The sequence below is a fragment of the Thamnophis elegans genome, chromosome 4, assembly GCF_009769535.1.
Source record: "Thamnophis elegans isolate rThaEle1 chromosome 4, rThaEle1.pri, whole genome shotgun sequence".
Classification (NCBI taxonomy): Eukaryota; Metazoa; Chordata; class Lepidosauria; order Squamata; family Colubridae; genus Thamnophis; species Thamnophis elegans.
Window position 1 is genome coordinate 114,706,799 of NC_045544.1, and position 222,098 is coordinate 114,928,896.

The window sequence follows — 222,098 nt, forward strand, 5'->3', positions numbered from 1 at the left end:
GGAATTACTTATGCAACTGAATTTGAAGACCGAAAGATAATGTCCAAAATATATTTTATTGTCCTTATTACTATAACTACAGTACGTGCCTCCATTCAGCTTCAATAGGCTGAGGAAGAACAGCCGAAAGCTGAGTTTCTTACCGTCCCTTTGAGCATGCTAGCATAGGCATTGGCTAGCAGTTTAGCCAATTATCGTTAAGGAACGGAGGAACCGACCAATAGGAAATAGAAGGAGCTAAGGCGCGCGCGGGAGCAAATTCGAACGGCGGCAGTCAGTGTCTGAAGTCGATCGGAGTCTTCTCACGGTGGGATATATTTTTTCTCTCCCCTCGCCGCTCTCTCCTGACTGAGGTAAGGTACGGAGGGACGATCAAGAGATCGGCTTTTTAGGTATCGGGGAAAGGGAGACGGGAATTGGAACAAACGAAACGGGCAGGGAAGAGAAATGCTGAGAATGACTTCGGAGTATGTGCTTCCTTGTCGATATGTTTCCATACGGCTTGCAAGGCGATCGGGGCTGCAAGAAATCCGGATGATCGCTAGGTGGGAACAAAGAACCGCTCTGCCATTTTGTGGCCGTCCGGATTTTTTTTTGCAGCCCTAAAAAATCTACTTGGAAAAAGTGAGACGAGATCTCGGGAGTTCTGAAGCCCGGTCAGAAACCAGATCGCGGATGTCGTAAAATTTCCTTCACGTTCCTTGCATTTTCCCTCGTCGCTTTGATTTTGCTTCCTAGAAAAAGTCAGGAAAGGAAATTTCGGTCAAATTTTTCAGTAAGCCAACCTCTCTGCCTAAAAAAATGAGGCTGTGAGGTGGAGGGGGGAATGTAGGCTGCACAGAGGCATAGGAAGGGTGGTGAATGATCTCTTGAAGTCCTAAATTTGGCCCTAAGCACCTCTCAACTGCCATCTTATTTTCCATTTATTCTGCAGCGTGAGATGAATATACACTCAACTGTGATTTTGTTTACTATATAAGTAGTAGGTATGGTGAGTGGGTAGTACCCTGGAAAAAATAAGATTTTCTAAGGGTTTTCATGAGAATTCTGATTTCTTGTTCCTTCTCACCCAGCAATGCCTTTAGATGTTTTGGATTCCATCTGCTCCCTCTGTCCTCAGCCACAGCTATGGCAGCTAGGAAATATAGTGTTGTTGTCCAAGGTTCAAAATACTCATGGAGTAATGCCTTCTTACTGGTTCTCAAAACTTACAGACAGATGTCATATTCAAACCTATCTTGAATGTTTAAAGTCAGTGCTCTGCCAAAAAGTTAGAGTTCAACATATATTGAATGGAACATATATTGAATATCTATAATGTTTGAAGTTTTTTCTTTGGAATTAGATTATTGGTTTATTTAATGATACTGGCGTCTCCCTAGACATTTTTCACCATCTGTAGCAATGCCAGAGATTAAAGCTGAAATCTTGTACTTGCAGAGCAGGTGTTTACCATCAAAATTTGTTTTGGCATGCCTATATTTAACTAAGTATATTGAAACAGCTATTAGAAGTGATGAATACACTAAATTAACTGCTACTCTGTAGGTGAAGGCAGTATAAATTGGCATAAGAAAAAGGCAAGCAAGAACAAGTGAGAAAATCAGACTCTTGTGCCAGCTTTGTTAATTTTAAATCTCCTAATGAAAAACTGCACTTTCTAAAGCATACATTTGTAATTTACAGGCTCATTACTCAAATTATGGCAGCTGTTACTCCAAGAAAAAGAAAACGCTGTTATAATAGGTGAGTTTTAAAATCCAGTTATAAGAATACTGTATTTTTACTTATTTTATTTATATTTACTATAATCAATCCTCATCGATTAACACAATATAAATGAAAATAATTTAAAATATCCACAAGAGGCATAAAAGCTAAATAATAAAACAACTCAAAGATAAAATAATTCAAAAATAGAAGCAGACATAACTGAATCTGTTTGAATGCCTTCTGGAACACTTCCGTTTTTCATCTTCCTTAATGCCCACCTGAACAGGAGAAGCTAGAAGTTTCCAGAGAAACCCTTGAACTTCTTGTTACTACTAGAAGTATTTTAAATAAACTTTATATATGTGTGTGTATGTGTGTCAATTTATTTTGGAAACCTACAAATCAGAATTGTATATGAAGTCATCTTCTGTTAAGTACATAAAGTACATTAAACTGATAGATTCTTCCTCATATTTAATATTTAAATGTCCAAATTAAGACAAGAATTGAGCTAAATTTACATTTCCTGTTTAAAGGAACAATGCTCATAACACCCAGTGAAGTTTTTTTAATTCAAATTCAGTTTTAAAAAAAGATTACATTCAATAGAAGTTTTATTTTAATGTCATAAATTCTAAACTTTTTAAGTAACAAGTAATATTTTAAAGCTATAATACAGTATTGTTGCTGAATTAGTTCTGAGATAGGTAAAGAGTAAATGTGTTATTTTTGTAGTTTACAGCTGGTAAATGAGACTCCAGCGAAAAAGTTGAGGATGGAATTCACTGAAGAAGCATCTCCAACAAAAAAACCTTCTAGTTTCCAAGATAAAAAAACCCAGAACTTGCTTGAAAGGTCAACCAGCTTGGAGAACCTTAGTACTTCACCATTGCAGAGAGCAGATGCACCAAAAGTAAAATCAAATGCATTCCCAGAGAGAACATCTCCAGTGTCAGGCACTATATATAATTCCACTGTGCCAATCAATTCCTTTTACAGTAAAGTAAATACATTTCAAAGCATACTGGAAAGAAAACAAGCAAAAGAATGTCATATAAATTCCAGAAATGATTATGCAAATTTACCTATTGCTAACAATACAGAAGTGATACAGGCCAAGATTCAACCTTTTAAAACTTCCAAACGCTCAGCTGTTTCCAAGCAAGCCAAGACCTTATCAAGAAATACTAAAAAAGCTAAAATAGAAATGACTGTACCTAAGCCTAAGGGGAAGGAGAATAAAAAGTATGTGGTAGAAAAGAAAATTGAAGGTTCTTCTAAAGTTCTAACCATGAAGTTCAAACCTATGTTAAAACTCCAGGTAGGGGCAGCATTTTTTGCCACTGGAAAGAGGGGGAATAGTGACTCTAAGAAGGTGTTTTCTCCACGAAGGTCCCTCCAATTTATTAATAATACCACAGAAACTAAGAAGCAGGACAATCTTCTCACAAATACCAACATGCACTTATCTTCTGAAAGCAAAGCAGCTAAAACTGGCAGGGAAGAAAATCAAGCGGACGTATCCCCAAAAGAAAATCTTGACATTGAGGATAAGAAGACCCTGGCATGTAATAAAAATCATATTAAGGACCCTCTGGACGATATGAAATCATTACCAAATCCTAGACTTCTTCAAATTCCTCACTCTGGTTCTTTGGAGTCCCCAGCTCAGAAAGAAACTGATGTTGGGAAAGAGGTATGCATAATTTATGAACATTAGTAATTTGTCTAGTAAGTTTGATTGAAAAGAGATTAAATTCCTTAATTTGGTGACTTTGATTTATAGACGTGCATGTTCTGTCAAATTAGCATAAAGATAGGGTTTGTCTCTTGAAGACCCTTGAAGGTTATAATGTGGATAAACACTGATTTATTTGGAAAGACCTCATAATTTGTAGTTTTAACAAATATCTCATTCTATTAAGAATTTCAGAGTGTTTTTAAAGATCCCACAGTCCTGCCCAATCTCCACCCCATCTTTATGCTAATTTGACAGAACATGCAGGACTACAAAGCAAAAATTTCATATCTTTATTTTTAACACTATGTGCTTTTAGTTTAAGATGCAGCCAAACTTGGTTAATAAAATCAGGAATAATAAAATACAATTAACAAAAACTATGTTATATCTGACTGAAAAACATTCATTTATCTGAGCTATGGAAAATTAATCAGAATATTAAAGTTGAATAGATATCAGTTAGGTTAAACCTAGTATCACCATATGTAAGGTATAGCAAGTTTAGAAATCCTGTGTTCTCCGTGTACAGAATCTATTTTAAGGTCATATGAAATATTTCTAAGGGCCTTTAAACTGATAATTCACCCTAAAGATACTTTCAAAAGTAATTATCTCACTAAGCCTCGGTGGCACAGTGGTTAGGGTACAGTACTGCAGGCTACTTCTGTTGGCTGCCTGCAATTTTGCAGTTCAAATCTCAACAGGCTCAAGGTTGACTCAGCTTTCCATCCTTCTGAGGTGGGTAAAATGTGGACCCAAATTGTTGAAGGCAATAGGCTGACTCTAAACCGCTTAGAGAGGGCTGTAAAGCGGTATATAAGTCTGGACTAGAGCAATATCTAAAACAATGGCTTCACTCATGTTCCTTTGAGCTCTTACATATTGTATCCATCACTATTAAGAATATTTGAAGATGCCCTCTTGTTAAATGAGTTAATTGTTATTTTTTGTTACTAAACAATATTAGCTGGCTTCTCAGAGAAGCTGGAATAAACAGAGGACTGTTTACTCTGTAAAATTAGCAGATAGAGATTTTTATTCAGCAGCATCCCATTCATGATCAAGCCATGAATTCTTTTCTATTGGAAGCCATGAATTTTAAAAGATGATCTTTTCAAACAGACATGACTTTACTTCCTTTCAGCCACCCGACTTTCATGGTTGATTGTTAGATTTTATCAGGATAATAGGAGATTAGGAAAATACTACTTGCCTTAGGTAGGTTTGTCTAGTCCTTTTAAGCATTAAGTAAGTAAGGAAATAATCTTTCTCTGAACATTCTTTGTTCCTCCCTCATAGGAAAAGCCATTAATCAAGTCAGCCACTTTAATCTATTAACTAGTCATAACCTCTCGGTAACCATAATATGAATGTATTTCATGTTTTTCTTTATTAACAATGGATTTTCAGTATTAGGATATAAATTTGTACTTATCTATACTCTTACGTTTCTATGGGGCTGCTTTATTCTGTGGGATATTATATCTTGTACAATAACAAAAAATTGTCAGAAAGAGTTCATACATGTTGAACTTGAACGGAGATGCTGCTTTCCAGTTGTGAAAAAAATGCAAGAGATGTCTTTATATTACCAATTAATCTCTCCCAAAGCTTTCTCTATCCAAGAAAGGTAAAAACAAAAGATCTTATTTTCCAGATACTTTATTCCAGAAGTGACCATTTGGTTTTGAGTTATTTTAATTTGCTAATTCCTCAATAAGCATATAAAAATGGCCTTTAATTATGCAGCAAAGGACACAGAACAACATATTCCAAATCAGTTGGGTAATTTTCTCTCTCCTGTTTATTTCAAAAGTTGTAAGATATTTTTCATAAATCCAAGCAGCAAAATCTGACCAGCTCTGCCCCATAAGATAATCCCTTCCCCCACCCACTGTTTCTCTTCATCAACCAGAAATCCTTTCCAGTATTCCAAAATTAAGCTGTACCTTATAGTAAGTTTTATTCATTTCATTTTATTGTCCAGAGTTCCTCTTTGCAGGAGATGGGCAGTTGATAAGTAGATAAATAAGTAAAAAACAAGTTCAATGCTCATCCTGTTGCACTTGTACAGATGTGTAAAGGGTATATTTTTAGCCATAATCCTCTTTTCCTTTGTTGTGCCAAAACATTGTATTGCTACATTTGTATTATTTTTCTGGTTTCCTTGCCAAATCCTATCGATGCTTCATTGGTGAATCAGTTCTTGAACTCCTTGCCTTTCCCACTATTCTTTGTACCTACTTTTTGTCTTTCTCCCATTGAATTGAATGGTGTGATATCTCCAGTAAATTAATTCTTTAAAATTTCTGTGTAGCTGCTAATTATAATTATTGAATAAAACATGATCATTTAATTGTCTTTTTTGACATTTGCCTCATTAATAATTTAATATGTTGTACTGTTTATTCATTATAGTTTAATTTTACACTTCCAGAACATATATTTTCATAATCTGTCGGGCTCAAGGTCCCAATAGAATTGGCACCGAGGGAACACTTCAGTTTGTATAAAAAACATTTTGTTTTTTTACAGGTTTTGGAGGAAAACTCAAAGAAACCGTCTGACAGTACAAACAAATATAAAGTTACCTCTTCCAGTAAGTTATTTATAGGTGATTATAATCTCCCATTGTTTACCAATTGGCTTCCAGGTGCATTTCATGATGCCAATTGCCACCTTTAGGGTCCGAGACATACATCAGGTTATCTGAGAGATCATATTCTCCCAATTTGATCAGACAGAAGAAAGTCAGCTCTTTCCAGGTCTTGTATATTATCTGGTGTGACCTTGGGAATGGGTATTTTTAGCCATTGCCTTCAGACCTTGATATCCCTTTGGCATGAAGGCCTGGTTTCCTTCACTCCTAAATTTCAGGAGGGTAGTTGATATTTACGTGCTCCATCTAGAGCTTGTTATAAGTGATAGTTGAAATCTAACAGGCTTATGACTTTTGATGGTCAAGCTATCTTGATCCTCAAAAATAGCTTAAGTTCTTCCTTTTGAGATCTGGAGCACGGTGTTATGAATAATGCAAATGGGTGGATATAAATTTTATTTTATAATAAAATAAATTATTTTTTTCCCAAATATCATTTTTGGCAGACCATGTCCATTCTTTGTTCAGAACATTTTCCAGCAACAAAAAAAGGTATGTCAGTTCTGTAATATTCTCAGTAATTATATAATGCAGAGGAAGAATTTCCTATGGAGGTAAGTCCTTTCAGCAAATGTTTGAAGTTATGACAGCGCTGAACAAGTAGTACTTTTGTGGTCTTTGAAATTTTGGCTGTTGCAGCATTCCCACAATCACATGACTGGCCCACACTTAGAATGGTTGCAATGTCTTGCAGTAACATGCTCGCCATTTGTGACTTTCCTTGCCAGCTTCCCATAAGCAAAGTCCACGGGAAAGCTGGCAGGAAAAGTTCCAAGCCTTGCTGTTGTTTTCGCCTGAGGATCCAGTTATGGAATATATGAGATCCCACTTGCAGCATGTTGCCCTCCTGCATTCTATAGCGCACACCTGCCTGGTCATGCTTATACCACACTACAGTACCTTCCCGGATTGTGTAGCAGCCCCTGCCCTTTGCAGCCTTGCTTGTGCTACATACAGTAGCAGCCACTTGCCTGCCACCAGCTTGCTTGCAAGCCACTTGGGATATGTAGCTTCCTGCTGACTTCCCCATTGACTTTGCTTATGGGAAGCCAGCAGGAAATGATCCTTATTAAATGACCTTAAATACTTACTTAACAATGGCAATGGGGACTGGCAGGATTGCCATCACCAGGTGATGCCATCATGTGACAAGGCACTTACGAACACATTAACAATGAAAATTACTATTAAGTAAGGACTACTTGTATTCGAACTGAAGATATAGAAGAATTGTCCTATTATTCAGGTTTACAGTCATTGAATTGAGCAAGTAAGCAATCTGTTATTTTCCTGTTACATTTCCTATTACATTTGGATACTGATTCTTATTAGCCTAGGCAGCATTGGCCAATATCAAGGGGTGACAGTTGTAGTCTAAAATAGTGCAAGTTCTAGAGGGACTGATTTCTTAAATATAAATGTCCATGTTGCAACATTCAAAATTAACATGGCTTCTGCTGGGAGAAAATTTGTTGACTTCTTGGCCTTATAGCCCTAATATTAGTCTTAAGAAATGAAACATCTATATATTTATGAATCTTTATTGGTAAGATGCAAATACTATATCTTTGTTTCAGCCTACAGACTCTTCCAGATGAACAACATGTAGAATTGAGTCCAGTAAGGCAGAATTCTCCCTCCAAACTAAAAATCAACAAGAAGACAAAAGTACTGGCCAAAGGCTTGAAGGATCAAATGATCATTGTGAGTATAGTTCTTGCAACCACAATGCTGGTAGACGTGCCATGTTTTGTTTCTGAATGTACATTTTAAAGTACTCATTGGTCTCTCCTAATGTCCTAGAATGGACAGTATGACATGTTAATCCACTCTCTGCTTTTACAGGATGCTGGTCAAAAACATATTGGTGCCACCATCTGCAAATCATGTGGCATGGTTTATTCAGTTGCCAGCCCAGAGGATGAAGCACATCATGTCCAGTATCATCAAAGATTTATGGAGGGAATAAAATACACAGTAAGACTGAATTTAGATATACCCTGGAGTCTGTTCTTTTTTTAAAAATTTATTCTTAGCTAAATTTATTCATCTAAATCTGTTTTCCATATTCCTTTTGCCCTTTTTGGTAGAGCTGGAAGAATGAGCAAGTAGTTGCAGAATTCTGGGATGGAAAAATTATATTGATTCTACAAAATGATCCAAAATATGTCATCAAAAAGGTGCCGCACTAGAGTTTTTCTAACCTTGTTCCTATTTTTTTTGTCTCAAAGTTATTTATCAGTTTCAGGGTTGTTCCATAATTCTTACATTTTGAGGGGGAAACAAATGCATACAGTACTCCCAAATGTTAAATAACTTCCAGCCCAAGTTAAATGTTTAAGAAATTACCAAAGGAAATATTTCCCATTTTCTAATAATTTCTGGAATTATCTTTTATTACTAAATATGTTGCATGGTCTTAATTTTTGAAAAGTGATAAATAAAAGAGCTTGTGTTCAGTTTTTAGGAGCAACTTTCCAGCCACCTATTTTTGGTGTTAACATAATATCCAGTGCTTACTACTTCCCCAAAATCTTGGTGGCCAAATAGAATTCCAGCAAAAAATGCACTTTTTATAATTCTATAACTTATTGTTGCTAGAAATGTTGACACTGTCGACACCAATCTGATTAGCTAACTAAATTACTGTGTGTTTCTTCTTTTTATATAGGCTGATGACATACGCAAACTTGTAGATAATGAACTTGGTTTTAAACATGTGGTACAGACAGATCCATCACAGACTAAAACATACTTGTTTGTATCCAATGAAAAAAAGATAGTTGGTTGCTTAATTGCCGAGCCAGTCAGACAGGTAAGCAATTTTACTGTTGAATGAAAAATCTATGGTTGAAAGAAATACATTTGTTCTGAAACAGATGGGCAAGCCCAGAATTGTTAATATAGTGTTGACCCAGTTCAGTGGTTTGAATCAGATCCTTTTAAATTGTTTTTATTTAAAACATAACCCTTATTTAAAATAAAATTTTACAACATGAAATAAAAATGTGTTAATTATTTCAAATAAGAAACAGTATGGCTTGAATATTTAAACTTGATTTGTAAAGTGTTTATATCTACAATACCTACACACACACACACACACACAAAATGGAAATTTAAGGTGATGTATCTACAGTGGCTTTTATGATCTTATGAACAGTAATGATGTATTAAAACATTTGATACTGTTTTCAAGAAATTGAACTACCGTATTTTTCAGAGTATAAGACGCACCTTTTTCCTCAAAAGAGGCTGAAAATCTGGGTGCGTCTTATACACCAAATACAGCATTTTTTCCTCCTGAAGCCCTGCCCCTTCACCAAAATGGCCGTGCATAACCTTATGGAGGCTTTCAGAGAGCTCGGGGTGGGTCATTTTTTGCCCCCAGCAGCACTCTATAAGCCTCCATAATGCCATGCATGCAATTTTTTTGATGAAAAGCGGGCCCGCTTTTGCTTGTTTTTGCCCCTCCCCCCTCTCCAGGAACACTGCAAGCCCCCCAAGGCTATTCATGCCTCTTTTTTTAAAAAACAAAATTGGGCCCGTTTTTGTGAAAAACTGGTCGTTTTTGGGAAGTTTGCAGAGTGCAAAAACTTTTTTTTTCCTTTTTGGAAAGCTCTTTAATTGATTGATGATAATTACATAGATCAAGTGTTGTGCCAGCAGAAACAAAGTCTTAAGTGATGCAGATTGTCAGCTATTTCCTTCTCCAGCACATGTATAAATATACCTGGAAGCATCTATCTACTCTCTCCCTACCTACCTGTTGTATTTCTCTCCCTCTATCTACCTACGTACCTATCTACCTACTCTCTCTCCCTACCTACCTACTGTATTTCTCTATTTCCCTATCCCTTTATGTACCTACCTACTCTCTCTCTCTCCCTATCTACCTACTTATTTCTTTCTCTCCCTCTATCTACCTACCTACTTTTTTTTTAATTTGCCTTCTCAAAATCTTGGTGCATCTTATACTCCAGTGCATTTTATACTCTGAAAAATACGGTACCTAACATCTGGTAGAGGATGTCTTATTGGGCAAAGCTTTACTGCTTTTAATTTTTGGATTCTAACAATTAGTCCAGGAAAAAATAAAAGACCAACAGAATAACAGTTAGAAGGGAAATTGGAGGGCTTCTAATCCAATCCCCTGCTAAAGCAGGAAACCCAGTAACATTTCAGACAAATAGTTGTCCAATCTCTTCTTAAAAACCTCCAGTGTTGGGGCACCCACAACTTCTGGAGGCAAGTTCATCTACTGATTAATTGTTCTGTCAGAAAATTTCTCCTTAGTTCTAGGTTGATTCTCTCTTTGATTAGTTTCCATCTATTGCTACTTGTCCTGCCTTCAGATGCTTTGGAAAATAGTCATCTCCTTAAGTCCAAAATAATGTTTTTTTCTTTAAGAGATGGCTGCAGTTTTTACAGAGTTAGGATACTTGGGTATATGCAGCCCAACATGCGCTGTATCAAATTTGGGAGGCAAATATATATTTTAAAGCCTGGTAAACCATCCTTTAATATCTATTAGGTACTGTTTAAATAGATCACCCTTCTTTTTGTGTAGGCTTTCCGAGTGCTTTCAGAGCCTATAACAGAGGAGTCCCCTACTAAAAACAGCCTAGAGCATCAGCGTGCTTGGTGTTGCTCAACCAAGCCAGAAAAGGTCTACTGTGGGATTAGCCGAATCTGGGTGTTCAGCCTGATGCGGAGAAAGCACATTGCCAGCCGTTTGGTGGATGTGATGAGGTAAGGAAGTAGTGCTGGGTCCGGTCTGAAGATTTTGTAACACAGAAAATATGACACAACAGTCTTATTTTCAGATACAGTCCTCGAAGTGAGCCCAAAATTTCTGTTACCAAGTGGGACATTTGTTAAGTGAATTTTGTCCCATTTTATGATATGTCTTGCCCCACTTGTACAGTGAATCACTGCAGCTAAGTGAATCTGGCTTCCCCATTAATTTTGCTTGCCAGAAGGTTGCAAAAAGTCACTGCAACTATCATAAATATGAACCAGTTGCCATCTAAATTCTGAACATATGACCACAGTCATAAAGTGTGAAAAACGGTCATGTCACTCTTTCCAGTGCCATTGTAACTTTGAAAGGTCAGTAAATGAACTGTTGTAACTTGAAGACAACTTTTATTTCTTTTATGAATGTTGTAATACCCTGTTTCACCGAAAATAAGACCTCCCCAGATAATAAGCCCAATTGGGCTTTTGAGCGCATGCGCTAAAATAAGCCCTCCCCAAAAATATTGCAACACAGCAGCAGCTATGGGGTGAACCTGCTCTCCACCTGCTGCACCTCAGAAATAATAAGACAAGACCTCCCCGAAAATAAGGCCAAGTGCTTATTTTGGGAAACACAGTAATTAATTTAAACTTTTATTAAATATAAAAAACCTAGATAACTACAAAAGGACAATTATATTCTTAATCTGCTTTGATGCTTTGATTTTTTCTTCCAGGCAAACATTTTTATTTGGCTGTTACCTAAGCACCAATGAAATTGCCTTTTCAGATCCAACACCAGATGGAAAGTTATTTGCAGCAAAATATTGCAAAGTACCCAACTTCCTTGTTTATAATTTCATTAGTTAAGATTAATTTATACAACTACAAAGTAAATGAACCCATCTCTTTCAGCAAGTTATTATATAAAATGTGGTCAGTGCTGTTATTGCATTGTTTTCTGCTTTAATGTGTTAATTTAAATTCGAGTTAGTATTTGATATGTAAATTGTTTTTAAAAAGTTAATTCTGAAAATTAAATTCTGAAATTTATTGTAACATCTAGAAGGGGTGAAAAAAGAATGACTACTCTAGATCTTTATTGGTACAGCCTTCGGTATATTCTAGCAAACATACTCAATTTCTTGCAGACTGATGACTGTTTTAGTAAAAAATAATACCTCAGTGCTGAAACTGAATAAGCAGGGGTGGAAAATGTGTTAAGCTACATGTTCCCAAGCTAATTTCCAGCACTTTTTACCAATGATTATACCAACTATGGTATACATCTGGAAGTTGTAATTTTTATGGAGGAAATAAAGAGTAGGAGGTAATGTAATGCTGCTGTGAACTAATATTTTAAAATTATTTTGCACCTGTTCATGGAAGCACATTGCTGAAACTAGCTTTGAAAGTGTTGGAGATGACTGCAGGATGGAACTGCAATTCTTGCACTAAACATTGTTGAACCAAGTTTGTTCAAATAAATATTTTTCTCTATTAATCATTCTTTGGTATGTCAATATCTACAATAGTGAATGTCTGTTTACAAAATTTACATACTGCCCCAATCAATCATTGCTGGTTAAGTATAAAAAGTGGACCTGCTAGTTCCACTGTTGAGTCCTTTATGATCAAATGTGATCTTCATACACATTTGATCATAAAACAATCTGCTACACACAGAAAAGAAAGAATTGTGGAATCCAAATTTTAACATAGCCTCTTACTTGTAAAAGTAAAATCCTCACATAAATACCTATCCCTTAGTTTATGGCATTATTTATTTGATCCACATAACCAGCCTGGTTCCATGGGTACTCACGATGTTCTATGAGAAACATACACTTCAAACTATCATTTCAAAAAATTACACATACAGCCCTTCTTTCAAAGCACTGTACTCACTAACCAGAGTTTTTGATCTGACATCATTGCAATTCTTTATTAGGCCTTTTCTAGAAAAACTGGGAAGCAAGCTAAAATGAACTGTTTATTAACTGATGCTGTCAGTGTAGAGACGATGCAATTCCCATTAAACCAAGAAAACCTGAACTAGTATATAGCAAATGTTCTTGCAAAGTTACATTTCAGATATAAACATTTCTGAATCTCTGCTGTTACTGCAAAAGGCAATGCCTTCCACTCGTCCAAGAATTTATTTCTACCTTAATTTCTCAGTAATTCCAATAAAGTGGTTTTGCCCTTCACACAATTTGGATTTATATAAGGAATGACTCAACAATGTATTACGGTATCGTGTGGCTTGCACATGAACAAAAATGTGTCCTAGGTGCTTTGGTTCGTATATAGAATGAAATGAAGTTTGCTTCTGGATACAGACCAAAACACTGTTCCAGGTGTAAGTGACCTGATGTGGGAGGTAAAAAGAAAAAATAAGGGCATTGGCAGCTAGGAAAAATCAGGAGAAAGGGAATGAAAGGCACTAGGAGTATATTGTTAGGAGCAGGATACCAGCACTATCTTACTTGCCCTGTGAAATCACTCCTGATTCTTCTGAATTTTGTTTGAGACCTAGATTAACCAAAGCATTCCAAATTTTGTTCTGCTGTGCCAGTGAATTTGAATGCAATCCAAGCAATCCAAATAATTGGATTGTAGCCCCTGAAATGCCATGAGAAAATGTAGATTAGGCACTCAACAGATCAAAAATACTGCAAATGGTTGGGATCACTTAAAGTTTTCAGCGACTTTGGACAATACGCAACATCGCTCAAAACGCTTATTGTTGAACATTTTTGGGAGGAAAAAACCCTTTGACCTTTACATCATGTGTAGCCATTCCCTGAATGAACTGCAAATTCTCATGTTATGAATACTAGGTCTGAGTAACATTCGGTTGATGCAACTTACCTAGAACACAACAGAAGTTGGAGGACTTGGTCACTTCCAACCAAATCATTTATATTAATACTGAAATAGTCATCCTCATCTACATATTCTCACATCAGCTTTATCAACAAGAAACACTAAAGGTACTGTTTGAAATAATTTATCTGACCTAAAAAAAAATAATCTGGCAGTTTTAAAGAGTTTAAAATGGCCACTTAAATACATTTGAACTAGAAACTAAGCATTGAATATTCTCACGTAATATCCCTAACTAAAAATTCTGGAAGAGAACAGAGAAGTTGCCATATGGTGTAAAAGTCAATGTGAGTTGGCTAAGGTATGAACTTTTCCGACTCCAAAACATCCAAAATTTGTGCTGCTGCAGGACGGTTTCTTGGATCTTCCATAGTACACAAGGAGAAAAGCTCAACGGCTCTTTGATATGAAGGGTCCAGCTCTTCCATATTGAGTGGTGGACGAGTTCCAAGCACTGCATAGTAGGCATCATCATCAAAGTCAGCTTCATCGAAAGAAGCATCTAGAATTATATGAGAAATGGGTCAAAAGCCATTTTCAAGAAACCATCACAAATTGCTAAGAAAAAATAATTGTATCCAACATTCAAACTGTAGCCCAGAAACAGTACTGACCAGGGTTTGAGTCTTCTCTTGATCAGAGTGCTCACCTAAATTAAATTTATATAGTTTCCCATTTCATTAAAGGCAACTCTGGGCAGCACATAAAGATAAAATAAAAAACAAAAAACAATACAAATATGAAAATGTAGTAATATTCTAACAATTCCAAATTCAGTCAAAGTGGAGGGAAAATTAAAAAATGGCTCCCTCAACAATGGAGCCATTTTGCCAAGTTTCCAGTTCTGTGGAAGCCCCACACCTAATCACATAACCAAGTCTGGAGGGTCTTACAGAATTTCAAAATGCTCTCCTAGTTATGATAGCCACCTGCTCTCATTAATCTTATAGGATTATTATGCAAGTAAAATGAAATTCAGATGGATAATTTTGAGCTTTTTTTTTAAAAACCAATACCAATCTGCTGGTTTTAATAGAAATCTTTCCAGGCATTAAGAACAAGGTCCTCTTAAAGATGCTTTCACTTATTAAAGTAGTTGTCATGGACATGGGATTGGGTATTTTTCCATGTTCCTTCCAATTACATTCAGTTTCTAAGAGAACATTCCTTTTTAGTCAAGTCCCAAAGGTGCTTTTCAAATGACAACTGGGCTTCCTTAGGGTTTCTGAAAATTTCTCATCCAAGAAGTTTCTTTAGTTCTGACTGAATGATGGGGAATAAAAGAATTTGTATTCTTTGCAGGGTTCTGGTCATTATTACTCTGAAGATGGCAGTTAGCTGGGATTAAGGCCACTTGAGGATTTATCTATATCCCCAGGGTCACCTGAATCAGTGCAAATGAATGTGGAACCATCTTGGGACTGCTGAAAGGACTCTTGTTGTAGACAGGAGATAAGTGGTGTCTGTATTCCTCCCCCTGTTGAGAAGGCTGTGTTAATAATCCGGAGATGGCTTGTGGCTGTTCAATTTTAACATAACAGTCGATGGCCTGTTTGACCCCTCTTTTAAGACAGTAGTCTTCTCTGCCCAGAATGTGGACTTTGCTGTCTTCAAAAAAAGTGACCTTTGTGCTTTCAAATGCAAATGGAGTGCTGATTCTTGTCCCAATGGGACAAGCAATCCATCTGCATTTGAAAGCCCAAAGATCACTTTTTTGAAGACAGCAAAGTCCACATCCTGGACAGAGATGACCACTGGTCTGAAACAGATAAACTAGCCATCTGCATTTCAAGAGTGATAATAACCTGATAGCAAAAAATATAAATCCTTCTACTCCCCACCACCAGTCAGAGCTGAAGAAGCTTCTGGGATGAAAAGCGAAATGTCTTCAAGTTGCCTCTTGGAAAAGGGACAACCACTTCCTGCATGTCTGAGAATCTCTATAGACATTTACACGTTTATATCTTTTTAATTTTTTGATTGCTATTATTCTTGATTGCTAAGTTGACAGAAAGGCAGGCTATAAATTGTAGTAAATGAAACTTAAAATATTTTGGAAGACTACAGTATCATTCCACATTTCCTTATATTTTTAAAAAAATCCAATGCTGGATTAAACTTCTAACATATTTGGCCTAAGTCCAATGCCTGAAATCACCTCAAGATCATATAAGATTTGGTTCAGCAGCTAATTTCAGTAAATTCACTGATTGAGCAATTTATAAAATGCAGGTAGCTCTGCTGTCCCATTTTGTTTGTCCCTGAAGGTCGAATTGACCATTTTTATATGGATGTAAAAAGAAGGTTCTGCTAAATGTAACACATTCTGCATCTCACCCATATCTTACTTTAGCCCACCTATTCCAATGATGTCATCACCATGTTAATGCAGAGCTGAGACTAAAATAATAAAATAATAAAATAAAGTTACCCCACCATCCCACCAGCCAAATCAAGAATATTTAGACGCACCATCGTCATCGTCTCCAAGCAGATTCAGGTGTGGTACGGAAAGTGTCATCATCTCCCACAAAGTCAGCCCAAATGAAAATATGTCAGCTTTGTCAGTGATAATACCATTTTTTTCAAGAGCTTCTTTGGGTTTCCAGGGCTCAGTGCCAATGTACTCAGCTTCTGGATCACTCACTGAACAAAAACAAATTATAGTTACAAACCAAGAGCCAACTTCAGGGTTTAGTGAAATTCTCTCAAGAAGGAAAGATAAAAACAGCTCTATAAAACCAAGGAAAAGAAAGTCAAGAGCAGTTAGTGTCATAGTAACCATTATGAACAGAATTTGAATCCTTTCATTTCTAAAATTCCCTAAAGGCAAGCAACTAGGGCTGCTTGGTAAAAAATTTGTTAGACACAACTGTGACGAGCAAGAGTTCCAATTTATTTATCTAACTAATTTATAAAACTGCCCATTGCACAAGAAATGATTGGGGGAAATTCTGTAGCATGTATAATTTTAATCCCAGTACTGTACAGGTTCTCAGATCCATCCAGAATACTTCCAAAGGAATCTTGTATAGCAACATCCTATTGCATTCCTTTTCCATATAACAAGTAAATTAGAACGCTAGAATACCTCTTCCTGCTTCCTATAAAGATCTATGTGCCCCAGCAGTTGGAAGCAGCCAAGAGAAGAGATTTTGGCACTGGGAAACAAGAGAAATATTACAATCCCAGTTCCTCAATTTGCATAGAATATTTATCTCACATTCCTGTCCTGAAAGAACTGCATTCTTTTGAGTCCATTTTTTGCTTTTCTAGTTTAAGAAGTTGAGAAACCTCAGACAATCAATATTCAAAAACATTTCTATATTTCACACATAATCTCAAGTATTTTGCTTTCCCTTCAGGTATAAGGAAATATGCATGAAATGGGCATAGCAGCTCTGGTTTATTTCCAAACAAGGTTGTTTATTGTCCATTGTAAAATAGACCACAAAGGCAGCTCTGACTCTAACAACAGAATTCCTTTAATGATTCAGCAGTGTGGCAGGAAGGTTGACTGATGACCACCAGAGCAAATTTCCCAATATAGTACACAGAAATAAGAACTGAAGCTGATTTTCAATGAAAGAAAATAAAGGGACACTAAATATTCAACATACCGGTCATATTTTCATCTAGAGGCAAGGAGACACCCACATCACAAATCTTTATTGAGTCAAAGTCACCTTTAATGACAACATTAGAAGATTTTATGTCACCATGAAGCAATTTCTTATCATTGTGAAGATACTGAAAATCAAAAGAGAAGGATTTTCTTTACAAAGGGTATTGTAAGCTTTACTGTTTTTGTTTTGGTCAGCCCTTGAAGGTTCACATGGAAGTGTGTCGTATTCAATTTATTCAGCCTACCTTCAAGCCTCTTGCCATGTGCAATGCAACTTTGAGAATGGTGGCAGCTGGAAAAGGTTTCTTGTGTTTTTCATTTCTTTCTTCAATCAAGTCATTCAAGGACTTCTCCCCACCATATTCCATAGCAAGACACATAGTTCCATCCTTGGCTTCAGCAAACGCACGAAACCCTTCAAAACACATATTAGCATTTGTCAGTGTCCCCAGGGGCAACCTTCCATTTATTATATTATTCCCAGGTTAATTCAAACTTTAAACTAGGCCAGGACACTTTTTATAATTCTCCAAATATTTTTCAGTCTAAGTATTTATTTTTAAATAATGCTGAAAGAGCTTCAAGAAAGCTCCCATGGTACCTAAGAAAGACTAATAGAAGAGTAGGGCTTGTTGCAGGATCCAATCTGGATTGGACACTGGGACTACTGATTTAGTCTTCCAAGTTTTTGGACTTGTGCTGGAACTTCTCTCTGCTGGAACATGTGTTTTGGGCTATTCTTTGAGTAGTATTTATGTGGCGCTTGGTTGGGTGTGGCTTTCGAAATCTGAAAGCTTGGAAGACTAAACCCCTAATCCGGTGACTGGCCCAGATTGATCCTGCAACATTATCCTGGGACATGTGTATTTGCCTTCATTCGTAGTAGGACTTGTCATATACATCAGTACAGTTTGCTTATGTCTACTTGAGGACATTTCTCTATATTTAGCCAGATGGAACCATGGAAACATCAACTAAAAAGGCTGACAAATATGAATAAGTATCTTCCACTTTCCCCACTTAATCTTACCCACAATGTTTGGGTGCTTAAGGTTTTGTAGAATACTAGCTTCTTCATTCAGTCTCTTTTGATAAATACTTTGCTGACTGGAATTACATTTGGTATTTATTTTTTTCACAGCCCAGGGAGAGCAAGAGATCCCTCTGGGAGACCTAGACAAAAAGAATTTTAGTTAAAAATGTGGGTCTAGATAAATTGCTAAGACTACTATATATGAAATACCAATACCATTATTTTTGCATCATTTCTCCATCACTACCAAAGCCAATTCTATTATCTGGTTCAAAAACAATCAATAATTAATGTATACCTCTGTCTCGTAATATCAAAACTCCTCTTAATGAGCTATCTCAGAATAACAGTGTGTAACAAATAACTAGCAGAAAGCAGGAATAACTCAGATTATCATATCAGAGGTGCAGGGCAGACATAAGACAATCTGACGCGTCAAATAAATCCAGATTTACTGTGCTTGTAACAATCAATTAGTAGGGTCAGAGTTAAATCACTCATTTTTTCCAACTTTACTAAATGACATATGAGGTGATGTTTTAGAAATCTCAATGTGTTGGAATATATCAATTAAGATAACATACCGTTTCATAAGATAAACATTGACACCAGTTCCATATCCCAGTTTTCGCATGAAGGGAGAGGCTGGAATAGATAGTGTAGACGAAGGATTTTGCCCTATATTGTAAAAAAAGAAACATGCTGCTTATGGTATAGGACATACATTTTGTTATAATTCCAAGAATGGTTTTTCTAATTCAGTAACCAAGACCAGACTTTATCAAGTGTTTTTTGCACAATCTGATGATGAAAACTCTTTGAAGTTTTTGATATGTTGAGATGTCATAGTGCTTTTCTCTCTCTCTTTAGGGATGTGCTGAAGGATCTGTCTTTGTTTTTTTTTTTAAATAAACCTATTTCAATTTTAACCATATATCAGGCAATTTGGAGTCAGCATTATCTCTTCACATTCACTATCATGGAAGCAGAGTGATTCATAAAATGGTGGCCATGGAAACATGGTCATATACATTAAAAAAGTCTCCCAAATATGAAAGCATTTATACTAATCTTTTGTCTGCTACATTTGAATAAGAAGCATTTAAGCACATTTAGAGAAAATTTACACGTTTATTCCCTCTCCAAATCCATCACTCTCATATTTTAGAATTCATTGCATTCTCTCTGCCAACAACAATATGTGTTACTGGTGGGAACTAAGTTACCACCTTTTTTGCAGAGATTTCCTCCCCAGTACAAATCAATCTGAGCACTTCACTTATGCAAAGGGGAATATTGTGTGCCAAGAGCTATGTTTACCTTTAAGTCAGTACTTAAGTAAGTACTGCCATATATTTTGTGTTTCTATCACAAAAGCCTTGCTCTGAATCTAAAATATTTTCCCGAATTTTTCCTAATATTGATCATTTTAAAAAAAGTTAAATTAACCAATGGCTCTCAGGTTTCCCCCATATCTTCACTAAGAACAGCCTCACCGGATTTCCTCCTTGTTCCTTCTCGTTTACTGGGAGTCTTGAAAGCAACTTCGGCAGCCATAGTGATGGATGTTTCTGCAGGAAAAAGGGGGGACAATTTTGCAACTGGAAGCCTGTTCAATGCACAAATGCAGATTAAAGCAGATGTCTGTCCCTCGCCGGCTGAAGTTTGCTTAGGGAGCCCAGAGGGCAAAATTAGTTCTATATTAATAGTAAGAAACAGTATAAAACAGATCAAATAACTTAATAACTAGATTGGGGAAAACAGCAGTTAGGTGAGATGCTCCCCCCTTCTTAGACCGTTAAGTGTCTTCCCGAGAGAGGAAGCATCCAATTCAGCGCGTGCAGAAGCACAACCTTTCACGGCAGGGCTGGCAGGGTAAGAGACAGAATTTTTTGGAAAAAAAACTCCGCGCCACCGTTAACGAGAAGACACTCACCAACACAACACACAGTCTCAACCACTGCAGCAGTTTCCGCCACCGTTTGAATCTCTGCTGGCGCTTGCGTAAACAGAACGTTAAGCGGAGGCGGGGCAAAGCGGAACGGACCAATTGGAGGTTCGGGACACGCAGCGGACGAATTCGAGGAGTGGCTAGACTCGCAGAGGTCTTCAAGCTTCGCCACTTTAAGACTTGTGGACTTCAACTCCCAGAATTCTCCAGCCAGCTGTGGTCTGCTGGCTGGAGATATCTGGGAGTTGAAGTCCACAAGTCTTAAAAGTGGCCCAGTTTGGGGACCCCTGGGCTAGAGATTCTCATGGGCAGCCGGCGCATTCTCAGAGAAGGCGAATCAGCAGCTGAACGAGAAGCGGGATTTCAACAGCAGATGGAGTGGGCAAATGGGCCAAAAGATTACTGTCCTAGAGTTTTTAATATTATCCTAGAACAGTTACGGGTTGCTAACGGAGACGGATCAAGAAAGCACCAGGAATAGGAAAACAAACCTCATATGATTTCGGGCTCGTTTGCTCACTACAACCGAGCTAATTTGAATCGCTTTATTGGTGAGAAGGGCGGCATATAAAATAACAAATGGCAGTGCCAATTCAAAAAGGCTAGAGGAAGAAAGACTGGGGTTAATATTTGCATGAGGACCTTCCCCCTCCCCAGGAATGCCAAGGTTATTAGCTGGAATGGGAAGCTTTAAACAAAAACGGAAGAAGGGGGCATCAAACACTTCATAATGTCAAAACCACATCCATGAAATCCTCGTGGTGATGGAGAGTCAATATCATGTATAGCTGTATTGTATGTCCACTGTTGCGGTGGCTAAGACGCTGAGCTTGTCAATCAGAAGTGGTTTGAATCCCTAGCTCCACGTAACGGAGTGAGCTCCCGTTACTTGTCCCAGCTTCTGCCAACCTAGCAGTTCGAAAGCACATAAAAATGCAAGTAGAAAAATAGGGACCACCTTTGGTGGGAAGGGAACAGCGTTCCGTGCTGGCCACATGACCATGAAGACATCTTCAAACAGCACTGGCTCTTTGGCTTTGAAATGGAGATGAGCACCGCCCCCTAGAATCAGAAATGACACATACCGGTATGTGCGAGGGGATCCTTTACCTTATGTCCACTGCAATGAATGATTTACATTCTTAGTGTGTGGTTTGAATTAGCAAATCATTCAATAGATCCCGTTAAAGCTGGCAGTCAAAATGTTGGAAAGCATACTGTCATAAGTGCTTTAATTCTGACCACCTGAAGTAGTAATAGGTTGAATCTAATGTTATTGAAGTTTATCTTGCATTTCAACCCCACTGCTTTCAAAGGAGGTCATGTACTAACTTTATAAAAAAGTAGGATATAGAAAATAAAATAACAGGGTTGACAAGGACATTGGCGGTTTCCAGTTCAAACTCCTGCTCAAGCAGGAGACCCTACTATTTCGGTCAAACAGCTACCAGCTTCTTGAAAAACTCTAGTGTTGGAGCACCCATAACTGCTGCTGCTTTTTTTATTTTTTATTTATGTTGCCTGATGTAGCACTTTGGTCCTGGAGAAACATGGTTTCGTTTCACTCTACTGTACTGTATATTGTTGAAATGACAATAAAACTTGACTTGACTTGACTTCTGGAAGCAAGTCATTCCACTGATTAATTGTTCTCATTGCCAGAAAATTTCTCCTTAATTCTAGATTATATCGCTCTTTAATAATTTTTGACACATTACTTCTTGTCCTCCTCTCATGCGCTTTGGAGAATAGGTGACCCCCCTCTTCTCTTTGACAGTCCCTCAAGTATTGGAAAACTGCTATCATGTCACCCCACATCCTTCTCTTTTGTTAAGACTAGACATACTAGTTCCCACAACTATTCATTGTATGGTTTAGCATCCAGATCCCTTATCATCTTTGTTGCTCTTCATTCTTTTTCCAGTTTCAACATGTTTTTTGCACCATGGTGACCAGAACTGGACCCAGTATTCCAAGTGTGGTCTTACCAGTGCAGTATAAAGTGTGCTATCACTTCACTGATTTTGACACTATTCCTCTATTGATGCAGCCCAGGACTGTGTTGACTTTTTTGGCAGCTGCAGCAGTGCTGGCTCATATTTTAGTGATTGTCCTTTAGGACACCTAAATTCCTCTGTCACTACCATTGAGCCAGGTACTATCTCTATACCTGTGCATTTTATTGGGAATGCCCATTTTAAGTGGGAAGAAAGACTCTGGAAATAACGGAGACTGCTTAGAAAAATGGTTTAATGTCGTGGAGCTCCTGGATGAAAACGGAGGGGGTGTTGAGAATCCTTGGGTTTTATTCTCTCTATTGGGCCCCATCTTAAGAGTTTCCTGTTCCTGTGTAAGAAATGTATCCCATTGGCTGTCGGACTCCCAGTGGGCAGGGGTGTACCTTTGTAGGCTGTGTGCTCAGTTTGGTTGAAACTTGGTGGGTGGCAATGAAATGGCTCTGCCCCTTCAGGGAAGACCTTTGTTATGTAGAATAGACTGGCTAGCTAAGGGCTTAATGACCCATTGACAAAGGGGGGCGGGGCTGAGTTTCTGCCTGAGTTTCTACTGTTAATATTTCCCAACATATTTCATTTTTATAGGAGGGGGGTAGGTGCTAACTTCCTTCAAGGTCCAGTGTTCAAATCTGTGAAGATGCTTCTGTATCTTCAGCCTATCTTATGTTGACTATTTCCACCCAGCTTGGTATTGTCTGCAAATGTGATAAGTTCTTCTATCCACCCATCCCTCTCCTTGGACTCAAGTCACAGAATATACAGAGATTTAGATTTAGATTTTATTAGTATTTGTAGGCCGCCCTTTTCCCTGAGGGGACTCAGGGCGGCTCACATAAAATCGGGGAAGGGGAATACAGACGTTAAGATAGAGACATATAATAAAATAGTAAGCAACATACATTCATCATTCGGGAGGGGTGACTATCCTTGTCCCCAGGCCTGACGGGCGAGCCAGTTCTTAAGGGCTGTGCGGAAGGCCTGGACGGTGGAGAGGGTGCGAATCTCTACGGGGAGCTCGTTCCAAAGGGTCGGGGCTACTACTGAGAAGGCCCTCCTCCTTGTAGTTGCCAGCCGACATTGGCTGGCCGATGGAATGCGGAGGAGGCCTAATCTATGTGATCTTATTGGTCGCAGGGATGTAATTGGCAGAAGGCGGTCTCTCAAGTATCCAGATCCACTGCCATGTAGGGCTTTATGGGTGACTAATAGCACCTTGAAGCGCAACCGGAGATCAACAGGTAGCCAGCGCAGCTCGCGGAGGATAGGTGTTATGTGGGTGAACCGAGGTGCACCCACAATCACTCGCGCGGCCGCGTTCTGTACTAGCTGAAGTCGCCGGATGCTCTTCAAGGGCAGCCCCATGTAGAGCACATTGCAGTATTCCAGCCTAGAGGTCACAAGGGCCCGGGTGACTGTTGTGAGAGCCTCCCGATTCAGGTAGGGTCGCAACTGGCGCACCAGGCGAACCTGGGCGAATGCCCCCCTGGTCACAGCCATTAAATGGTGGTCAAACGATAGCTGTGGATCCAGGAGGACTCCCAAGTTGCGAACCCTCTCTGAGGGGTATAAAATTTGACCCCCCAGCCTGAGAGATGGAATATTGGTCGAATTTTTGGGAGGGAAACACAACAGCCACTCGGTCTTTTCTGGGTTGAGCACAAGCTTGTTAACCCTCATCCAGTCCATAACAGCTTCAAGGCCTCGTTTCATCACGTCTGCCGCTTCATTGAGTTGGCACGGGGCGGACAGATACAATTGAGTATCGTCCGCATATTGATGGTATCCAATCCCGTGCCTGCGAATGATCTCTCCCAGCGGTTTCATGTAGATGTTGAATAGTAGGGGGGATAAGACCGAGCCCTGAGGCACCCCATAAGTTAGGGGCCTAGGGGACGATCTCTGCCCCCCCACTAACACCGACTGCGACCTGTCCGAGAGGTAGGAGGAGAACCACCGCAGCACGGTGCCTCCCACTCCCACCTCCCGCAGTCGTCGCAGAAGGATACCATGGTCGATGGTATCGAAAGCCGCTGAGAGGTCAAGGAGGACCAGGATGGAGGAATGTCCTCCATCTCTGGCTCTCCAGAGTCAACTGATACTACAGCACATTTTATGAAGTCAACTTGTGCAGTTAACAGTTCATTATAAAATTGTCTTTTCAATAAAAGAAAAAGTTAACTGTAGTGTACATTTCCGCCTCCTCTTAGGATCACGCACACACAAACTCCCACAAACACCATGCAGATACTATCATTTTAATTATAGGAAGTAAAGGATTCCCATTAAAAAAAACCTGAAGTGGGTTGAATTACTGTACTGTAGACTGTTGAAAGAAATGTCCTTCTGGGTTCAGCTCCAAGTGGGGAAGACGACACTGGAGACATGGAGGCTGCTTGGAAAGATGGTTTATTGTTGGACAGGGCCACATGGCTTGAGCCCTGACCAGAAAAGGTGATCACATGTTTCAATGTTGATGGAGAAGGAGAGAGAAGGGGTGAGGAAGGGGCTTGCTAGGCTTTTTATACCCTGTTTATTCCCACCTCTCTGTTTCCTGTTCCTGTGTAAGAAATGTATTGTGACTGGTTGTCAGACTCGCATGCCATGCAGGGGGCTACTCTCTAGGCTGTGATGAGTTCTCAGTTGCCTTGTGGTCAGTTGAGTAATATCCCTTCCCCCTACAGCTGCAGTGAGGAGAAGTCTTTATTATGTAAAGTGGGCTAGCCTGGCCATCTTAATGGCCCATTAGCTGGGGATGGGCAGAAAGCTATAGGCAACTATTCTGTCTTTTAAAACATGTTTCTTTTCACATCCAGAGAAATATTCTGCCTTTTCAATATTTCCTAGGATATTTCGTTTTTCTGGGAGAGGGCTGGATGATAACTTCCCACAAGACCAAACCCAAAAAGTGAGTCCCATGCTCTTGTTAGCCTATCAACAAATCCGCCTACAGTAGTGTTCGGTGGATAAATTAGATGTTCTAGGCTAGGACTGGGCAGAACAGGTGGGAAAGACTGAGGCTATCGGGAACTGAACGAGGAAACGGGGGTGGGGAGTAGAAAAAGAGTCAGGAATGTATTCAGTTGCAAATGAATTCGAGGAATAAAGACAACGCTTTCAAGGTGCCTTCCAAACCTATTGATATAAACCGCCCAATAAACACAATTTTCAGACCCCAGCGGTACACCGAAAACGCGCTTCTTCTTTTCAAAAAGAAGCGCAGAAGGCTGGAAGGTGAATGAATGACCCCGGCCTGAAACAGAGGCAGCGCCACAACCAATCCCAGCTCCTCGGCTTCATCCAAGATGGCGACGCGCCAGAGGGTGGGGGGAGAGAGGGGGAGGGGGGGAAAGAGTTATTCGGTGACGTCACGGATGGGCTGATCTGGAGCTGCCACGCGGGAGGAGGAGCAGCGAAGTACGGAAACCGGCGAGGGGTTGGTAGCGGGGTGGGGAGGGGAGTTCCTCCTCTTCTCCTGTTATTCTCGAAGCCGGGCGGGACGAGCGTACAGTGTGTCTCTATGCAGGCGGCGCTCCTGCTCCCTGTGTAGCCTCGCGTGGGAAAGGTAGGCGAGACGGACTGGGCCCCTTTTCTGCATAGCAGATCCGTCTGATGTCGCTGTTAACCATGATCGATTATGACTACGTGAGCGCCGACCAGCTCGCCGGCTTCGATAAATACAAGGTGAGACGATGTGGGCTTCCTGGGGCTTTTCCGAAGGGAGGGAAAGAGCTTGCCGGGGTTGCGGGGAAAGGAGACGCCCTGGGTTGCTGGAAGGCGACGGGAGGCATCCCTCAAGGGAGACACGCCGTGCTTGGATAGCTCAGCCGCCGCGCAGCAGCTTCTTCTACATGCGGGAAGCAGCCGTGCCCAATCGGTACTTCTTGTTCCTCGACTCGCCGGGTGAATTAGCCTACAATTCCCATTGCCGCTAACCCGAATGGTGGGATGAGTGAGGCTGATGGGAATTATAGTCCACCTTTGACCAAGGGATGCTGTTTGCAATAAAGGAGGCCTCTTTCTGGCTGAAAATTTGGTGGGTGGGGGGGGGTCTTATGGCACAAGACGCTATTGGGGGGGGGCTCCACCTCCCATCCCCGTGGATGATTTCAGAACCGTGACTCAGAGTTAGTAAAGATGCATCTGTGGCATGCATGTATTTAATTTTTTTTTTATTCTATGTTTGCCCATTATTATGCTTGCCAAGGAGCTGTTTTTGAGGCTTTAAGCTTGTGAATAATCCCTTTGCACACACAGGTGTTTCACTACCTGGCTATGTAATATTTTCTCCACTATCTTTTGGAAATTATAAGAATGGAATATGGGCATGACAAAGAATTCTATAATTTCTATGACTCTATGATATCCCTGAATTATGAAAACTGAGTCGTCTTCCTAGGATATTGGGACAAAAGGGAGTTAGGATCCAGTAGCTGACAAGTAATCTCTGCTTTTTGCAACTTCCCAAGATAAACTATAACAGTGGGAATACTTTAACTCTATTGATGACTTTGCTGATTGCTTTTTAGCCATACCTTGTAGAGTTCAAACACAAAGCTAAGTCTTTTCAATAGATTGTCTTTGACTACTGCGACACAGAAACACAGCAGAAAATACCAAGTGATTCATTGAGCCTGCCCTTTGAGTTTGTTTTTGTTTTAATTTATTCATTTCTATTTTTTTTTGTCAGATGATGGATATGTATTTATCACTTTTAGTGTTGTCTTGCCCTCACTTCTGACAATTTTTATGCCTCCTTTAAGGCCCAGAAAAGGATATATATGCACATGTATACTTTCTTTATACAAACCAATCAGGCTGCACAACAAAGTGGAAGTGTTTCAAACACTGCCAGTTAATACTTAAAGTTGGGTATAAAATGTTGGATTAGGAGTGAGAATATCCAGATTCAATTGTGAAAAATCTATTTAGGGATTTGGCCAATTGAAATTCCCATGTGTGAGTAACCTGAAGAGAGCAATACAAAAGTATTATAAGAGTAAGAAAATCATCTCTACATTTATTGCTCTTGATAGTAATTTACAGTTAATAGTAAAATGAATGAAAGCCACAAAGTGACAAGAACATTCTTTCATCTACCTGCTGACTCCTTCATTCTTCCTTAAACACATCGGGTAATTGGTTTTGGCCACTATAATGTGTACAAGAAAACGTATACAGCAATTATCTCGTTGTTTCTTTGCAGAGGAGTCTTTTTTCTTTGGTTGTTCATTTTCTTTGTGTGTATGGATTCGCTTCTTTTTACTTTTGCAGATTTTGAGGTTTCCTCAACATAAAATCCTTTCTTTTCCTTCTCTGTAAAGGAACTTCTGCCTACAAAATTAATTGCCCACCTTCCTCAAATTGTATTGAAGGGAAAGATTTGGGAAATTGCTGCCGTGTGTGTCTTATCATCATTCTGTAACTTGCTGGGTTTTCTACTTGGACGGCTAGCCTTCTTAACTAACAGTTGTTTACAGAATAACAAGAGTTGGAAAGAACCTGTAAGGTCATTTAGTCCAACCCTCTGCTCAAGCAGGAGACCTTGTACCATTTTTGACGGCTGTCCCGTCTCTTCTTGAAAGCTTCTAGTGATGAAGCACCCACAACTTCCGAATGCAAGCTGTTCCATTGGTTGATTGTTCTCACTGTCAAAAAATTTCTCCTTATTTCTAGGTTGAATCTCTCTCCTTGGTCAGTTTCCATCCATTGCTCCTTCTCTGGCCTTTGGTTGCTTTGGAAAATAGATATTTAATAACTATTAAGTTTATAAATTTAATAACCATTGAAGTTATGACAACACCAGAAAAGTTGCTTACAAATTAGCTTCAGAGCTACCGACAGCTGGTTTCCACTTTTGACTGGTTGTAGCATCCTCCAGTCACATGACCACAATTTGTGACTTTTGTAGGTTTTTGGCAAAAAATGGGCCATTCAGGAGAATGGATTTGCTTAATGACAGGTGATTCAGTTAATGAGCACATGATTTGTTTAATGACCACAGTGGCTCATTTTATGACCATTCTAAAATGGTTGTGAAATCAAGTCAAATCACCAGGACCGGATGGATTACACTCCAGGGTTCTGAAAGAACTAGCAGATGAGATCTCAGAACCAATGAACTATATCTTTCAGAGATCCTGGAACACTGGGGAACTACCAGAGGACTGGAAAAGAGCTGATGTGTTTCCCATCTTCAAAAAAGGAAGTCAAATTAATGACTCATTTAATGATTGCAATGACTTCTGATGGAAATCACAGGATCAATTGCTATCATTAAATAAGGAACTACTTGTACTGCTCCCTAAAATTCCTGTGGAATATCAGATTTTTTCATTTTAATCTAGACCTTAATCCTGAAGGAATATGCGGAACAACCCTTTTGCATTAGAATTCTTCTCTTTGGACCATATTTACCCTTTTCTTTAACTTGAATCAGGCATCCTACTGCATGTAAAGTTTAATTACTTTATATGTACATTGTATTGGAACTTTCATTTGTTTAATGTGGGTTTATTAAATAAGCCTTATTGGCAGGGGCAGCACAGCATGATAATTATAAACTGTAATTTAATGACACTGTCTGGGTTCACATTCAAAATACACTGCTAAAACCAGCTAAATGCATGAATTGGCACAATGCATAAATCCAGCCAGTAGCTCACATTTCCTTTCTCTAATAAAAGTTGATCTGCTAAGACCTGCCTCAGCAGGTGGCAGCATTTTCTGACTACCTGAATTGGAAAGCTGTGGAGTTAGGATTGATTAGTACCTGTGTGAGAACCTTGTGGAAATACTGGGGGTTTAAACTATATTGAACAATTTTAAAAATACCCTAGGCGATTGGTTATGTACCATCTAGTCCTGTGATGGCGAACCTATGGCACACATGCCACAGGTGGCACGTGGAGCCATATCTGAGGGCACGCAAGGTGTTGCAACTGTGTCAGCTCCAACGCGCATGAGCGCCCTGGCAAGATGGCTTTCCGCCTTCCAGAGGATGGGGGTAAGCTGTTTTTGCCCTCTCCAGGCTTCAGGAAAGCCCCTCCAGAGCCTGTGGATGGCGAAAAACAGAAACGAACTTCCGGTAGGCCTTTTGGGCCGTTTTTTGCCCCTCCCCAGTCTTCAGAAGGCTTTCCTAAAGCCTGTGGATAGCACAAAAAGGCCCAACTGGCCTACTGAAAACCTGGAGGCTTCAGGGAGGCCTGCACGCATGCACGGGGGGAGGACACGGGGTTGTGCGCAGATGGCGCAAGAGGAGGGCATTGCATTATGGGTGCGGGCACGCACCTGTGGGCTATCACACGCATCCGCACCCTTTTGGCACCTGAGCAGAAAAACGTTCGCTATCACTGATCTAGTTAGTGTCTACACTCAGCTATTACATAGATTTTTTCCATGCCAATTTTAGAAGAAGCCAATAGCAATCCCATCTCTAAAGTACTTGGAAAAACAAATATGGGTGTGCTCTTGAAATCACCAAGACTAGAAGAAGATATTAATTCTTACTCTGCTGAATCTTCTTTTCTGGAGTTGCCAAGAGATTTGTATTCCAACCACATGATTGCGTAGGTTGCACATTTATCATTTTTCAGAAAACTGTAGATTTACGATATCAATTTTGTAGCTTAATGAGGGAGCTGAATTACTTGAGTTACTCATAAGTGTCAGGGAATAAATCTCAGGAAATCATGTGAGAAAATTCTCTTTGCCTAGTAGGTAAAGCTATGCTTGTCAAAATGGTGCAAATCATTTATTTAGAAACAGATTCAAAATTCCCTCTTAGCTCTGGGAATGTTGAGGCTACAAATCAGTTAAGCTCTCCATTTCTCCAGAACGAAGGCTGAGCTTTCAGTTCTGATTTAAAACATTGTAATTGATTATTAGAAAGAGTAGAGCTGTGTGTAAGATTTCAAGAAAAACTCAAAGATTTAATACTGTGTTTCCGCAAAAACAAGCCCTACTATGATTTTCATGCCTGCCCCTAATATAAGCCCTATCCAAAATTCCTAGTTAAGCCCTGCCCTCTGTGTAATTCTACGAGGTGCGCAAGTGTAAAAATCAAACTAGGATGGGGGTGGGCAGTTGGAAGTGCCCCACGCGCCTGCTTAACGTAGGCCTGCCGCAGCCAGGCCTCTCACTCCTTGACACCTGTTGCGCCACTGCCCGACTTCTGCAGCCACTTGTGATACCGCAAGGCACATTGCACTGGTGTAGCCGCTCACGCGTGCAACGGCACAACACCATGTAGCGTCATGCCGGGAGCAGATGCACTGGCACGACAAGCTTCACGGGGTCCTGCCGCAAGCACTCCAATGACGCGACAAGCCTTTCAGTGTCCTTCTGAGAGTGGCTCCACTGGCGCAACAAGACCCAAGCTCCAGTGTCCAAGCAGCAGCAGGGCCAACAGGCAGGGAGAGTGGAGGCTGGGGCCTGAGCTTGGCCTGTTGCGGCCACAGGGACACTGAAGCTTGGGTCTTGTCATGCCGGTTGGACAGAGGGTGGAGCTGGTGGTAGCAGTGTTCCCACTCCGTCTTCCCACTCACAGCCTCCTCCAAGTCAAAAAATTGAGATGTCCACAAAAATAAGCCTGAGTGCTTATTTCAGCCCTCCTCACCAAATAAGACCAGGTCTTATTTTTAGGGAAACAGTACTTCAAGGAGAAATTCAAAAATTTACCCCAAATTTTTAAGGCAAAGGTGCCCAACTAGTGAGCCATGAGTTGTTTGCAACCAAGCTGTAGAAATGGCTTCTCCCCATTCATGGTTCCCATGGTAGAGTTGCAGGCAGGAACCTAAAACGACTAAGAGATGCCTAGACCACCCCTGGCAAAAGACGAAGAAGAAAGATTATGGAACACAAGCTAGAGACACTATTGGAGTCTACTTTTAGGGCAGTAAGAGAGCGAAACATAACTATTTCTACACCCTTATTGCGTCTGTGGACAATTGCCCAGTAGCCCTATTTCAGAGGACCTGGTCAGAGTTTAGGATTGCTATGAGGAATATCCTGCACATTCAGCAAACAATCCAGTCCAGCAGGTTGGGCATGCTGCAGAGTCTGTTAACCAAGGAATGTCAGGTGACAGGGACCAGGCAATTTCCTTTCTCTCCTCTTTTGAACATCCTTCCTTTAGAGATTAGAGTGGCGCTTTTAAAACCTTTAAAAACCTAGCTATGCCACAGCGTCTGTTTTTGGTTTTACTCGCAATTATTATGGCAATTTTCTCAGCTGCTTTGTGTGTGTGTGTGTATATGTGTATATGTATACATATATATTAATATAATATAATACTATATTATATAATATGATAGATAGATAGATAGATAGATAGATAGATAGATAGATAGATAGATAGATAGATAGATAGATAGAGGCTCGATTCCCAGTAAGGGTATGGCTAGCTGATGAGAGCTAAATAGCTTGAAATAGGTCTATACTAGTCTCCCTTTATTTATTTATCAGCATATATATATATATATATATATATATATATATATATATATATATATATACACACATACATACACACACACACATACACACTGTATGTATGTATGTATTTAGAGTCACAACCCCTGGTATGCCTAAATATGGGAGGAAGTTTACTGCTTCCAGTAAAGTAGCTCCTGGAAGCACGAAGCCTGAAGATGACGAATGAGACTTCGTCGAAACGTCGCCAAGACACTTCCATTTTTACGCGGGAGAAAACCCGAATAACCAAAGACCTACATACTAACACCCGCGAAAACCTCAGAAAGCATATATATACATACATACATACATACATACATACATACATACATACATACATACATACATATATATATAATTTTAATTGCCTTTAGATAAAACACAAGCAATTCTTCATTCACAGTTTAGCAAGTTGTGTGATTCAAGTGGAACAAGTGGAGGGGGGGGAGGAGAAGGTTGTTTCTGGTTTCTTTCATTGAATAAGCCTGAGGGCCTGATTTTCTGAATAAACATTGGACAATGTGCTTAGCTATGAATAAGCATTATTGTAATCTTCCACATAACTATAGTAAGGCTTACATGATGAATACATTCAGTTGAAAATACGTTTGAAACTTCTTTAATTTTAAGTGTTAAACATAAAGAATTTAATCATACCAACTTAAATTTGTTTTGCTGTCAAGTTGGATTTGTTTCCTTATTTTTATGTTTTGTAAAATAGACAAAGAAACGAAAGTATATGAGTAATGTGGTACAGTAAATAGAAATGAGAAGACTTAAAATTTGAGTAAAAATAGGTTGTCAACAAAAGAGGCATTCCTTTCCAGTTTTTACTGAATTTGGAAGGAAGCCTTCTAACAATTTAACTACCGGTATGCTTATTTTATAGTCTTGGATCTCAAAATAAACACCATGTTTTGTTTTAATCATAGGAATAGTAATATGAATTCTTAAATGTACTAATGTACTCTATCGGGCAAAACTTTGATCTACATGATAAAACTGAGTAGAGGATATAGAGCCTGATATTCTTGAGTAAATTGTGAAATTGCTAATATATCCAATGATTCTGAAAAGGGTACCTTTCAAGCCAAATGCTAAAAAAACTATGGTCAAATTTTTGAATTGTCTACAATATGTCATAAAAATAAGTGACACACACACACTGTATACTCACTATTCTCAAGAATCAGCAAGAAGTGTTTTATCTAAATCATTCTCCAGGAGTGTGTTTCCAGGAGTGGCAATAACACTGCTTAGCCTTACCGCATTTCCTGCTTATTAAAGTAAATTCTTGAAATCAGTCACATGTTTGAAAATCTTTGAATGACTTTCTGCCCATTTCCAGGAATAATTGAAACCCCTTGGAAACATTGGATGAGTTCATTCAGAAGGAAAAAACGGGATATGCCAAAACTGGATCTTTTGGTACACAAAGCTTGCATACTTTGTGTACTTTGGTACACAAAGCCCAACAACTTTCTTAGTTCACTGTATCTTCCTTACTCTGCATAATTGTTTGTCAGTATACTGATTCAAATTTTAAGTTATGACTTTGTAATTGAACAGTAGTCAAGAAAAGATATATTGTCAATAAATGGTTGTAAATTGAGGACTCCCTGTAAAGGAAACTGTTTTGAAGTAACTTGGTATATTTTTCTTGGGATATGGAGCCTGATATTCTTGAGTTTTCTCCTAGTCTTGAAATAACCTCTAAGTCAAACTATTAGGACTTCTGCTTCAGTGATCTCTGTGCTAGCAACTTCAAACAGGAGTCTTTTGTAGCCTTATAATGCTAAAGAATGAAGTTGAGCCCTTTCTTTAAGCTGATTTCCTTTACAGCCTGAACCAGACAAATAGCTAAAATCCGCTTTGTAGTTATTTTTTGAAAAATATGTGATGTTTAAAAATAAATACTGTAAAATAGCAGGAGGATGTTAAGAAAATTAATGTACAGAATCAAAGTGGTTGAAACAACAGAGTCCATCATCCAACCAAACACACAACAGTCAGCTCTGTATCTTTGGTCTAGGAAGTTGGCATGTACCATGCATATTTTAGTTGGATAAAGTGATAGGTTATAGGTAAGGTCTTCCCCTCTCAACTATTGGCCTGAAGCAATATACTGTATATATAATCAGTCTCTGGACCACTTTTCTTTGCCTTTATTCTTTAACTAGCCTCAACTCTATGCATAATCATGAAAACAAAACAAAATTCAATATCCAATTTCCAGGTGTCTACGTTCATTCAATTCAGTGGGTAAATTGTTGGGAATTTGCCAATCTTGCTTTTAGTAGGAAAAAAAATGTGGAAAATGGTTATTTGAGGAGGTTAGTATGTTATCTAGGAAATTCTAAGAATGTGGACTGTAGATTAGAGAATATCTCCCAGTTGTTTACATTTTTAAGTAAGAAGTCCAAAAAATGCCAGCAACTGTATGGGATTTTCTTAGGTGACTCAGGGTTTATACATACTGAATTTATTTCTGGCTTCTAAAAATACTAAATTATTTAGCCTTCTGATTGTTTTTGGAGGTGGTTAATACTGAAGTTATGTTGTATTTGGCTAGCTCCATCAATGTATATTGCACTCTGCATTAGTATTACAAGCAGTTTGTCATGAGACAATGTTAGCAATATTGCTGTGTTTAAAGTCTGTCAGTGTATTTTTTTAGTTATATGTGGATGAAAGCTACAAATCTCCATTACTTCATGATCAGTTCACTATTAAATTGAGATTAATTTGTTTTGATTTTAAATATTTTCTGATTAAGAGTCACCCCAATAGCATCTTAAATAGCATGTGAGGAGGACAGAGATTAATGAAAAATGGACAGAGTTGATGCATTCTTAAACTTATTTTAAGAAGGCATCAACTCTGTCCATTTTTTATTCATCTCTTTTCATTTTTGCTCCATGGCAAACTCATAAATAAATAATCAAATAAATAAATAAATAAATAAATAAATAAATAAATAAATAAATAAATAAATTCACCATTTGCCATTTGCACAGCTTGAGCCATAATTTAGCTACCCAGGAAAATTGAAATAAGGAGAATATACTTACTTCTGAGAATATACATCATATATCATTTCATGTGTTTTTCACTATCTGTGCACTATATTGAATATTAGTTATAAGTATAGAGAACAATATAGGCACTGCAAGGGATTGGACGTTTGATTTGGTGTTTGAGAAAGTGCACTGAAGAACTTCATTTACTAGGGGAATGCTGGCATGTCTAGAGATTGGATGGAGCATAGTATTTCCAATAAGTGTGAAGTCCCAAGAAAGACTTTTTACCCATGGAGTCACGTTTACATTGCATTAGTTGTTCTGACCTAACTTTAGTTAAACAAACAGCCACCTGTGCAATTGCTTTTCCTTGTCCCTGGTCAGTTATGTTGTTGTTGCTTTTCTGGAAATTCCTTTGAATGTTTTAGGACGACCCTTTTGGAATCAAGAGATGTTCCATCTACTCTAGCATTTATAGATAGTTCCTGGCTTACAATCATTTGTTTAGTTACAATGGCATCGAAAAAAGTGACGTATGACCATTTAACAACTTTTTAAGCTATTTAAGCACTTAACAACCGTGGTAAGAAAGGTCACAAAATTAGTTTAGTTTAGTTTCACTTTATTTGTATGCCGCCCTTTTCCCTGGGGGGACTCAGGGCGGCTCACAGTTCAAAGTGGGGGGGGGGGAAGGACAAACAATTTACAATATAAAGGCACTACATCATTTAAGAACTCAACAGTCATACAATTCGAGTAGGGGTTAGAGTCTTTAACCCCAGGCCAGCCGGGATAGCCAGATTTTAAGGGCGGTGTGGAAAGTCTGGAGGGTGGTGAGGGTCCGGATCTCCACGGGGAGTTCCTTCCAGAGGGTCGGAGCAGCCACCGAGAAGGCTCTCCTCCGGGTAGTGGCCAGTCTACACTGGCTGGCTGATGGAATTCGGAGGAGGCCTAATCTATGCGATCTTATCGGTCTAGTGGAGGTAATTGGCAGTAGGCGGTCTCTCAAGTGGGACAAAACTCATTTAATGTCTCGCTTAGCAATATAAATTTGGGGTTCAAATGTGGTCATAAATCGAGCACTACCTGTATACATAATACATTTTGGGAATATGTAATTTGGAACATTCAATCCTCAAATCATGGTTTTAAAAGACAGGTTTATTTTTTTTACTAATTTTCAGGTGATGAATTTATAACCTACAGTAATGTATCTTCTATGAAAAATGGAATGTAAATCGATTCAGTAGTAAATCAGAACATCCCAAACAGGATCATTACTCAATATGGTTTCAATACAGTCAGTCACAGTTTCACATCTCTGATTTGGGATTTGCAAAAAAAAAAAAAAATGTTTTTGTCAAGGAGCTACTGCTTGGATCTGCACTGATCCTTTTTTGTAGGAAATCTATATCTCACTGAATTAGGTCGTTAGCTTCTCTGCGGAGATTCCTCTGTAAAGATTGCATTTATTCAATGCACAGTTGGCTCTCCGCAGAATGCAGGCAAGTGCAGAGCTGTGAATGGCAGTTTCTGGATTTTGCCATTTGGCAGCAAGCTTTTTTCCCCTCTTGCTGACAGGTTAGTAGGTTAAATTGATATTCTGCAGATTAAAGAAAAATGCAGGGCTTTGCTCAGCCTGTTCTTACTCACAAGCCTCCTCCGCATCTTTTCCCCTTTGGAAAGACGTCATAGAATCTGTGCTGGGAGGATCTCTACATTTCTGAGTGCTGCTGTCATTGCATCTAATCCTAGCTTCAAACCATACTATTTCTTCCGGTATTTATGAATGAATTGAAGTCATATTTGATGACCAGGAGCCAAATTTATTAAAATCAGCCAGATAAAAGGGAAAATGTTGCTATGCTGTTTCATGCCATTCATAGTTCCTTCTAATGTTACAAGTGTGATGTGAAAACACATTTCTCAGTGATGGTCATAGTTCTTACTTCTGGAATTTTAGTAGGATTGCTCAGAATTATATAATAGACACAAGAGCTATGTATATTGTATTGGCAAAAAGATCAGGTTTGAGAGTTTCATATCTAGCTCAGGCAACATGAAAAAAGAACGGGAGCTTGCTCAAAGAATGAATCAATGTATCTCCTGCAAAGGGGATGTAATAGAATTACTGCTTATAGAGGTGTGGGCTTTTCTTTTTGCTTGATAGAGCCGAGATGGTGCAGTGGTTAGGGTGCAGTACTGCAGGCCACTTCAGCTGACTGTTATCTGCAGTTCAGCGGGTCTAATCTCACCGGCTCAAAGTTGACTCAGCCTTCCATCCTTCCGAGGTGGGTGAAATGAGGACCCAGACTATGAGGGCGATATGCTGACTCTGTTAACCGCTTAGAGAGGGCTGAAAGCCCTATGAAGCGGTATATAAGTCTAACTGCTATTGCTATTGCTTTGCTTTCATTTTCTGATTAATTAAAATATATATTAATGGTTTTTTTCTGTTGTTGCTTCAAGAATAGATCATTGATCAAGGTGACAGGTATGCTATTGTTTGGAGTGACAGTTGAATACAAAAGCAGACTTATATTTTTGTGTCACTTTAAGAAAGTATTAGTTTTTATATTTTATATTTGTCTACCTGATTGGTCAAACAAATTGATATTGCTTGCAGTAAATTCACTTATTGTTCATAAGAATATGTCTTCCCCCATTCCAGTAAAAATTCTGAGTGGGATTGATTAGTATTTTTTTGTGTGTATTTACACACACAAACATACAAGCACACACACGTGTGTGTGTGTGTGTGTGTGTGTGTGTGTATAGAGAGAGACAGAGACAGAAATCCCTAGGAAAGAGACAGTGGCAAGCCACAAGCCACTTCTAAAAAAAATTTGCTAAGGAAACTGCAGGGACTCCTAAGCAGGACAGTTTTACCAAGAGTCAAACTGCACAGGATATTAGAAAATGCCTATAATCTCCATAGAAAATTAAACTACCCATATTTTGCGGAGTATAAGACGCACTGGAGTATAAGACGCACCAAGATTTTGAAGAGGCAAATTAAAAAAAAAGTTTTTGCAGACCTTCCAAAAACAGCCCACTTTTCTTGTCAAAAAAGGGGATGAATAGCCTTTAGGAGACTTGTAGAGTGCTCCTGCGGGCTAGGGGGGCAAAAACAAGTAAAAATGGCTCATTTTTGCCCTCTCCAGTCCCCAGGAGCCACTCTGAAAGCCTCCTAAAGGCTATGCATGGTCATGTTTGCAAAGGGGGTGGAGTTTTGGGAGGCCAAAATGCTGTATTCAATGTATAATGTATAAGATGCATCCAGATTTTCACCCTCTTTTTTGAGGGAAAATGGTGCGTCTTACACTCCAAAAAAATATGGTATGTTGTTATTAAAATGAACACTTAAATAAGTATTATGCATAATAAAAACATTGATTATTGAGAAATAACACTTGTTTTGATTTAGCATGTCGTGGCTTGTCATACCTATATCTAGATAATTTGTTCCCTATTAAAAGAGACTGCATTTCAAAGAAGTAGGTTTGTGTCCTGCTCCTCTCTCGACTAGAATTGCAAATGTTGCTGCTATAGAGATTTAAAAACATAGCCAGCATTTTGAAATAGGGAAGACACTATTGAAAGCATATATTAAAGATTACACTACTAACTTTATTATAAATTACCTCCTTCTAAGTGAATCTTAAAATGTGTCAGCTGACTCTCTTCTCCCTTTTCCTTGTTGGAACAGGACTTGTGGGTCATTAGGGTTAACCAGTGTTTGATCAATTTGTCTGATATGTCTCTTGCTACCGTAATATTTTTTTTCTGTGCAATTAATGTGTCTGCCATAATGCCCAAGGTATATACTCCCAAGATACACTCCCTATGCTTGCATTTCCATTTATAATATTTGCATCGGTGTGATGTAAGCCACTGCCCGTATTACAGAAAGAGGTTGAATTGCCCAAGGGGATTTTGGAAGAGGCACGTCTGAGTCAAGGGTTTCCCAGCTTATGCATTAGCTAAAGTACTTAGTAAGCTACTTTTCTTTCTTTTCTTAATTTATTAATTCTACAGAAATAAAGCAACCTGTTAAACAGGAATGTAAAGCAAACAACTGTCAATGTATATTATAAAATAAATACTTAAACTAATTTTCAAGATGACTTCATAAATCAAAACAGTGCTACTTTTAAGACTTTGAATTCATCCAACTTTAGTTTGCTGACCTTGGAGGAGGGGAGGTGGAACTAATCAGGTTTTTATCTGCTTACTACTTGAAAGGAAAATCACCAGGGAATCCTAACATTTAAGTTGGACTATACAGTCAAAATAAGGGATGCAAGGGTTTGTCTGCTCGGTTGCTGGGTGGGCGTGGCCATGGTGGGCGTGGCCTAGTCGGCCTCCTGCACCACAAAGGGGGGGGGGACATTTTTTGCTCTCCCTAGGTTCCGGAGGATTTCCTCAAGCCTCCAGGAGGGTGAAAACAGCCTCCCCAGGCTCCAGAGGCCCTCTGGAGGCTGGAAATGGTACCAGAACTTCTGGTAGGCCCATTTTTCGCCCTCCCTGAGCCTCCATACACGCCCTGCAGTTATCTGTATCCAAAACGGGCTGCGTGGGGACTCCTGGGAGGGGTGGGCGGGGCCAGCCAGAAGTGGCATTTGGGGGTTCTCCGAACTGCACAGAATCTTAGCTAGAGGTTCTCCCGAACCCCTGGGAACCCCCAGCAGCCCACCTCTGCACATAACTGGTTATTGTTCAATAAGCAGGATGAACGTAAGCCCCATCATCTGCTGTCAGCCTTACCAGATAGAGCACACATAAATAAGATCAGATAAGTTACTTTAGTGTAAAAATATAGTAGTAACACCTTGGAAATCTGAAACTAGATTCTCTTGCCCTCTCCTTTTCAGCCTAAGAAGCTAGGGAGGATCCCTTCTCTCTTGTTCTACCCTCTGTCCAGCTGTAGTCGATAATATACTGTTTCTTATATGACTGTTTCCTAGGCAGCATCGATTTACCCATCTCCCAAGGGCTTTTCTCACATACCATTATGCTTGCTATATATTTGTGGGAGGGAGAAAGTTGTTATACGAGACTATTTTTCAAGTATTCCTACCATGGGATTAAATTAGCATTTAATCTTCTTTATGGTGTGTAGATTATAGTCCACTGTAAATAGTCTTGAATATCTATATTCTAGGCTCAATTTGCTTTTCTTCCTCTCATTTGCAGTAGAATTTCCTTGAGTAATTTGATTCCCCCTCATGGTTTAGAACTAACTAAACAATTGACAAAGAGAACAGTGCAGCTTGAATTGGGGCTGCCAGGATACCTCAGGAAAGTAACCCAATCCCTTATTTGAATTGGTAATTTTCCATTTAAGTAGTCTTTACTACTCATGGGAGCTGTATAGGTTTTAAAGTGAACCAGAACATTTGCAGTTGTGCATTTGTTAGACATCAAATCTTTTGTGCTATGTATGTTTTTTCTCAAAGCCAAGAGTTCTGTGAGCCATATACAGTTGAAATTAAAATCTTTTAGTTAGTATTGAATAGTGCTGATCATTGAACTACTACAGGAAGAATCCCTTCCGTCTGGTTGGGTTGGTGGCTGCTAATTTTAATTTTCCAGAGCAGATTGCACTAGTTACATACCTCCTTACCTAGCTTGAATATCTGGATGTGATTACTTTTAGAGGATTTGGTCCGATGTTCACGATCATATATTCAGCATGACAGAATTCTTTCTGCCTAGCCCAAACAATTAGGCTGCACTCCCTTGCATCTAAAGAGAGGAGTAATGAGATCTAAATAATCTGTTAAATATTCCACACCATTAACTGGAATCATTGTCCCTGAATGTCTTGGATGTTCTGTTTTGAAAGTAATGCGAAGCTGCGCTTGAACAGGCCAAGTGAACAGAATGGCAATAAGTCTCAAACGTTTCTGGAGATGATGCTAATGGCATAGCAAAAATAAAAATCCATTTAAAAGATGTTATTTTTAGATGGCCAAACTTACTTTCTGGCTAGCAATATGCATGTCTTGCTTGGCTCTGGATTGCAAAGCAACAATGTCTGAAAGGCAAAAAAGTAGAATCCCATTCAAAAGAGAGTAATCATTTGGGGTTTTGGAGAAAATTATATTGATAAACCTTCTTTCCACAAGCGGTTACCAGAAGTGGTTTCACCAGTAAAACTACTGGTGAGTTGGAGATTACTTAGACAAAATTAGCATCAGACTTGGAGGTTTCCATTGGGCAAAAATGGTGTTAGAACAGATAGTATAGTTCTAATAAAACTGCTGTTAACATTCTAAAAATATAATCTGAAAACTGAAGCTAGTATCTGAACACAGCTGCAGAATGTATTCCGCAAGATTACTATTTTGACAGATCTCAACTTTCTTCCATAGAAGTTTTTTTTTTTTGCATTACTATAGAAATATAGTACAGGTAGTCCTTGACTTATAGCTGGTCGGTTAACAATGGTTCTGTTATATGAAGAGCCCCCCCCCCCCCGGGTAGTCTCATGGGTGCTTGACAACTGGTCCACATTTGCAGGATCACGCCGGTCACATGACTGCAGTTTACCTTTGTTGTTGTTGTTGTTATAAACTGTCATTTTTGGTTTTGCTTAATGATGCCATATTTACTTTATGACTACTGCATTTCCTTAATGGCTGCTGTAAAAAAACAGGTCAGTCATATGGCTGCTTCTACTTAAGATCGTCAGGACATATGATGGAAATTCTGAGCTCTACTACGGACATAAATTTAGGATTATTTGTATATATGAAGGATCAGGTTCGGAGAAAATCTCTGGCTTCTTAGAGTTGACACCAACATGATGGCATATAATCAGTCCATCAAGAGAACATAAATGACAATTTTCTGTGCTTTATTTCCTACCTGCCTTTCCTTAGATTACAGAGCCCAGGCTCCTTTAGTGCCTTTTAATGTGAAAGAAATCAATCAACAAAGCACTGGGACTCCCTTGTCATTGGTGCCTATGTAGCAAGGGAAGTGTGCAGGTAGTCCTCAATTTATGACCACAATTGAGCCCAAAGTTTCTGTTAAGTGAGACATTTGTTAAGTGAGTTTTAGCCCATTTTATGACCTTTCTTTCCACAGTTATTACGAGAATCACTGCAGTTGATGAGTTAGTAACTTGGTTGTTAAATGAATCTGATTTCCCCATTGATTTTACTAGTCAGAAGGTCGCATAAGATGATCACATGACCTTGGGACACAGCAACGGTCATAAGTATTCATGGGAATGCTACAAAGGTCATAACTGAAAAATTGTCATCTATCACTTTTTTCAGTGATATAACTTTGAACAGTCACTAAGTGAATTGTTGTAAGTTGAGGACTACTTGTAGTTCGTCACCTCTGGCTTGTCCTTAAGGCAATAATAAGATTTTGTTTACCATTGATGGATTAGGACTTTTTTCCTTTTCCAGTTTGGACCACTCTGTCTTAAGTTCATTTTTGCAAATATTTCATGAAAATATTGTATATAAAGTTTCCAAAGTTTCTAAATTGGTGTTCTTCTCTCTAGTCTAGTCAGTGGTGGGTTCCTATTGGTTTGGACAGGTTCAGCTGAACCTGCAGTGGTTTGGCGGCCTGGGCAGCAACCCAGGCCTGCCACGTGCCCCCGAATTGTTTCTCCCGGCGGCGCCATCTTGTTTTTTCCCTCTGCGCATGTGCAGAACAGTTTTAATGGCACTGCACATACAGCATGCATCAAGCGCGCGCGAAGTGCACACGAGCAAACCAGCAGTAGTGTCTGCCGGAACCCACCCCTGTCTCTAGTGTTTCCTCCCGAGTCATAGCGACCATCAAGGCCTCCAGGCAACCATCCACCATGCGAATCTACAATTCGACATGGTCAACGTTTGCCAAATGGTGTTTCCCTCTGGGTATCTGCCCGACTGAGGCTTCGGTTGCGCAGGTCCTAGACTTCTTGCAGAAAGGTCTGGATGCGGGTCTCTCCCATAATATCCTGAGATGTCAGGTGGCTGCTGTGTCATCTGTCCTCGTTGGAGACGAACTTCCCCCCCTTTCCCATCTTCCTTTGATAAAGAAGTTTCTAAAGGGTGCATCCAACCTTAGGCCCCCTCCGATCCATAGGTTTACCATGTGGGACCTGCCCCTCGTTTGGCGGGCTCTAACTGAGGCTCCCTTTGAACCATTACGGACGATCCACCTCTATTTCTTATCTCTCAAGGTGGCTTTTCTAGTTGTGGTGACTTCTGCTCGTCGCATCTCTGAGTTGGGGCCCTCTCGTCCAAGGACGATCTATGTCAGTTTCACCACGATAGAATGGTCCTGTGCCTGGACCCTACTTTCCTCCCAAAGGTCAATTCCCCTTTTCATCGGGCCCAAGAGGCCATCCTTCCCAACTTCTGTCCTGCTCCTTCCCACTAGAGGGAATGCTTTTGGCATCATATGGATGTCCGCCACGCTCTGCATATTTATATCCGGCATATGGCAACCTTTCGCAAGTCTGAGGCCCCTTTCATTTCCTTTCAGCCCAGTTCTCTGGGAGCTAAGGTTTCATCTGCCACTTTTGGCAGGTGGTTATGCTAAGCAATCTCCACTGCCTCTGAGTCCTCAGGCCAGTCTCCTCCTGCGGGGATCATGGCCCACTCCACGTGGAGTGCCGCCACTACTGCCGTGTGGCCTACTAGGACCCCCTTCGAGGACATTTGTTGGGCAGACGCCTGGTCCCTTTATACGACATTACTGAATAGATTCCTTTGCATCTGCTGACGCGTCCTTCGGGTGCAGAGTTCTTCAGCAGGTAGCAACCGCCCCTCCCCCTGGGTCTTACTCCCTCCCTGGGACTGAGCTTGGGTATGTCCCAGCAGTGACCCCTCCCTCAATTCTACTGGTAAAAGAACGTTGGTCCTTACCTGAACATTCATTTTAAGTAGAATTGAAGGAGGGGTCACATCCCTCCGAGTAAGACTTAGTCAGCTAGTCAGGTGGAGGGTTGGGTGGTGTGTGGTATATTTGTTCTTTTGGCAGATTTGTACTGTGACTTTGAGGAAACAGGGAATGACAAAGCATAAAAGAAATTTCCCTCAATCTCTGGACCAATCAGGCTTTGGCGATATCCCAGCAGTGACCCCTCCCTCAATTCTACTTAAAATGAACGTTCAAGTAAGGACCAACGTTCTTTCTCTACTCACAGAATTCAAATTATATTGAGATGCAGGTTAAATTCTTCAAGTGCTATCATGCCTCTATGGTGAAATAACATAATGTTACCATTTTTGTCTCATTTGCCAGAGAACAACAGCGCAATTTTCTTCAAAAAGGAGCAGCATATTTTGCCAAGCCATAATTAAATATAATTTATTATGCAGCTGAACTTGTTAGGAAAAGTTATGGAGCATTCCATCATCTTATCTTTCTCTATGCCTGATTCCACTACTCACTACTGAGAATTTGCCCATTAATACGTATGGATTGTTCCAACAATAAGATTGATAACTCTCTGGATAAAGTTCAACAGTGAGCAAATGGGGCTTATAAACATCATAAACATTATCAGAATTCTAAAAGATCCCCAGCTTTTCTTCAAAAGTACCGTGTTTCTCCAAAAATAAGACAGGGTCTTATTTTCTTTTGACCCCCGAAATAAGCACTTGACCTTAGGACTTATTATTTTTGAGGTGCAGGAGGAGGCGAGTGTGGTCACCTCATGACTGCTGCTGTGTTGCAATATTCCGGGGAGGGCTTATTTTGGGGGGAGGGCTTATTTTAGTGCATGCGCTCAAAAGCACAATTGGACGTATTATCTGGAGAGATCTTATTTTCTGGGAAACAGGGTATGTGGTGTGCCATTCAAATTCAGGGGCACATAATTGACATTACAATATATTATTCTTTATCTTACCTATTAAGGTGGGGTGGTAAAAGACAATAATTATTTACTATTGCCTTCCCAAGCACAGTTTGCAAATGTGTCTTTACTGTTGTCTCTATTGTGATCATGTGCCATCAGCATCTACTGTTGCTGCCTAATATGAGTGCCCACTTGCTTAGTTGGGTGACTCCAGTAGAAGTATACAGTCTTGGCATAAACTGCCAAATTGCTTCATTCATCCTTTCCAGGAACATACCACCACCCACTATCACTCTGAAATAACAAAGCAGAATTATGTGTGTATGCATATGTGTGTTAAGCTCCATTGTCTACCATCCAAAAAGTGCTTTATGCAAACTCACAACCCAAATGTATTGAACTCATAGATAATCCCTTGAACCTAGTCCTCCTTATTTGTCTGGAAGTAATCCTCATTCATCAGAGAGACAAGCATATCAAACCAAACAGAATGGTAATTTGGAAGTTTGATTGACAATTTGGAGTGATTTTAATGTGGATTACTTATTAGGATGCTTAGCCAGATTTAAAATTTTGCTGAAGGACAAGCAGTTACATGAACATTGGCAGGCGGTCACATCTGTTCCATTAATTGTGAAATAATACAATATTCAATACTGAGAAAGACCAACCTACTTATGATCTATTGGCCTTTCTCATTATTAATCAATTGAAATAGATTACTGCTGGTACTCATTCTTCCCTGTTGTTGATCTTGTGGAATTGACATAGCCATCATATTACTAGAGGTGTTCTTTCTCCCTCACTCTGAGGTTGTGAAATTAAAAGATATTTATAAATAGTTGTATTCTGAGCTGTACAATGCCACTATCAAGTTTTATGAAACCTGGCCCTGAAGTGTAGTTGTCAAGTGTAAAGAGCATTAGGGAATGCCTCTCCAGAAATGATTGTCAGAGAGAATAATGTAGAGCAGGGGTGTCAAACTCAATTTCATTGAGGGCCACATCAGAGCTGTGGTTGACCCTGGGGGGCCGGGCAGGTGTGGCCAACTGGCTGGGCATGGCCAGCTTGATGCCACTCACTGGGTGTGGCTAAGTGGGTGGGCATGGCCAGCTTGATGCCACTCCCCAAACTGCTAGCATGTTTCCTCTTTGCATTGGGTAGACAGGGCCAAAGCCACGCGGGACAGCCCCTTACATTTTCCAGGACGGCCTTGTGAGCCCGATCTGGCCTTGTGAGCCCGATCCGGCCTTGTGTTTGACACCCCTGATGTAGAGGTTTCTGAGTTCCATGGAACAATGTGTTGCTTGATTCTGGAGAATTGTGAGATGATATGAATGCAGATGTCCTACTTGTAAGTTTCCAAGAACAACTTTCTAAGGCTGATCCTCTTTATTCTCTTGGCTTCCTTTATAGTACAGTGCTGTGGACAACAACCCTATTTCCCTGTATGTCATGCATCCATTTTGGAACACTGTAGTTAAGGTGAGTAAACCTCTTGTCCGCCCTTTTTGACTGTGCTTTCTGTGCTATACTTGGGCTACGTTTATAACACTCTGCAAGTAGAACAAAAATTATGATCCATTTGACATTGATATAACCCCTTTCCTTTTCTCTGTGGCTAATCCAGAAGATTCCCTTTTTCTTGATCATGTATGTGCAAGTCACCTTATGGATTGGATTTTATTTTCTGCTGCTATAGAACAATAAGGGGGAAAAGGCTTCTGTCAAATGGATAGTTCTTTTCTTCTTGTTTATTTTCTTCTTGTTTATGTATCCTTGATGAAAATTACTGTGTCCATTAATATGAACTTTCTGTCTGTGTTTTTACTTGCTTTCTCCTAGATTTTCCCTAAGTGGCTGGCCCCAAATTTGATAACATTTTCTGGTTTCTTGCTACTTGTGTTCAACTTCTTTCTCATGGCACACTTTGATCCTGATTTTTATGCTTCTGGTAAGGTTTTGATGTTTCATTCAATTTTTAAATTGTATGTGCCTTTATAATTACAAGAATGATGAAAAATATATTCTTGATATTGATATCTGTTTGATTTTGGCCTTGCTTGATATTCAGACTCACTCAGTAATACTTAGATATGGCCAGGCCATACAGATTTACTCAACAAACCATGGGTAAAATAATCCAGTTTAACTTTATGTATGTATTGAGACCTTACGTTATTAGAATAGTGCCCATTTAGTCTTGCTAGGATGCTCTTAGGCTTTTCAATTTCTTGATTTACTTTTTACAGGCTTCTAAAAATGTGTATGTTGTCCTTCAAAACAAGCAAATATCTAGCTGCTTGTAGAACACCAAAATTACAATAGTGTGTAGAGATTTTAAATGAAAACTGAAATATGATAAATCACAATTAAAATGCATTACAAATATAAAACAGTAAGAGCAAACACATCAATTGATTAAAATACCTGAGAGAATGAAAATATAGGTACAGGTAGTACTTGACTTATGAACAGTTGCTTAGCAACAGTTCAAAATTCTGACATACTTTGGGGGGCTTACAACCCAGATTCTATATTCTGACAGTCTCCCCCCCCCCTCTCTCTCTCTCACACACACACACACCGAGTTCATATGATTGCACTTTGGGTGTTTGCCAATTGGGTTGCACATATAGCCATTTGCATTGTCCTGCTGACTATATTTTATAACAGCTTTGACAAATGCCAGAATATTGTAGGCATTTTCTAATATCCTGTGCAATTTGACTCTTGGTGTTTGCTTGGGAGTCCCTGCAGTTTTCTTAGCAAGGTTTTTCTCCATAGTGAGGGGGGAGGAGTATCCAGAATGGGTTGACCTTATCCTCTCGTGATTGGTTTGAGTCAGATAAGCTCTTTGGGCTCCGCCCCCTGGAAGTGAGCCTGCCCAGTTTTCTGACTCAAATCGATCGTGAGAAGTTGCTCATTCGAGAGCTCCAGGAATTTACTAGGATCTAAAGGAAAATTCATTTGGACCCGTTGAGTTTTGCCTCCCTGCTTCACTCCTCCTGCAGGATTGGGACTGCCACTAGCCCCCTGGGGCGGCAGGCTGCCCGGGACACTGAGGACATCCGAAGACTCTCAGTGAGGAGCTTGGCCGGGCAGCAGAAGGAAGGGCAAAGCCTCTAGCAGGCAGCCCTAACAGCTGAGGCTTGTAAGAGCTGGAGATTTGACTCACCCCAATCAAGGGAAAGGTTGCACCTCTCCAGACCTCCAGTAATTTACAAAGGATTAAAGAAAATAAACTTGGACCCGGCGAATCCTGCCTCCCTTCATCGCACACAGCCTCCTCCTGCAACGACCGGATTGCCACAAGCCCTCTGGGGCGGCACGCTGCCCTGGCCATTGAGTGAGGTGGAGTCACTCTGTGAGGACCATTGCCGGGCAAGCAGGAGAACCGGGCACACATGCCTCCTAGAGGCAGCCCTTGATGAGAGGCTTCTCAGGAGCAGAAGCGCTCCTCTGCTCCCCTCAGCCACGAGGGTTTTTAAAAAGGAAAACCTGTGCTGGCAGCTATCACCAGTGGACAAGGTGAGAGCCGGAAAGGCTCTAAAACAGCTGCGGGAGATGAGCGGCAGCCGCACGGCAAGCCTGCAAAGGCAAAAGCCATTTCCATGTGCTCCAGCAAAGAGGAGCCTTTTGAATTTGGAGCCGGGGGCCATCTTGAAGCCACGTGGTCCAAGATGGCGGCCCCCAGCAGCTCAGGAGGCCGGCAGGACAACAACCACCACTTGAGGAGACCTACAAAGGTGAGAGACGATCGCAGAGGCATTAGCCAAGAGCGAGGGAGGCAGCAAAGGGCCAAAAGGAGGCCTATCAAGGAGTTAAAGAGGCAGGTGGTGGATCAACCCCCCCCAAGCCTACTTCCTTGTTGAATCACAAAGGCAGCTGCCACAAGGCTTGCAGGAAGAACCACCCCCCCTACCTTTCTGGCTGCCAAGTAACAGGAGAAGGCTTCCTCCATAAGAACATTCTCCTTTAATTAGGAGACAGAGCGGGAGGGGCGAGAGGCTGACCGGCATCCGTAGCAAACTGTTTTTCATGGCTAACTCTTGATTCCCCCTTAAGAAAACTCTCCTTTAATTAGGAGACAGAGCGGGAGGGGCAAGAGACTGATGGGCATCAGTAGCAAGTTGTGTTTGCCATGACTAATTCTTGATTCCCCCTTAAGAAAGCTCTCCTTTAATTAGGAGACAGAGGGGGGGGGGGCAAGAGACTGATGGGCATCAGTAGCAAGCTGTGTTGTCGTGGTTAGTTCTTGATTCCCCCTTAAGAAAACTCTCCTTTAATTAGGAGACAGAACGGGAGAGGCGAGAGGCCTACTGGCCCCAGTAGCAAAAACTGTGTTTTGTTTTGTTAATCCCAAGCCGGCAGCCCCCTGCAGCCTGGAAAAACGCGGGGGGGGGGGGGGGAGAATATTCAGCCCAGCTGCTAAAGTGCAGCTCCCAATGGAGCCCCCAAGCAGGTTACTGAAGACCTTCCAAGGGTGGGGGTGACTAGGCAAACGGCTAATGCAATACAATACAATACTATGCAATACAATAGCAGAATGGGAAGGAACCTGCAGGCTTTCTAGCTCAATCCCCTGCCCAGGCAGGATATCCTATACCATCTCAGACAAATGGCTTCCTATGTTTGATTAGGCTGACTCTGTAAACCACCTAGAGAGGGCTGAAAGCCCTATGAAGCGGTATATAAATCTAACTGCTATTGCTATTGTCATTGCCACCCAACAGCTTCTTAAAAACTGTTGGGGCTCTCACAATGTCTGGAGGCAGGCTGTTCCACTGATTAATTGTTCTAACTGTCATGAAATTTCTCCTCAGCTCTAAGTTGCTTCTCTCCTTGTTTAGTTTCCACCCATTGCTTCTTGTTCTGCACTCAAGTGCCTTAGAGGATAGTCAGGCAGCCTCTTCTCTGTGGCAACCCCAGAGATATTGGAACACTGCTATCACGTCTCCCCTAGTCCTTCCTTCCAGTAGACTAGACCTACCCAGTTCCTGCAACCGTTCTTCATAGGCTTTAGTCTCCAGTACCCTGATCCCCTGTTGCCTTCTCTGCACTCTCCTTAAGAGTCTCCACATCTCTTCTACATCATGGGGACCAAACTGAGCGCAGAATTCCAAGTGTGGCCTCCCAAGACCTCAAAAAGTGGGATTAACACTTCATGGGAGCTTGATTCTATTCCTCTGTTTATGATGCCAAAAACTGTGTTGCTCTTCTGGCAGCTGTTGCACACTGCTGACTCACATTAAAGGGGTTGTCCACTAGGACTCCCAAGATCCCCTTCACAGTTACTACTGTGGAGCAAGATATCCTGTACCTGTGCACTTCACCTTCATTGCCTAAAGGTAGAACCTTACTTCCTTGAACCCCATTTTCCCTAGGTAGTGCCCAATGTTCAAGGGTATCAAGATCCTTCTGTAGCTTTAGCCTGTATTCTGAAGTGTTGGCTATTCCGGCCAGCCGGGGGTCATCTGCTAACCTGATGACCTCCCCCCCCCCCATCAGCCGTTAACAAACAGAGAGCTAACAGTCATTCCGGCTCCTTCTTATGACCGCTTGAGATAACAGCAGTTCTTAAAGAAACAGTACTACTATCATGGCATATATTTTGCTATCCCAAATGTTAGCTTACACACCTAACACCCTCATTCAAATCACTGATGAAGATGTTGAAGAGTACTGGGCTCAACACTGAACCTTGGGAGACTCCCTGCACTCTTCCCTCCATGAAGAGGCAGTTCCATTGAGGAGTACAGGTGGGTGCACCAGTTACCAAGGCACCTGGGGTGACTAGGTCTAACCCACATTCTTCTACTTTATCTAATAGTAGGTTATGGTCTACCTTATCAGGACTTGCTGAAGTCCAAGTTAACTATATCAATGGCATTCCTATGGTCCACTAGGGTGGTCACCGTAATCTAATATGGCCAGTCTGGTATGATGTGTTTTTGACAAACCCATGTTGGCCTTGGGCTCTCGAGACGGTTTTTCTTCCTTTCTGAAGGGGGGGAATCACATCAGCAATTCTATAGTGGTTCTCCAGTACTCCAGGATCTCTGATAGATATAGTTTCAGTTGTTTGGAGATTTTGTCCGCCAGCTCCTTCAGACCCCTGGGTGTAACCCACCCGGTCCTGGGAATTGGACCTTGCCTAAGATAGACAGGCTACCATTTCTTCCCTATCTCATCTTGGGTTCCTAATCTGAATTTGGGATGCGGTTCTTGATAGGTTGGATTGTTTATCCCTTCGGGTAAAGACAGATGCCAAGCACGAGTTAAATGGTTCGGCTTACCCCTGCTGCTTGTCACCTTCGGGCCACTTCTCCCAGCAAGGGACCAATCGTTTCCTTAATCTTTCTTGGTTTTATCAGGCGGGAAGATGCCCCCTTTTGTATTTTATTCTAGTTCATTATTATTATTGTGGTTGTGGTTCTTGTTGTTATTATTATTAATTTACCTTTGCGGCAGGCCTTTATTGTGAGCCTTAGCTCCCCTCACTCCATCTTTACACACACTCTAGTGGCCGCCCATTAAACTCCGTCTGTGTTTACATTCTGAATATCTCTGCGCTAATCCTAACCATAGAATCATAGCACCCTTATGGCCGGGGGGGGGGGGGAAGGGTCAGACAGGCTGGTCCCCATGCCAGAACCCACCACAAACTCAGAATGGGATGCCCGACTATGAGAGATCGCAGAAGCACCTCAGATAGCCTATGAATTTAGACAACATTCGCTGAGGGCAGAACATACAGCAGGGGTGGGTTCATCAGAGCCGGCTGGCTCAACCGGACCAAGGGGACAACTTGGAGCGGAAGCTGCAGCCAGTTGACCGCTTGGCGGTTGAGCGGAGCATCCTGAGGAAAGACCTCTTCTCCCCCAGGGTGATAAGGACCATCCAGGCCGCCCGCAGGCCCTCCACAGAGCGCATCTATGGCTCCACGTGGCGGGCCTTTGACTCTTGGTGCAACTCCCGGGGGTTCAACCCCATCCAGGCTACGGTGCCTCAGGTTCCGGACTTCCTCCAGGCGGGCCTAACACAATTAGGAGACAGGTCTCAGCCATCTCATCAGTTCTCCTGTGTGGCAGAAATCAGAGCCTGACACACCACCCCATGGTCAGGCAATTCCTTAAGGGGGCCTCCAACCTCAGACCACCTACGGTACACAGGTACCCTTCCTGGGATTTACACAGGGTATTGGACGCTCTAACGGGCGCCCCATTTGAGCCATTACAAACAGTTTCCCTTAAGTTCCTGACCCTGAAGGTGGCTTTCCGGGTGGCCATCACTTCCGCCAGGCGGATATCCGAACTGCAGGCGCTGTCCACCAGGGAGGATCTCTGTGTCTTCCACCAAGATAGGGTGGTGTTACGGCGGGATCCATCCTTCATTCCCAAGGTGTGCTCCTGCTTCCATCGAGCCCAGGAACTGATTTTGCCCAACTTCTGTCCAGACCCTTCTCACCCATTGGAGAGGAAGTGGCACACTCTGGACGTTAGGAGGGCTCTGAGGATTTACCTCAGGAGAACCAGGCCAAACAGGAAATCCGAAGCCCTGTTTGTCTCCTTCCAACCAGGATCCCTGGGTAATAAGGTAACTTCCACCACTATCGGCAGGTGGCTGCGAACCTGCATTGCCACTGCTTACCAATCGCAGGGGTTACAGACACCAAATCATATCACAGCCCACTCCACACGGAGTGCAGCCACATCCACGGCCTGGGCCACACAAGCATCCCTGGCCGAAATCTGCAGGGCAGCCACATGGGCTTCCCCCTCTCCCTTTGTTAGGAACTATAAGTTGGACTCCTTTGCCTCGGCAGAGGCCTCGTTCGGCCGCAGGGTGTTGCAGGCGGTTCACAGGGCAGGACCCGTGCCTCAACAGGCCTGAGTGGGGGACATAGGGCCTCAGGGATCTCCCTCCCTAGGGACGTGCAGGCTTTGGTACGTCCCATTCTGGATACTCCTCCCCCCTCACTATGGAGAAAGGGCGTTGGTAATTACCTGATACGCCTCTTCTCATAGTGGGGGGAGGAGTATCCAGTCCCTCCCTGACTATGTTTGTACAACTAAGTGTTATGTTCTTTGTTTATATTGTTATTTAATTATTGATGTTGAAGACAATAAAAGCAAAAAAACTGAATCAAGAGTCTGGAGCGAATGATGCAACGAGTCGGAGAGAGCTCTTTGTCATAAAACTGGGCAGGCTCACTTCCAGGGGGCGGAGCCCAAAGAGCTTATCTGACTCAAACCAATCACGAGAGGATAAGGTCAACCCATTCTGGATACTCCTCCCCCCACTATGAGAAGAGGCGTATCAGGTAAGTACCAACGCCCTTTTTAGAAGTTTCCTATGGCTAAGTGGAAGTGACTGGCCCAAAGTCACAGAGTTAGCTTTTTGCTTAAGGCAGGACTAAAATTCTCTCTCTCTCTTTCTCTCTCTCTCCTCCCCACTCCCCCTCCCTCCCTCTCCATCTCAAAAAATTGCCAGTTTTTGGGAAAAATGCACTGACTGTAAATCATTGGTTCACTTAACAACTGTGAATGGTCACTAACCATTATTGCCCTGGGAGAATTTCTTCTTTGAAGAGGATCTTAAACTACAATTGAAAATTACAGGAAGAAATATTCCTTCACATATTATGATGCCAAACCATGAAGGACTTTACAGGTTGTCCTTGGTCCTCACTTAATTACTATAATTTTGTATTGGTTGATGAGCAAAGCAGTTAAGCAAGATGTCATGTGACTGCCCCTATGACTGCTTTGCTCAGTAATCACAATCCTGGCATTCCTGGTTGTGGTTGTTAAGTGGACAGAGTCCCAAGTAAGGGATGCAGGGTGCCTGTTTGGGAACTTGGGAGCCTCCATTCAGAAGCTGAAAATCCTCCCTGCCAAAATTCAAGCAGGATTTACATCCCTTGAATGAAGAGACTTGCTTGCTGCTGCACCAGGCCTCCCAGGCCCTTCCCTACCTACCTGAGCCATCCAATATTCCTTATCTTATCTATCTATCTGCTGAAGAGCTGAAAATCCTGCTTGCATTTTGGCTCCCTATCATCTCTAGGGACTGGCTGAAAGAGCTGTTTGCCGGCTCTCTTCCACTCACGGAAGGGAACTCCTTCCCCCGGGTCAGGAAGCAGAGCTTAAATCATCAGGATATGAGTTTCATTTATCTAACCCGCTGAAGGATTTAAGCTCCCCTTCACATGGGAAAGGGAACGCTTTTGACAGGATGCAGGAATAGCTTCAGAATCTGAACTCCATTCCTTAACTCCACTAAAGGAGCTCAGCTCCCTTTGGCAGGCAGCTCTTTCAAGGAAATCCAGAAGAGGTGGTTGCAAATGATGATCACAGGGTGCTTAGCAGCCAGTTGTAAGTGCAGGCTGGTTGCCAGTCACCCAGATTGCAATCACTTGACTGCAAGGGTGTTTTGTAACAGCTGGAAGTCCAAGGCCATTATCACAGTAAACATTTGTTAAACAGTTGGTTGATAAGCCAACTGCCTGTTTAGTACCTGATAATGCATGTGCTTTAACCTGGGTCCATAAATTATTTTATTTTATTCATAAACTGCCCTTCTTACTGTTTGGAGTGATTCTGGGCAGCTGGGAATTTGGTTGAGGTTGCATAAATCTGAAGAGTGATATTCATTTATTTATTGAACCTGGAGGCTAATAACAGTTATTCATCATACAAACCAAATTTACAGTAAAACATTCATAATAAAAAAAAAATGTGGAGCACAATATACTCATGGCTTGACACCCAGTGAAGTGTCCATAAATCACCCAAACTCCTTGGGAGGAGCTCTACTGTTAACAACCTTCCAAAATATGAGGCTAATCTAATCTCCATGGGAAGGCTATTCCAAAATTTTGGGGCTGTCTCCCAAGAGCTAGTGCTTCCTATATATGGCCTCCATCATCTCACCAAAATGAGGGACTACCCACAGCTTCTCTTGAGATGAATGATTCAGACAGATTGAATAGGATTGGGGGAGGCAGTTATGGCTGAGAGTAGACGTGAATTTGGGTTTTCCCCATTCTGGATCAACCTTAACAACTACACTCTCTTTCATAACAACATAAAACCATGATCACAAACCTATGGAACATTTGCCAGAGGTGGCATGCAGAGGCCCTCTCTGTGGGCACGGGCACCATCACCAGCTGCTCTTCTGATCTTTATGGGCATTGGAGTGCTGGAAAATGGCCTGAAAACGGCCCGAAAACCGGCCAAAAACAGACCATTTTCCCGGCCATTCTTCAGCCATTTTTGGGCTGGTTTTCCGACCATTTTCAGGCCATTTTACGGGCTGTTTTCTAGCTGTTTCCCAGCCATTTTCCAGCAAAAAACAGCCCTAAAAATGGCCAAAAAACAGGCGTACATGTGCCGGTCCGCTGCTCTTCAAGTTTCCCGTGCTCTGGCGTGCGTGAAGACCAGCTGGCCAGCGCGCATTTGCGTGCTAAAATCTGAAGGCCGGCTGGTAGGCATGCACATATGCACCAACCAGCTGATCTTTGGGTTTGCGGTGCTCCAGTGTGCGCGCACATGCACACACATTCCGGTTTGGTCACTCGGTGCCGAAAAGGTTCACCATCACTGACCTAAACTGTATTAAGAAATCTAAGTTTTTTGTTTCATCAATCCACGGATTTAGGGCAACTTACAATAGAACAACAATACGAGAAAAATGCATTAAAGAAGTAAAAGTTGAAACCATATTAAGAAAACACCTTTTGTGCTGCATGCCATAAAAACCAATAAACTCAAATTGAGATACCAATAGTGCAGAATTGTTTAACTTACAGAACAATGGATTGTACTAGATTATACCAATGAACTCCCCCCCTCCTTTTTTTTAACTGCTAATGTTGTTAGAAATAATTTCAGATGTTGCACTGAATCAAAAGTCATCACTGTCAGGAACTGCTCTATAATGAAAATGAAAACAGGATGGAAATAATGGGATGCAGAAAGTTATGTACAGCGTTGCAAAAATGCACAAATCCAATTTCCCTCTGTTACCCCAGGAGTCCAAAGAAATGAAATGATTAGAGCAAAGTTTGTGGCCAGTGGGTTGGATGCGTCATGTGCTGGCTCTGCCCACACCTGGTTTAGTGAAGGGGGGGAAGTCCCCATGACGATGCACAGGGTTTGACAGCCCTAAGGTAGAGGTTCACAAAATACTCCTTTTTACAAGATGGGGGATTCTTCATCACCAGCTATAGAGATAATAGCTACCAATTAGAAGTTTCCAAAGCAGATTAGGGAAACGAAGTTCTAATTAGCTACAAAATAGGATGCAGTAGGTGTCTTTTGCTTCCAGGGAACTCTTAAATACCAGTTTCTAATTAATCCTCAGGTTTATTTGATAGGCTGCTCAGAAAGTTGGCTGTCAAGAAGAATGGGATACTGATTTAAATAAACTTCCCTTGTGCAATCTTGCTTTTGGCGAAGAAATTAGAATAAACCAAAATTGTATGGTTATAGAATACTCAGTGTACGCAGAGGGACTGAAAATCAGATTGAAGAGGTTTGACTCATAGAAGGGAGCATGAATGGCTGGTTGGAAACTGATTAGGAGCAGTCCATGTTGCAACTTCTTGCTGGAGCTCTTTTTTTTAATCTTATTTAATTGAAATGCTTAATTGGATTTACTACTTGTAGGCTTAGCCACAATCCATTTACTATCCCAGAGTAACATTTAAGTTTTAAATAGGGTTAATCAGCAACATGCCCTAAGTCTGACTCAGTGAAGTATGTTGTTTGATCTCTTTTCCTCTACAACAGGGGTGTCAAACTTGGAGAGTCAAGGCGGCATCACATGACGTATCGGGACCTTTTTCCTCTTCGCTACACCAGTCATGGGTGTGGCCAGTGCATCACGCATTTGGCCTGTGGGCCAGGAGTTTGACAGCACTGCTCTATAAGGAGGATTATCCTTAATGAAATTCTGCAAAGATGCCTCAGTAGCTCTTGTTATCGTATTTTTCAGTGTATAAGACATATTTCCTTCCCCTTAAGAGAGGGTGAAAATTTAGGTGCGTCTTATATTCCGAATATAGCCCTCACTCTCCCCCCCCCAGCCTCTGCGTGTTGTGTTTTAGACCTGTTCCAGAATGTAAGGATTGCCACAGATCATCGCCCCCTCCTGGCTTGCATTTTTGGCCTCTGTGCCTCGTGTTTTCAGCATCTGAACGCTCCATTTGAGACCTGTTCAAGGCTGCGACGATCGCTAGAGCACATCGCCGCCGATCACTGCTTCCATGCGCTCGCAAGCAGCAAACCTGTTGCTAAAGTTCACCTCTGGGAACAGCTGATTGGGAGTGTTCCAGGAGGCTGATCCACCAGCCAATCAGCTGCTCGTGCTGAATCAGGCTAATGTTCTGAAGCTGACCAGGCTGTTTGCTAAGGATGCTAGGCAGATGAATACCAAGAGATGCTAGTAGGCAGAGACAGATTTTTTTTCCTTCTTACTTTGTTCCCCAAAACCTAAGGTGCGTCTTATACTCCAGAGCATCTTATACTCAGAAAAATATGGTATTTTGAAATAGATAATTTTGGTTTTCCCTCACTGTATGTGGGTGAGACATGAAGATAGACATGTTTTAAGATGTCCATCTTAACAAATACTATATAGCAGCTGCCCTCTGTGTGTTTGTTTGCAAAAATGATCATGAGGGTAGACAATTCTCCTCTTGTTTATTTCTTTCACTGCTGTTTGCTGCCCAGCTAATCACCAATATGATAAAAGTTTTTATAATGGTGCTGCTTCCTGAGTGTATTTTTCCTAACCGGAAGGACAAATTCCGTTCAGATTGAGGGCGGAATGTGTATTTTTCTCTCCCCAAAAGGCATTTTTTTTCTTTTAAAAAAAAATGGTCTCACAGATTTTTGACCCAAATGGAATTTAAGATTTATGCAGAGCTACTTAATAAGGTTTTAATATTATACATAAGCCTGAATGAAATTTGGCAGAAATATAGGTAATGGAAATCAGCTATGTGAAAGTACAAAGTAAGGATTTAAATTCTAGGCAAGAGTACATGAGGCTTCATTAATACAGAAACTCTTTGTTTTATTTTGCATTTCACTGGTCATGTCTCTCTCAAGGTTGTGAGTTGATTAGCAAATAAATTGAATAAATAAAACAAGTCAAGCTAAATTTCCAATCACTACAATGGACATATTGATGATGTTTGTTGGCAATAAGATGGGAAATGGTTGGCATTGCCTTCTTCCTGTGTTTATATTTTTGAACTTTACTATCTAGGCCATGAACCCAAAATTACCTGGTAAAAGGAATCATCCTATTAACTTTTTCAACATCAGTTGCATGTTTTGCTTCTCACTGATATACAATCTATTACCTCAAATTATGTCAAAGTTGTATTATACTAGTTATAGTAGAAGTAGCTGTGGTGGTTAGAATGCAGTATTGCAGGCTAATTCTGCCCACTACCAAGAGTTCAATCCTGACCAGCTCAAGGTTGACTCAGCCTTCCATCCTTCCGAGGTCAGTAAAATGAGGACCTAGATTTTGTGGGGCAATATGCTGATATTTGTAAACCGCTTAGAGAGATATATAAAGCACTAAGGAATGGTATGTGGATATACACATTTACATATACACATATACATACATACACACACACACACGCACATACATACATACATACATACATACATACATACATACATGCTATTATCTTTGGTCCTTTGTTTTCAATTTTTTCCTGAGAATCAACACTTTCTGAATAAGCGAGTCTCACTTAACAGTGGATATAATTTGATGGAAATGCAGGCCTTGTATTTGTTAGTACTGAAATTCACACCTGTGAGAAAAAGAAAAATTAGAACCATGATACTTTATAGTAGCTGAAATGCTGTTTCGTTTCTTTAAGTATTGAGAAGGGTTATAACCTTCAGAGCAATAGTATATTGGATTGAATGCAGCCTCCTTTCCCCAAGGTTTGCATGCAAAAATTCACAGAATGTATCATACACCCAAAGATTAATAACTACATTTAATTAAATGGAAATGAAAATGAAATCTCATTCTTCTTCTGGCCACACCCTCACCTTTCTGAAAGGAAGCTTTGCATGTCTTTCACAGGGCAAGGGTTGCCTTATTTATTAATATAAAATGCAATATAGGATTTTCCAGATGATTTTGATTCTATTTCCCCTTAGCCCTGTGCCAAAGGGTGAGGAATTGTCTGGTTTGCAGTCCAAGCATCAGGAGAGTCTGGGAAGGATACGTTTTCTCAAGAAGTTTTAATTTGGCAGGGGCTGGGGACATAAATCATTAAGCCTCACCCACCAGGAAATTTGTCTGTCCCATTCTAATACCCCGTTTTCCCCAAAATAAGACCTCCCCGGATAATAAACCCAATAGGGCTTTTGAGTGCATGCGCTAAAATAATCTCTCCCCTGAAAATATTGCAACACAGCAGCAACCATGAGGTGACCACACTCGCCGCCTCCTGCACCTCAAAAATAATAAGACCTCCTCAAAAATAAGGCCAAGCGCTTATTTCAGGGTCAAAAGAAAATAAGACCTTTTCTTATTCTCAGGGAAACACGGTACTTATATCTCTTTTCAGATCAACTGATCTTGCTGCTGCTGTTTTATCTGCATATTATTTCAACTTGTAATTGTAGTTTGAATTTATTGTAAGTTGGCCAGAGTCAAAAGTAATGGGTGGTGTAGAAATGTGCTGAACAAATAGATAAATCACTATTTCACACTATAATGGCAATAAAATTGACATTTCACAATTGGGCAGTATCTGCTAAGAATTCAATGGTAAATAAAGGTTTGCTGATACAAGCAGGTAAATGATGTTAGGATAGGTTTTCCTCATCATCTTTGCCATTGCCTTCTTGGATTTTTTTTAAAACTTCTGATTCTAATTTACAGCACTAGTATTTCCTGGTAGTTTCTCACCCAAGCTTTTTTGAGGTCAGGCACAGCCAGCTGCTGTGACTTATTATTGTCCCGAAACATTAGAAGAGTTCCAGATTGGATAAGCCTGCAATAGGATGAGCCTGACCTTAATTGCTAAAATGTACTCTTGTTTGAAAGATGTTTTCCTGGAGAAAATAATGACTCAGAATTACTGTCTTTCCTGCAGCACCAGACCAAAAGCACGTTCCAAACAAAGTGTGGGTCATAGTGGGTCTCCTCAATTTTGCGGCTTATACGCTAGGTAAGATCTGTTCATTTCCTGTGCACTATATTATACAATTAGCAACATGTTAAATGAACATTAATGTTATTAAGGCCAAATACCATGAATAAAACAGCTGCCTCTTATTACACTTACAAGTCTAGTGCAAAATACACATGCAGTCAGATTGTGCCTTATGCCCCTTACCACCAATGCTTGTGGCTGAAATAGGAGAGGATGTTTTTACCAAAGGGATAGAGAAGCTGATCTGTTCTCTGTTGCACATCCATATTTCTGAAATAGCGGTTGCTTCTCCATTTCAGTTTTATCAGGGGCAAGAAAGGAAAGCCTGGAAGATGCAGGCGCAAAGCCACAAGCAATTTGTTTTAGTTTTCTTCTGGAAGCAACATATTCTGATCCGCTTTTACACAAGGAAATAAGGGTATCTACTCCTAGTAAATTGCGAGTAGTGTATGCATAGGAAAAAAATGTAGCAAGAATACTTAAAGATGAATGCAATGATACAAGGCCTTAAGGGTCCTGCAAAAGAGCAATTATGAATCTGTAGCAATTTTAGGAAAATAGTAAGATTTACAGCAGAGAAAGGGGGGTGTTTTAGGGATTCTATTAACCACAATTGAAACCAAATCTTTTCTTCTGCCTCATAAAACCTCCTGCACTTTCAGCTGTTTTTAACAACAATGGCAGAAGTAAACGGACCTTGATTTATGAATAGTCGAAGCCTCACCGAGCTTAGTTCCTGAATATTTTTGCTTTGATTTCTTTCCTTAATCTATTTTTCTTCTCATTTTAATCCCAGCCACTCAATCAGTTAACCTTCTCTTTCGGTGATATCTCTCTCTTCAGATGGTGTGGATGGGAAACAGGCACGTCGCACCCAATCCAGCTCCCCACTTGGGGAACTCTTTGACCACGGCCTGGACAGCTGGGCTTGCATGTTCTTTGTGGTGACCGTATACTCCACTTTTGGCCGAGGGTCCAATGGTGTCAGCGTTTTTATCCTCTACCTGCTCCTCTGGATGGTTTTGTTCTCATTCATCCTTTCCCATTGGGAGAAGTATAATACAGGGATTCTCTTCTTGCCTTGGGGCTACGATATCAGCCAGGTGGTAAGTCAACCAGCCTTTTTGCCACACTCGTTTCCAACGGTTGCCTTAAGAGAGGGCAGAGATCTGGCTTATTTTGATTCTCTGGGGTTTCGTTTAGTTTATTGTCATTGCACATCGTACAACAAAATTGAATGCCATCTTCAGTGTACATTATAATTACACAGAAAAAAACCACAAACACACATCCTTCACGTTCTATAACCTTGATGGCGAACCTATGGCACATGTGCCACAGCTGGCACGCATAGCCCTCTCTGTGGGCACGCATGCTGTCGCCAGCTGCTCTTCTGATTTCCAGCATGCACTTGCGCACCGGCTAGCTGGTCTTTGCAAGTTCCAGAGCGCTGGAAAATGGCCTGAAATGGTCCAAAAAAGTTTTTGGGCCATTTTCAGGCCACTTTCCAGCCAAAAACAGCCTGAAAGCAGCTTGAAAACATCCCACAAAACAGTCTGAAGAAAGCCCCCCCAAAACAGCCACGAACAGACATGCATGCACTGGTCAGATGGTCTTCAGGTTTCGCACATGCACGTGCGTTCCAGTTTGTGTGCTCAGTGCCGGAAAGGTTCACCATCACTGTTCTATATAATTAAAATTGAAAACCCTATATTGCATTGATATTGCACTATACCGTAGAATTCAATATAGTTACTGCCCTGGAATAGAAGCTGTTTTTCAGCCTATTTGTCCCTGTTTTTATTGTCCTGTACCGTCTGCCAGATGGTAATAGTTCCCCAAAAAAAAGTGCCCAGGAGGAGATGGAGCTTTAAGACTGTTTTGGACTTTCTTAAGGCAGCAGGAGCTATAAAGCTCTTCCAAGGAGGGGAGAGGGCAACCAATGATCCTCTGGGCAATGACGTTAACCTTCTGCTGTGCTGTCCTATCTGCCACTGTGCAATTGGCAAACCTCACCCAGATGCAGTAAGTTAAAATACTCTCTATGGTGCAGCAGTAGAAGCAGTAGTTTTTCATTCAGCTGTTGTTTCCCGAGAAGTCTCAGGTAGTATAATCTCTGCTGGGCATTTTTGACCAGTGCTGCAATGTGAGATTTGTTTCCCTGGCATCTTATTACCACTTTCATGTACATAAGAGGAAGTGAGTGGGGAGTATGTCTCCTCTAAAGTGATGCCTCTTGTGGCGTATAATTCTAAGAATCAAAGCATGTGTTTCTCTTCATCTGCATGTTTCATAGACAAGCACAGCCAACATAGTGAATGGAATTGAGTGCATTCATTGGCAGGAGTGAATGTCATAGACCTTGGCAAAAGTTTGTTTGTTTGAGAAACAGCTCCAATATAGTTGTTTTGGTTGGTGTTAGTTGTCTACTCCTCCCTGAATGCTGGTGGGCAGGCGCTTTCCTTCCGTTCTTCTGGGATGCTCTGCTGAACATTTTCCGAACAATCACTTACCACGTTGGAACCTTAAAAGAGCCCTTTGCCCTCTTACGTTTGCTGCCTGGAGATTTTATTGACTTGGACTTAAATACTTGCATGGCTGAGCAGAGGGGACCTTGATTTTTTTTCTTTCCACACTAAAGTGTGATTCCTTATTCTCCATATACAGTCTCACTCATGAATTTAGGAAGAGAAATTACATCTGAAACACATTAACAAAAATCCAAAATCTCATAACTGTAAATGGAGTACATCGGATGAAACGTTTTTGCCTGTCGTCCTTTCTGTATCTGATTTCAGGATTCAGCTAAATTGGTCTATGGTGTATAGGTCTTTCATGATATTGAACTTGATACAGTCATGCTGTTAGCCTATACCAGTGTTGGTTAACCTTTTCGGTACCAAGCTCACGCACATGGGGGAGCACTGGAAACCGGATGATCAGCTCCCAGTGTGCGCATTTCCCTTTTAGCAATGGTAAGAAAAGTTAGCTCTGCTCTTTGCACTAATTACTAATACTTCGACATGCAGTTGCAGCAGGAACAGGGTAAGAAGAAAAGACTCTTTTGGGATATTTCCACCAATATGTCAGGGTTCCTACGCATGCCCCAATTAACGCATGAGCCTTGAGCCAAATTTCAAAAGAAATCCAGTTATTTATTAGGCTCAACATGTCAGCACTGCCCCAAGTGATTTACAATGCAACTGTGACCCTGTTTCCCCCCTCCTCCCAGAGTGTATCATTAATCACATTGTCCAACAAGGCACTTTTACAGGCTGTAAAAACCCTGCCTTTCAGCCCGGCTTGGTAATTTGAGAGCTGACCTTGAGGAAGGTATGCGTGGAATGTGCTTCTGAACATGGCTGCTGAACTGCTCCATAAGTTCTCCCCCCTTCCTGCCCATGGCAACTTGAGAGCAGACCATTATTGCTTTGCCAATTGGCACAACATTCGTGTTACATGATATATATTTTTAAATCTCTAGACAGCTTTGTCAATTGGAAATGCTGGATAGATGATGATTATAAAGATCTGTAATTCTCCCTTCTTTTCCAGACGATTTCAACAGTATACATCGTGACATCCATCATAGGAGTGGAGGCCTGGTACAACCCTTTCCTGTTTCATTTTTTATATAAAGACCTGTTCGTTGCCATGATTATTGGTAAGAAAGTGCTTGTAGAAACCTGTATCTGTACAGCTGCTTTATACCAAAACTTAGCATGCCTTTATCAAGAAAATGTTTGTTGTTTATGCTGAATTTTCCTATGGGATGGGGGATGGGAGGAGGTCACACTGAGAAGTTATTTGTTCCAGAATATTTTCATACCAGATGACATTTCTGTTGAAAGCTTAAAACTATCACCAGGTTTCAGTCTGTCTGCATTGTCACAAATGAATTGTATATAACAAGATAATCAAGTGCATGTAAAAGTAAAGCATTAGAATTGATCATGAAATATCAAAGTGGAAGATAGTTTCTGCCTTTTAGGATCAACTATCAAAGGTGAAGGAGTGAGTGCTCAAAAAATGTGCTGCAGACCAGCACTTGGTTCAGCAGCCATGAAGGCCTTGCAAAAGATATACCTACAAAAGATAAGAATTATGTAAAGAATGCTATTTCCTATGACACTCCATGAAAGTGAAAGTTGGACTCTGAAAAAGTAGGATAAGAAGGTATTGAGACTTTTGAACAGTGTTGGAGAAGACTCCTGAGAATATTCTGAGAAAATAAACCAGGGAATCATCGAACGAATCAACCCAGAGTTCTTCACTGAGGTCATAAATGACCAGGCTTAAATTATCTAGCTTCAGACACATAATTGTTCTCTGGAGAAGGTTCTAAAGCTGGGAAGGGTGAAAGGAAAGAGAAGTCAGATTACATTATTGTAGTCAGATACATGTGTCGGTATGGTTTTATTGCTTTTATTGTTGTAAGCTCATGGTGAAATGGGCAGCAAATAAATAAATAAAATAAGAGGATGATCAGCAACAAGGTGAATATACTCAGTCACAGAGGCTATGAATGCACTTTTGGAAAATCGAATTAGAGATTATCATGGAGAAAACCTATCCATAGTGGTCACTAGGAATCAACACTGACTTCTTGGAACATAACAAAAAGAATTGTCTGAACACTGACTTTAGGGGAAGTATTTGGAAAATGAATGTGAATAAACTGGAATAAGTATGACATATTCACCACATTGTTAAGAATATATTCTCTGAACCAACATATATCTAAACCAAGGTATTTCCTATTGACCAACTCAATAATTCAGGAAATTTTGAAGCAAGAGAGGAATACAGTTTTTGTTTCAAGTTTGAGTCTCTGCTATTTTTTCCCCCATTTTCTTCTGGGCACCAGGAAACATACGTATATTAAAGCTTGCACAAATCTGTAACCTAATCTAGCATATTCCTTGGAGCCCTCTTCTGGCAGACAGCCAAATCACACCATACAGCACAAAGTGCACAGAACTTTAGTTAATTATTCCAGTTGTTTCTGAAGTGGTTACTTTCTAGCTAGGGGCTGCTTGGTCATTCACCTTTATCCAAAAGGTAGTTGTGCTTTTCTAAAAGCTTTCAAAATACCCCCTGCCTTGGAGGGTAATTTACCATGTTATCTTTAAGGTGCTTTAATTCCTTTAACATCAGCAAAAATATAGATCTGTTTCAACATATTTCACATACTTCAAAACAATGTGTTTTGAAACAAAACAATGTGTGGTATTTTTCGGAGTATAAGACGCACCTTTTCCCCCCAAAAAGAGGGTGCATCTTATACACTGAATATAGCATTTTTTGCCTCCTGAAACTCTGCCCCCTTTGCAAAAATGGCTGTCCATAGCCTTTAGGAGACTTCTAGAGTGCTCCTGGGCGCTGGGGAGGACAGAAATGAGCGGAAAATGGGCTGTTTTTTTGCTTGTTTTTGCCCTCCCCCATCCCCCAGTAGCACTCTACAAGCCTCCTAAAGGCTAGGCATGCCCTTTTTTTGACAAACAATGGGCCCGTTTTGGGGTCTGTTTTTTTGAGGAGGTTTGCAGAGTGCAAAACTTTTTTTAAATTTGCCTCTTCAAAATCTTGGTGCATCTTATATTCCTGTGCGTCTTATACTCAGAAAAATATGTAGATGTCTGTGCAGATACATGTCAATGTGATCTATGTGCCTTTTGGAAAAATATCTTTGGGACAATAATCTGCATTAACCACAGTATCTAGTTTAATTCTAAAATAAATTAAATGAACAAATATCAAAACTAGAGAGATTAATTTTCTTGGCAACAATACAGAAGTGGTTTCTGCTTCCTTGTTCTAGAATCCAAATCTATAGATTTGATACCTTCGTTGTTATTGTTGACAATAACCTGAATAACATCAGATTATTGTCTTAAGGTGAGACAAATAGCCCCAGATACTGCTGCCTGCTAAGATATGAAAATACATGAAAACATATGCAAAATAGTAAAAATTTTAAGCCAGGTGTATGAAAAATTATTTTCTTGATCCTCAGCAATTTACAATCAGATACAGATTTCTCCTCGTGCATTATAAAGGTAGTCCTAATAACTACTCCTTCTCTCATTGAGTTTTTATCATTCTTTGCCACGTTACATGAGCTAACATAAGACTATTGGATGTTTATTACATCTATTTTGTTGCTGTTCCCATTCAGAATCTAAAAATTATATGCCATTGTGGATCAGTATGGATTGAATTTCTTTGATGCAGTTTTGGAGGTTTTGGGAAGGGAATGGAATGACTTACAGGCTCCAAGTTGCTAATTCCTTGCCTGCTTTTGAAAACTAGCAAACAATCATGTTAATAAGTTTGTAAATATTAGGCCTGAGTCTATAAATTGTTGATGCAAATCTAAATTATAACAATGTTCCAATTTTTTTTTTATTTTCTCAAGAGAGAACATATACAATTATTTGTGATATCTGTTGGTTTTTTTTTATCCAGTTCAAACATTACACGGAGCATAAGATTTGTTTGATTATGATTTAACAGTGTAAATGCTGCTTTGATTTATAACAGTATGCACGGCTCCCAAAACAGAGAGACAATAATCAGGATAAAATTTGGTTGGGTCTCCTGCTTTTATCTGAAGGAGAAAGACAGATTCGTTGGAAAAGTAAATTGGTTCTTTCTTTTCCTTTTTAGGCTGTGCGCTTATTGTGACCATTCCCATGAGCTTGAACAATTACTACAAGTAAGTGTTTTGCATTTTCACGGGTAGCATCTGCACATTGCAGAAATAGTGTTGAAAAAGCAAAGTATATTGGGCAAACATCCGCTCTCCCTTGGCTTTTCAAGTTCAGATGGGGCCATGGAGATACCAGCTACTCCATTTCTGGCTGGAGTGCCAGGCTCCCAACTCCCATTTAAATGTTGACTCTCCTCTGCCAAATGACCTTGCTTTGGCCCACTCATTCACCAAGCCCTTGTTTGCTACCTTCTGTCCTTCAGAGCCTATGCCAAAGGCACCCTCAAGCACCACTCCTTCTATGAAGCCATGCTGCCTTTCTTCTCGCCAGTCCTCCTTTTTACTTTGTGCACCTTTTGGATCTTCCAGTCACCAACAGATATCCTGGAGACCCAGCCGCGCCTCTTCTATTTCATGGTTGGGACGGCCTTCGCAAATATCTCTGTAAGTTTCATCCTTTCAGGCTTCCAAAAGGCTCAGAGGTCAGGAAGTTGCTTTGATTGCTAGTCCATTTGTCTAAGCCAAACCAGGCATCCTTTTAGTCTCGGTCTTTCCTCCCTCTCTCATGCCCACACACACACACCCCTCCCACAATTTCTACAGTAGCTGACATGACTGCCTACACTGCTGGTGATTACAATCCAACACCACTTAAGAGAGGAAGCAGGGATCTGAATAAGCAATAGCACTTAAACTTAAATACCGCTTCACAGTGCTTTACAGCCCTCTCTGAGCAGTTTACAGAGTCAGCATATTGCCCCCAACAATCTGGGTCCTCATTTTACTGACCTCGGAAGGGTGGAAGGGTGAGTTCACCTTGAGCCTGTTGAGATTCGAAATGCCAAATTGCAGGCAGCCGGCAGTCAGCAGAAGTAGCCTGCAGTACTGTATTTTAACCACTGCGCCACCACAACTCTAGGTAGAAATAACCATAATGGGTGGGAAGTTTCCATTTATCTGAGAACTGTATGTTGTTTACTGCAAGACATTGAGGTTGTTCTGCAGAATTAGGCAGAGCCAAGACCAGGTTTTTGGATAGGGATTGTAATGGGTGCCTTAAAAATTAAAGATATCCAAATATTTGGTGCTTCCCGGTCTGGAGACTTTTAAAGGAATGCTAAGAAGCCACCTATAATCCTTGAGATGTATTTCTTGCACACTGATCTAAAAAGACAATGCCCCAAAGACCACAACAGGTTCTGTATTTTATCAGGATAGAGATTATAAAGATTAATGAATTTACAATGAAGGAAAGCAGATTCTGGTCAAATACTATTAAAAACTGCTTTTAACAGTTAACTAATCTTATCAGCAAGAGTGATGGAATCCAGTATTTAGAAAACCAGTGGAAAGTGTTGAAGCACAGTCTAGCTCAGAATTTTTCAAACCTGGCAACTTTTAAGATGTGTGGCCTTCAACTCCCCAATTTCCTCTAGATAGCCATCAGTGGAGGCAGGGCATGAGTTTGGATGTGAGAGCCTAAAAATGGCCTCTTCCAGATGCCTGATTCTCTTATGTTCCAGAGCAGCATTTCTCAACCATAGCAACTTCAAGATATGTGAACTTCAACTCCTAGAATTCCTCCAGCCAGTATGGTGGGAAAGATAAAGGGCATGTAAGGAAGCCAAAACCAAACAGTTTAGAACCCAGGATAATTGGAAGCCTCTTTAGCAAGTTACGGATTTTGTTGTGTGCAAAGAGAGCCCATTTCATGTTAGAATGAATCGGGGTATTTGTAACTCCTTATATTTAGATAGTCGTCAAAATCGTGGACAATGCTAAATAGAATTGGCCAAAATGGCCAAATCAAGACCGTATAAATATTCTCAGCATCCTTTACATTTGCCAAATGATTTACTACTGGAACAGTGGATTACTCTAAGAGGGACATGGGTGTTGGGTCGCCTGAAACAGCCAGTCCCATTTCCTGTCTTTCGGGGGCATTCAGACTGTAATTCTCAACTAGCCTAGATTGGGAGGAAAACCAAACTCAAATTTCCTTCTTGTCCCCTTAACTTCCTTTTGATGTTTTGCCCTTTCTTCCAGTGTCAATTGATCGTCAGTCAAATGAGCAGCACTCGATGTCAGCCAGTGAACTGGTTGCTTCTTCCACTTGCGCTTGTTATCCTTGTAGTGATGTCAGGATTGGTACCAGAACAGGAAACGAATCTCCTCTATTTAATCACCATTGTCATCACGTTGGCACACATTCACTATGGAGTCAATGTGGTAAGCCATTCTGAAGGGTTTGGGGCTCCCTGCATTGTCCATTCAGTGTTGCTCTACTTTCCATGTATGGCAACAGGTGATAGAGATAACTTTGGAAAACGTATGACTTCTCTTTCCCACTGAGATCCCTTCAGTTGTCTCTTTGGTTGATCTATAGGCAATCCTGTACAGGTAGTCCTCAACTTATGGCAACAGTTGAGCCCCAAATTTCTACTGCTAAGCAAGACAGTTGAGTGAATTTTGACCCACTTTTTAATCTTTCTTGCCAGCGTTGTTAAGTGAATCACTGCAGTTGTTAAGTTAGTAACAGTTGTTGTGAATCTGGCTTTCCAGTGGACTTTGCTTGTCAGAAGGTCACAGGATGTGATCACATGACCTTGGGACACTGCAACCGTCAGAAACACATGCTGGTTGCCAATAATTTGAATGTTGACTGTTTGACAAAGCAGATGCTACAACGGTCATGTGAAAAATGGCCATAAGTAACTTTTTTCAGTGCTGCTGTAACTTCAAACAGTCACTAAACAAATAGTTGTAAGTCGAGGATTACCTCTACTTTTCACAATTTTGAAATGTTATTTATTCATCACTTGGGCTGTTTTTTGCTATAGAGAATGGGGTTGGTGTAAGCCAGTATTGATAACTGACTAAATCTGTTAAAGTTGCCTCAAATGTAAGATCAAAATCTGTTTTTAAAGTAACAGATTTGTGACCAAAGCTTGAATAAGAGTTCCCATTGAGTAATAGAAGTTAAATAAATACAAGATTTTCATTCATTCATGAAAGGAAAAGCCACCCTTTCAACTATTTTCTATGCAGTAGTGATGAACTTCCAGGCTAATAGGCTACAGCTTAACTGATTGGCCAGAAGTTCATTACCATTGGATTGATGCTGGCTGTGAAAACCTGCATGGATATATTTTCTATAGCATATCTCTTGTTGTAATACAATAGTAGAACCAAAGCAATCTCAAACTGTTGGGTGATTCTGAGAGTTTTGAATGTGTACTGAAAGACTTAAGTCTAGGGAACTAGCCATGTGGGTCCACATGCTAAGGTTTGGGCCCTTTCTTAGACACCAAAGGGGATGAAAATTGTGGTGCTTCAGGGATTGGCAGGGAATCCGAAACTTTCAATTAGTAGTTTTAAAAAAAAAACCAACAGGAGCTTGATACGTTGTCCTTGCTTAGAGATCTATGCTCTAGCCACATTGAACATCCCACTGCAGCACATCCTTTGGACCTGTTAAAAGTAGGATCACCTGTTTACCTCAAATACTCTTCCCAGTTCTAGTTTGCCTTGAAATAATGCCAATAGAAAATGGATTACCTGGAGGATTGCTGCCGTGTTTCCCTGAAAAATAAGACACAGTCTTATTTTCTTTTGACAGCCTAAATAAGCGCTTGGCCTTATTTTTGGGGAGGTCTTATTATTTTTGAGGTGCAGGAGGCCCCTTAACCTTGGCCCGTGGATCAGCTGATGCAGAGAGGGCCAGAAGTTCTGTCTCTGTTTCTGGCAAACTCTTACCAGCCCTAGTGTCGCTGGGCCTGCCACTCGTTTTGCAGCCTCCACTAAGAGAAGGGGCGCAAGCTGCAGGACATGAAATTAATTTTGAAGGAACAAAACAGAACACTTCAACAAGGGAATAATTTTGGACGCTATCAAAATAGAGAAACACCCCCACAACATGAATAAACGTGACAATACCTCCGCCTACCAGACATCTGGAAACCAGCCCTAGTCAACAAACGAGCCCTGTCCACCACCCAGGCCGTTGCAACACGAAACAACAATAGACACACAGCCAGCACCAATCTACCAAACATGAAACAACTACGCAAGCAATCACTCCACTTACTGAAACAAAGCCAGCACTCCATACCTCCCCCCCCCCAAGATTTATAGAAAGACGGCAGCTCTGATCACACTTTAAGCCCAAATCCAAGCCTGAAGATGGCTAGTGAGACCTCGCTGAAATGTTACCAAGACAATCTCAATCTTACACGGGAAAAGACCCAAATACAACAAGACCAGCATACCTACACCCGTGAAAATCTACAAAAGCAAATATCTATCTGTCCGTCCGTCTGTCTGTCTGTCCGCGCGCACACACACACACACACACACACACACACTATATGGGCGTATGCATAATTTATTTATTTTGTTATGTTTATGTAGTGTATATTGGAGGTGGTGACCCCTTGCAAGCTGTATGCAACAAAATTTCATTTTAATGTATGCTGATTGGTGTATTTTCCAAGTGACAATAAAGTTACTCTAAATTCTGCTCCAGACAAAAAATGTGAATGCACAGAAGGGGGGGTGGGGAGTTTCTGTATGCCCAGCCTTGTTTTCAGGTTTAACTTCATTTGCTCTCTTCTCTTTCCATTTAGGTGAGGCAGCTTAGTAAACACTTCAACATCAGAATCTTTTCTTTACAAAAGCCCAGCTCTGATTGACTAGGCATTGTAAAGGTATCATCGGAGGAAAATGTCAGCCTGCGGTCTTCAGAGGCACTGTAAATTTGGTAGCCTGTGTAAATATACTTCAACCATCACCATGGAACTAGATTTAACCTGCTTTGGATGCTTTATGGGCAAAGGACATGTAGGACCCAGAAACCAGAGAGCCCTGTTGTTCATGTCTCCTCCCCTGCTGCTTCATGCCACCTTCCAGAAATGTGCAGACAGTAAAACTACATGATCAGGAGAGGACCTCATGGAATCTTCAAAGAAAGATCATCAGGCACAAAGGCATGGACGGTGGCTTCAGAACTGTAAGATTGCCACAGAACCGTCATCGTGGCTATGCTGAGAACGAGGGGCCCAGAAATCGACCCTTGGGAACTGAAGTACATTATTGCAAACTCTCCCACATCCTAAAATCAGAGATCCAAGAGGGGCTTAAAAAAAAAGAAACAATTGATTCTTCTAAAGAGCTCGGAGGTCACAACTTCATTAAGCCATGAATAGTCAGTTACATTTTTCCAAATGCCTTTTTTTTATCCTCTTCCCTCCAAATTGCGGCTCATGCGTGCGAAGAGAGAGTGGGGCCACAGCAAATGCTGTTATTTCAAGCATTGGGGAGGACTGAGTAACAGACATTCTTCCTTCTTGTTTATCATAGGAGAAAGTAAAGATTGTGATAAACAACATGACCATCTTATGAGTTAAGGTAGGCTTGCATCAGAATTGTTTATTAGGTATGATGCATACTCTTTCCGAGTGATACTGCTTTTCTTGGGTACAATTAATTGAAAAGAAGACGTGCGAGTGATTTTGATCCCCATGTTCGGTTTTAGAAATGGTTTGTTTCTGTTTATTATCTGGTTGGGAATCTTGAACAATTGAGTGATGGTGAAGACCCAGCACTGATTTTTCTCTTCTGTTTGTACTTTATTTGAAGAAGATTTTTTTTTTTGTTTATGTATGTGTGCTTAAATGAAGAGTGCATCCTAAACCCATTTATTTTTTTTTGGAAAGGTTGCACCCGGAAGAAAGGGAGCACAGAATTTTCTTTCCCTATGTAATTAATGGCAGAGGCAACTTTATGAATGGTTTGATAAGGAGGTCCACTTGTTTCATTTTCTTTTTGTGGATGACACATTCCATTCTGTAGAAAACATTGAGTTGTGAAATTATTATTTATCTTTTCTTTTGTAAACACGAAGCATTATGTCAAAAAAACAAAATGTACACAGTGTAAAATCCTAGAACTAATTCTTGCCTTCATTCCTACCCCTTCTTTTCTGTAAATAGTTTTATTTTTCTGATTCTCAAGTCTTACCCCAAATGCTACGTCTGGTATGGCAATGAACGAGGAAAGCCCCTATTCTCATTATTGGCAGGAAAAAGAAATTTCTAGGCATGGAGGGCAAACAATTCTGACTTTTTTTTTTGTTTCCTTATATTCCATTGCTATGAAGCAAAACTTGAAATGGGGGTAGGGGGGCTTTTTATTCGTATCAAAGCACTGCACATGGAGTAAAACTTGGGTGTAAAGAAGAATTGAACTTGCTTGAATATTTGACGTTGCAATAGTTAGAATAAAATAAATCAGTTGTGAATCATAAGCAGCAGTAAGAAACAGGGCATGTAATTATAATCTCTTGGAACCATTTTCTGTTTTTAAGAAGGTGGTCAGTTCATAGAAGGCTCTGCCTTTACAGTTAAGCAATGAATCATTGTAGGAACATTTGGTCTTCGGTGTCTTTCTTTGGGATAATAGTGTTTGTCTTGGAAATAAAGGGGTTGTCAGATCAATGGTATAGTTTTGCATGGGCTACTGTGGCATAAGAATCCTTTAGACAGAAAGGGAGGCTATCCACAGGAGCCAATATTCTTGGGAAGCAGGGTTCCTTATATGTATGCAGGCTTAATGTAAGCTAGCAAATGATCTCATTAGATTCTGCCTAGAAGCATGCATATTATATAGGAACATCTACACTTGTGATGATCAAGAATAGTGCCATCGCAGCTTCTGGCTAACATTCGCTTTTGCATGAGCTTGCTGGCATGTTATATGAGGCAGATTTGCCTGTCTGTCTTCAATGGAAAAAATGTGATTCTTCTTTCCTACCTATCAGGGCTTCTCAATAAGGAATTTGGTGCCTTAAATGACTCTCCTCAAGTTGAGGGAAAAGTCAGCTGTCTTTAAAAAAAAAACATTCTTTAAGTGTCCGAGTTAAAGGAGTAGCATCTTTAAACAGGAAAATAGATGTGTGGGTTTTTCTTTATTTTATTATTGATTTAAAACTGATTGCAAGTTCGGCGAGAGTCAAATGCACCATTGGTGGGGTTTTAAACCCCCTGTTTGGGTTCATCTCTACTGTTCTGAAAATAAAGGTACTGAGTATTGAAGTGGTGGACATTTTGTCACTTCAAGAGGTGGGTGTAACCACTGGCTTCAAGTTCTCCTTGAACCTAACCTCATCTTGCTTTCTAGATTACCTCAGTGAATGGAAGATGGCATAGAATGTGATGGGGGCAGTTGTAACCAGTTCTTCAATAGCGTGCCATTCCCCTTACATTCTTTTTTTGCCATTTCAAATAATTATTCCATTTTATGTTCCAAAAAACAGATGTTTGTTCTGCCTTGGTTGACTGTTGTCTAGGTATCTGTGCTTTGGCCCTTGAAGCAAACCTTGGAGATACAGAGGATGATTCCTGGGCAAAGCAACTCTAGGGGCCTGATGCCACGTAGCTCTTTTCCAGTCCCTCCACAGTCCAGCAAGATTCAGCTTCCACTAGCAAAGCTGAATCCAAAACGTGGGTTGCATAGAGAAGCAGATATTGTAAGGGCTGGGCCCAGAAATCGTTTGAATAGCCCTCATATATTAGAATATAGCAGTTCAGAACTAGGCATGAACAGCAAGAAAACCTGTGGAATGCTAGCTAGCTAGAACCCTGATGATTTGTGGTTGGTGTAAGTCCAATAAAAATTATGCATTGGGGCTGTGTTCATTTTGACTTGCAGTAGTAAATCATTCAAGGGTTTAAATCTTACATAGATTGTTGACTGTTCTCCGTGATTTTCAGGAAAGAGTATGTTGGCTAAAAATATTTCATGAAGACTGGCATCTACCCACAGATTCAATGAAGATGAGTGTCCCCCATCCCACCCCTCCCTGTGCCATTTTTGCTTGAAACGTAATCCTAAAACGTACAGTTTAATAGTGATGGTATTCCAGATCTCCCCAATCAATACCCATTGAACTTGTTTCTCAGTTCAAAAGAAAGCCAGAGTAGGTAGGAATCCATTCTCCACATTTAAGTTGACTCTGGAATGCAGGCAAGGTAAGTGCCCTTTTCAGAGTAGGTTCTGTTTGGAAGCAAGAATAAACATAAATATTAGACCAATTGGTTTTTGATTAACTCTGTGATTAACCTTTGGTGTTTTCAGAAAGCCACTGGCTGTCAAGTAAAAATATGAAATCATTAGTTCTTTGTAAGATACCATACCTGGGGAGAGGGGCAGAACGTGGAAGAGATAGCTTTACTTTCTCTCGCATTTTTTCTCCAGAAGGGGAAAATGATAACTGGGTCTCTTTCGGGGAAGAGGGTGTGTGCCTTGGTCTTCATAGGTGCTGACTGCCAGGAACCGTTTCCTACCCTTCTTGGGCAAGGCAACTTCTGGCTTGTATTCTTTGAAGCATTCGGTCCAGCAGATTCTGGGCAGCACAAGCTGTGTCAAAGCAAAACTGACTGTACAGATTGCTATTGTTGCTAGTGGGGGGGAAAATACTTTCGATAAGAAACTATATAATGTCATTGTGGGTTGCTCCGCAGTCTGTCACCCTTCATCAAGATTCATGTCTGTCTTAATGTATTGTGGGAGATTGACAGTCTGGCAATGGATTTGAATTCTGATCCATTAAATGCTATTATTACTGATAAATATTTATTGTATTTAAAAAAAACTTCAAAAAGCCTATTATGACATAAAACTTCAATAAATTTTTTCCAAGCTTTTTAATATCTCATCTTCTTGGGTGCTTGTTTCATTGAAAGTTTTGAAAGTTTTGGAGAAATGAAAGTTTTGGAGGGCTGCCATGTATCAAATCTTGAGTTGTGTCTGTTAAAAACAAGTACTAGACACAAGAGGATCATAACAGAGTTTTCCTGGGCCAGGGCAGAGGTAACATACAGGTCTAAGAAGTACTATTCTCTCAATGCTCTCTCTTTTGTGTTGGCATTAAATGTGCATGATTTTATTTAGAAAATATTGGTCTTAAAAACAAAAATCTATCTGCCAATCAATATTTGTTATCAGAGTATTCTAAAAATAAAAGAACACATATCATTGTAACAAATAGCTATTGTGGCCCGCCAGATTCGGGCAGTGAGGAGGTTGGGGAGGAACATGGACCAGTCCTGGAGTCTGGAGAAGGCTCTGATGAGGGCTCTGTGTCGGAGTTGGGGGGAGGGGCAGGGCTGTCTGAGAGTTATCGGCTGCCTTCAGAGTCAGAAATCATTGAAGCAGACAAACAGCTGGAGCCTGTTCCCAGTGTGCGCATGCGCAGAGTTGCCAGGCGAAGGGAACAAGGGTCGAATTGGGAGTAAGGCAACAGGTAGATGGTGAATAGCCACCCCCCACAGGGAATAAAAGGGGAGTGAAAGAGGAGTGGAGTTTGCAGGAGACAATTAGTTCGCTTACCGTATCTTTCGGAGTATAAGACGCACCAAAGTTTTGAAGAGGTAAATTTATAAAAAAAGTAGGTAGGTAGAGGGATAGAGAGGAAGAGAAACAGAGAGAAATGCAGTAGGTAGGTAGGGACAGAGAGAGAGAGTAGGTAGGTAGGTAGGTAGGTAGGTAGATAAAGGGATAGAGAGGAATAGAAAGATAGAGAGAAATACAGTAGGTAGGTAGGGAGAGGGATAGAGAGAAATAGAGATAGAAATACAGTAGATAGGGAGAGAGAGAGTAAGTAGGTTGGTAGGTAGAGGGATAGAGAAATAGAGAGAGAGAAATACAGTAGATAGATAGAGAGAGAGAGAGTAGGTAGGTAGATAAAGGGATAGAGAGAGAAATACAGTAGGTAGGTAGGGAGAGAGTGTGTGTAGGTAGGTAGCTAGGTAATGGGGTAGAGAGAAATAGAGATAGAGAGAAATACAGTAGATAGGTGTTTCTGCTGGCACAGCACTTGATCAATGTAATTCTCATCAATCAATTAAAGAGCTTTCCAAAAGGAAAAAAAAAGTTTTTGCACTCTGCAAACCTCATAAAAACGGGCCCATTTTTTCCCCCCAAAAAAAGGCATGAATAGCCTTGGGGGGGGGGCTTGCAGAGTGCTCCCGGGGGGAGTGGGAGGGCCAAAAATGAGCAAAAGCCCATTTTTCGTGAAAATGGGCCCATTTTGTGTCAAATAAATTGCATGGATAGCCTTATGGAGGCTTATATAGAGTGCTGCTGGAGTTTCTGAAAGCCTCTATAAGGATATGCACTACCAATTTGGTGAAGGGGCGGGGCTTCAGGAGGCAAAAAAATGCTGTATTTGGTGTATAAGATGCATCCAGATTTTCAGCCTCTTTTTTGAGGAAAAAAGGTGAGTCTTATACTCCGAGAAATACAGTAATTGGTTCGTGACTCTCCATGTCTCCTTGCCAAGTTTTGAAGATATCGACATGGCAGCTCTCCAAGGCAGATAAGGTCTATGACTGTAAGTTCACCCTTGAAAGACTTTGCTGGATGTGAATAAGAGGAATTCACAATAACATAATAAAAAGCGGTTTTTATTGGGACAAGGAGTCTGCTTCATTTTTTGGGGAAGCCTAGGTAAGAATAGCGAGAGTATTAAAATGTGTGGAAGTGAAAAATAAATGCTGATACAATACTTTTTCTCCTAACTGGAAAGCTACAGGTTCTTTCCAAAGGTTGCCGGGAAGAGGTGGAAGAGAGGGATTTGACTTTCAGGAGGCCAAGGAACAGAAAGGAATTTCACAGAATCATAGAATCATGTGACTGAAAAGACCTTGGAGGTCTTCTAGTCCAACCCTCTATTCAAGGCACGAGTTCTTATACCATCCCAAACAAATGGTTGTCCAATTTATTTGGAGCAGAACTTGGAGCGGGGAAAAACAATGCCTATCCTAGCAACGATATAAATATTAGTCTGAAAAGAGACAAGGATTAAATATGACGCAATTACAAATGCTGTGGTTGCCTGAATCCAGAGCATTACCATTGTTTAATAAATAGGAAGCCTGGTTCTCTGCAGATATTTTGGACTTCAGTTTCCATCAGGCCTAGACATGGAACAATCAAGGCATTGGGGAGTTGCCCAAAATATCTAGCAGGCACCAGGTTGTCTGTCTCTGATATTAGATGATGTGAATGGGTTTGTTCTTAAGATGACTGGAAGGATCATGCTCCAAGGATTTAATTCCCCAATTCATTGATGCAGAATAGCCCAGTGTGGAAGTGCATTTTCAACAGCTCTCAGCAGGTCTTTCCATTTGGGGTAATAATAACAGAAAGGCCTCCTTTTCCAAGTCCATACTTTTCCACAAAAGAACTTGCACTGGACATGAAGAATTGAGTTCCAGTCCCAAATGGCTGGTTTTCGTTCTCCAATTCAGTGGTCCACAATGCAACTGGAGATGCAGCTGACACCAATAACCAATTCTAGAGGATGCTTCAAGATGGCTGCTTGTTGTGGTTTTAACCTGCTAGTTTTCCTGGGTTATTCTGTGTGAGAAAAGGAGAGGTAGAAATGAACAATTAAAGGAGACCAATGCCAGACAGTGGCAACAACTGAAAACAATCTCATAACTGTTTATCTCGGTGTCAAATTCAAGGCCCACAGGCCAGATCCAGCCCACAAGATGCATAGTTTTGGCCTGTGGGGCTGCCCTGGGAACAGCGAAAGACCGGCCTGTGATGCCTCTGCCAGAGAAAATGGAGATTGGAAAGACCCCACGCAGCTCTCCCAAGCTCACTGGCAGAGGATTGCAAGAGGCCATTACAGCTGAAAACGGAGGTTGGGAGCCCATTTTCACTGACAGAGCGCTCGAGCCACCCCAGGCACCCCCAGCATGAGTGACAATGAACTGGCCACACCCATCCTGGCCACGCCCCCCCCCTGGAGGTCAAACACAACCCTGATGCGGCCCTCAAATTGAGTTTGACACCTCTGGTATATCTGAACACATGCATGCCAAGATGCTGAAATGGGAATTGGGTTATCCTTGGTTTGACTCTTAACATAGACTCATGCAATGCAATTAAATCTAAGTTTTAGTTAACAAAATGCCTCTGTTTGCCTCCAAATCATGTGATGGCCTGGCTCATAAAACATACTAACACAATAGAGCATTTGTGCGGTAGTTGAATTAAGTAATGCAAGTTTTGTTAGCTGATGAAAAGTTGCTGATCCAGCAGCATTAAAAAAAAAATTGAGTTCCCAACCTTGACTACATGGGCCTCATCATCACTGCAAAACACATTTCTCCAGTTCCATTGCTACTCTTGGTTGATTATCTAGTGTTTTCGAGATGAAGAAAGCTGTAATTCAGTTGTAGAATCTCTGTTTTGCATGAAGAAAGTCCACAATTTTATCTTTAATCTTTCCAGGTAGAGGAGGGAAAGACTAGTTGGGAAACTGCTGCCAGTTAATATAGACAATACAGATAGTCCTCGGCTTACGACCACAATTGAGCCCAAAATTTCTGTCGTTGGGTGAGGATTTGTTGAGTTTTGCTCCATTTTATGGCATTTCTTGCCAGGAGTTAAGTGAACCACTATAGTGATAAGTTAGTATCTTATCTGGTTGTTAAATGAATTTGGCTTCCCCATTGACTTCGCTTACCAGAAGGTTGCAAAAGTGAAGCACCTGACCCAAGGACGCTACAACGGCCATAAGAATAAACCAGTTGCCAAGCATCTGAATGTTGATCACATGATCATGGGGATGCTGCAATGGTCATAATGCTGAAAAACAGTCATAAGTCCCTCTTTTCAGTGCCGTTGTAACTTCACTAAATGAACTGCTGTAAGTCAACAACTACCGGTATGGTGCTAGGTGGCAAGATGAGCAACTTCGCAGGACAGCTGAGATCGCCAAAAATGTTAGTCTATTCTTGGAGCTGTTGATTGTATTCCTGACACAGACATTTAAGAATGAAGCACCCGTGCAAGAAGAATGGACAGGTGTGTTGTGCGGGCTCTATAGCACGGGTGTCAAACTCAACACCCGTGGGCCAGATATGGCCTGCGGAGTGCTTAGATCTGGCCCACGGGGCCACGCTAGAAACAGTGAAGGACCAGCCCACTGTGCCTCTGCCAGCAAAAACGGAGGGCTGCGCACAGCCTTCCTGGGCTCCATTTTCAGCTGTGTCGGCCTCCTGCAGCCCTCTGCAGGATGTTGAGCTGACAATGCCCATCCCAACCATGCCCACTCAGCCTCCTGAAGGCCCTGATGCGGCCCTCAATGAAATCGAGTTTGACACTCCTGCTCTATAGAGCGATTACATATCCTGCCTCCCACCTCCTTTTCTCCGCAAATTCTGATTCCACCCAGTGCCACTACAGCATTTTCTGTAGATAGCTTTAAGCAGATACCATCACTCACCATCTGAAATGTCCAGCAAATCTTCCATTTCTTGCTGGATGCGCAGGAGGAGAATCTCCTGCAATAGCTCCTCCCGCAGGCTCTTTGGCGCGATGCCCATGCGCTCCAGGGTTTCCTCGGAGAGGCGCAAGAGAGCCTTGCCAGAGATGGCATGGCTATTGGCTGCCTCCAGCAGTGGGCTGCCTGCAGTTCCCAAGGTTTTTCCTCTTAGCCAGGCACACACTTCGGCTGCTGTCCACTGTACCACCGGCCGCCTTGCTTCCTCCTCCTTTGAACCCTGTAAGGAGCCAAGCTGATATTTTCATTGATTTATTTTACCTTTTGTGCATCACATCAACTCTCAACAGTATACACTGAATGCTCGACTTACAACTAGTGGTGGGTTCCTACCGGTTCTGCCAAACCGGTAGTGGTTTGGTGGCCTGGGTCACTGGAACTGCCACGCCCCTGAACTGGTTCTCCCTTGTTTTTTGCTTTTGCGCATGTGCAGAGCCATTTTTATTGCACTGCGCATGCACGCAGCATGCATTAAGCATGCATGCACATGTAGCACTTATCAAGTGCGTGTGCAGCTTACATCAAGGGTGCATGCGCTTGGTGCAGCCATGAGCAAACCGGCAGTAGCGACTGCCAGAACCCACCCCTGCTCGGACTTACAATGGCACTGAAAAAAGTGACTTACAACTGGTCCTCGCACTTAGGACCGTCGCAGCATATTCACGGTCATGCAATCAGAAGCCAGACATTAGGCAATGGGCATTTATTTACGGCAGTTGCCAATCCTGAGGTCATGATATGTGTTGTATAATGGATCTAATGGCCATTTGCAACCTCAGCTGGCTTCTGACGAGCAACATTAGCAGGGAAATCCAGATTTGATATGACCATGTGTTCCTCTTAACCACAGCAATGGCCCACTTAGCAGCCATGCCAAAAAAAGAAAAAAAGATCATAAAATGGAGAGTGACTCACTTAACAACTGACTTGCTCAGCAACAGAAATTCTGGATCCAACTCTACTAAGTCGAGGACTGATTGCAATGAAAGGAAGTTTTGCTTTTTGAATCTCTCAATCACTTTCTTAATTCTGTGCCAATAACAGAAATATAACGAATGGAGCTATGTTGGTTAAACAAACAGGATATTTCTTTTTCTGTTTATTCAGTACATTTGCAAATTGGACTTCAGTGGAAGGTTCTCAGGGCAGCAATATATGCTTAAGAACAAAAACAAATGCAGAAAAAGTATTGAATTGCACTCCACCCTCCCACAAACAATATTCTACACCGGAACCACAATGTACCTTCAAAGAAAGAGTTTACTGTAATAATAATGTCAAATTATATAGACCACCAGAAGACAGGTATAACATTATTATTACTGGAATATGAAGTAGCAATATGTTATTCTATGGCACGGGTGTCAAACTCGCAGTGTCATGTTGCTGTCACATGACGTATCGCAACGTTTTCCACATTGGCGGAGCTGGTGTGGGCGTGGCCTGCATATGACACATCCGGCCCACAGGCCGTCAGTTTGACACCCCTGTTCTAATGCTTAAGGGAAGATAAACTCTATGCAGGTAGTCCTCAACTTATGACCCTTCATTTATGACAGTTCAAACTTACAATAGCCTTGAAAAAAGTGACTTAAGACTTGTCCTAATAGGTTTAGCCAATTTGATTTAAGTATGTTGAACGAACACAGTGTAAAAATTAAATTAATCCAATACAATGAGAGATTAGGCAAATAAATGCTTTAACTTGACACCAGTTGTATAAAGATATTTTAAACTGAAGTATCATCAACTAAGAACCCCAGAAAATTTGTTTTCTGTGAAATTCTACACTAATTGAAGCTTCCAGGTAGTTCTGGAGAATGATATCAATAATCTGTTACCAAAACATAGTAACTGTGACTAGGTTACTTCTGCCCCAAAACCTTTGGCTAACACCACCCAGAATCACTGAGAAAATCTGAGAAATAAATAAATAAATAACTGAATGATGTCATTAAGATGTCTGAAAATGTTGGTTCAGCAAACATTCTCAAGCTGAATACTCTCCTTTGGGGAGTATAACAAGCCAGAACTGGTTGGACAATCATATCTTGATCCAAGTAGTTGGAGCACTCAATGTATTGGAGCACTCAACCACTTAGAGCAGAGGTCTTCAAACTTGGCAACTTAAAGACTTGACAACTTCAATTCCCAGAATTCTCCAGCCAGCTGGCTGGAGAATTCTGGGAGTTGAAATCCACAAGTCTTAAAGTTGCCAAGTTTGGGGACCCATTGACTTAGAAGTAATAGAGAGAGAGGGAGCAGGGAGAAGATGGCATCCAAGCTCAGATTTCCCATCCCTACTGTTACTTTCTAAAATGCATTCTTCAGGTCAAGAGAGGAAAACCGGAGGCTTTCCTGAAAGCTGGGGAGGGCAAAAACAGCCACAACAAGCCAACCGGAAGTTCGGGAACAAACTTCCGTTTGGCATGTTGGGCCTGTTTTTCGCCCTCCCCAACATCCGGAGGCTTTATTCAAGCCTGGGGAGGGTGAAAATGGCCTCGCCCGGCCCTCCAGAAGGCTGAAAATCAACTGGTTGGCCCGCACATGTGCACCATAACTGACTTCTGGCATGCCAGCAAATATGGCTCTGTGTGCCACCTGTGGCACATATGCCTTAGGTTCATCATCATGGGTCTAAACTAGCAGAAGTTTCTGGCCAACAGCAGCATATGCCATTCAGTTGTAATATTTCCACAGGTTTTCTTTCTGCCCCTCAAGGGAGAATGGAGTAACAAAAATTATGATTCATTATGTACTAGTAGAAATTATGGAAGAGCTTAGAAGGATTCCATGGTTTACTAAACACAGCGTCTGTTCTGTGTATAGAGCTGACCAGATTCAATATGTGTCATCTTCCGTCTGAGATATTCAATTGATAAAGAGGGTGGAGAAGATCCTTTTCCACCAGAGTCCCTGCAATACAATGCCAGGTGGTTTAGTTTTGCCTGACATGAAGCGGCCTCTTTTCCATAATTGATCTGAAGGCACCTCCATTACTGCTTATTCTGATTAAGGGCTTTTGCGGCGCTTTGGATTCGTTCTCCAAATGGTGCCTCAGGACATCCAGCAGCAATCGGTTTGTTGCAACGTTCACACATTCCTGCATTCTTAAAAGCATGTTTTGGAGATTGACTGCAAAGCACTCTACAGCACCGTACTATGCACAATTTAAGATGGTCTTAGAACTGGATTAATGGATAAGCGCATTTTGGCAAGAATAAATACAATGTAAATGGTTTGCCATTGTTTTGCTCTAGAACAGGGGTGTCAAACTCGATTTCATTGAGGGCCGCATCAGGGTTGTGTTTGACTGTGGAGGTAAAGTAGAATAAAATATGGATTAAAAATATAAGAATGAAGACGTGGCATAAAAGGGACAGTTAGAAGTTTGCTCAAAGGAAATGTCATCAGCCTCTAACCACAAGATATTCTAGCCAACGTCCCTATGTCAAAAGTCCAAACCACAAGGTTCAGATAAAGTTCGTTAATGACACGTGGTCCATACCTGTAACAAAAGGAGAAGTAAGACCCTCATCTACTTATAAGGCTTTTCCCCCAAAATAACCAATAAGAAATGAGCTAAGTATTTCCGTGTTGCAATGCTTTTGAGAATGTATAAAAACGCGTGCTTTGATGATGGAGGTTGTTCAGAATTTGCAATGTTAGCCATTTCGCTAACTTTCTGAACCTGGCTGCCAAATAAACTTTTCCTGTAGCCTGAGAAGTCTAAAGCCTGTCATTTTCTGCAACATATGGGGGGCGTCGCCAGCTTGATGTCACTCATGTAGAGGGGCATTTGTGGCGTCCCAAGCGCTCTGCCAGGGAAAACGGACTCCCTAGCTCTGTTTTCAGCCACAACGGCCTCCTGCAGCCCTGTGCCAGCAAAAGCGGAGGAATCTGGGAGGGACGTGAGCTCCGTTTTTGCCGGCAGAGGCACCGTAGGACGGTCCACTGTTTCCATGGCGACTCCGCGGGCCTGATCTAAGCACCCTGTTGGGCAGATCCAGCCTGCAGGCTTTGAGTTTGACACCCCCGCTCAAGAACATAAAAGTTACAGAATCTGTACTCTGCACTCTGTATAAGGATGCAACATTTATGGCAGATTGCTGGAGCCAGAGGAAGGAAAGGAGCCAGAGTCCAAAGTGCTTAGTTAATATCCAGGAAGGGGACTGGCTCACCTTCTTTAAGCCTGCAGGCTCTGCTTGTGATTCCTCCATGCCGTTCAAGTTTCCCAATCCCCTCTTAGCATTGCTCTCCATCGGGATCATGAGCTGAAGGAAGCGAGAACACAAGGCCCTGAAGCAGGTGGACAATATACTGTTGACAAAGCAGAAAAAATCATTTTAAGGAAAGAATCCTGGAGTCCTCTGATACACATTACAAGTAGTTTTGGGTTTGGCTCATTGTGCAAAAGGCTGCCAGCCAGTGAGTTAATATAAAGGCTTGTCATCAACAGAGCTCAAAAGTCACTCTTCTTTCCAAAAACCGGAATCCCGTAACCAACCCTCACTTCTGTAAAACAAGATCAACAACCCAACGTAACATATTGACATTGAAATGGGAGAGGTTTAGGGCCAGGTTCTGCAGGGTTAAAGCCTCCTCCTGTCTTACACCTTATTCAGCAAGGGCTATGTTCCTCCCTGCCCTTTTGCGTGTTTTACCTCATGTCATGTCAGGTAACCTAAGGCCTTGGGGGGGGGGGGGCTTTGCACAGGTTGATTTTGTACACTATTCGCATCCTTTCCTCAATAAGGAGACCCTTCGGACAATCACTCACGCCCTGGTCACCTCGTAACTGGATGATTGCAATGTGTTGTACATGAAGGTGTCCTTGAAGACTATCCAGAAGCTACATCTGGCTTGGAATGCAACAGGTGCAGGCAGTAACAGGCACCTCTCGGTGTGCGTATGTGTTACCGCTATTATGTAAGCTAAACTGGCTGTCAGTTGGCTTCTGAGAGCCAATTAAGGTGCTGATTATTGCCTATAAAGCTTGGCATGGCATACGGCCTGGATATCTGGGAGGCTGCTTATTTCCAATAGTTTCTGCCCAGCCAGTATCTTCCAATAGAGTGGAAGTTTCCCTCTTGTTGTTGTTAGTTGCAAAGTTGTGTCTGACCCATCGACCAGAGGTGGGTTCCTACCGGTTCGGACCGGTTTGGCTGAGTAGGTAGTAACTTGGCCTGCCACACCTCCAAACCGGTTCTATCGGCAGTGCCATAGGCGCCGCCATCTTGTTTTTTGCTTCTGCGCATGCGCAGAAGCTTGTTTTTTGCTTCTGCGCATGCGCAGAAGCTATTTTTTCATGCTGTGGAAGCACATAGCATTCATCAAATGTGCATAGCTGCATCAAATGTGTATCGTGTGCATCAAACTTGCATAGCGTGCATCAAGCACACGCACATCAAGTCACGAGCATCATGTTTCTGAACAAACTAGCACTAGTAGCAGCTGGAACCCACCTCTGATCGCAACCCCTTGGACAACGTTCCTCCAGGCCTTCTTGTCCTCTACCATCCTCTGGAGTCCATTTAAGCTAACACTGACTGTTTCAGTGACTCCATCCAGCACCTCATTCTCTGTCGTCCCATTCTTCTTTTGCTCTCAAGAGCATTAGGCTCTTCTCCAGTGAGTCCAGTGAGTTTCCCTCTATTAAACATTATCTTCTCATGGGACCAAGGAAGCACACCTTCTCTGTTGTGGCCTCCAATCTGTGGAACAGCATCCCCTCCAGAGATAAAAATGGTACGTAGCTCCGAGGATTCTGAAAACCTTTGAAAACCTGGCTTTGATCTCAGGCTATGACTGAAGTTTATGGTTTGTTTGTCTTTGCTGTTCATAGATAGTTTAGTTTGGGCTGTCTCTGAAATCCAACATTTTTAGTTGTTTTTATGTTTCCCCTAGTTTTGTACACTGCCCAGAGTTCACTGGAATTGGGTGGACAATAAATAAACAATATAATTCACACTTGATTTCTGTCTGGTACTTGGAGAAATCTTAGCCATTTTGATAAACATGTACTTCTGAGATTTTATTTTGACTAGGAAGACATTGCCTAGCCTAGGAGAAAAAGCTACACAATGAAAAATATGCCCACTGGGCTCACACGAAACCAAATCCTCACCTTCCAAAAGGCACCTTTTTATATAATGTTCACCTTTCTTCAACATCTTGCCTAATTGCTTTGGCAACATCTTACAAAAACTTACCTGAGAAACTCTTTCAACCAGCCTACCCTATAAGAAATGTGCACTGAAGGCAGAAAGACTGATATAATCATGAGAATCTGTGGTTACTTGCTTGCACACAGCCGGACTGACTGGCTGCTAAATTTCTTTCAAAGTGTGAGATTTAGAGAAATGGAAGCAAAATGACTCAACATAAAACTTTAGGAATCTCACCATCTGTCAGATGTTCCTTACAAAGTCCTATACACCCACACCCACACACATGGGGTAGCCTATTCCCCCAATCTAGTCCTTTCTGATAAATGGGCCACAAGCTCTAACATCCCCAACTAGCTTAGTGAATAACTTAGAGCAATGTTTTTGAAACTTGGCCACTTTAAGATGTGTGGATTTCAACTCCCAGAATTCTTCTTCCTCCTTTCAAGTCCAACTTGTATATTTGTAACAAACACATGATTAAGCACTGCAAGCCTTTGATGACCTTCTTCCAAAGGAAATAACAAAGTGAAGTCCAGAGAAAGAAGTAAACTCAGGCTAAATATTGCACTTCTGAAATGTCACAGCTAGTTTTGTTTCAGTTTTGTTCTCTTTTGTTTTGATAGCCGGCCATGCTTATTTATCCTTTAGCGATCAAGGTATTGCCTTGTGATATATTCTACTGCTAAAACATCCCACTTACAGAATGTCAACCCTCGTGAGATGAAACAATCATGCCCAATGTGATTGTGGACAATTTGGGATAAATATTCATGAGAATCTGTCTGCACCGGAAAAATCTGCCACTCCAGATTGATGCCTGGGTCCCTACAAGGCCCTCCACGCATCAACACCCAATATACAGCAGATTGCACTCCCGACCCTATTTCCAAAAAGTCGGTTTTGCAGCAAAAAGCAAACCCCTTAAACGTGACAGCTACACATTCACTTCCAGGCTGTGGACAAATGGAGAGAACACCATTTCAAGCCCTCCCTGTAGTTTAGAGTTGATAAGGAGCGTAAATGCCTGCATGTTCAAGGAGAGAGATGCACTTACCGATGTTGTAGAAGTGGAATTAAATATTCCTAGGCTCACCAATGTCGTGGACCCATGCCAGGAATTGAATCTTGTCCACTGGGAAGATCTAAAATGGCCTTGAAGACACTCACAGTTTTTGTCCCTCAGCTTCAGCCTGGCTCAGTGGTAGAGTAGTTCCTCGCCTTTGTGCTAATCTCCAAACATACCTGGAGATTTTTCTCAGCTCCTTACCCTCCCCTTCCCCAGTCTCCTCCTTTTCTGATTTCAAATCCAGGCAGGAGAGCCCTTGTTTTTCCTGACTTGCAGCCACACAATCAAACAGGCACGTTCATGTCCAGGTGTCTGCAGGAGCCGTCTGGGGAAAAAAAATCTCTCTTCTTTGCTTTAGGAATCTAATCTGAAGCACCCTCTTTTCACTCATGCGCAACCTGCATGCATATATACACCCATCCATGTTTGCTTTAACTTCGAGGCAATTTACAATTTGATTGATCCTGCTTCCTGTTTCACGCCAAGAATGGTTCCTTTCTATGTGGATCTTATTTGCAAAACATACTAAACCAGAAGTAGTTATGCCTTGGAGACACCCACATTCAGACCATAGATTAAGTTTCTATATATGGGTATACCATACATCCAAACCATGTGTGATGTCTCAACCTGCCCTAGGGTGAATCAATGGTTCATCTTCTGCTTTGGGATTGGTGTATCTGTCATTGTGAAACGAGATCTGAAGGGAAATAATGAATCACAATCTTCTTCCCTTTCCCCCTCCATCCCCTGGGGGAATGGGGAGGGAGGGTGCAGCTGAACCTCTTCTACGCAACATAAGCCTATTAACCCCATCTGTCCTACTCAGCAGATTTGCAAGGAAAGAAAGAGAATAAGTAAACCTCATTAAGCCTTATTTATCCCCTTCCGCAGGAGGGCTCGCTTCTCAGATTTACTCCCATGACTGGGCTTTGGAGGTGGCTTGGTACAAAACCAGCCAATTCTATTGGCACAAACATTCTAGAGCCATGATGGCAAACCTATGGCACGCATGGCACAGGTGGCACACAGAGCCCTCTTCGTGGGCACGCACGCCATCACCAGCTGGTCTTCTGGCTTGTGGCTTGCACATGCGCACCCTCCAGCTGGTCTTCACGGGTGCTGGAGCACCAGAAAATGGACAAAAAACAGGCTGTTTTTCAGGCTGTTTTCTGGGCCATTTTCTGGGGCTGCTTTCAAGAGATTTTCAGGTTGTTTTTCAGCCCCCCCCAAAAAATAGCCAAAAAACAGGCATGTGTGTGCCGGCCAGCTGTTTGGGTTTCCAATGCTCCAGCACATGCACATGCACGCACATGCACGCACATGCACGCACATGCACATGTGTTCCAATTTGGGCATTTGGTGCCAAAAGGTTTGCCATCACTGTTCTAGAGGAAATCAAATTTGGCTGAACAGCAGTTTATGATGCGATTTGTTTAGTGACTGTTCAAAGTTACAATGGCTCTGAATAAAGGGACTTATGACCGGTTTTCTTACACTTATGACTGTTACAGCATCCCCGTGGTCAAAATTCAAACACTTGGCAATTGGCATGTACTTATGACAGTTGCACTGTCCCAGGGTCGTGTGACCACCATCTGTAACCTTTCCAACCAGCTTCTGACAAGCAAAGCCAATGGGGGAAGCCAGATTTGCTTAATAAACCAGCAATTGGCTTAACAACTGCAGCAAGAAAGGTCATAAAATGGGGCAAAACTTATTTAACAACTGTCTTGCTTAGCAATGGAAATTTTGGGCTCAATTGTGGTCATAAGTCTAGGACTACCTTTATCTGATAGTGGAACAATCAATTTTGAGGGATGGTAGGATTTTATCCCTGAAAGTATTCACCAAATTTCCTCACTACTATTTATATTGTTTTATACCAGCTGAACTCCAGGTTTCTTTCTCACCCTTAGGTAAAGGTAAAGGTTCCCCTTGCACATATGTGCTACTCACTCCCGACTATAGGGGGCAGTGCTCATCTCCGTTTCAAAGCCGAAGAGCCAGCGATGTCCGAAGACGTCTCCGTGGTCATGTGGCCGGCATGACTAAATGCCAAAGGCGCACAGAACGCTGTTACCTTCCCACCAAAGGTGGTCCCTATTTTTCTACTTGCATTTTTACGTGCTTTCAAACTGCTAGATTGGCAGAAGCTGGGACAAGTAATGGGAGCTCACTCCGTTACAGGCCGCTAGGGATTCGAACCGCCGAACTGCCGACCTTTCTGATCAACAAGCTCAGTGTCTTAGCCACTGAGCCACCACGTCCCATATTCTCACCCTTACATTTTACAATGCTTTGATAAGAGCCAGGCACCAAATCCTTGGTAAAGGATATAAAATAAATAGAGTTGCTAAGGCTTTTTATGCTTTTCTCAGGGAGGGTGCAGAAGTCTTGCTGCCATGCCAGATTGCCTACTCCCTAATTTTTTGTTTTGTTTTGTTAATGTTAATCCCTGGATATTGTAATTAATCCTACTTATTGAGCAGATGCACCTATGCAATGGCTGTGGCTGAGTGAGCTTCAAAAGTGGAGTTTTTGAAATACGTTATAAAGTAATAAAGGCAGGATAAAAATCTAATAATTTTTTAAAAAATTGCTGGCTGGGAAGAATCAAATGCAAATACTTCTACACTATGGACACCAGGAGTCACTGCAGATGCCTTTTAGATGAGGGAACTCTACAGAAACATTTATGCAGTTTATCTATATCTGGAAGGGTACATAGCAGGCACTTAAAAGCCTCTCCGTATCATGTTGCTAAACAAACTATGCTCGTTATGGTGAACCTATGGCATGCATGCCAGAAGTGGCACGCAGAGCCATCTCTCTGGGCATGCCAGCCGTTGCCTATTGCTCTTTTAGGTTACAGTGCGAACATACATGCCAGCAGCTGGTCTTCCCAAAGACCATGTGATTATGCATGCCGGGGAACTGTTCTTCCGGTTTCCACAGCTCCTGCACATGCGCACTAGAAGCTGCTCTTCCGGTTTCTGGTGCTCCCATGTGCACGCTCTAGTTTCAGCACTCAGTGTCAAAAGGATTCGCCAACACTGTCCTATGCCAGCTATTCAAACCTAGCTTGGCTAAATCATCCACTTGGAAGATATCTCAGTGCTGCCCTGTTCTTATAAATTTTCCATCCCATGTAATCAGCATGTATAACCCCATAGTTTGAATCTCCTAAGCCAGTGTTCCCAACCTTAGCAACTTCATATGAAGATATGTGGACTTCAACTCCCAGAATTCCCCAATCAGCTATGTTGGGAGATGAAGTCCACATACGTATCTTAAAGTTGCTAAGGTTGGGAAACACGAGTTTACCCCTTGTTTTCTTTGCCATTTCAGGGAAGGCCACCGTATTTTTCAGAGTATAAGATGCATTTTTCCCTGCCTAAAAGAACATGGAAATGTTGGTGCATCTTATACACCAAATATGAGGGAAGGCTTTTTGCCTTCCCTCAGCCCCCAGCAGCATTCTGCAGGCTTCAGCAGGGTTGGGGCAAGACAAAAACACCCCCATTTTGCCTTGTCTCAGCCCTGCTGAAGCATACAGAGTGCTACTAGGGGCTGAGGGAAGGCAAAAACTTTTTTTTTCTTACTTACCTCTTTGAAATCTTGGTGCATCTTATACACTGGTGCGTCTTATAGTCCGAAAAATACGGTATAGGCTTCTTTTTCTCATAACTGCTGGTGCAGAATGAAATGAAGTTTCTGATGTTCATTGAGTCCCATGTGGAAAGCAAACTTTGGAACTTAGTAGGGAGTTTCTTTTCCATTTCTCATTCCTGACTCTATAGGATCCTGAACAGGTGCGAAACCAGTCCTTCCTCTTCTTGTTATCCTTGCATCTCAGTTCTGTGTTCACAGAGCAAGTATGATACTTCGGATTTGGGGCACAGCAATCGAGATCGGCAGTCTGCACAGATGAGCAAGCCCTGATACTAGCATGGACATTTCTAGTTTGGTTAGCTGGGATTCCAAATAATCACAGGCAAAAGCATTGGGAAAGCCAGTTGACCATTGAGATGCCACAACTCTCATTCAGGCAAAAGCAGGCTGGTCTGATGAGTGTATTATTTCAATAAACCCATCCAAATGCCCACATGAAGAGAGATATCTCTGTTCTTGACAAACCTGCAGACTTGCGATATTCGTTTCCAAATATTTTGTAGCCCTTATGATCACCTCTACAGCCACTGAACATGAAACTAGCTTGTTATCACAGAAGTAATTTCTTTGTTTGTTTTTTTAAAGTCTTGGCTAGCTGTGCGGTCTTCTGTGTACTGAAATGTCTTCCAATGTGCTTAATCCAAACAATACAATCTGTCCATCTACGATTCGGTATTGTCAGCTTAAATAGGTTGCATCTGCAGCCTTCCTAAGCAATCTTGGACCAGAATTTGAGTTAGCTTTGCTGTTCCAATTTGGCACTGGTTTCTAAGGGATCCATACAGCTAGACTAGGCCCTTCTATTTAGAAGGGCCTACAATATATGAAAGACTTAGAATCTCTTTCACCAATGGATATAGATTTAGAAATACTGTAGATAATGCCATTGTAGCATTTTAAAATATTCTATCTGAATTTTGCTATGTAAGAGACAACTGCAAACCAACCAATGAGAGTTCAACCTGTATTACACAATTCATCAGAGCTGGGTTGCTCCCGGTTCGAGAGAACTGGTAGTGGTAATTGTGTGTGGGTCGCTAAACTGGTAGTGACGCTGGCTGGCCATGCCCCTGAAACGGCTTGCCTTCGCCATGTGCATCCACAGAACTGCCTCCTCCTGCCTACACACAAGTAAGCATTTGTGCTAACCTAGCCCCCCATCCCCACTGGCCAGCATCTCCTGAAGCCACCGGCACTGCAGCCCCCCTTCCCTTGGAGCTCAAAGTGGCGGGCGGGGCGGTGAGCTCTCAACAATTTTTCCCCTGGCGGTAAAAAATGCTGAGGGGGATCTCTTGCGGGCGTGTAGGGACTTTGACTTATGACGTTGCACTCTTCTCTCAGGCTCAGCCTGGTCATCTCCTACAATAATTTCTTTTTTTAGGACTATTGGAACAAGACATTCAAGACTAGGGGTGGGATGTTTATGTGTGTGGAAGGGCATATTTAATCCTTCCTAAATCTGTGTAACACTGCTTTAATCAGACATTCTGACATGCAACAGTACTTTCATTCATCTTGCTAAGCCACTGACCTCATTTTCACCCAGCATGATGTATTTCCATTTAATACTTAACTCTGGATATTGGGTTGAAGCTGACCACAGTACTGGTTTTACAGGGATAGGTTATATATATGATAAAATGCAGGTTAGTTTTATTTTCCAGCACCACAGCTACTAATATTTTCCACACACACAGACCATGCTTCCATGAATATATATATATAGCAGTAGACTTATATACCGCTTCATAGGCCTTTCAGGCCTCTCTAAGCGGTTTACAGAGAGTCAGCATATTGCCCCCAACAATCTGGGTCCTCATTTTACCCACCTCGGAAGGATGGAAGGCTGAGTCAACCCTGAGCCGGTGAGATTTGAACCGCTGACCTGCTGATCTAGCAGTAGCCTGCAGTGCTGCATTTAACCACTGCGCCACCTTGGCTCTTGAATGAATGAAGTCTGATAGCTTTTAAAATTGGGAATGGAGGCTGGGTGGGAAGAATTGGTATTAAAATGAAACCTCTTCAAACATTTGAATTGAACAAGATGGTTAAGCAGGCTTGAGCTGTCTTTAAAGCAGCAGAAAGGAAAAGCACCAGAAAGCAGATAGCTGAGGCAGTCCAGCTTTTCTGTATCCTAAAACTGATAAAAAACAACAACAGGGACACATGTGTTCCAGTCTTCTTTCTCATTTATTAAGGCTGATGTCAGATAAATACTGTATAGAACATTCAGATTATTTTCCCTTAACAAGAGGTTTTCCTTTTAAAGAAACCTCAAAGCCTTGTTGTTCACTTGAAAACTGTTAAGAACGATGCTCTTTGCATAGCAAATTTTGCTTTATCGCTCATTACTAGACAACTTTACAGAACGCAGCGTGCCAACTTACAATATTATTCTCATGGTAGGAAAAAGTAGTTAGCTATTGTTAAGTGGCAGGAAACCTACATTAACGTAAATATCCAGATAAAATATATGTGGCTTTCTCCATTTACTGTGAAATAATTTTTCTGAAGGCACTAGAAAATATTAACAAAAGCCACCGAGAGTCCTTTGTAGGAAAGTCCAGAGATATATTTTGGAGCATTATTACTACATTCGTTGTCTTGCAGATAACAGGCAAATCCCCTCGTGCCAATTTTCATCTCCTTACTGCGGATAATTCTCAATAACCATTGCATGGCCCTGCAGCAAGAGAAGAACTGAAATTACTCAACAAGAGAGAAACAAGATTCCCATCCCAAGAAAGATGAAAGAAAAATGAACATTGGAAAAATAGGATTACAAAAGGAAACCTTGTCAAGCACAAGGCAACTATGGTTATGCTATATTGAGTGTAGAACCAATTTGTTCTGAGGGTTAAAGGACTAGGTTAGAAACCAGGAGACAGTGAATTCTAGTCTTGCCTTAGGCATAAAACCCAGCTGGGTGACTCTCTCTCAGCCCAATACACTGAGTTATTTGTTGTGGGCAAAATAGGAGAAAGGAGTACAGGTAGTCCCCGACTTACAATGATTCATTTAGTGACCGTTCAGCACTGAAAAAAAGTGACTTATGTCCAGTTTTCATTCTTACGACCATTGCAGCCATCCCATGGTCATGTGATAAACATTCAGACATTTGGCAACTGGCATTTCTTAATGACAGTTGCACTGTTCCAGGTCATATGATCACCATTTGTAACTTTTCCAACTGGTTTCTGACAAGCAAAGTCAATGGGGGGTGGGGGTGGGAGCCAGATTTGTTTCATGGCCGCATGATTCATTTAACAACTGCAGTGATTCACTTAACAATTGGTAAAAAAGGTTGTAAAATGGAGCAAAACTCAAGTAACAATTGACTTGCTCAGCAACAGAAATTTGGGGGCTTAATTGTGATTGTAAGTTCAGGACTTACCTGTATTAGGTATATTTGCCGCCTTAAGTTATTTATAAAAACAGTAAAGGTGGAATATAAATAAATAAGTAAATATATAAACAAATATATAAACAAACAAACATGGGTTGCTCATTGTAGGGTTCTTACCTGTCCTCCAGCAGCACATGCTGCCACTAAGGCATATTGTCCCCCTTCCTTCTTCAACCTGTGGGCAGCTGTGATTACTAAACGGCAGCCAGTGGCACCAAAAGGATGTCCTAAGGACAGGGATCCACCCCAGTTATTAAATTTGTCCAGAGGAGGAGATCCAACCTATAAGTAGGAAAACAGTAAATGAGACACAGACTCTGAAATGTATCATCCAATTTCACCTATGAAAGGAAGAAAGTTACAAAACATAAGCTTGAAAGACCATCAGAGTAGGTAACATATCAACTCAGCTGATGTTTGCCAGATGACTGCTTCAGCCACTGAAACATCATTGGAACAAGTCTGCTCACATGTGGCAAACACTGGACTTCAGGAAGGACAACTATAAACAGGATGCCTCTAACTTCCACCATGCCCTCTAAGAAGTTTCTGGGAGAGGTTAGCAGGGAAAATAAGATAAACTGCATGGAAACCAGAGAACAGGAAGGATAAACCACAGAAATATCATGGATATCTAAATTCACAGTAACCTTAACCTTACCTTTGACTTTCTGCCCATGTAGTTCTGGGCAAACCAATCTGAATCCATGGCTTTGAGATTTGCTAAAATTTGTCCCTATAATGCAAAGGAAGGGAAAGAGAAGATTCCATTGCAGCAATAATATAGTCAAAATACACACAATCTCCACAGCAGAAACATTTATTGTAACTCCAGGAGAATTAACACAAATCAACTAGCTGATAAGGTACTTGAGGTTTTACACATCTCCAAATTAGTATTGCCAAACTTTAATTACAACTGCTGTTTAAAAGTGTTATGTACTTTCCTGGTTTCATTCTCATGACCATGTAGAATACCACATTGCAAAAGTAAGCAATCTTGTGATAGCTGTTTGGAGTAGTGTATTATGCATTTAAGTGACTTTTTAAAACTATTTTGACTTAAATTGTTGAATAGCTACCTTAATTGCAGAAAGGGAGTATTTCAGTTCCCTCTATAAGTAATAACTAATCAACCCAAGATTGAAAACTACAATTACTGGTGAAGTAAGCAATATAATGAAATGTTTGAACAAAACCTATCTGTGTTGCACATGACTTTAGAAATACTTACTGCAAACGCTTCATGAAATTCAAACACGTCAATGTCTGCCATTGTTAGGCCAGCTTTTTCCAAAACTTTGGGTGTAGCATATGTTGGCCTAAGAGACAAAGAAGCCAAGAGTTGCATTCAGATTCTTCTGGACAGGGGAAAACCTACTGGCTGAGAAAGGCTGCAGCTGCTCAGAAGAACATTCCTCCCTGTATCACCATTATAAGAACACACCCTTTCTTTTTATTTGACAGACACAAACAAAACAGCTCTCTCTTCCAACTAGCTTGAAGAATTTTCATCCTCCCCATCTCTGAACTCAAAACTGAATAGAGAACACAATACCTCTATAGTAACTAATGTTTTCTCTCTTGCTGGTGATATAAAAAGCTGTGCAGCGAAGATATGGAAACAGAATGTTTGCTGTAAATTCAATATTCTAAAGAGATGAGTGAAAAGAATAAGGACATACATAAACAAAACAATTTCAGAATTCAGGAGGATTTTACACTATTTCTTACAAGCTGTGGGGACTTGCATTCATGACTCAGCCATTCAAGTATCAGTTTCAAAATGTAAGAATCCAAACTGAGCATGGGTGTGGGTAGGTCTGGCCAGTATCCAGCAGCTCAGCATTTGTCTACTCTAGGACAGCCAACTCTTTTGAGAGGGAAGCATACCTCCTCCTATACTAAGGTTAGGGAAGAATGTGTGGGAGAAGGTAGGGGAGGATTGAGTTCACGTGTCAGTTAGAGAATCTTAGCTGAATGGAACTGATCACAGAAATATGCTGCTACAACTGTCAAAAGCCAAGTGACGGATACACTGTGGAAGAGACGGCAATCCCCCTCCCCCATGAAATATTAATGCAGTTGCCAGTCTTGCCAAGAGAAGCTGCCAGTAAATTTTGTGTGACAAAAAAGGGGAAATAATTATATTCAAAGGGAATAATCGTACTGTTATGTAATTAGTTGGGAGTCAGGAGTCATATACATATTTGTGGCAAAGGTACATGTCTAGTGATGTCCAATTTTAGGTGCTCATCTCTGTTTCGGAGCTGAGGAAGCAAGCGTTGTCCAAAGACACTTCCATAGTCATGTGGCCAGTATGACTATACCTGGAGGCACATAAATACTGTCATCTTCCCATCAAAGAGTGATATTTATTTACTCGCATATGCGTGCTTTCAAACTGCTACATGGGCAGGAGCTGGGACAAGTAACAGGAGCACGGCACTCAGATCTCAAACCCAGGACAACAAATTACCGGCTGAAAGCCCAGCATCTTAAAAGTTGGGCCACCGCCCACCCCCATTTTTTCAGTACTAAAATAACTCAAATGTTCAGTCAATTTCAGCTCTATGTATTTTTTTTTTTTAGAATGTGATGCCTAACTGCTTAAGGATCAAATGTGAGCCTCCATCTGAAAAATGCTGCACCTCCCTGCAACAACTGGGGCAGTTGCCTAGGACTAAGAAAGAAGGAATAAAAGTTTCTACAAATAAAATGATTTGGAAAATGGACACATTTCCATTTTCACGATAAAAGGATTCTAAATTTACAACTTACCCAAGCAGAAGCTGATCTTTTGGGTCTTGGGATACATATACAAAATCCCTAAATTGTATTTTTAAAAGAGAGGGGGGGGGGAGGGGGGGAAGATTGGTTACATAGTTATATACTTGAGAAAATGCCCATGGTCTTATGACGGATGGTGAGAGAAGGGAGGGGAGAGCTTCCATTCACCTGAGGTAAGCCTTTGGTTTGTATCCCATTGCCAAAGCCTTTTCTTCAGACATCAAGAGCATTGCTGATGCTCCATCAGTCTGTGGAAACAATATAAAAATGCCATCAGAATCCAAAAGAAGAATTAAGGTTCACCTCTCTGTCTCTTAATTCAGTTCGCACATTACAACAGTTATTTTTTTTTAAAAAGCCCTCAAAACTGAGCCTAATGCAAAATAAGTCCCCCCCAAAAAGGCAAACCTGAAGTTTAAAACCAGTAGCCAGGGAAAAGTCTAGAACTAAGATAACTGAAAGGAAAAGAACCAGTTGGGACCCAAGTAAAGCCACGGTGGTGCTGTGGTTAGAGTGCAATACTGCAGGCTACTTCTGCTGACTGCTGGCTGCCTGCAATTCACCAGGCTCAAGGTTGACTCAGCCTTCTATCCTTCCAAGGTCAGTAAAATGAGGACCCAGATTATTGGGGGCAACATGCTGACTCTGTAAACCACTTAGAGAGGACTATAAAGCACTGATATATAATGGTGAGAGAGGGGAGGGAGAGAGTGGGGAGGAGTTTTAGGGCACAAAATTTAAAGGCCCAAATTATTTGAAAGGTGTTGAACATCCCATATGATGATTGGGTAATAACTGTGGAGTCCTTGATCAGGTCAAGTCAAGTAAGGAAACATTTGCGAACAACCAAAATCAGAGAGCACCAAGGACTCCACAGTTCAACTGTGAGCTACATATATTCTCTGGTATTGTATAACAATGTTACACTGGTTTGGAAAATGAGCCATGTGACACTATTTTGGATTTTAGGAAAACAATCTTATTCCTCCCAACATTACTAGGATCAGAAAATCACCATCAAACTCTGGATAAGTAACATATACGCATATGCATGTTTTTGAAGCAACCATCTAAGAGAACAGCCAAGGGTCCTTCATGAACCAGATTAAATCAATTTTGCGATTCATTCTGATTAAAAGCAAATGCCAATCTAAGGTTCCAGCATCTGTGATTACGTTGTATAATGAGGAAGCTTCAGAATGTATTTTTCAAAGGAAAATGTACAAAAGTGTTACCAGGAAAGAGGAGTTGGCAGCTGTTACAGTCCCATATGGCTTGACAAAAGCAGCTTTCAGTCGACCCATCTGCTCCAATGAAGATGGCCGGATGCCGTTATCCTTCACTACAGTGTCCTTCCCTGAAAGAGTCAAACATGTAAAGAGGCTTAAGGTTCAAGACATCTGCTGTGTTGAAAGTCTACCTGTGACATTCAACCTTCTTCATTTCTGCAATTCATGATTGGGGCCTCTGCTGCTCATACTCTTAAACACACACAGGTTTTTCCTTCCAATGGACCATTCTTTCTCATATTATTTACGTTCTCTTCTCCTCTACCTTCAAGATTTCCTATGATCATTTCTTACTTTGCCTTTCTCTAGGAAACCTTCCCAACTAGGTAGTCTTCACACATACTAGATTTCAACATCCATAATCCATAAGCAGCACAGCCTCTGGCTGGGATTTGTGGCAATTCAATGCTTAAATGCAAATAGATTGGAGAAAGCTCCCTTTAGATCACTTGGAAATATCACAACCAGAGACTCTTAAGAATACAGCAGCTCATCCAGTAGTAAGATTTATGGTCAAAGTCATGCACCTAGCTGAGGACTTTGTGTCAGCCAGACAATTATAGCTGGTGGTGGCATCCTTAATATCAACTCCTGTAGTATATTACATTATGGGTATAATCCATAATCATTTTGCAGGATGATAACCGGTCTTAGGAAAAAGAATTTGCATTATTATAAAAAAACAGAAAAAGAAGCCTAGTTATACCATGTTACAATCTAACACTAGGAAGGACTTTGGCCAAATACTCTTGAGAACAGGAAAGAGTTCTGGATATTTGAGGCCCATCTGACCAACTGACTTACTACTACCATTTTAATGGGAGGCATTCAGTCAATATTTTGATCAGAGATAATTGATATTTGTTTTTTAAATTTGCTATTAAATCTGATGAAGCTACACATATCTTAACAAAAATTTGCTATTATCTAAACACAAAACACACTTTGCCACTTCTAAATACGTATTTTTAAGGAGAATACTTAAAATTATCCCAAATAAAATAAGGTATCAGCAAAAGTTTTCACTTTCCTTGTTTGCTATATGGATGTGGCTGAACATATGCAAGAATTAGGCACAGGTAAGGCATATGTTTGATCTTAACTCATCCACTGAAGAAATCTATGAACTAGGAAGAACAGAAGAATAAGACAGAAGGGGAGAAAAAACTAATATCTGTAAAAACACGTTTTTGTCTCCTCTCTCTTATTATTAAGAGCCCTCTTTCTTTATTTAGCATCTCATCTGAAAGCCATGCCAAGAGAAAAATATTTCCACATCCCTCTGGAGTGTGGCACCATTTCCACACATTCCTCTCAACAGGCATTTTACCTGGCACTTTGAATGCTACCACATCTGTGAGAAGGGATTCGTCTTGTGCTTTCTTGGCTAGAGTGTGTGAGCGGAGAGCATATTCATCTTGCTCCAAACGTGATATAGCAAATGCAGCTGCCAGGCGATCTGCTGAATGACCCATGGTCTCGCTGGTGGAAAATTCTGCCACTGCAGGGAGCTATAATTATTGAAAAAATACCATGTGAAGATTAGTTTCCCTCAATTCAGTGCAGGCAGCTCTATAATCTAACAGCTGAAAGTAAATCCACAGGATTTAGCATTGTAAAATATGTACTGTAACGCTGGTGTGCAGTGGCTCACCTTTTGCCATCTCTTGTTTAATCTAGTCCTCCTAAGCTGCTTTACCTGCAAACTTGGTCATGACTTTTTCCTCCCTCAACCTACTTTTTCTTTCACCAAAGGAATCAGCCTCATTTTGCTCTATTATGTAATGAGTTTCTCAAGCCTTAGAAAAAGAATGACAGCTTGCAAAGAATTAAAAGAACATTTGCACATTTTTTCTTTACTAGGAAGCCAACTCTCCAGTAAGTTAGCGAATGTTCAGCAAGATTAAGGTTAGAAATAAAATAAATGCTAAACTAAATATATAAAGTCTCCAAGTTTTTTGTAACAAATCCCTTTCTCCTTCCAATAAATCTGGTTAAAGAAGCCTATACAAGAATCTTGGGGAAGATTTGTGAACAACTGCTAAAGGCTTGATATAATACATCTTTTCTAGCATGTAGGTATTATTCTACTCTCAGAATTCTCATACTGGCTGACATATTGACTACTTGAATCCTTGACAACTTCTTTTATAAATTGCTTTCTAGACCAAAGTTAATGGAAGTTGAAGATGTGGTACCCAGGGAACAGAGTCAGCAACCATTTTTGGCTACAATGTGTCTCTAGCTCATTATTCTATTTATTTGTCCCTGCTCATTTTCTGAATTGGTATCTTAGGCAGGCAGTGAAATGAAATCTATTTACTGCTTTACCTCAGGGGCAAAGTAATCAGGACGGATTTTGGAGATCAGAGATAATGTCTGGCCCAATCCTTTTGCTCTTGAAAATCCAAGCAAAGTCTTCCTCATCTTCCGACTATGTCTGATAGGAACATCGGACATCAATTCAACACCACCAGCAACTATCACATCCATCTGGCCAGCTGCAATGAGGCTATATGCTATAAAAATCAGAAGGCACATACATGGCAGTTACTATATGACTGATCAGTTTCTTGATTGAAAAAATCAATCAATCAATTAATTTTTTATGTTCTTCAGAATTGGCCATTTCTCACCATTGTATTTCATGCATATCATGGAACTTTTCAAGCAGAAGATGAGGGACAATTAATACATTCAAAGAGTTAAGGATTCAATAGATAACATTTCTTTCCTAAGTATTTTTTTAAAGTCACTTTAAAAGTTCAACTTTATAAATCCAATTGGGTTTCCACTTTATATGACTCTAGGTATACATTTACACTTTTAAACCTTGGTGTCTTCATGTGCTCTGTTTATTTGCATACTATCTTTTGCCTATCTACCAAATTTAAATATTTATCCAGTTTATAAAGGGGCTGGGTAAAATCTGTTATATATCTTATTAGAATTAGGCATGTGAAAATTAAAACGCAAATCAAGAATGAAATTCTCTGAAGCAATTTACATTATTTTATTCTGGACTGTAACCTCCATGTTCTTAGCATTTTAAAAGTAGAAATAGATTTTTTTTTCAAGAGATGGCCTCTGTTGAATAAAACAGATGGCAATCAACTGCCACGTGGCAGATTACTGAGGATATTTCAGGCTTCATACTTTATTCTTTGTCCTCCTGGAAGTTGTGAATGCCCCAACACTGGAAGTCTTTATGAAGATGTTGGATAGCCATTTGTCTGGAACGGTATAAGGTTTCCTGCCTAGGCAGGGGGTTGGACTAGAAGACCTCCAAGGTCCCTTCCAACTCTGCTATTGTATTGTATTGTAATTTGTAACCATAACTAATACTTTATTTTTTACTGTAAAACCAAGCAAATCACTTTCTAATACACCATAAAATATCCAAACATCTTCCAGAGGGTAAATTCTACTTTTCTTTCGTCTCGGAGTTAGAGTATTTATCCATTTATTATTAAACTTCGATGCCACCCATCTTGCCGAGACAAGTCTGGACAGCTTAGAGTCATACAATTAAAATACCACATAAATCATTAAAACAATAAATAAGAACCAAACATTTAAAACTCAGATAAAATTCAATTAACCAAGATGGAAAGGAAAGAAATATACATGGGGAGGAGGTTGGGTCTGACTAATATATTAGTCACCTCCAAGTTGCCCCTTTCCCATTGGGGTCCCAGGCCAGTTGGCAGAGTCTGGTTCTCAAGCTTTTTCAGAAGGCCAGAAAGGTGGGTACAGATCTCACTGGAGGCTGGGGCGCACTAGATGTTCCAGAGGGTGGGCATCATGGCAGAAAAGGCTCTTGTCCTGGATCCTGCCAGCTGAGATTCTCTGACTGACAGGGTCCACGTGCCTCTTCTGCTGGCATGGATGGGGCAGGCTAATCCCATCAGAATGAGCAGGTTCCTCAGATAATCTGGACCTATGCCACGAAGGACTTTTTGGGTGATAACCAACACCTTAAATTGGACCTGGAAGCAAACTGGCAACCAGTGCAGCTCGCAGAACAGTGAACAGTGATGTAACATGGGCTGCCCGAGGGGCCTCAATAACTGCTCATCCAACTGGTTCTACACCAGCTGAAACTTCCAGAGACTCGTGAAGGGTGGCCAAATGTAGAGCATGTTGCAACAGTCCAATATTAAGAGGCAATAAATTCTACTGGAGACATACATTTTCCTGCATGTTCACAGCCTATTTATATATGGTCCTTACTTAAACAAGTAAGGATAACCTACCAGTTGTCATTGCCTGGTTGGAAGATATGCAAGCCATGGTGACAGTGTGAGCAGGAGTTTTGTCAGAGAAGCCAGCTCCCAAAGCAGCCTACATAAAAGTCAGAAAGCAAATCAGAATATTGAGAGATGTCTAATTTCTACAATTCTTACGATACATTGCAGTCCGGAATTCCAGCGTAGCAGGTTTTGCAAGAAACTTGCAGAGAAACTCAGGTCAAGAGATTTTATCTTATTGGTGTAGTCAATGACTGGATAAAGATAGCAATAGCACTTAGACTTATATACTGCTTTATAGCTTTCTTTAAGCGGTTTATCGGATCAGCATATTGCCCCCAAAAATCTGGGTCCTCATTTTACCGACCTCGGAAGGATGGAAGGCTGAGTCAACCTTGAGCCCATCAGGATTGAACTCCTGGCTGTGGGCAGAGAATGCAGAGCAATACTACATTCTAACTACTGCACTACCAGGCTTGTAGAAGCCTTTTGCTCGTCAAACGTTTTAGTCAACAACTAATTCAATAACGTTTGTTTCTGTTTAACCAATATTAAATCAACATTTTTTGTTTGATCAGTATTAAAGAGCATTTTGAAAGGATATAACCAGGGGCCCTGCTTGTCAATTATAATCACTCTTTGCATTGCAATTTTCAGTTTATTGAAAACAGAATGGTTCATTCACATCTCACACTAAGTCATAATTTGTGATTTTGCCTTAGCCTCTTTGGCAAACCCAGCTAATTTACCCAAACCAGGGTTAAACCAAAAATGGCATATAAAATGTGTGAATCCAAATCACCAAATGTAACAAACAACCTCAGCCTACAGCAACCACAGTTAAGGAATTCATTTATTTGCAACAGCCATGTAGTCAATTCCACAAATCAGAGTCAAAAGTTCTTGGCTATCTGTCTGTCTCTGCTTACAAACATATGCATAAAATTGCTCGGGAGGCTTTGGGCCTAACTGCAGAGGCACCATATCTAAGAGACCCTTTACACATTTTAACTAGCATGGTAGTAATCCTAGAGTTGCCAGGAAAAGTACTGAAAACTAGCCTTCCAATGAGATCGCTGGGACTTGCAAGCAGTGAATATTTTCCTATTTATATATTTCTGCCTCAATAACACCAGGGAAAAGGCTGCCCCAGGTCGTTACCTAATTGTACCGTGGCCAGAATGCCAAGGTAATTTTTATCTGGAAAATGTAACCTGAATCTTATTTTCCCCACACATGAAATAAAGTTCTCTCAGAGACATTTTACTTATTCTGGGAACTATGAAGAGAGAATGTATCCCAAATGCCTCTCTGCTTTCAGTTAAACGGTGACGGGGAGGTGCTGCTAAATGGAAAATATGGCATGGCATAGCAAAGAAAGATAGGTCAGTTGAGGGAGCAAAAGCTTAGTCCCAGGCCCGCCTCTGCTTAAGACACTCTTAGGAAGCAGGACTTCAAATGGCTAGGGTCAATATGAAAACTTGAAAAACAGGGAATAGAAGAATATTCAGAGGTAGAATATTCTAGAACAGTGTTTCTCAACCTTGGCCACTTGAAGATGTCCGGACTTCAACTCCCAGAATTCCCCAGACAGCATTCGCTGGCTGGGGAATTCTGGGAGTTGAAGTCCGGACATCTTCAAGTGGCCAAGGTTGAGAAACACGGTTCTAGAAGGATTAATGCAACACTCCAATTTAATCAATCTTGATTTCTATGATTCAGCAGTAAGACATCTAAATAAGGTATCCTTGGTTACACAATATCACACAACATTGCTTCACTGACACAAAGCCAACTGGGGTAAAGTTCAGCAAGAACGTTAATATGAAGATACTTGCTCAGGCGGAGAATCAGACAAGCCAAAACTGTGACAAGTGACACAACGCAGAGGGGAAATGCAAGCAATAACCTGTTACTATGATGTCTAACTGCTAAAAATGGCAACTTTGGGGCTTTTAATATTAAAACTTCATTCAGCTGCCTGCTTAGTTTTTGGAAAGCAAACATGAACACTCTTGCAGTTGTCAGAAATGGGAGATGATTGACATGCCTAAGGCTTATGAGCAGAACAAATAATAAATAAAGGCTTGCCAACAAGTTAAAGGGCAAGTCCAGCATTCAAAGCAACGAAAGCCGGCAGCAAAACTAGGTAAAATCAAACTGTAGAAAAAAGGTCGATATCTGTGAGTGCGCATACAAAAGAAATTACTTAATCCTAAAGAATTGGACTTAGTCCTTTTCAGTTATCGAGTTAATAATCAACAAACCTTACACTCTTAACTTCACTTCACTGGGCTCTCGGTGGTTTCTGCACATAGGAGCTGCAGACAAGCAAATGAGCTTGCAGGAATTATTTGCGGGTGGGGGCTGGGAGTGCCTTTGAATTAATATTGACTCCTGACTAATCCTTACAATTTTCTTGACCAGATTTTTGGGGAACTGATTTGCTATTGTCTTCCTCCTAGAGCCAAGTATGATTGACTCAAAGCATAAAATGATATATCTTCAGGAGCATTGCCAAATCTATGCTTGTAATTACAATGACAAAGTAATACTTTCTAATTCAAAACTGAGTATGCCTTGAAAACAATATCTAACTTCTGTAAACTGACCAGAATTGCCATCAGTGAGTTTGGCAGCCATGTAAATTTTCTTAACAAATATTTAAAAAGTGCTTCAGACTTGCCCAACTCTGTCGTTTAAATCGGCCTGTCATTCTCATGCTTCTAAATACCAAAAACAAACAAACAAGCACAGCTCTGCCTGCCTGCCTTAAGGATTACACTGACTGTAATAAGTGGATTTCTTACAGGAGTCACCCCCTTTTTTTAGGTGACTAGGAAGATCAGCAGCAGGAAAGCACTGGAAAAAATAGGATGAGAGCCCTGTAGAAAAATGGCAAAGGTGGGGAAATGATAGGTGGTCCATGGTGAGTGGGACAGCAAGAGGTTTGGTGGCAGCAGTTAGGAAGCACCACGTATTAGGCTTGTAGCATAGAAACTGACAGAAGGCAGAGGGGGCTCTGGTCTGGGGCAGGTGGTGAGAGAAACTGGCAGATACAGCATCAAGCCTTGCAGGTTTTAAAGAACAGGAAGCAGAAAGAGACATTCCTTCATGTGCATCAAGTCTATAAATAGCAGTAGTAGACTTATATACCGCTTCATAGGCCTTTCAGGCCTCTCTAAGCGGTTTACAGAGAGTCAGCATATTGCCCCCAACAATCTGGGTCCTCATTTTACCCACCTCGGAAGGATGGAAGGCTGAGTCAACCCTGAGCCGGTGAGATTTGAACCGCTGACCTGCTGATCTAGCAGTAGCCTGCAGTGCTGCATTTAACCACTGCGCCACCTTGGCTCAAATGACAGGTAGGCTTTTTAATGCATGCCCAAAATGTGGAAGTATGTTTTAATCTTTAGAATGACTTGATATTTAGAAAGTAAATCAGATATAAAATTCCATTTGGAAACCATTTATAGGCTACAATTTTAAACATGGAAATGCACCATATTCAAAATTATGGTTTCAGAGGTTATATTCTAACTTAATATATAATCTCCCTATCATTTTTACTGGTTGATATATTTTTTATCAACTGTAGTTTTTCTATCTTTTTTAAATTTTTGAGTGCTAGCCAAAGACTTAAAATAGCAGTAGACTTATATACCGCTTCATAGGCCTTTCAGGCCTCTCTAAGCGGTTTACAGAGAGTCAGCATATTGCCCCCAACAATCTGGGTCCTCATTTTACCCACCTCGGAAGGATGGAAGGCTGAGTCAACCCTGAGCCGGTGAGATTTGAACCGCTGACCTGCTGATCTAGCAGTAGCCTGCAGTGCTGCATTTAACCACTGCGCCACCTTGGCTCAGGTGGCGCAGTGGTTAAAGTGGTTAAAACCAAATCTAATCATAGATGTTTTGATTAGAAAATGGATATGGAATATTTTATTATGTTATAAGTTTTAAATACGACATTACAACATATTTGTGATATATTTTACATTTTATTCAGCCTTCTTTTACTGTTTATATTTATCTATATTATCTATTTTTACAATCTTTTAAACGTACTCATGTCTTTTTCTAACTTAACTGCAGTTTAACAGCTGCCCCTTTCCCCAAATGGCACCATTCAATAAAAATTCTATTGCAGGAGCCAATCTCGGTCGGTCACTGAGACGAGAGCTTTAATTTTCCAAGATTTCTTGGGCTCCAGCATGAGTCTGAAAGAAGACTAAGCCTCTGGCTCGGGTGACAACCCAGTTTGGATCCCGCAACATTATCCTAGGACAGGCATATTTGCCTTCATTCATAAAGGTTTTATTGTATTTCAAGATTGCAGAAAGAGGTACATCTCCATTTTTAAGTCATAGAAGCCATATTCCATTCATCTCTATTCATATCCCCCCCAACCAGAGGTGGGATTCACTTACTATTACTACTGGTTTGCCCAGCACCGTAAATGTGAGCATGCGTGCGTGCACGCATGCGCCATCACGTGCCATCCGTGCGGCATCACAAAACACAGCAATATAAGATGGGATTGCTCCCGGGAGGATGGGTGGGAGCAGGCCCACCCACAGGTCACCACTACCGGTTCACCCAAACCGGTCCTAACCGGCTGAATACCACCTCTGCCCCCATCCCATGTCTTGTGATTTTTCTATTGTTTAATATACCTCTCTGGCGACGTTACTTGTTTTCACTTCTTGGATAACAGTGCCTAACATAATGTACTCAATAGCTTCCTTAGGCACATCAGTCCGATACAGCAGGCCTCTGAGGGAACAAATCAGAGAAAGAGGGCACTTCAATGTCAAATCAAAAGTGTTTTTAAAAATCATAACAAAGATGACAAGAGGGAATTGAATACATGCCTTAAGAGGACAGAATGAAGGAATTTGTTTATTCAGTCTGAAGAAAAGGAGGTTATAGTTTGGCAAAATTCTGTCCATTAGTGTAAGCAGACATTTTAATCACATCTATCTATAGTATGAGAGTCACTCTGATGTTGTGATTAAGGCAGGCTAGAATAATAGCAATAGCAATAGCAGTAGACTTATATACCGCTTCATAGGGCTTTCAGCCCTCTCTAAGCGGTTTACAGAGAGTCAGCATATTGCCCCCAACAATCTGGGTCCTCATTTTACCCACCTCGGAAGGATGGAAGGCTGAGTCAACCCTGAGCCGGTGAGATTTGAACCGCTGAACTGCTGATCTAGCAGTAGCCTGCAGTGCTGCATTTAACCACTGCGCCACCTTGGCTCTAGAAACCAAGAGACTACACATGAAGCCAGTTGGATGATCTTGGGCCAGTCACTCCCTCACACCCTAGGAAGAAGGCAATGGTAAACTACTTCTGAAAAACCTTACCAAGAAAATTGCAGGGACATAGCCAGGCAGTCTCTGAGAATCAGATAGCAAATTGGCTCTCCAAACATTTCTAAAACTCCTGACCCAAATTTCGTTATATGCTAATGGAACTAATCTGCTGAATTTAGATAGTCAACAGAAATCGTGACAGGATTCTTGTTGTTGCTCTTTTGTGTGTAAGTGATTAAATTATCTTGGGTACTTTTTAATTCTGGAAATTATCAAAGAACAGGCAGATTTCAAAATACTCTTCCCTCATTAAATGCTTCCCAGAGTGAGCCAAGAGGTTATCTTGGAAATAGATAGAGTCACACTTTGCTACAGCCTGTGCAGCCCATAGTCCACCTTGCTTTGTAGTTAATCAAAGTATAAACGTAGTCCTTGAATTAAAACATGATTCTACATGGCATTAGAACTATAAATCCTATGTTTTATTACTGGGAACACAGTCCTTTTCATTCTATAAGCTAAGTCACAAGGTGATTTCTAGGGCAATGCTTTGGATCTGATTGGGGGGAAATGGTTCAGAATGCAAGAAAAGGTGAATGCAGTAAATTCCTGCAATTCATTGGAGAAGCTACCTCTATTCTAAGGACTTTATGGCAGTTTCAGTTCATTCAACTTTAATGAATCCAGAGAGAAGCTGTATTCCTGCTCTTGGGAAAAGTACTTCTTCCCAATTGAATCCAAAATATTGCAAAGCCCCAAAGCTTACAGGACAGGACACAATAACATTTAGGACCTTTCTATCTCAAATTCTTCTTTAAATTCACATGCAAGTGTTTTACTTAAGATAAAGACAAATCTAAAGAAAAATATAGAAAGGGAAAGAAAAGATGCAAGGTAAGAAAAAAACCCCAAAAGTTATACAATATAGTGATCTCCGAACTTATCTTTAACAAATAATTACAATCGTATAGGCTTCTTTCCCTTATAATCTTCTTCCCCCTTTTCAAACAAATCCCTTTAGCCCTTCATATTATTTTTCTTCTTTCAGCAAAAGCTCCATATAAGATAACAGACCATCTGGAGAATGAGGAATTCTAGTCCCACCTTAAGCACAAAAGCAGCTGGATAACTTTAGACCAGTCACTCACTCAGCCCAACCCACTTCACAGGGTTGTTGTGAGGAAAAGAGGAAGTACTGTTAGACATGCTCGCTACCTTGACTTATTTATAAAAACAATAAAGGTGGGATATAAATAAAGATGAAATAATTCAAAGTACATTAGGAAGACAACAAGGTGAATTATTCTCATCTATATTTATTGGGTGTAAGAATGGCAGCATTCTACTGATTGCAAAAGAAGAGTAGTTTGATGAAACAAGAAAGAAGAAAAGACACTTCAGGCACAAAAAACAAAGCAGAACAACATCCCTAAACAACTCCCTATGAACTAAATCACAACCAAACTGCCCCACTTCTATTTATTTACTACTTACGTCAGTGCTGCCCTGGCCAAGTCATGTGGCATTAAATCCGCATACCTGAAGATTAGAAGAGAAAGAAAAAAATACCTCCTCATTAATTCCTGAAAAATATACTTTTGTTTTACTAACTGCACTTTAAGCTGAAAAAGAAATTACACTATCTTTAAATTTGGCTGTTTCTCTGTTAACATTATTTATATCTCTTCTTCCCAAAGGTGCCCAAGAGGTTTTATAAATTATTTTTACAAGAGTAAGATTTAATACTCACGAAGTCCCAGCCTGCAAAAATGGAATGCGAACACCATCCACCACTACAATATTCTTCATCCCATTTTTACCTAAGGTTTTCTTACTTTTGGGTTGAACTGCAGTAATAACAATAACAACAATAACAATAATAATAATAAATTATTACTAGAAAAACTAGAACTAGAACAAGAATTATCACAAAATCTTTGAAAACCAAAGCATTTCTTTATTTGTTGCTATTATTTAGAAAAGGGATTAAAATAATTTTTGCACTAGGATAAGATCAGTAGAGCTTATGAGGTTTGTCTAAAAACATCCAAAGATCACAATTTATTTCTTCTATTTAATAATGTTAAGATATTTATTGTTTGACTTTTTCCTTCTGTAGTTTTCAATGAAGTATGAATAAACATCAAAACTAGAACCACGGAACTTCAACACTTTTAAAAATATATTTGTGTGTGTAATACACAGAGGCACATAGCAAGAGTCATACTAGCAGAATATGATAGATTACAGTACTTTCACAACAAGTTTTGGATTTATGTAACCTCAGATATTTTATATCCTAATTTATGAGACAGCAAAGGAGTGCAAGTACAATAGAGATGTGCAGTCAGATTATTCATATTTTTTCTGTACCTGTTGCGAATAACTGGGGTGAACAGCTGAACGATCTCAAAGCTGAAATGTTAAGAAAATCAAAATATAACAACATAGGTGAAATAGACAATAATGTTATTCAGACATAAAAATGAAACAAATTTCTCATAACCTTCTAACTAATAATGAGCCAAGAGGATCAGAGAGAATGTACTGTGACATTGAGAACACAAAAGCAAAAAATGAATAATATGATAGGATTATGGTATCTTAATATGATAGTAGCTGCATCAGAAATAGAGCAATGAAACTCACAAACAGACAATGAACTACTTTAACTAAAATGAACCTTTATGTAACATGCCAGCATACAAATCCAGTAACTAATCATACATTGGGTATTTTGATTATCTAAAGGAAAAAAAACTTACAGGATTTGGTTGCCCGTGGAAGGATGGTAGGAAGAATTTTCATGCCACAAGTCAACAAGGATGCCATTTTGAAGCCTGAAACCGGAAGAAGAGATTGCTTAGTTAGCTTGTTCTTCTTCTTATTGTTCTGTCATATCCGTCACTGAACGTTGGCGATCATGTTGGTGATCCTAGTTAGCTTGATAACAGTAACTATTGAGGGTATAGGGCCCAGTTCACAGGTTTATTCAAAGTAGCTAAACTCATGGTTGCCCATCTAATTTAAAAAAAAAAACTAAAAAAAAAAAAACTGGGAAGTTTTCAAGCAGCAAGATATAAGCAGAAACCAAAATTTTATTTTATTAATAACAGATAATACAAAGTAGATGAAATTACTTATTTTATTCTGGAATTTTGTTAACTTTGGTTAACCAAATTTGCAACCAAGTAAGTATAATTCTTGCTTTAATGCTTCCATAAAGTTTTTGCTAGACTTTGAAAAGACATTCTTTCAAATGCTTTGTACTATCTTATCATCTATCTTCTCTTACATTTCCCAGTTTATATATGTCCAGCTCATTTTATTAAATATTACTGTAATATTATGGTTTTGGAGATGAGCTCCAAAAAGGAGAATCAGCATAGTGTGGCAATTTAGATGCTGAACTGGAATAGGAATCAGGTTTAAATTCACATTCAGCTATTATGTAATTTCATTGTGTGGCTTTCCACTTAGAGATATAAAAACAACTGATTCAACCTGCTGCATGATATGAAATTGGAAAAAAAGTTTTGAAGAACTATTATGTACAAATACTTTGTATCTGGAAGAATGCAGGATATATACAGGATCAATCACATAATATCAAAAGTCAACCACTGAGTCTCTTTTCTGCTATGAACTGCAATTAAGATATATGATATTTTAATTATCTTTATTGTTATTACAGTTTAATAATATAAAGATAAAGGTTCCCCTCCCACATATGTGCTAGTCAAAAACAAAAATACAAAATCACTACAAAAAAGTATAACGAACAAAAGTATAAAACAAACTATAAACAAAAGGGGAAAAAGAAAGGAAAATGATAAACAATAAGCAAAAAAGAGATATATATTTGATATATCAAACATTACACAATATATTAAGACTTCAAATTTAAAAGAGAATAAACCTCCTTTGTAGTAAAATTTAATATTTGCCTGCTTTAGAAAAATGTAAATATTATAAGTGTTTCCCATGTACAATGGGCAATTTAATTATCTAAATACATATCTTAAGCATTCCATATTGCTGTTATGCTTGCACAATATTGGGGCATTTCTTCCTTAAGAAACTGCATCGTATGTACTTTGAGGTCATATACAAGCTACTTTTGCTCATGCGGATTACCCTGCCTCAACTTTCTCTTATTAATCCCATTACATGCAAAAAGCAGGATGTGTAATATAAGGCAGCTATATTAAGAAAACTGGTAACTGGGCATATCGATGCATCTTAATGTCACCGTCCACTGCTCCTATCGCGTCTCTTCCCTCCACAGAGAACACACGCAGGAAAGCAAATCCTCCCACCGCCTAATCCCACTCACTCGCCCTCCCTTCAGCCCGCTTGGGAATCAGAATCGCCCACCTTGGGGGACCGCGAAAAGCAAGGCAGATTAGCTCACCGCCGGCAACAGCCCTCCACCACAGGCTGGAAACAATCAGCCCCGCCCCCTTACCCGCCCAAGGGCGCCAGTACACGTGAAGGCCCTCCCTTGCCGACATTAACCGGCGTTTGCCATAGCCGCCTAATACCCTCCCCCCCTCAGCTCCCCGGGTTCAACGTTTTTTCTTTCCACAAAACAAATATTGAAGAAGTGCCTTACAAAACAGAGAATGTGAGAGAAACGTGCCCTTCGGAAGAACCGTCGGGGCATCTGCCGCGTCATATTTGTGAACAGGCAAATCAGGGGACGGCTCACTTTAAGTAAACGAGGGCGACGGAGGGGAGGGGAAAGCCCCCATGGGCTTTTCCACGCCCCTGTCGACTTCCTTCGCTTCTTTCAATCTTCGCTTGCTTGACCGACCTCCCCGCTGGGCTAAGATGGCGGCTGCTGTCAGGGCTATCGGGAGCTTGACGCGCTTCACGGCCGCTGCCAAGTATTGCTCGAGCCGGAGCAACCTCTTAGGTGAGAAAGGCTGGAAGGGAAACTTTCAGGCTCTCGGTTAATTGAGATGGGAATAGGAGGAAGAGCACAGACATTTCATTTTGTAGGGGAAGGGAGGAATGGAGGAAGGGGGCGTTTCTAGGTTTACTCATGGTCTAAACTGGCACCAGATTATGCTCTTCCTTTATGCTTGTTTCTCTCCATTTAATGGGAAGTGGTCAAATAGATTATTTAGACTACTTCACTCCAGCGTGCCTTTTATCGCGATCTTCTAGATCAGCCCTTTGAGCCTGGAGGCGTCCTTGAAATATTTTTCAGGCCTCGGGGAACCCCTTGCATATTTAGGCTCAAATATAAGCAGAACTTACGAAATTATTAGAGTCGTTTCATGCACTTCGTTCTCTAAATCCAGTTTCTCCTTTCTTGCTGCTCCTCTGTTTCCACCTCCTCTCCCAAGGACCCTTTTGCAAAACTAGAGGGGGGTTGAGGCCTTGCAACATCAAACACCCCCTCCCCTTAATATTTAGACTCTTCTTGACCTCTCCTGAATTCTTGGCACCTGATACGCAATCCTCCAGCATCACCACAGATTCTCCTCCCCCCTCCCCTTTATGGGTGGTTCCTGCTTCCCCTGATGCACAGCAGTTGTTGCCAGTTGGGCTTTTTCCCTGCCCATTTGGGCTTGATTTTGGAGATCAGTTGCAGGAAAATTGTGGCATTTGTGGGTTGCATTTTTGAAGCTATTTTGGGGTAGTTTTAAAGTGGCGTACAATTTGTGGGATTATATATCAAGCTGTCATATTTGGAGAATGCAGCTCAGGGACACAGATGACATGGCTCACTGAGTTGGACCTGTCAGCCTAGCCATCTCCTGCTGCACCACCAGCCCTGCAAATCCAGCTTCTCTATCTAACCCCTTTCCCCTTTCCATCTCCTTTCTCAAGGATCCTTCTGCAGAACTAGAGAGGGATTCATACCTTGCAGCCTCCCCTAAATAGTTGGACTCAACTTCCTGAACTTTTGACACCCTGATACTAAATACTACACACACACAAACACACACACACACCCTTTTCCTACTACCCTGTTCCCCCCACTTTGTGGGTGTTTCCTTTTGTTGCTGCTGTCTGGGCCAGTCCAGCCTCAGATCTCCTGCACCCACTCTGAGATGGAGCTTCCTGGGCTGATGCACTTGCAAAAAGAGAGGTGTGTTCCAATAAAGAAGAGTTGCAGGTGAGGTGTTGCAGGGGGGAGGGGGGGGCAACATGTCTTGTCTCTCTCCAAATTCCCCGCCTCAGTTCATGGTTTGCCAGCCTCCCTTCTAGCCCGTGTGCACACAATCCTTGCCCCACCCAGGTTTCACATAAGCTCCGGTATGACTAACAATCTAAATGGAAATTGTCCAGTACAGAACAGTGAAAGCTTAAACAATAGAGTAGATAAATTTACTTCCATAAGTGAGGGTGAATCTGAATCTAGGTCTCCCTGTTCCAAGTCTAGCATTTTAACCTCTGTGATAGTGGAGAATATGTGCAATTCAGGATGGGGAAATGATGAATCACTTAAATGGTTAATGCAGCACCTATACATTTGGGTTTCTTTCTGAAGTGTTGTAAACCATGAGTCCCATTGCACAAGTAGTAATAGTGTTATGATGGCAGTTGAACCAGAATTTCCATCACTAAGCAATGCAATCATAAAGCACAATGTTACATGACTGAATCTACATCAACAGTAGTCCTGGTTGTCACTGTAATCCCACTAATATGTTTGTTGTGGGAAGAGGTGTCAGTCTCAGGCAGGAAGAATGGTGAGGCAGGCAGGCCACTAATTGCCAAATGTCTAAATCATGATCATGTGACTGTGTGATGGCTGGAACATTGAGGATCAATTGTAAGTCCCACTCATTCAGTGTTATAGGTTGAACAAATGTTTATATCCTGAGAACTACCTGTAGTTCATGCAGGTTCTTTATTTAACAGTTTGTAATTAATGAAAATTAACTAGAATAAGAAAAGGGCATAAATTATTTTATGTTTTTAAAGATTTTAGAAAAGGATTGTCAGGATGACAATCTGGTTCCCAAATTTCAAAGAACCTAATGGTCATATTTTCAAATTTGTTGCAGTCTGACTTTGTAATAAAAATCATTTTGGTGAACAAAAATACAATAGTTAAGACAAAGATGTAAAAAAAAAACCCATCTCCTATGCTTGACTTTTGATTGGCTCCTATAGATAATCGAGAAGAATTGCATCATGATTGACTTTGAAAAATTAGGTTACAAATATGGAGCTAGAGTGTGCCAGGTGGCGTTGATGCTATTCCATTCCATCTCCATGATCATCCATGAGCTATTTCTAGGTGCTATTATCCCCATTCCAGAATCGGATTTATTGTTCACACTGCTGTTCTATTGCAGCAGTAATCAACAATGGAGCTCACTTTTTATTGATTGCTTCTTCAAATTTGTCCTCCATCCCTGTTTTAGGCCTGCAACCCATCAACCAAGCTATTTTTACACGGGGGTTTAGGTTTTTTTTCAGAGGGGTACTAGATCTGTGTTCATAAATAGCCTTATTAAGAAGTCACGAGCATGTGGTATTTTACTCCTGTGACATATTAGTTGGACAGCTTGATAGATAGTTAAACAAGCTGTTCCATGTGTCACCTTCATCCAACCCAACTCCTGTTAGGGAGAACAGTTAATTGTTGATATCAAGCTTGGTGGGATGGGAAATACAGATGGGGGAACACTTCATGTTTCTAAACTACCCTTCATTTAAAAAAGGCAGCAACTAATAGTCAGCCTTCTTAGGGCTCGGGCAGCATAGGACTCAGCAGTTTGAAGGAAATGATTTTCTGCTACCTTAGAAACTGATAGGTAGAATTTTAATGCAGCTGTTTAATTATTGCCAGAAAATTGTGGCTTGCACCAAATTTATGTCTCCAGTCCTCTCTCTTCATCCCTTCAGTCTTCTCAGAAAATCACGTGTCTCAAGTAAGCAAAAAGTTGTCCACTTCTCTGCTAATGCAGCAGTTTATAATAGTTTGCCATCACTGGCTTTGTTAGTTAAGAGTCTGGTAAATAAAACAAATCTTAATATAATATTGAAGATCTGAAAACAGGCCTAAGGAAATAACTTTTTAGATGTTCCTTTCTCCAGGCACCACATCATAAGAGCATTTAAATATGCTTTTTTTTCAATAAATAGGCAAGATTCTGTTGTTCTGGTACAATCAGTTGTATGTTATATTCTATTGTTACTCAATTTAATTGGTTTTTAATTCATAATAAATTTGCCTGATCTCATTTGACTTTAAAATTTGTATTGGATTTTTTGCTGTTAAAAGTTGTTTATTTATTTGTTATCTTTGATTGTGATTCAAGTGTGGAGGTACATTACAAGTTGTTGTCAGTAGATAAATTCTTGTATTTTCCTCAGAGAGAAACTACCTCTGAAAAACCAATCTTGTACATTTTGTTACTCCAAAGCATACAATTTAAAACAATTACTCTACTGAATTTCCTTTAAATAGCCATGGAAGAAACATGTGGTATAATGATTAGGATTATATTCTAAACAAGGAAAGGTATGGAAAGAAAAAAGAAAGACTTGTTACCTAAAGATATCTAATGCTATGTCATCACATTAGATTTCATGGCTGAAATATCATCACGTACAAGATAGTTATCAGTTCGTTTTCATCTGATATAGTATATTACAAAACTATAGGAAAGCAATTGCTGCCAATGTTCTTCCATGTCCATATAAGTTCAAAGGCTACTTTTAAAGTGATAAAAGGTTATTGTACAATGTACATACTTTCTTAATGCTATAGTATTATATACTTGGACATATATAATTTTCAACATTGGTTTTAAAAGATGTCAAACTACAGGACTCTGCTATTTTAGAATAAGTAAAGTAGCAAACAGATTTAATTTGGTGAAATCCTCCCAAAAAACTGGATAGGAGAGAAATCTTTTGGCCCCAGGAATTGTGGACAAAAATCAATCCCAACTTTACAACATGAGCATATTTAGGTTGCAGTATACTGAGGATTTCCCCTTAAATAATATTTTGTAAATTGTGGAAATTGTTGAAAACAAACTGGGAATGCAGTTTCTGGTAAATACATTTATTATTTAACCATGTTCTGTGCTACCACAATAAAAAATGACCCTTGACTCTTATCTATGGAGAAAAGATACAGATTAAAATATATGTGGTAAGAATAAAGATGGTGAGACTGACAATGGAAAATTTGTATATGTATATGTGTATATAAACACAAATATATATACTCATGCAAGTGTGTCAAATGCATTCATTTATATGGGGTAGGAGTGAGTTTTCCTGGCTTGGTTTCAGTGGGACCTGGCAACGCTAAGTGGACAATGTAGGAAAGCTGGGCATTATGTTGAATTTTAATCTGTGTTCCTAGTTCATTTTCTATCTGTTCCATTTTGTGGGGAGCAGTTCTCTTTAAATACATCTTCCTTTTGGGTAAATATTGCATGCTTATCTTGCTGAGCTGACTGTGATAGAGAAGACAAACACGGATAGACTTGTTAGGAAGATAGTAGTGGGGACAAGCATATGATCCCAGCAATTCATTGCCTGCATTTCTGGAGGAGATGGAATGTAGGTGAAAGGTCCTTTCCTTTCTGTTTGCTTCTATTCAAAAGTAAGCAGGAAGGCAGGGCACTCTGCCAGTTTTGAGCTGAGATCATGTGATTGACTTACAAAGCATAGCATGTTTCAGTATGAACGTGTAGGTTTTTTAAATTAAGTGTTGTGTTTTTGTTTAGGACTTGCACATCCTCCCTGCCCATTTTGAGTACACTTTTTCATATCATTTTTGCTCAGTGTATAATAGGTAATTAGCAGTTATTAACTTGTTTCACATTTAATATGCTTTGAAAGCCATACTTCAACAGTCATAGGTGATAGAATGTTAAAAGTGCTGTTTTTTAGAAAACAGGTCATTGCTTTTTGCATTCCAGACAGCTTTTGCATACTCTTTTATTGCTATTTTTTTATTTAACCAGATTTTATGAATGTAAGATTTGTCCATGTTTTCAGTTTAAAGTCACACAAAAAGCCAAAAGCCATGCCACCCAGCATTTGTTCAATATAATATTAAATTAAATGCACCGAAGACAAATTCCTTGTGCGTCCAATCACACTTGGCCAATAAAGAATTCTGTTCTATAAAATTATATTGAGCAAAATACTATTCAGTGTTTAAGTCCCTGATGAGCTCAGAACTGCACTAGGAGCTCTTTTGGTAGCACTTAAAAGGCCATTGATCTAAGACAAGATACACTGATTTAACCTGAGAAGACACATAATGTATATTCTTCTCCAATTAGGATGGATTACAACTCCCATCATCCCCATTCAGCAGTTATTGGCCATAATAAGTAAAGAGGATCCAATTTTTCACTCCCAGGTGCCAAAAGCACATAAACTCAGGATGTCTGAGGTCATAGTAACAATGTACAGGGAGTCCCCGACTTACAGTCATTTGTTTAGTGACGGTTTGCAGTTACGACAGTACTGACAAAAGTGACTTATGACCATCTTTCCCATTTACGACCATTGCTGCATCCTTGTGGTTGTGTGATCAGAATACGGATGATGGGCAATTGGCTCATATTTGTGATGGTTGCAATGTCCTGGAGTCATGTGATCGCCTTTTGTGACTTTCTGACAAGCAAAGTCAATGGGAAAACCAGATTCCCTTTATAACCATGTTACTAACCGAACAACTGCAGTGATTCATTTAACAACTGTGGCAAAAAAAGTCATAAAATGGGAGACCACCTGACCATTAAGCAGCCATGGGCTCCCCTCCCCTTGTTTGATTGTTTCCTAGGCAGCATCTCTTCCCATCATCTCTCCAGATCATTCGCATATATCATTACAAATAATGAAAGAGAGAGTGGGGGAGGGAGGGGGAGAGAGAGGGCGGGAGTGCAAAGATTGTAAATAAGGGCATTAGTCTCAAAGTTACTTTTTCATCACTGTCATAGCTGTGAATGGTTGTTGTCCAAGGCAGTTGGCAAAGAAGGACTGCAGGTCGCCCTTGATTTACAACAGGTCATTTAACAGTTCATGTTCAAGGTTACAATAGTTTCCAAAATGGAGCTTTGTGGCCCTTAAAACACCTCCGGCCATCGCATAATGTCATGCGATCCCCATCAAATACATGAACTGTTGCAAACGGTTTGCACTTATGACTTGTTGCCAAGCACCCCACAATCATGTCATCGTTTGCAATCTTCTCTGTCAGCTTTCCCAGAAAGTCCATGAGGGAAGCCAGCAGGAAAGATTTCCAGTGCTGCCATCTGCCAAGAGGACTTCCTCTTATCTCTGGGAGGTTGGCTGAAAGAGCTGCTTGCCCAATAGAACTCAATCCCTCCAATGACTGCAGAAATGGGCTTGGATCCTGAAGATCTGAGCCCTCTTTCTGCAACGCAGCAGAGGTGCTCTCTTCCACATACACAGGAGAGCTCAGCCCCTGCAGTAACCGGCCTCAGACCCTGAAGATCCAAGCAGGGTTTCTGGAGCCTAAGCACAGGTGCTGTTTCCTGTGCATGGAAGAACACTGGAAAGTTAGTGAACACCATCATTCTGAGGCCTAAAATACTTTTAGCCTTCGGAATGGTCATGTTTGCTAGCTTTCTAGTTGGGGAAGCTAACAAATGCAGTCATTCTCATAATAATTTGGAAGGTCCCTTTTCCAAATTGCACCATTTTGAGAAAGAGCTTTCCAATGATCATGAGAATGGGGCCTGCTTGCAGAAAAAGACAAAGGTAAGTGGGCCTGTGCATGGTGGAGTAAGGGGAAGGTCTGGGCCTCCTGGGCCTAGTAGGGACTGGGAGATAGCCTGGGCCTAAAGAGCCTGTAGAGCATGAAGAGGCTTCTGGTCTTCTTGGTACAGTGCAGCAGGGAAAGGTGATCTGTTTAACAACCCGTGCAGATACTTAACAACTGCAACTGGGAGACGTAGCTTGTGGTCATGTGCCATCCCAGTGAGATCTTCACTCAGTGAGATTTCTGTCCCAATTGTGATCATAGGTCAAGGACTATCTGCATTTGAATATATTTTTCAGGAGGCACCCAATGATTTTTTTTAAAAAAAGTGATGCTTCTTTGGAATGCCCAGATCTTTAAATATTTGCTCATGAGGATTTAAAATAACTTTTTTGGCCCTGTGTAACTCCTGAAATCTCTTCCAGATTATGCTTGCCGAAACCTCAGCACTTCCCCTGCCGTTAAATGTAAGTGTAAATACTTCCTTGGTGGGGATTGATGGGTGTAAGCTGGAATTTTGACTGATGGAATGAAATTACATAGAGGTGACTCTTGGTCAATTTTTTGCACATTGTTTTAATCTGTTCAGAAGTTTTTTGTACGTGTAACAAAATAATGAGAAGGAAACTGAAATGCAAACACGTGGGGTAAATAAAGATGTAGACAACAGTAGCCTACTGGGAGAAGCAGGGGTGTGGGAACTTTCATTTCACATTAGAAAGAATTTTTTTTTAATCTAACATGTTTCTTTTTGCATTATAAATGCTGGAGGCCAAAGATTGGGTTCTTTCATAAGCAGCTATGCATAGGAAGGACTTGCCAAAACAAGAATGAAACTTGGAACAGCAGCAGTAATTAAGACACATATCGGCTAATCACTTAGCTTTGCTTTCCAGGTGTGTTGTGTGATAACTATTGAAAAGGTTGGGAATTATAGCTACACATCTGGAATGGAGGAATATTGCCTCACCCTATGGAAAGGTGAAAGTGATGAGAATGACTAATATAGGCCCAAGAGGTTTGAAATATCTGCATAGCATAGGGTATCTCAGTAAGACCTTTTGTTCATCACATTATGTTGAACAATTGCTCTCCTGTCAATGAGAGCTGATATCTTTGTTTCCCATAGGATCTGAAATATTTACTTATTTTTGCTAACTATTAATGGCATTGTATACTGTATTTTTCGGAATATAAAACGCACCAAGGTTTTGAAGAGACAAATAGAAAAAAAAGTTTTTGCACTCGGTAAACCTCCCAAAAATGGTCCGTTTTGTGTGAAAACAGGCCCCTTCCCCCCCCCCCCCAAGAAAGGCATGAGTAGCCTTTAGGGGGCTTGCAGAGTGCTCCGTGGGTGGGGGGGGAAAACAAGCAAAAAGAGGCCTGTTTTTTGTGAAAACGGGCCCATTTTTCGTTTTAAAAAAGGGGCATGGATAGCCTTTAGGAAGCTTATAGAGTGCTCCTGGGGACTGGGCGGGGGGGGGGTTTAAAATTGAGCAAAAACCGGGCTTTTTTCTGCTCATTTCTGTCCTCCCCAGCCCCCAGGAGCTCTCTAAAAGCTTCCTACAGGCTATGCACAGCCATTTTAGTGAAGGGGCGGGGTTTCAGGAGCCAAAAATGCTGTATTCAGTGTATAAGACGTACCCAGATTTTCAGCCTCTTTTTTGAGGGAAAAAGGTGTGTCTTATACTCTGAAAAATAATGGTAATTATTTTGGTAATTTTGAACTTGATTTTTTCCTCCTCTGTTGAATTCTAGGGTGTAGAATAATACATGCATTTCTTACCTCTTTTCTATCTTAGCTAGAACCCATGTTAATTATGACATCAAAGAAGATGTTGCTGTCGTTCGTTTTAACTCCCCTAATTCCAAGGTAAGGTTTCCAATTGCTTTTCACTTGGTGAACGTTATTTACAATAATAATACAGATATTTAGAATACAATGAAGTAAGGATGATGAAGGAAGATCTTGTACAGAAAACTTGAAAGTGGAGGTTGGAGTCTTGGAGAGCTAAACAAGGAGTAGGAACTTTTCCAAAATGGAAAAAAAAAATAAGTTGGCAGGCTCTAATATAGTAATGACAATAAGAACCATTATAAAATAAAGATTAGTTGTAAGGCTTGGGGTGTGGTTTCAACCCAGATCTGTACTGCATAGAGTCTAGTTTCAGCATCAGTTACTGGCCTCCATAGCAGAACTACATTTTTGTGGGTGGCAAGGTGAACTCGGTATATCTGATCTAAGTGATCTTTTTGTAATCTGTTCATTCAGAAGCTACTGCTGGTTCAGCTCCAATGGCACAAGCAATAAATGGGCACTTGTTAATCTCAAGTATCATTTGTGCTGCCTGAGTTGCATTGGATGTCAACTGGCTTCTGAGTGTAGTTCAACATGCTGGTTGTTATCTATCAACCTCAACATGGCACAGGGCCTGGTTACTGGAGGGACCACCTATTTCCAACTGTTTCTGCCCATCCAGTGCCTTTGGACAGAGTGGATACGCTCAAGTAATAACAGATTAACTGAGTTGGAAGGGACCTTGGAGGTCTTCTAGTCCAACCCCCTACTCAAGCAGGAAATCCTATACCATTTCAGAGAAATGTCTGTCCAATCTCTTCTTAAAAACCTCTAGTGATGGAGCACCCATAACCTCTGGAGGCAAAGCCATTCCACTGATTAATTGTTCTCATTGACAGAAAGTTTATCCTTAGTTCTAGGTTGGATCTCTTCTTGATGTTTCCATCCATTGCTTCTTATAATGGATGGAAACATAAAAATGATTTTCATAAACTAGAAGATTATCACAGAATGATCCTCTAGCATCATTCACAATGATTCAATGGAAGCAGCATCATTTCACAAAAACACTCAAGCCAAATTGGGGAAGAGAATATATAACTTCTCAATTATAATAAGAACATGAAGTGGCCTTGTATTCCTCCCAGAAGCGGCTGCCAGGCATTTTGTACTTTTCAAAGCAGAAAACACCTCTATCCAAAATTGACCAACTTGCCAAGTTCTCATCAATTTATCTTACAGGATTGAGAAAGTGTCGTCTTCTTTTTTTTGTTTTGTTTACTGCTTCAACCCTCTGATCTTAATTTGTTGCAGCTTTTCTTATTTACAGTCAACCATTGCAAGCACTCCATATTAGCTATGACAAAATCATACCATAACAAAATCATATCATAGATAATGGAGTTCAGTTCTTCAGGATTTTGTCCATGCATTTTAAATGTATGCTAATCATTACTTTTTAAAGTACCTCAAAAAACATTTGTGTTTGATTGTTTAATTGTACTTAATTCTTAAATATCATAGCCTCTGTGAGCATTGGCTCTTTTGGGGAGAGTGCCATTTTCAGGTGGGAAGAAAGGCAAAGGATGTCTCCATCTAATACTGAACTTTGGTTTTAACTTACGGTACCTATTTCTTGTTACAGGTAAACACATTGTCCAAGGAAATGCAAGCTGAGTTCGTAGATGTAATGAAAGAAATATGGAGCAACGATGCTGTCAGTAGTGCGGTCCTTATCTCAGGAAAGCCTGGCTGTTTTATTGCAGGGGCAGACATCAAGTAAGTTCTGTGGAAGGGAATCCCTGCTAGATAATGGACATATTTCTTTAGTTTAAAAAAAATGATGAGTAAATGGTCACCCCTATTGGGTTATTTTAACACTCTTAATGTATGTACTTTTACATATTTTGCCTGAGAGATTACAGCAAAAAGATTTACTGCTTCTTCCTTGAGCATGCTTTACAGCAAAATAGAAATCAGTTTGCTTTGCAATTTATCTACAAATATCAGAGGACAACAAAGCAGGTAATGTGCTTAAAATCCTCTGCCCCCTACTGGAAACAAATTGGAATAACACAGGTAGCAGATCATAAGGATGGCTCCTTCCCGGTTGTAGAAGATTGGTGACTTCTAAGTTCAGTGAAAGAACATGAAAGCATTAACATGTGTTTTATTGCAAAACAAAATTCCCCTCCTTTAGTGAAAGTGTATAAAACTCAGAAATTCAGGGATGTACTTTCTGGAGAAACACCCCACCTCCCAAAATGTACCAATCTAATCCATTTTGGAAATTGAGAAGTAAAGTTTCCAATATAGAAAGCGTGAAATTACCAAATCAGTAATTTGATGGTAGCTGAATTGACACTTTCCAGAAAAAAATCAAGGTAGCAGGCAACTGTTTTCTTGCTTACTAGGGAAACATTTTTTTCACCAAATAAATACTAGCACTCAGCAAGAATGAAATGAATCTTATTAGAGTATTAGATGAAGTTGAGAAAGATTTTAACTCACCTTAACTTAAAGCAGTATTCACAAAAAAAACATAAGGCGACTCTGGGTCACTTGAAAAAAAACTTTGAATTGCTTTTTCATAGATATGAAATAAATATTATTCTCTTTATGAGCCACCATTCAACTGGCTTTCTCCACTGCTTTCACATTGTAGCATGATTGAGGTTTGTGGGTCCAGCCAAGAAATAACTGAACTATCTCGGGAAGGACAGAAGATGTTGCACAGCCTTGAAAAGTCACCCAAACCCATTGTCGCTGCAATCAGTGGTTCCTGCCTTGGTGGAGGGCTAGAGGTATGAAGAAAGGCTTCCATAAGAGAAGTCAAAAAGGACCTAGATACAATAAAAACAGATCAATAAAAATTCCAGCTCGCTAATTCTGCCAAACATTTGACTAGAAAAATCTATGGAGCAACTTCAAGAAGAGTTATTAATGTAGGATTGTTTCAGAAAATGGGGATTCCAGCATAAAGAGAAGTAGGTTCATTGGGGGGTTGCAGGCGGTACGCCCCGGTACAGACGTATTGGATCTTGCCTGGAGCACCTTTACCGTTCCGGTATGGTGCTCCGGAGGGCCCACCCATGCTCCTTACCTGTGCTTTAAGCTTTTGGCACTTCCATGCATGCTCATGGTGTGTAGGGCACCTGTTCAACGCTCCGCCAAGCAGGTAGAGCGTCGCAGAGGCTTGCGGAAGCATCGCAGGCAAGTATGACGCATGCGTGCGCTGCGTGCATCCACGTGGGTGATGCTGGGGCCATTCCAACCAGTACGGAATCCGGAACCCACCACTGAGTAGGTTGGTCTCGTGGTTAAGGCATTAAGCTAAAAACCAGGTAGCTCTGAGTTCTAGTTCTATCTTAGACATGAAAAACTATTTGGGTGATTTTGGGCTAATCACTCTCTCAGCCCAACCCACCTCACAGAGTTGTTATTGTGAGGAAAATAAATAATAGAGAATAAAGTTCATACAAAACAATTGCTGGATCCTGGAATGTGTTTAGTGGAAAATGAGTTGTAATTGTACTTTCTGATTTTTCAGGTTGCCATCGCTTGCCAATATAGAATAGCCACTAAGGATAAAAAGACAGTCCTGGGGACTCCTGAGATGTTGCTGGGGTTGCTTCCAGGGGCAGGAGGCACACAGAGATTGCCAAAGATGGTGAGATTATTTCTTCGATAAACACCCGGTTTTCTTTCCTCTGCCCCCTTTTTGGATATATAAATTCCCTAATTCTGTATTTCAGGTAGGAATTCCTGCCGCCTTTGACATGATGTTGACTGGAAGAAATATTCGTGCTGACAAAGCAAAAAAAATGGGACTAGTAGACCAGCTGGTGGATCCACTAGGTTAGATTGTGATCTTTCCAACCAAACTTTTTGCCTCAAATTCACCTTGGAGAAGAGAATATTATGAGAAGATAATATTGTTGGAATGAAGGGAGGGAATACAGCTCTAGGACTGGGATTTAAAGAATGGAGGCAAGTTGTAAATTTGTAGGATGTTCTACAATGTGGGAACAAGGAAGCTTATTGAGCCAAGGGGAAAATGAAGGAAGAGTGGGCCACCTTTGCTTGAAATAATTATTTTGTTTATTTAACATTTATATAGATTCCCATCTTCTAACCCACTCTGGGAAGCTCCCAATCAAAAGCCAATCATTCCATCAGTAACAATTCATCCCTGCCTATGGGCTTACAATGTAATAGAAATTAGTGGAGCAACATATGGATTTTGGAGGAGGAGTAAGAGTGGTAGCTTCAACAATTGTGGATGCTCCAATGCTGGAAGTTTTTAAGAAGAGATGGATAACCATTTGTCTGAAGTGGTCTAGGGTTTCTTGCCTAAGCAGGGGGTTGGACTAGAAGACCTCAAAGGTCTCTTCCAACTCTGTTATTTTGTTAACAGGATTTTTGTGATACTGGAGGTTGTCTTTTCTGTTATCAAGATCAGCAGGCTAGTAATTTTGTTGCACTTGCAGGTCCAGGTATCAAGAGCCCTGAGGAACGGACCATGGAATATCTGGAAGAGGTGGCCATTACATTTGCCCAAGGACTAGCCAACAAAACAATTACCCGAAAGGTTGACAAAGGGCTGATTCAGAGTGAGTGGGCACAACATTACCAGCTAAAGTAGTTTTGTTTTGATTCTTGGAAAAGGTGGCCTGGCTTTGCTCTTCTGGAAATCTTGGGGTTCCTTCGGCCCGCAGGCCAAATTAGCCCAGAGTAGTTTGTCATTGAACTGCTTTGTCTTACAGAAGTGACGGATTTTGCCTTCACAATTCCATTTGTAAGGCAACAAGTATACAAAACAGTAGAAAAAAAAGTGCAGAAGCAAACCAAAGGACTTTATCCTGCACCCTTGAGCATCATCGAGGTAATTCAGGTTTCTTCAGTGGCTTTTGGGGTTCCACCCAGGCTTGCAAAGTTAGGGAGCGTGTGTTTCTGTATATATGTAGATTCTGCTCATTTGTTTTCAGCTTTGAATGCTATATCGACTTTAGAATAAGATTTGTGGCATATTTGATCTTGTTTTGGGACAAGGGCTGGCCAAGATGACTTGGAACACAACTTTGGTTAAAGGAAACTATTTATAAACACATTATTTAGTTACCTGAAAGCCAAACTCTTTGCAGTTTATGTGTCATAGTTCTTCAGTATTTAACAAACGTTCTAAACTACAGTATAGGAGACCTCTACCTAGAGGAGCAAAATATTTTTATTTTAGAAGGGTTGGCTAAAGGTTTTTTAGCTTTTGCAGAACAGTCATGCCATTTTGGCATCTGTGAGATTATCCCTCACAACCGTCTCACTTATTCCATAAACATTAGTAAGTATAAACTGAAAGACCACATCAGCATACTCACTGGCCGAATTTGTAAAACTGCTCTTTGATGGAAAGTTCTAGTTCAAAGAATGCAGCTTATGTTTCTCTTCGAGTGGCTCTATAAGACAAGAGACCTTTTGATGTGGCTTACCTGTTACCTAGAAATATAGTTTCTGCAAAAAGATAAAAATCTTTTTTATTTTAATGGGTATTTAAAACATTGTTTTAGACTTTGAATTGTATTTGCTGCTTGCTTTACTTTGTTTAATATTCTTCATTTTCTTTTCTCGTTCCTAGTTTTACTGGGTACTATTTGTTGCTATTTATTATATTTATGCATTTAATTGATCTGAATACATTATTTATTCATTAAATTCCTTTGCTACCCATTTCACTAATATAGTGGCTTTAGGTGGCTTGCAAGTTAATTGAAAATTAAAACGCACTAAGAAGCAATTAAACGAATTGAATAGAGAAGTTAAAGATTAAAAATCGAGATGATGGATGACTTGGGGAGTGAGTTACGTTCTCTAGCCTGCCAGCTACCCCCAATATGGCAGGCCCTGTTGGGACCCCAGTCCAAGCAGCAAAGCCACATTTTTAAATTCTATCAGAAGGCCAGGTGCAGGGAGCAGATCTCCCCTCCAAAAAGAGAATTACCAGAATGTGGGCTCTTCTCCAGGATTTCACTAGCCGAAATTCTTTGGCCAATGGGATCCAAAGTAGTTTTTTTCCACTGGAACAATTGGGGCTGGTTAATTCCATGGGGTGAGACAGTTCCTCAGATACCCTTTATCCATGCCCTAAAGGGCTTTAAAGTTGACAACCATCACCTTGAATTGAGCCCAGAAGCAAAACGGCAGTGAATGCAGCTCGCACAACAGTTGTGTCACATGTTTCGCCTGAGGGTCCCCAAGAATTGTCTACATCGTCACGCTCTGTACCTGTTTTCAGCTTCTGAGGTACAGAGGTCATCTGCCAGTTTTAAATTTCTCATAAAAGAGGACCTGATCTGGAGCACTCACACTGCAGCATTGGTCAAAAATGCTAGTATTGCAAAATAAAACCTGGATGCATTGCTTCACTGAATTGTTAACTGCTTTCAGAAACATGAGATTTCTTTGCATTCTTCAAAGTTCCTATCTTCTGTGCTATAATCTTTTCTGCCAAGGTGGTAAAAAAAAACAATTCAGTTGTAAGATCTGGGGAGAGCCAGAAGGGCAGGCAACACATTCTCCAACACTTGGAAAGTGAAATGGCTTTTGATGCGTTCTTTTTCTCTTAACTGTTTTTAATACTGTGTTTAATGTCTTAGCTGTTGTTGTCAATAATATGAGCTAACTATATTTTGGGGAACAAATTTTCTTTTGTTGGTTTAGGTAGTGAAGACTGGCCTAGAACAAGGCAATGAAGCTGGCTACCTTCTGGAATCCCAGGTAAAGAATCTTTGATCCACTTTTAAAAAGTTTCACGTGATGCTGTCAGAGATCAAACAGCAAGAGACAGATGCTGTAGCAGTGGAAATATTTAGATTAAATAAACATGACAAAAGGAGTTATAAGATACCAGAGGAGAAGCAGGACAGATACACAAAAAAGCTAATAAGAGTTGAAATTTTAAAAAGGGCAAGAGATGATGGATAAACATAGAATATTTTTAATACAGTGGTTATTTTAATAAGTGTTAGGAAAAAAAGTAGAAAATAGAATTGAAAAACAATATTCTGTAAACTGAAATATAATATGATTACTATCTATACACAAATATTAAAAGTTGAAAAAGTATGACTATGTATACTTAAATGGTAATATCACTATCAGAATTGTATGCAAAATATATTGACCCAGATAATACACTATCTACTAAACACCTATGGATGTTAAAGAAAAATATATAAATAAAATTATATATTTTTAAAAAGTTTAACATGATGCTTAAAAGATGTTTGGCTTAAAAGGGTGACAGACCGGTAGTGGCTTTTGCCTTGATGCCATTTCATGTCTTAGTACTACTAGATGAACAGTTGGCACATCTTCCAAAATTTGATCTTCAGAACTTGTCATTTTCATTATAATTATCTTCTCATCATTACCTGGATAGTCTCTGCGGCTTGATTCTCAGGTCTCTAGTTTATAACTACTCAGTCAAGACATCTCAAAAGCCCTTAATTCTTTATGCTAAGAGAGAAAAGGATATCATTGTATAATACTATTGGGGATGTGTGAGAATCTTTCTTATTGGAGCAATAGTGCTCTCAATATATTTTTCAGAGATAATTTATCAGCAGCTCTCTAAAGCAAAGCTGGCTGAGGATCTCTGGAAGTTGAAGTCCACAAGTCTTAAAGTTGCCAACATTGGAGACCCCTGCTCTAAAGTCTTTATCTTGAAGCCTTAGCAGTATCCTCCTTGAGTTTTCAGTGCTGTTTTCTTGCAGGATTTCTCCAGTAATCAGGGGCATTGAATGATCAGTTGCTCTCTCGGATTAGCCATAATTTCTGATTTCCCATCTTTATTTCAAAAAAGAAACCAGCCTTCAGCCCTACAAGCCAGAATGAGATAGAATGTGTGATCCATTCTTTTATTTTGTAAGAAAAATCTGTTTTCAGCAGATCACTGAACAAAATCCTAACAATAACATAAGGAACACCTACATAAGGGACTATAAAAAACCTTTGATGCAAACTGTCTGCTGTCTTATTTTTTAAAAATTACAATTCAGTTTTTTGGGGTGTAACACTGATTATGTTTCGTTTCTTCAGTTGCTTTCAAACCATCATCAGCTATTGTAATGACCCAGTTTTTGTAATATTAAGCTGTGGTCCATAGATAGAAATCATATTTGTAATATTTCTAACAGGGTGAATTTTTTTAAATGGTGACTTTTAAACCTGTATAATGGTATAACAGTTTAAACCCTGGGTTATAATGGCATTTTCTTTCATGGATTATGACATAAAACAAAAAAAGCACCCAGCAAGAAAAACAGGTATATATTTCTATTGGTACACCGTATACAGCAAAATTAAAATCACATCTGTATTTAAGCTTTTGTCTGGAAAGCTTGCTAAAAATGCCTATATTATTGATTAAAGATGCATGTATTACTACATTATTGCTCTTTATATGGTCTTAACACCAAAAGTATGTTAAACACTATCATCATCAGTTAGAAGCAGTGTAATTTCTAAGCTAAATCAGATGAAAAATCATCAGGTTTAGTGGGAAATGCCATGCACATAAATACTACAGCAGTTTTCTTTAACACTGACCCATTTAAATACCTTTTGTGGCCATGGACCACAAAGATTTAACTCAAGATTTAATTCATAACATTTTTTCAAGCCTTCACGGACCCCCTGTGACAATATTGTGACCCCCACCAATGTTAATTTGTAGCTGGTCCTCTGATGTGCCCTTCTATAGAGTGCTTGTTTACTCTTTGCTGTTACTTCAGGATGGTATTATGATTCTACGGCAGTTCCTCTGAATGTTTCTTTTTCATTTTCTCTCCACTTCTTCCATCCCCACCTCTTGCAGAAATTTGGGGAACTTGGGATGACTCCTGAATGCAGGGCCTTAATGGGGCTCTATCATGGTCAGGTACAGTGCAAGAAGAACAAATTTGGGGAGCCCAAGGAACCAGTCAAGTGAGTTCAACTCTTTGAACAGCCTTCAGGCTGTGCTGGTTAGAACAGTTCTGTCTATTTGTATGTAAAAGATTAGATAGTTTGCATTAATAACATTCAGGCCAGTTCAAAAGGCAGGAATGTCACTTAGCCAATTCAATCTAGTTTGAGAGGACTGGCTCTGAAATTGTTGAACACATTCTAATTAAGCCAAAACCCATTTCCCTGCTTGTCCTGATAGGGTAGAAAGTTAGTCGTTCTGCTTTGCTTCAGATTGGGCTTTGCATGCACAGGCAAAGTCAGAATCCTGGCAGGACCATGCTCAAACCTTTCTACACAGCCAGCTTGTCCACTGCAAAGCAGGGGAAATGGACGTTTATATCCTAACTGCATTGAAAATGCCAACATTCAGACAACTAATAAAGATCTTAGTTTCTGTTGATTCTTTTTTAATGTAACTTGAAATGCATTATTGGGGTTTACAGATAAACATTTCTCCCAAGTGTTTATATAAATATACACTTGTTAAATTTAGTAGGATTCTGGGCTCAAAAAATTACATTGACCTAGCTTGAAGCAGAAGTGACCAGTAAGCTAAGGGGGGCATTTAATGCTTTTTAACTAATAAATTATTCAAACTTGTTTTAATTATTTGCTTACTTTTCCAGCATGATTTAAAACAGAGGAATTTTAAATGTGAATTATTTATTTATTATGTAAATTATATTGAATTTATTATTTTCTTTTATCTTGTGAATTTCTTTTTCTTGATTTCCTCTTTGTGCAGGAATCTTGCTATTCTGGGAGCAGGTTTGATGGGTGCAGGAATTGCTCAGGTTTCTATGGAAAAGGGTCTTAAGATCATAATGAAGGATACTACTCTGGATGGCTTGAGCAGGGGACAGCAGCAGGTCTATAAAGGGTATGTCCACTTAGCATCTAACTTCTGGTGTATTTGCAGTCTGGAGAGATTGGAATCCTGCATTAACATCAGCCCTGAATTGTCAGTATTTGTCATTTTTGAAGCAGTAATATGCAAAAAAAATTATCTTTTTGCTCTTCAAAAGCTCTTCGTGTCAGAAATGTACAGGCTGGAGAAGCTTATTAGAGTAGCAAGTGTGACTCCAACAATGTCCTTTCTTTCCAGCATTTCTTATGCTGGAATTCAGTATCTTTGTGCCTAACTCTTTTCTAATAAAATCAGGACTAGGGGAGACATTATTTTTTATTTTTTTATTTTTTATTAAGTTTATTTATATGCCGCCCTTTTCCCTGGGGGGGACTCAGGGCGGCTCACAACCCAAAAGGGGGGGGGGAGACAAACTTGTAACATATAAGACAATACATAATTAAAACACAACATTCATACCATTCGGGCGGGTTACAGTCTTAGCCCCAGGCCTGACGGGATAGCCAGATTCTGAGGCTGTGCGGAAGGTCTGGAGGGTGGTGAGGGTACGAATCTCCACGGGGAGATCGTTCCATAGGGTCGGAGCTGCCACCGAGAAGGCTCTCCTCCGCGTGGTTGCTAGTCGGCATTGACCGGCAGATGGAACTCGGAGGAGGCCTAATCAATGAGATCTAATAGGTCGCGTGGAGGTAATTGGCAGTAGGCGGTCTCTCAAGTACCCAGATCCACTACCATGAAGGGCTTTATGGGTGACAAGTAGCACCTTGAAGCGTACCCGGAGATCGACAGGTAGCCAGTGCAGCTCGCGGAGGATAGATGTTATGTGGGTGAAGCGAGGTGCACCCACAATCGCTCGCACGGCCGCATTCTGGACTAGCTGAAGTCGCCGAATACTCTTCAAGGGCAGCCCCATGTAGAGCACGTTGCAGTACTCCAGCCTAGAGGTCACAAGGGCACAAGTGACTGTTGCGAGAGCCTCCCGGTTCAGGTAGGGGCGCAACTGGTGCACCAGGTGAACCTGGGCAAATGCCCCCCTGGTCACAGCTGACAAATGGTGTTCGAAGGTCAGCTGTGGATCCAGGAGGACTCCCAAGTTGCGGACCCTGTCTGAGGGGTGTAGTGTTTGACCCCCCAGCCTGAGAGATGGAATACTTGCCGAATTGGTGGGAGGGAAACACAACAGCCACTCGGTCTTGTCTGGGTTGAGCACAAGTTTGTTAGCCCTCATCCAGTCCCTAACAGCTTCAAGTCCCTGGTTCATCACGTCCACCGCTTCATTGAGTTGGCACGGGGCGGACAGATACAACTGAGTATCGTCCGCATACTGGTGGTATTTTATCCCGTGCCGCCGAATGATCTCGCCCAGCGGTTTCATGTAGATGTTGAAAAGTAGGGGGGACAAGACCGAACCCTGCGGCACCCCATATGTTAGGGGCCTAGGGGTCGATCTCTGCCCTCCAACTAACACCGACTGCGACCTGTCCAAGAGGTAAGAGGAGAACCACTGCAAAACAGTGCCTTCCACCCCCACCTCCCGCAGTCGTCGCAGAAGGATACCATGGTCGATGGTATCGAAAGCCGCTGAGAGGTCAAGGAGGACCAGGATGGAGGCAAAGCCTCCGTCCCTGGCTCTCCAGAGGTCATCGGTCAATGCGACCAAAGCGGTTTCTGTGCTGTAGCCAGGCCTGAAGCCGGACTGGATAGCATGGATAGCATGATAGCAGTGTTCCAATATCTCAGAGGCTGCCACAAAGAAGAGGGAGTCAAGCTATTCTCCAAAGCACCTGAGGGCAGGACAGGAAGCAATGGGTGGAAACTAATCAATGACACAAGCAACCTAGAACTAAGGAGAAATTTTCTGACAGTTAGAACAATTAATCACTGGAACAACTTGCCTCCAGAAGTTGTAACTGCTCCAGCACTGGAGGTTTTGAAGAAGAGATTGAGCAGCTATTTGTATGACATAGAAAAGGGTTTCCTGCCTAAGCAGGGGGTTGGACTAGAAGACCTACAACATCCCTTCCAACTCTATTATTCTGATTCAGTAATCTTACTGTGTCTTAATTTTAGTCACTGCGACTAATTTGGGCATTCATATAAATTTTCTAAATAAATACATTTTAAAAAATTATGAATCTTCAGAAGCTGCTGGCATTACTGAAGAGCTATTATAGTTTCTCAATTACTTAGAGAACCATCTGTTTTTCTAGATTTGTTTAGGCTTTGCGAGATCTACTCTGGTAATAAATTATCCGTTGACAGAAAATTTTGAGAACAACAACACATTCTTGTCATATGCTACAGTTGTCATTTGCAAGCTTTTAAAAAAAAATCAGTGTAGTATCTCTCCCAGATTCCATTTTACTTAAATATATTTATTTTGACAAGTATCTTATTATTATTATTATTATTCTCCTTTTTAGGAGGGTATCCAGGATCAGCATTTGCATTTGGCAAACTGTTTGGAAACTATGCTATTTATAAATGCACGATTAGCCCTCAAAGTCTGTGTTGTTTAGCTTTGCCTTTTTGTTTTGTTGTGCGTTGATCAGTAAATGTATTTCCAGGTTGGCTACGAGAAATCTACAGTAAAGGAATAGATTTCAGAATTAAAACAAAAAACTAAAACAATATTTTAGAAGGGCTTAAAAATAATAAAACCTAAAGTTAAAAAGCCATCTGCTTCTAAAATAGTAGGTGTTTTTACTTAGCTTTTGAAAGCTTCTTCAAAGCTTCAAAACTTAATTCAAGCTCTCTTCAGTATAAAAAAAATTATGAATGTAAATGCCTTCTTCACAGCTATACTTTACTCAACAGCTTATTTTCAATACTTTCCACTGTCCCCACCCTAATAATTTTTTCAGCTTGAATGATAAAGTGAAAAAGAAGAGTCTGACGTCATTTGAGAGGGATATGCTCCTAAGTAGCCTCAAGGGACAGCTGGATTACAAGGACTTTAAGAAAACGGACATGATCATTGAAGCTGTCTTTGAAGACCTTAACATCAAACACAAAGTGCTGAAGGAGGTGGAAGCAGTAAGTAGGAGTTCAAGGCCAAAAGGACCTGATGGGTCTGTGACATGCATTTGGATATATTTGGGAGCACCTCCCACCTTCCTAATTTCCCATATAAAATTTGCCACCTCATTCCTTTGCAAAAGCGGAAGAAATTGGAATATTATGTTAATCTTGGAGCACAATCATACTAGGCACCAGTGGTGGGTTCCAGGCAGTACAGCCTGGTATGGCTGTACGGTAGTAGCCAGGAGAAGCGGCCACCGTACCGATACAATGGCTCGTTTGACCCACTTGCCTGCCCGCGTTCCATGGCCGTTTAATAATGCGACTGGCCCATTGCGCATGTGTGCACAGTGTGCGGCACCTGCACGACCTCCACTGGCCAGCTCGGTGGGGTGTTCATGTGCGTATAGCGTGTGTGCCCGTGTACGACACCCAGCCCCGTGCGCAGCGTGCTGGCTGTGCCGGGGTCCGGAACCCACCACTGCTAGGTACGTTAATCTCTGGTCAGTAATCTGGTCCTATGACTGCCCCTGGAAGTATCTCCATTCAGTCCAACTAGATGATTCCATCAATTAACATTAGAACTGTAGTAGTCAAAGGAAGGAATATTACTATAAGGATGTCAGTCCTCATCCTGTTGCTTGCATCCTACCAAGTACAAGCCAGTTCTGTCAAGGCACCAAGCACATGGCTACATCGGGGCTTTTATAAGATGTTCTATCCCAGGCCTGAAAAACTGGCAGTCCACGGACTGGATACCTCATGCGCAGGCCATGCCCACCCTGGCTCCACAAAGGCAAAAAGGTCATGTCACGATCCGTCACGTGACGCAATCAAGTTTGACACCTGTGCTGTATTGCAGATCACATATTGCAGTGGGAAAAAGTGGTTTCGTCTCTATATAAGATCACTGTAGCCATAACGATGCACTTTCTCTCTCCCACATGTAACATTTGCTTTGTCTTCCCAGATTATCCCTCCTCATTGTATCTTTGCCAGCAACACATCTGCTCTTCCCATCAATCAGATAGCTGCAGCCAGCAAAAGGCCAGAAAAGGTGAGTTTGGTGTCTTTTTGTAGAATATACTGAAAAACCATTGTTAAGTAAGGCCTCTCCATCTGTGGTTTCCCCACAGCATATCTTAGTCTTGTTGGAAAAAACAGCATTTTACTCTAATCCCGAGCTTTGACCTCTCTCATAAATTACAGATATTTATCTGCCTTAAATGCCTTGCACTCGCTAGATTTCTGCTAACATTTTGTGATGCAGACTCTAGCAAATGGGTTTAAAGCAGGGGTGTCAAACTGGCGGTCCAGAGGCCAGATCCGTCATGTGCAGACAACGTCCACTCCAGTTCTGCAAAGGGTAAACCATCACGATACATCACGTGATGGCAGCGTGATGGCACAAGTTTGATACCCATGTTTTAAAGAAAACATTAGTCTTTGGCTTCCATTTGTTCCAGCATCACTTAAACAAGTACAGCAGCTGGAGCAGTTTAACGGAGTGAAAATCTTACACATAAAATGAGGCTTAGCTTTAATTAGGCTTGTTTATCTCCTTGTGTAAAGGATTTGGCTCTTTCTGCTTTGCAGCCTATCAGGAGAGCCCACTGTATGTTGAGGGTCTTCATTCTTTTCCATTTTACCTTCTTGCATACTTCAGGTGATTGGGATGCACTACTTCTCTCCTGTGGATAAGATGCAGCTGCTAGAGATCATCACTACTGACAAGACATCCCCAGAAACAGCAGCTTCTGCTGTGGCTATTGGTCTCAAGCAAGGCAAAGTCATCATTGTGGTTAAGGTGATTGTGGTTTTTATGAAAAATACAGAAGGCTCCCAGTGGAATTATCCCTATGAGTCAGAAGGCCAGGATTAAACTTTCTTTTTTTCTAAATTACCGCATGAGCAGGCTGCGACAAGACACAGTATCAGCCATATTCTTCACAGGAAACTTACTGCAGATGTACAGGACTTTCACAAGAGCCAAAAAAAAAGCTAATTTTCCTAGAAATTACAATAATAAAAATTAATACAAACTGAAAAAAAGGAAAGACTAAAGAATAGAAGCTGCAGAAAAGGAAAAAATAGAAAAATGAAAAATAAGAATATGATAAAAAATAAATATATAAAGAAATAATTTCCCCTTTCATCAAAACAAGTATGAGCAAGTTTAGTAACATCACTTCCTCTTAAAATACATTTTTTTCAGTTCTGTTGTAACCTTGAACAGTCATTAACTGAATGATTGTAAATCGAAGATTACGAGTATACAAACCAGCTGCCTTTTTAAAGATGCCAACAGTGGTTTGAGCAAGATAGCTTTTCCTTTGTTTCCCAGAACTCTAAATCTGCTGTCTTGTGGTCTCCTTGTAAGTAGCAATGCTCAGTAACACTTATGGGTGATCTTAAGCTTTCTTCTTATCTGGAGAGGAAGTATTGAGATTATCTACTCATCAGCTCTTCATTCCTCTTTGGTTGTCGGCTCTGCTTCTCACAGAGCCATTCTTCCAGAGTCTTCCATTTCTTCCCTAGAAGGCGCAAAAATGCCCAGATTTGTGCTTTTTTTCTTGATGGTACAAAATAATTTTTATATACCAATTATTTGTCTGCTTAACAACTTATGAGCTCTTGGAGAGCTCACAAAGATCAATCTGAAGTCAAAGCTTAACCCTTTTATATTTAGATGTAGAATACAAATTATGTGCATAAAAACAAATTATATTAATAAATACAAAATCCGTATTAGTTGGGATCTCAGACTAAATTCCTGTTCAGCCCATACCACTGAAAAGTTGGTCTAAACAAGTGTCGTTGCCACATGTATAGCCTCTAAATAGGAAAATACCCCATAAATTAGAAATACCCTATAGATAAGAAACCAACTTCCATTAAAGTGAATTGGTGAGGGAAAGCTAGTTAGATTATTTGCTGCCTCATCTTCCTTAGCAAACCTATTTCACCTTTTTATTTCCTCCACAGGATGGTCCAGGATTCTATACAACTAGGTGCCTTGTTCCCATGTTGGCTGAAATTGTCCGTATGCTTCAGGTTAGTGACCCTTGTAAACAGCTGGGATTCAGGAGAGTCTTTTATGGATTTAAATGGGATGATAGAGCTCACCCCATTTCAAGTCCCACCGATAACATAAACAGTGTTTAAATTAACAACATCAAATTTATTTGAGCCAGAAATTGAATTTCAAGGCTACGTGGATTTCTTATGTTTCGTGATAATTATCGAATTCCATAAAAGGAACTTATATCAGCTATCAAATATGTAAATGGTACTTTGGAATTGCTTTGCCACCTACATTAGAGTGGATGAACAGATACGGTTTTTTCAAAGTGGGCAAGTGAGAATTCAAATCTAAGTTCTTGAAACAAGTAGTTCATGCTAGAAAAATCCTCAAGTATCAGCTAAAACAGTTCACCATGGAGGAAAGGCTCAATATTCCTACCTACTAGTATGTAGGAGTAATAACCAGTAATAAGAAGTATTTGGTTGCAATTGCTCCAATTTCCAGGAGTACAACTAGTTAGTATAAGAGGTGATTACCTTTTCAGACTACCAAATCGTAAAATTGATTGTTTATATATAAATGATACCAACATCAAAATTTGGTGTATAGTGTTTGTTCATTCAGATTACCACAGGAAATTGACACGGTTCAGTAGAAAAATGTAGTCCCAAAAAGGACCAAAAACATTTACACAGAAGTGCACATAGTTAGAAGGATACACTCGGGTTCATTGGTTTTACTATTGTGGCTTTTAATTATACCCACCAAGTGAAAATGGGACAAAATAGGGCAACGCTAACCATTTATAGTCTTCTATAGACTTCATATAGTCATCAATATGTGAACAATACACAATTGTATCTGTCCGCCCCGTGCCAACTCAGTGAAGCAGTAGAAGTGATGTGCCAGTGCCTGGAGGCTGTTAGGGTCTGGATGGGAACGAACAAGCTTGCGCTCAATCCCGACAAGACCGAGTGGCTATTGATGCTCCCTCCCAAAGATGGTCCAGTTATTCCATCTCTCAGCCTGGGGGGTGAAATTATACGCCTCTCAGAGAGGGTTCGCAATTTGGGAGTCCTCCTGGATCTGCAGCTGACTCTAGAACATCATCTGTCGGCTATGACCAGGGGGGCCTTTGCCCAGGTTCGCCTGGTGCACCAATTGTGACCCTACCTGGACCGGGAGGCCCTTCGGATAGTCACTCATGCCCTCGTCACCTCAAGACTGGACTACTGTAACGCGCTCTACATGGGGCTGCCCTTGAAGGGTGTTCGAAGACTTCAGCTTGTCCAGAATGCAGCAGGGCGAGTGATTGTGGGTGCACCTCGGTACACCCATGTTACACCTATCCTCCGCGAGCTGCACTGGCTGCCCATTGGTCTCTGGACACGCTTCAAGGTGCTAGTCATTACTTTTAAAGCCCTACATGGTATCGGACCTGGTTACTTGAGAGACCGCCTCCTGCCAATCACCTCCCAAAGACCTATTAGATCCCACAGACTAGGCCTCCTCCGAATTCCATCTGCCAGCCAGTCGGCTGGCAACTCCCCGAGGGAGGGCCTTCTCTGTGGCTGCTCCGGCCCTCTGGAACGATGTCCCCATTGAGATCCGGCCTTCCGCAAAGCAACTAAGACCTGGCTGTTGTGGCAGGCCTGGGGCTGTTGAATTTTCCAGCCCCATCCGAGGTTACGACTGTTGTTGTATTTTAAATTGTTGTCTTTTATTTTTATTTTTGTACCCCCCTCCTCTTCTGATTGTTAGCCGCCCTGAGTCTTCCGGGAATAGGGCGGCATACAAACCAAATAAAACTTAAACTTAAACTTCTCATATTCTTATACACCTGGTTCATCCAGTGAGAAATCAGTAATTAGGGACACTATATTTACTCACTATAATTTGAGAGGGAGGAGGCAAACAGTCTTGCTCATATTGTTAATTAGTTGAGACAGGAAATTGCTGACTATTGCAAATTATCGAACAATCTAATCACCAGAATTTGATCTACTTTCACCCTATTTCTTTCACCCAAAGCATTTTCCTTTTCAATGTGTCTTCTGTAGGAAGGTGTTGATCCTAAGAAAGTGGATTCTCTTTCTACCAGCTTTGGCTTCCCTGTTGGAGCTGCTACTTTGATTGATGAAGTTGGGGTCGATGTCGCCACTCACGTAGCTGAAGATCTTGGCAAAGCTTTTGGTGAACGATTGAAAGGAGGGGATGTGGAGCTACTGAAAGCCATGGTAGACAAGGGCTTTTTAGGTATGAGTTGCATGCTGGGGAAGTTCAATCTTATCACTATGTTCTTCACTTGTTCTTCACATGTTCTTTGCTTCCAACTACCTCATGCCAGTGGCATGTCTGTGGATGGTTGCCTACGGGATGGCTTGTTCCCTTTAAGCCACTTCTCAAATCCAGCTACCACTCATTCTGCTCCTGTATATTGTATTTTTTCATGAAAAATAATTGTAATCTGTGTTTTGAGCCAGTCATACATAGCACAGATGGTCCTCAGTTTACAATTTGGTTAATTTAGTGAACGAAGTTACAGTGGCCCTGAAAAATGTGACTTATGGCCATTCTTCACACAACCATTCCTTCACCCCCATAGTCACATGATCAAAATTCAGATTGCCAGCAACTGACTCATATTTATGAGGGTTGCAGTGCCCCAGGGTCATGTGATCACCTGTTGTGACATTCTAACAAGCAAAGTCAATGGGGAAGCCAGGTTCACTTCATTAAGGTTATTAACCTAATGCAGCGATTCACTTAACTGTGGCAAAGGAAGGTTGTAAAATGAGGCAAAGCCCAATTAACAACCGTCTCATTAAGCAACAGAGATTTTGGACTCTATGGTGGTTGTAAGTTGAGGACTACCTGTAAAGAATATGTCAGGACATTGTCGCTTTTCCCCTATTACTTCCTTCTGCATGAAGAAATTGGTGGATCTCAGCTTTCTGAAATCAGTTTGAAAACAAAGATATGAGCCCCTGGAAAGATGGTTTATCTGTCAGATCCAATCTTTCCCCCCATTGAAGCCCTATTTCCTCAGAGTAACTTGATATCTGCTGCATTGGTCTGCATCACTACAGGGAAAGTGGTGACTATGGATGATGAGCATTAGAGCTGGTCCCAATCTCTGGGTTCATTTCTTGGTTCTAAAAGTAACGTTCTCCACCCTGGCAACTTTAAGGTGGGTGGATTTCAATTCCCAGAATTCCCCAACCAGCAAGCCCTTGGGATATGGCTGAGTTAAACAGGTTTCCAATGACTTGGTCATGCCATGTACAATAGAACCTCTGATCACGAACGTTTCTGGCCATAACCAAACCGACCAAATTTTTTTTAAAAAAACATCTTTTTCCCCGCAGTTAATTTCCCCTTTTGTGCCATTTTTTTGTAAGTGCCAAATTTCCAAAATTTGGTTTGGGTCATGACCAAATCGGTTTGGGACCAAAGTTATGGAATGAATTGTGACCAGAGGTTCTACTCTATTCTGCTTTTGTTATTGTTAGGACAGCTACTACTATAGAGACCAGTGCATGAGTTAAGTCACTTATTCAACCTGTCAGAGCTGAAAGTCTTTACGGACTTCAATTTCTGTAGAAACAGTGTGGTAGAATTACCGTCGGCTACTACTGTTGGTCACAACAATTTTTCCTACTTATTGTAAATTTGAGCAATTGCTAAACAAGGCAGTCAGTAAGTGATGACTACCTCTAGATTTTTTAGAGAAAAATGGTCACTGAATTTTAGGATAGAAGAATATTTTCCCCACTCCCTACCCCATTCTTCTTTCCAAAAGGTAGAGTGTCTTTTTGAGCTTTCTTGTATTTATCTTTTCTGGTCAATGTTTGGCATTTTTGATATTAAGCACATCCTCACTACCTTCTTATCTTTCATTTGACAGGCCGCAAATCAGGAAAAGGCTTTTATCTTTACAAGCAAGGCGTAAAGAATCGGGATGTCAACAGTGGAATGAATGAAATTCTAGAGAAATTCAAAATAGTTGCCAACCCACAGGTGTAAGTGGGATGATAAGAGAGGTTTCCTAAATAGATACAGCATTCCAGAATAAGACCTGATTGTTGGCTTTAATTATTCCCTGCATGCATATAAATTCATAATAGTTGCCGTATGGACTTAGAACATTGTCCATTTAGCATAGGGGTGCCAAACATACTCGCTTTGTCACAGCGTCATCATGTGATGTATCGTGATTTTTTTCCCCTCACTAAACTGGGCCTGGGCATGGCCAGCACTTGATGCATCCAGCCCGCAAGTTTGACAGCCCTGATTTAGCATAATTTATTTTACTCTAACTGGCAATATTTCAGATAGATGGAGCTTTTCGTAAAATTTGCTGTCAGAAATCTTTACATATTTTGCATGCAGAACATTTCAGAATTGAGCTGGGATCATCTGCATTGAAAAGCATTGAAAGCCTAGTCCATTAGTTTATATGGTTCCCAATATAGTATTACCAAATGCGGGAGAAGTGGAATTGTCTCTGGTGTGAATGGACGACCCCAAAAGCATCATCATTTGAGCATACATTCAAAGAAAAAATTACTAGCTCCAAAATTAGATGAATATTCCTTTGATATATAAATCCATATCCATGTTGGTTTTCTCCTAAGTATTGCAAATTTATATTTTCAATTGGATCCTAGTCTGCTTTCAACCTGTCCCCCAAAATACAAAAAATAGGCTTTTGCCATTACCTGTTTTCTAAAATCCAGTTAAAGTTAAGATTGCTGAGAATTATCAGCCCTGCCACTGGATATTAGTCCCCACTCTTCTATGTCACTGGCTTGTACCTCTCTGTTTCAGCTGCTGTGTTTCTGATCTAGCTGTGAGGATGGTTAATGAATTGCTGCTTCCCTTCCCAGGTCCACAGGGAAAGATATCCAAATGCGTTTGGTGACTAGGTTTGTGAATGAAGCCATTCTGACCTTACAAGAGGGCATCCTCAGCAATCCTGTGGAGGGGGACATTGGAGCTGTATTTGGACTAGGCTTTCCACCATGCCTGGGAGGTGAGTTTTGTCATTCAGCAAGGAATTAATCAACAACTTTTCTATAACCAAAGGGTTGGAAACAATAATGGAAAAAAATCTTACAAGCACCTTTGGAAGTGGTAATAATTTGGGCTGCATTTTTTTCAATTGGTAATGTAGAATTGGTAGGAGGATTGCCTCGTTCCACAGTATAACTCCTTCCATAAGGAAATACTTCTTGAGCACTTGCAAATAGGCATTAAATATTCAAACTACGGCAATCTTTCTTAGCAGCAACAATGCAATTTTAGCAACCTTGCAGAAGCTGGCAATAGCTGAACTATGGTTCCTATCCTTGATCTCCAGAGATAAGTAGAGGCATCCTGGTGTCCTCTGAATATGCTGAAGTGCCCGGAGTCCTCCGGGATTGGGCGGCCTATAAATAAAATTAAACTTGAATTAAAATTAAACTTGAAACTTCAGGCCATTCAGTTTGCTGTGTATTCTCTGTGGCTCCAGAGTTTGTAAGATCCGGCGCCCACAGTTACATAGTGAATGATTCACCTTCCAAATTATTTTTTATCACATACCTACAGATACATTAATGCTTGTAACCAAGGTATAATGGCAGTTGAGGCCAGCATTATGAAGTAATTTTGGCATAAAACCCCATTGTTTAGGAAGTCTTACCTTCTCCTTTTCCTCCCTCACTTCTGTGAATGTTGTTGCAGGCCCCTTCCAATATGCAGACCACTTTGGGGCCCAGCAGCTCGTAGACTTCATGAAGAAGTACGAAGATGTCTACGGGAGTCAGTTCACACCATGTCAGTTGCTGCTTGACCATGCCAAGGACTCCAGCAAGAAATTTCACAAGAGAATTGCCTGAATTGGCATCTGCTAACCAAAAAGAAAAGGGGAAGACCCACAAGACATCTTCGTATCGGAGGGCTGTGGGTTTTAACTCTTTTAAGTGCCTTAGTTATTTAGGCACTACTACTTCCTGGCCCACCCCTCATCAGGCTGAATGTTGATTTCCCCATTATCACGAGAAAGAATGGGGAGGTTTCTGCTCAAAAGTAATTCTGCTCCAAGTATGGTACTTTTCAGGCCCATTGCAAGGAACTACACATCGGAAAACAGATGTAGCTTGCAGAAAATTCATAAGAATAAATTCTAGTGTATTGTTCTGTACATAATTTTGTCATTCATTCAGGGTTAGAACTGCTACTGAAGTGTTGCGTGGCTAAAACAAGGTTCAGTTGAGGCTGAAACCTCTGAGGGATTCTATGCTCTAATAAGATTAGTTTATCAAAGATCATTTGAAGATCTCCAGAGCAATCTGGAGAGCCCACCACTTATTATAAGTCTCCAATAAATCTGAGAACGCAGTAATTTTCAGCATGGAGTCTGGATTTTGCTAGTACTACTAGAGTTCATGAAGTTTTACATACAATTTTTGTGCTATATCCAGGACAAAACACAAATTATGCAAGATTTGCACAAAATATATACATGCATCAAAGCAAAAACATGCTTATAAAAATGAGTGAACAAGCAAAAGCTATTAAGTGGGCATGCATTAGTTCACAAAATAATACCTTTTTGTGCATCACATTCCTCTAGGACTCATATTTTTTTCTTTTTCTTATACATAAATACAAGGTTTTAACATTCTATTTTTATTTTTTTCAGAAATGCTTTGTAATGTAGAGCTAACCTTGACAATATAGTGTTGGAGGCAATTAAATTCATTGGGGTGAGCTTGTAGCTTGAGGGCATCAATAGGCAACTGGAGTGTATTGGCAAACCATGTTGAAGACATTTTAAGTTAAATGAATGGAAGTTGCCCAAGGAACTTCTGAGTGGAACTTCCTAACTTACACAAAAACAATCTAGGTTGGAGCTGAGGAAGCACATGATACAGCATTACTGAAGAACTGTTTTCAAATTGGGGGGGGAGAGGGGCTGCTAAAGAGCTCCAAAAGCATCCAAATTAGGACAATCAGCATTACAATCCAAAAGTATTTCCATGTATGGAAATAAACACATGTCAAAATACTGAAGCAGATGAAGGCATCTTTCTCCAGCCAGATGCTTTAAATAAAACAAATCAGCCTTCAAGGGATGGGGAATCCAGCAGACTTTGCCTTATTTTGTATGTTGTCAGTGGGGAGGGGGAGGGGAAGCCTATTTTTCCAGTGCCAGTTGCTGGGGAACATAAGTAGGAGTGCAATTGTGTGTTAACCTTACTTGAAAGCGTCCTTGAGGCTATCTCATTGTGTGAAGACACTTGGACAAGAGAGGCTCTTAATCTGATGTAGCATGATTGCTTTGGTTCGTTCTCTTCCCATTTTTGTTGAAACTAGCTGATACTCTAGCAGTAGCTGTTGTATAACAGCAACTAAAGTCTCCAGCCTCCTCCGGTCTGCAGCCCACTACCAGGTCTTGAGTCATTCAGAATTGCTGCAGAAATGACCGAGCATGTGTGCATCCCTACTTGTGCAAATAACAGCCAAGCGCATGCATTCTCCATTTGCACCAGCATGTGCTTGCCGCTCACATGGAACCATCCCCTCTCCTGCCCAGGCCAGAAAGGTTGGAAAACTCTGTTATAACAGATAATTCAGTTTCTTTCTGAGTAACATATTCTAGGCACACATTTTTAAATAAATGTTTATTTGATTATTGCAGTACTAAAAGTAGAAATGAATACATTGAACTCCTCTAGGCTTAAACCATTTAGCCCCATTTTCAGCTAAAAACAATTGTGAAAGTTGTGGTCGTCTTAGGAAACAGGCAGTTGCTGCTGAAATGTGGAAAACTCGAAAGTAGTAGGCAGGCAATAACACAATGAAATTGCCAGGAGAAAGGAGGAAGATTAGTAAAATATTCCTAGAGATTTACAGGGGGAGTTGTTGTTTTTTTTAAAAAAACCCACCAACTGCCTATACATTATACTAAGGTGCAGTAAATAACTGCCATTCCCCCCTCCCCTCCCAAAAAAATCACAGACACCTGGTTAGGTATAGTAGGAGCAAATTACATGAAACTGTCACTGGGTGCTAGGGAATTTCTGCATAGGCAAAACTAGGCTGCCCAAATATTCCATAATTTTAGTGCAGAAACATGAAATTTAAGGCGCACACAGTTGTTACGGTTTTAGCCCTTTCAGCAGTGCAAAGGTGCTTTAAAAGTTCAAGTGTTTAGGAAGGTGGCCTTAGGCAGTGTCTGTGTTCTGTGTAAGAAAGAGCAGAATCGTCAAGCTTTTACAACCCTGCAGCCCTTTGAATTGCAGGTGGGTAGACACCACTGTCAGCATTACAAACTGATTTTGCAGAATTAGCACTTCTAGATTACTCTAAAATCCTTCGGTTAAGCCCATTCATATTCTACATGCAGGATGCTTTCTCCATAGGGCAACACTGAAATTCGCCTGCAGGTGGAAATAGGGCTCTAAGCAATGTAGCGAAATACAAATTGACACACTGACATTTTAATCTAGACCCCGGATTAAGGATCAGGGTTTCTAGGGCAGAGATTGCCAGGTGAGTTCTATCCAAACCTCTTTCAGATATAAAGTTGCCTACATCTCATGCCAAAGGCTTAAGTATAAAACCTTGTGAGGGCATTTGGGGAAAAGAAATGCTGATAAACTTGCTGTGTGTGTGGTATGTGTGTGATAAGTCACTGCTGTTACTTTTCCTTCTATATCAAGAGTCCCCCTCAAATTGATTGCCCCCAAACAATCATAAGGCTATGTATTCATTACCTGTCCCTTACTAAAACAAACCCACCTCCAAGCTAATATTACATGAAACAATCAGAAGATGAATAGGTATGTTATCACAGGAAAAGTAGGCAGCTTGGCTCTGGTAATTCTGAGACTTGGCCAGAAAGGGAACATGTAACCCTCTTCCCACAAATTGGCTATGCTGCTTTCCTCTTTTCCACACTATCAACGCAAGAAATTACGTAAGGCAATAACTCTCCTTGCTAATCTTGGCACAATGACTATCAATAGGAACTCATCATAAACTCATCATTCACATGCAACTGTTGAGGCTTCTGTTTTGCTCTGGTTTCTAATTTGCTCATTTCCGTAAAAGGAAATGTGCACCTTCTTGCCAATTTCTTGTGTTTGTTTGTGGTTAAAACACAAAACCCTGCATTGCTCTTGGGTTCATATCTTGCAATCATTTTCGAGATAACGATGTCTGCTTTGGCCTTTTTCCAAGTTTTATACTTGGGGGACAGCCTGAATCTAACTCCTGCAATCTACAAAGAAACTTTCCTTCACCTGTCTAGATCTTGGGCCTCCAGCCCTTGATGAATTGCATTATTTTTTTTACTTGAAGTTTGGTAAGATGAAAATCCTCAGACAGGATCTCCTCGGTGAGTTGTACAAAGATACTACCATCGATGCGTTCCCGGGCAAAGAAGCTGACCACATCCTCAGAGAGGCCGATGAAGCGCAAGGACCTAGATACCTCCTCAAGTGACAGTGCGGATAAGTCACCGGGAGGCTGCCAGGGTGAGCCATCCCCATTCAGACGGGCAGGAGGTGCCTCAATGACCCCCTGAGCCAGATAAAGGTGGGTGATGCCACCTTCGGAGCCATGAACAATGGTGGATGACAAAGGGGCTACTGACGTCCGAATGACAATATTCTCAGCCGTGTCAAAGGGTTTTGATGAGCGAGGTGGTGGTGCAGGACTACAGTGCCCCTCCGGGGAGGAAGTGCCTTCAAAGAGGTCAAAAGTGTCTATGGAAGAGGCTGTTGTCTTCTGCCAATCAAGAGATTCCAACCAATCGGAGGAGCCAGAGGAAGCTGGACTGGAAGAATATGCTGGATTGGAGAAGGGGTTAAGAGCGCCAAAGGGAGCAAAGCGTTTCTGTGGGGGGGGAGGCTTCAGGCGAGGGCAGCTATAGTAGCTCTTGACGGCGTTGGCATCAGTGCTCCCCAGCAGAGGAGTGGATCTCCCAGTGGCCACACTTGAGCTTGGATCGTTACATGGCCAAGGGTCAGACCAGGAAGACATCTGAGCAGGTGGGGGCTGAGATGGCAACTGTGCTTGAGGGCTGGCCAACTGCCGACTTGTGGATTCCCCAACTTTGCAGTCACTCCGTGTGCAGGGATAGCAATACAAGGAGTAGGAGTCCGGAGATGGGGAGCAGCTGCCGCTTCGTGGCCTTGAACTGGCAGGCAAAGAAAACAAACGGCATCAGAGTTAGCTCAAGTGAAATGGGATTTGGAGCTCTCTGATCATAAATCTGGAAAAGATCAGTGTCTTAAAACCACAGTGGACAAATCCAGCAACATCTAAAGATGTGCAACCCACCTCCAGAGTTTTGCCAATGCATTGTTCCAACTTCCTTAATTTGAAAAACCTTGTGCTCACTACTCCAAAGACATCCTTGTTTGACAACAAAGAAGGCTAAGAGACATTCCATGCACATGCAGCATATGCAGTTTCCACAGATTTAAGCATATACAAATCTCTTAAAAAGTGAAAAATTACCATAATCCATCCAATATTGCTTGTGATTAAAAAGGCATTGCTGCCATTTTCATTCAACCTCTTCTAACTCTGGAAGTTTCTTCCCAATCAAGTATATTGTTAGATAAAATATAAATGTTGTTGTTAGTTGCGAAGTCGTGTCCGACCCATCGCAACGCCATGGACAACATCTCTCCAGGCCTTCCTGTCCTCTACCATCCCCTGGAGTCCATTTAAGCTCATGCCTACTGCTTCACTGACTCCATCCAGCCACCCCATTCTCTGTCGTCCCATTCTTCTTTTGCCCTCAAAATATAGATGCCAGGGGCCAAATGGAAAACAAACTGTACTGCCCCTTTTCATTTGGTTTTTTTTGAGACCCACAGAAAGTTCAAATTTAGCCCTCTGTTTAAGTTTTATGCAAAAAAGAGAAAGAACACATTTCCATACTTACCAGGAAATAATAAGATTTTTAATCCTGAGAGTTAATTATACAATATAAATAAAACTTTTCCTGTTTGCTGATTCTGTTTTGTCCTAAGCAAATGTTCTAAAATGTACAATATTATGGAAAGCTTAATTATATGTAACAGTATCAGGCGCATAAAGTATCTATCCATTGAAGAAAAGCATGGCTTTGATAAAAGGAGCCATGCCTCCCCATCATTTTGGATTATGTGGTTGGATTCCCCAAAAATCTTTGTAAAAAAATATTGACCTTTTGTTCCCATGGCTCACGGTAGGAAGATTCTGTGCTTCCTTTCTGACACTTGAGAGTGCCTGTGTAAAAGGTCAACCAACAAGAAAAGTTCTACTCATATGGTATTTCTTGCTGTTGCACTCAGCATGCCTGCACATCCCCTGAATCTAGCAATAGCAAGTGCACAGCTGACTCATGCAGCCAGTTCAGTGATAAGAAGGAAGATCGTTCAAGGCCTCTGGATCCCAGCCCAGAAGTCTATACTTTAAGACTTCATTCATAATAATATTGTGTCTTACAGTATACAAAGATGATAAAGCAAATATGCCTTTAAGCCTATGCGGTACTTTGTTCTCCCCATTCTCATCTTCCCAACTGAGTTCCTACAAGGAAGGCTATATCTCACAACTCTCTCTATAGAAGCCATCCCAGTTCCATCACTCACATGTCATGAAGTCCAGATGAGTAGTATGAGAGGTTGGCACTGGGTGATACTGCTGCTTGGAGCTTGGGGAAGCGCACCGGCATTGGAGGGCTGGAGGTGGCCGATGTGTGGGCACCACGTGGTGGCACAGGGGGAGCAACAAGCAGACGACATTCCTCTCTCACCTATTAAAAGATTGGGGATAAGATTTGTTGGGGTGATGGACCAAATACAATCCAAGATATTTTCTGAAGTAGATTCATATATACAGACAGACAGACTGACTGAAAAGGGCATTTTCAAAGGCTTCAAGCAGAGCTATACAACACTTTAGAAATTGGATGTTTCCAAGCCTGTTTTTTCCAAGATTACATGAAATTGCTTCCTCCCTTGGATTTACTTCTAATCTTCACAAAATAGAATGGAATGAAAATTATGGGACATAATTTAACCAAGGTATATGACGTTACATACTTAGCTGACCAGAGTTGTTTCATAGTGAGAGGGTACCATAGAAATTTAATAAATAAATAATTAGGGGGAAAACGGGGGGAAAGAATGAGAAAATGGATTTTAGAAGATCGGAAGACTACATTGTGGTCCTTTCGTGCCATATACTAGGTCAATGTGGTGGATAACATTGCCTGTCAAACTCATGTCTGGACTGGCTTTAAAATCCAATCTGTAATGTTTAACAAATTCTACCAGATCAAACTATGTGTCTATCCTATAGAGAGCTAGAAGATTGTTGTTTTTTAATGTAGAAAGTGCCCATGTAGAAAGTCTTCAAATAGATATTGATGGAGAGAGATTGGCAAAGTGAGAACACAAGGTAGCAATTTCATTAATCCAACATGCAAAATGCTGAGAAGAAACTAAATAAGAAATTATGATGACAATCAAATCCTCAAGTGCCATTAAAACAGAATAATTGATTACTAAGAGAGATGGCAGGCTCCCTTTCACTGGTTGTGTTGAAGCAGAGGATATGTAGTTGAGTATATTTTAATTTATATATCTACACCGAGCAAAAGATTGGGTTCAATGATTTCCTTTTGTAAGGCTTTGTACCTCCAGGGAATGGTGTGGATATTTCAAATATGGGAAGGGAAGTAAAAAACACGGGAAGCACGAAAGATTTGTTAAAAGAGAAATTTGGATTTGGATTTGGATTTATTAGACATTTATAGGCCGCCCTTTTCCCTGAGGGGACTCAGGGCGGCTTACAATCAAAAAGGAAGGGGAGTGTAGGACAATACAAAGGAAATGTGCACAAAAATAAATTAGACAGTAAAACTCAACATTCACTCAGCATTCGGGAGGGGCAAAAATAAGATTATCCCCAGGCCTGACGGGCTAGCCAGTTCTTGAGGGCTGTGCGGAAGGCCTGGACGGTGGTGAGGGTACGAATCTGCCCGTGGCATTGTACATTACTGAAACACAGGACTAGGAGATCAAGCTATAAAACTATATCCAATATAAAATTATGGGATGCATAGGGCTTTTCCAAATAGTGCACAACTTTACAGCAATCAATCAGGTTCTAAATTTACACTGAGGGAACCATCAGAGTCTATAAATAAATAAAGGTCTACATTTGCAAGAAATGCTTGGATATTAACTTTGAAAATACTATTAGCAGACATCACTAATATCCAAGCAGATATGGTTGGATATTAACTTTGAAAATATGAGCAGAGATTACAGAATTTGCTAGTCCTTTAAGGAAGATATTTCACTACAGGTAAAAAAAGAACTGAGTACCCATTATTTTAAGCATGACCAAACTACATCCAAATTCCATTCTTAAAAAATAAATAAAGATAAAACTTTTGGAGGTTATAGCATTTGCAGGAAATTATCTGAAGTGTACAGGTAGATGAATCAGAAACTAAACAAGAAATGCTCAGCTGCTTCCTGGTCAAATGGATGATCTCTATAGCACAGAAGTCTCTATAGCACAAAGTTACAAGATTTTTTAAAAAGTATTAGGGGAATAGTGATATTGTTGAATGAGATCTGTACAACAGGTAAGGAAAAGCTGTAAGCCTTGAAAACTGAAAAAAAAATCTGACAGTTCATATAATAAGATTTATCAGCTAAAATCCACCAGCTTTGAACAATTTATATCATGAATCCCGTCTTCTTCAGAGGCATCAATGATGATGGTTTAAAACAGAAATGACAGAGAATTTCCACTAGAGTGAATGTCATGCTCTTAGAGTCTGTTCCAGAACTAAAGCTAGTGAAGAGCCAGTTATGCATGGGACTCATCTATAGTCTAACAAATACAGTACAAGCAGTGAGGTTGAACATTTATGGGTAGAGTCTTAACCTATTAAGATAAGAAGCCAATGCTATACAGAAGACTTGAGAGAGACCCAGGGAAGACTTGTCTGTTGGCCATCAACCTAGGATTCTATGCTGTACTGCATACCCCACGACTAAGAATCTCTAGTCTTATTGCGGTAGACTCCCAAGATAAGAAAGACAAGAGATGAAAGAAAGATCGTCATGGTATTGAGTTATTAAAAGATGAACTTGGACCACAAAAAGAAAGAAAAAGAGAAAGCAAAGTATTACTAATACAGAGGTTTTATTATTAACAGCAATTTATTTTTTACAGTTACTCAAGACTTTGTCAGATTCTTCTCTACTTGCTTATAATACTGTCCACATGTATATTTCATCTGTCTGTAGCAGTATCTGTCTTTTTTTTGTTTTTGTGTCTCCAAGTCCGGTCACTTTGGACATCAATTTGATATATGCATCTCATCCAATGACAGTGACAATAGATAGTCCAGTAGCTCAAGGGACAGTGGCTGCACCTGTACTGGGATAGTCTCAGAAAGCTGGACCACCATCAGCAAATAAATTGAGACAGGGAAGAAACAATACCCTAATCAAGCAACCACTGAGGAAGAAGCTACCTGACAGGTAGCTTCCTGACAGGTACCTTGGCAGGGCATGCTACTATATACAAACAGCCAGCAAACCCCACTCTCCCTCATACTGATGTAAACAAGTCTGGGAATAAAAGAAGGAAACAAACTCAGTGTTCTGCATTTTCTAGGACCAGAATGTCCTTAAAAACTAGCAACCAAAGATTGAAGAGTACATCACATTCTCTCTCTCTCCCTCTTTCTCTCACACTCAAAGATCCTCATATTATATCAGAATAGAATAGAAAATGGACAATAAGTTAGAGTTCAATAGCTCTTCCAAACACGCTTCCACACAAAAATAGAGCACAAAAATCCAAATGTTAGTTAACTCAATAAATATATGAACAAAATTTCCTTATACTAAATGGAGGGCTGAACCAGATGGGCACTTTTAAGTCAATGTTGCATGTTATTTAAAAACAAAATAAAACATTGAGCTGCCAATGAACAAGGAAGTTCCATAACAAAGATCTAATGATTTGAAAAGAAGCTGCACTTTGGAAAGACAGAATTATTACCATAGCAACCAACCAATTTGTGTGTGTGTACGCGCACACGTATATCTATGCCTATATCTCTATCTCTATATATCTCTATATCATAAATATTCATATAAAATACATTTTACACATTTAATAATTCATTTATGTATCCAAAGGATTACCCTCTGCATACATCAATAAGATATAGCAGTCATGGGGAAATCCATAAGAATTAAAGTTTATAATGAACCAAGGAATAATAAAGCCAAAGCAAGACTGATGCCTAAGCGGCTTCAGTAGCTATGGAATGCTAATTAATTACAAGAGAAGACAGGGAATTGATAAATATGAGGGAAGTCAATGAAATGAGGTGTTCCCCCCCCCCACAAATAAATGCAGTCCTTCTTTCTATTAAACTTGACATACCCAGTTCCTGCAATTGTTCTTCATATCTTTTTAGCCTCCAGTCCACTAATCATCTTTGTTGCTCTTCTCTGCACTCTTTCTAGAGTCTCAACTTGTGCAAAGGTTGTCTTTACACAACCAAAATTTATGTTGCTAAGTGAGAAATTTGTTAAGTGAATTTTGCCCCATTTTACCACTTTTCTTGCCACATTTATTAATTAAATCACTACATTGGTTAAATTAGTAACACAGTTGTTAAGTGAATCTGGTTTCCCACTGAATTTCCTTTTCAGAAGGTTGCAAAAAGTGATCACCTCACTCAGGGACACTGCAACCGTCATAAATGAGAGTCAGTTGTCAAGCACCCGAACATAAATCACGTAACCACGGGGATGCTATAATGGTCATAAGTGTGAAAAATGGTCATAAGTTACTTTTTTCAGTGCCGTTGTAACTTCGAGCAGTCACTAAATAAATTTACTAGATATGCCACTGAAGAAAGCCAAGTTATAGATCTAACAAATAGCTATGGTAATTTTACAGTTAAACTATGCAAGACAGTAAGCAGTATAAGAAATACTGTTCAATAGCAATAGGATTTAGGCTTATATACTGCTTCATAGTGCTTTTACAGCCCTCTCTAAGGGGTTTACAGAGTCAGCCTATTGCCCCCAACAATCTGGCTCCTCATTTTATCGACCTTGGAAGGATGGAAGGCTGAGTCAACCTTGAGCCTGGTGAGATTCAATCTGCCAAATTGCAGGCAGCCAGGAGTCAACAGAAGTAGCCTGTAGTACTTCATTCTAACCACTGTGTCACTGTGGCTCTCAATCAATTTTCACACTTCAGCTGTACCAAATGATCTCAAGGTCCTAGTTTTATGGCAGAGTGGCAAAAACATTTCCCATTCTTTCCTTTTCATATCTGTATGCACCATTCTCTACCTTAAAATACACTTGTTATAGTATGTTTTCTTTATAAAGGAAGTGCTCAAACTTTCAAATGTGTGCAGTGACAAAAACTGTTAGCAACATTCCAAAGGTGGTTAGATTATGGATTTTTATAAAGGATTTATAGTAATATATTTTAGTTCATTTTCTAATAATCTTCAGGATGGAAGGTTTATCCATCTACATCTCTACATGCAGAATCTGTCTAAAGAAGCAACATGCATTTTTAAGTGTGTTTCCTTTCCCTGGATGACAACAACTTTCTTTGGCAGTTAATTCAAATTAAACAATAAAACACACATTCATTTATGAGTGAGTTGCCCTGGCGGCAGTTTCTATTTTCCATCAAACTGTCCACTACCTGAATCTCTTACCGCTTCAGATTTGGGTGGGACTGGGGGAGGAGCATCTGTGTTAAGGTCTTCCTGCGGCAGGCCTCGATGGCAAGGTGAAGCCCCGAAAGAGATAAGATCCCGCTGGCCCTTGCTGGCATTCTCCAGTCCAGGAACAGTGCCGCTGGATTCAGAATACGTCTCTGGGTTTTGATTAGTCCACAATTCTTCATACGGGAGCTCTTGAGTCCGGAATGTGGGTTCCACCCAATCAGGTGTCATGTATTCACGCTCAGAATCCAAAGGATCAGAAATAAGGCTGGAGGGCTCTCGGTGAGAGGGGAGAAGCAATCGTTGGGTCCTCCCTCCTTGAGACGGATCCTGGCAACTGCTTTCAGAGGCGGCATACAAGCAAAGGGAGAGGCGCTGAAAGGATTGGGCCAATTCATCACGGCTATAGCCCTGCAGGCAGAGCCGTACATGGCGGGGGCTGGCACACTCTTCGGAGAAGTCTGGCTTGGCCTCCCGCACAGCCTTGGAATATTCATTGGGATCGAAGCATTCCTGGCAGAGGGCAGCAGTTTCTCGTAACAACTTCTCCAGTTGGGGGTCTCCGCCTACGCGCAACATCCCCTCTGGCAGCAGAAAACGGGGCATGTCTGTGAGCAGGAGGAAGTGGAAGGGAGCCACTTCGTCCTTGCGGAGAATGCAGCACAGCACCACTGTCTTGGAGACGATGCTCACTAACTTGTAACAGTGGCCCTCCCGGATGGCGTGCAGGTCGTAGGGGTTTCGAGGTGGCCGGCTAGGCACAATCACATTGACAGGAAGTCGCACCTTCTCAATGATACTGCGAATGGTATGCTCCCCCTCCTGCATCTGCAGCTCCAGCGGTGAGCGAGTGCTGAAGCGCCCTTTGCACTGGAAAGGCAAGCTGAGGCTTTCGTTGGTCCGATGGTTCATGCAGATCAAGCAAGGCATCTTGCCCTTCAACTGTTTGCCGCTGCCCCCCCCAGGGTTGTTGCTGCCGCTGCTGTTACCGCTACCGCCATTCCCACCGCCAGTGCCAGGGACGCCTGCTTTGCCCAACTTCCGCAGCAACGTGTTCAAACGCGACTTTTCCTTCGCAGCTTTTGCGCACAGAATCTCTGCCTGGCCCATAAGGGTTAGTTCATCTCCTGCATGCAGCGTGAAATTGTATACTTCACTGTCTTCACTGAACTCGCCTGACACAACCTGGAAGAAGCCAATTGGGGAGGGAAAATAGGTAGATAAGAGGCTTAACAAGGAGAATTCTACAATGTGGAGGGTGAGGAAAGAGGGGGCTTTGTACCACGGAAAGAAGGGTTCTGTGATACAAAAGCTACTGCTGTGCTCTGCCATAACATGAGCCATGAAGAAAAAGCTAACAGGTGGATTTCTGTGATTGTGTGTGCTGTGTATGAAACAGAAAAGGAGTACAGCTAGTCCTCGACTTACGATCACAATTTTGAGCCCAAAAGATTTGTTGCTAAGTGAAACATTTGTTAAGTGAATTTTGCCCCATTTTACGACTTTCCTTGCCACTGTTGTTAAGTAAATCATTGCAACTGTTATGTAAGTAACAGGGTTATTATGTGAATACTGGCTTCCCCAGTGGCTTTGCTTGTCAGATGGTTGCAAATGTAATGGTCATAAATAGGAACCAGTTGCCAATTTTGATCTTGTGACAATGGGGATGCTGCAACAATCATAACTGTGAGAAACGGTCATAAGTCACTTTGAACTTTGAACAGTCACTAAATGAACTGTTGAAGTAGAGGACTGCTTGTACCACGGACCATCATTTGGGGCTGATAGACTTCATTCCACTCAGGGGTTCTTGAATTGTATCTATTTGATCAAAAAGGGGCAACAGAATAGGAGCCTCTTTGACGCAAAAGATGAGAGAAAAGTTTAAGAGATGGACACCTGAATGGCCAATGAAGCGAGATGCCAGAATGTGTGGGTTTGGGGTGAGAGAAGTCAAATTCCAATAAATTATCTAATTTGGGTTACTTAAAAGACATTGTTGTTGATTTTCACAAAATAGATAATTGGATTGGCTTTAACATCAAAGCCGTCACCACTTGAAAAGAAAAGAAAAAAACTCCTGTGTTTCTCTTTATTTACAGAGTACAGAAACTGTTTTTCATTTCACCGGGCAAATGAAGTGCTAAGATGCTATTTTTCTAGATTCACTCCAATGCTCTCTCTCTCTCTCTGGTTTCCCAGAAGAAAATCCCACTCTGTTCAATGGGAAATATACCCCTATTTGTGATTAGGATTGTAGTCCTAGAGGAAATGACGTTTTTGAAATGTTCTGCTTTGTGCATACTTACTTAAGTTTCCATCCTTTGCTTTTTTGGAAAACCAAACCCTGTCTAAACTTAGAAGCACATTAGTTATTATTGTTGTGGTTTTCAACAAAGTGCTTTACATCTTCCTAGAGTGGGTTTAGTTTTGTGGTAGGAAAAGTGTTTCTATTTATTCCTAGAGACAATTCACAATCTTACAACTGGAGAGGCAGAGATCCAAATTGAACTAGAAACACTGAATCAGTGAATGAATGCAAATGCTTTACTGTACTCCCTGATTTTCCAAATCTTATCTCCACCTCAGGTTTAAAATGCAATTGAAAAAAATTAAGAAGACATATTAATATTTCTAATCATTCAGAGCAGATCCCTAAATTCAATAAATAAAAAGACCATTTTCAAAAATACAAAAAGAGCCTGTTGGCTCAGATTAAAAGAGAACTAGTTCAATAATCCAACCCATCTCTCTCTCCCAGTGGTTAACCAGTTGTCATTTTGGAGAAGCCCAAAAGTTAAAGCATTCTTCTGAACTTTTGAGACCAATTTATAGTAGAAAGTGAGGCTATATTCTGCTTTTAACGCCTTAAATCTCAGCTATCTAATTTCTTACTTTAGCAATGGTTATTGCATAAAAAAACTGATCCTTCAAAAATGTTATGCAGCCTATCAGATATGAAATAGTCAACTAAACTGCAAATCACATGTTTGGTTAAGTAGATGGGATCAAATCTGAGCTTGCAAGAATTCTTTTAATTTGCTTTGCTGTAGCTTAGCTCTTCATTAACCAAGCAGAAGAAAATTACTGTCAGGAAATCAGATATAAAACCAGAACAGAAGGACTGAGTGGAAACAGCATTCCTACCCCATTCCCCATCTATTCTTTAGACCACAGTTCTCCAACCTTGGCAACTTTAAGATTTGTGGACTTCAACTCCCAGAGCTCTGGGAGTTGAAGTCCACAAGTCTTAAAGTTGCAAAGGTTGGAGACCCCTGCTTTAGACAACTGACATATGTAGTACTGTAGGAAGTTAGCACCCACCCCTCTCCTAGGACAATGAAATATTTTAGGAAATATTAAAAGGGCAGAATATTTCCCGCTAAAAGGGAGGCAGAAACTCAGCCCCTCCGCCTTTGTTAATGGGCCATTAAGATCTGGGTCAGACTATTCTACATAACAAAGATCTATCTCCTTCCATCAAAGCCATAATAGGAATTCCAAAGCCCTTTCATTACATCATCACCCAGCAAAGGCTCAACCAAGCCTGGGAGACAGACAGCCTATAAAGTTAGCTAAGACCCGCACCTCCTGGGAGTCTGACCACCAATCAGAATACATTTCTTACACAGGAACAGGAAGCTCTAAGGTGGGGCCCAGAGAGGCCATAAAACCAGGCTACTCTCAGCATCTCTTCCCCTTTCCCCCAGGACCTCAAACCATGTGGTCCTGTCCACCATTAAAAACCATCTTTCCAAACAGCCACCATGTTTCCATTGTCTTTCTTCCCACTTGGAACTGAACCCAGAAATATATTTCTTCCAACAGTACAACCCACCTTTACGCTGAAGGTGATGGCCTCCATGACGAACACCCGATCTGGAAAGATGCTCGCCACCTCCTCCACACTGTTGAAGTACTGCACAGGCTCTCGGACATCCCTGTCCTGATCTAGCAGCTTAAATTTCCCTGCAGGATTGGAACCCAAAACATGCTAGTTTAGTTAGGAGATGGGTTTGTTGAGAGATTGTTGAAGCCAGATAGGCAACTGAATCAAGAGGCTGGCAGGGAAGGAGAGAAGGGAATGGAAGACCTACTGCTATGCCTCTTGGGCATCACCTAACTAACCAATTAATATTTCCAATAGTAGTCAACAAGAAACAGTAGGAAAGCTTATAAACAGGGTTTAATGAATTTCCCCCCCCTCCAACATCTTATTATCAGAGGTATTTTTGTGCTTAATGCAGAGCCTGTTTTAATATATTATGGCTAGCAATCACTGGGATATTTGTTCCCCTACAGTTCTTGGTTTTTCTTTCTTTTTTAAATTGCAGAAGATGAAAGAAAAACGTTGGAGTTGGACACCAAATGAAAAAATAATAAAATAAAATAATAATAAAATAATATGAAATTATAATATAATATAATACAATACAATACAATACAGTAGCATAGCATGGCATGGCATGGCATGGCATGGCATGGCATGGCATAGCATAGTATAGTCTAATATAATATAATATAATACAATAGTCTAATATAATATAATATAATACATTACAATACAATAGTATAGTATAATATAATATAATACATTACAATACAATACAATAGTATAGTATAGTAATAGTATAGTATAGTATAGTATAGTATAGTATAGTATAGTATAGTATAGTATAGTATAGTATAGTATAGTATAATATAATATAATATAATATAATATAATATAATATAATATAATAATATAATATAATATAATATAATATAATAATAAAAAACCAAACCAAACCAAACCAATAAAGGAGCCTTGAGTGGCTGGATCTGACAAAGGCTCTATTTAGATAGCAACCTACAGTATTTCCAGGCACAGTTAACCAGATAGCTTTAGAAGCCCACAAATAAGCATCAAAATAATCAATAGATTTCTCCCCCTTTGCTCTCTGTCAATCAGAATCAGAAAGAAGCAGAGTAATCCCGAACTTAGAATTCCATAGAGCCACCCTCACAAAGACTGAATTATTTACTTTTCTTTCAGGAACCTAACCAATTCCCTTTTAGAGCCCTCTTTGTTCTTGGCCACTACTTAGATCCTATTACTGTACATTCCATACATTAACAGGACTGTGTAAAAAAAAAGAACTTTTCTTCCTTGTCTCAAATCTATATTCTAGTATAAATAAGAAAAGATGAGGAAAATATCGTATTGATATATTGTGCACTCATAATTTTATAAACCTCTGATCATTTTCTCCCCATCGTATTTGTTACATTTCTATGCTACCATGGACATCGAAGTCTGTCCAGAGGCAGGCACATTCTCCATTCAAAAAAAGAAAGGCCAACCTGGGAAAATATCTATGTACCAAAAGTAAAATTATATCTAAATATACATGGAATGCATTTCTTCCTTTTCCAAGTCACAGGCTAATCACAACCTAGAATTGGGAATGAAACTTTCCTATTTATAAATCAATGTGCATTCTTGTGAAAAATGAATATTGGCATCCAGAGTTGCGGCAATGTGAATCCAATGGGATGAAGATATGCAAGCCCTTGTGGTAGCAAGAACCTGGGACTGGATGGAGCACTGGCTTGTCTTCAGAACACCAAATCTCTGCTGGCTGTAATTCTCTAATAAAGGGAATCTCCCTAGCAGGGCGAGGGAGTGTACTGGAGCCCCTATAACAACTACTCGCAGGAATAAAAATGTAAATGGTTGACAAAGTTAAACATATATTAATTTTATTGGCATGTTAATACCCATATGAATTAAAAATGCAGAAAAATGCAATAAATGTTGTATTTATATGATACAAGGTGCACTGAAGGGTTGACATACACAGATTAGGATGGGGCCCCTATGCTTGTGAGGCCCATGGGTTAAGACCGTCCTGCTCCTTAGTCTGTTATGCCTTTTGCTGAAAGTCTTGTCCTTAATCTGGGTTACCCTCTGCAATGCCTATTTTGTTATATTGTGTTACATTCCTATTCTTTCTGAAGGAGCTCAGAGCTGCCTGTGACTGCCTTGGTTACTTTTCAGTAGCAAGAGATCCCTTGAAATGCAAATGGCATTGCTCTCTTTAATTTCTGTCCGGGATTCAGTTGCCATAGTTCGCCCAGCAATTTCTCTGTACCCAGCAAACAGGGAAGCCAAACAGATGGAGACATCAAATTGGAGTAGAAGGTAATGACAGGATGATGATGGCAAGTGAGAACGAGGCAGGGTGTCAGGGCTGTCCCCAGCTCTGTTATCAGCCGTGGGCCTCTTTCTTTTTTCCCAAGGAAAAGGCAATAGGGCGACAAGCAATTGTGGGATGGGATGCGGGCATCAATGCACCAGCTGGAAGAGGAACAAAGGCATACAATGGATAGAGATGAGTATCCATGGCATCTCTGCCTCTTTACACTCTTGCTATCTGGGCTACAGCAAGATAGGCATAACAGCATAACAATATAACCTTTTAATGAAGTTTAAATTTTGTGTGTGTGTGTGTGTGTGTGTTTTGACTATTATTCGCCCAGATGGAGATGACTTCTTGATGTCTTTTACCAGAACCAATTTCTAGCAAGATAGGAGGTTAGAACATTTTACCAGAAAATGCGGTGTAGAATTAATGCTGCCATGTTCTTATTAGTAGTGGTCACTTAAAAATACATACGCACATGCGGATTTCAACCTCAGGGAATACATTGGTCTTTTCTAGAGCATTCTTCTGTATTATTCCAGTTATGCAGAAAAAGAAAAAGGACCCAAACATGCTCAGGCCTGCTCCTATTTTAGCTGTTTGAAAGGAAGAATTTGGAAGAGGGAAATCTGCTTTATTTATTGAACATGGCTTTTCTGATTTTCAAACTCTGATTGCAAAATTACAGAGAAGCTCTCCTTTTCAAAATGACTTCCTCAATGCATAAATAGCAAAAGACACAGACGCAGGTGAAGAAAAATGCCTAGATGGGAATTTTGTGGTAATTCTTAATTGAGTTGTGTCTCAAAACTAAATGGTTATGAGCAATTTAGCAGTTTATGATGGAGTGAATGGACATGGAAGCCTCATTACTAAGCCTAATTGATTAGCTCAATGCAGTAACTCTGTGAAATAAGAAACAGCATTCTTATTCGGTCTGGTGAATTTTATTGAAGCCTCAACTTTTTATCTGAAATCCACACATCAATGGCAGAACCAGAATGAGTATTATGAGCTTCACTGGCGCCCTGGTGCAATGAGCCCACATACCTAGTGGTCTCTGCAGAAAATCATAACGATGACAAACATCATATCATCATCACACAGATGCCATCATTTTGTACTTGCATCCTAACATTTGATACCAGTAGATAATTTGTATGATCACATACCTTTCATAATATGCTCTCCCTTGACTCCCCTGAAGACACCCATGCACTTACCTCACCTTGCATTAATGAGACAGTACAAAATATATCACAGGTTTCTCTTATAAGATACAATGATGAAAATAATGTGTGTGAAGCGTTTGGACATTCATAGAAATGCCAGAAGTTATTGTCTTTATCGTGTTTTCTTTCTGAAAGGCCGCAGGCTTCACACATTTATTTCACATTACCTGGAATGACAATGTTGGGAGTTTATGTTCTGGCCATTGTGTCCAAACTTTTGCTCTTTACAAGAACCCAGCCTCTTTGTTTGTCCTCTCTAGATACTGTAGTTTGCTCACGATCAAATGACCCTCACTATTAGGAAATGTTTCCAAATATTCAACCATAATCTGTCATCCTATAATTTAAATCCATTACTATGTGTCCCACCTTTTGAGATAACAGAATAACAGAGTTGGTCTTTTAGTCCAACCCCCTGCCTAGGCAGGAAACCCTACACCACTTCAGACAAAGGGTTGTCCAATATCTTCTTAAAAACTTCCAGTGTTGGAGCATTCACAACTTCTACAGGCAAGTTGTTCCACTGGTTAATTGTTGTAACTGGCAGGAAATTTCTAGGTTGCTTCTCTCCTTTAGTTTCCACCCTTTGCTTCTTGTCCTGCCCTCAGGTGCTTAACAGATGAGAAACAGATCTTGGTCTTTTGCTGATGGCACTATTTTCAGACACTCAGGGAACATAAGTCTCTGGTGTCAGGGTTCCAAGTAATAAATCCATAGCAAGCAAAATTCTGAGGCAGGCAAATTCCTCAAAGGATAGCTTTATTGGAAAAAATCATATTGGTGACTCTAAAGGTTCCCAGTTTTCACCTAGTTAAAAAAGAAAGTTTTTCCCAAACCCCAAACAATCAGTTACATGGTCCAATCAAGATGGTGTCTGGTTGTCTGGAGACCTCCCTCCTTCTTCCACGGTGCAGGTCCTCAAGAGAAAGTATTTTATTTTGGCTACCCAAACTCCTCTATCTCTCAACCCCTCTCCTCCCTGTCTCTATCTATCTTAACTCTCTTACTTAATCTGAAATATTCCTATTCTTTTCCCTTCATCCCCCAATTTAAAATCTTTGGTTATATGGGAATCTCAAGTTCACTCGTCAGTATATAATAAATGATTGCCGAGGACATTTTGTCAGTACAATTTAAATATTCTGGTTTCAAACACAATAGAATCGGTTTAAGTGAGATCAGAATGGTATTAGATTAGACTCCAAGGATATCTGGGGTCAAATCCAGTGGTGAAATTCATTTTTTTTTACTACCGGTTCTGTGGGTGTGGTTTGGTGGGCGTGGCAGGGGAAGGATACTGCAAAATCCCCATTCCCTTCCCACTCCTGGGGGAAGGATATTGCAAAATCTCAATTCCCACACCACTCTGGGACCAGCCAGTGGTGGTATTTGCCTGTTCTCCAAACTACTCAAAATTCCCGCTACCGGTTCTCCAGAACCTGTCAGAACCTGCTGAATTTCACCCCTGGTCAAATCCCAATCCAGCCATGAAGCTCACTATGTGACCTTTAGCCATTTATCCTGTGCTATCCTAAATTAAGCCACAGGCTTGTTGAGCAGATAAAGATAGAGGCAGAAATAATGTTTCCCACCCCTAAATTATCAGGAAAAGAGCACAATTTAAAAATTCTGTTTTTAGCACATTCAAAAGCCAATAAATGCTTTTAGGGGTGTTTTGCTGTTGCCAAAAGCAGACTCAGACCCCAGAGTGCTTAATCATACTAACTGAAACTTTGTGTGATATTTAAACACATTTTGAGCAAAAATAACTCTGAAATATCCTAATTAATTTCAGTGGAGATGAAATGAGTTGATTTTCCAAGGCAGCCCAAGAAGAAGGTTTAGATACACACACTGTTGCCTAGACACAATACAATTTCTCATATGAAAAGTCTTAGTGGTGTCTCCTTTCTCCTAAATAGCACAGGCTAGGCACATCATGTCTCCATCACCGCAAGGAATGACATTTTTAAGCAACTCCTGTTCATTTCAACGAGACTTGAATTTCTCAAGTCAATTCTTGGCAAGCCTGCTCAGTCGGACCTTTCTCATTTCTACCATTCTTAACAGCTACCAACAATTGTGGCAAGGTAATGTTTTCCCTGCATGCAGTTGTCCACTTATCAAAAGCAACGGTTTCACAATGAAGTGTGCATTTTGCTTTGCTTGCAAGCTGAAACTGGAACCATCTGCTCTGGTTTTTTTTTATGAATGGGGCCAACAAAACAGGTTAACACACTTACTCTTCTTTTCCTGTCCCATCTGTCTCCCCAAGGAGCAGCAATTAACTGCTCCTGTCCGCTTGCCTCTCATTATTTATTCATACTTGCACATCATTACCAAAGATGGGAGGCACTTAAGAGTCTCATTAAAGGCCAGCGATGATGTCAGTTCTGTTAATTCACGACTCCAGTCACTCCTTCCTACTGTACCATCTGTTCAGCACCTCCCAATACTCTCGCATGGTGCCAGCAACTCCCTTTCCCTCTCTGATCTTCTACATTAGGCACCAACCTACTGCAAACCATGTCCTGTCTTCATTTAGTGTTCACCTTCGTCGTATTTTCTGAGCCAGGTCACTGCTACTCTTTTTCCATATCTCTAGAACTTGGACAAGATGGAGTAAGCATTAGCAAGTCCAGGATCACAGTGCCCAGGAATATTTGCAACTAAACCTAGACCAGCGATGGCGAACCTATGGCACACGTGCTGGAAGTGGCACACAGAGCCATCTCTCCAGGCACGCCAGCTGTCGCCTGCTGCTCTTCCAGTTTCCGGCACAGCTAGCTGGTCTTCACACATGCCTGTGTGCCAGAAACTGGAAGACAGGTAACCAGCGCCCATGCTGGTAACCGGAAGCTCAGGTGGGGAACTGCTCAGGTGGGGAACTGCTCTTCTAGTTTACAGTGTTCCCGCCCATGCGCGCTGGGGAGCTGCTCTTCCAGTTTACGGCACTCACCCACACTCCTGCGCTCCCATTTCAGCACTCAGTGCCGAAAAGGTTCACCAACACTGACCTAGACTAAGAATAAGGATTCTATTAACACAAAGTTCAACCATTGATTGGAGCAGCTGGGAGTTGTAGTTCAAGATTTGGAGGACCATAGATTCCTTATATGCAGTACAGATTTAGAGGTTGAGCATGCTGTGGGAACTAGACAAAGGGGGGGAAAAACCTGACAAAAATAAGACCATAAATCAAAACTGACAGAAGGCAAACCAGGCCCAATAAGCCTTTTGAGGGGGGAGGGGAACAGATTTTCCAAATGAAGCTGGGAGATTCCCTTCTCTTTCTGAATAAAAGGGGAGGCAACATGATGGATTGGTACATTTTGGAGCTCTCTGTCTAATGGCAGAAACCTAGTATATGCAATATAGATCTCCATTCTCATTACAATTTTTATAGGAAACCCAAAATTAGCATTCACCCACCTACCCACTAGATTCTAGAACAATAGCTTTTGTTGCAGCAAAATTAATATCTAGAGTTTTTTTTTTCCTTTGAGCTCGCTAATTACAAGTCCTGATTCTCACTGATCTATTTCTTATGAAAAGTCTAGCCTGAGATGTGGCTGATTCCACATAGCTGATCCTTGTCCATTTGTTTTACAAACGGCATTTGCTTCTTTCACTCTCTGATATCAGAAAATTATTTCATCTCTTGAAAGCCTATCAGGAAGTACTGAGAGAAGTAGACAATGTGGAGCTTACTGAGCCACTCTGCTTCAGCCAATACACGTGCAGCTCCTTTGCCAACAATGACTCACGGTGGGTGTACATTTACCCAAAAGACCTCACCCCAAACACAAACAGGAAAGGAGACCTTGTTATTTTCTAGTGGAAGGAGATCTTATGAATCTGCCGAGCTAGGTAACCAAATATATGCAAGAAAACAACCAAGTTCAGAGACCACCAAGGATTCCACAGATTAAAAACCATAGCACTTGGAATGGGAACCTCATGAGATCCTGATGAGACATCTATATGCAATAAAACTTTTGAGAGGAACTGGGATGTGTAGGAAAAAAGAAAAAAGTATCTCTTGCTTTGAACACAACACTCATCATTATAAGAACAACTAAACCATAACTTTAAAAAGTTTTCCAACCTCCTCATATATTTATCAAGATAATATAGTTCATCATGCCATTTTGCCTCGGAGGGCAAACGATAAGCAATCCCTCTAATTTGAAGATAATATAGACCAGCAATGGCGAACCGTGCCATAAGCAAGGGGAGCACAGGAGGGTCTTGCGCGGATGTGCCGCACCCATAATGCAATATATGACACACACCCAGCATGCATGCATGCATGACAGGTGTGATCCCCCATTTTTTGCATGCTTTTTTTCTCCCTCCACAGGCTCCAGAGGCTTTATAGGAGCCTGGGGAGGGCGAAAATAGCCTCCCCCGCCCCTCCGGAGCCTTCAGAGACCTTCCAGAGGCTTCCCTGAAGGCTCGGGAGGACGAAAAATGACCCTATGAACAAACCTGTGACCCTACGAACAAACAACAAATCACCATACAAACAAACAAAGTGACTTCCGGTTTGTCTGTTGGGTCGTTTTTCGCCCTCCGGAACCTTCAGGGAAGCCTCCTGGAGGCCTCTGGAGGGCTTAAACCGGCCCTACGAGCAAACCAGAAGTCTGTTCCTGAACTTCCGGTTTGCCTGTAGAGCCAGTTTTTTGCACTCTGGAGGCTTCAGAGAAGCTCCTGAAGCCTCCGGAGGGCCTCCAGAGGGGAAGGCTGTTTTTGCCCTCCCCAGGCTCCTATAAAGCATCTGGAGCCTGGGGAGGGTGAAAAATGGCTTTAAAAAAGGCTGAACTCAGCTGGCCATGCACACTGGCCAGCTGACAGGGCAATGCCTCATGTGCCCTGACAAATGGCTCCGCATGTCACCTGTGGCACGTGTGCCATAGGTTCACCATCCCAGATACAGAGCCACTGGATTGATCAGGAGTGTTCCCGGTTTTTTTTTTAACTTTCCTGGCTGCTGCTTTGCTTATTCAACAGTGCAGAAATTTCTGTTAATCTATAACAGTGATGGCAAACCTATGGCACTCGTGCCGGAAGTGGCACGCAGAGCCATCTCTATGGGCATGCCAGCCATCCCCTGTTGCTCTTTCTGTTTCCGGTACATGCGCACCCTCCAGATAATCTTCGCATGCGCGGGAGCACCGAAAACCAGAAGAGCAGTTCCCTGGTGCACATGTGCACACCAGGAAGTTGAGCTTCACGTGTGCATGTGTGCCAGAAACTGGAAGACCAGGTGACCAACATGCATGCGCACACCAGAAATCAGAACTCAGCTTCCCGGCATGCACATGTGTGCTGGGGAACTGCTCTTCTAGTTTATGGTGCTCCCACACGTGTGCGCTGGGGAGCTGCTCTTCTAGTTTATGGCACTCACCCGCACCTATGCGCTCCCGTTTCGGCACTCAGTGCCCAAAAGGTTCGCCAACACTGCTCTATGACCTAACACTCTATTTTTTTTAGGCCCAGATCCGTAAACAGCAGTCCAGATCTTCTCTTATCCATTTCTCCCAACTTCATTTTATAAGTTTGTGAGGCAGGGATCTATCTTTTTCACTTTATAGTTTATCACCTAGGTCAATGTGATTGATGCATCAAGGTTTAGAAAAGGTACATCACTACTGATCAGAAATAAAAGATAAAAGAAAAGAAACTAACCTAACCAGAGACATTCAAGAAGTTAGGACAGCTATCAGAGTATCTGTAGAAAAATCGCAGTATTTGTTGTCTAACCCTCTTCCATTACTTCCCTTCAAATAATGTGCTTCACTGAATTCTCACCGTTCTGTTACCTGGATATTGGAGGGGGATGTCAATCTTGGGGCCAATGACATAATGTCCTTCCTCCAAGCTGTGGGCCGTCACTGTAGTCCACTGACGACAGGAGTGGATGAGAAGCACATCTTGGTCACTGACCCCCTCTACATACTCCCCTGTGACAGAAATGAGAAGAGGTGTGAGATTGCTATGCATTCACCCAAACTATCTTTTAGATGTGCACCAACCCAGCATTATTGTGATGACAATAAAGGAGAGAAGACTCTAGTCAGATTACTTCAATCAGAATTCTGGGAGCTGCCCTGGAAGCTGCTGCAAGATGAAAAACGCCATCAAGAGTTCCACTAAAATGACCCCCTCATATTCTCACATTAATGGGGTAAATCTCCAGTTGAGTACCCTTACTTTCCAAAAGTCAGGCACAGAGCCCTTCTGCATAAAAGTCCAATTATGATATGACCGGTAGGCACCTGGCTATTCAAATCAGTCAACTTCTCCATGCAAAGCCTTCTTCGAATCATTACTGTCAATGTAGCAAGGCAACAGAGAGTTTTTAGAGTCATCGTCTTTAAACCCTGAGCAATGCACACTCCAATGTTGGCAGGACTTTTAAGCGTAAGTCAATCTCTCTAAGTCCCTTCTTCCCTAACCTGATGTTTTCCAGAAAGGTTGGGCCTAATTGGCTGAAAATAAAGCACCAAGGTACAGTACAGAATGCTAGAGAAATAATGCATCAGATTAACATAGACATCTCATTGAACGTGTTTTAAATTATGCATGGTTATGCTTTGCTTTGTTTTTTAAATTTTTGTCTGTATCCCCCTTCCCTGGTTCGAGTTGTGAGCCGCCCTGAGTCCCCTTCGGGGGAAAAGGGCGGCATATAAATATAATAAACTGAACTGAACTGAACTCTGTCTCTTGAAATGTCACCCCAGGAACTACACTGAGAATGAGAGAAACTGGAAGACTTTACTATATAAATACAACCCCAGACCCAGAACACCCCTGAGGTGCCAGCTCCAAGAGTGGAGCTCATCCCTCTCCACTTCCCCCAGCCAAATGCAATAGAAGAGTGGGCCTATGCTGCCAAGAGACAGGTTGCCCCAGAAACAGCCCTTTGTGCTCAATGGCGAGAGCTGCAGGCCCAAAGCCCTGCTTGGAACAATCCTTTGTACTGATGCTAAATCTGGGCCTGCAATGAAGAATTCACTCCTCCTCCTCCTCTGCCTCCAGCCCCCCCATCCTGCCATTGGGGTGCACATAGCATAGGCATTTTAAATCCACAAAATAACCCAGGAGAAAATGTATATCCTATACAGCATGTTATATTTAATACACAGGGAAGTTATATAGAAATACACAAGGATAGAATTTCATCTTAACCATGCACGATGTATTAAAGGTATAAAACAAGACTAAGATTTTTTTAAAAAACCAGTACGTTAGTGACCATATGTCCTTTCTAATAAAAGACACTCCTTTATTTCAGAAAGCCATCCTTCAGATTTATTTTTTTTCAAAAACTCACTTTTGTCATTTACTTTGGTTGATTGATTTCTACCACACCCAAAATACCATCTAATGCTCCGTGTTCCACATTCGGGTAAAAAAAATAAATGAAAATTGAATATTTTTAGTAAAATAAATTTGCATACTGTATATTAGTTGATTTTAGATATTTTTATTACAATAGCCATTTTTGTGTTGTTTTTTAAATTTTACTCTTGACTTTTCTTTTATGAAATGAAGTTATAAACATAAACAATTTTCCCCTAGGAATCTATTTCAGATCTGCCTTTTTCATATCTGTCTTTTATTTTTTCCAAGAAAATATGCTCACTGTACTATAAATAATAAAGTAGAAAAGCTCAAATAAGCAAGCCAATACAAGCTCCGCCCTTTTTGTTCAAAAGGGGTGGTGCTCCCACAAAATGGTTGCCTCCGTTCTTTTGATAATAGGCAGATCAACTGTGGACACTTCTCAAGCGGTTTGGTTTCCATTTTCCTGAGTCTCTTCAGTAGCCCATTCAACAGTTTGAACTTATGCACTTCTTCAGCTTTGACAGTTTACATAATATTTACCCCCAAAAAATGAAATAAGGATTGTATCATTAAAGGGAAGCAGAATTTGAATATAGTCATTGAGACAGAACACTGGGAATTCAAATGGAAGAGCATCAGATTGACTTGGCATATTATTATTGTTAGAGAAAATTGGCATAAGATGTGTTACTGTTGCTATGTTACTCCACTCTTGATCACTAAAGTAAATAATTCTCTTTCCTAAAACTGTAAAAAATGCAAGCATAAGGTAACAGATTTTTTTTTCATATGTGGTGGCAATGTTATAAAGTTCAACAATTCTGAGAAATGTTTCATAGTAGAATGGAGCACATTATGATGGCTGTAACTCCATTACAACCAAGATATTCTTAATAAGTTTTTCTAAACCATATATCCCTTCAAAATACGTTGAACTGTATATATGAATGGCTGCATAAATTCTATGTTTTTACTGAAAAAAATGCTTTAATTCATTCTTCAGAAGAATAACTAAATCATGAGAGCCTGCTAACATGTCTAAAACAACATTCTAATGAGAAGTAAATTGATGTAGAATTAAATTCTAATGAGAAACCATTGTTGCATTGTGTTGTATATGGATTTCCGCTACATCAACAATTTGGGTTTTCTTATCTATGGAATTATATCTAAATTTGATCTATAACTTCCAGTACTAATTGAATGTATTGGTTATCATTTATTGTTTTGTCAGTGACTTACGTTTTGTTGAACAAGTATGTTTAGCTTAAATCCAATGTGTATAAAGGATTATATGGATCTTTTTCATTTGGGATTTGGGCTGGGGTAAAGTACTGAGAAGGCACTGATCCAAGGGTGGGCTGCTGGGGGTTTGCAGGGGTTTAGGAGAACCTCTAGCTAAGAGTATGTGCAGTTCGGAGAACCCTCAAATCCCACTCCTGGCTGGCTCCGCCACACCTCCTTGCCCCTCCCAGGAATCCCCAGGCGGCCTGTTTTGGATGCAGGAAAGTGCAGGGCATGTGCGGAGGCTAGAGGAGGGCAAAATAAGGGTCTACCAGAAGTTCGGGAACACCAGAAATGGGCTCATTTCTGGCCTTCAGAGGGCCTTCGGAGCCTGGGGAGGTCGTTTTTGTCCTCCCAGAGGCTCAAGGAAAGCCTCCGGAGCCTGGGGAGGGCAAAAGCAAGCCCCTCCCCATCATGGTGCAAGAGGCCGCCTAGGCCACGCTCACCATGGCCACACCCACAATTGGGCAAAGAACCCCTTGTTAAAATTTTTGAAGCCCTGTACTGATCTTGTTCATGGATAACCTCTGGGATCCTCTGACCACAGGATCAAATCAGCTGATCTAGCAGGAGCTGCCCAGGAGAACCTGCAAGTCATAGACCTGCTCCATTAGAGGGAGCACAACCCCATCCACAGACAGTGTAGTGGCCAGCCACAAAGTGGTGGTTTCTGGATGAGCAGAACTCCATCTGTCTGGAATTGAGTTTCAACCTGAGTCATCCTAATCATCTTTAATTTATATCTCCTGCCTGGTCCAAGCAGATATATATTCAACGGGGTATCAACAGCATATTCATGATAACTTACCATAAACAGATAAATATTTTCCCTATGAGTTTCATATAGATGTTAAACAACATGGGAAAAGAAGAGTGCTTTGTGTCGCCTTAAAAATCGAGCACAAATAATAGCATAGGTTTCTACCTATAATGCCTTTTTTATTAGGTGCACAAAATAATCCCATGTTGCCCCTCTTAAGGATGGTACCTGCTGTCCCTAATGGGATAGGTCTCTCTCCACCTTACCTATCTACACTATGCTTCCAACCATTGTTTTCAAATTCTACTGCTCCATCGCCATATGATGTATTTCATTCCCATAATCCCTAAATAGCATATACCAAACTTCTTGTAACAGATTTTCCTTCTCCTTTTCTTTCTCTATCTCATCACTTAGAAGGAACATGTAATCCATAGAAAGAGGTCCTTTGCACTCATTATATAGGTTAATAAGGTAAAAAGAAGAGGGAAAGAGATTTGTGTCATAGAATAGAATAACAGAGTTGGAAGGGACCATAGAGGTCATCTAGTCCAACCCCCTACTTAGGCAGGAAACCCTACACCACTTCAGACAAATGGTTATCCAACATCTTCTTAAAAACTTCCAGTGTTGGAGCATTCACAACTTCTGGAGGCAAGTTATTCCACTGATTAATTGTTCTAACTGTCAGGAAATTTCTCCTCAGTTCTAAGTTGCTTCTCTCCTTGATTAGTTTCCACCCATTGCTTCTTATTCTACCTTCAGGTGCTTTGGAGAATAGCTTGACTCCCTCTTCGTGGCCGCCCCTGAGATATTGGAACACTGCTATCAAGTCTCCCCCAGTCCTCCTTTTCATCAAACTAGATATACCCAGTTCCTGCAACCGTTCTTCATGTTTTAGCCTCCAGTCCCTTAATAATCTTTGTTGCTCTTCTCTGCACTCTTTCTAGAGTCACCACATCTTAATTCTACTTTGCATATTCTGTAATCTTAAATTTTACACATTCTATTTTACACATTCTGGTTAACTAACCATATATACCTGACAACAAAGAACTCTTCTTTATTCTGGTAAAAGATTTTGTGTCAGATATTTATTTACCGTAGGTTGGGGTTGTTTTTTTCAGGTGCTTAAAATACTTAAAAAGGATCCTGTTCTGCAATCTCCTTCCCTCCTTGGCCCACTTGGATTTTGGCACCAGTTTCTCCCAACAGATTTACACTCATTCTTTCTTCGCATTCGACAAAGCTGAAGCTCAGAGCCAGGAATAGGCAGGTGGTGGGGTGGGAGAGAGATGGAATGGAATGACAAAGCTCTCAGACAAAAGGCACCTTAGCCAGTCTTTAGATGCAAATCACACAAGGATAGGGCCTGAAAATCTGGCAGCTGGACAAGGGAAGGGAGGCTATTAGACCAGTGTTTTTCAACCACTGTGCCATGGCACACTAGTGTGCCGTGACATAGTGTAAGGTGTGCCGTGGGAGAATTACTTTATATATAGTCAATATAGGCACAGAGTTAATTTTTTTTAACATTTTCTAATGGTGGTGTGCCTCGTGATTTTTTTCATGAAAAAAGTGTGCCTTTGCACAAAAAAGGTTGAAAAACACTGTAATTAGACAGAAAGGTTTCCCCTAACAAACTTGGAGCTGAGCTATTCCACCTCTCTACCCCCACAAAATGCACATAACGAAAAAGAGCCAATATACAGTAAACACATCATTCTTGAGATTCTAAATTAACCCCAGAGGAAGTCTTGCAAACCTTTCCCAACCAACAAATTTTATTAAAAGGAATACGCTTTCACAAGCTGCTCCTCACTTCATCAAATTGTATTTATTTATTTGAAACATTTATATAGCTGCCCATCTCATAGTAAACTCTGGGCAAACTCCCAAACCAAAATTACAATCAAACATAAAAAAAACCCCATATTAAAACTATTTAAACTAAATGCATGAAAACAAAACCCTGGTTCCAAAGGAAGCTTCCGACATACAATCACCTCATCTTATCCCAGCAATTGGGGGGGAAAGCCAGGTCTTCAGTATTTTACTAAGAGTTAGGAAGGGAAAAGTTGCTGATTTTCAAGGCGAAGACTGTTCCTTAGGCCAAGAGCTGCCACAGAAAAGGCCTACTTCCAAAATTGCAATGTTTAAAGAAAGGGACTAGGAGCATGTCCATGCTATCCGTGGCACGACAAAACCGCGCTACGCAAAATAGCGGAGATAAAATCACGTCGCTAAAGTCGCGACGTCATCACCGCGCGTCATCACCGCGGGGACAACAGCGCGGCGACAGAAGGGCGTTCTTTGCCTCCAAAGGTAGCCCTCCTCCTCCAGCTGACAGCGGCAGCGGGCACGGGGCAAAGCGGGCTGCCCAGCAGCAGCAGCCCGCGGGAAGGGTCCAGCTCAGCCGCGGGGGGCAGCAGGAAGCGGAGGAGGAGGGCTACCTTTGGAGGCAAAGAACGAAGCATGTAGAACGCCCTTCTGTCACCGCGCTGTTGTCGCGGCAGTAGTGTCGTTTTTTTCTTAGCGCTTTGGATGCCGCGGATTTGCCTCCGCACTTATGTCGACGCGGATAAGGGCATCGCGGTTTTGTGGTGGAACCCATGCTATCTAACCCGGTAGGACAGGTAGAAGTCCTTGGGGAAAGGGGGCCTCCCAGATAACCTAGCACTATGCCACATAGGGCTTTAAAGGTGAGGACCAGCACCTTGAAAGAAACTGGAAACCAGTGCAGCTCATGCAACAAAGGTGTTACATGAGCTAACTAGGGCCATGCAACACAGTGTGCCTTGCTGAGTTCTGGGTCACTTGAGGTTTCTGGGAAGTCTTTGAGGACAGACGCACACAGAGTACATTGCTGTAATCCAAAGGGGAGGTAACCAAGGCATGACTGACTGTGAGCAAGGCCTCCAGGGGCAATTAGCATACTAGACAAATCTGTGACAAGCCCCCCCTCCCCCAATAGCCAAAGCTGCATACCAGCTCACTCTGGGGAAGTGCTACCCCATCCAGAGTCAAAGATGAAATACAATCGGGATGTAAGGAGTCAAAAGCTCAAAGCTACTCTGTCTTGCATGCAGTGACTTTACTAATGTAGGATTTAAAAATATTTCTGATCTTTTGGTGCCTCAGTGGCTAAGATGCTGAGCTTGTCGATCAGAAAGGTCGGCAGTTCGAATCCCTAGTGCTGCGTAATGGAGTGAGCTCCCGTTACTTGTCCCAGCTTCTGCCAACCTAGCAGTTCAAAAGCATGTAAAAAAATGCAACTAGAAAAATAGGGACCACCTTTGGTGGGAAGATAACAGTGTTCTGTGCATCTTTGGCTTTTAGTCATGCCAGCCACATGACCACAGAGTCGTCTTCGGACAGCGCTGATTCTTCGGCTTTGAAACGGAGATGAGCACCACCCCCTAGAGTCAGGAACGACTAGGACATACGTGCAAGGGGAACCTTTACTTTTACCTTTTATGATCTATATAATCAGATCTACATCGTCAACCTGTCTTCCTTTCCCACTTGTCATCCCAATATAAATCCGACATCGTCTAGCCACTCTACACATTTGATGAAATAGCATGCATCTTCCTACAAAACATATGCCTAATACAATTTGTTAATTGGAAAAGGTGATACTAGATTCCTTCTTGTGTTTTGCCACCATAGACTAACACTTTTCTTTTCTTACCGTAACTATCAAAACAGTACAGTAGGAGTATGAAACCTGTCCTAAAGCTATTCGGGGATTACATCTCCGAGAATCCTTTGTCATTACTCATACTAGGCTGGGGTTGATGAAAATTGAAGTAAAAACCAGCAAGATAATATCGGGTGTCCATTAAACATAGTATTCCCCAGAGCTGTTTCTCCATCACCTTTGTACATCTAACTTGAAAGAGGCCCATTAAAAAGTTGCTTTGAAGCTAAATACACCAGCTCCAGGAGTATTTACCTGAAGTTTCCCTGCCAGGTAATGAAAAAATATATATCCAGTACCTGGGCATTCTTTTTTCACACATTCTCAATGCATCAAGTCCTTAAAGGGAATGTGAAAAACTTCCTGGCTTGTATAAATCTTTACCTTTAAAGGAGCTAACCAGCCTCTAGAAGAGGGGTCTACTATACAGCATCTCTGAATAACATTCCACTGGCGTGCTCCAATCACAAAGTTTGTATATTTCCTTCTGCTTTATCAAACATTTTAAGGTGGAACAACTATCTCAAAGTAGAGAAATCATTTCCCAGCCTTCTTCAAAGGACCTTTTCTGCTGGGTTCTTACAAGGTGATTATTTAGATCACTGTCTGGATGAGCACAATACTCCCTAATCAAACAGCACACCAAACAGCAAACTAGGGAAACACAGCCTAACCAAGATCAAAGCTAGTCAAGTTCCGCATATTGGTCTTCAGTTGATCTCCTTAATCAGGTTCCATCAATCCCAAGCTATTGGGTTTCATTAAGTATCGCCAAGCCTGTCTTCAGCTTTCACCTTACACTGCAGGCTCATCATAAATGGAAGCGCTTTCCTGGCTCAGGCAAAGGGCCCATCTTGTCTAAACGCTTGGTGGCTACAGCGGTTAACCCAATGCATTTGGTTGTATTCCCTGAGCAAGAACGGCAAAACCTCCAGGAACAGACCAGCCGGCTTTCCATTTCCTCTTGGTATTTGGGAAAGGGGAGGGTTGGGTTTTTTGTTTTGTTTTTTTGATAAATCAGGGCAGCTTCCTTAGGGCTTTTCAGACAACCGAGGAGTTTGAAATGGGGTAATACAGATAACCGAGTCATGCGGGGAGGGGGCTATTGTATATGTATCCCTGCCCTCCCACCCCAATCCATTCACAAGAAAAATGGGGGGGGGAGCGGGGGCGGAAGCAAGCTTCCCTTCTCATTAGTATTCAAAACATCGTTCAAAGCCAAACTCCCTATTCTTCTCACGCTGTACAAAACCCGAAGCCGGGCAGCTTGCCACCCCCTACCCTTCCCTCCCTCCCACCCCAGGGATCTGCAAGCTATCCCTCCCCGTAATCAGAGGGAACAAAAGTGGGGCAAAGGAGAGAGAGGGCAAACCTCGGGAAAGAGAAATGAACGGAACGGGCAAAAATGCCATAAAAACTATCCCGCAGCGCATTTTTTTGCACCTGTACCAGAGACCAACTATGAACCCTACGGGAAGTGGGTGGGGGAGAGGGGACGGGACCGGCCGCTAAAACAAAACAAAAACACAAAAGTCCATCCAGAAGTAAATGAACCGCTCAGCGGCTTCCAGGCACCAGGCTTCCTCCCCCACACCCGCCCCGCGCCGCCCCAGCGCACTAGATCGGCACGCCAAATTTTCCGTGCAAAGCCCACTTCACCTGCAAGAGGAATCCCTGACAGGAATGCCGGGACTCCCCTTTCGGGAGGGAGGAACCCGGGCTGCGCTCGCAACGCCTGGACGAGACAGAAGAGGCGGGATGCCGTCGAAATGCTGTACACGAGATCGGCACAAGAGCCGTCCATTCGTTTCTATGGCGCCGGAGAATCCGCCTTGGGATCGCGCTGCCACCTGCATCAGCTTCACAGGGATAAAGAACCTAAAGCAACTCGCCGAAGTTTTTGTTCAGCGTCCCCTCCTCCACACCCCGCTTTGGCTCAGGTACTTGCTTCCCCGATTCCCTCCCGGTTTTACCGACAGCGCCTCTCGCCCTCCGCCTCGCTGACAAACACAAATAACCCGGGGAGGCCCGGAAATCTCCCTCCAGCCACGGCAACGATCCCCAACCGAAAGAAGCAGCCCCCTCCGCCTGCCCACCCGCACCGCCAGCGGGAAACCCACCCGGGCCGGGGCGCACGAGGGCAGGCAAGCGGCATTTGGCCACGATAAGGTCGAGCGGCAGCGGCGGGCCGGAGCTCCACGCCAGGCGGCCCAGAGCTGCCGCCAATCGCTCCATGCTGGCCGTCCGCCCCGTCGCCGCCGCAGGAGCATCGCCCTCCACCTCCTCGCTCGCGCCGTTCAGAAGCAGCAGCAGCCGCAACAAGCGAAGCCCGGGCGCTGCTCCTCCTCCTCCTCCTCGTCTTCCGACGACCGCTGCGACGCGCCGGGCAAGAGCAGCGCCGCCCGCCCCGTCCAGCAGGGCCTGCTGTTCCCGGCCGGGCAGGAAACCTCGGCCAGCGGGGGACCAGGTGGCGCTCGCTCCGGCGGCTACATACCTCTCTCGGCTTGCCGGCTCGCTCGCTTGGCTGGAGGCCGGCCAGACCCGCCCACTGGAGGGCCCGCCGTGGACGCGCTCGCACCCCCCTCGCAGGCGCCCCTTGAATGGCCGAAGCGGCCGAGCCTCCGTTCTTTCTCTCCTCGTCGCTTTTCTGGTTTCCCCGCGGCAGCGGCCTCGCTTCGACCTCGGAGCGGGCGGCTAAAGCCGGAACTCGCGAGGGCTCCCAGAGGCAACCCGGCCAGAATAAATCAACCCATCACCTCTGCGGTGGTTGAGAAGGAGGCTTTCCTCCCGCCAGCCAGTCTGTTAGGGCAGCCTATTTCGGAGTAGGCCTAACTGAATTGTGTGGGGCTTCCTGGAGGACTGTACTGGCGGCCATCTGCAAGATATCTCCTGCACACACAGGCAGGCTGGAGGTTGCCCCGAGCCTGTTATTTACTACCATCGAACATAGGTCTCTTTCTGCTTCCAAACATGGTCTGACATTTCCCTTACTCACCACATTGACTGGAGTCAGGAGACCAGTCAAGTCAACCCATTGACCAGTTCCTTTGGTTTCTAGCTTCTGGAGGTCTCCCCGCTGCTCCAGGAAAGCAGTGCCAACCTTTCCTCACAGTGGAAATAAAGATGAAAGAAAGGGCGAGAAAAATGGAGGAAAGGTATAGGTGGAAAGTACCTTCATCAAAACATCTGGGGACATTCTGTAGCCAGCCTCTCCGTTTTAACAACCCTTAGGGCAGGACAATTACCTGCATTACAGCAAGTTGCCCTGTTCAGTCTCTGCCTCACAGGAGTCTGAAGGCCATAGTAAAAAAAAAAAAAAAAAAAAAGTCAAGATTAGTGGCCCACCTGTTTTTTTTTTCATAAGAGTTATACCATTATGGCCAACATCTTGACTTTTTTGACCACACTATCCAAATAAGTCTGCTTCTCTGGTATTTTGCGTGGCACAACAAAACCACGCTCGACTAAAGCACGCCCGATTAAACCGCGTCGCTGATGTCATCAACTGGGTGACAACAGCGACCGCGGAGAAAGAAGGGTGCTTTAAATAGCGCTTTGAAAGCAAGCTGATTCAAGTTAAGGTAAGGGTTAGGTTTAGGGTTAGGTTAAGGGTTAGGGTTAGGTTAAGGGTTAGGTTAAGGGTTAGGGTTAGGTTAAGGGTTAGGATTAGGTTTAGCGTTAGGTTAAGGGTTAGGTTTAGGGTTAGGTTAAGGGTTAGGGTTAGGGTTAGGTTAAGGGTTAAGGTTAGGGTTAGGTTAAGGGTTAGGATTAGGTTTAGGGGGGTTAGGTTTAGGTTTAGGTGTTAATTTTAGGTTTAGCGTTTACAGCGTGCTTTTTTCTCCGCGCTGTTGTCGCGCTGTGATGACAGCTACGTGGTTTCGTCGAGCGCCCTTTAGTCGAGCGCGGTTTTGTGGTGGAACCGGTATTTTGTGGTACACAGAACAGTGAGCTGCTAAAACATGGTTTGGGAGAAGATAAAGCCAACATCATGTCCATAGTAAATATGAGGTTGCCGGCCCAATCTGGTATCTTTAGAAAGGTTTAATGATACGTGAAGGTTCTGTGATCAAGCAAGATTTTCATAAAAGCAAGCTGAAGATATATGCTGATCATATTATGGGTTTTTTTTGTAATGGTCAATATTCTTAACCAGAATGTATGGGTATAATGCAACTATTTGCTAAGTAATAATCAATTAATTTGAGATTCAATTAGAATGTTCAATATATTTTCAGTAGGATGTAAATGTTGTGGAATTTGCAGTATTTATATTCATAGATATTTTTTAATTACAGAAGCAAATATTTTAAAATATTTCAGATTACAATCAGATTAGTAATTCTCAGAATTTAATGAAGAACAAGTGTTTTAAAACATTCAAGATTGACATACACATGCATCAGTGTGTAGAGGCTGCTCAACTGGAAACTGTAGATGGCTTATACTTTAAAATAATAATAATAAAAATTAAAAAACAGATCATAAAAATCCAGAAGCAAGAAAAAAACAGAAGCAATTTTTAAAGTCACCTGGATCACATTCAATTAAGGGGATCTGGAACACACCCACTTTTCTTAAGTTTGCCAGGACAAAAACAATGCAAGATACTTCATCCTTCAAACAACCAGGCATTGTGCTATGAAAGGTTTTATAGATGATAACCAGCACCTCAAATAATACTCAAGTTATGACTTCATCATAAAATCATAGGGCTGGAAGGGACCTTAGGTCTTCCAGTCTTAACTTCCTAGGGGAAGAGCCTTATACTATCCTGGACAAATGGCTGTCCAACCTTTTCTTTAAAACTTCCAGTGATGGAGCATCCACAACTCCAGGAAGCAAGCAGTTCCATTAATCATTCTCACTGGCAAGAAATTCCTCATTTCCAGCTTATCTCCCACTGATGAGCTTCCACCCATTGCATCTTGTCTTCTTTTCTCATCTTGTCATGTGCTGTCCAGCTCATCTTGAGGTGACTTCTTATCCTTCCTTCAGGTGCTATGGAGAATAAATCAATGGCATCTTCTCTTTGACAGCCCTTCAAATATTGGAAGACTGCTATCATGTCTTGTAGAGTACCGTTATCATATGAGCATACCATGGCATGCCCATCACTGGTCATATTGCACTGTAAACCAGTTGTAGCTTCAAAGTGATCTTCAAAGATAACCCTGTGTATAGTGCAATGCAATAGTCCAGCCATGTGGTGACTAGGCATGGGTCGCCATCTGAAGTCCCTCTCAATTTAGAAACAGACAACTGGCACTTCAGATTATACTCTACAAAGGTCCTCTTGACCACTTGGATGACCTTTTCTTTGAGCCAGAGCTGTGAGCCCATTGTGCACTAGTCATGAATGGGGAAGGGCAATGCCATGCTAGACTAAAGATTCAGACGCAATCCTAAAGTTTCTTAAAGTTAGTGGGCCCAAATATTCACAGGAATTTGATTTTGTCAAGATTGAATCTGAGCCTGTTCTTCCCAGCCTTGACATTCTCTGAATTCAGCTGAATTTTCCATCAGAATGTTCAGGTAAATCAGGAAAATTTCCAGGTTTTCCCTGGAATCTCATAGGGTTTATAAGTCACTTGAGGTTGACCAATCAAATAGATCTATCTCCCTAAAGGATGGGGTGATTTGGAGCAAGTAGAAACCCAATAGATAGTGATCTGTTTTCTCTGTGAACCTGTTATACTTCAAAGCCAGATCATGTTACAGCTGTTCTGGGAGAAATACCAGATCCAAAATGCCACACTGGTGTGTTGGGTATTTAATAATTTAGAATAGGTCCATGGTTGCCATTCTTAAAGGAATCCCACATCAAATAGCCTAGATTTTCATTATTTAAATATTAAGTTTTTAAAGATGAGAGTGTAATATTCCTAATTCGAACTTCATCACTGGGCGTGCATGTTTTGACATCTACTTTAATGTGACTAATTTCAAAAGCAATTATGAGTGAAAGTTCTTATTCAACTTTTTAATATCCGTAGGAAATTTCTATTATCTCACTAGTATTAATCAGGTTTGGGGCTGGAAGTTTAATTTTTTTTTATTTTCATGAAATATTGAGACATTGGAATAAGGTGGAGGAGGCAGGATGGCTCCGTGGTTAAAGACACAGCTTGTCAGCTTCAAAACTTACAGCCCAGATTCAAGACCCTGTATGACGGGGTGAGCTCCCAATACTTCCCCAGCTCCTGCCAATTTAGCAGTTTCAAAGTACGCAAATGTGAGTAGACAAATAGGCAGCACTTTGGTGGGAATATAACTTTATGTGTGGCTCAGTCATGCTGGTCACATAATCACAGAAATGTCTTCAGACAACACCGGCTCCCTCAGCTAACACACAGATGAAAACGGTTTCTTTAAGTAGGAAACAATTGGACAGAGGAAACCTTTACCTGGAATTAGGTGAGGTTGACAATTGCAATATTTTTCTCCAGAATTGTTGGACAATATGTGATATAACCTAAATCATATTTATTGCAAGAATTTGGACTAATTAAGTAGATAAATAGAAATACATTCAATTAAAAACAGCTTTTTACATAGTTTGAACTTGGCACATTGTTTGAAATTCCTAAATTGTGATTATTGGAAAATATTACATTATTCTAAATCTACAGGTCTTTTTAGTCACTTTTAGAGAATTATTAAATTAGGTATCAGTAAACAATTATAGAACAAAGGATTGGGCCACTAATCATACTAATAATTGTAGAAAAATACGGAAAAGAAGTAAATTATTCTGGGACCCATCCCCATGTCCTTCTAGCTGAAGCATAATTATATTTTACTAACTCATTTTAAGGGACACGACCCCATAATGCCTCCTCTTATCCCTGGCCAATTATGGAACTAAGCTCGTATTGTCTGTTGTGTAAAATGGTGTAAAATTCCAGATGACTATCCAGATGGGTGTCTGAGAAGCACGGGAAGAAGCTAAAGGGGATATTGAGCAGAGTCATATTTTCTTAGCAGCAATTGGGTGATTATTTTTTTCTCTTTGGTAGGTGAAGCCAGACTGGAAGGGAAAGGAAGCTAGGAATCCCTTAAATCACTGTCCTGTATCACAGCTTCCAAGCACAGCAGCATTGGCCAATCATGCTGCCAAGATGCAGTAAAGCTCAGCTGTGGGATAGTGCAATTTATTTTGACAAACTTTTCTGCTGACTCAAAAACCTAATCATGAAGAGCTCTTACTCACATTCTGGGAACCCAGGTACAAGTTCCTCTTTGGAATTAACTTATGTCTGGGTAGATCGAGCAGCTTGACTTATTAATGCATTTGAGTTTGGGAATCCTTGTTATAAAACATTTTGCACTTTAAAAAAAAAAAGGGCTTTTAACAGTCAACTCTATTTACTCTGGAAAGCCCCCTTAAGTGTTGACTGCTCAGGAGAAATAGAAAACTACACTAGCCATTCTCCGCAGCACCATTATCTGGCTCCATTTAAAATACAATGTGATCTTAGAAAAATAAAACCACTTCGAGTGTTGACGTTGATGAAGACATGATGGATTGACGGACAGGCGGAAGGAGCAAGAGAGAAAAGGAGAGGGAAAGAGTTCCAATCTTGCAGGAATATGCCTTTGACAGGAGCTCCTCTAACTTCTAAAATACCACAGGATGGAACAAAGATATGGCTTCAGGAATCCTGCTAAATTTCTCACAGTAGATCCACTTTGGGTTACCTAAGTAGAGGGAGGAGGGCTTATGGAGCAATCAGCAAATTCCAAGCCACTGAAGAACTGACTGATTTCTAAAATTGCACTGGGTGAATTTCAGTAATCATTTTCTCAGCAGCCTTCAGTGACATCTGTTTCTTTTTTGTCAGCTTCTCCCCCCCCCCCCCCCCCAATATTTGGTCTCATTTGGTTCTTTTCTGAAGTGTCTTTAATACCTTTATGCAATTTGTTTCCAACATTCCACTGGATTGTGAAGAATAAAAATGGAAAGAGATCACAAATGAGAATGTGAAGACCAATCTGGCCTAGGCAGAGAACCCCACAACTAATGTCCACAAATTGCATTAAGCTCTTATGTGGTTTATTTGATCTGATGGTGTAGTACATCAGCCCCGAATCTTTTCGGCACCAGGGACTGGTTCCATGTAGAGAGGTTTTTCTGTGGCCCGGAGGGGACAAAGTTTCGTGTGCTGCCTGCATCCTGTGGATGCGGCTCCGCTTGTTTGTGTGGCCTGGTTTCTGCATCCCAAGGACCAGTGCCGGTTCACGGATCTGGGGTTGGGGACCCCTAATGTAGTATATGAACCCCACATAGTATGGTTGTAACATGATTTATAGCTTAGCTTTGTATGTAATCCAGTCTGATATAGTGCAATCTAAAAATTGAATCAGTATTATTGATAAATTAAAACTAATCTCTCCATAAACTTTGCAAGAATGGCAGTTTTGCAGAGCTTGTTATGTTCGGTCTCTTTTGGAATGATGGTCTACCAATTAGAGTGTGTACAAGCAAACTACATTGAAGTTTCTATGCCAGCTAGCAAATTAAGCAAATGCAAGAACTGGGATTTATATAGCAGAATAGTAGCTTTATGTCAACCATGTTATTTAAATCGTGTCCTCCTCCTTCAGCCCTTCTTTGAATTTTGGAAGGGTTGTACAATGTCGTTAAAATAAACTGCATTTCTTGGAATAAGCTGCTAAAAAGGGGTATTTAATATTGTCTTCAGCCTATAAGCAAATAGAGAATCAAATTACAAAATTATCATACCAAATCTGTAGTCTTAATCAGGAGAGTAATATATAAGTGCTGAGCATATGGCATTAAGGCTGGATTCAAACCTTACCAACAGCAGCCCTATCAACTTTAAGCAAAATGGGACTCTTGGTCTCTTCTCAAATGGAAGAGCAGCACCCTCTGCTGTTAAAGTGAATTCTGCTAAGTTTAAGAATATCCCACAGTGATTCTGCTTGAGGTCAAGTTAGTTGCTTTCAAGCAAATATGCCTGAGAACATGTGTTTCAGAGAAGGAACCTAGAGACACTGTCACAAAAGGGAAAAATGAGAAGGAAGAAAACACCAAGTAGCAGAAGAAAGCTACTGTTCTGCACACAGAAAACTTCAACTGTTGCAATTTTCCAAGTAAATTACTGAGGGAGGTCATGGGAAAAATCAAACTTATTCTCACTGTTTCTGCTTGAGAATTCAGAGAGCTGCTACCAAGGACTAGGATAGAAATATTTATGAATTGATGTTCATAAATATTTGTACAATAAACAGATATAAGGCAAGAAAGATGAGTTAAGCTGTATATTGAAGCAACAGAAATGAAAGTGAAGGTCTATTAAGTCTTGATAGAAGGCAGCTATCTGGTGGTTGCTGGAAGATACTAGCATTTTTAAAATTGCTACTACTTAGTATGAAGACTATCTGTGGAAGTACTAGAAATAGAAAGATTGTGCTTAGGGCCAGGTGTGAAATCTCCAAGTAGGTACTACAAGATAAGTGTGGATATATCAAAAGGTTTAACGTATGCTTCCTTGGCCACTGTGTTTACTTTATTCAGAACTTTATTCAGTCTTCAATCTTGTTTTCCCTGTTATCCATACCCCTTGTATCCATTATCAACCTTTCCAAGTTTTGTTCAATCCTTTCCCATCTAAGAATACCTTGTTGAATACCTTGTTCTCATTACATGCTTTGCAATGGCTGGTATCACTCTTAACATCAGCTGATAGAGCAAATTGAAGGGAATTTTAGATTTATCACTGACAAAATGGAGAAAGCTAACCAGCCACTTGTCCCACTGTACATAATAGAAAATCAGGAGCAGAACAAACATACTTGCTCCAGTCTTTCCATTTATACTGGAAAATCACCTTAGAAAAGCTAGGATTAACTTTCAATTAACTCTCCCAACCAAGTTGCCACAACACAAGAGATCAAAGTTAAGATATTTTATTTAGTTACCAATTGTCCTTAAGATGCTCTTCTTTACCACATTTAGACTCAAACTCTGGGAAGAGCATATTATTTTCATGCTCTTGCCAAGAAAACTTCATGTACATATTCTGTTAACAGTCTCAAGTCAAATGTGACTCAAGGAAGTCTTTCTGACATGAGTAAACAAAAGGAGAGCTAGACTTCGTATTTTTAGCAATGAGATTTAAACAAACTCTTTTCTGATATTGTATAATAGTTTTTTCCTCTAGTACTTTAGCCCCTCCAGCAAGAAAAAGGCACACCCAGAAATGGCTTTATTTTGCCTACTATTATATAAATGATGGGACTTAGAAAATAAAAACCAAATCACATTTTCAATTATTAACAGAAATAGACCAGCTAGAAATATTTCAGTTTATTTAACTTGTTAAGTAGAGTATGATTTTTCATCTAGTAGTACCAGAGAGTGGACTGTTTTGATTAACTACCTGGTGCTTAATGAACACAGCTTTTACAAAGGTTCTTAAAGAGACTAATACAGGAGGGCCAAGCCCAAGGAAGCAAATAAAAAGCACACACTTTAAACAAAGATTATACAAAAAATTATGCACACTCTATATTCCCTTTTTGATAATGTTAGAAAGTGCAGATCTGAAAAAGGTAACAATTTCTATTTACAACACTAATCAATACATCAATATGTGAGGAACAGAACTGAATTGATTTGTCCCCTCAAGTCCCTGGTTTCTGCCTTTAACTTTAACAGCCACTCACCTGGGACTAATTAACAAACAGGATAGGAATCAATTCCCAAGCATAAGGGAAAGGAGACAGGAAAATTATTATGAAACCAGATCAAGGCTAGAGTTCCAACACTTCCATTTTATTAAAATTAGTCAGCCTCATCAGCCGATTTAATTAGTAGAGGAAATTTTCTAAAAACAAGTGCAAAAAGGTTGTCTCAAGCTTGTCTCTGAGACTAGGGGGGGGGGGGGAGGAGGAATTTGCCAGGAAATCCTTTTACAGACAGGCCAAGTGGTGAAAAGAATGACTCAGCAAGGCACCCAAATTTAACATGAGCCTCAGAAGATACAAGCCCTTGACCCCTGTTCATTTTCAAAACTGAACACCTCTCTGTTGTTTAAATATAGGTGTCTAAATGACATTTCTAGCAGATCTAGAATGAGAGGCAAATCGGGAAACCAGAAAAGCAAGGCCCGTTCCTGTGGGACCCCCGCAAAGCAGAGAATACTTGCTTCCTTAAGCTGAAAATTTAAAGTGATATTTATGCTTAATATTCTTCAGTATTAGTTGAAAGAAGTTACAATTGCCCAGGTTTGTAAACAAGGGATTTTTTTATTGTGAAGAACTTAACACAGAAGGAAAACATTCTAGGGGTGTGATCATTCAAACTTACTTGCCCTCTTTCTCCCCCCTCCCCCACATTTTAAATATTGACTAGGCTACTGAGTCACCTGCCTGGAGCAGCAAAGAAAACCAAATTCTTTTATGAATGGCTGTAGATTTGGGAACCACATGGTATAGTCATACACAAAGATTGAAGACAGCCACATCATCCTCCATAGAAAACTAGTGCATGCAATTAACTCTTCCATATCATAAACCCCAACAACTATGCAGGAAGGAAGGGAGAAATAGTAATTGGTCTGACAGCTGCTAGACAAAGGTTAGTAAATACTTCACGTTTTACCTCAGAAAGATTTGTGATCTGTACTTCGAATTAAATTTGGCAATCATACTGTATTGCCATCTCTTAACACTTCACGCTATATATATAAAAAATAAAACCGGCATGCAGGCAAAAAAAAGGGGAGGGAGGGAGACTGCTAAAGAGGAAAAAAAATGGCAGCAGGAACTAGTCAGAATTTAAACCAACAGGAAAAGAGACATCAAGCAGATTGGAATAGCTTGCTCTAACCCCTTTGTCCTCAATCCTCTACATCAATCATAGTAAAGTCACCACAGTAGAATTTGATCTTCTGTCTTGCTTCCACCAGAACAGAAAAAAAGTGGGGAGGGGAAGAACTTAAGTTCCTTTCCACATAAGGCACAGGACAAAATAAACCCCACTTACATACTCAAGGCGAATGAGTTTTTTGCTTATGCAAATATGGTGACTTAAGCACAGTGTTCATAATAAAACCCCACTGTTGTACAAAATAAACTGTTAATGCTAGGTTTTATTCTTGTACGGTTTGCAGACTGGAGCTGAAATGGTCGTTCTACATTTTAATGTTAAGACTGGGCTATAATACAACCAGAGTGTGGCATTGAGTTCAGCTGGTACATTAAAAATAACGTCAGACATGATTTTAATACAGTTTGTTTCAAGAAAATTATAGTCAGTGAGTGCTCCCTAACAGAAGAACAAAAGAAAGGTGGAGCCATGTTAAGATGAGGAGAAAAATATTTAAGGTTAAAAATGGGCCAAGTGGTTTATTCCACAGCAAGAAGAGGAGGGGTGATGGGTGGTGCTTGGTGAGAGGAACACATTCAGCAGCACTTGGTCTTCCAGCCTGTCACACCACCTCCACTGCTGATATCTACATTTTCACTGTTGGGCTCTTTTACAGGGGTCTGCAATAAAGAAGCAATATAAGAGTTAAGCCACATTTCACAATCATAGGAGCAACAAAGTTGAGCCCACAGTAGTGCAGGTAGTCAAAGTTATAATGGCACTGAAAAAAGTGACTTATGACCATTTTTCACAGTTACCCCCTTTGTAGCATGATCAAGTGATCAAAATTAAGATGCTTGGCAACGGGTTCATACTTATGACCATTGCTGTGTCCCAAGGTCATGTGATCACCTTTTGATAAACAAAGTCAATGGGGAAGCCAGAGTGACTTAACTGGATTAGTAACTCATCAACTGCAGTGATTCACTTAACAACCATGGCAAGACAGGCCATAAAATGGGGCAAACTCACTTAACAACAGAAAAATTGGGCTCAATTTTGGTCATAAGTTGAGGACTACCTGTAGTAGTCAAGAATTTTTTTTAACAGAAATTCAACTTTTTAGGTACATAAAACCATACAAAGATAACTACTGAAATAATTACTATTCAGCTACACTCTAATTTTTATGGGCCTTAGGAAAATGCCATTACTTTGTATTATCACCCCAGTTTTGAAGTTAGACTATATTGGTAGAATGGTGTCTCCCATTTATTTATGTAAATTATACCAGGTTATTTGAGGAATTGTCTCTGCCCAATTACATGAACTTATTTCAATGGGGTATGCTATGGGTGCTGTCTAGTAGAGAGCTCCATCACATATATGACTTTTACGCTGTAGAACCTTATTACCCCTGAGGTTAGCTCCATCTCTGTTGGCCTTTGTTTTTTAATGTGCATTTGAGTGTTTTCATCATGATGTGTTCACTGTCCAAAGTCACCATTCGTAAGATGGGGAGTTATATAAATTTGTTAAATAACATAAAATATATTTTAAACTTCAATATGGCTACGCTACTTCAATATATAACCCTGGTGGCTTACAAACAACAACAAAACAAAAAGGATAAAACCAACACAGAAATTCCTGGTGCCCCTAAAGACAACTTCATGTCCAACAGATAACCTTATTGGGTTCAGCCAACACATTATCCCAAAGCTTTTTATGAAAAACCATGTCTGCACCTTAATTAAATAAACATGTATGTTTTCGACTCATTTGTTTAATCGGGTTCTCTTTATCTAGTTTTAGAACCTGTGGGGATAATCAGATCATGTTGTAGGTCATATTTATGCAGAAACATTGAGAATTGCAAAGGGTTCACAAACTTTTTTGTAGATGACAAAACTCATAGCCCCAATGACTTGGTCACTTCTTTTAGAGCAGTGTTTCTCAACCTTGGCTACTTGAAGATGTCTGGACCTCAACTCCCAGAATTCCCCAGCCAGCGAGAAACACTGTTTTAGAGTAATGGGCTCAAACTCTTCCCAGAATGCAGGCATGATTTCCCTTGCTCTTCATGTTTTACCAATGACATTCTGGTGCATGGTAGCTATGGGCAAGACTGATACTACTAATAAGTCAGGATCTCAAACCATATTCAGTATTTTAATGTTCCTGCCACCCCATTTTCTGCTAAAGATTGCAGTTACCTTTCGAAGAATGTCTTCTGCTAACGTGAGGAATGCCTTCTCAATGTTTATATTTGCTTTTGCACTAGTTTCGAAAAACCTAATACCATGCTCCCTTGCAATCTAGACCAAAAGGGGGGAAAAACATTAGACGTGTTACAAATTCTTTCTGGAAAATGATACACATCAGCAAATGTGAACTTGCTCAGACATATTGTCAAAACACACTTAAAAAAATCATAATCATAAACACATTAAAAGATGATTTGCAAATTTAGCAGAACAACTTCTAAGTCTGTCCCAAAGTATATATAACAAAACAACACATTTTAAAAACATTTTAGCAAAGCATAATTAATATATGTACAATTTAAAATGCTAGTTAAATAATAGATTATGCTCTCACAGGAATATAAAGATAGCACAGACTCTGAGAAAATACTTTTCCTGTCAATTGTAAAATGTTATACAAAAGAACACCATATCTTAGAACTTTAAAAAATAAAAATCAAACCAACATTCCAAATTGGGGGGAACCCTCCAGCAATAAATTTCTAACACCAGGACTGTAAAGTATTCCACATTGTTACATTTTTATCAATTAGAAGTTTTAAAACTTTCAGTCCATTGCTTGCTAAAAATTACAACAGTTTCTTATAAAGCAAGAAATACATAAAATGGTAATGTTAACTTTAAGATAAACACATTACAATTAACCCTATTCCCAGGCGTATCAAAACATATAATATGATCACATTAACCTAGCAGGATTCAGCCTCACTAAACACACCAGTAATATCTTCTGGCCACCAAAATAATGCTAACCATTGGCTTAAGGGAAACCTAAGATTTATTTTCCTCTATTATCTGCACTACCAATGCAGAAAATTGCTGACTTACCTGTTCACCTTTTGCTTTAGGTACCACTCTTTTGTCATCCATATCACATTTGTTTCCTAAAAGCATTCTCTCCACATCTTCGTTAGCATGCTAGGGTACAATCAGAGAATGACATTTTATATTTCTGTACAGCATTCTATTAACCACCCTATGAAAGTTAAGCTCAGAGGGCGTGAATGAAATTTACAACCCCTTCCATTTCATTTTTTGGGCTTGGGCAGTTGTTATTTAAGTAAAATAGGTAACTAAATGTACTACAGATCAAAATCAGAAAATAACGGTACTCAATTGTAAAGAATATAATAATATACACTAAAGTTATATAGACACTTTGCCAAGACGGATATGCTTCAGATTATACTCTTTTATTGGGTACAATTTTACTGTGATCCTGCATGGTCTAAACACATCTAAATTGGTGAAATCTATAATATAATAAATTAATACGAACTGGGAAATAGTGTGACTTGGAGGTGATTGGATAGGATATTGTATCTTAACTGCATCTGCATCAGGTAAAAGATGTACTATATTTTGGCTGGATAGTTCACTTAGTTTATTATAAATCAAGTTTATCCTGCCTAAACACAGTTCTAAAAAAATAGTCCTATCATCCAATCTCCTTAATAGTTTCAAGCCATTAATCGTTATTACTACGTCTTAGCAAAATCATTCCTCATTTATCCCCTCATTGTTTTGAGACAATAATTGCTCAAGTCTTGACCATCATTTTTGATTTATGATGCAAAATCTCTGAAAGTCCAAGCCGCAAATTTAAATATGAAGATTACTAGTATGTAATATGTAATACTAGCTATGAGGAAAATGGTTAGGTTATTCACTCCAAAAAGCAAGATTGCCTCAAAGGATACTATCATGCCTAATACCTTTTAAGAACCAAGATTGGTCTGTGATAGATTTAAAAAAATTATTTTCTTTACCTTCCCATACCTGACTCTGTGGCAACATCCCCTTATTTCCATTTCCTCTTGATTCTACTGTTTTAGTATCTTAAAGTTAATTATTTTGAGAAATAAAACGGCATATACGTAAATGTATTAAGTACTGTACATGATATAATTCTTACATATCTAAAGTCTGTAAAAAGCAACAACAAAAGAATGCTGACACATTCAGTATATATGTTCAAATTTTAGGCAGATGGCATTTAAATCCCCTGGGATCATGTATAGTGTCAAACTCTTTCCGATTCTTCCGTAATAAACAGGCATCCATCTGAACACATCAGGACCACATTTCCCCCCCCCCCACAAAAAAAAGATGAAAAGTCAGGAATGAAAAGATATTTAGTTAATTTCTTTGCAAGCACTAGTTTTGCACCAACCTGCACTAAACTGCTTACCTCATCTATGTTTCTAAGCCATTTGCTGATGTTTTCAAAGCTTTTGGCATTGGTGATATCATACACTAGCATGATTCCCATGGCACCTCTATAGTAGGAGGTGGTAATGGTATGGAATCGCTCTTGTCCTGCTGTGTCCCTGTAAAGAAAAGCAATGAAACATTGAAGAGTCTAACAGAATGGTGAAAAATATTGGTAGGGGAGAAAATGAGTAAGCAAAACCAGTTGTAACACCTAGATAATTTTTAGATTTGACACTCTTCTGAAGAAATATGTCTTACAACGTGTTTATTTATTTATTTATCCAACTTTTATGGTGGCTCATGTTGCAAAAAGCAACTCTTGGAGGCATACAACAATCAAGTAAAGCAACAAATATATATAAAAATAATTATAAAAATATAAAAATTTAATTATTAAAAATGTAAATTCTACGAGAACTACAAAGTGAATGTATCAACCACAGTGGAGTCATCTAAAATGTATCTGGTTTCCTGGGACTTCCAGGCCTGGTGACATAACTAAGTCTTGAGGGATTTCTGGAACATTAACAGGGATGGAACTATCTGACTTCAGGGGTAGGTGGAAGTGCGGAGAATTCCTGTAAAGCCTTCATCAGTTTTTGAGTTCTCAGACAAATACATGTAGTCCTTGACTTGCAACCATTCATTTAGTGATCATTCAAACTTACAATGGCCCTGAAAAAAGTGACTTATGACCATTTTTCACAATTCCGACATCCCCATGGTTCAGATGCTTGACAACTGGCATGTATTTATGACAATTGCAGTGTCCCAGGGTCATGGGATACATTTTGTGACCTTTTGAGAAGTAAAGTTAACGAGGAAGCCAAATTCACCTAACTCTCCGCAGCAATCAAATAAAATGGAGTCAAATCAAATTAATCAATCAAACAAATGTTTTACTAACTTCACAGTTACAGCGATTCAGTTAACAACTATGCAAGAAAGATCACAAAATGGGGCAAAGCCTACTTAACAATTCTCTTGCTTAGCAATGGAAATTTTGAGCTCAATTATGTTACCTGTACTTTGTACAACTGATGAAGTAACTGCTGCAATAACAATTTTTCCCACTTACCATAATATATTCCAATCACCTAATTTATTTATTTTTAAAAAATAGTTTACAACTTTGGAAAGTGCTTTATGAGCAATACCTCCTCATAGAAATACAGATTTTTACTAGTCTATTCCTTAATGCAATGTATAGAGCTCCTTGAATTGTAATCTAGATTATATGATTTGTAAAAACTGCAGAATATCCAGGCCTCCTAGACAGGAGGGATTATTTTTTTCAACTTCATTTCAGTTGGAATTGTGATGGATTTGATTTTGCCTTTCTTGCTATAATGTGGTTCACAATTCATTTTGTTCAGGACTAAGAGAGATCTAGATTTCAATTAAGACAGTACAATCATATAAAGCAATTACTTTGTCAAGTTTTACAATACATTTCATGATTCATTATGAAAACAAAAGAAAGTTGGAAGAAATTACTTGTTTTCATAATGAATCATGAAATGTATTGTTGGCTGGAAAAATGGGAAAACATGAGACACTGTACTCACATTTTCTCTAAATGAGATGCATGACCTATGGATAGCTTAGAGGCTCAAGTACTTGAAATTTTAAGATAACCAACAGATTCATATAATTATTGAATATTGTAATTGTATGAATAAAACAACAAAGATAGAAGCAAAGGCAAAATAGCAGACAAACTTAAGCTTGAGTACATCATGATACAACAGAGAATGATTTTACAGGGGAGATAATTTTATAAATGCAACAGTCTTAAATTGATAGCAATAAGATAGTATAAATGCAAAAACATGATTGCTATTCTCTGAAATACAAAGTAGTCTTTCTTGCACAGAAGCGAACTATCTTGAAATCTAGAGTTTTTTTCTACAATTCCAAGAAATGTTTTCCCTTTTAAAAATGAATGAAGTGACATCTAGTTTAGATATCACAAATTGTGGCCACTAATTTTAATAAAGAAAGAGCAAGATGATTAATTTATAATCATGAGTCTTCCAGAATTACTGGAAGCATGTCTTCACAAAAGTATTTAAAAATAAATGTCAGTGCTCTGATAACGTTTTGTTCCATATGTCAAATTTGATGTTTCTTTTATAAGTATTGGCCGGAGGTGAGATGGGGAGCAAATAAACAAACAAACAAACAAACAGGTAAGTAAGTGCAATTCATTGGAATTACAGTTAGTAATTCACAAGAGAATCAATGCAGTACCATGGAAACTTACCCAATTAGTTTGGGCTAGTCTCAGCTCAATCATTTTTCAGAAATAGATTGCTGTGGGAGGAAAATTATGAAGAAAACTTGGAGGATGGAGTATGTTATAGATTGCCTTAAGCTTCAAGGAGAAGGATGGAATATAGGTCTAACAAAAACAAATCTAAATGCCAGTCCCAATTACTGTTATTAAGCAAGGAACTACCTGTAAATTTAACTAATAGACCTTTATGCAAATAGTGTATATTTTCCTAAAAAATTTTGTCAAGCATTCCTTCTGTCACATACCTTCTTACTTTGTATCTTAAAAATTTAAAGAGAAATAAAATACAATTAAATTTAAAGAAAAGTTAAGATCCTTGAATAAGTAACATCAGCTGGAATAAGCATGTAGTGGGAGCTTTTTCCCCTTTGCACATACTACTCTAAAGTCAAAGAAAGTTCACTCTAAGCAATTAACCATTGTTTAATGGCTCATTAGCTGAATTCATGCAACACTCTAAGCCATTAACTACTAGCATTTACAACTACTACAATGAAAATATGTTAAGGTGACACCAACAAACCACACTATGGTTCATTGCAGGGTATGAACATGTTCACCCAAGAAGCTTCTTCAGCTCTTGAGAGCTGAAAGCTGAAGAAGCTTCTTGGATGAAAAGTGTAACGTTTTCAGAGAAAAAACAGAAAGTCCAGTTGCCTCTTGAAAAAGCACCTTTGGGACAACCATGACCCGGATGAATGAGAATCTCCATAGACATTCAGTCCCAATTAGTGTTGTTAAGCAAGAGTAACTGTAGGTCAGTGAAAGAATAGCATTTGGAACTATAATGCTATTTGTTATTAAATTTAATGAAATTATAATTCACATTCAATTTGCACTGAGTGTGATTTCTCTAGAATGACTACCTCGTTTCCCTCAAAATAAGACAGGGTCTTATTTTCTTTTGACCCCCGAAATAAGCGCTTAGCCTTATTTTCGGGGAGGTCATATTATTTTTGAGGTGTAGGAGGCGGCAAGAGTGGTTACCTCATGGCTGCTGCTGTGTCGCAATATTTTCGGGAGGGCTTATTTTTGCGCATGCACTCAAAAGCCCAATTGGGCTTATAATCCAGGGAGGTCTTATTTTCAGGGAACAGGGTAGCTGCAAAATATATAGGTTATAGCATTGCTTACGTTCCTTTTATATACGTTTGTGGGAGAAGAGGACTTTTGAGATATTCAGTTTTTCTTGATCTCTATAGTTGCCATCATTTTTTATATTAACAACTACACCAATTCTTTTATTTTTTTAAAAGATTAGAGGATCTTAAATCAGGGATTTTAAATTTATTTCTTCATATTTATGTAGCTGCCCATCTCACAAAATGGTAACGCTGGATGGTGTAGGAAAAAAAAGGAAGAGATCATAAAATAAACAATATTAAAAACTTTCTAAAATTAAAAAGTTATCAATGTTATTATTAAAAGACTAGGAGAGAAGATTCAGTGTTATAGGAAATGTAGTCACTTTATTAGTACATATGATATAGGTAGTCCTCAATTACGACCATAATTGAGCCTGGAATTGCAGTCAAAGTCATGTTGGTTGTTGTCAGCATGTGACTGATCTGATTTTATGATTTTTTTTTTTTTGCTGTAATCATTAGCTACAGTGAATCATCATGGTTAAATAATGATGTATCTTGATTAGATATATTAACCAGACAAGCCAAATGTAGCTAATAAAAATCACATAAAGTATTTTGAATGTCAAACAGTTAGTCACTTACCATATCTGTAGCTTTATCTTCTTTCCTTGCAATTCAACTGTTTTGATCTTGAAATCTATCCCTACAAAGTAAAATAAAACAAGTAAATCAACAAAGCAGCATGAAAACATTCACATAAAGAACGCACACAAATGCAGTACATCTGAGAAGTATAAACATAAATGTTCCATCAAATAACCTTATAGAAAAGATTATTTAAAATTTTTTCCCTGCCACAGGAACACTGGGCTGCTCCTTTGTGCATTTCATTTTAGTTACTTTTTTGTTATTCATGTTTTTAATACCAAGAGTGCACTCAGATTTATAAGCTTCTGACAGTCAGTTGTAATTAAGACATCATATAAGCTAGGAAAATAAAATAAAAGTAAAAAGCACCCAATTATTACCTACTTGTACTACTTTAGGTACCAAGACATTCCAGCTTCAACTTTGTAAGAAATTACATGTAATACTTGTTCTATACTGTCTCCACAAACCAGAAATAAGTATTTCCAAAGGCTAGTTTAAGGTTTTCAGGACAATATATGTAACTAGTTATGCAAAGGAGATGAGTACCCTGTCCTAGATTAGGACATGACTAACAGGGAAACCTGTACCTTTTTAGTGTGATTGTAGTATTATTATTTATCCTTATCTTCTTTATTCCCCCTTTTTACTGGTATTATTATCATTGTTGTTGCTGCTTCTGCTGTTGTTGTTATTATTATTATATACTTCATTCATTAAACACGAAACTCAGTCAACTGGACATTTAAAAATGTATCACAAATATCGCTGACTGGTGCTGATGGTTGATACGGGTTGCTGCCAGCATCCAAGGTATCAACCAAATATCTTCTTAAAATGTACAATGTTCTGAGTAGTCCAGTTTTTTTTTGCAGTTCTGCTGGTGTTATTGCAGGAAGCTGCAATTTCTTGATGTATTTTGTAAAATTCTTGGGCACGGTACCAAGTGATATCTCTTACAAATCTTCCAGTGCACCATTGCTGCTATTTTGTCATGCCGCTGCTTATAGTCAGTCTGTGCAATCTTCTTGCAGCAGCTTAATAGGTAGTCCACTGTTTCCTCAGCTTCTTTGCATAGGCAGCACTTACTGTCTGTTGCTGCCTTCTCAATTCTGGCTTTGTATACATTTGTCCTTAAGGCTTGGTCTTGTGCAGTCAGAATTAATCCTCAGTTTCTTTTTTCAACTTTCATTCTCTTAGCGATTGCCACATCTTGTTTATTATGTGCTTTCCCTGCTATTTTTTTTAATATACTGGCCATGTAGTGCTTTGTCTTCCCATGCCTCCATTCTGTTCTTCGGTTGGTCTTTCTTGTAGGCCAGTTTGGTCTTTCAGTAGTCAGTAAGCCTTCCTGATATACTAACTTCAATATATCTTCATCATATTCTCCCAAAGCCATTTTTCTTCTTCAAACATTTGATGTACTTGCAACATTCCACACATCATCATTTCTTTTATTCATTAAACATGAAACTTAGTCAACTGAACATTTAAAGATGTGTTACAAATACCATTGACTGGTGGTAATGGTTGATACGGGTTGCTGCCAGTGTCTTAGGTATCAACCAAGTATCTTCTTAAAATATATGATGTTCCTAGTAGCACAGTTTTTTGCAATTCCGCTGGTGTTATTGCAGGAAGCTGCAATTTCTTTATGTATTTTGTAAAATTCTTGGACATGGTACCAAGTGCCCTGGTGACAATGGGTATCACTGTTACATGTTCATCCATAGCCTTATAATTTTGATGGCCAGGTTGCAATATTTTGTGATTTTTTTCCAGTTCTTTATCTTCGACTCTGGCGTCTCCTGGAACAGCGATATCAATAAACGATATGCTTTGGCCTTCTACAACTGTGATAGCTGGTGTGTTGTCTTCTTTTATTAATAATAATAAATTGCTTTCCATGTATAGTGAATGATTCTGTACCAGAGACAAATTCCTTGTATGTTGAATCACACTTTGCCAAATAAAATTCAATTCACTTGTTCTGAATGATACCAATATCAGACAAGATTTTAACCTTAGTTTTAGCACTAACAATACGAAGCAATATGTTTAGTGACAGGATGCCTCAAACCTACACCAACTGAGAAAATATACCCTCTTGCTGGCATTGCTCCAAGATCATGAGAAAAGCAGCAGCCAAGAGAACTCAGCAAGAAAATGATCCTCAACATTCTCTGAATGGACATGTGCCCCAAGCTTGCTGATTCAGATGTAGAAAAAGCTTTATGGCTATAACAAACATTCTTGCGAATATGCAAGAGTAAATCAGAATTAAAAAATGGAGGACGGAAAGCATTGAGCAAGGAATAACAGTAAAGGAGCTATAACTAAAGGATCTGATCTCCCTTATATTACTTGGAGGACCCTGAATAAGCTGAGGGTTGACGTGTCAGGTCAATATGCTCAAGTAGAGACTATTAGCAGATAACACATTGTGTGAATGTGGAAAGTCACACAGCCTGGTCCATCCGCTGGGGTATCAGTTATTATCAGAAACATGGAGCAACAATGACTTATTTTGGAAAAACAACAAAGTCAGGAAGATGAAGGAGGTGGAGGTGGGAGAGGTAAGAGGAAGAGGAAGAGAAGAGGAGGAAGAAGAGGAGGAGGAGGAGGAAGGACAACAACAACAACAACAACAACAAGGCAATGAGGTACTGGGGAAGAGGTGTGAGTCTCTGATATCTGATTCTTTTTTGTTTAAATGCTGGCTGGTTATACATTAAACACGAAGCATTAAAGTTATAGTGCCATGCTCTGTTTTAATGTTATGCCACCATGTTTTCAGGCCCAAACCAAGAATGACACTTGGGATTCTTTCAAATTGAGTTTTTTTATTGTTTAACACCTATTGACAAAAAAAATGCCTAATTGAGGAACCTACTATCTGCATTTGTAATATACTCTGTGAACTATTAGGAAAAGGCTGTCTTCACCCTTTTCTCTCACAGGAAATATTGAGACAAAATTGTATCTTACTTCTCTGGAATGCACCCTCTTCCTATGACATTCCATTATAAGTGTTCTTATTCTAAAATGCATTATATTTTTGAAACAAAATGTGGACTAGGGAGGAAGGAATGAAAAGTGATCAAGTAATTTTAACTGATGTTTATATTATTGTCTAATGTTTTTTCTACAGAACTGATTTTCCCTGGGCTAAAAATGCCTCTTAAGAATTTCCCATATATTTCATCAACATATTCTTTTACCATGTAGCAGAAAGTAAATATCACAAATGTCTCTGGATTTGAAAAAAACATAATTTACATTGATTGAACCCAGCTACAATACTATTAATTTTTTTAAAAAAATACGTCCATGCTGATTTGCAAACATTGATAAAATTACTTGAATGCATGTAAAAATATAAATGGTTATATTCACTAGAGGAAAAATAATTCATCTGCTACATACTATATAATCTCATGGCCCAATTGTGAGATTCTGGATTGTTTGAGGGGCTGGGAATGATTAAGTGTTGAAACCAGGCCACTTTTTTCTCCTCAATGTCTGCTGCATGCTATTTTGTAACAAAAATAAAAATTGCAATAAAACAGGCCATTTCACTACTAAATTTTAATGGTATGATTTAAGGTGCTAGCTAGGCCAAATGCGGTTCGGGAACTGCCCAGTTATGACATATTAATATGAGATTCTTAGTTAGTTTAGGCTACGCCAAACTGTTAAAACCAAAATAGTTTTGCTATTTTGGAAGATCATGATATATTTATAAGTGTTATATTATAAGAAAGTTTATTTATGAATTATTTTCAAATTGAAACTGAAAGTCTGATCTGACAGTATTAGAAAAAAACCTGAAAATGTGAAGCATCAATTAGCATTAGGACAACTTAAATGCCTGTGCCATCTTTATTTGGGAGAGTATTAAATTTAGGCTTGATACAAAACTAGTTCAAAACAATGGAACACATTTTGAGTGGAAATTAACTTTGAGATTAATATGCAACACCTCTTTGTAATATCCAGGATGATATTTCAGAGTCATGAGTCAACAAATGTGATTTCTAGTCAAAAACTATACTATTCAGGTTTTACAAAAGTTTTTAACATTTTGTTCCGAGTTCAAGTTTTGCTCTCTCACCGAAATGTAGGATGTATATGACATACACATGCCATAAGCTTATGAAACTCAAATCAATGCCAGAATTTAGTCACCAAGTCCAAAGTTCATATGTATATCAGCCACCTTCAACTTTTTGCATGATCTGAGAAATGATTTGAAGCTGAGTAATTAGAAATTATTTCTTGCAGTTTTGGTTTTTGTAATTGATATAAATATCTGACGGAAGTACTGTACAATAATTTTCAGTTTACAACACATCAGGAATAAGTCTGGGAAGGTAAGTAATAAAGTAAACATTGGTATTTTAAATTTCTAAAACTATATCAACATTAAATCAAATTATCAATTACTTGGGATTTATTCCTAACGCTTATTAACACTGAAAATTGCCCTGACAATATTCTAGAAATCCAATACATTGGATTAAATTACATTGGTAAAATGTACTAGATATCAGTTGCTGCTTATTAAATGCAATTAATAGTTTTGTTTTGAGAAGATATACTGAAGCATGCAACCAATTATACAGAACAGAATATTGTAGATGCTTCAGAGTTGGTCTATGCAAGAAATTCAGATACCTTCATTTCAATCAACATTCATTTCAAAATAAAATGAATTATAGATATAATTGCCTAGAATTCTGACTATTTTGCAAAGTAACATGATATGACAATTATCAAGAGTCATGGAGTAAAATAAGGAAAAAGAGTGGGGAAGTACAAAATGGGAGAAAATCAAATGTTAATTTTAGGTTTCATTTTGCCTAAGGACTTTGAAAGATTCTCCACTATTTCTAATAAGCAGACTTTATATTTATATCTGATGGAAAAAATAGCAGCAATATGAAATTCAGAGAGTTAATATAATTAATTAGGGTATATAACTCAATTGCACCAATATAGTCAGAATAAATAGAAAAAGGCATAGTAGCTATCCTGTTTGAAGGAGGAATACAAAACCTATGCCTGATTAAACACCAAACAGCATCCTGAGATGGAAATTAACAAGAAACATTATTTAATAGTGAGTTTAGTTAAAAGATTGAGTATGAACTGACAGAATTTAAACAGACAAATGTATAGATAAATTTATACTTGTTGCATTGTGATTTTAACTGTGATTTAACTCTTAAAATACGTTTCCTCATTAATGCTTACAGCTTGGAAATCGTAAATCAGAAATTAAATGGCTACATCAAGATGTTGCAACAAGCCACGATAATCTTCATCTCTAGACAGAAAATTACCATCATATGAAGTTTGCTGACAAACTCAATAAATTTGGATTGAGCAATAAAATACTGACACACAACGGAGCACGTTAACTGCCATAATATGGTTTGTTTTTGGTTTCTGTTATGTCACACAGTAGACGTAACCATAATACCCTAGCATCAGACATAACATTGGGAATGGATTGTATAGCCCACTTTGGATCTTAGATATAAGTATGAAACATTAGTAAAGCAGCTAACATTTCACAGACTGTAGATTTACATTCTAATCAGGGGTGGATTTCAAAACGTTTTACTACCAGTTTGGTGGGCGTGGCTAGATGGGGGACATGTGACTGAGTGACCATGGCCAACTTGACGTCACTCACGGACACTCAGTCACATGACCCCCCAAAGCCATGCCCACCGAAACAGTGGCAAAAGATTTTGAGGCGGGGGCGCATCAGGCCAGGGCTCTTCGCTGTCTCTTTTTGGGGAGCGGATCCCCAGAGCGCCTTTATTTTGTTTCGTGGACTCTCTCAAAGGCAGCTTCTCTTTCTGGCCCACAAGCAGAGAACCGTGTTGCCACCTGTCCCCCGTTCCCTCAGTCTCCGCATCGCTGCCCGCCACCAATTCAACTCCGCGTAGCTCCAGAGGAGCCACGGCAGAGTGGGCTGCGGAGGATACTATAAGCCAGGTTGATCAGGGTGGCATGCTGCTCCGAGAAGCCCCGCTTGACCGGCTCCCACCTGTGGTTGGCAGATGAAGTGGTCCAGGTGCAGCGAGCGCTGCAGAGCCAGGAAGTGCTGCCGGAGCCAGGGCAGTTCCAGGGAAGAGCCGCGCAGGCAGCCCAGCACCCCGAAGAGGTCTGCACAGGGCTCCGGCAGCTGCAAAGTGTGGCACGAGGGGCAGAAGCCCGCAAACCTACCAGGGCCCCGCAGCTCCAACAGCAGCAGCACTCAGCTGCCTGGGGTTGGGCCTGCTGCCTGTCCTCGCGCACACCTGCCGCCATATCCGCTCCAGCAGCCGGGCGCCCCATTCCCGTCCCATCCCTCTCTGCGCAGCGGGGGGTCTTCGCTATCCTGCTCGGGAGACGGAGCGCAGGGAGAAAAGAAATGGTGGTTCAGGCAGTCCTGCCCTGCATCCCCACCAACTGGAGCCCGGCCTGGGAGCCCTTCGGAGGCAATGGATCCAATGGAGGCAAGCACTCCTCTCGGTGGGGCAGCCATGCTCACACTCCTGGACGAAGCCTCATCACTCCCCTCCCCCGTTCAGCCAACTGCCTCACTTGTGCTGGGATGCTCCTGGCGCCACTGTTGTGTCTCCATGGTGGTTGGTTGCAGCAGCGCCTCCTCCAGCCCTGGTGCGTGCCTTTGAGCCGAGGCCTCGGGGCTTCCGGAACAACCCATGTGCAGAGGGTGCTCGACTCGCTCTGGCTGTGCCTGGGCTGAAGGAGGACATCACTCCATATCCTGTGGCTTTTTCGGAGTTTTCTTTTTTTAAAAAAAGATGAGCTTCAAAACTTCCAAAATTGTTTCTGGAGGGGGCAGATGGGCAGCATCCCCCCCCCCGGGCGCTTGCAGCCTCAGAGCCTGCAGCAACTCTCGGCCCTTGCACAGTAAAGAAAAACTTATCTTGAGTGCGAGGCGAGAAGTTTTTCTTTACTGTTCAAGGGCCAGGAGTTGCTCCAAGGCTGCAGGCTCTGAGACTGCAGGGGCCCAGGGAGGGGGGGAAAGCACTGTCCGACTGCCCCCTCCCAAAACAACCTCAGAGATTTTCAAGCTCGTTTGAAGAGGTGTTTTCTTTTAAGAAAAACATGGAGCTGCCAGTCTTTGGTAAGATGCACATCTCTAGGTCTACCCTGCCCCATTCTGAGCCCCACCTGACACCCCCAAATTGTGCCCTACTGCGTCTCTTAGCTGTTGTGTGCAGGGAAAAACCTTGCACAGTAAAGAAAAAGAGTGCAAAAAGTTAATTGCCTCATACTCACAAGAAGCTTTTCTTTACTGAGCAAGATTTTTCTCTGCACACACCAGCTGAGAGATGCTCGCAGTGGGGTGCAATTTGGGCCCACCCCAAGACAAGGCCCATCAAGCACGTTTAGACTCAACAAGCCAGGGGTTGCTCCCTCAACCAGCTCCACCAAAGATCCCCTTCAAGTTGGTCTGCTTTGCCGCCTGGGGAACAACTGACTGAAACTGCTCCTGCCCGGCGGGCCCCCCGACTCCCAGCATCAGACCGTTAAGCCAACCGATGGATTGCAACCAGAACTGACTGGGGGCAAAGCTGGGGTGAACGACCCTCCGAGGTCGCCCTCCTGCCTGCTTACCCAGCGCTTGCTCAGCCAGACCCTCGGATCCCCCAGCTGGATGCAGCCACTCACTGCCGACAGGAAAGTGAGGTTTTCGGGCGCCCAGTTTGCCGGGCTGCCCCTTGCTCGCAGCGGAGGAGGGGGCGAAATCTGGGAGAGATCCTAGCTGCAGTTTATTGGTGAGCAACATTGGCCGGGAGAGGCAGGGAGAAAGACCAATGGTGCTCACGAGTAAACTGAGGCTCCTAAGTGGGATCGAGCCTCCCATCTCACATCTTCACCTGAAGGTAATGCTGGCAGCCACTTTCTGCTGAAGTCCATGCTCCTGCTGCTGCTTGGCCTCCTCGATGCACAGAGACAGGACATGGCGGGTTCATTCATTGTCCGCGAGCTCCGGGGGGGGGGGAAGCAGCCGAGCAAGCAAGCAAGCCAGAATCTGCCGGCTGCCTCTAATCTGCAGTTTACTCGTGAACACATTTACTAGTGAGCATGGTGCTCAGAAGTAAACTGCAGATTAGAGGCAGCCAGTACAGGTGCTACACATGAAGGTTAGGTAGCCTTGGGCAGAGGTGTTGCCAACTCTGCTTTGCAGAGTACAGTACCAGTACAGAACGAGTGCAGGTTCAGGCTGGCATATCACTACTGGTTCGGCCGAATTGGTCCGAACCGGTAGGAACCCACCTTTGATACTAGTAGACACAACAGAATGAAGTGCCAGAATCAATTCCTAAGGCATTACTAGTGGAAGACTTGGAGTGTGTCTGATCAAACATGAGTACAAGCCCACATAGGTAGTCTTCAGGTTACAACTACCCCTTCAGCGATTGAATGGTACTGAATGAGGGATGACTGGTCCTCAAAGTTGCATCCATTGCAGCATTTCTGCAATCACATAGTCAATTTGGTTGCTTGGTAACCAACTTGTATTTTATGATGGTTGCAATACGTGTGATTCCCAATGTTCCCTGCCAGCTTCCCACAATCAAAGTAAATGGGGAAGCTGGCAGATGGGTGCAAATTGTACCCAACACCTTTTTCATTCACCCACCTGCCCTGTACTCCACAGTGCCAATCTATGACACTCGCCTGCGGCTCTCCTCCACTGCCTTGTTTGCCAGGGACGTCCACCTTTTCCCATATGAATTCATGTAAGATCCTTGCTTAATGGATGCAGTGATGTGGTCCTAAGGTTATAACGGCATATATCAAGTAGAACATAATTGGTAGCATCCTATTTATGGAATTCCCTCCACAGAGAAGTGTGATGGGTGCTCATTTTAGTTTTATTTTGGCACCAGGTAAAAACCTTCCATTTTCCTATTTTTAAAAACTGGTTTCTAATATATTTTTTAACAAAGGTATTGTTTGAGTCACTACCTTGCTGATGTTTACTCTGTATGGTGTTTTCTTTCTATATTTTATTTGATATTATTGATATAGTTTTATTTAAATTGAATCAATTTCTTTCATTATAAACTGCCCAGAAAGCTTCAATGAATGGATAGCTTAAAATTTTTAATATATACTTGTTCATGTACACTCTCACAAACTAATACAATCCATAGTACTTTTTGCTACAAGGATGCTTTAATTTTTGTTAAACATCTTTAATGCATATATATATATTATTTTTATTTGTTTATCAGCACAAATACAACATTATATATATATTTCAAGGCTCCATCCAGGCAGAGGATGATTTTTTTCTTTGCTCATTCTACCAAGTATAAATCGGTAATATTTTGGCAGACAGCCTAGATGGAAAATCTGCAGATGAACTTGGGAAGAGGGGGGAGTGTTCATGTTTCTGATGGTCTGCAAAATCATATTTAGGCTTATTCAATAAAAGTTTGAAGGTTGATTTTAAAACTTTTTAAAAGTAACTCATTAATGGACTGACAAATTAATATTTTCTGCTAAGATCTCCTCCTGCTCTGCTCTGGAGAAGGTCATTAATTGAAATGGCTGTGTCCTATATGAGACACAAAAGTCCAAATCCCTTTCAATCAGAATCCCCTAGGACAAATGGTAGTTCTAACTGGAAAGAATGTTATGGCAAAGGCTATTAGAGTTGGGTTGAAAAAACCTGGATGATTACTAGATGACAAAAAAATGCATTTCCAGTAGCTCTTTACTGTCATCTAGTATCTAGCAATAGCAATTAGCAATTACACTTGGACTTATATACCTTTACAGCCCTCTCTGGGCAATTTACAATGTCAGTACATTGCCCCCAATAATCTGGGTCCTCATTTTACCAACCTCAGAGCATGGAAGGCTGAGTCAACCTTGAGCCCCGTCAGGATCAAATTCCAGAGTTAGCCTGCAATACTGCATTTTAACCACTGTGACACCAGGGCGCCTGTACTGGAGGATTGTAACCACTGCACTATCAGGGCTCCTCTACTGGTTTTGAATTTCACTGTTTTTTACATCTGGGGCGTATGAAGTCATTTCAGATCCTATGAATCCAATTCTATATTGCCCAAGCCATAGTCAACTCAGAATAGGAACATAAACATTTTGTTTCTTATTCCCACTATTGATTATCCAACTTAAAAATGTTGGTACTAATTGTCTTCATTTTGCACTTGTGTCAAGTAGGAAGAACAGAAGTCCTCTAATGTGCTCAAATTTAAATGAATAAAAATACCCTTACTCCACAAATAACAGATCTCCTACTAGAATTAACAGAATTCACACTAAATCACAAATGGTCAGTTTCAGCAACACACAAAGACAAACCAAATTATGGCTAAACGTGTTGTGTGAACAGATAAAAATTTAGTAAGATCTTGGAACTATCCCAAAGGTGCTTTTTCAAGAGGCAATTGGACGTTCTGGTTTTCCTTTGAAGATGTTCCGCTTCTTATCCAAGAAGCTTCTTCGGCTGGTGGGGAAAAAGCACCTTTAAGGACAACCATGACCTGGATGACTGAGAATCTCCATAGACATCTTGGAGCTATAATAATCATAAATTACACTGTTACATTTTTATACAGTGCATTATCATTAATTAATCATTAAGTTGTTATTTGGCATCATGTGTGAAACAAATTATGAGAATTCCTAAATCACAATTCACTGGTTAGTGTTAACAAATCAGATAACTTATTCAATAAACCTGATTTTTTTAAAAAAAAACAAAAATCAGGGCATACTGGAATATATGAACCAAGCCACTATATTCAATAGATACCATGGCTCTTCGAAAATACTTTTATCCATTCATCCACTATTCATGAACACGACAGATTCTCATTTACATAATTTTCTTCAATTCTTCACATTCTGCATGCTGCTATATTGTATTTAAGTTCTTTTGCCATAGTACTGAAGGTCAGATTAGTTCTTTTCAGACAAAGGTAACTGGCTTATACAGTAAATATTTAATTGTTCATTTATTTCCAAAATGGAAATGTGAAAATTTCATAATTGTAGTTTTAAAGGTATTCTTGATCTGAATTCCTGTACCACAAGAAAATATTAATTCTATTGTATTCTAATATATACGAAGAGAATGGATAGCTATTTTAGGAGGGTAATGAAAAAACAATCTCAAAAAGATTCATTATGTGCAGCAATATAATAAAAAAAGCAAGGATTGAACAAGTATTTTACTACCTGTAAAGAGGTCAACACGTTTTCAGGTTAATCCTTTTTCTATTGCTAAGCAAAGCAGTCATTAGGGAAAACAGTTAACAGAATAGCAGACCTGGAAGGGACTTTGGAGATCTAATCCACCACACACACACACCACTCACACCACTTAGCAATGTCAGTTCCAGCTGCTGTGGTTAGATGGTGACCTCCTGCTTCTCCTGCCCTGCTGCAATTGCCTCTGCTTCAACTCCCCCTCAATCTCTGCCCTTTTGGCTGCTTTGCATTCTACTGCCATTCACCCGAGATGCCTCCAGTTGAACACCCCTGCTTTTTTCCTGCTACTACTAACAAAATGTTCCAGCTCAGATAGCTGCTAGCCCTTTGTAAGGCCAAAAGGGCAGAGACTGCAAGGGATGGGGGTTGTGGGAAGGGAGAGAAGATAGGCGAATAAGGGAGTTGAAGCACAAGCTATGGTCATAAATTTGGATGGGTTGCCAATCACCCAAATTTTGATTATGTGACTGCAGGTATATTACAATAGATGTAACCTCGAGAACTGGCCATAACTACCATTTGTTTAGTGCCATCATGAACTGAATAAATGATTTTTAAGCAAAGACTACTTGTATATCATTGTTCTTTTGCCTCACCTTCTTGCTAGATTCACAAATCTTGCTAAATTCAAGTAGACAACTTTTTTTCCTTTGGAGATGCTCTTTTTAACTTTGAGGGAAGAATGAGATGTAGCTGATGATATGGTACTTCCAGAGGGGGTAGCCATCTTCCATATTTATTAATAATAAAATTAAAAAGCAAGAAGTACCTCACTGTCAAAATGTTATCTTGTCATTAGCAATAATAACAGTAGACTTATATACCGCTTCATAGGCCTTTCAGGTCTCTCTAAGCGGTTTACAGAGTCAGCATATTGCCCCCAACAACAATCCGGGTCCTCATTTTACCCACCTCGGAAGGATGGAAGGCTGAGTCAACCCTGAGCCGGTGAGATTTGAACCGCTGAACTGCTGATTTAGCAGTCAGCCTGCAGTGCTGCATTTAACCACTGCGCCACCTTGGCTCAAATTCTAGCAGAATGATCTGGGCATAGCAGCCATCACAGTAAACAATGATATCATCACGCATATACACCATGAATATGTACTCTCGTCTCAAAAACAGTGGGTGCAAGTACGTAACTTGTGGCATTTATGTGATGACATTACAGGAGTCTTTCATCATTGCCCTCCACCCAGACAGCAATGTCTAGGCATGCACTACAGATTGCAAATGTGGGGCATGAGCTCTATAAACTGCTTGTCCCTGTTGTAACATATAGTGTTATTTGATTTTACTTACCACACGATATATGGACCCAACCAGTGTGCTTTATTTGATAAATTATGATCAGAACGGTTTGTGAACTCAGTTATTGAACTGGTATACCTGAAAGGGTTTGTATAAGATGATTTTCTTTATTTGACTTTAACAAAGACCATATTTGATCCAAAAATAAAACAAAACTTTAAAGATTGTGGTCATCAAGCATATTGGTCCAGGAAGACACTAACAAAGGTGATTCAGAATTCCAGCATACAGTATTCCAGATCTACATATTGCACTTTATAAGTGCAATACTTAATAGTATTTGTAAAGGGTTACTTATATACAAAATCTAAAATAAAGCTCCAGTCAAATACACCAACTACCCTGTATTAGTAATGAGAAAAATCCCAGGTAGCTAAACCCAACAAGCCAGTTTATATCATAATTAAAATAACTGTTGAATAGCAGTCCATTTACATTATAAAAATATAACACAACTCTTATTAATTGTCATTAAAAAGCATTAAGTAAATGATGCTTAGGGCATGTAAAATAAACCTCCATACCCAAATCTTCCAGAAGTGTACTTATGACACTTTCTTTTAGTAACTGCCCGGTAAACCATAACCAATGCCTTAACAGTAATAGATCAAAATCCAAGATACATGGGTTGAAAATAATTTCTCTGGACTCCAACATAAAAGATGTTATTTGATAATATAGTACAATATGGGGAATCCTTGATTATGTTCAATTTTGCTTTTGAAGTCCAACTTTCCGCTCTATCAGGGAACCTATGATGACTTGGATATTTTAGCACTGGAAGATATTTATAGCAATCCTAGCTGGGATACAGAAACCATCTCCCTCCTCTCAGCATTTACTTTTCAAACAAGAGTAGGACCACAACTAAAAATAACACTGTCCCAAATCATTGGCAAGCTAAATGATGTGCCAGAAACTTAATTTTGAAGATCCAATGTCACCCTGAAGTAAAGTGTCAACCATTATATCCATTTAATACATCTGAAAGATGTATTGAGAACTACAGCACTCCTAAAATTTCCCCAATCAAAACATTAGGAGACTGTAAAAACTTACTAAAGGGCTTTCAAACATAGTGAAGTCTGAAAGTATCTGGATATAAGAACAAAAAAGTATACTAATTAACACCAGAATGAAAGATGATAAATGCTGATAATGGGTTATGATTTAATATACAGGCCCAGCTAGAGCTGGTGCAGAATGCAGCAATGTGCACAGTTTTGGGGGTCCCTAGGATGACACATATAATAATGTCATTGCTTCCAAGTCCAATTCAAGGTGCTGCATATTACCTTTAAAGTTCTATATGACATGGGTCCAGGTTATCTGAAGAGCTGACTCACCTCACTTGTGCCAGTGGAAAAGGCCTACTATGAAACCCAAGAATTCCGGTGGGTCAAGAAGGCCTTTTCTGCTTTGGCACCAACCTTGTGGAACACTTGACCAACAGAGGTGAAAAGTACACCCACCCTTTTGGCCTTCAGAAAGAGCATTAAAACTTGGCATTCTTGCTTTGCTTGAGGCCCCAAAGGGGTGTTCATTGCTGGAGGTTGTTGACATCCTCATCTTCATAACGTACACCCCTTGCTTTTTTATAGTTTTAACAATTTTAATTTGCATAGTTTTAAATTTTTAACTGTTTTTCTTTTTATCTTTTTATGATCTGTAAGTCACCTAGAGTTGCCTTACTGCGGAGATAATAATAATGTATAAATTTAATAAATAAATAAAATAAATAAATAAATGAACTGACAAATACCCAAAAACTAGACTGGACCTTTTACTAAATGATGTTTAACAAGACAGTAAAGGCAGGTGGGAGATTCTCTGTGTTAAAAATAAGAGTTCCTATTTATTTATTAAATATATGAGTGTTCAATTCAATAGCTTTGGACAAAGTACAATAATAAAAACATTATTAAAAAAGATACCGGTAAAAAAGCTACACATTCTGAAGAAGCAAAATATATTCTAAAACATCACTGCACACAGGATCTGCCAGCTAATCCAACGTAAGGCCTATGGAAAAAGCCAAGTTTCAAGGGCCCTTTTAAACACACTCGGGTAGAGGTTAGACCAGTTACCCAAACTGGTCAGTATCAATATCCCCAGGTCGATGGGTCTATCCAGAAAGTCAATAGATGTCTGCAGATCAATAAGTGGTTGATAAATAATAGATGGTTTATAGGGTTCAATTAATCTTTGAGGTCTCTGTAAAGCTGCACACCAGTTCCTAGTCCTGAAGATGAGGTGGTTAGAAGCAACACAGTTTTGATTGGTCAGTCAGTAGTGGAAGCAGCCTTGAGTTGTCCCTGTTATGAAGTTTTGAGGATGATGAACAATTGGTAACTTCATTGAGGAGTTAATGAGCTGAAGAATTTGGGGACGCCTGTGCTAAACAAAGGAAATACTAAAGAGCTGGGGCTGTTATAAAGAACACATATTATAGATCCTTAACATGACACTACAAGTAGTCCTCAAGTTACAATGGCAATTTGGGACTGGAATTTCCATCCCTAAGTGATGTAGTCGCAAAGCACAACATTAGATGACTGTATCGCTTAGTGACAGCAATTCCTGCAGTATATTTTGCCATTGTTAAGAGAAGATGATGGGTTGTTAAGTAAACACCTTGCAACATACTGCTGGCTTTTAACAACCAAAGTCAGTGGGAACATTGGCAGGAAATGTTAAATCCCAGGTGGCTCACAAGCAAGCCTGAAGGCAGGTACCGTATATACTCGAGTATAGGCCGACCCGAATATAAGCCGAGGCACCTAATTTTACCACAAAAACCTGGAAAAGTTATTGACTCGAGTATAAGCCTAGGATGGGAAATGCAGCAGCTACCGGTAAATTTCAAAAATAAAAATAGATACCAATAATGTTTTTGAATATTTATTTCCTCCCCTGGAGTGGGGAGGAATTGGGGATTTTGCAGTATCCTACCCCTGGAGTGGGGAGGGAATGTGGCTTTCATAGTATCCTATCCCTGGAGTGGGGAGGATTTGGGGGATTTCATAGTATCCTTCCCCTGGAGTGGGGAGGAAATGTGGATTTCATAGTATCCTTCCCCTGGAGTGGGGAGGATTTGGGGGATTTCATAGTATCCTACCCCTGTAGTGGGGAGGGAATGTGGATTTCATAGTATCCTTCCCCTGGAGTGGGGAGGATTTGGGGGATTTCATAGTATCCTACCCCTGTAGTGGGGAGGGAATGTGGATTTCATAGTATCCTACCCCTGGAGTGGGGAGGATTTGGGGGATTTCATAGTATCCTTCCCCTGGAGTGGGGAGGAAATGTGGATTTCATAGTATCCTTCCCCTGGAGTGGGGAGGATTTGGGGGATTTCATAGTATCCTACCCCTGTAGTGGGGAGGGAATGTGGATTTCATAGTATCCTTCCCCTGGAGTGGGGAGGATTTGGGGGATTTCATAGTATCCTACCCCTGTAGTGGGGAGGGAATGTGGATTTCATAGTATCCTACCCCTGGAGTGGGGAGGATTTGGGGGATTTCATAGTATCCTTCCCCTGGAGTGGGGAGGATTTGGGGGATTTCATAGTATACTAAGTCAGAAATAACATTGCTGCGTAGCCAGGAGTGTGTCTCAGTCACTTAAACCTCATACATAAATCATTGTACGAGGCGCTCGACGGCGCCTCTTACCTGCCGCGGGTCCCACCAGGACCGGCCAGAGGCACAGCAAGCTCCGGAACCAGAGCGGGAGCCTCCGCCGCATGGCTCAGCTCCGCCAGGGACGCATCCGGCAAGGGGAAAGCGGGGTCCCCTCTCGCGCAGCGGGTGGAGGGCGCGGGGCGGCGGCAGGGCTGGGCTGCCTCCGGGTCCTGCCTCCCGGAGCCCTGGGGCGGCCGCGGGAGTCCGTGGGCGGCGGGGCTCGCTCGGCTTCCAGCAGGGAGGAGAAGGGGGGCTTCCCGGAGCCGCGCACTCGGCAAGCTCGCCGCTCAACTCAGCGCCAGCGCGCCTTCATCTCCGAGCACCCAGCGGAAGGGCCAAGCCGCTCGCCTCGGAGCCGCTGGAGCTGGGACGCCGCCTCCGCCGCGGAATTTGCTCCAACTCAGCCGCTCCGGCCCATTGTCAGCCGGCTGGTCCCTGCCTTCCCTCCCCTCCTCTCTCTAGCTTAAAGAGACACCGACTTGCCTCGGCTGGAGGCCGGGCACGGGGAGGAGTTGGCGCCAGCCCGGGGAGGGGGCTGCGAGCGGGCGGGCGGGGGGACGGGAGGTAAAAGGCTGGATGGGTTTGGTTGCCAAACCGAGGCGGCTCGCTCGGGGCTCTTCCCTCTCTCCCCACGGGTGGGCAGCGGCCGGAGTTCCCACCGAGGAACTTCGCCGGGCAACTCTCGGTTCGGACGCCAGGGGCGACTGGAACCCGGCATCCTCGGGTTCCGATTCTAACCCCGAAGGAGAGCAAAGCCGGGAAGGGCGTCAAACTCTTCCACCCAAGCTGGGAGCCTGTCACGTTTGGGAGGCTTGCAGCGGCTCACCTGCGTGGAAGTCAGCGGACTACACGCGCATACACAGACACATCCAGACAAACATCCAGACAGACAGACAGACCTCTGGCCCATCAGGAGGTCCAGCAGCCACCGGCCGTCCTTTGACTCGGACGTGGAATGGAAGGGAGTTAACAGAGGAGAGGGAATGGCTGGCGCAGACTGCCCAGCAAGACAAGAGATCCTGGGGCTTTCATAGTATCCTATCCCTGGAGTGGGGAGGATTTGGGGGATTTCATAGTATCCTTCCCCTGGCAGGCTAGGAAATGGAATGAACGAGGGGGCAGGCAGGGGAGGGAAACGAAACGAATAAGTGGCCAGGCAGGCTAGGAAATGGAATGAACGAGGGGGCAGGCAGGGGAGGGAAACGAAACGAATAAGTGGCCAGGCAGGCTAGGAAACGGAATGAATGAGCGGGCGGGCGGGCAGGCGAGGAAACAGTCCAGCGGATGGAGCAGAAGCAGCCCCGGGGCTCCGCTGCCGCTCCCCGCATTTTTCTGGACGGGGTCTCGCAGGAAGGAATCCCCTCCTCCTCCAACAGGCAACAGCACTGCCGGATCCAGTTGTAGACTCGAGTATAAGCCGAGCCGGCTTTTTTCAGCCCAAAAAGTGGGCTGAAAAACTCGGCTTATACTCGAGTATATACGGTAAGTGGCTGCTGCCAGGTGGGAAAGGATGCACAAGTATCAGGAAAGACGTGGCATAAGTATGGCAGGACTTGAGACAATTGCTACCAGATGAGAGAGGAACTTTTTGGGTGCTTGAGTGTTGGAGAGACACAGTGCAAGTACAGTGGGGTTTGGGGTGGCAGCTGCCATGTGGGGGAGGATGCCCAAATGGCCAAGGAGGTCTGATGCAAGCACAATGAGGCCTGAAGAGTGTGCACAGACAAGGGAGAGCACTTTGTGACCTTCGCTGCTAGCTTCTCTATTGACTTTGCTTGTATGAAGCCAGCAAGGAAGGTTGCAAATCATGATCCTGTGTTCACAGGACACTACAATGTTGCAAGTACAAGCTGGTTGGCAAGCATCAAGATCAGGAACACAAGAACTTTACGACAGATGGACGTTTGAGAACTAGCCGCAGACACCACTCTTTCAGTGCCAGCATAACTTTAGACAGTCGCTGAATGAGTGGTCATTAATTGAGGACTATCTATCTCATGCTGCCAAAGTCAGAGATAGAAAGTTTTTAAACAACTATTCTAATCTTAATAAACCTGATATTATTAACTTTTATGCCAGGGATTTCAAACTTAATTTCATTGAGGGCTGCATCAGTTATGTTTGACCTTGGGAGGGCTGGGGGCATGGTCAGGGGATATGGCCAGTTCGACATCACTCGTGTTGGGGCCCCGAGTACTCTGCCAGCGAAAACAAGCCCCCGAGCTCCATTTCGCCTATGATGCCTGGAACCCTCTGCCAGTGAAAACGGGGTCCCGAGAGCCGTTTTCCCCTGCGACAACCTCCTACAACCCTCTGCCAGTGAAAACAGAGTTCGGGAGGGCCATGCACGGCCCTCCCGAGCTGCGTTATTGCTGGCAGAGGCACTGCGGGCCAATCCTTCACTGTTTCCAGGGCAACCTATTGGCCAGATCTAAGCACTTGGTGGATCACATCCGACCCGCAGCCCTTGAATTTGACACCCCTGCTTTATGCCAACAAAAGAAAAGGCTTTCTAAAACTTCTGTTTTTAAGTGAGCATGAGGGAATGCTATGCAACTGATAACCACATACAGATAGATCTTGACTTATGACTATAATTGAGCCCTTACAATGGATTGTTGTCCCAGTCATTAACTGGATCACTATGTGACCGTGCCTGTTTTTGCTACCTTTTTTGTGGCAGTCCCAATAAACCCATTTTAGGCAAAGAGCGTGTTTGCTTGAAACTGGAAGTAAATCCATTTCCAGCAATAAATGAATTAAAACATAAATTGCAGTCATGTGATCCTGGGATGCTGCAAATACTTGGAAATGTGGATTGATTGCCAAGTGCCCAAAATGCGATCATGTCACTGCTGGAGAGTGTATGTGTGGCTTCAGAGATTTGAAACCAGGTCGTAAGTAGTAATGGAGAGGTCTGTCATAACTTTGAATGCTAAGATAGTTCTCAACTTACGTTTGGTTGTTCATTCAAAGTTACGATGGCCTTGGAAAAAGTGCATTACAGCCTTCTGGGACTCGTAAAACATTGTTTCCCCCATGATCATATTGCCACATTTTTTGGACACTTGGCAATCAGCTTGCATTTATGAATCACTGCAGCATCTTGAAGTCACATGACTGTAATTTGTGACTTTTTTGCCAGTTTCCAGTAAACAAAAGGAATCTGCCTAATGACTAATTCACTATAAAAATGGTAAAAAAAACCAGGTGCTTTACTTACAATGGCAATAATGTACGATTGAAATTCCAGTCCCAATTGTGGTTTTAAGTCAAGTACTACCAATAAGTACTAATTTTAAATTTTAAACTAGGCAAAACTAGAAAGATAAATTTAGAGGTCATATTTTTAATGTCTAAAACAATAAAGTTATCTGTATAGTAGCAATCAGTTGGAAAAAGAATCTACATTACCTCTAAAAAACAAACTGCCAACTTTTATGCATCTTATTAAGGGAATTTTTTTCAGTGAAAACTTCTGGTAATAAATTTATTAGATCAAAAGCCACCACATATTACATTATTTAAATTTACATCTAAATTAATAGGAACATGCATATTATAATCAAGATGCAATTACCTTCAGTAGTTTTACGGATCAGTGTATAATCAAGATGCAATTACCTTCAGTAGTTTACGTGGATCAACTCTAAGATGGCTTCTCTTTAGAACTTTTAAAAACATCCTAAACCTATAGATTTTCTTATGGAACAAACAAATGCATTCACTATATGCAAACTTGAGGAAATGAACATTAACTGCTGCCACTAATAAAAGTAAAGTCTTTCCTCAGTCAGACCTTTTAGAAAAGAAATGTATCTCAATAAAAATTATCTATGATTCACCAATAAATATGGTTATTTAGCATCCACATACTGTTCTTCAATTTTAATGTGTAGCTGTGTATTTAAGTGAGGAAAATAGCTAAGATGATGCTCGAGTATTTATATTAAAAACTCTATGCATAAAGCAATTTTTGACTGAGTCTATATAAATGTCCTACAGTAAGGTTATATGATACTTTGGATTCAAAAGCAAAAAATCCTTAAGAGCATGCATGGGCATAGACATCCGGTAGCACTGTGTGTGTGCTATGTAACTTTGTGAACCAAAAATGTCTTTTCTTTAGTCTATGGAACAACTGCAGGGGACAACCATATAATCATAAGAAAAGGCATAGCTATTTTAAGGAGATACAGGTAGGTGCTATATTTATGCCCTATACTAACCCAGGGGCCCCCCTTTGCCTTTGAACTGGAAGTGCTGCACAATCCGCCAATGTTTACTTTCATATTCAGCTGAAAATCCCCAGCACTAAGAGAAACTGCAGCAGTTACTAGCAAATGATACTACCAACCTATACTTGTAATTTGAGATCTTTGGAATATTTTGATAAACTAAAGTATGCAAAGCAAAGCTAGATGAATAATTTTAATAGGTTTGATTCAATTGAATTCCTTTTAGGAATCTGAAGTATCTATACAGAACTTTCTGCATCCTCAGCATTAATAGGGGTATGTAGTAAAGCTGGAGAATACAATTTTCATTCAAAACTCATGATTTAATCTTACAGAATGGTTAGAGAAACTGCCTGTCACAATATTTTTTTAAAAAAATAAGGTTTTCATAAACCAATAACCTATTTCCAGCCATGAAAACTTTTAGAACTCTCAAAGAACCAGCATTGAAGTCTAGCACTGAAATAAAACAAAAACTGTTTCACACATTTCTAGAATTCCAGAAATCACTACCACTTCTTTCATAGAGAAATTTATTTCCTCCAAACATCAGAAACTAACAGTAGGGCCACAGCCATTAATCTGTATACATGGATCAACTACTAGATGTCCATTTGGGACACAGAGTAGCAGTTAAATGTATATAACAAACATGAACAAAGAAATCAGCCACAAAGGACGATATATATTTAAGAAAACTAGTATGAACAAGCAGTATCAACACTAGGGGGTGTGGGAGAAATAGAAAACCTTGGATGATGTTGAGGTCACTCCCAGGAATGAATGTGGCATTGGTTAGGTATAGTGGTATAAAGCCATACTCCACTAACAACATGAAAGAAATGGAGTATGCAGTACTGATATTAGTGGAAGGACCAAAGGGTGTTTGGATCACTGTGCTACAGTTAGCATAATGAATTTAAAACATTCTTTCTTTCCTTTTTAAACGGCTAGGGCTGTTTGAATAAGCACAGCCCACTGTGCAACTGGAATGACAGCTAACCCTTTTTTTTCCCTTATGGAAGGCAGAGATTGCAAAATATCAACCCAATATAAAAGTAAAAAGAAAATTCATCAAGTCAGCCACTACATTACCAAGAAACATAGATTATTCCAGAATGGATTGTACTCTGAAAAATGCTAGGTGAAAAATATTAGGTGAAAGGATTATCCTACATTTAAAACTGAAAAGTATAATGAGACAGAGAACAGGAACAAAGGATGCCAAGACAAGATATTTGGGGTGGGGTTACCTCATAAAATAAACTTCCTCAATCTAACAACCTCAAACTCGTATCATCTTTTGCTCTTATCGGCACTGGAAGAATAATTTCTCGGGGGAAGGGGGAGAAGGAGAATGGAACCGACATTTCCAGAGGACAGGAAAAAGGAAAAAAAAACGAAAGAGAAAAAGCCGAGATGAAGGAGAAAATACAAATATTACATAGGAAGAGCACAAAAGAGGCTCTCTGGAGGAACGTCGGAGCATTAAATTAAAAAAAAGGGGGGAAAAGCCGCGGGCGCAATACTTGGCACTCCCAAGTCTCGCTCACCGATGGTTGAGATGAACGTGGTGTTAAAAGCATCATCGGAGAACCGGAAAAGCACGCAGGTCTTGCCAACGCCCGAGTCGCCGATCAGCAGCAGCTTGAAGAGCAGGTCGTAGGTTTTCTTCGCCATGGGCCCCCCCCCGCGCCGCGCGCCACTTCCTCGCCAGGCTCTGCCTCAGCAGGCGCTGCCGCCGCCGCCCTGGGCCCTCCGAGACCCCTCCGTACTACAACGCACAAGGCCGGGCTCCGCGGCGGTGGCGAAGGAGGAGGCGGCGGCAAGCTGAGGGAGGAAAGGGGAGGCACAAAATGGCTGCCTTGGTGACAGCGGCCGGGCCGGGCAGGGCAGGCAGCAGCTGTAGGGACTTCGGCTCCCGGGCACAACTACCTCACGGGTGAACAGCGACGGCGGCGCTCGACTTCATGCCCCTCGGTTCCCCTCCTCAGGCGACCGCTCCTTTCGGTTCCCTTAGTCAGTCACGCTCCGAACCGGAGCAGGCCGTACGCACGCACAGCCGGCCGCGGGACTCAGTGGACGGGTGGGGCGGGGTTACGCTCACGCAAAGGATGAGGAAGGGCGCGGGGGCGCGCACGCTGATTTGGCGGCCGCTCCCTTGTCTTGCAGACAAGAAGTTGCTCCCTGACGTCAAAGGATGTGAATGGACCGAGGGCCAACCCTTACGCATGCGCAGCTGGATTGAAGAGTTGCTACACACCCTAAGAGGCCGTTTCTACGCCTGCGCGAGTCGGAACGCTTGCTCCACGCACGAAGCTGCGACGTCTCCAATCGTCGTAGAAGCGACGTGACGCAAAAGCCCAGGGAGCTTAGAAAAAAAGGAAGAGGTGTTTTTTTTTTTGTCGTCGTTGTTGTTGCGCTCCCAAAATGAAGGTTTCGAGGAAGGCGGGATTTGGACTCTTGGAACTCTTCCCTCGTCCATGATTGGTGGAAGAGTGGATGGGAAAGGCGGGGTCATAGCGTTGAATGGGAGCGGTTCGGTATGGAGTGTGCGCAGAGAGCAGGATTGTGACATGTGCGATCCATGCCCTGCCCTTCCCCTCCCCCCCCTTCTTTGGCCCAGGTAGTGCTTAGAATCCGAGAAGACTCTTAACCTGACCTGAGTTCAAGGAATGACTTGCATTTTCCCTCAGTAGGTTTTCACTTTAGTCTGCCTGGGCTTGCCCCTCCTGCCAAGGCACACGCTATTCAAATCTACTTATTTCGTGTTTATATTGACCACCCCAAACTATATGCACTCTGAGGCATACAATACTTCTAGGTGTTGTGGGAAGTTATCATCCAGCCCTCTCCCAGAAAAATGAAATATCCTAGGAAATACTGAAAAGGCAGAATATTTCTCTGGATGTGAAAAGAAACATGTTTTTAAAAACAGAATAGTTCCCTGTAGCTCCCCAGTTAATGGGCCATTGACACGGCCAGGCTAGTCCACTTTACATAATAAAGACTTCTCCACTGCAGCCCCAGGGGGGATGGGAGTAAAGGCATGATAATGTTGGAACTTTATTCAACTGACCACAAGGCATCTGAGAACTCATCACAGCCTAGAGAGTAGCCCATGCATGGCCCCATGGGAGTCTGACAACCAATCAGAATACAGTTCTTACACAGGAACAGGAAACAGAGAGGTGGGACTAAACAGGGTATAAAAAGCCTAGCAAGCCCGTCCTTCAGCCCTTCTCTTCTTCACCAACATTGAAGCATGTGATCACCTTTTCTGTTCAGGGCTCAAGCCATGTGGCCCTGTCCAACAATAAACCATCTTTCCAAGCAGCCTCCATGTCTCCAGTGTCTTCTTCCCCACTTGGAGCTGAACCCAGAAGGACATTTCTTTCAACAGTGTAAAAGTCGATTCTCACTCATCCAGGTCGTGGTTGTCCCAAAGATGCTTTTTCAGGAGGCAATTGGACTTTCCCGTTTTTCTTTTGAAGACCTTTAACTTCCCACCCAAGAAACTTCTTCAGCTCTGACAGGATAGTGGCAGTGGTGGGATTCAGCCAGTTCGCACCACTTCGGGAGAACCGGTTGTTAACTTTCTGAGCAGTTTGGTGAACTAGTTGTTGGAAGAAATCATTAGGGCAGAGAACCGGTTGTTAAATTATTTGAACCCCACCACCACTGGATAGTGGGGAATGGAAGGATTTATAAAGGATGCAAAGGTCCAGCAGTCTGCGAGGAATATAAATCCTTCCATTCCCCACTATCCTGTCAGACTTGAAGAAACTTCTTGGATGAGAAGCGAGATGTCTTCAAAAGAAAAAACAAGAAAGTCAAGTTGCCTCCTGAAAAAGCATCTTTGGGACTTCAAAGTGTAATAGGTTAAAGCAACTGAAAAAGTAGTTCTCAGCAATTATAGACTTCCAACAAAGATACAAGTCAGAGTATTCTTGAAATAGTATTACTTTCACTTCCTTCTTGAAACCCAAAAACTTTGGAGCCTCCCATGTTTCCTGGTATTAATGTTGCATGAGGTAGGGGCCATCGCACAGAAAGTCTGTAGCCTGATTCACATTCCACGAACTTCACAGGGAGGGTGGGGAACTAACATGCTCTCCTTTGATAATGTAAACAGATTGGATTTTGGTAAAGCAATTTGGGTTATCAGTAATTTTGCCCTTGTTTCTATACAATGACAGTTTCTGGTTCATCTTCCAAGGCATCCTCTTCTGCAGCATGTAACTATATTCTAATCTGGTGGTGATCAAGGCAGGAATAATTTGCTAGGTCATTCTGGTCAAAGTATTGTAGGAAGTTAGCACCCACTCCTCAACTAGGAAAAAGATATTTTAGGAAATATTAAAAGGGCAGAATATTTCCACTAAAAGGGAAGCATTCCTCCCCCCTCCCTTGTCAATGGGCCATTAAGGCCCGGGGCAGTCTATTCTACATTACAAAGATCTACCTCCTTCAGGCAGAGCCATAGGAGGAATTGCCCAAAGCCCCGTAATTCATCATCACCCAGCAAGGCTCAACCAAGCCTGGGACACAAACACAACCTACAAAATTACCCTTGCATGGCCCCATGAGAGTCTGACAACCAATCAGAATACAAGCTCAAATTCAAAAGCCCAGAGAGGGCATAAAACCCAGGCACTCTCAGCATCACTGCCCTTTTTGACCTGGACCTCAAACTATGTGATCCTGTCCACCATTAAACCACCTTTCCAAGCAGTCTCCATTTTCCATTGTCTTTTTCCCCACTTGGAACTGAACCCCATGGACTTTCTTCCAACAGTATGATAGTAATTGATTTACTGGATGCAGCTGGAGAGTGCCCATCCACTCACTTGTCTGCAGCTTTCATCTGATTTCCTGGGAAAACCGAGTGCAGGAGGACCTCGGGTTACAAACCATCTCTTTCATGTGAAGAATGAGCTCAGTCTACAATATCACTGGGTCGGTTATTAAATTGCTGAATTTGTTTACTGACAAAAAATAGCTTTCTTGGAAGGATTTAATCTGAGATTGTTTTGCCCCACTCAAAGCCTTACAAATACTGGTTCAGAACCTCCATGGCATGACTGGTTCAGCTGGAGTAGTTATGTACTATTGATATCATACGCCTCTTACCCTGAATTAACAGATGACCTTCCCAGGGGTTTCAGGTGGATGTTAGATAAGGTTAATGATCAGGTACTCCTAAGAGTAAGACAAGATCATTTCAATGTGGTTGTACAGTAATTTGTCTAGTAGTCTCACTATGGGAACTGACCTGTTGTAAAGGTAAAGGTTTCTTTCCCCTGTCCAGTTATGTTCTAAGGGGCAATGCTCATCTTTTCTTAGCTGAGGGAGTCAGCATTGTCCGAAGACATTTCCGTGGTCACGTGGCCAGCATAACTATATGTGGAGGCACACAGACTGCTGATAACTTCCCACCAAAACGGTACCTAATTAACTACTCACATTTGCGTGCTTTTGAAGTGATAGGTGGGCAGGAGTTGGGGCAAGGAAAGGACATCACCCTGTCATGCAATGCTCGGGTCTTGAACCCGGGCTGTCAGCTTTCCAGTTGGCAAGCTGAGTGTGTTTAACCGCTGAGCCATTGTGCTTCCTGACATAGTGAAAGCTTACTTAGCTGTATAGTATGCTGAGGACATACATTGAAGGTCTATCTAATCTGGCTATTCGGTTTAAAGGACTTTCTGTGGGGTGTGATCTGTCTGTTTGATTTATCCACTGCCTCAGTAACAATACATAAAATAATTATACAATTGCATTAATCACAAATATCAAAAGTTGATGCTACTGGCTCCATGGTCAATCTCCAAAGGCTTTCCAGAAGAATCAGATTTTTATAATCTATTTGAAGACTATAAGAGCAGCGTCCATCCTCGCGTCAGGGGCAGCCAAGATGGCTCAGAGAAAAACCACCACAGAGCCCCCACTTGATGAGTGAGAATGATGGGAGCAGGAGAGGGGGCTTCTTCGCTTAAGTCTTTTAAGTAAGTAAACTTTTGATTAATATTTCTAGTTCTTTGAAGTAACAAGCAAATTCCCCTAGTGGAATGTGGATTCTGATAAGAACCGGTTCAGACCGGCCAAAGATGAGAATTGCCCAAATATTTGAACTTCAGTAATCTGAAAACTAATTCTATTGTGAGAACCACATCTACTGAACATACAACTGGGCATTGACAAGATCAGCCTAAGAATGTTAAGAGATGCCATGAAATGTTAGACGTTACATAGGCTACATCATAGATGAGTCAAATGATGCTGACCAATGAAAGAACACATTCCAAACCCAATATGTTTCAACTATATATAAAGTGATTGCCAACCTTTCCATGGGTCTCTCACCTTGTATCTGGGGGAGACCTTTCCTTGTTTATGCACAAGTAAGAGATATTAATCTCTCCTATTTTGGGTAAAGGAACACTGAGCTAAGAACCCTGCCATCATTTACGGCTAACAGGGATCCTAACCAAGCATTCTCTTAGATGGGCATTTATTTTTGTTTCTCCAGCAGCTCATCAGATGCCTCCTCACAATTTATTTTTGTTGAATTTATTTGCTGCCCAT

General features: G+C 40.9%; 8 protein-coding genes across 12 annotated transcripts; 3 read left to right on the top strand and 5 right to left on the bottom strand.

Annotated features, from left to right (window-relative positions):
• Positions 1-262: 262 nt before the first annotated feature.
• ESCO2 (establishment of sister chromatid cohesion N-acetyltransferase 2) lies at positions 263-12,357 on the top strand. Its single transcript, XM_032217123.1, has 11 exons — positions 263-353; positions 1,687-1,746; positions 2,449-3,409; positions 5,990-6,053; positions 6,560-6,605; positions 7,691-7,817; positions 7,959-8,090; positions 8,204-8,293; positions 8,785-8,928; positions 10,684-10,865; positions 11,591-12,357. Exons 2-11 carry the CDS (start codon positions 1,703-1,705, stop codon positions 11,721-11,723), a joined length of 1,923 nt encoding a protein of 640 aa, XP_032073014.1. The 5' UTR covers positions 263-353; positions 1,687-1,702; the 3' UTR covers positions 11,724-12,357.
• A 68-nt stretch (positions 12,358-12,425) lies between these two features.
• PBK (PDZ binding kinase) lies at positions 12,426-20,418 on the bottom strand. Its single transcript, XM_032217124.1, has 8 exons — positions 20,337-20,418; positions 19,897-19,971; positions 18,985-19,078; positions 18,398-18,540; positions 17,613-17,782; positions 17,363-17,492; positions 16,215-16,388; positions 12,426-14,244 (listed from the first exon to the last, which is right to left on the bottom strand). Exons 2-8 carry the CDS (start codon positions 19,955-19,957, stop codon positions 14,039-14,041), a joined length of 978 nt encoding a protein of 325 aa, XP_032073015.1. The 5' UTR covers positions 19,958-19,971; positions 20,337-20,418; the 3' UTR covers positions 12,426-14,038.
• A 5,412-nt stretch (positions 20,419-25,830) lies between these two features.
• SELENOI (selenoprotein I) lies at positions 25,831-75,305 on the top strand. Of its 2 annotated transcripts, none has more exons than XM_032215386.1 (10): positions 25,831-26,047; positions 46,094-46,162; positions 46,523-46,631; positions 59,826-59,900; positions 60,729-60,991; positions 63,441-63,549; positions 66,552-66,600; positions 66,858-67,038; positions 68,641-68,823; positions 71,220-71,285. In XM_032215386.1, the coding sequence occupies exons 1-10, from the start codon at positions 25,976-25,978 to the stop codon at positions 71,283-71,285; spliced, it is 1,176 nt and encodes a 391-aa protein (XP_032071277.1). In that variant the 5' UTR covers positions 25,831-25,975. The 2 variants fall into 2 exon arrangements, with proteins under 2 accessions (XP_032071277.1, XP_032071276.1); XM_032215385.1 differs by having other exon boundaries at positions 25,834-26,047; positions 71,220-75,305.
• Positions 75,306-76,958: 1,653 nt separating this feature from the next.
• LOC116506948 (sterile alpha motif domain-containing protein 12-like) lies at positions 76,959-87,353 on the bottom strand. Of its 2 annotated transcripts, XM_032214842.1 has the most exons (4): positions 87,176-87,353; positions 84,133-84,271; positions 79,895-80,186; positions 76,959-78,012 (listed from the first exon to the last, which is right to left on the bottom strand). In XM_032214842.1, the coding sequence occupies exons 2-4, from the start codon at positions 84,220-84,222 to the stop codon at positions 78,008-78,010; spliced, it is 387 nt and encodes a 128-aa protein (XP_032070733.1). In that variant the 5' UTR covers positions 84,223-84,271; positions 87,176-87,353; the 3' UTR covers positions 76,959-78,007. The 2 variants fall into 2 exon arrangements, with proteins under 2 accessions (XP_032070733.1, XP_032070734.1); XM_032214843.1 differs by lacking the exon at positions 87,176-87,353 and having other exon boundaries at positions 79,895-80,171; positions 84,133-84,430.
• Positions 87,354-93,033: 5,680 nt separating this feature from the next.
• On the bottom strand, positions 93,034-112,555 carry HADHB (hydroxyacyl-CoA dehydrogenase trifunctional multienzyme complex subunit beta). 3 transcript variants are annotated; one of them, XM_032215965.1, is made up of 16 exons: positions 112,531-112,555; positions 110,681-110,755; positions 110,289-110,330; positions 109,666-109,762; positions 109,410-109,454; positions 107,273-107,372; positions 102,604-102,691; positions 100,679-100,866; positions 99,678-99,858; positions 98,294-98,415; positions 97,227-97,306; positions 97,050-97,097; positions 95,503-95,590; positions 94,930-95,004; positions 94,386-94,550; positions 93,034-93,545 (listed from the first exon to the last, which is right to left on the bottom strand). In XM_032215965.1, exons 2-16 carry the CDS (start codon positions 110,745-110,747, stop codon positions 93,510-93,512), a joined length of 1,422 nt encoding a protein of 473 aa, XP_032071856.1. In that variant the 5' UTR covers positions 110,748-110,755; positions 112,531-112,555; the 3' UTR covers positions 93,034-93,509. The 3 variants fall into 3 exon arrangements, with proteins under 3 accessions (XP_032071856.1, XP_032071855.1, XP_032071854.1); XM_032215964.1 differs by lacking the exon at positions 112,531-112,555 and adding an exon at positions 112,330-112,386; XM_032215963.1 differs by lacking the exon at positions 112,531-112,555 and adding an exon at positions 112,293-112,384.
• Positions 112,556-112,691: 136 nt separating this feature from the next.
• Positions 112,692-143,542, top strand: HADHA (hydroxyacyl-CoA dehydrogenase trifunctional multienzyme complex subunit alpha). Its single transcript, XM_032215962.1, has 20 exons — positions 112,692-112,833; positions 120,066-120,107; positions 121,443-121,513; positions 123,084-123,217; positions 124,104-124,242; positions 124,989-125,108; positions 125,194-125,296; positions 125,929-126,051; positions 126,205-126,323; positions 128,153-128,209; positions 130,311-130,420; positions 131,187-131,321; positions 134,174-134,345; positions 135,301-135,387; positions 135,997-136,137; positions 137,316-137,384; positions 139,416-139,611; positions 141,263-141,377; positions 142,245-142,390; positions 143,083-143,542. The coding sequence occupies exons 1-20, from the start codon at positions 112,749-112,751 to the stop codon at positions 143,235-143,237; spliced, it is 2,319 nt and encodes a 772-aa protein (XP_032071853.1). The 5' UTR covers positions 112,692-112,748; the 3' UTR covers positions 143,238-143,542.
• A 1,161-nt stretch (positions 143,543-144,703) lies between these two features.
• Positions 144,704-176,890, bottom strand: GAREM2 (GRB2 associated regulator of MAPK1 subtype 2). The gene is made up of 6 exons (XM_032216095.1): positions 176,776-176,890; positions 167,381-167,521; positions 157,977-158,107; positions 154,130-155,323; positions 148,995-149,158; positions 144,704-147,547 (listed from the first exon to the last, which is right to left on the bottom strand). The coding sequence occupies exons 1-6, from the start codon at positions 176,888-176,890 to the stop codon at positions 146,653-146,655; spliced, it is 2,640 nt and encodes an 879-aa protein (XP_032071986.1). The 3' UTR covers positions 144,704-146,652.
• Positions 176,891-184,970: 8,080 nt separating this feature from the next.
• RAB10 (RAB10, member RAS oncogene family) lies at positions 184,971-217,889 on the bottom strand. The gene is made up of 6 exons (XM_032215456.1): positions 217,067-217,889; positions 194,999-195,059; positions 190,947-191,085; positions 189,584-189,673; positions 188,705-188,806; positions 184,971-187,168 (listed from the first exon to the last, which is right to left on the bottom strand). Exons 1-6 carry the CDS (start codon positions 217,191-217,193, stop codon positions 187,085-187,087), a joined length of 603 nt encoding a protein of 200 aa, XP_032071347.1. The 5' UTR covers positions 217,194-217,889; the 3' UTR covers positions 184,971-187,084.
• Between the last annotated feature and the right edge of the window lie 4,209 nt (positions 217,890-222,098).

Excerpts from the sequence above, each read along its gene's own strand:
- ESCO2 (XM_032217123.1), top strand. The coding sequence starts at position 1,703 with ATGGCAGCTGTTACTCCAAGAAAAAGAAAACGCTGTTATAATAG. Across the intron at positions 1,747-2,448 it reads AGAAAACGCTGTTATAATAG|TTTACAGCTGGTAAATGAGA; the intron begins GTGAGTTTTAAA and ends TTATTTTTGTAG. Across the intron at positions 3,410-5,989 it reads AAACTGATGTTGGGAAAGAG|GTTTTGGAGGAAAACTCAAA; the intron begins GTATGCATAATT and ends GTTTTTTTACAG.
- PBK (XM_032217124.1), bottom strand. The coding sequence starts at position 19,957 with ATGGCTGCCGAAGTTGCTTTCAAGACTCCCAGTAAACGAGAAGGAACA. Across the intron at positions 18,541-18,984 it reads AATGTTTATCTTATGAAACG|GTCTCCCAGAGGGATCTCTT; the intron begins GTATGTTATCTT and ends CTTTTTGTCTAG. Across the intron at positions 17,783-18,397 it reads TAAGCACCCAAACATTGTGG|GGTTTCGTGCGTTTGCTGAA; the intron begins GTAAGATTAAGT and ends TGTGTTTTGAAG.
- GAREM2 (XM_032216095.1), bottom strand. The coding sequence starts at position 176,890 with ATGGAGCGATTGGCGGCAGCTCTGGGCCGCCTGGCGTGGAGCTCCGGC. Across the intron at positions 158,108-167,380 it reads CATCCCCCTCCAATATCCAG|GGAAATTTAAGCTGCTAGAT; the intron begins GTAACAGAACGG and ends CCAATCCTGCAG. Across the intron at positions 149,159-154,129 it reads TCCCACCCAAATCTGAAGCG|GTGAGAGAGGAATGTCGTCT; the intron begins GTAAGAGATTCA and ends ATCTTTTAATAG.
- SELENOI (XM_032215386.1), top strand. The coding sequence starts at position 25,976 with ATGTCGCTGTTAACCATGATCGATTATGACTACGTGAGCGCCGACCAG. Across the intron at positions 46,163-46,522 it reads TTTGGAACACTGTAGTTAAG|ATTTTCCCTAAGTGGCTGGC; the intron begins GTGAGTAAACCT and ends GCTTTCTCCTAG. Across the intron at positions 60,992-63,440 it reads GCTACGATATCAGCCAGGTG|ACGATTTCAACAGTATACAT; the intron begins GTAAGTCAACCA and ends CTTCTTTTCCAG.
- HADHB (XM_032215965.1), bottom strand. The coding sequence starts at position 110,747 with ATGGCATCCTTGTTGACTTGTGGCATGAAAATTCTTCCTACCATCCTT. Across the intron at positions 109,455-109,665 it reads TTTTTGCAGGCTGGGACTTC|GTATGCGGATTTAATGCCAC; the intron begins GTGAGTATTAAA and ends TCTAATCTTCAG. Across the intron at positions 100,867-102,603 it reads CAACCAGGCAATGACAACTG|CATATAGCCTCATTGCAGCT; the intron begins GTAGGTTATCCT and ends TGATTTTTATAG.
- RAB10 (XM_032215456.1), bottom strand. The coding sequence starts at position 217,193 with ATGGCGAAGAAAACCTACGACCTGCTCTTCAAGCTGCTGCTGATCGGC. Across the intron at positions 191,086-194,998 it reads AAGATAAAGCTACAGATATG|GGACACAGCAGGACAAGAGC; the intron begins GTAAGTGACTAA and ends TTTTCTTTACAG. Across the intron at positions 187,169-188,704 it reads CAGAAGACATTCTTCGAAAG|ACCCCTGTAAAAGAGCCCAA; the intron begins GTAACTGCAATC and ends TCTTTATTGCAG.
- LOC116506948 (XM_032214842.1), bottom strand. The coding sequence starts at position 84,222 with ATGATCCCGATGGAGAGCAATGCTAAGAGGGGATTGGGAAACTTGAAC. Across the intron at positions 80,187-84,132 it reads AGCCTGCAGGCTTAAAGAAG|CTTGGCTCCTTACAGGGTTC; the intron begins GTGAGCCAGTCC and ends TGAAAATATCAG.
- HADHA (XM_032215962.1), top strand. The coding sequence starts at position 112,749 with ATGGCGGCTGCTGTCAGGGCTATCGGGAGCTTGACGCGCTTCACGGCC. Across the intron at positions 139,612-141,262 it reads GGTAGACAAGGGCTTTTTAG|GCCGCAAATCAGGAAAAGGC; the intron begins GTATGAGTTGCA and ends TTCATTTGACAG. Across the intron at positions 141,378-142,244 it reads ATAGTTGCCAACCCACAGGT|GTCCACAGGGAAAGATATCC; the intron begins GTAAGTGGGATG and ends TTCCCTTCCCAG.